Here is a 288358-nt window from a genome sequence, read left to right as displayed (position 1 = left end):
GATTGGCCTAATCTCCAAGGTTTGTTCAGAATCCAGGCATCTACATTGACTGCTCCTTCTCTGGGCTGAGCTGCCATTGTCCTTGCCTGGATTACTGCAGTGATCTGCTAACAGGTCTCCTTCTTTCTGCCTTTGGCATCTCCCCTGACCTAGGCTATTTGCAGTAAAGCAGCCAGTGTGCCTCCTTTAAAACATAGGTGAGATCAGGGGCACCTGGGTGGCTCAGTCAGTTGGGCATCTGACTCTTGGTTTCAGCTCGGGTCATGATCTCAGGGTGGTGGGATCCAGCCCTGCATCAGGCTCCATGCTCAGTGGGGAGTCTGCTTGAGATTCTCTCTCTCCCTCTCCCTCTGCCCCTCTCCCCTCAACCCCATGTGTGCACGCTCTCTCTCTTTCTCTCAAATAAATGAATAAACCTTTAAAAACCCCCCAAACCGAAAAACACATAAGTGAGATCCTATTACTGCTCTGCTACAATCTTTTCAATGGCTTCCCATCTCCCTTGGCCAAAAGAGATGAACCAGAGTCCTCCTAAGGTCCCACAAGGCCCTGCTTGACCTGGCACCTGTTACCTGCTGACTTCATCTCAGCCTCCCCCCCTCGCTCCCTCCCCTCCTGCCCCACTGACGCCTTGCTGCTCCTTTACCATGCCAGGCACACTCCAGCCTTTAGGGCTCTGCTCTTGCTGTTTTCTCTGCCAGGAATGCTCTTTCTCCTGATGTCTTGGCTAACTCTTTCATTTCCTTCATATGTTTGCTCAAAAATGCCTTTTGCAATGAGGCCTATACTGTCCATTCCATTCACTATGGCAACTGACCCTCCTCTTCCTATGATTTGCCAATTCCTTTTACCCAATTCTATGTTTCCCCCCAGTGCACTTTCCAACACACTAGATCATTTATTAGTTTCTTACCTATTTTCTATTGCCCCTTGCTAGACCATAAGCCCCATAAGAGCAGGATTCTTTGTCTATTTTATTCCAAGTTCCTAGAATAGTGCCTGACATATAGAGAAGCTCAACAAAAATTTGTTGAATAAATGAATGAATGGTTATATACCTAGCACCACCATCTGGGGGGAGAAACATTGAGGCCAAGAACCCAAGAAGAAATAATAATTTTCATGGATCTTACCCACCAGACCAAATGGCAAATATCAGTTTGTACACTTCCATTAGTCTGCTTATTCGCTGAACTTGGGCCTTGGTGGTTTCCTTCAGAGCAGCAAAGTAATGAAGCACACAGGCTCTGAAACCTGACTGCCTAGGTCCTGCGTCCAGCTCCACCCCTCGCTGGCTTGGTGACCTTGGGAAGTTGCATAACTCTTTTGCCTATCTAGAAAACAGAAAATTCACCTTTTAACGTTGAAGCCTCCAAGGGCTCACTCTTTGGTCTCCCTTACTATTTTCTTCATACTCACTCTTTTGGTTTTCTTATCTGGTCTCATTTCATTTTAAATATAATCTGTATGTCAATGAGATGGTTTTAAAAATATGTTCATGATTCCCTTGGTGTATCTTCCCCCAAAATGTGAAGCTTAATTTTCCTCCTTTCCAGTATGGCTGGACTTGTTGACTTGTTTTGAGGAATAGATTATGGCACAAGTGATGGGATGTCATTTCCTAACTGAAGGGAATTTTTTTGAGAACTAAATGAGTTACTACAGGGGAAGGGCTTCGAACAATGCCTGGCACAAAGTAAGCACACACTGTTGTGTTAGCAATATTCAGCAGGTTTGGGGCGCCTGGGTGGCTCAGTCGGTCAAGTGTCTGCCTTTGGCTTAGGTCATGATCCCCAGGTCCTGGGATCGAGGCCCGCACTGGGCTCCTCGCTCAACAGGAAGCCTGCTTCTCCCTCTCCCTCTGCTGCTCCCCCTGCTTGTGCTCTCTCTCTTTGTCAAATAAAGAAATAAAATCTTTAAAAAAAATAGTCAGCAGATTTGCTCTTGGGGTGGCTCTTAAATTTCTCTTTCCAAATGTGTTGTTCTGGATAAGTTTTGATGAGTAAGTTTTTGCAAGGTGTGAGAAATAAATAGGTATCTGTTATTTTAGTCAATAGGAACAAGCAATCTACATTCTTCCCAGTCCTGTTGTTTGATAGTATAGCCTTTATAAGATGAGAGCCAGGATGGGTGAATAAGGGCACATAGTGAAATCTACATTGAAGTCACATTTTCAGCCTAAAACAATTACATTTATTTAAGTTGACAGAAAACATTTATATAGCTCTTATTTTTTTTAAATAAGAAAAAAGCATTTATATAGCTCTTACTTTTTAAAAAAATAATGCTGGAGATGTATCTATTTTATTCTAAAATATGATTTTGGGAAAAGAAATAAGATCTTTTGTGAAGCAAAGGGAATGTTGTTAAATATTGATAAATATGTCAAGCAAAGGTGTTAAGCTTTAAAATTCCTTAAATATGTTAATACATTAATGTTCATGTTAAAATATATTAAATCAATAAGAGGGGGCATCTGGGCCAGTCTCATGGACACATGACCTGTGCAATCACATGGGTCCCCATGCTCAGAAGATACTTATACTTGGTTTCATGTTCTGCTCTTTGAACAAGGCACCCCATATTTTCATTTCACCCTGGGTTCTGCAAATTATATAAGCCAGTCTTGGGGGGTGGAAGGTATTAACTGTGAACTGCTATTGCCTCAAGGGTAAAAGGAGATTTCAAAACCATCTGGTCATGTTATGAAATACACTTAACTTCTTTGTGTCTCATACTATTTATAGTGAAACGCAACTGAAAGCATTTTTTCCCTTGGCTGGGGAGGCAAAGGGTGTGTTCTTGTCAATAAATTTCTGCTGCTATCATAGATCTTCACTCATTGATGCTAATAACACATAACTATGGCTGTGGCTCATAGTTCTATAATGCTTTAAAAATCAGATATCAAATCCCATAAAAATTGAATAAAACTTCTTCAAAATAGCTCCTTATACATATTTGAATATGGTACCAAGGACATCCTAAAAGCATATAGAACATTCCACTCTAAACTAAATTAGATAAATTGGATACATATCCCAAACACACAGGAGTTTCACTTTCCGAATTAAAAAAAAAACAAAACAAAAAACAAACCAACAACAAAAACTAAAATAAACTAAAGAGTTAGTCATCATTCCTTCCCTTTTGTCCATCAGGGCCGGTGAAATATAAACTTTCCTGCTACGTTATAAGCTCCTGGAGAGCTTGGGCTCTCTTCTCTGTCTTACACCGCCAGAGTGCCCCAAAATGCCTTGGGCAAAGTAGACCCTCAACCCACACCAGTACTGATCAGCTAATAAATTATTAACAATGAACTTTTAGGCTAGTGGAGGAGATTGAGATCTCTTCTCTGTTGGGCTGAGGATGAGAACCTCAGAACCCTTCCTGGAAAGCTCTTCAGAAAGGACTCCTCTTCATAGCGGACACGACATATGCACCAGCCCTGTTCTAACCTCCTACATGTCATTCTTTTCATCCGCATCCCAAGCCGTCCTATGGGGTAAATCCCATTTTTATTCCCATTTGACGGACAAGAAAACCAAGGCACATAGCACTTTGGTCATGGTTAGTAAACGGCAGAGCTGAGACTCGGTTCCAGAGCATGTGCTATGTGCATGGAGCCACAACCCCAAGCAAGAGTTAGAGCCAGCCACAGGGAGGGTGGTGGCCTCCGACGTGGCCAGAGCAGCACGGACAGAGGAAAAAGAGGCATGAGGAGCAAGACCCATTGGAGGGGATGAAGGTAGTTCATAGGGCCAGGCCATGGAGCCACGGAGAATGTGCGCACATCTAATATATCTTCTACAAAAGGGCTGTCACCCTGATTCTCCTTTGGGGAAGTGTTAGAGAAAGATTCCTGTATTCAAGTCCTTTTAAAGCATCGGTGTGAAGGCTCAATCCCAGGGCTTGAGGGTTGGCTCTGCTGCCGCCCCACAGCCAAGGGGAGGCCACGTGGCGGGCCCCAGCGAGGTCTCCGGGCAGCGGGCATCACGTGCCTCCAACTGGCCCAGAGCGCCCCCTGGGTGCTCGCAGCTGGCCGTCCTTTGCAACAGATGCAGGCTCGCAGAGCTGAACGGACCCAGCACCCTGCATTCCTTCCCTTACCCGCCCGACTGGCCAACTGCTAGCCAGCCACTAGCCTGTTTTGCGGAGGAGGGTTCCGGGTCCTCGTGGCACCGAAAGTGGGAGGGGGCGGGGGCGGGGGCGGGGTTCAGCGCGCGCCTGCGCAGCGGCCCGGCGGCCACGGGCTGGGAGGGCCCGCTTCCCTTTCTCCGGATCCGCTGCGCTGGGAGTGAGAGGGGGTCAGGATTTCCCCGCTGCCGTTTGTGACCCCGGGGGATTTCTCAGGGTTCCGAAAACAACACAGCCCTGGCCGGGAGGGATACGGGCCGGAGGATGCCAGATGTTTTGAATTCTTTGAAATCTCTAAGCATCTAGAAAAAATAATCATGGTGGGTAGGTGTGAGCAGCTCTTTAAAATGTGGCACATTCCGCCCCCCCGAGCTTAAAATAGAATTTTTCAAGGGAAATCAAAGTATAAAAAATTCGCAAGTGCTCTTCTTGCTATAAAACAGAGGCAAAATGCTACAGCCTTCTTCTCCCCCCCCCCCACCCCCCGCCCCAGTGTGGCTACACTCATGATCATCCGTGCAAAATTGGCCCTTTCCTCCGTTGATGCAGCAGTCACCCATGTCTTTCCCACGGCTCTGGGACATGCTTTGTGTGAAGACCCTGCTGCTGACCCTGGACATCGGAGCTTTCCCTCAGGGGGCCCCACTCTTTCCCCGACGAACACCACAAGCGTAATGTGCGTATCCCCCTTCCACCCCATGGCTTTTCTCTGCCAGTGTGGCTTCTGGAAGGCTGTCAGACATTTCCCTGTGCCTGTCTGTCTCTAAAAAACACAGAGAAGCCTCTGTGATGTGCACAGGCCACTGGGGAGTGTGGCTCACATCAGTCAGATGCCTCCAGGACCAGAGGGGAGGGGGCTTGGCGGAGTGGTGCACTTGGAGAATAGGATGCAAGTTTAAGGTCAGCTTTTGCCACCTGGGGAACTTGGGCAAGCACTCACCCTCTGTAGAGCTTCACCTCCCCTCATCTGTGAAATGGGTGTGATGATTGAGTCGATATGTGTGACATTCTGGGCAGGTAGGTGCTCAGTCCTGAAAGTGCGTTGCGAGGGTGGTGTTGTCCCCACCCCCCGCCCGCCGGCACCGGAGCTCTGTGATCTGCTCTAGTCTAGTGCTATCTGGATTGTGTCGTGGCAATAAAGGACTCGACAGCTGGCGGGCAGACTCACTTCCAGAGGACAAACCCTGACCAGCCCGCAAGGTGACTTTCCATGTAGTCATTGCCCTGAGATTCTAATTGCAGCCTGGGTTTGTTTGTGGTGTGTGTGTGTGGGGGGGGGTGGTCACACTCCCTGGTTCCCCGTGTGTTCATAGGGCCACTGTATCTCTCAGGCTCAGAACATTCTTTTGCGCCCAGTGCCTGCTGGTGGCCTGCCAGGTGGCTTCCTGCCCCTGATCCTTCTTTGAGCTGCAGCCTTGGAAACTGCCTGAGGCCCCGGGGGCCCTCCTCACGAGGGTGCTTTTCATTTCCTTTCAACTTTCTGATCTTCTTGAAGAGGAGAGGAATCCCCCAAACCAAGGGGAGAAGAATGCCAGGCAGGGAGAGATGAGGGGTGGGGTGCTGCCCACTGGGTTGGCCCCGTGGCCATCTTTCCCACTCTGGTGCCTCCTTAGGTGGATACAGGCCACCAGCCTCTTTGGCCCCCTCCCCTCTTCCTTTCCCAGAGGAGATGCAGGAGTTACCTAGTCGGTGGGTGACGCTTGTTTTCACGTTGAGTTTGGGTGCAGCTAACTTACCACCATTATAAGATGGGCGTGGGGTAGGGAGACGATGCAAAGTGAGGAGCGGGGCTGAGGCCACTAGGTCTTTCTCCTTCCCTCTCTGCCCAGAGCAGTTCGAGGCAGCTACCTGGGGAAGGAAGGGTGTTTGCTCTGCAGGCTCAACTTTCTCTGGGGGTGAGTTAACAACCTGGGTTCCTGGGACTAAGGCATTGTTTGGGCCCCATCAGTGAGCTTAACTAGTAACTGCTTGGACAGTTGTAAAGATCTGCTGGGTGGGCACTCCTGTTTCAGAGACCCATGATGAATTAGATTGGATAAGTGTCCCGAACACCTATTCATTTTACACACATCTATACACGCGCACGAGTGTTCTGAGGAGTGGGAGAGAAATCAAGAGGAGATGTAGCAAGTATACAGTTGTCCTACCAGCAGGAAAATCAATATTGCACTTCTGTTGACATAGCCTCCCCTAATCTAATGCAAATATTGAAAATGTATAATTGCATACATTCCCAAGGAGAAAAAATGATTATCTATCGTGGTCGTTAATGTTAACTCAATGAGTTTCTAAATTTCTGAGTTCAGATTTGTTGCTGAGAACACACTACACACCTGTAAGCAACCCGGAAGGTCAAGTCCACCTGCTTAGCCTTCTTGTCTGGTTACTTCGACTCCTGCTCACCTCCGCCGTCTTCCATTCTAAAGACAGACAGCAGTACTAACTCTGGAAAGTGAATATTTTATTCACGGAAACTTCTGTTTAATTCAAACGTGATGTTTGAATAAAGCTGTGCTGGGGCTTAAGAACCCTATTTCTGTTATTTAAAGCAAATACAAAAAATGTCACTTTTTCAGTATTTTCTGGGAATCTGTGATGTGGCATGAGTCTTGGATTTGAGCTCCCCGATGAAAAGATGCTACTCCTTAGAATCACTCTAGAGTTCTCTGACCTTCCCATCCACCACACACCTCCCACCGCCTCCGCCCGCTTTCAGGATGAACTGGTGTCCAGAATTGATACGCCCCCGGTGAAGCCTGGGGTTGTGAAGCAGGGGTTTTTCAACCTTTGCTGATGGCTAACAGACTAATTAGGGAGGGGGTCAGGATAGAGGAACGGGGTGGGCCTCAAACCCTAGGAGCTAGGAACTAGAACCTCCTCCACTGTTTGTAAGTGTGTTTGGTTTTCTCTGAGTTTATTGAGAAAAATGCCTGATTATTTGAGGGATATATTTGCAGGATAATAACTCGCTAGTATGGAACACCACTTTGTCTGTCTCTTTACACCCATCAGAGCCTGCCTCTCTGACTAAGCCAGAAGTTGGGCTTTCAAATGCCTGGGAGGTCAGGCAGGGAAAATGAAGGGGTGAGGAAGTGAGCCCAGTGTTACTGCCAATTATTTAAAGAGCCAGTACTCCAAAATTCTGTCAACTGTTTCTAAGCTTGTATTTAAGTATTATTTAAATTAATTTATTTAAGCATAATGCTCTGACCTCTGGCCCACTTCCTCCTAGTTACCTGCAGATTTAGAGCACAGGAAAACATCCAGATGATACAGAGCCTCTGGCAATTTGGGCAAAATATTTGAATATTTTTAATATGATGTTGTAAAGCGTATTGAGAGTAACAGATCTAAATCTGTCAGATAATTGTTTGAGATTAAAAAAAACAACAACAGTGGACACACAGATAACATGACCAGTAAAAGGAAGTAGGTAAAGTTTCTTTCTTTAGAAGTCGGCTCAGCCAGTGGTCTTCCACATTTAATCTCCATGGAGACACTCTTTTCTTTCTCCTTCTCCTTTCATTGCTATTCCCCCCTAACTGCCCCTCCCCCTCCCCCCCTTTTTTTTGCATTTCTTTGAGATCCCAGAAAAACAGGCCTCCCCTGGGGCTTTAGGTTCCCCACACCCCTCCCTATCTGAGTGATGTCATGAAAAAAAAGCACCCCAAGCTAACCATATTTCACAACACAGAGGCCTCCGCACTCGCAGCCAAGGGGAAAATTTTTAAAACGAACTGAAATAGGAAACCAGTGATGTAGCAAATAATTGGTGAAGGGAAATAACCTTGCCCTTTATCTTTCCACGGGTGGTGAATTTCCAGCGGAGAGCCGGTTGGTGGCTTCCCACAGTGAAAGTGCTGGCCGCGCTCTGCTCCCCCAGCACCTGACACAGGTAAGGAGCTGGGGTACCCCCAGAGTCCTGAGTCAGCTCCTGGCCTGAACACGCTTGACCAGGGGGAAGGGAAGAGTGTGGTCAACAGCCTCACACGTGCGATTTACCAGAAGGGAGCCAGGAAATACTTAACTCTAGTTCACTTCCTCAGTGGGAACTCCTTCCATCTGTCTGTGGGTTTGGCAGAAAGGGAGGGAGGACAGTGAAGTATGGGAGGGGGGGGTCTTTGAGTTACTGGTGGCTTTGCAAAGGGGAACCAAAGGGAAGAAGTGTTGTTGAACCTACTCGAGAGGTAGCAAGCCCGAGGTCTCCTAGGGGCTGGGGTTTGGAAGCAGCGGAGAAGCAGATCCTCTGGACACCATGACCTGGGGTCATCTGCATTTGGAGTCACTCGGAGGGGAGTCACAGCTCTCTCTCCAGGCACATGTTTTATGTGAGTTCCTCCTGAAGTCCTTCAGGCAGCCTCGTTGCCCAACATTAGGCTTCCACTGTGGCTCTTCTCTGCGCGTCCCCTTTTCCCTGCTATTTATTTTCAAGTTTGATGCAACCTTGGCACAAGTTACCATTTCCTTCCATGAGGCTGACATTTCTTGAGTGCCTGCCATGGGCCGGGTTCATCTCTTTACTCATTCTTTTTAATCCTCATGACACTCCTGTACCATTAAGCCCATTTGCCAGGTGATGAAACTGAGGCTCGGGGATGTTATTTAATCTGCAGGTCACATAGATAGCAAGTGACAGAGCTGAGAGCTGGGGTCAGGACTTTTCCTTCTCCAAATATCCGAATTCTCCCTGCTAAGTGTTTCTCATTTACCCTTTTCCTTGTCACCTTGCCGAAGTTCCGGCTCCTGTGGCATGTTGCCTGCATTACGTCAAACAGTGTCTGACAGTTTCTTTGCCCAAGATCTCAACACCCTCAATTCTCTGTGCCCCTCCGTCCTCTGCATAACTATCTGGGGGATGTTTAAAAATGCATATGCTTAAACCACTCTCAGGCTTAAAATTCTGTAGTATTCCGTGGCCTTTGAGATTCTCAAGGCTCTGTGCGGCTGGCCCTGGCCCGTCTCCTGCTGTTTGCTGGGACGCCCCCTCCACGACCAGGGACTGCTTGCAGTGTGGACTGTTGGTCTCTCTGCAAACCTCTCATCTCATTGCCTGCTTGTCAGTCTGTATTTGCTATTGCATCGCAGATTTTGTTTCTACACCCCCAGCAGTGTGCCTGTGGAAAATGCTCGAGGGACAGCAAATGAACGAAGCATTCGAAGATGTGTTGAACCACGTTTGAACTTCTATGTGCCTTGCTTCATATGCTTTCGACGGAGGACCTCTGGATTTATCTTGTCTGTTACTGGCTTATCCCCCATAACCAGTTTGAAGCCACGGGGCAAAGTTGTGGAATCGTGGGGAAAAGCAGCAGCTGGTGGAACCCGAGGGGGGCCGGAAACAGCCCAGACCCTGCTCTTGAGCAGACACAGTGGGGTGAAGAGGAAAACATGCCAGCCAGTGCTCTGGAAGTATCTGATCCAACCTGGAATTAGACTGAGAGTGCTTCTCCTTTCTTGCCCTTTCTATGATTGGGTTATAAATAAATAAAACTATTTTTGATACCTTATAACAAATGACAGACACTATTCTCTCTCTATAGGGTGTCCCGCTGTTTTTTTAAGTTGAAATTTTGTTTTGGGGTTATAGGAAAAGGCCAGTTGTTTTTCCTGTAATGTTGTTAGTTAAGCTCCAGTAATTTCTACAATAGTAATGCATGGCCTTTCAGAAGGTTTAGAGTTTAGAGTACTTTCACCCACATTACCTCCCTCGGTTTTACTTCTCGTCTACCTTGTGAATTGGGCGGCCCCACTTACAGATGGGCACCCGAGGCCCGGAGGTGGGGAACAGGAGGGGTGAATGACCTGAGTAGAGGCTCCAGACCCCCTAAGTCTTACATGTGAACCTGGGCTTTGCCGGTTGTTTGTTTATTTTGTTGATCTTTTCATAGATCGTCATCTAGAGAGCCTCCCACTTGCATTAAGGCTGTTTGCATTAATGTTCTGTTGGTAGACTCTGTTAGCTGAAGGGCTGACTGCGGGCTCAGGGGAAACACCCAGCCAGAGCAGAGCTGTAGAGCCACCCACAGGCCCACCGGGTGTGAGCAGCAGGAAGCAGGACTGTGCCGCCCCTGCCCCTGGCTGAGCTCCTTGGTCCTGGATGTGCTGCTCTGGGCTGGGCTGGCTCCGGCTGGGCAGTTTCACCACACCAACGCTTCTCTTGGTGTGTTGGGTCAGAGAAACTTGGCTGATCCCAGAGAGGCAGAGGCGGGGAGATTGGGCCAGGTGCACCTGTGCCTGGAGCGGCAGGCCTGGGTGGGTTCCGCTGGCTTGGAAGCACTTCAGCCTCCAGGAGCTTTTCTTAAAAAGGAGCTCCAGGATGGCTGCATGGGGGAAGGGGGCATAGTTTAGTTTAGTTTAGTTTTGTTTTGTTTTTTTAAATCAAATTCTCAAAGGTCTCCATGTCCCCACCCCTCCAAATGTTTAAGATCCACTCCTCTATAGGAATTTCATGAATATACAAGTAACATCTTACCTCCAAAGTGGAGGTGTTCTATATTATCCCCAGTTTGTGGCGATAGGAAATCGTTGTGCTCATGAGGTCAGGCAGTGTGTCCTGCTGCCCCTCAGATGCGCCGCGGTGTTCGGCGTGCTGCCCACTGGGAGGTGCTCTTCTCTGCTTGCAGTGGCCCCCACCCGGCCGGGCAAACTCCCACTTACTTGTCTGTTGAAACTTGGTGCAGATTTCATCTCCACGCTCAAGCCTTCTTAGACTCCTTGGGGCAACTTGGGCACCTTGCTGCAAGCCTCTCAGCATCTTGCTCTAACACCCATCTCGCTGTCCTGTGGTCACTTGTCTACCCCCACTGTGTTGGGAGCCCTTGGAGAGCAGGGCCATGGTCCATCCATCTTTGCCTCTCGGAGCCTAGCTCTGTATCAGGTACACAGAAGGTGCTCAGTCAACCTGTTTGATTGGTAGCTGGAAGCCAGGCTATTGAGAGCTGACGTGAAACCAATTCTGAGCTAAATCAGGTCAGGCTCTCAAAATATGGTTAGCCTGAGTCACACAGGATTCCTTAAATGTCATATGAAAATTGTCACTTGCATTTTGATGGTGTGGTCACCATGACAAGCAGAGCAGAAAATGCGGCTACTCATTGAGCATCCACTGTATGCAAAGCACTCTACTGAATCCCCTCCTAAGAGAATGTGTAAGTTCTGCCTAATATGGTCAAGCCATACAAAATTTAAGGTCTTGAGCCTTGGTCCCATGGCCAGACTCACCAGCATAGGTCTGATGTGTTTTGTGCTTCCATGCTTTTTTGCAGATGCACTCTATATCCTAAAAATAAACATCTGGTAACAAAGAATGGTTGGCGAGGTAACCATGTTTCTTTATATGTCTTTGGAAGGAGAACAATTTGGTCATATGAGTCACATAATTTGTCAATTACAGTTAGTAACACTTGAAAATGCTGCGTGCTCCTATGCAGGCAAAGGTATGAAATCCATCTATATTACTAGAAGTCAGACACACCTTAATTTCACTTACCTTCTTGAATATCGCTAACCACGCAGCAGTCTTAACTCAAGACCCACCGTCATTTCATTCTTCTATAAACCGGATTTCCATTCATAATTTTTCTCATCCTTCCCTACTGTGAAGATAGTTTATCTATGGATCATTAGTGTCCATATATACTTTGAAACCTTTATTTGAAGTTTTAACCACTAAAGTGGATTATAGAAATCATGGTATGTGGATATTTGGTTCCCAGCCCATAAATTTACATCGCCAACCACTACCTCTCGAAGGGCTTCTGCTGACACTCCATTCTCCCTGTGGTGTCCAGGTGTCTTTTCCCGAGTGGCCTGCACAGGTAACAAATACCGTGTGGGGATCTTGTGGTTCCTGCCGGGCATGCTGGCCCTTCGGTAGGGCCAAGTATATTAGTTAGGTTTTCAGTCAAGTTTCCCTTATGTTTGGAGAGCTGGGGAAAGAGGTCTTCATCTGCCCATCGAAGAGAATAAGCTCCCATCACTTTCCCAGAGAATTTTCCACCACCTTTAAACTCCCACTATTTGTGCCCAGACACCTGTGACTGAGGCTCACTGACTACAGTTAAGGCCCCAGCTCAACGATGCTCAAGCAAGCCTCCTGAATGTAGTACGATGCTCTGGCCTGCTCCTGGCCCTTGTCCCCTCTTCTCCTTGGCTCCCGATCACACCATAGGCAGCTCAGTGGCCAGCACAGCCTGTTGAGTACCAGCCCCACTTCTGGGTGGTGGTGCCTCGAGGGACCCTGGGGCCATGTCTGCAACGGTCCCCCAGTCTTTTCCTATTGCGCCATTTCTCCTCCATCCTCTAACAAAAGTCCTGACATCAAACCTGTGACTCAAAGGCACCCATCAGGATAACAGCTGTATCATATTCATTCTCAAATGCTGAGGGAAAATCCTACCTGCCACCAATTGCCGTGGCTTCCTTTGCAATGTGTGCAGCAGATGTGTCAAAGCAGAAACGACTTGTCTACCACCGCTGGGCTTTCACATTCAGGAAGCAGGAGGGGGAACTCAGCAGGGAGCCTGTGGGCTCCGCAAGCCACAGCCAGGCCTTCTGCAAGAGTTGGGGACAGTTCTGCAAGAGCTGGGGACAGTCCTGCAAGTGTGCCTGGGAGGACATGAGTTTTCTGGGACCCCAGCAGCCTGGAATGCGGGCTTCGTGCCTGAGCGTGGGGTCTGGGGGTAAGAGAGAGAGCACAGTGTAATCACGGAGACAGCTTTGCCAGATGCTGTCCGTGGCTGGAGTGGCCTGTTGGGTCATTCTCCCAGGATGCTTGGCCATGCTGTTGTAGGTTCCTGTAACCCCACTTCATGCCAAGAGTTTTAGGTAGGACCCAAGACCGGCATTGCCCAGATCTGTGGTGGGATCCCAGTTCTTGTGATCAGTGTGGCAAGTTACCAACCCCCAGAGTCTCACTGGGATAATAATTGTACCCAATTCCTCAGGTGGGTTTGAGGGTAAATGATGATGCAATGTGGTGATGACAACAACATCTGACCTTTGGGAAATAACAATAATTGGTGGCTCTTCCGAGGTTTTATTCTGCCCAAGTTCTTCCTGGGGTGAGTGAGAGCCTTCGGGAGATGGATACTGATGCTCATTCATTTGGGGCCAATTCAGTGGAGAAAAGATTTAATTTAAACAACACTTTAGATTGACTACTTTTTGCCTGTGAACTGGGTTTTTTTTTTTTTTCCTGCTCTTCGGTTCTTTTTGGAGTATACCCACATGATGCCAAAAACCCCTGGATGATCCAGGGAGCAACCTGACGCTTTGTCCCAGGGATGCAGTGTAGCAGGGACGAAGCAGAGGTGTGCTCTGCATAGTGCATCTGTGTGGTACGATCATGATGGAAAGTGGCCCAGATAGAGAGAGACACCGCGGAGCAGAGATGCAGTGGAAGGAGAAGCAGGCGGTGCCTCTGCTTAGAGAGCTTACTGTCCTCATGGGGTCCCTGGCAGCAGTCCTCGGGTTTTCACCCAGCTGCTAGGTGGTCACGCCTTCCCTAAACTCCTGTGTCGTCTGGTCGCTGGTGCTGAGCAGCGTTGCGGAGCCACAGACTCGTGAGCTGTGGGAACAAAGCAGAGTGGGCTTGTTTTGGTCCTCGGCAGGGAATAGCATTATTCTCAGGGAATACAAGCTCCCTTTGGAGTAGGGTAGGCAGCTAGGACGCACGCACCTCCATGCAGAGACCGCTGGGCAGAACTAGCCAAGTGCCTGGTCATCCGGCAGGGCAGAGACAGTGGTGCTCCCCTCACAGCCACCCCTGCTCCCAGTGCAGGGGTGAATCCCTGAATCCCTGACTAGGGCCCTTTCAATGATGCTACAATTCATGTGCCTCTGGCTATGAAGCTTGGGAACCACTTCTATTTGAAAACTATCCATTCTCCTTCCAGTCACCCCAAAGGCCCGTAAAAGAATCTGGTCAGCTTTTCCATGGGGGTCAGTGGGGCAGCATAGAGGGAGTGAGGCTTTAGGCAAGGCTTCTCCACCATCTGCAGGCCGACAGCTGTCCAAGGTGACAGCGAAGCCCTTCTCAGCCTGAAGTCAACAGGCTTGGAGCCTGCATGGGCGTTTCCTTCCTCATAGCACAGAATGAGTTTTGATGGGAAATCCACTATGTTTCGTAACATGGTATATCCTATTCTCTCATTCAATCATCCAACAGATATTTCTATAACTATGTCCCCTGGTACTGAATACAAGGAGTCATGATTACAGAGATGAGCAAGTAGATACTGTCTTGCCTTGTAAAGCTTATATTCTACTGAGCCGCACGGCTAAAAACAACCGACTGCACCGTGATCTCATCACAACTAAGATAAGTGCTACAAGGGAGAAGTGAGAGGCCAGGAAGCATGAGGTGCAGGAGCCTGCCCCTGTCTGGGTGGTTAGGGAGGGCTTCTGTGAGGAAGTGACACTTGAGCTGAACTCTGAAGAAGGAGTAGAAGTGAAGGTGAGTAGAAAAGCAGGGGCAGAGGAGGGAACAGCATATGCAAAGGCCCTGGGGTGGGAGCTAGGGTACAGGACAGAGGAGCCAAGAGAAGGCCAATTTGGCTGGAGCACAAGGAAGGTGGAGGAGACATAGTATGAAATGAGAAGGTCTAGTGAAGAATCAAGGTCCCATTAGTTGTCTGGTTAAGCGCTGCGGGAAACAGTGGAAGGGGTAAATAGAACAGTTGACATGACCAGATTGGACTCAGTTAGGCAGCAGGGTAGAGGGTATGTTGGGAAGCCCAAGAGGGGGTGCCCTAAGACCATTATGAGCTTGTTCAGGCGAGACAGCTGTTAAGGTTCCAATGGGGAGGCCAAGTGCTCTGTCATCTGGTAGGCAAGGTCATTAATGTGAAGTCTGTTCCTCAACAAAACCTGTAAAACCAAGCTAAAACCTTGTCATCCCTGGAAGCATGTCAATTCAGAGTAAACGCACCACTAGTGAGGTCCTAACCCTTAGACCAATAGTCAATGGCCAGGGTGGCTGGCTGTCCCACTGTCCCAGTCAAAGGGGTAGAGCCTGGACGGTCTGCAGATCCCAGTGGTTGAACTGCAGTTGGCCTAGAAAATGAGCCACTTTGCGTGAAGTGAAAGCAGGGGTTGTGAAATCAGTGTCCTTACACTGGCTGAGGAGACTTGGGGGGCCGGAGGGTAGGGAAGCTTGCCCTCCAGGCCTCTCCTGGCCTGTCCCCCGTAATCAGGAGCCTTGGTTTCTGGGTCGCCAGTGGAGAGCTGCCCGTTCCAGGACTGTGGGCAGCTAGATGCAGGAGCAGAGAGACTGAGCCTCTTCCCGGCACCCAGGGATCCGTCTTCTAAGTGAGGCTACTCTTATATTCGTCATCTGGTTCTGAAAAGGGCCAGTTCTTGTAGCTGTGACATTAGATCTTGCTGCAAGGAGAAATCCCTAAATATCAGACTCTCGGGCAGTCCCATGCAAAAACTCATTTCAAGGTCAAACAGAAATGAAGTCCATTGTCCACAGTCTTGTTGACCCTTGCAGGTTACAAAGGACAACAGGACCTCAGGTGAACTTACAGGGGAAACGAGGCATCAGGATATCTACGAACACAGGAGGTGGGTGGCCAGGCTCGGCTGCAAATGGCTGTCGACACAAAATGAACACACCGTTTAGAATCTATAGAAGTAAGAAAAAAGTTTCGTTCGAGCCCAAGTTAGGACAGCTGCCCAGGAACATGCACTTCCCAGGGAAGAAAGTGCTCTGGAGAATGAACAGTTTTTGTAAGGTTAGATCTTGTAAAAGCTCAAGAGATTATAGATTAGCATATGGGCAGGAATCAGGCGTTTGGTGGTAAAGGAAGGCAGGGAGTGGGAGCCTTGATCCCTATGTCAAGGGCAAGATGGTTTTCCTTAAGACTACTCACTCAAAGCGCAGGCGTGGCAGGCTGTACGTCAGGCTCTGGGTTTTGAACAGAGTTTACACACAGTCATGTTGACTTAGAAAGAAGTCCAAACTGGCTTCCCTGGTCTATCAGGCCTTCAGCGAGGTTTTCTCTCATCACAGCTGCTGGTGGCGAGTGGGGCTGCTGGTACAGGTCCCCAGCGGGGATGGGCTGGGGGCTGGGCCAGCTCTCCCGCAAGCACCACTGGCCGTGTACATGAAGAACCCGTGTGATTGAACCAGGAACAAAGGACAAAGGAAGTGGACTCTCACCAGCCTGGTTTTTAGGAGTGAGGAAGGAAGCTCTTCTTCCTGAGATTCCCATCTGCGTCCCGGTGACACCTAGACATCGCCTTGCTTAACAGAGTCTTTGCTTTCCATGTTTCTCGACCCCTGATAGAAGACAGATAGCAGAGTAAGGTGCTCTTACTTATTTATACCTCCAGGCTAATGACTTGATTTATTCCCTTCCTGAAATCAGGTTTCTGTATGAGGGGAAAAAGGGTGGGTCTGTTGATGCCAAAAAAGTGCTCTGCAAGCCGAGAAGGTCCGGCTTCCCCTCCTGGTGTCATGCAGCTCTGGGGTTCCTCCTTTTCCTGCTGCCCTTTCCAAAAGCACCAGGGAGTAGCCGAGGGCAGGGTGGCTCCACGGGGGAAGCTGCGGGCCGGAGAAACAGCCCCCACGCCGGCCCGATACACAGACACACGGACACACTCCCATGCCGCAGCTGTGCCAGTCGGCGCCCTCTGCGGTGGGCCAGCCCTTTGAGTCATCGGCCAGATAGATCACGTCATTTTCTTCACTCTCGCAGCTCCCCTGAAGCATGGGCTGAGCTTCTGGGCTGTGGACAGTTGAATCACACTGGCTTGGTTTCCAGCAGGCTGTGTTTGTGGAAGAGCAGGTTAGTGTGGTGCACCAGCCCCGGGCTGGCTGGGCCCCGGGCTGGCTGGGCCCCGGGGGCTCCCCGTCGAGGTGGCCTCCTGCCTGGCAGAAGGGTTACGGGCAGGCCCATCATTCACCCCATCTCTTCATCCGACAACTTCGTGCACTTAAAAAATACCTGGCCCAGTGCTGGGCGTATGTTCTGGGGGTAGAAAACAGAATAAGAGGGCATAGTCCCTACCTTGGGACATATTATCTGATGGGGCACGCAGCTAAGACACATTCAAGTCAGGTCAACAGCTTAGCAGTTGTTAGATATAGAGATCCACTCAAATGCTCTTTCTGAGACAATAATGCTTAAACTTTTAAAGAGAAGTAGTCGGAATATGTTGAGGGCAAAGAAAGGAACAGTCACCCTTCACCCCACCCCGCCCTGAAATCTCCCAGCTGGTTTCTGATGTGTTCATTGCCTTTCAGAAGAAAACAAAGTATTTCATTTCATAAGGCACAAGGCTGAGGAAACAGACTTAAACTAATATCAGATTCCTGATGGGAGCAAGGGGAAGCAGGAGAACACACAGGGCATGCCCATTTTCCAGATAAGGAGACTGAAACTCCATGCAGAGCTTTAGCTATTTGGCCAGGCTCCCCTGCAAATTGCCCAAGGGTGGGGGGCACCTCTGTTTTCCCAGACGCAGAGTGGGTGGCCAACAATCTCATGGAATACGAAATAAGTCAAGTCAACCACAGTGGAAAAATGTAACGCACACTGTCAAGAGAGTGGAAGGGACTCGAGGCCCAAACAACGCACACCTCCTACATGAGACATGGCTATAAGAGCTTGTGCTCGTCAAATTTTGATTATAGCATTGGAGAAAATGGCTCGTCATGTCACACCCATGGGCAAGGTCACATTTCGAGTGGGAATTTTTGTGTCTATGGTGGAGATTAAGGAGCCATTCATTCATTCTTGCACACCTACAAAACTCCTGGCCCTTCTCTGGTCATTCCATGGTTGGTATCTACTGAGCTCCATGTAGGATCCTGTACTGATTCCTACATGGGGGACAGACAAGGCGTGTCCCTGTCCCCGGAAGCCACATAAAAAGTAAGTACCTGACAAGCAACATTGGAGACAGTGCCTGAGTGTGGAACGGCCAGGGAAAGATGCTCAGCAGAGGAGTTTGTGGGACTAGACAGATCAGGGAAGGCTTCCTGGAAGAGGTAGATTATAACCTCGACCTAGAAATACCAGGAGGATTGGGGCCGGTGATCCCCAGCGTGCCCAGATCCAGGGAATAGATTAACGACCTGGCTGGAGGAGGAAAGGAGGAACAAACTGAAAGGAAGGTGATTTCATGCGGACCATACCCCATGTTCAGGAGGTGGCCACACCAGCGAGGCTAGGTGGATGCATGTCAGCTAATCCTGGACGAAATCATGGAATTGAAATCAATATATGCAGCACCAGCTACAAACCCAGCTTCCTTCCTCCCATGTCCCTGGGCCCGCCCTTCTGCTCTCCCATCTACACTTTGGCACGTTTGCCTTTTCCAAACAGGTGGTGGGTGGGGAAGGAGACACAGTGGATCTTTCCAAATGCCCTCCTGTGTAAGTTCTTGCAGAGGGTTTTGCGGTGACCTTTAAAACCTGAGGTTTTCCTGACGTTAAGAAACACACCTCTGCTCCCAGCCCCAAACTGAATTCTCCTGGGCTCCATCTGGAAGGGAAGTCGTCTCAGCCCTGGAGGTTGGGTGCCTCCTACTGGTGAGAGTCGGTAATGACAGCATCTCAGCGGTCATTTTCCAGACTTCTCCAAGGCCAGAGCCAGGGGCAACTTGCCCTTCAGGTGCGTAACTGCTGATATTTCATGAGCGCTTCCTGTGTGCCGGGCACTTTCCTAGGGGCTTATACGGACTAACTCATTTTCTCCTCTTAGTAGCCCTATGAGTTGGTACTGCTATTGTCCCATGTTAGCAGTGAGGGGACTGAAGCCCAGCAAAGTTAAGAATATGAGCAAGTTTACATAGCCGGCTCTCAGGCGGGGTGGCCTGCTGACACGGAGCTGACTCTTAGCGATAGGATGCGGGTCGTACAGGAGTTCTTAGTGATAAAAATGTGTATCATGGTGATGCTGGTTATTTAAGGAGTTAATGTTGAAACTCAATTTTTTTTTTTTAAAGATTCTATTTATTTATTTGAGAGAGAGACAGCACGAGCGGGGGTGGGGGGGTGGGGGGTGGGGGGTGGGGAATGGGAGAGGGAGAAGCAGGCTCCCTGAGGGATTCAATTCCAGGACTCCAGGATCATGACCTGAGCCAAAGGCAGTCACTTAACCAACTGAGCCACCCAGGTGCCCCAAAACTCAATTGTCTTGAGGGTGCAAATTATTTAACTCAACAAACTTTAAATCCCTGCTGTATGGAAGTCCCTAGTGGGACTTGTTATAATGTAAGACAATGTTATAATAACAAAGTTACAGTACCTCACAGTTACATGTCAGCAGTAAGACATGTATTCAGATAATCATAACACAGAGAATGTTTTAGAAGAATACTATGAATGCTCTGGGAACACAGGGAGGAAATGGAGTGAGGACTGGTGGAGGCAGCAATGCAGATCCCATAGAACTTTCTGGAAGAGTGGCCTTTGAGCTGGGTTGACAATGGAGTGGATGGTGCAGATGGGGTGAAGGAAAGGCAGGTTTGGTGGACAGAGTAGCATTAGCGAAGGCAGTGAGGCCAGAAAGCAGAGGGTGTTTGCGAGGCCAGTGGATGAGTGAGGCTGTTTGGAGCCGAAATGGGAGAAATTTGGTTAAGACTGGAAAGTGGTGGACCAGATCACTAAGGATTAAGGATTTCAAGTTACACTGTAAACATTGAAAGTTTTGGATCAGGAGGGTGATGAAAGCAATAAATGTGTTTGTTGGTGCAAACAAAATTGTGAGCAGGACCAGCTTTAGGGAAAGGCAGAATGTACCTTTAGGGGAAGGCAGGAAACATTTGCAAAGACCCTCAAAAGGTATCATAGATAGAGCACACATCCGCACCTGCACCTGACCAGCCCTGTCTCCAGCACACCTGTCTCCAAATCTCCCCACCAACCTGACACTGGAGTTGGCTTTCAACCGTGAACACTCGGCAAGACGAAGGTTTGAATATGAAGTAGACCCCCATTAAACTGCATATAGTGGCTTGGGAGGGCAGGGAAGACGAACACATTAATAAGGAGAGTCATAATGTCTGCTAATATTAACACTTACTCTTTGTGGAGGCACGGTTCTTAGTGTGTTATATAGTCTCATTTCATCTTTACCATAATCCTTTGCAGTAGGTACGAGTATTATCCCATTTACCAAGGAGAAAATCGAGTTCAGAGAATCAGCACAACTAGGAAGCTGTAGAGCTGAAATGCAGTCCTGGGCATCTGTCTCCTGCTTCCTGTGGGTTTAACTACCACGTAGGTTTATCAGAATACTTAGCTGTAACTATAAACTAGTAATGGAAGCAGGGCCGTGAGGTAAGTGACACAGGCGGGCATATTTGAAAGGACATGGCCGGAAAGTCCATACCGGGATGGCTCTTGGGAGGGAGGTTCAGGGCCGGAGAGCAGCAGGGAGCCCTGGGCCGTCTGATCACAGGCAGTGTGTGTGTAGCATGTGGACATATAAACTTACACTGAGGTCATGAACCTCTTGGACCTTGAGCTCCAGGGGGCAGACCAACATCAGTGTTGGTCATTGCTGAGTCCTTGGTGCCTTGCTCCGATCAACAGGTCTTGGATTGAAATGTTATTCAGTCTAGTTCAATTCGAAATTTTATTCATTTTTTTCTGAAAAATGAATAAAATTGGTGACAGGGACACATTGTTTTTCCCTTCTAAAGGTCTCGTTGCATTAGGTCAGTTGATGGATGCACAGATCTGTAAGTAAACATATTAGGGGTCAAGTTAGCTAGCATTCAGGTCAGTAGAAACAGGACAGTAGCCTCATCCGCACATTAGTGAGTGGCTCTAAGGGGGCATTTCCACCAGGAGAAGTGTTTTCTTGGGCAAGATAATGTGTTCATCCAGATGCATTCAAAGCACAGTCACCTAAATAGTGTAATATAAGGGGCTTTAGGAAGGGCCCTGGGGAAAAATATCACCCACTCTGGCTTACAACTAGGTTTGAAGTCCTCAACTTAAAGACTTGTTTCTTCTCCTAGCCACCTCAGAAGCTAACTCATTAAGGCACCATCCCAGCTAGAGCCTCTCATGAGATCATTTTTTTTTAATATCGAACAGCTTTTTTAGTATTGTTTTTTTTGATCTAGTATTGATGTAAGGTAATAGGCCCACAAAAACAATCTGAACTCCCAACAGCTACACGATAGGGATAAAGGCATGTTTTTCTTTTTAAGTCATAAGATACTTAAATTTATGCCCAATAGTTTTTTTTGTTTGTAACATTTACTTATATTTATTTATTTATTTTAATAATTTTTTTAAATTTTGTTATGTGAGATCATTTTAAGCAGGGCCCCTGGCTGGGAAGGAAAAGGATTCGCTGGGGCCGATGGTGGCAGGCGTGATGTTCCCAGCGTACCCCCGTAAATGGCCGCCCTCCCTGACAAAGGGTGTGGTGATGAGCGCTCAAGAGCCTCACACCGGGTATAGACACTTTCACAGGCTCAAACAGTTAGTCTATACAACTAAGAGGAAAATGGATTTCATCGAAGAAATTTCACATACAAAACAAAAAAACAACTGGAAGTTCTGAGAAGTCACTTGGTTTGCTTGTGGTTACACAGCTGTAAGTGGTGGGACAACTGTAGGCAGTCATCTAGATTCTGTAACTTACTGGGTTCTTCTAAATTTCCCCATTTTAAATACTACATCCCATTTCCACATGCAATTCCACTCCTAACTAATCAGTAGCTTCTCTTATCTGTGAGGGATATGTTCCGAGACCCCCGGTGGATACCTGAAACCATGAAGAGTCCAGGGCCCTATGTATGCTCTGTTTCTTCTGTATGTACATACCTGTGATAATATTTGATTTATAAATCAGGCACAGTAAGAGGTGAACAACAAAAATGAATAATAAATAAAACTATTATAACAACATACTGTAATGAAGATGCTGTGAATGTGGTCTTTCCCTCAAAATATGTTACCGTACTGTGTACTCTTCTTCTTGGGATGATCATGCCCACATGATGAGATGTATGAGGTGAATAACATGGGCACTGTGACGAAGTGTTAAGCTACTGCTGACCTTCTCACGGTAGGTCACAAGGAGGGTCATCTGCTTCTGGAGAGTGGCTGACTGGGGGTAACTGAGACCACCAATAAAGGGGGCATACTGCGTACCCAAGAGAGTTTTGTACCCATAGGCACAAAAACTTGCCTATGAGTGTCCATGGCAGCATTATTCACAATAGACAAAAAAATGGAATGATCCTAATGTCCCTCAACTGATGAACGTATACACAAAGTGTGGTCTCTCTACACAGTGAAATATTATTCAGCCATAAAAGGAATGGAGTATTGATATATGCTAAACATGGATGAATCTTGAACATCTTCTGCTAATTGAAAGAAGCCAGTCACAAAAGACCATGTACTGTATGATTCCATTTACGTGAAATGTTTAGAAGAGGCAATCTATGGAGGCAGAAAGCAGATTAGTGGTTGCTGGGGGTGGGGGATGGGAGAAATGGGGAATTATTATTAATGGGTATGAGGATATTTTTGGAGGGATGAAAATGTTCTGGAATTGGGTAGTAGTGATGGTTGTACAATTTCTTGGTATGTGAATTATCTCATTAAAAAAATGTATGTTTAAAAACTATGTCCCTTGCATGACACTGAATTCTTTACTCTCTTTGGCACATTGTCTGCATTCCTACCCATCAGAGAAGCATTTGAGTTGAGAAGCGCCTCTTTAAAAAGCCATTGGTCCATTGCACCTTAGATTCCATTTGATAAGATTCTGTCCCCCCCCCCCCAACCTCTCCATAACATGGGTCAACACTGACAGAATGGCTGCTGGGAAAAGGAGTCAAAGTGCTAGAAAAATAGCTTTGAGGTGGTAGGCGTAACTTTGGCTAACCTGGCAATTTTGAGGCAGCCCCGGGTCTGGGGGCCAGGGTCTGGGCTTCGAGGTGGAATGAATGGTCATGGGGTGGAGGTGGGGAGTCTTGGTCAGGTGGTCCAGGGACTCATTACGGAGGGCATCGCAAGCTGTTTTTTTTTTAATTTTTTATTGTTATGTTAATCACCATACATTACATCATTAGTTTTTGATGTAGTGTTCCATGATTCATTGTGCATAACACCCAGTGCTCCACGCAGAATGTGCCCTCTTTAATACCCATCACCAGGCTAACCCATCCCCCCACCCCTCTCCCCTCTAGAACCCTGTTTGTTTTTCAGAGTCCATTGTCTCTCATGGTTCGTCTCCCCCTCCGACTTACTCCCCTTTATTCTTCCCTTCCTGCTATCTTCTTCTTCTTCTTCTTTTTTTCTTAACATATATTGCATTATTTGTTTCAGAAGTACAGATCTGTGATTCAACAGTCTTGCACAATTCACAGCGCTCACCATAGCACATACCCTCCCCAATGTCTATCACCCAGCCACCCCATCCCTCCCACCCCCCACCATGCCAGCAACCCTCAGTTTGTCTCCTGAGATTAAGAATTCCTCATATCAGTGAGGTCATATGATACATGTCTTTCTCTGATTGACTTATTTCACTCAGCATAACACCCTCCAGTTCGATCCACATCGTTGCAAATGGCAAGATCTCCTTCCTTTTGATGGCTGCATAATATTCCATTGTGTATAGATACCACATCTTCTTTATCCATTTATCTGTCGATGGACATCTTGGCTCTTTCCACAGTTTGGCTATTGTGGACATTGCTGCTATAAACATCAGGGTGCACGTACCCTTTCGGATCCCTACATTTGTATCTTTGTGGTAAATACCCAGGAGTGCAATTGCTGGATCGTATGGTAGCTCTATTTTCAACTGTTTGAGGAACCTCCATACTGTTTTCCAGAGTGGCTGCACCAGCTTGCACTCCCACCAGCAGTGTAGGAGGGTTCCCCTTTCTCCGCATCCCCGCCAACATCTGTCGTTTCTTGACTTGTTAATTTTAGCCATTCTGACTGGTGTGAGGTGGTATCTCATTGAGGTTTTGATTTGGATTTCCCTGATGCTGAGCGATGTTGAGCACTTTTTCATGTGTCTGTTGGCCATTTGGATGTCTTCTTTGGAAAATGTCTGTTCACGTCTTCTGCCCACTTCTTGATTGGATTTGTTCTTTGGGTGTTGAGTTTGATAAGTTCTTTATAGATTTTGGATACTAGCCCTTTATCTGATATGTCATTTGCAAATATTTTCTCCCATTCTGTCGGTTGTCTTTTGGCTTTGTGGACTGTTTCTTTTGCTGTGCAAAAGCTTTTTATCTTGATGAAATCCCAATAGTTCATTTTTGCCCTTGCTTCCCTTGCCTTTGGCGATGTTTCTAGGAAGAAGTTGCTGCGGCTGAGGTCTAAGAGGTTGCTGCTTGTGTTCTCCTTTAGGATTTTGCTGGGCTCCTGTCTCACATCTAGGTCTTTCAACCATTTGGAGTCTATTTTTGGGTGTGGTGGAAGGAAATGGTCCAGTTTCATTCTTCTGCATGTGGCTGTCCAATTTTCCCAACACCATTTGTTGAAGAGACTGTCTTTTTTCCATTGGACATTCTGTTTTGCTTTGTCAAAGATGAGTTGACCATAGAGTTGGGGGTCCATTTCTGGGCTCTCTATTCTGTTCCATTGATCTCTGTGTCTGTTTTTGTGCCAGTACCATACTGTCTTGATGATGACAGCTTTGTAATAGAGCTGGAAGTCCGGAATTGTGATGCCGCCAGCCTTGCTTTTCTTTTTCAACATTCCTCTGGCTATTTGGGGTCTCTTCTGGTTCCATACAAATTTTAGGATGATTTGTTCCATTTCTTTGAAAAAAGTCGATGGTATTTTGATGGGGATTGCATTGAATGTGTAGATTGCTCCAGGTAGCATTGACATCTTCACAATGTTTGTTCTTCCAATCCATGAGCATGGAACGTTTTTCCATTTCTTTGTGTCTTCTTCAATTTCTTTCATGAGTATTTTATAGTTTCCTGAGTACAGATCCTTTGCCTCTTTGGTTAAATTTATTCTGAGGTATCTTATGGTTTTGGGTGCAATTGTAAATGGGATCGACTCCTTGATTGGTCTCTCTTCTGTCTTTTTGTTGGTGTATAGGAATGCCACTGATTTCTGTGCATTGATTTTATATCCTGCCACTTTACTGAATTCCTGTATGAGTTCTAGCAGTTTTGGGGTGGTGTCTTTTGGATTTTCCACATACAGTATCATATCATCTGCAAAGAGTGAGAGTTTGACTTCCTCTTTGCCGATTTGGATGCCTTTGATTTCTTTTTGTTGTCTGATTGCTGTGGCTAGGACTTCTAATACTATGTTGAATAGCAGTGGTGATAGTGGACAACCCTGTCGTGTTCCTGACCTTAGGGGAAAAGCTCTCAGCTTTTCCCCATTGAGAATGATATTCGCTGGAGGTTATTCATAGATGGCTTTTATGATATTGAGGTATGTACCCTCTATCCCTAGACTCTGAAGAGTTTTGATCAAGAAAGGATGCTGTACTTTGTCAAATGCTTTTTCTGCATCTATTGAGAGGATCATATGATTCTTGTTCTTTCTTTTGTTAATGTATTGTATCACATTGATTGATTTGCGGATGTTGAACCAACCTTGCAGCCCAGGGATAAATCCCACTTGGTCGTGGTGAATAGTCCTTTTAATGTACTGTTGGATCCTATTGGCTAGGATTTTGGTGAGAATTTTTGCATCCATGTTCATCAAGGATTTTGGTCTGTAATTCTCCTTTTTGATGGGGTCTTTGTCTGGTTTGGGGATCAAGGTAATGGTGGCCTCATAAAATGAGTTTGGAAGTTTTCCTTCCATTTCTATTTTTTGGAACAGTTTCAGGAGAATAGGTATTAATTCTTCTTTAAATGTTTGGTAGAATTCCCCTGGAAAGCCATCTGGCCCTGGGCTTTTGTTTGTTGGGAGATTTTTGATGATTGCTTCAATTTTCTTTGTGGTTATGGGTCTGTTCAGGTTTTCTATTTCTTCCTGGTTCAATTTTGGTAGTTGACACATCTCTAGGAATGCACCCATTTCTTCCAGGTTATCTAATTTGCTGGCATAGAGTTGCTCATAATATGATCTTATAATTGTTTGTATTTCTTTGGTGTTGGTTGTGATCTCTCCTCTTGCATTCATGATTTTGTTGATTTGGGTCATTTTTCTTTTTGATAAGTCTGGCCAGGGATTTATCAATCTTGTTAATTCTTTCAAAGAACCAGCTCCTAGTTTCGTTGATCTGTTCTACTGCTCTTTTGGTTTCTAGTTCATTGATTTCTGCTCTGATCTTTATTATTTCTCTTCTCCTGCTGGGTTTAGGTGGTTTTTTTTTTTTTTCTGTTTTTTCTCTAGCTGTTTTAGGTGTAGGGTTAGGTTGTGTATTTGAGACCTTTCTTGTTTCTTGAGAAAGGCTTGTATTGCTATATACTTTCCTCTCAGGACTGCCTTTGCTGCATCCCAAAGATTTTGAACAGTTGTGTTTTCATTTTCATTGGTTTCCATGAATTTTTTTAATTCTTCTTTAATTTCCTGGTTGACCCATTCATTCTTTAGTAGGATGCTCTTTAGCCTCCATGTATTTGAGTTCTTTCTGACTTTCCTCTTGTGATTGAGTTCTAGTTTCAAAGCATTGTGGTCTGAAAATTTGCAGGGATTAATCCCAATCTTTTGGTAGCAGTTGAGACCTCATTTGTGACCTAGGATGTGATCAATTCTGGAGAATGTTCCATGGGCACTAGAGAAGAATGTGTATTCCGTTGCTTTGGGATGGAATGTTCTGAATATGTCTGTGAAGTCCATTTGGTCCAGTGTGTCATTTAAAGTCTTTATTTCCTTGTTGATCTTTTGCTGAGATGATCTGTCCATTTTAGTCAGGGGGGTGTTAAAGTCCCCCACTATTATTGTATTGTTGTCAATGCGTTTCTTTGCTTTTGTCATTAATTGCCTTATATAATTGGCTGCTTCCATGTTAGGGGCATAGATATTTACAATTGTTAGATCTTCTTGTTGGATAGACCCTTTAAGTTGGATATAGTGTCCTTCTTCATCTCTTATTACAGTCTTTGTTTTAAAATCTAATTTGTCTGATATAAGAACTGCCACCCCAGCTTTCTTTTGGTGTCCATTAGCATGGTAAATGGTTTTCCACCCCCTCACTTTCAATGTGGGGGTGTTTTTGGGTCTAAAATGAGTCTCTTGCAGACAGCATATTGATGGGTCTTGTTTTTTAATCCAATCTGATAGCCTGTGTCTTTTGATTGGGGCATTTAGCCCATTTACATTCAGGGTAACTACTGAAAGATATGAATTTAGTGCCATTGTATTGCCTGTAAGGTGACTGTTACTGTATATTGTCTGTGTTCCTTTCTGATCTATGCTGCTTTTAGGCTCTCTCTTTGCTTAGAGGACCCCTTTCAATATTTCTTGTAGGGCTGGTTTCGTGTTTGCGAATTCCTTTAGTTTTTGTTTGTCCTGGAAGCTTTTTATCTCTTCTTCTATTTTCAATGACAGCCTAGCTGGATATAGTATTCTCAGCTGCATATTTTTCTCGTTTAGTGCTCTGAACATATCATGCCAGTCCTCTCTGGCCTGCCAGGTCTCTGTGGATAGGTCTGTTGCCAATCTAATGTTTCTACCATTATAGGTTACATATCTCTTCTCCCAAGCTGCTTTCAAGATTTTCTCTTTGTCTCTGAGACTCGTAAGTTTTACTATTAGATGTCGGGGTGTTGACCTATTCTTATTGATTTTGAGAGGGGTTCTCTGTGCCTCCTGGATTTTGATGCCTGTTTCCTTCCCCACATTAGCGAAGTTCTCTGCTATCATTTGCTCCAATATACCTTCTGCCCCTCTCTCTCTTTCTTCTTCTTCTGGGATCCCAATTATTCTAATGTTGTTTCGTCTTATTGTATCACTTATCTCTTGAATTCTGCCCTCGTGATCCTGTATTTGTTTCTCTGTCTTTTTCTCAGTCTCTTTATTTTCCATCATTTGGTCTTCTATATTGCTGTTTCTCTCTTCTGCCTCATTTATCCTAGCAGTTAGTGCCCCCATTTTTGATTGCACCTCATTAATAGCCTTTTTGATTTCGACTTGGTTAGATTTTAGTTCTTTTATTTCTCCAGAAATGGTTTCTCTAATAACTTCCACGCTTTTTTCAAGCCCAGCTTGTATATTTAAAGTCATGATTCTGAACTCTAGGTCTGACATCGCACTAATGTCCGTATTGAGTAGGTCCCTGGCAGACGGTACTACCTCTTGTTCTTTTTGCTGAGGTGATTTCTTTCGTCTTGTCATTTTGTCCAGAGGAGAATAGATGAATGAGAGAACTAAATGCTAACAGGTTAACAACATCCCCAGCAAATATACTCTACACAAATCAGAAAAGACCTGAAACCAGGGGAAAAGAAAGGGAAACAAAGAAAAAAGAAAGAGAGGGGAAAAAAAGAAAATGAAAAAGATAAAAACAAACAAAAACAGAACAAAACAAAAAAAAACCAGAACATGATCAAATATGATCAGGCTGGTGCATAGATCAGTGCCACACACTAGAATTTGGGCGTATTTTGGTCTGTTAGAAGAAAGTGCCTCCTAAAATTTTAAAGGAAGAAAGACTTAAATATGTACAAAATAAGGGTTGATACAATGAAGGGATGGAATATGACTGTAAAGATGAAAATTATAAAAGATTTTATAAAAGGAATTGATAAGAAGTGTTTGAAAAAAGAAAGAAGATTTAAAAAAAAGAAAAGAAAAAAAGGGAGAGAATGTGATCAGGCAGAAGACTAGAACAAAGCCCTATACTAGTGATTTAGGGTATATTTTGATCTGTTAGAAGAAACTGTATCTCAAAATTTTAAAGAGAGAACAACTTATATATATATGCCAAAAATAAGGGTAACTACTATGAAGGGATAAAATATGACTCTAAAAATGAAAAATAAAAAATGTTTTTTTTTAAAAAGGGATTGATAAGATGTTGGTTGAAAAAGGGAAAAAGAAAAATTCAAAAAAAGAAAAAAAAACAGTTAAAAAAATTAACTTTGAAAAACTAATGAATCCTGGTAAAAAAGCCATGAATTCTATGTGCAGTATTCCCCTAGCGCTGGAGTTCTTCCGTTCTCCTTGATCGGTAAACTTGGTCTTGGCTTGTTGGCTGTTTGGGCTGACCTTCTGGGGGAGGGGCCTGTTGCCGTGGTTCCCAAACGTCTTTGCCGGAGGCGGAATTGCCCCGCCCTTGTCGGTCCGGGCTAAGCAAGCTGCTCCGGTTTGCTCTCAGGAGCTTTTGTTCCCTGCAAGCTCTCGGTACAGCTTTGGAGGACCAGGGTGAAAATGGTGGCCTCCCAATCTCCGCCCGGAGGAGCTGAGAACTCGGGGCCCCGCTCCTCAGTGCGCCCCCAGAGAAAAGCAGTCACTCCCGTCTCCCTGGTCTCCGGCCGCACTCCGTGCTCACCCGGCCTGTGACCGAGCGTTTCTATCTCTGGCACCTGACCCCGTGTGGAGTCTCCAAACCCAGCAGATCCCTGCGGTGCGCTCCCGCGCCGCCCCTCCCGGGGGAGGAAGGGGAGTCTCCCCGGCTCTGCCGCTTGTTGGGTCCCTGCTGGAGGAGCAGTGGCCCGACTGGGCCGCGGATCACAGTTTATGGCCACCCCGAGCTGAGAGCCCGCGCCTCGGCTCCGTCTCTGCAGCCGGCTTCCCCGCTCCGATACCTGGGAGCTCTGCCGCACTCAGGCACCCCCGGTCTTTCTGTGACCCCGAGGGTCCTGAGACCACACTGTCCTGCGAGGGTTCCACCCCCCGCTTAGCCACTGGAGCGATGTCCCTCCGCGGAGCCGACTTCTAAAAGGTCCGATTTTGTGCTCCGCGGCTCTATCACTTGCCAGAAGCGGCCGACGGAGGCCCCCTCCCCCGCCGTCTATCCTCCCGAATATCGCCTCGGATTCACTTCTCCGCACGTCCTACCTTCCAGAAAGTGGTCGCTTCTCTGTTCAGAGAGTTGTTGCTATTCTTTTCTTCGATCTCCTGTTGAGTTCGTAGGTGTTCAGAATGGTTTGATCCCTATTCAGCTGAATTCCTGAGACCAGACGAAATCCAGGTCTCCTACTCCTCTGCCATCTTGCTCCGCCCCGCCAAGCTGTTTTGAGCTACGTTCGTTTATCCTTTACCAAGGCACAAAGTAATTCATACTAGACAATTCTTATTTACCATAAAAAGAGGACCAGGATAGCATAGTATAGCCTATGCCTTGAGAGGTTAGTATCCAGCTCTGCCAAGGACTAGCTGTGACCTTGGGCAAATTACTTAACCTCTGTGCTTCAATTTTTTATCTGTAAAATGACAGCAGTAATGGTACTTTCCCCATGGAGTTGTTATGGAATCAGAGTGTTTAGAACAGTGCCCTGCACTTAGTGGGGGTTGTATGGGCACATGAGATTTTATAAAGACTCTGAGCAGTAGGTTTATATTTTTGAAAAACTTACTGGTGAAAAGAATTACATTCTCTGTTTTCTTTTAGATTGCTCTCATTTCACATTTTGCAGCATTTGTCTCTGTTAAGGCAGAGAGACTCAGCAAATTTGTTACAAGTAACAAAAGGAATGTTGTACTTTAAATTATATCCTGGCTCTGTGCCCCACTGGAAATAAAGTTTCCAAAGGAGCAACATTTTTTGTAATTTTAAACGCATTTAAAGGAAATCGCTTATGTGGGTGGAGCGTCCACAGACCCGTGATTTCCCGGGACAAGGCGGCAATTCTCCTACGCAGCCTGATTCTGTGAAGTCATAATTTTGGTAGGAGAACCAGGCTAAACTCTGGATTTAAGCTTCTCTTGGGCTTCCCAAGGGAATTTCTGAAGGACTAGGGCGCCTGGGTGGCTCAGTCGTTAAGCGTCTGCCTTCGGCTCAGGTCATGATCCCAGGGTCCTGGGATCGAGCCCCGCATTGGGCTCTCTGCTCCGAGGGGAGCCTGCTTCTCCCTCTGCCACTCCCTCTGCTTGTGTTCCCTCTCTCGCTCTCTCTCTGTCAAATAAATAAATAATCTTTAAAATCAATCAATCAATCAATCACGGTTGCTGAGATAGCTGGGGTCAGCTGAGGGGAGCGGAGGGACACCAAGTCCCCGTATCCATCTGTTTGCTGCACATTCCTGCTGTGCTGCGAACCCGCCCGCAGCCCCTCTTCTCTGCAGAAGTCCATCCCGGGGAAGCAGGAGCCCTGGGTGGTGTTCGGAGACATTCTGAGGTGGCACCTGTCCTGATTGTCACCTTAGGCATATCTCCTTCACCTTGTGCAAAACCCAGTCCCTGGCTTTTCACCCAGTCCACTCACCATTTCCCATAAACCACAGGGATAATAGATCAGCAAAAGTGTGGTCCTGGACCACCAGGCAACGATGTTGCTTTTTGCGACTTAAGAGCCTGGGCTGCAGATTCAATAGACCAGGGTTGCATCTGGGCTCCTTCACTTACTAACCATGATGTTAGAATGTAAATTACAAGGTCACTGTGAAGGTTAAATGATATAGTGTGGGTGCAGTGATTAGCCCAGGGCCAGGCACACAGTAAGTGCTCTGAGAATCTGAGACATTATTGTTTTTATTCTCATTATTCCTGGACTGTTCTCCTGGAAATAATGGCAAAAGTCCAGGCTGTCAAGACAGGGTGGGACACCTGGGGAGCTTTGCAGTGGCCCATGGGGTACAAGACAGACACAGCAGGTCACAAGAGGTCATCGGCTCCACCATGACCCTTCTTGCTGGGGTCATGGGACAGGAGCCCAGCGCTCTGCTCCACACGCCTGCTCTGGGGCCAGGCCAGTGCTCATAGGGCCCCTGAGAGCCCACATGTTCTCTGTCATGGGTTCATCCTTCAGAGCAAAACTTATGGTCACATCCATAATTCCAGTTCAGTTTCCCTAAGGGAGTTAGATCCACTTCTCTGGAGGTCCCCTTGGAGGAGACAGACCACACAGAGGGGTCTAGAACAATCCCATCCCTAATCTTTCGGGCTCCCCAAGCTCTGATTCCAATCCCCATTATCAATGAACAAAGCATCCCTGGGACGCCCTTGGATATACCTCCACCTCATGAGTCTCTTCCTGCTACCTGATCTCAACATAAGCTTTATTTTTCCTTCATCGGTATTAAGAAGTAAAGAACTCACCACAGAATAATTCTGCATTTCATCCTGAGCAGAGACTGGAGTGTATTTCCAGGGCCTGCAATCCCCTCCCCATTCTGTATTGTTTTCCTGGTTTCTCCCTGTTCTCCTCCTTGAGCGGTGAGGGGGCCTGGCCACGCGGCCTCCTGAGGCTCAAGGTAATCACGGAGCATCAGGCATTTTCCTCAGTGGTTTCCAGTGTCTTTCCCTGTGGCTCCCATGGCATTTGTTTGTGATTATAAGCATCATGGGCTATGAATACTGGAAAGAAAACACCAACGGGAAGGGCCCCACATAAGAGTGTGTAATTACAGAGAAACAGCAAGAAGGACCAAGGGTCTCTCCCCCTGATACCTAACAATGAAAGAGGGTGCCTGGGTGGGGTGGGCTCAGGAAGCCACTGTTGAGGGTCCATGAGCTCCTTTCTTTCAAACTAAACAGGCCTTTGTGCACCCTGTACCTTTTCTACCAAAATCTGACACTGTCACAATTTTAAGGCCATTACTCTTAGCATAGAAGTTGTTTAAAGAAACAAAGAAGGAAAAGCAAAAACTTAGATCACTTCTGCTTCCACCTGAAATATTGGGAACCCAGTGTCTAGAAGCCTGTAGTACGAGAAGCCTGTCTGAGCTGAATGCTGTGGATACTATAGACCATACGCCACCCTTGCTTTTATAAGATGATTTCTAAATGTGCAGTTAGTTTTTAGTTACTAAGCAATTTATCTACCTTTATTCCCAAAAGGCATGAGTGTATTTGGTGGCCCATCCCTCTCGCCCGCTCTGTCTAACCTGCGAGCAAGCCTCGTTCATTTGGACCCCCAAAACATCTCACAAAGCTCCCTCGGCCCCCATGGCTCCAATCTCTGCCCCGTCTTTCCTACTCTGCATGTTGCAGTAACATCAAGACCAGCAGGTGTTCTTGTCTCTGCTCTCTACTCCTTCCAACGCACACTCTCAGTCGTTGCTTGACTGTCATTGAGAAACCCAGATCCCATCCTGTCACTTTCCTGCAGGAGAGTGGTTTGTCATCACCTGGGAGCAAGGGTCCTTCAATCCAGCGGCAGGCTGTTCCTGGGCATACCCTCCTCCCATGCCCCATGTCTGCGGCAGCTGGGTCCTCTGCCTGTAAGGCTCTTCTCTGCCTGTAAGAACTGGCCAGTGCCATCTTTTCTAGAAGTTTCCCTATTTCCCAGGTGGGAAGACTCCTTCTCCATGCTCCGCTTACACCTGCCATCCCTCCATGCTTGTGCTGCCGATCGCACTGCACTGGGATGGATTCTGTGCTAGCCTCCTCCACCAGCCGCGGGCTCCTTCATTCCGTCAGCCCGGGGTCCCATAGGCAGCATATATTTGATCCATGCATGCTGCAGGAACAAGTGTCTGACTGGATAGAGCAGTTACTAAATATAAGTACAAAGAAAAAAAACAACCCATATAGTTTCTGTTTCCAAGAACATAAGATGGCTGAGATAGAAGGATACCAATGTGTCTACTTCACTGTGATGTTTTTGCTCTCCCTGCTGGTTATACAAACCCATTGCCTCCTTAACTCTTGCAGAGCAGCTGCGTTCTCTAACAACTTCTGCCCTGAATCTGGGCCAAGATCAAACACCCCTTGGCCCCTTTAAATCTGGCTGAGGTGGTCTAAATTTAAACCTGTCATTCCTTTTCTTTCCCTTCTGCTCCAAGATATATCCGTTCACATAAAACACTACAGGCAGGATCGCTTTAAGAAAGAGTTCAGCTCCTTAAGTGAATTGAAGTTTCTTTTCATTTAAGGGGGGTTAAGTTCATGTAAGGCCAACAAGTATTGTGGACTTTGATTGAACATTATTTGTAAATGAATTAACAAATTACAATTCATTTAACATCAACAAGCTGGGCTTGTTGCTCTGTGGGCAGAACTATGATTATTCTTGATGTTGAACAAATTCTTCCTGGAAATATGAAGACTTGTTATTTCTCTTCCATGTTGATGTTTCTCTCTCTCTTTTTTTTTTTAAAAAGGATTTATTTATTTATTTGAGAGAGAGAGCAGAGAGAGAAAGAGAGCGAGCACGAGTGGGGAGGAGGGGCAGGGGGGAGGGAGAAGCAGAGTCTCTGTGTGCATTCCTGGTGGCAATGAGAGTGAGCTTTGGCAGAGAGCAAGTGAGGTATTGAGGTATGAGCAGAAGTTGGCCCAAATCTGAGGACTGGGGGAAAGCACAAACTTGAGATTTAGTACCACTTTTGGGAAAGCAAAGGTAGGCTCTCATCTCGTGGGTTGGTGCACTGCAGGATTGAGAGAAGGCATATAAGCTTAAAAATTCTGCCACAGAAGGGAACAGGTGTATCTGTAGAAGGCCTAGTAGGGCTGATGGAAAAGAAAATATTTCTCTCTCAAAGTCAGTCAGGAAGACTGGAGAAGGCTGCTTTTACTTCAGATGTGAAGACATTAACATGAGACTTCAAGGAACGTGAAAAATCAAGGAAACATGGCATCAGTAAGGGATCACAACCATCTTCCTGTAACCCACCCCAAAGACATGGAGACCTACAATTTAGCAGATGAAGAATTCCAAATACCTGTTTAAAGGAAGATCAATGACCTACAAGAAAACACAGAAAGACAATTCAACAAAGTCAGGCAATCATTGCAAAAACAAAATGAGAAGACTGACAAAGACATAAAAATCATAAAAAGAACCAAACAGAAATTCTGGAGCTGCAGAACATAGTGAGGGAAATGAAAATGCAAAGAGAGCATCCACAGCAGAATGGATCATGCTGAAGAAAGAATCTGTGAAGTAGAATATAGGCCATAGAAGCTACACAGTCAGAGAACGAAGAAAAAGAATGAAAAAGGATGAAGAAGCCTACCTGACTATGGGATATCATCAAAAGAAGCAATCTGCAAATTATTGGAGTCCCAGAAGGAGAAGGGGTGGGGACAGGAAACTTATCTAAGAAATAATAGCTGAGAACTTCCCAAATCTGGTGAGAGATTTGGCCATCCAGGTTCATGAAGCTCATAAATCTGTAAATACAACTCAAAAAAATCTTCTCCAGGGCACATTATAAAACTCAAATATCAGAGATAAAGAGAAAATCTTAAAAGCAGCAAGAGGAAAGAGGCTTATTACTCACAAGGGCACCTCATAAAGCTATCAGTGAGTTTCTCAGCAGAAACCTTACAGGTAAGATTGTGGGATGATATATTCAAAATGCTGAACGAAAAAAATGTTGTCATCCAAGAAGATTTTATTTGGCAAAGTTGTGCTTTAGAAATGAAGGGGAGTCAAGGAGTTTCCCAGACAAACAAAAGCCAAGGGAGCTTGTTGCCACTAGACCTGCCTTATAAGAAATATTGAAAGGAGTTCGTCAAACCAAAATGAAAGGATGCGAATTGGTAACATGAAAATATACAACACACAGGCACAGGTAAGTATTTGGTCAAATTCAGAATCCTCTAATACTGTAATACGGTTATACGTTACCACTTAACTCTAGTATAAAGATTAAAGGACAAAAGGAAAATAGCTATAATAATTTGTTGATGATTACACAATATAAAAAGAAGCAAATTGTGACATCCAAAACATAAAGGGGTGGTTTTTGTATGCAAGCAAAATTAAATTATTATCAGCACAAAATAAATTAATATATCTATAAGACATTTTAAGTAAGCTTCATGGTAACCACAAAGCAAAAACCTACCATGGATACACAGAAAACAAAGATAACGCAATCAAAGCATACCAGGATGGAAAAGCATCAATTTGCGAAGGAAGACAACAAGAAAGGAAGAAAGGAACAACGAAACGGCCAGAAAACAATGACTAAGATGGCATTGGTAGGTCCTTACCTATTAATAATTACTCTAAATATAATTGGACTAAACTCTCCAATCAAAAACAGAGAGTGGCAGGATGGGTAAAACAAGACCCAATATATGCAACCTGCGAAAGACTCACTTCAGCTATTTATTTTATTTTATTTTTAGTATTTTATCTATTTATTTGAGAGAGAGAGAGAACATGAGTGGGGAGAAGGGCAAAGGGCAAAGGGACAAGCAGACTCCTCACTGAGTGCAGAGCCTGACGTGGGGCTTGATCCCACAACCCCCAACATTATGACCTGAGCGAAAATCAAGAGTCAGACGCTAAACTGACTGAGCCACCCAGGGGCCACTCTCACTTCAGCTTTAATAACAAATAGGCTCAAAGTCAAGGGATGGAAAAAGATATTTCATGCCAGTGAAAATCAAAGGAGAGCAGGGATGGCTGTGCACCTACTAGACAAAATGGACTTTAACTCGAAAGTTGGGACAAGAGACAAAGAAGGTCTATATATAATGAAAAGAGGTCAATTCATCAAGAATATGTTAACAATCATAAATATATATATGCATCCAACATCAAAACACCTAAATATATTAAGCAAATACTAACAGATATGAAGGGAGAAATAGACAACAAAGTGATAAAAGTAGGGGATTTCAGTACTCCACTTTCTTTTTTTTTAATTTAATTTTATTTTGTTATGTTAGTCACCATACACTACATCATTGTTTTTGATGTAGTGTTCCACGATTCAGTGTTTTCATATAACACCCAGGGCTCCACGCAGTACGTGCCCTCTTTAATACCCATCACCGGGCTAACCCATCCCTCCACCCCCCTCCCCTCTAAAACCCTCAGATTGTTTCTCAGAGTCCATAGTCTCTCATGGTTCGTCTCTCCCTCCGATTTCCCCCTTCATTTTTCCCTTCCTTCTCCTAATGTCCTCCATGCTATTTCTTATGTTCCACAAGTAAGTGAAACCATATGATAATTGACTTTCTCTGCTTGACTTACTTCACTTAGCATCATCTCCTCCAGTCCCATCCATGTTGATGTAAAAGTTGGGTATTCATCCTTTCTGATGGCGGAGTAATATTCCATTGTATATATGGACCACATCTTCTTTATCCATTCATCTGTTGAAGGGCATCTCAGTTCTTTCCACAGTTTGGCTATTGCGGACATTGCTGTTATGAACATTGGGGCGCATATGGCCCTTCTTTTCACTACATCTGTGTCTTTGGGGTAAATACCTAGGAACTAGAGAACACTCATGAAAGAAATTGAAGAAGACACAAAAAGATGGAAAAACATTCCACGCTCATGGATGGGAAGAATAAACACTGTTAAAATGTCTATGCTACCCAGAGCAATCTCTACCTTCAACGCCATTTCGATCAAAATTCCAATGACTTTTTTCAAAGTGCTACAACAAACAATCCTAAAATTTGTATGGAATCAGAAAAGACTCCGAATTGCCAAGGAAATGTTGAAAAAGAAAAACAAAGCTGAGGGCATCACATTGCCCGATTTCGAACTATATTACGAAGCAGTGATCACCCAGACAGCATGGTACTGGCACAAAAACAGACATATAGACCAACGGAACAGAATAGAGAACCCAGATATGGACCCTCAACTTAATGGTCAAATAATCTTCGACAAAGCAGGAAAAAATATGCAATGGGAAAAAGACAGTCTCTTCAATAAATGGTGCTGGGAAAATTGGATAGCCACATGCAGAAGAATGAAACTCGACCATTCTCTAACTCCATACACAAAGATAAACTCAAAATGGATGAAAGACCTCAGTGTGAGACAGGAATCCATCAAAATCCTCGAGGAGAACATAGGCAGTAACTTCTTTGACATCGGCCGCAGCAACTTCTTTCAAGATACATCTCCAAAGGCTAGTGAAACAAAAGCAAACATGAACTTTTGGGACTTCATCAAGATAAAAAGCTTCTGCACAGCAAAGGAAACAGTCAACAGTACTCCACTTTCAACACTGGATAGATCGTCCAGACAGAAAATAAAGAAGGAAATGCTGGGCTTGAACTATACTTTAGATCAAATGGCCCTAACAGACATATACAGAACATTCCATCCAATAGCAGAATGCACATTCTTCTCAACTATATACAGAATATTCTCAGGATAGATCATATATTAGGTTATAAGTCTAAGCAAATTTTCGAAGGCTGAAATCATACCAAGTCGCTTTTTCAACTACAACAATACAAAACTAGAAATCAATAAGAGGAGAAATACTGGAAAATCCACAAATATGTGGATATTAAACGACAGGCTCCTGAACAACCAATGGGTCAAAAAAGAAATCAAATGGGAAGTTTAAAAAATACCAAAACAAACACAAATGGAAACACAACGTACCAAAATTTATGGGATGCAGCAAAAGCAGTTCTAAGGGAGAATTTTAGTGATAAATGCCTACATTAAGGAAAAGGAGAGGGCACCTGGGTGGCTCAGTCGGTTAAGCGACTGCCTTCGGCTCACATCATGATCCTGGAGTCCCGGGATGGAGTCCCGCATCGGGCTTCTGCTCAGCAGGGAGTCTGCTTCTCCCTTGACCCTCCCCCCCTCTCATGCTCTCTCTCTCTCTCAGTCTCTCTCAAATAAATAGATAAAATCTGTAAAAAGTAAAAATAAAAGAAAAAAAGAAAAAGAAGAGATTCAAATAAACAACCAGACTTCACACCTCAAGGAACTAAAGAAAGAACCAAGGAAGCCCGAAGTTAGAAGAAGGAGGGAAATAATAAAGATCAGATAAAAAAAAAAAAATCAATGAAAGAGAGGCCAGAAAAACAATAGAGATCAATGAAGATAAGAGCTATATTTTTTGAAAAGATCAACGAAAATGACAAACATTTACCTAGACCTACCAAGAACAAATAGAGCAAGGACTCAAATAAATAAATACAATTATAAACCAAAGAAGGGATCTTGCAACTGATACCACAGAACTACAAACAATTTAAGAGATGACTATGAACAATCCTATGCCAGTAAATTGGACAACCTAGAAGAAATGGAAAAAAATTCCTGGAAACATAGAACCCAACGAGACTGAGCTCAGGATGTAGCCAGAGAGAGGCCAAAGGGCCAGCCTCCAAAACAGCAGACAGAGCGGAGATCTTCTTGCCCTTCCCAGGGACAGTGTTGTCCCCAGCACTTTTCTGGAAGAACTGGCTGGCAGAACAGGAAACATAAGAGATGGGCAGGCCGTGGGAGCCAACAAGACAGTGCTTCTCAACATGAGGTCCCTGGATCCACAGCATCATGTGGAGACTTTCTGGACGCGCACACTCTGGCACCACCCAGCCCCATTGATCCAGACTTTCCAGATGATTGTAGTGACAAATGTCTGAAAGCCACCAAACCAAGCCCGCACCTTGTGACAGGAGTTCTGACAGCCAGTGCCATTGGGCCCTGTGCAGCAGGGCAGAGCCAGGCCTCCCTTCCCAGTGGTGGCCCATCAAGAAATGAAAAGTCGGCGATCCATTGTGGATTGTTCCTCCCGCCGTTGGATTGCCTGTAATTGGATGCAGGAAGTTCCTTTGGAAAAGCTTCTCAGATCGGATGTCCCTCTAGAATCGGAAGCCAACCTAAGTGTGTTGATAGCCAGGTAAAAAAGAGGAACTGCCTGTTCCGGTGCATCCGATTTACCTTCGTCTTTTCTGTTAGTTCTCCCCCGAGTTACCTCTGTGAAAGAAAGGTCAAGAGTTGCACTCTGTCCCCAGCTCTGAGGATATTCTTTGCTTCTGAGACGGGAGTTTTGCTTTTGCCTAATAATGCTAAGGTCAGTCATGGAGATTCAGGCACCCTTTAAAAATAAATTAGTTTTTAGGTCTCCCTAATAAAACAATAGTCATTCTTTAAATATCTGTTGGTAAAAAAACCACAATACACTTTTAATACAAAAGATAAATTTTTTATTAGTGCCCAAAGTCATAAATCAGTAATTATATCATTCAAATGCATTGAGCTGTTTGTGCTAAAAAAAAAAAAAAAAAAACACACACAACAAAAACTTGTATAGATTGAAATAACCCTTATACTTGGTATTTTCTTGATTATGGCAGCATCTACATTCATTCAAGATGCACACGAAGGGGATCTTTTCCTCAGTCTGGACAATGAGTCTGGCATTCCCTGCCATCAACTGTGCTTTGCTGGAAGCCAAGGTCCACGGGGCGGCTTGCTGCTTTATCCAGTCTTTTCCAATTATCAGATAAATCACCTCCTCTGTGAGATCTCACTCTCCCAAGGGAAAGCGCTATTTACTGGGAAAAGGGGTTTATCATGGTTGCCATCTGTTAAGGGGCTGAATCGTGCCCCCCGCCTTCACACATTGAAGCCCTAACCCCTAGTAACTCAGGATGTGAGTGTATTTGGAGATAGCATCTTTCAAGAGGTGATTAAGTTAAAATGAAGTCACTGGAGTGGGCCCTAATCCAATCTGACTGTGTCCTTATAAGAAGGGGTCGGGACCCAAACGCACAGAAGACCATGTGCAGACAAGGGAGAAGGCGGCTGTCTACAAGCCAGGGAAAGAGGCCGCAGAAGAAACCAAGTCTGTTGACGCCTTGATCTTGGACTTTCCAGCCTCTGGAATCACGAGAACATAAATGTCTGTGGTTTAAGCCACGCAGCCTGGGGTACTTTGTCACGGCAGCCCAAGCAGACTAACCCCCATCCAATCTGATCCGTCCCTCGGGCCGTCTTCCTCCGGGAGAACCAGGGCTGTGGGCTTCTCGGTTTCCCTTTGTGCTCACTTATCCCCGGGTCTGATTTATGAGCCCTGTCTTTCTTGGTATTTATAGCAGCTACTCCATGGCATCCTTTGCTGTTTGGATGAACGTGACCTGCCCCTTCCCCTACGTGGTGAATAAAGATGCAGCAGGTTGGACCAGCAGCTCCTGGCACCCACTTCCTCTCAATCCCTGCTTGGGCCTTCCTCAGGCACCATATGTTGTTAGTTATGACTTATTTTGTGTGTGTGGTCCTTCGGTCTCCTGTTTGTCTTTGAATGTTTCTTATCTGAGCCCACAGGGTGGTATGTCCAGCTCTATGGTCTCCCAGCTCTCTTTAATCTTGTGGTATGAAATAAGAACATCCAGTACCATGAAAATGGAGTGCTGAGAATCTCTAATTGTGGTTTGTTGTGTATGTACGCACACCAGCACACACGTGCAAAGCCTTTTGGTTGAGTTATGATTTGTGGACATACCTGCCCCCATTCCATGACACGCTGAGTTTTTCTCAGATGGAGACCGACCTGTATTTCTCGCTGTAGCTCCAGGCCTAGCAGGATGCCTGGAATTTGTAGGTGCAAAATAATTCCTTTTTTTTTTGAAAGGATGGATGGGTGTATACTCATGAGGGAATGGAAGTTTATAGAAGGGAAACTATAATTTCTGAGAATTTAAACATTACCAAACTTTCCTACCCAAAGGGCGGGATTTATCTCTTTACACAAAACTTCATAAATAAACTAGATCATTTAAAGTCATTCTTTTTTAAAAAAAGATTTTGTTTATTTATTTATTTCAGAGAGAGAGCGAGAGCGTGAGCAGGGGCATGAGCAGAGGGGGGGGAGGCAGGAAGGGGAAAGACTCTCAAGTGGACTCTCGACTGAGTGTAGAGACCAATGCGGGACTTGATCCCATGACCCTGAGATCATGACCGGAGCCAAGAGTTGAACACATAACCAGCTGGGCCACCCAGGCACCCTATACAGTCATTCTTGGAGCAGGTTTACTCTATATGCTTTGATTTTGAATGCGACGTTGGTTTTGATTCTTCACCGGAGTCTCCTTTCACAGGGCCCAAACTATGGTAAAGATCAGATTCATATCCAGTATCCAGGATCAAACCCTGGGGTCACAACAGAAGAACAAGACAGTTTGTGACTCCTTTCATGCTAAATAGGAATGAGGTTTATTCTGTGGCTGGAGGAGAGGAGAGGAGAGGAAGTTTGGGACCAGGAGCCTGAGTGGAGGTGGTGCGGGCAGCAGGAGGAAGGCTCTGGAGTGTTTTAGGCAGATGTCGCAGGCTGAAGCTAGGGGTCATGAGGAGCTGCTTCTCGAGACCTGGGGCCCTGGTGATGCTGTTTGGGGGGCACAGATGACACAATCCCCCAAAGACTTAGGGGAGTCCCCTTCCTTCCCTTCCAGGGGGCAAAGGGCACATGACCTGGGAGCACGAGGTGGCCGGTGGCCACGGTGAAGATGCTGTCCTGCATTTACCGGACAGGCCTAATGGGAGGGAGTTCATCCACGGTCCACGTGGGTCCAGCCACCACAGGGCAAGGCTGGGAGGCTGGGCAGAGGCATGATCAGGTCCTGATGCCCCCAGCCCTGGTTCTCACTTTTTTTTTTTTTTTCAATTCCAGAAACACCTACCACATTGTGAGTACACAGCTGGTATTCAGGAACTGTTTGTTAACTGAGTGAATGGCTTAGAAAACAGGATGAGTTTCCAAGGAGAGAGCCCGTGGAGGAAGTACGCAGTACATTTCCTTCCAGCCCCGCACAGCTGCCCATGGGACAAATACCTCTGCTATTTGCAGACGATGCGACCTTATGTCCTTCTATTGTAGTGTCCACACGCTTGGTGAAGATCCTAACTGGTTGATTTCGGAGACAGGATCTCTAAGAACTGTCAACTCAGCTTAGGTTAGAAGTCCATTTAGAATTCTGTGCCCGACCTCACGTGATGTGATGAGCACTGGGTATTATACGCAACTGATAAATTATTGAACACTACATCTGAAACTAGTGATGAACTACATGTTGGCTAATTGAATTAAAAACAAAAAAGAATTCTGTGCCCAACCTGAATCCCGGGAACATGTCTTTTTCTTGCACGTAGGGGGCACTCAAAGTTTGTTCAATAAATATAAGTAAATGAAGAGAAAATAATAAAAAGAAAAACCCTCTGATTTGAGTAAAAGAATGGATGTGTATTATTTGCACACCTGTCACGTGCATAGCTGGGTTGAACTATTTTATGTGTAGGACCCACGGGAAGGGAACAACGGTGCCCTATTGCCACCAAGCTCTTGGCTCTGGCAGGTGGAGAAGGCGCTCCATTGTCCCATCTTCCTGGATGGCTCTCTATTGCCCTCTGGTGGCCGACCTGTGCACTGCAATCGGTATCTCGGAGGCTCAGGTGAGGTTAGATTTGAACAGAGTGGGCTGTAAAACCTTGAAGGGCCCGCAGCGGTTTTTGATTCCGGCATTTCTCCAGCGGAAGTGTCGCGACAGATTCTGAAAAGCCTCGGCATTCTCTACAAGACCAGAACTTTGTTTGAATTTCGGGGATAGTCTAAAATATAAGCGTACTCTGGGTTCTGTGGATGACTACTTTCTAATCACCCACTGTCCTGCAGTCCTGTTTTCTCATTTACGTTTGTGTTTGTGGTCAGGCTGGTGCAGAGTGTTACTACTTCACCTGCCAGGGGAGGCGCGGGGAGGCTCGGGCTCCCTATCCCCACACAGGAGCTGCAGGTGGAGAACTGCCCGCAGCACTCCACGGTGTAAGCCAGCCCCGCGCTGAGTCTGCGCACCCGGAGGTGAAGGGCAGGGGACTCTCAGAAACGTGACTTTCTCTCTCACACTGGTTTTGCCAACCGAGTTCTACGACTTGTTGTTATTGCTTACTAAAAGAAATGTTTTTGGAATGTGCTTTGGTGATACTTAAGAGCCAGCTACAAGCCTAGATGGTATTGACACCTTATTTTATACTTGTGTATATTTGTGTTATTACAGCAAAAAGGAAGTAATCCCATGATGGAGGTCAAATTGGCCCTTACCAAGTGGTCCAAATGCTGTGCATTTTGAGATGATGCAACCGAGGCTCAGGTGAGTGAGGGCGCTTCCGCAGCATGGGGAGGGGGTGCAGGGGTGGTTGGTGGTGGACCTAGAAGTGCTGGCAAGAGATCAGGCTTTCAGATGCTCGCCCCCCATGTTCTCCCCACTGTGCCGCCGGAGTCATCTGTATTTAAACACATCTATTTTGATAGGGCTTACTCTGTGGTCTGTTCCTCTTTGTCAGGGGAGATCTGATCTATAATCATTTAAAAATAATACACATTGGGCTACGTTACTCCTTTCCATGGCGATTCAAGTCCGAATGTATTTTGCACTATTCATAGCATTTTGCCTAGCACCATAAAACATGTAACATGAGATTCTTGTCCAAGCACAGTTTATAATTAAATCTGGAGGAAAGACATAGATGCGTTCTTTAAATAATTGATAACGTAGCAGAGTAAAGTGGGAAGTGAGTACTACGCAGTCACCTTCTGTCCCACCTGCAGTGTGTCTCTTAACGTTGCTTTGCATCTTTGCACCCAGCGGTAACCTTTCCGTAAAGTCTCCCAGAAAATGGAGAATGAAACCCAGTCTCCTTGGTGCCTTGGGTGCATCTGTCCATGCCCTGGGGCCTCCACTCCTGTCTTCCAGAAGTGGCCCGGGAGCATTCCTCAGGTCTGCCTGCGGGCCGGCCTCCAGGAGGAGCTCGGCCTCTGATGAACACACTGCTTATGCGGTCATGGCGTGTGCGGAGCTCCTTGGGAAGAGTCCGGGTCCCTGCAGTTGGAGGGCCCCTGCCATGAGCCGGGCTCTGCCACTACACGGTCCTCTGTGCCGAGCTAGGAAGGCAGTGAGCTCCTCCTGGGGCCGGCCAGTGACCCTTGTCCCCAGGGGGGCTGCACATGCCCAAAGCACCTACTGCCACAACAGTGTGTGTGTGTGTGTGTGTGTGTGTGTGTGTGTGTGTGTGTGCGCGTGCACGTGGAGATGTTCGTTCACGGGACCTGTGGCCGGCTTCCAGGCAGAGCTTGGGTTTTTCAGGCCTTGAGTGATGCTTCCTCTGGGGACCCCCAGCGTCATGACGGGGCTGTTCCTGACTCAGTGTGGACCCTCCAAGATGATGCGACTCCAATCAAAATCCCCAAACACCGGCAGGTGGTGTTTCCTAATTCTGGGCTAATCAGCTACAAATCCAGTGAGTGTCTTTTGAAAGCGTGGCCTTATATCTCTGGAGCCTACAGATACAGGCCCTGTATCCATAACATAAGGAAGTGTGTCCGCAAGGGGAAAGAGTTAGTGAAGACTGGGACAATCCCCATCCCTTTCATGTGCAAATTATCCGTTTATTCCAAACAAGTGCATTTTATTATTTCTCACCACTCTCTAGAAGCCTTAGGTCAGCTGGGCCTGGGTTGACAGTTGGATGATGTCATCCCTTGTCCTCCAGCTGGCCTGGACTCCTTCAAAAAGCACCTGTCACATTTGCTGGTCTCCTATCGGCCAGGGCATGTCACATGACCAAGCTGCTCTGGCAGGATTTCGAGTCTGGGTGGGCGGCAGGCAGAAGGGTTATATGGTCCCCAAGACCCAGTGTCAGAGTTGGATAAACCCAACCGAGGCGGGCAGTGGGCCCTGCATGGTGTGGGTGGGAAGGTGAATCTGCAAGCCCGATGATCAGAGAGGCGAGGGAGGGTCTGCAGCCCTGAGCAAGTGGCCCAGAGCTCGAGGTGTCTGGGATGGGACAGTGGGCTGAAGTGGAGCTTGGGGGGCCACAAGGAGGTGAGGTGGCAGATGAGGCCACCAACCACAGTAATTTGCCATTATTGCGGAAAGGGTGTTTCCACAGTATTATTACTTTTAGTCAGGCTCACATTCTTGCTCAGGCGACCAGACATTTTACTTATAAAATTTCAGGTTTACCGGAAAGTTGTACAATTCTGTTCTTGGCATTTTTTGGTGCAAATGACACAGCAGAATGGAAAATATGTGGATGAATTTGTGTGTGTGTGTGTGTGTGTGTGTGGATGAATTGATATCATAGTCTAGGATGATTTGTTTCATCTTCTTTCAATTTCCGATGCCTGTTGACATTTCTGTGGGAGTTATCTTTCTTCTCCCAATTATATCGTCAAAGGAAAAACACATTTAAAAATTTGTAGCTCGGGCGGTTTGTAACTTCAACTTTTCAGATGAAATTTGGCACGAGGATTCTGGCACCGTTGTGAGCTGAAGCTGCTGGAGATCTATTTATTATGGCTTGCAGCCACTGCAGCAGAAGTGGAATTTTGTTTGAGGTCGTAAAGAAAAATGGCTTGAGGATTTATGGAAGTACAAATTGCTCGGGTATTAAGTGTAATCAGTGCTCCAGGTGGTGAGGGGCGCGAGGGGGTAGCTTTATTATGCTCCCTGCTCCAAAACGACACAAACCTCCTTGAAATGGTCCCGCCCTCCCCCCTCCCCATTCCCTGCTCCTTCCACCCTCTTGATTCCTCTTCCTTCCTTCTGCCAGGCTTTGCCCTCCAAGAGGAAGCAGCCATTCCTGCGCCCTTGCAAGTTCCGTCCCTAAACTGAATGGCATATTGACAAGACATGCCTTGCGGTTCAGTTGGGATGGGAAACGATGTGGGCCAGTTTTCCAGAGGGGCTGGCAGGGTTTCCTTGGGAGACAGAAAATAAAAGGAATTTTTAACTAGAGTTTCTAATACAATCTTTTTCTTCTCTGTCTTCCCCCCTTGCCCGAGTCTCTGGCATGTATTTTAGGGCTGGTACAGAGGGAGGCAGAGTCCAAGTCATTTCCTCCTGCGTAAAAAGTTCCTGCTTGGGAGAGACTGAGAGAGGAGAGGAGGGGAGAGAGAACTCAAGGGGGAGCTCAGAGGGAGAGAGGGGGAGAAGATGCAACAGAGGGGTAAGGAAGTGATAACATTTTGTGGCCCAGCATGGTGGTTTACATGTGGAGGTAGGATTATATAATTTGGGGGAGAGATCTGCAAGGCATCGACTCAACCCAGCCCACAAAGGTGTTAGTACAGGGATATTCATTGCAGCATTGTTTATAATAGTCAAATGTGGGAAATAACTTGCATATTCAGTAATAAGGCAGTTGTTAAAAATTGTGGTGGGGCTGGATGCGGGACTTGATCTCACGACCCTGAGATCATGACCTGAGTGGAAATCAGGAGTCGGACACCTAACCGGCTGAGCCACCCAGGCGCCCCTAAATTTAAAAAGTACCTTGCAAAAATTTACAAAACAATATGTCTAGTATGATCCTTTATTTTGGTGCAAACAAATATATATAGTTATATATATGTACCTATGCGTGGAAAAAATCAGGAAGACATTTGTCAAAATGTTAACTTTTTTCCCCCTAAGTGGTAGGATTTAAGGGAACGCTCACTCTTCCTGTATATGCATGTATATATGTAAAGAAATACATATTTCCTTTCTGTAGTGGCTGACACTTTAAAATAATGAACGTGAAAGATTTTGGGATCAGAAAATCATTAAAGGTGTTGTCATTTTTAAAATAAAATCTATCTTGTGTAGCTTCAATAAGGTTAAGTTTTCTGGGAAACTTAATTCTAAGTTGATAATTAGAACTCTTTCCAGTGTACTTTTCCCCCTTTCTGTATCGTAAACTTAAATTGGGAGTTTTCTTTCTTTCTTTCTTTCTTTTTTTGAGATTTATTTATTTATTAGAGAGAGAGAGAGGGAGAAAGAGAGAGTGGGGGGAGGGACAGAGGGAGGGGCAGAATCCTAAGCAGACTTTGTGCAGAGCACGGAGCACAGAGCCTGATGGAGGGCTCGATCCTAGGACCCTGAGATCTTTACTGGAGGTGAAACTGAGAGTTGGACGCTCAACCCACTGCACCACCCAGGTGCCCCTCATAGGTGGTTTTCTAAAGCGATGGTTCTCAAACCTCAGCATGCACCAGAATCACCTGGGGCTGTGAGCTTGCAGTGGTCTGGGCCACCCACAGAGCCGCAGCAGCCTGAGAACTTGCATTTCCAACAACCCCCCCGGGACCGCTGCTTGTGGTCCAGAATCACACCTCCCACGTTTTGAGAACGGTTCCTCTAAATAAGGGGAAAACGTCTCCAAAGTTAGAAGTTATGATCTCTTTTCCAACTTTTCCAGAATAAGTGCTTCTTTAAAATATTGTATACAAAATAGAGTAAAAGAATTCCTGAATTTTTATGAGACCATTTTTTCCCCATAAATTATGTAACGTATCTGTGTGAATAAATATCATAGACATTACTACCTCCAAGCACCTGTCAGTTGAATCTGAATTCTTTCCTGTGTCCCAGTGGAAGCCCGCTAATGTTCTGAAATGACAATCACTGTCGCTGTGCTATTTTTGCAGCTCTACTTAATAAAGTCTTGGCCTGAAGCCATTGCTCAAAGAGTCACACTCCTGCTGATGTTACACGTTAAAGAATCTCAGTGGACGGGAGGTGTGCACACCTTTGTTGGAAGTTTTTAAAAAACATTTTCCTGTCCTGGTTCTGTTTGTGTTACAGCTACAGCCACTGTGTGGCAGGCACCAGCGTCCCCTCCCCGCCGGGGTTGTCCTCGCCGGTCGAGTCAGTGGGGGGCGCTCTACTGGCCAGTGCCTAGGCTCTGCTCAGAGCCCCCCCCGCCCTGGGCCCATTCTCACCATGTCTGTGTGCTTCCCCAACCTTTTTAAAGGACTGCCCTTGGGAGTCCTGGGGAACAGGACTTAGCCCCAGCACCCAGGGCTCCCTTGGCAACAACCCTGAGGTGTCATTTACCAGGATCAGGCTGCAGCTACCCTCGGTGGGGCTTTGGCCTGAGAGTGAGCCTTTGCTGGGCACCGCCCGCCCCGCCCCCTCCCCGCTTCTTGCCTTCCTTGCTTCCTAGTTGACCCTGGGAGCACTGCTTTCATAATCAACACATCACTTGCACATGAATCATTATAGGGTCCACTTTTGGGGAATTCTGACTTAAGACATGGGTCCCATGTATGGTGAAAGCCCCCAGACATGCCTAAGTGTATGTGACCCACACAGGATTATTGTCAACAATACAAGGGTATCGTTGGACCCTCTGCGAGCACGTGTGGAGATACAAGGCACAGCTGATGTCCTGGAGGGATCAACTTCTTGCTTGAGAGATGGAAACAACTAGAACAAAATTTAATAATATACCAGAGCTGGATGTTGAGACATATTAGTGGATGTTTTCATCTTTAGGGCGTTCTTTGCCCCCCTCTCCTCCCCCCATGGAGTGCTGGAGCAGCCAGATGGTCCTTCTGTCCCAAGTGTGACACAGAAGCCCAGGAAAACCCGCCAGGACGAAGGATGGTGTGGTCAGGGACATGAGTTGTCTCAGTTGGGACTCGTGTGGAACAGATGAAAAGAGGGTCTCATGGCACCTTCCCAAAGGCCCTGCACCCTCTAAACATCCTGCCTTTACATGCAGCTCCAGGGAAAAGAGAGGGAGACCCTGACCGAGGTTGCGTGAGATTGCGTGAGTTTCTCCTCACCACGGCAAGACGAGGCGTCAAAAGAGAAATCCAGTTGTGGTACAGAAAGCAGGAGCTGAGGTCCATACCCCCTGCAAACACGGGGCGCGGGCCAGACCGGTGCTGCAGGAGGCGGCCCCGTGACAGGGAGCATATGCAACTCTCCTGGGTTCAGGGAGGCTCTGCAATGCAGGTGTTTTCTTGCATAAAGTCTCTAGTATCTTAGACCTTCAGGGAAGTTAAAGAGTCGGTGAAACCAATAAATAAGAAAAACCCTACACAAAATCCCACACTCATTTTATGCTTTGCTTTGACTTGCTCTACTTTTAAGCTTGCCCAAGGCCAAGTAATCCCCAGTTCAAGGCTGGTTAGAACTAATCAGAAGAGTTTTGTTTAACCAAGCAGAGGGAGGTCAGCCCTTTTAAAGCAAAACATTCAAAGGATTGAATTTTTATGCGCATAGATGTAGATGCATCAGATTTACTGAATCCCTCATAAAGCCCTGAGCTGAGCTGAGGCAGCCCCTTGACCTCTTCCAGGTAAGCAAGGGTGGGAGACCCGTTTGCCGGGCTAGTCACACCTCCTCTTTCCTTCATGGTAACTTTTGGAATGAGAAATGGGTATGTCAGACCCTTTTCCTTAAGGGACTTCTGTTATCAATTTATTTAACTATTTGTCATATGGGGAGAATGATATTTGCCTTTCAAATTATTAAGGCAATAGAAAAGAAATGAATCCTTTTAAAGACTTTGGATTGCATAGAATATCACGTGAGAAAACCAATGCTTTTATGATTGATAACGTTGAGGATGACATTCACAATGATAACGTTGATAAGGGGCTGGGAGTAGTCAGGGTTTAGGGAGAGAAGCAGGACCGCTAGGGAGAGAGTAGGGTTCGCTGTCTACCCACCAATTATTCGTAGCAACACTCCAACACTCCTGAGCGGTTTGTATGTGATGAATAAAGTATCTCTACATTCAGTCAAGCCTTCTTTTTAAAGTTCTAAATAAAGATTTGTAGTTTTCCACCTGTAGGCCTCATTAAAGTTATTCTAAGATAATTTATGACTTGATTGCTTTATAAATGGAATCTTTTATATTTTGATTGGTAATCAATTATTGCTGGTATATATGGGAAAACCATAAATCTGTATTTATCATATATTCTTATATTCATCACTTTACTTACCTTTTTAAATTGTTAGGTTGCTGTTCATTTACTTTCTTCTTCTTTGGTTTTTCTTTTTCATCATGATAGCATAGAAGGCTTTGGCTTGATTGCTCAGTACAGATTTGAGCTTTGTAAATTTTGAGGTTTTGGTTATACCAAAAAATTCTGGAAAGCACCCACAAATTGTGGGAAAACTCTGTTATGGGCTATGGATTCAAAGGTGAAGAAAATGCTCTTCTCGTCCTTAGGAATTCATACCAGTAGTCTGAAAGACTGGATTATTTGCACTTTACTGAAATGATGTGTGTCCTGTGTGTATTTGGAACAACATGCCTTCAGGAACCTTCGCCGGACTCAGCAGCCCTGGCTGCTTCAGTGGTGGCTTGGGAAGTAGGTAAAAACAAACTTTAGAGCACTTGACCATTCTGCTCTTACTTCCACTTGACATTTGGAATATTTTCCTTAAATTCCATTTCTCTCTCTTTCAAGGACCAATGACTGAGTGCACCGTGATTCATGGTTATTGGCATTCCTGGCTGTCTGATAGCTTCTACATCTCTAGCGAAGTTCTTGACTCTACATTTTAGCCAAATGATACCTGACTACAATGCTATTTCCTCTACTTTGGTTCTAGGTACTTCAGTTCTTTCGGAAACCAAAGCGGATTTTAAAAACTCCCTGTCTTTGTGTCACCTGACGCTGCAAGTACTGGTATATTACCTGCTACATGAAGAAGCCAAAAACTGTCACACTAAGTGTGAGTGTCTTGGCTCTGGGTAAATGACAGAACCTCTGTCCTTGACTTCTCATGCACATTAGTGATTATAATTTCAGAAGCATCAGATTAATATCTCCAATAGCAGCTCTTATTAGCCAGATTGTGAAAACATTCTTTCTTTTGGATTTATTTTATTTTATTTATTTATTTATTTTTTAAAGATTTTATTTATTTATTTGACAGAGACACAGCGAGAGAGGGAACACAAGCAGGAGGAGTGGGAGAGGGAGAAGCAGGCTTCCCGCAGAGCAGGGAGCCCGATGCGGAGCTCGATCCCAGGACCCTGGGACCATGACCTGAGCCGAAGGCAGACACTTAACCACTGAACCACTCAGGCGCCCCATCTTTTGGATTTATTTTAGAAATAAAAGCATACCTTTATTCTGCAAGATCTGAGAAAATGATTTTGGGACAACATGAGCATTTGTGATTAAAAACTGGTCCTGAGGCTTCCACGATGGCTTCTGATTATTAAAATCCCCACAAGAGTCCATGTTTCTACATGGAAGTATGTGCTCCTTCCCATCTAAGAAACAGAACTCCCTGTGTTAGTCAAAGTAAGATCCTTGCTTTAGCAAACAGCCCCAATGATTTATGGTAATAAGATGTCTTTCTTGCTCATATCAGAGTGTAATGCAGGTTGGGGTGGGGCTTGTTCTGGGCCCTGGGGTCCTATCAGGTCAGCCATCTCCAAGGGTCTCAGAATCCCCTGCTGGATTCACTCCATCCTCCAGCTGACCACCAGAGAGAGAGTGTGGGGCATCCTGTGTGATGTTGTAGGGACCAACACTTGAGGTCACGCCTGTCGCTCTGATCTATTCTCTGCTGGCCAGAACACAGTCACTTTGCCCCACTTAAATAACTGCAAGGGGTCTGAGAAATACAGGGCATGACACAAAACTAGGTGTGTGAGTTTCCGATCACTTCTGTAACCGTGACCCCAGTCTTGTGGCTTGAAACAACACAAACTTACTATCTTTCCGTCCTGGGGGTCAGAAGTCCAAAATGGGTCTCACAGAGCCAACTTCAAGGTGTTGGTAAGGGCGCGTCCCTCCTGGCAGCTCAAGGGGAGAATCAGTTCCTTGCCTTTTTCAGCTTCTAGAGGCTGCCCGGTCCCCGGTTTGTGGTCACCTCGCTCTGACCTCGGCTTCCATGGTCGCATCTTCTTCTCCGACTCTCCTGCTGCTGCCCTCTTCCACCCTTTAGAGACCTTGTGATTACACTGAGCCCGACCAGATGATGCAGAGTAATGTCCCCCTCCCAGGATCTTCAATGACATCTGCGAGGCCTCTTGCCTGCTAAGGTAACACATTCACGGGTCACGGAGATTAGGATGTGGACAGACATCCCTGGGGGACAGTTGTTCTGCTCTTGCAAAGGGTGAATTCTAGCTGTTTCTGTCTCACTGCCTGTGAGAACTCCACAGTGGTCTGTGCTTGGCTCTGGCTATCGCTGGAGCTTACTCAGCTCTAAGCGCTAGTATGCCCTGACTGAGTGACACAAGCTGTAGGGCACGAGTCACAAGCCAGATCACTGGAAATTAACAAACTCGCGGAGTAGAATCACTAATGCCGCGCACAGTGCCATCTACGGTCTAAGATCATGCAGTTGTAACTATAACTACTCAATGGATTTTTTTACTTTTTAAAAACATTACAAAAAGAATACATCAAGATATGGTTGTTATAAAAAAATCAAAACGCAGAATGCAGAACTAGAAAGAATAAAGGGCAAAAAGTCATCTTTCACTTCTCTCCCCATAGATGAGTGCTGTTAGCATTCTGGAAGGTGTTCCTGAGCAACTTCCATTTGCCCTTCTGATCTCTTCCCCACCCTTCTCCCCCTTGCCTCTGGGTGGCTGACCCACACCAGACTGCACGAATGATCCTTTGCTCTCCGGCCTCTTGCTGGACTTGGCCAAAGGGAGGCACTAGTAGGAGACGGGAAGGCAGGAGGCGAGGGACGTCAGGGTATTTATTCCCTCTCCTTCCCTCCCTGTTGGGTTACCATGGGTTCGTTGCATTTCCACCGAAAGTCAAAGTGACGTTTTCCACAAAGCCACCTTCTCCAGGTTATGTCAGGCTTGGGGGTTATAAGGGTTCCATGTTCTTATCAGTCCTGGGCACTGCACTAAACCTTATTCTTTCTCAAAATTCCACCTGTACTTTTATCAAATTCTTTTCAGATTATCCAGTTTTAATGCCAGGATCCTGATGGATACAGAGTGTGTCCTTCCACATTTTCCTATGACTTTACACACACACACACACACACACACACACACATGCGTGAGAAATAAGATGGTAAACTTGATTAGGGTGTGAGAGAGAGAGAGAGAGAGACAGGGAGACAGAGAGATAGAGACAGAGACAGAGAAACACAAGGCAACGGGTGGTATTTGAAATACACCACTGTGCAGACATTTTAAAATCGAATGTCAAGGCTCACATGAAGGGTATGGTAGAGCTAGGTCATTGCAGATTAGAGAGTACTTGTAGGAGAATTACTTTGAAAAGATTTAACTCCAGTTGCTCTGAATATCTATCCTATCTCCTAAGGGTGGGAGCACAGAGGTGATTCCCCTTTATCCCAAGCTAATGGGAGCTTTAATGGGGCCCTTCCAAATGAGGGGGCCAGCCTCTGACACACAGCTAAGAATGAAGAGGTTCTGTCACCGAGAGGCAGTGGAGTAGGGTGGACCTGGGTGCACTGTATGCATCCAGAGACGGCTGGTGGGGAGGGCAGGAGGTGGGTTTATGAGTGCTTCTCATGGACCAGATGCGGACCACATGGGGGAGAGAACTGGGCATTTTCAATCGTGTCCAAGAGGGCTGCCTAGAGGGGCAACAGGTGTCAGCCACATGAATCCGTGTGGTTCCAACTCCTGAAGAAACAAACATGAGGGGATAGCCATCTGGAGAGAAGGATGCAGCCAGCATCATGTAAAGTGCTGTTGCGTGTTCTTTACAAGAGGCCTGTGAGGTACTCCCAAAAGCACCCAGAAGAGAGAGTGATGCGAGCCTCCATGATCCCCAGTCGGGCAAGAATTCTCTGCTTCTGAACCTGGAGGGGTCAGAATCCTTCAGCAAGCTGAGGGTTGGAAGATGGTACCGAAGGAAAACAGAAGAAGGAGACTTCAAGGTCTGCAGGCTTCCAAGTTCAGTAGGCTCCAGACTGGGCAGGTTGGGAGAAAATATAATTTAAGTCAAGTTTGGGATTTTTATTATTATATAGGATTAGATATCTTCGGTTGCTGAGTTGATGCTGTGTTTATGACTTAAAGCAAACCATAACATTTGTTTATTACCTGTGAGTTCACAGAGACCAGTATACCACTTAAATTTCTCCCCTAGGTAGAGAATGAACTTTTCCCACTGGATATATTTTATTTTATTTTTTTAACTTTTTTTTATTATTAACATATGATGTATTATTTGTTTCAGGGGTACAGGCCTGTGATTCATCAGTCTTACACAATATGCAGTGCTCACCTCAACGCATACCCTCCCCAGTGTCCATCACCCAGCCGCCCCATCCCTCCCACCCCCACCCACTGCAGCAACACTGGATATATTTTAAAGGACTGGTGGAAGACAAAAATAGGGAAGTTTTCTCATTAGATCTTATGAGTCTTTCCTGTTCCATATACATCTTTTAAAATTATACACAATCATTATTATACTTTACATCCCCTTCTGGAACTTCCTTGATTCAGTTAGGGATGTATGTTAGAGATCTTTCTGTGTCCTGTAACTTCACTGACCAGTGACAAACTAGAATTCCCATCTGGATGTACAATACCTTATTTAACTACTCCCTTATTGATGGGCATTCCCATTATTTTTATTTTTTTCCCATTAAGAAACATTTTTCATGGGCGCCTGGGTGGCTCAGTCGGTTAAGCGACTGCCTTCGGCTCAGCTCATGATCCTGGAGTCCCGGGGTCGAGTCCCACATCGGGCTCCCTGCTCGGCAGGGAGTCTGCTTCTCCCTCTGACCCTCTTCCCTCTCGTGCTCTCTATCTCTCATTCTCTCTCTCTCGAATAAATAAGTAAAATCTTTGAAAAAAAAGAAACATTTTTCACCACCTCTGTGATGTAGAAGAATAGATTCTCTGATGTGCAGATGCTGTTGCAAAGAGATTGACCCTGTGTTGCTTTTGTCTGCCTATCTGCTATTCTCCTTTCTGACAACAGTACCTCATTATCCTTTGGGGAAGGGGAGATGTAATAAGAATGCATCTCAAATTGTTGTCTTCCACTGTACTTTTTTAAAGCAAATACAAAGTGGGGCCAGCCCTTGGCCCTTCCTGGAGAGGAAACTCTGCGTCTTGCCCCTCTTGTCATGTGATTTGACTAAGTCAATCAGATACACCCTCCTGCGAACTTGATTCTTGAACGAAGTGACACAAAATTGGAAAAGGGTTGGGGATGATTTGTCCTGAAAGGGATCCTATAATGCTGGCCAAATGTAGGGGCACCTGGGTGGCTCAGTCGGTTAAGCATCCAGCTCTTGGTTTCAGCTCAGGTCATGATCCTGGAGTCCTGGGATTGAGTCCCACGGGCTCCCTGCTCAGTGGAGACCCTGCTTCTCCTTCTGCCCCTCACCCCGCTCGTGTTGCCTCTCTCTCTCTCTCTCTCAAATAAATAAATAGAATCTTAAAAACAAAACAAAACAAAAACAAAAAAATGGTGGGGCACCTGGGTGGGTCAGTCAGTTAAGCATCCAGCTCTTGGTTTTGGCTCAGATTATGATCTCCAAGTCCTGGGATCAAGCCCTGCATCAGGCTCCCTGCTTGGCAGGGAGTCTGCTTCTCTCTCTCCCTCCCCCTGCTCTTGCCCTTTCTTTCTCTTTCAAAGAAATAAATAAATAAAATCTTAAAAAAATTATTACCTAATTTAATCTGAGCGTGTCTCTATTGTTTGTGGATGATATAAAGAATATGCGCATTTAATATTTTGGCAAATATCTCGAGTTGCCCTTCAATCTGAGGTAGCAATTTAAACTTCCACCAACAGTTGGAAGCTTCTGGACCTCATTTTCTTTTTTTTTTTTTTTAATTTGCTTTAAGCAGTTCTTTGGTGGTATACACAGAGATTCTTCTTTTATTCAATTTTCCTGATACAATACCACTTTGATTTCCTGGCGGAATGATTCTATTTCTAAATGAGCCAAATGATATTTGCTGCAAAACGTTGGCCAAGAAATAATTCATTTATTTTTGCTAGAATACAACTGGCTTGTATTTAACTTGCCAGAGGTAAAGTTGATGAAATGGCTCAGTGTCAAATTAATTTTATTTATAAGTGCAGTGATTCACAAGGATATGAGCCACAAACTTGGACTCCAAGTGTTCTAAAACTGAGTGTTCTCACATGATTACCTTAGCAACTGTAAACAATGACATAATCATCAAATACCAGCAAAAAGAACAGTCAAGCATGCTACAAAAAGTTCCTCTAATTAACATCATGTTTGCCAATTATTTTATTCTTACTGAAATATATATTAGAAAAACCAGCTGTAGAAGTAGAATAATTTGTGATTTGACTTGAAGGCGTATGAAAAAGAAATCAGATTCTCCAACTGGGCAAATGCCATCATTAAAAGCAATACATGTAGGGTTCATTGCCCCGTGCAAAGAGAAATGTCTGGATTATTGATGGATGATGGGAACCATACATAAGAATGAGTGATAGTGAAGAGTCAATCACTAAGAATTGTATGTACCAGGAAGAATATGGAGAAATGGAATCATGCCTACCACCAACTTCTTGAAATATTTCCTGCATCATGAATAAGGGGAAAAAATGTACACATTTGACTTCTATCCCCTTTCCTCATTACAACTACTTTTGTTGAAATTTAAAGAATATAAAATGTCCAGAGGAGAGAGAATTAGAATGTGGGAGCAGGGGCTTTGCCAGATTTTGTATAAGAGCTGGAGATAATTAAATCAATTACCACCATGTGTCGTATAGGATCTTAGAAAGGAAGATTGTTTAAGTAAATAAAGTTGTGTTGTTTTGTTACTAAGATATGTGGAAGAGATTGCCTTTCATGTGCCAAGCACTGCAACCAACAGGCAGAGAAATTGCCAAGGCCTCCAGTGTAGTGGGCCGATGAGGACGGACATTCCATGCTTCTCGTATTTCACAATTAAGAAAGGTGTTTCTGTATGCAACAGTTTAAGGAGTCTTCCTTGTGTTTTGAATTTCTTAAGATTTTTTTTTTAACCTAAAGGCATGTATCTAATACTTTTTCCCAGTTAAATGAGAAGACCATATGGTTTTTCTCCTCTGATTTATTAATGTGGTTACTTATATTTATTCTAATGTTAAACCTCCCCTGAATTCCTGGGGTAGGGCAAATCTGGAGAAGATATATTTTCATTCCTATACTTGGCTGGATTGGATTTGTTCTGCTGATTAGGATTTTTGTATCGATGTTTACAAGTTAGAATGTCTGCAATTTTCTTTCATCATATCATCATTGCCTAGTTTTGGCATCGAGGCTCTTTTCACCTCAAAGAGTGTTACTAGGGCAGTACTCCCCCATTTCCATCTTCTAGAAGACTGGAATGATCTTTCTTAGAATTTGCTCATAAAATTGGCAGAACCTGTTATATTGTTTTTGGGAAGATATTTACTGATTAAATTTCTTTAAAAACTGTAGGACCATTTAGGCCTTCTCTTTCTTCTTGAGTCAAGTTTAATAAGTTATAATTTTCCAGGAATTTATTTCATAGAAGTTTTCAAATTTATTAATATTACATTTATGAGCAGATCAAATAAGGATGAGCAAACAATTATGATAATCCATAATATTCTCTTTTCTTCTGGGACTTTGATTGGACAGATGCCAGATCTTTCCATTCTTTTTTTAATATCTTTTTCTTTCTTTATCTTTTCCATCTTCTTTTACCTCTGTTTTACAATCTTGGCAATTTCTTCTGACTTGTCGTCCAGTTGCCTAATTTTCTCTTCTGCCATGTCTAATCTACTATTTAGCCATCCACTGAACTTTTATTATTCATGGTAATATTTTCATTTGTAAGTTGTTTTGGCTCTTGTTCAAACTATTATTTATTAAAATTTTATTATTTTTAAAAAGATTTTATTTATTTGTCAGAGAGAGTGAGCACAAGCAGGGGGAGTGGCAGGTAGAGGGAGAAGCAGTCTCCACACTGAGCAAGGAGCCTAATGTGGGACTCGATCCCAGGACCCTGGGATCATGACTTGAGCCAAAGACAGATACTTAACAGACTGAGTTACCCAGGCACCCCCAAACTATTATTTATTTTTTATTCTATTTTTATTTCTTTAAACATATTATGTATAATCATTTCATATTTTGTTTCTAATAATTCTAATATCTAACACACTTGAGAGCCTGAATCTTGTTTCTGCTGATTATTCTCATGGTGTTTGTTTCTTTGAGGGTTTGTGATCTCCTATCTGATTAACCTTAAACTGTGGAAATTGTGAGGGCCTAAAATGGGAATGCTTTCATCTGAAGAGGTTTTGTGTTTGCTTCTGCCAGGGACAGAAGATGTCTGCGACCTAGGACACTCAGGACTCCAGGCTGCTGTTGGTCTTGTGGGTGCTCAGATTCAGTCTCTGCCTTGTGGTAGGCCCAAAGAGTAATCATGGGGCCCCTTAAAAGCCTCTTCCCATCACACATATACCATGTTCTGTTAATTCTACCTCCGGTATCCTGTCTATGAATGCATTTCATGCCTCCTCCAGTCCAGCCAGTCTGAACTTCTCAAAGCTCTCCTTTTCCTTCCTCTCGTCACTTGTTCTGGTGAGAAGGTCCTGTTATCACCATTTCCATGGTGATATCTCTCCTTCAAGGTCTGGCTCAAATGCTCACTCTTCTAAGACACCTTTCATTGTTTCCTCAGCTTAGCAAGCTCATGTCTCCTGTGCATTAAGCATCACACACACACACACACACACACACACACAGATGCACAGACACACACACAGATGCACACATACACAGGCAGACACACACACAGTCATATCCTTTCCTCAGGAATTAATTGCTTTGTGCTTTGTCTCAGAGTTTCTTTCCTTTTCTTTCCTGCTACTCTGACTTTTTAGGTCAGGTTCTGTTTCATCTTTTTTTTTTCTTTTTTTTAAAGTAGGCTCCACATCTACTTCTCATGGCCCTGAGATCAAGATCTGAGTTGAAATTAAGACTCAAACACTTAACCCAGTCACCCCTATATTTCATCTTTGTAGCCAGTCCCCTGTTTTTTTCACTCCAATCCCATCTTTAATAATTCTTCCACATAAAGGTGAAATGTGTTTATAGGATCCTAGGTGTTTTAAAGGGAGCCCAGTGGAGACATCCCTGAGAAGACTGTGGTGGTTGTAACTAGATAATTATACCCAGTGGCTCCCTGAAGGCTTTCTAGGTGGAGGGTTGGACTGGAAGTGGGGTGTATTCAGTGGATGCTTTCAGGGGAGTTGATTCTGAAGGGCTAAAAAGCTAAGGGCTCTCCACTGATGTGTATTTTATATGGAAAATAGAGAAAAAAAAAACCCAGAGATACAATCTTGAATGAGTGATTCAATCTCCGAATGTGTGCATGGAGCCCAGTGGCCACATTCAGGACATCAGAGCAAAGGCAGGAGAGTGAGGGGAGTGGGCAGAGGATCGTGCTTGCTGGAGAGATTCTCCATCCTCATTTGAGGAACCCTGGCAGTCTCTCTTTACAGAGAAGCTGTAATTTGGTGGCTCAGCAGTTTCAAGTTTTCCCTGTGATATTTGAAACTTTGCATATTTTCTTTCTTGCCAACAGTTATAACAAGACATCCTGCTTTTAAAAATGCATTCCAATGACATTTTCATGTTAGGCTCTGCAAACCAAGCAAACAAGTGCCTGAAGAGACTATCCAGCTTGATTAATTAGCCTTATGTAGGAGTTTGCTAACTATTGCAATATGTAAAGTGGCCACTTTTGGATTGCTACATTTGAACTTCTATTTGATATAATGTTTACTAAACCATGCAGATAAGTCACACATTGAAGTGAATGATACATGATTGGACCTTGTGCAATTTGCCCCCAAAATATTATTCTTCTGAAAGATCATTCCGGACACTGTGTCTTACTCACACTTGTGCCTTTGGTATTTATCTTAGTGCTTGACACATAGTGGGTATTCCATGCATGTTTGTTGAAAAATCAAGTAAGGTATTTCAAAATGATTTCTAAAGCCTAGAATGTTCTCTACATTCTTCATGGTTCCATGGGATACCAAAGAGGAATAGGAGTTTGCCATCAAGCCAGGAAAAATAACACATGATTACGAATGATGTGATGCAGACATAAGTGCTAAAGGAATTTTCAGGAGAAAAGTCTTTGAGGGTCTAGTCAGGGAAGGCTTCCAGGAGGAGGTGGCATAAGATTTGAATACATGCCTCAAAAAAACATTTGTTGAAGTGAACTGATTAGGTGAAGGAAAAACGGGTGGGGGCCTTCTAGGTTAAGGGAGGTGCATGAGGGAGTACGGAGAAGGGGTGGTCAACAGGAGCAATGAGGAAAGAAACTGCGTCATTTCCACTCACAGGATGCTATAAGGGGACCCTGCTAAGTGCAATGAGGCTGCAAATGGAATCTGTCCTGGATGGGCCTCTGCATAGAATTTATGAGCTACAATATATGTCATATTTTATGAGCTCACAACAAGGATCCTTGACATAAAAGCAAACCAGAAAGTCATAACCTCGCAAAAAAACATGCTCAGGGACACCAGCTACTGGGACACACTGACAAAGGACACCACAGGCAACGGAGGGTAGGATGTCATGTTTGGTGACCCTGTGCGGGAGGCCTGGGCAGGTGGTGTGCCTTTCCCAGCTGCATGGCCTCAGCTGGAACAAAGGGGAGTGAGCTTGGAGTAAAGATTCAAAGAGAAATCACTGGTCAGTGAACCTAGGAATTGGCAGGAAAAAGGGGACATGGCTATAGGATCAACCTGTGGTAGCTAGCCTCCAGGTCGGCCCTCCATGGTCTGTGTCTCCTGGTTTTCACACCTTTGTGAAAGCCCCCTCCCATGCTGAATCAAGGTTGGTCTGAGTCACCGATAGAATATGATGTTAAGTGGCGATAGGTGACTTCCAAGATGCGTCATAAGAGGCTGTGCTGCTTCTTCCTTGGACTCCTGCTCTTCTTGCTGCAGGGAGTGCCAACCTCATGTTCTGAGGACACTCAGCTCTGTTGGAGGCCCAGATGGAGAGGAACTGAGGCCATCAGCCAACAGCCAGCGCCAACTTGCCAGCGATGTGAGAGAATCCTCTCGAAAGTGGGTGCTCCTGCCCTAGCAAACTGTCAGATGATGGCACCCCGAGCTGACGTTTGGACTGCATCTCATGAGAGACCTCCAGCTAGAACTGCCTAACCAAACTGCTTCCTGCCCCACAGAAGCTGTGAGGGACAATATGTGAGCACTGCTTTAAGTCACTACTATTTGGAATAACTGGAACACAAGCCTTCCGGAAAAAAAAAAAAATCTAAACCTGCCATATTCTTGGGTAGTTATTCAGTCATGGGCCAGAAGAGAAGATTATGTGGAGAGGGTCTCTCTCTCTGTGCCTTTCTGATATGATGGTGTTGGTGAAGGTGATCACTGACATTATGTAAGTACGTGGACTCCTCCTCCCTGGCAGCACCGAGTAGTATTGAATATACCAAACCAGCTGCGTGAGATGATTGGAGAAATTATGGTGTCTGCAAATCCCAAGGCACTCAACACCCATCTGTTGAATGAATGAAAGAAACAGCAAACAGGATGTGTGTCACCAATTAATAATAATAATAAAAAAACCCTGAATTTGTTACACAATTACTTGCCACTCATTCCTTCCCCACCTTGGAAACAATAAATGACTATCTTCTTGTGATTACTAGACCCATGGCACCGATCATCCAGAATGGGACCTAGTCTTTTTTCTTTTTTAAGAGAGAGAGAGAGAAAGAGAGAGAGAGAAGGGGGAGGGGCAAAGGGAGGGAGAGAATCTTAAGTAGGCTCAGCCCAGAGCCCAATGCGGAGGATTGATCTCATGACCCTGAGATCATGACCTGAGCTGAAATCAGTTCAGACAGTCAACCAACTGAGCCACCCAGGTGCCCCAGGAAATCTAGTCCTTCTAAATTGTGCTTGCAGGAGGGTCTCTCAGCCTGAGGATGTCTGCCCACTGGTTCAATGAATCACTGGTTATGCATGGAGGGCGTTCAATACAGCCAGGATCTGGGTGTGAGTGGAGTGGCGGCAGGGCAGAAGTCCAAGCTTGCACTTCCTTCTTGCAGAGGCTCATTCCAACAAGCTTGTACCACTGAGTACAGAATGTCCTTCAGCCTACATGCACTCAACCAATGTTTGCTGTGCACCTGTGTGAGTCAGGTCAACACGCCCGTTCCTGGGCCACAGGAGGAGCAAACCCAGACATGGTCTCTGCCCTAGTGGAGCTCACAGTCACACTGTGGCGATGCACAATGGAGAAGCACATGGAACAGTGCAAACACGCAGCATCGAGAAGAGCTTACAAAGGGAAGTTATCTGGTGCTTCAAGTGGGCATACAGTGGCGGGGGGGGTTGCATTTTACCAGCTTGCAGGGGTCAGGAGGACTTTGATATGAGCTGAGTTGTGAAGGATAGGAAGGAAGGCAAAAAATAGGGGAAGTGATCAGCTGGTACAAAAGCCCGGTGGAAGGAGGCTGCATGGTGACTTGGGGGCTGAAAGAGGGCTGGTGGCGGTGCGCAGTTATTGTAGCAGGAGAGGGGTGGGGGTGGGGAGGTCTTCCACGGAGAGAAGAGACGGAGAGCCGAAAAAGGCCCTGACCGTGAAGAAGATGGAGGCATTGTGTAGGAGAATCGGAGAAGCCAGGACAGTACTGAGTGTCGGGGGCCAAGGAAGGGTGCATCCAGAAAGAGGAAGAAGACGTGGGGATGATGCAGCTGGGCAGTCATGGGACCATGGCTTAAGCAGGAGCAGAGGACTAAGGTCCCTTCCAGGAATGGAGGTAACCCACGAAATAGCTCAACTACACTTTTCTTTTCAAGGGCATCATATAAATAATTACTAAGTATAGTTCATGAATTATGTTAGAAAAGCACGTGGATTTGAATGGTACAAAATCATAGAAAGTTTCTTCTTGGGTGGCACTTTGGTGCAGATTCTGAAGGATGTAAGAAAAATGGGCTTAGTTTGCTTCTCCAATGTGGCCTGAAAGAATTGGTTATGAAGCTGATGCAAAAAAATGGTGCCTTTTCTAAAGTGTAAATAAAAGAGGTTCTAGTATTAAATGCCCCTCCCCCTGATATTTTGCTGCTGGTAATTCACAGAAGTGTTAGGGGACTGGCCTATAATGCAAAGAGGGCTGAGTTTGCAAAGGGAGTGTCATGATTTGCCCCCTGATCTGACACTTAATAACTGTATTCACACGGACTGGGCACATAACCTCAGTTTGTACCTCTGTAAAATGGGCATAATAGTGTTTTCCTCCTTCATGGTTCATGAAGGTGAACAAGATCATGCTTTGTGAGTTGAAAAGCACCACATACTTACAGTTAAGAGTACCTGAAAAGCCTTATCAGTCACTCACATTTTAGCTAGAAGGAGGTATAAGAACGTCCTGAAAGGCAGATTTGGTGGGGGGAGGGTTTGGTAGAGTGCCCGTGGGTGCTGTGGGCTGGGGTAAGTGGTATGAGAGGGGGGGGCCACCCAGGAGGAAAGGGGGTGGGGGTCACTGCTGACGATCTCTCTTCTTTATCACCTTCTCCAGGACTGGTCATGCCGGGTAGCACGATACTACCAGGTATGTATTCCTGGGGAGAGAAGGGTCTTGCTGGGCACCAGGATTATGCTGGGCCTTTCTGTGGCTTGTCCGGGAGTAGCCCACTTTGCTGATGGCAAAGCCCCTGTCAGCTGTCAGCTGGCCCATGCCATTTCAGAGGTGACCACAGGTCTGTGCCCCTGAATAAAGGCCAGGTATGCAATAGGAGCTCATTAAAGGCTTACTGAAGAAAAAATTAGTTTCCCCATTTTGAGCACGAGTACCTGCCTAACCGCATGGGGTCTGAGGTGTGTGTGGCTGGTGTGACATGCTCCGTGCTTGGCAGCTCTGTGGTACCCATGGTTCTGCTCTTGACAGGAGGTGGGGCTGGGCCAGGGCAGGCTGGACGGCAGCCAGTCGTGTGTTTTGCTAGCATAATGCCTCAGCCAAATTCTCAAACTGCCTACTGTGACTCGGAGACTGGACATTTTGAGCTTATATTCCACCCTGGTTCACTAATGCCTTCTCCCCAAACTAGACTTCTTAATTCCACAGGATTAGAGTGAGTGTACCCTGAGTGAGGTCTGCCTATGGAAATTACATGCAGGGTTAAAGCCCTCCTTGGGGAAAAAAGAGAATAAAGTAAGAGAAGGAATAGGCAGCATTTAGAACGAAGTCCGTAAGTTTCATGGCCGAAATAGCACAGGGCTCCAGACTGTACGTTTTTGTGTGTTTCTGTCTTTGATTGAAAGCTCTTTGAGGCAAGGGGCTGCCTGAGTCTCAGTCCCATTTTATCCCCAGATTCTAACACATTACTTGACGCAAAAACAGCTGTTCAACAAAGGTTATATAAAGGAATAGATTAATGAATGATTTCTCTTGATCTAGCCCAAGTCCTGTGCTCATTGACAAGTGGCAGGTGATAAACTGGGATATCTAGCTGCTTCCATTTGCAGCGTGTTTGTCTAAGAGCCTGGGGCCACCAGACAGAAACTTGGAGTAAGGTCTGTGGGCTTTCCTATCATGGCAATCAAAACATTCGCAATTAGAATCTTTGATGATTCTTGGTGGTGCCTGGGTGGCTCAGTCGTTAAGCGTCTGCCTTCGGCTCAGGTCATGATCCCAGGGTCCTGGGATCGAGCCCCGCATCGGGCTCCCCGCTCTGCAGGAAGCCTGCTTCTCCCTCTCCCACTCCCCCGCTTGTGTTCTCTCTCTTGCTGTGTATCTCTCTCTGTCAAATAAATAAATAAAATCTTTAAAAAAAAAAGAATCTTTGATGATTCTTAGGCTAGGTTGGGTATCTGACGTCTTAATCCTTTACGTTCCACTAATTTGCAGGATATTTGCACAGAAGAGAACTCCCCTTGGCACCGCTCTGCTGTGGAAACTAGTCAGAACTTCTTCACAGAGGAAGCATGTTTCGGGCAACGATGGATTTACGGATATGTAACCAGCACTTCTCTCCTGCATCTTCCAAACCCTGAGAAGGTGAATGATGTAACACTGAAGTCTTGTGAAATTGTCTGCTAACAAGAATTGCTCACCATTTGGATGATAAAGAGGTGTCTCCAATCCATCTGTACTGGACATGGGGCATGCAAAATATACTTTTATTTGTACTCTCTGCTTGGATCCTGATGCTTTTGCTGAAAATCGAATAGGAGACATCCGGGGTTGTCATGGTGTCATGGAAAAGACGCGCACCTGGAGTCAGATGGGAGGGACTGTCACCCTCACCTGTCACTAGTGTGGGTACACAAGCCACATAAACACTTGGAGCCTTGGTTTTTCTCTCTTAGAGCAGTGCCTCCAAGATTGTTGTGTGAATCAGAGCAAAAGAGATACTGCTCAAGACACATTTGGCAAAGCATTATTTTATTTTACCAGAAACATCTATCAGGTCAATAGTAAAATAGAGAGGAAGAAAACTTTGGAGAGCTTGTATTTTTGAAATGGTCACATCGAGGATAGAAGACTATGATTCTTAGATCAGATTTCTTTGAGGTCTTTTTTTCCCCATTTTTTTTTTGTTTTTTGTTTGTTTCTTGATTTTTTTTCCTGAGGTCTTCTAAACCTCAAGTTTGAAGTTTCCTTTTGGGACTTTAAAAATGAAACATACTCTCAAATTTGTAATCAAATCAGAATCTGGACTTAGAAATGTTAGTCATTTCATTTATATCTCATAGTCCCTGGCTAATTGTACTGATCTAGTTGGAAGCAATTTTGCATTGTTCTTCACTCTGAAATGGCCCCAGAAGAAAGCTGCTCTAATAAGCAACACGCTGGGGAGGCAGGTACTGTGCACGTGCATTTCACGAGGAAGGAAGAAATATGCTGGTCAGGACTCGGTGGTTACGTGGGACGGAAATCCCATTCCGATTTGGCAAAAGGGAATTTTTGTCTCCTAGAGCTTAGGAAGTGCAGGGCTGGAGCTCGAGCCCAGGACTTGTGCACCTGCAGACTCTACCTCCCTGTTCCATTGTTCGTATTTTGGCTTCATTCTCTCTGGGTGGTGGCCCTCAAGGCTGGAGCCAGAGACACAGGCACCTCCTGGCTACTGTGTCAGTTTCCCGTGGCCTGCTGTAGCAACTACTGGTCTGCGGGCTTAAAACCACTGAAATGTATCCTCGCACAGTTCTGGAGGCCAGAAGCCTGACATATAAGTTCCCCTGGGGTCAAGGTGCCCAGGGCTGTGCTCCCCAGAGGGTCTCTAGGGAGAATCTGTTCTTTGCCTCTTCCAGCTTCTGGTGGCTGCCTCCTACCTTGGCTCATGGCTGCATTGCTCCTATCTCTGCCTCTGTGGGCACATTGTCTCAAATCCCCTTCTCCTTCTTGTAAGGATGCATGTGATGGCATTTAAGGCCCACCAGATAATCCAGGATAATCTCTCCATCTCAAAATGCTTAATCATATATGCAACCATAAGGTAACATTCATGGATTCCAGGGATTAGGGCATGGATATCTTTCGAGGGGCCATATCTCAGCCTACCATAGATGGCATCCTTCAACATCTGTGAATGACTGGAGAAAGAAGACTTTTCCAGCAGCTAGGGCTCTGACCCTGCTTGGGCCCCTAGGGCTCCTTGGACCAATTGGAGTGGGGAACAGGGTGGCGCGGAGGCGACAGGTCCCACTGGGGCCACTTGGCTGGAGTGGGGGAAAGGGCTACCATTCCCAAAAGAAGAGCAGGAGATGGGGGGCTGCTGGGCTGACAAAAACCACAGCCGCATTACATGGCTTATGGAGGAAACATCACAATACTAGGCAGCAATGTAAGAAAGTGCATATTTAAACATTAAAATGCTGGCAAACTACAAGAGCTCTGCGAGTATAAAGGACTCTCCGGACGAATGAAGAACAAACCGTCACCGGGAACCAGGAGAGAGTTTTCCCGAAGGGAAGGCTGAAGGAATTACGGGTTCATAGCCCATCACTGGGCAAGAGGCGCCAGCCAGGGTTTAAGGGCAAGGATGTGTTGCTTTGTTTCAGAAAAGACATACTGTGTTTCTCTTTTTCATCGGTCTACAATTCATTCAATAATCGTTTCCTCTCTGCCGAATGACACAAATCTGGTCAAGTTTTGGGGTGTCCCGGCGGAGAACTGACTCCGTGTTAGGTTGCGAGCTTGAGCGGGAGCCGCATTGAGCGGAAACCGGCCGGCAGCCCGCAGCACTGGCGCCCCAGCGTGGGCCTGCCTGGCTCAGGTGTCCTTGTCGCCTCCAGGGGCGCTCCCCTCCCGCTTGGAGGGGAGCGAGCCTTCGGAGGGCGAGGGCTGGCCACACACAGGTGGGAATCCGGTACAGGGAGCCCCTAATCAGGATTCACACCATCGGTCCTGGAGGAAGCAAGGCCAATCAAGTCCTCGGGCTGGGACTTCCCGTACTTCAAGACGGATTCCTTTGCGACGAGTTGATGCGCTCCACAGAAATGACAGCCAGGAGCAGCAGTGTCTAAGGACATCAAACCCCCTCTCCTGGGCGCGCGGGGTGTGGGAAGGCCGGGGTGAGCCGCAGGAAAGACCGCAATGCGCAGAAACAGGTGAAGGGACCTGGCTCCAGTCCCCAACGTTAAAACCAGGAGTATTTACTTAAGGGACCACAGGGCACTCTTGGGCTTGGCAGCGACTGGACGCGATGAGCCATTTCCCGAGCCAGAAAACGAGAGAGGTTAGACAATGGGAGGAACTTCCCAGGCCCCTTCGACCCGCATCGCAATCACCGAATTTTCAGAACCACCAAGCGGGGTTCCGGGGCGCTCGAGCTCGCGGAGTCCTGACGCGGCACCCAGTGCCCCTCCCGCCCGGGCCCGCCGCCCCGCCGCCCCGCCGCCCCGCCGCCCCGCCGCCCCGCCGCCCCGCTGCCCCGCCGCCGGAAGGGGGCGCCCGCTCGCGGCTAAAAGGCGCGGCTGGCGGCCCGAGGCCTCAGTACACAGCGCGGCGGCGGGTGAGCGGGCAGAACCATCAGCGCGGGGCCAGGGCGCCGCGGGCACGGCGCAGAGCGCGCACACCCACACGGACGGCGGGGACCCGACGGCGGCGCCTCCGCGCTCCCCGACTCCCTCCCAGGGCCCACCCGCCAGCCGGCCCACCCAGCCCGCCGCGCACCCGGGGCTCCCGATGGCGCCCGAGACCGGGGCGGCCCCGCGCGCGCGGTGCCCGCTGCCCTGGGCGGCGTTGCTGCTCCTGGCCGCGCTGCTGCCCGTCGTGTCCCCGGCGGGGGCTCCAGGTACGCGCAGTCCCGGGCTCAGCTGCCCGGCTCTCCGCGCCTCCTCGCTGCTTCTCTCTCCACCCTCCATGCATCACCCACCCTGCCTGTCGCTCCGGGGACCGCCGTCCCGCTCTGTGCTGTGCGTGTCGTGTCACTAACCTGTGCGTCCTCATCGCTCGCGGGTCGGGGCGCGGAGGGGCGGCTGGGGACGCGGGGTCTGGGCACTCGGCGCCTCGCGCACGGGAGACGGGCGCGGGACACCACTGGTGCCGGGAACCTCAGCGCCCTTGGTTTCAACTTTGCCGTCGAACGCCCCGGAGTCCGGAGACTCGAGCAATCAGTCTAACTTCCCGGAGAGATTCAGGCAAAGGAAAAACAAAACAAAACAAAACAAAACAAAACAAAAAAAAAGAAAAAAGAAAAGCGACCCTTTGGTGTTGCGGTGGAGGTGGGGGTGATGTTTTCCTTTGCCCAGAATATCCCCGTGGACATCCTTCTTTCCTTCAGTTCACCTGCCCGGAGGTAGGGATGTCTGTTGGAGGGTGGCACTCGGGAGAGCAGCAGGGAGGCAGGGAGGCAGGACTCTTCTAGAAGCGCACGGGGGAAAGCTGCGAGCTGCCCGGGGGCGGCCGGGTACCTCAGCGCCCAAGCATCGGCGGCGCTCGGACGGAGGCCAGAACCTCCCCGGCGGGAACTTAGGAGCTGGGAGAAGATCCTGGTCTTGAGGGGAGGGAGCGGGAAAGTGGGAGAAGCTCGCCCTTTCCGGAAGAGACCGAGGGCTGGCGATGGGATGGATGCTTTCTTTCGGGGCTGAATTGTGAGCCGCGCTTTTCGGAAAGTGCCAGGGTGCCGGTGTCAGATTTTTTTGAAGGTTTCCCGCAGAGAGTTAAAGTTTGTGGTGGGTTTTCATCCCTAAGGCTTTGGTGGCCCTCCGTCCCAGCTCCTGTGCAGGCATTTTCACACTTGAAACGGTGTGGCTTTTTCAGTTTGTAGGAATCCAAGAAGTCCACATTTTTGTGGATACTATTCACTCCCAGCTGGGTTATAAAAATTCAGATGTGATTCCAAGGAAGGCTACTTGCTTTATGATGCTATTTAGTGTCCCTATTGCCCTCTTAGAAAGGGGAAACGAGGGACAGTTGGGGAGTCACGTTGCCTTGCAGTTCTTTTTGGTGGGTACGTCTGCATCAGGTTGATGCCACATGGTGGGAAGCCAGCAGTAACTTCTTCATAAAAAAGGCAGTACCCGTGGGAGATTTTGTTTTCCTCTGTTAGCAATCTCTAGGAAATCATTCACTGAATATTTGGTGTAGTAGTTAACAAGAATAAAACGATTTTAAAGCCTTTCAACTTCCCTACCTACAACCCATGGCTTCCCCCGCACCCCCAAAATTAAATTTTCTGAATGTTGAAAGGGTTTTTGTTTCAGAAAATGGGCTGGAACTGGAGATAATGCTAAGCTGGCTTCGTGATGATTCCAGCTTCATTCCTGGTGGATTCCCCTGCCACCTGCCCAGTGGGGTACATTTGCGCGTGCTTGGATTCAGGGCTCTTTGTGGCAGTTCCCGAAATGCTGCCGTGGTCCTTGCTATTCCTTCTCTTGCCTTCTGCTCTGTAAATCCACTGAGCTGTGGAATGTGGGAGCTGGAATGCTTGCTGGCACTTCTCTCGACTGTGTTGACGTGGGATTTGCAGGAAAATGATGATCAGACTAGAAATGGACCAGCACATTTCGAAATGAACATCTACTGCATTTAAATGAAATTAATAGAAGGAAAGCAACAGATATGTCCTGCAGATAGCTCCCCGGTGCTGTGAAAGAGATCATGGGGCACATAATTTATTTCATCTGCTCCTCTGGAAGGCTTCCGGTCTGTCCTGCTGTACGCAGCTACAGTCACTGCTCCGGACTTGGATTCTGGGTCTGGCAGCAAGGCCATGGGCATACGCTCCTTCTCTGGTTGAATCAATGGATGGGCCCAGCTAGCTGCTTGAGTCAAACCTTCCCCTGCTCCCCAAACCTTTGAGGGCCAGAATCCCTCTAATGAAAGCACCCAGAGCCACTTTAAATGACAGGCCACCACAGCGCACAGGGACTTTCCTTAAAACAGAGGAGATTAGCAGGGCATACTAAAGATCTAAATAAACCCTTTACCTTGGTGGTCCATTAAGACGTAAATCAAAATAAGCAAGTGATACCTCCGTCATCCATCCCTACAGTAAATTGCTAGGCAACCATTAAGATTATGGTGGCACTTGCCAGTCTGATAGGATACGTATCTCTAAACATGTGAGGACACACAAACTCGCAGACATTTCTAGCAGTTATCTTGGGGTGGTCATGGGTGACTTTCATTTTTTTCTTTGGAACTTAATATCCTTTCAGGGATTCTGCAAGGTCAAAACTATTTTCAAAGAAATGCCCAGATACTGTTTGCCATTTTTTTTCTTTTTTCTTTCTTTCTTTTTTTTTTTTTTACTGTGTTGCTGTTTACAGCAAGAGTGGAAAGCTTGGTGGGTGAAACTGCTCGTGCTTTTGAGTGAATCGAAGCATTGGCACCATAATGAACTAGTAGTCATTGAAGTGAAGAAAAGATATGCCAGTTTCAATTAAGAACGTCCTGGTACAAAAATTATTAATTTTACCAAGTCTCTACCCTTGAAGGCATGTCTTTTTAATATTCTGTGTGAAGGAACAGGAAAGGGACATACAGTACTTCTGTGAGCTGCCCAAGTTCAGTGGTAATCCTGAGGAAAAATCCTAAGGAAAATCCTGGTAATCCTGAGGAAACCTCTTGTGTGATAGTTTGAGTTGTGAACTGAACTAGCTTCTTTCTTCATGGCACACCATATTTACCAGAAAGAATGACCACAGACAAACTTGGGTATTCAGCAGACATCTTCTCCAAGATGAACAAGGGGGCCTGTCACTTCTAGTAAAATGACTGATAGTCTGTCTTGCCAGTGATAAAATTTGAGCTTTCAAATGAAAATTGGAATTTTGCCAAGTTATCTCCAACATCATTTGGAAGCTTCGCAATGCTTACAAACTTTTCTAACAATATCAGTGGTGAGATAAATTAATGCGATGGCTTAAATACTGTCTTATAAAAACATGTCAGCATTTAGATGACCTGCATAACCAAGTGAACCAGTGAATTCCAAGTGACCCGTGCATAATGTTACCAAATCTTGCCTGGCTAAATGATCTAGCCAAAGTGCAAGAGAGCCCAGTGGATTTTTCATGTAACAAAATGTGAAAAATGCCTCATATGGTTTCAGATTCTACATCATGACTAATCTTGAAGAAACTGCTACTTGATGAGTTTTGGTGTAGTATCAAGGATTTTCCAAAATGCTTCATAAGGCTGTTAAGATACTTTTCCAACCACAGAGCTGTGTGAGGCTGGATTTTCTTCAGGCACTTCAGCCACAACATATTGTAATAGACTGAAGGTGTAAGCAGAGAAGAGATCCTGCTGTCTCCTATTGAAGAGATGCGCTGAAGTGTAAAACAATACCACTCTTCTCTTTCTTTTTGTTTTGGAAAACTTATTTTTCATAAAATACAGGTTTTTTTTAATGCCAATATGAAATGGCTTACTGCTGCTATTTTAAAATGGTTTAATGCATGCAGCAGAATGTGTGCTTAGTTTACACTTCTGGTCAGTAGATCACAACAGATTAAACCCACATAAATATAACCTCTGCGAGATCCTCATTAATTTAAGAGTAGACAGGAATCCAGAGAACAGGAGTTTTGATAACCACTGGGATAGGGAGGGGAAGTAGGTCCCCCACCAAGATGCCTGGCTCTGAGTCTCGGTGCTGTGTCACTCACACGCTGTGTGGCCCAGCCTTGGGCCAGCTAGTCAGCCTCCACTAGTCCAAGTGAATGGAAAGTTTCCTTCCATCTCCAGAAGTCCTCAGGGGCTTTCCTGTGGCCCAACCTACACCCAGCTCTGTAGGGTTTCCCTCCTACTTCTGTCCTCTTTGAGCAGAGAGGGTGGATATACCCTTTCATCTTGTGCATCGGAGCCCACCCAGATGAAAGAACTGCTTAATTCATCAACTGAGCATGCAATTTGTTACTGTGAAATCAGAGGTTGTAATAGAATTGCAGAGTGATAATTCATGTCTTTGGAGAGTTGTCACTGGACAGTTCCAGAGCATTATCAATATGTCTTGACAGGGCCATTCATATCTCTAGTTAAGTCACAAAGGCCCATTCCCTGAAAACAGGCAGGGGAGGAGGTGAGGAGTGTGTGTGTGTGTGGGGGGGGATGTATTAGTTTCCCATTTACTGTTGTAACAGATTACCACAATTTTAGTGGCTTAAAACAACACACATTTATTATCTTGTAGTTCTGGAAGTCTGAAGTCCAAGATGGGTCTCATTGGGCTAAAACGAAGGGCTGTGCTCCTTCTGCAGGGTCTTGGGGGAGAATCTGATCCTTACCTTTTCCAGCTTCTAGAGATGCCCACGATCTTCTAGCAGCCCCTCCTAGCGGTCCTGTCACTCTGCTCCCTCCCACACATTGCCTTCTCTGACTCTGGCCTTCCTGTCTCTCTCTTTCACTTATGGGGACCCTTGTGATTACATTGGACCCACTGGGATAATGCAGGATAATCTCCCCATCTCCAGGTCCTTTACTCAATCACATCTGCGAAGAAGTCCATTTTGCCATGTGAGCTCACATATTCACAGGTTCCGGGGATTGCGGGTTGCACGGCATTGGGGGCTGTTGTTCTGCTACTACAGGTGAGGGTGGTGGGGTGAGGCTAGACACAAACATTTCAGAAAGGACCCCATCACCCTTCGCTGAATGAGGAGCAAACCTCTCTTCATTGTTCCTATGGAACTGGGGATTTCTTAAGTTGTCATTAAACCTCTTACCAGGACATGTTATTTCAGTTTGAAAATATAGAGGCGAGTATTTAGAGATATAAAAATAAAGGAGAGGAAAAAAAATACGTATATTTACCTGTTAATCCTTTGACTATTTCCGTTAGGATATATCCGAACTTGAAATTTTAGATGCCTTTGACGCGAGCTGGGTAGCTGGGGGCCGGGACAGATATGGCTTATTTCTTTTATCAGTTTTAGTAAGCACATATCAGGGCATTTGGATCGGGGTATTTGTTATACATACGAGCTAACAGCTTTTCCTTCCTTCTAGAATTTATCCTTGTTACAAAGAATACGAATTTAATTCTGTTTTTGGGAATTGTGTTATTACTGATTTTTCATTAAGGAAATTTCTCCAGTATGGGCCAGATGGTTAAAATTTAGAAATTTCGAATAAGGTATCTTTGTGCCGCTGAGCGTTGGGTGACGTCATGAGGAAGCCACATTTCCCGCCCCCTTTCCTTCCTTTTTCCTCTCGGCCCCGAGGGCGGCCGCGCTTGCGCTCCGCGGCCCTTAGAGGGCGCTGCTGGCCTTTCGGCGGCGTTTCCACCGCCCGCTGGCCCCTTGCACTGGGGCCCCAGCAGCTGTGGCTTTAAAGAGATAAGAAAATTAGGATAAACGTGCAGTTATTTGCTTTGGGTTTCCCTTAATGTTTGCCTTTTGTCAACTTTTCTCCTCGTTGAAGCTTCCTTCAGACAGTAATCCGGAAGGACAGATCATGCATTAAGAGTGACATTGAGTGCTTGTTAGCAATTTTCAGCTGATCATTGGTGAGGAAGAGCTTGAAAACCTGAAGCTAAAGCAGGGGTCGGCAGCTCTTGAGCCCTGGGGGACCCCTGGCATCTCTGCCGGTCCCCCAGAGCTGCAGCAGCTGGAAGACAGGGAGGGACAGGCGACCCTGGAGGAGGACGCGGGCCTCCTGAGCGCTGTTTTGAGTGAGTTGATTATAATCAGTCTCAGTTTCTCCGTTAACCTCCCTGAATGCTTTTTGTATCTGGGGAGAGTAACGTGCGTTCTAAGGCAGATTTGTAAGTCCAGCAAAATAGCTGGGGAGCTGCTCATGTTATTACTCACTTCTGCTGTGGTCCCTTGTATGGGGAGGAAATGATTAAATTATAATAGCATCATAATTTATATGGTATAACCTACACAATATTATTTTCATTTTTACGTGGAGTTCTTCGGTGTGCATTTTAATTTCCTTTTAATACTAACTGGCAGTTAAAAGTGCCACAGAGTTTACCATTTCTTTCTGTGTCATATCATCTGATTTTCGTGGAAACCTTGTGAGGTTGGTAGCATCCTCCCCTCACCATGAGGGAACTGGCTTCACAGGAGTTCACTGGTTTTCCCAAAGTTCACAGGAGTTGGCTGGTTTTCCCAAAGGAGTTAGCTGGTTTTCCCAAAGTCCTGTAGTCTGCAGTATCCCAGGATTTGTATATGTGCTGCCGAAGTGAGCACAGTATCCCAGGATTTGGACCCCAGTCTTCTGGATCCACATCTTCTGGGCTTCCTGCCGACTAACCGAGTTCCTGTCTGGGTGTTTGCTGAATTCCCCGTGTTTTCTTCTTTGGGCTGGCGGTGGGAGCTGGCCCCACCACTTCTGAGTTGCTCAGAATGCCCTTCTAACTCTACGTTCCAGTAACACTGCCGTTGGCTGTTGAGAAATGATCCTGTCACACACCGAAGCGTGTTGAACTCTAGTAGGGCTTAACTTCAAATAAAGTTGCAGTGAACCTATTCCCTGTTACAAAATATATTTGGCATTGGGTATAAGCGCGATCCTCATGGCAGGCAGTATCCCTTCCTTAGTGAATCCTGTTGAAACTTGCCCTTGAGATCAGTGCTCTGTGTCTAGTTGGTTACAGAAACCCTTCAGCGTTTAGTACAGTGGTTCTCTGTGGATGCCTGATCCTTATGATGGAGGCTGTCAGCCTTGTGCTGTAACCACAAGGTTCCCAGAATTCAAGTTTGTTTACAGCAGACCATTTAAATCAAGGAACAGTGCTGACAGACATTAGTTGTTAATCTAGGGGGTTGGCAGATCCTCATCTTTCATAGGGGTGGCATTATCATTAAGGTGTTTGGAACTTCTCAGAAAACAGTGTTCTCTAAATGCTGGGATTTGTTTTTTAGGGGTTATTTTATTGTGTCACATCTCTTCACCCACATTTGCTTCACCTGACCCAGCTGCTAATTTGCACTGTGTGAACTTGGGCAGGTCATAATTCTGCAGGCTTGTTTCTCATCTATGAAGTGAGGAGATCGGACTATGGACCATGGCTAAGGGCCCCTTCTGGCTCTAACTTTGTTTGAGTCTCCATTTAAATGCCATCCATCCATCCATTCAGTCAGTCAGTCAGCATCAGTGCATGTCAGATGCAGGGATACCAAGTCCAATAAACATAGTCTCTCTGTCCAGAAGGCATAGGCAGAGGGGGGTGGGGGAGGGGATGCACACAGTGTGGTGCATATTAGGACAGTCCCTGGCGGGAATCGGACTGGATATCCAGGACAGCCATATTCGAGCTGGGTTTCGAGGAGGGGAGTGGGCATTAGTTAGGGAAGGAGGGCAAGGAAGGACATTTCAGGTGGAGGAACACCATGCCATGTGTGTGTGAAGGCACAGAGAGCCAAGGAACATCATGACCATTTGAAGAAACATGTGTTTTCTGGTGGCTCCTGCAAAATGGCCCCCCCTGGGGGAATGGTGGCATTCAGGGCTAGAAGGGCAGCCCTGCTAGGCAGCTCAGGAAGGTCCTAGAGTTTGACCATAGTCCAAAGTAGTCATGACCATTGAAGGAGTAGCCATAGTGGGGGGTCGCACGGCCGCTGAATGGAGGACAGAGCAGGAGTCAGATCCAGAGGGGAGGATGTTCTTTTATATCTGCTTATTTATTTGAGGCTTTGGAGGTTTCTTCATTACATTGTGGACCAAGCTGAGAGCTCCTAACTACTGTCTTTACCTTCAGTCCTGTCGGAAGTGTTCTAGCACAATCCCATTTTGGAATGGGTTCCAAGTTGCCATGAGTCTCATGCGTCCACCTGTGGGCAGATTGGTAGACTTTATAGTTAAGATGGGAATGCTCAACAGTTGAATACAATGGCTTTGGGGTCGAGGGTGGTTCTGGGGATGGAATTCAGTGGGGTTTCCAAGGGAAAAAACTGTGTGAATAGTTTTAGGAGTTCGTGGGAGTGGCGGTGGTGGGGAACTTGGAAAGGAGGAAATCAATGGATATAATTTATGCAGGCCCTTAGAGTTTAAATAGGGACACTGCTAGGAAGACAACTAAGCATCCATCCACTCGTTCTGGGGTCTGAAGGCTGTTTTGTGGTAGACAGGTGGCCACAGCAGCCAGAACCCGCAGTGCTGGGCAGGGGAAGAGGCCAGGGACCCTGAGAGTCAGATGTGGCCTCCTAGGAGCTCGGGAGTAGCCACCTCAGCCGGGCCAGGCCAGGGCCACCTTCTGAAGACCCCAGCCAGGGGCTGCTGTTGGTGGGGCGATGGCTGGGCAGGCAGCCTTCTTAGTGGCATCGTCTTACCGGGGCAGCGTTTTAAAACATAAAATCCCCTGCGGAGAAGGCTCAGTCTCTCCAGACCGTGATGGTGCCACAGGGCTGCTTCCACCTAGAAAACAGAAAGCTCCGGGGTGCCTGTCCCACAGTGAGACCCGTGTGGTCTGCAGTGTGGTGGCTTGGTTTCTGAGGGCACTTTCAACGGTCATTTATCAGGAGTCTACCCTGGCGTGCTCTTTTCCCCAAGCATCCAGGTCAGGGTTTTGGACTCCACTGTAGGCATAAAGGACTATTTCTGAAAAACGGCTTTTTAAAGTGTCATTTTTGAGGTAGTTGTAGTCACACGCAATTTTAAGAAAGAATGCAGAGGTCTCCTGTGCCCTTCCCCCAGTGTCTCCCAAAGGTGACATCTTGCCTAACTCTAGTGCAGGGTCCGTCAGGCAGCTATGCTACGATCCAACAGTGGGCCATAGTTGAGCCATAGGAAGACATGAGTCACTGTGTTGTACTCTGTGCTGAACTAACAACCCAGAGTTCCAAAGGCCTACGCACATTCAGTAGGCCTAATTCATAGATCAAACCTGGTTGAATCCTTCATTCCTAAAGTAAGCAATTAAGTAATTAAGTCGGATCTTCTGTGACCAGTGACTATGCTAGGCTCTGAGGCACAGGGATACAAAGATTTAAGAATGAAGTCGGGATTGATGTAGCAATAAATAATGGCACTGATTGTGATGTGTGGCAATATAGGATCATCTAGTACTTTCTAATCAACCTCTACTCATCAGGTATAGTGTTAAGTTCTGAAAGTTTTTACATTGACATACATAAAATTGTTAGATTAGCAGGAGAAATACACAAATTTGTGTGAGGACTTTGCCTGGTGACCTCATTTGAACATTCACTCAATCTATATTTTTTTTCTGTTCAAAAAAATTTGGATGCACCATTGTCTTTCTCTTATCTAGATTGTAGTCTCTAGTCGAGACTTCTAGGTGATGAAGTGAGGCAGCCTTGCTCTCTCACAGAGTATCTAACTTTTTGACATTCTTTATGTCATAGAAAAATGTCATGTCCTTTTTCTGTTGTAACACAGGCACTGGCCCTGCTTCATTTTTTCACATTTTTCTACCCCACCCAACAATTGCCTTCTATTATTTTCTGATAGACTGGGAGAATTGAAACCTCTTCTTGTGGTTAATAACTCTCAGAATCCACATATATACCTGCAGATATTTGAGCAAACCAGAGCCAAGGGGAAGAGAAAAGAGAGACAGAGAACACTATGCTCCCTGACTTCCCTGAGACCCAGGCTGATCTTATTTTATAGTTGTGTCATCACCACATTTTGACTCTAATACCTAGGAAGGAAGAAGCCTTGGAGATGAGACATGAGCTATTGTCTGAGCAGATTACATGTCTCTCTTGGAGAACATGAGGATTTTGACTTAGGAGTCTCTGGGATGAGTTCTGTGGGGTCCACTGATGCTCGGAACTTGTAATGAGTTTTCATTTTAGGGAGCAATTCAGAGCATTCTCAAGGGTAAAGGGCAGGCTGGGTTAGAGTCACAGAAAGGACTTGATTAAATGTCCTCTTAGAATTCAAGCTGTGAGACTCTTAAGCATAGGAAACAAACTGAGGTTTGCTGGAGGGGCCAGGGATGGGGGGGATGGGGTAACTGGGTGATGGAGGGCACGTGGATGCAATGAGCACTGGGTATTATATAAGACTGATGAATCACTTACCTCTACCTCTGAAACCATAATACATTATATATTAATTGAATTTAAATAAAAATAAATAAATTTAAAAAAAAGAATCCAAGCTGTGGAAAGCACTGGCCAAGTCTCCCACACCTGGGGAAAAATCTCTGGCAAAGGCCCTCCTTGAATCCCGCCAATGTCGTACTTTGTTCTCTGATCATCCTGACTTGAGAAAGACTTCCTTTCCTCACCCTCTGAGCCCTGATAATGTTCATCATTAGTAACATTCAGTTGATATTAAATGTCTGATACCCTTACTCTTCTTTTCATGTGCCAGTACAGTGCTTCCCTCAGAACCCTAAAGACCCCTGCCTTCCTTACACAGCCGTGAATCTATTCACCTGTATTCCCAGGGCAGCATCTTGCATACTAACTTTATGTCACCCAGCTGAGGAACACATTCACTGAGATTTACCTTTGAAGAGGGGGGAACATGGGGTAATTTGACTAGGTAGACCTGTCTAATCATGGAAACTATTGAAGACCGTTTTAGGCACAGAATCCATAGGCAGATTGAAAAGGGGAAGTTGATCAGATTACCTAAATTTCCTCTCAACTCTTAAGATTTTAAAATTTAATTCAAAGATTATTTCCTAAGGTTGAGGAAAATGAAGATCCCAAGCCCATTTCTGCTACACGAGGAGGGAGAATTGACCGAGAGCCCAGGTACTGGGAATCATGCCCCGTCATTTCTACTGGGTTTTAATTGGTTACATCAGCCCCTCTGTGGCTCTTCTCCCACATTAGCTGAGTGCCTTATGATTTTCTTTCACATTTTATTCTTGCATTAGTCCTTTGAGGGTAGCTGTAGAAAAGGAAGTGATTCAGTTTTATATTTTCCAGGAGAAACTTTGATGACCTATTTGCTTTTTTTTAGGCCTTGAGTGGGAGTGGACCTGTCCTAATTATAAGTGGAGAAAAGTAGGCTCTTCTCAGACTTTATTTGACTTGGCTTTCCCTTCTTCCTGAAAATCTCTCCACTTCGGTCTTCCATGAGGCAACTTTTTTCCTAGTCCTCCTCTTTATAACTAATGGTTCATATTAAAATGCCTTCTTTTCCAGTCATCCTTCAGACATCTATGTTCTTTGGGCCCCATTGGAGATGTCACATACACTGTTGGACACAATGGAGCTCAAAGGAAAAGCCAGTGGTGTCTGGGTGGCTCAGTCGGATGAGCATCTGCCTTCAGTTCAGGTCATGATCTTGGGGTCCTGGGATCGAGCCCTGCATTGGGCTCCATGCTTAGTGTGGAGTCTGCTCCTCCCCTTTCCCTCTGCCCCTCCCCCAATCATGCTCTCTCTGTCTCTCTCTCAAATAAATAAATAAAATCTTTAAAAAAAATTGGAAAAACCAGGGCTGGAATTATGTATTTGGGAGCCATCATTGTATGGATGGTATTTTTAATCATAGGACTAGATGTACTAAGGAGGGAGAGAAGACAGAGGGGGGTGCATGCAGAGAAGAGGGAGGGCCAGAAGCTGGACTCTGGAATACTCTAACATTTGAGTTCTGGCAAAGGAGACCAGTGATGTGGAAAAAAACCCAGGAAGGATGGTGTCCTGGAAGGCAGGTGATGGTGGGGTCAGGGAAGACAGGAGAAGAGGTACCTTTAGGAGAAGCACTCAGCTGTTGGAAGTAGATAGAGTAAGTCAAGGACCAAGAGATGAGGGCCTATCAACATGGACTCTTCTTAGTATTTATAAGAGCTCACTCAGCATAATGAGCTCATGTATCTCCATGAATTCTGGTGTCACTGGTAACTTTCAGTTGTTTTTTTTTTTTTTAGTAGGCTCCATGCCCAGTGCAGAGCCCAGTGCAGGGCTCAAACTCACAACTGTGAGATCAAGACCTGAGCCAAGATCAAGAGTTGGACACTCAACCAATGGAGCCACCCAGGTGCCCCAATAACTTACAGTTTTATACCTTTGGTTCTGATTTCTCTCCAGGCCTGCATTTTTCCCTTTCAGTTATAACTGCAGCTGAGAGGCAACAAACAGTAGTAGAAAGAGCATGGTCTTTGGTTTTGGATTGGTCTGGGTTTAACCAATGTAACTTACTAGCTGTGTGCCCTTGGAGAGTCACTGAACGCTATGAGACTCAGTTTCCTCATTTATAAAAATGGGGATACCAAAGCACAGTTGATATAGTTTTTATGGAGGTTCAAGAGCTGATAGTTATGGTAGTCTAGAACTCTTTTTAATCACCTCTGGGTCCCCAGCACCTAGCTCAGAATCTGACACACAATAGGTGTTCAACATATGTTACAGAAATAAATGAGATGTATGGCTCTTACTAAATGGGTAAATAACAAATATTCATTTCCTTTTTTCTTTATTTCCCTCTCTATTTTTTCTTGATCACATGTGGCCCCACTACAAAACTTAAACTCCTTGCTCATGAGGTGTGTTGAACATTTCTTTCCCCTTCATTGATAGATTGTTTGCCTATGCCTTTATTCATAACCATTGAGTGATTATATGAAATGTTAATTTTTAAAATATGAAAGCATATTTTAAAAGATGATTATTATTAGCAGTCTGGGTTGTCATTGGGTCCATGCAGTCATTGGCTTCCGGTCACGTCTGTCTCATTTACTCTGTTTCATACCTGCCTCTCCACAACATTTGCTTTCCTTGTCTTCTAAGGGTATTTTTCAGGGAGCTTTTTGAGTAAGATGAGTGGTGATTTCAGTGACAGTAATACCCAAGTGTTTAACATAGTTAGACAATGACTTTCACATTTGGGGAAAAGGAATGAATTTTCAGGGAGTTTTTTTTGGCTGGCATGTCAAGCAGTTTATAGTAGGCTGAGTTTAAGCTGGACCGGCAAACAATGGTAATTCTTTGAGAAACTATTTCTCAGTTGCGAATTGAATTTGAAGAATGTGCAAAAGATCCCACAAAAACCTGGAAAGTACTGGTGTCTAGTGGGATCTCTGACGCCAGTCAGTAGCAGGCATGAGTCCTGTATTCCTTTCCAATCCATCTGCATTTTCTCTTCCGGGTCTCTTATTTTCTTATTGTTTTTTAAAATAAATATATCTGTCCAATCTCTCCAAGTCCGTTTCCCTAAATCATTCTGGAAAGCTGGTGGTTTAGATGGGGAAACATTCTTGTCTTTTCTCTGGAACAGTAGCTTTTGCTTACATTAGTTCCTGAATAAAATGGCCAACAGCTTTAAAACTTTAAATCCTAATGATCAAGTTTGCCAGCTCTGTGGGTTAAATTTACTCTAATTTTTGGCTGCATCATTTTCTGGACAGATGTACTGACTCAAGTCTGTGGAATACTGACAAATAAAGCATTGACATTGTCAGAATTAAATTCCCAGAGCAGGTCCCTTAACAACAACAACAGAAATAAATTAAAGTTGAAACAAAGCAACTCTCATTTAGAAATCAAGACAAAATGTGACTTGATTGTATGGATCCAGAAATGATGACACCAGGTAGCAATGGATTGGGTGGCTAATAGAACAATATCTGAAAGGGCGCCTGGGTGGCTCAGTTGGTTAAGCGACTGCCTTTGGCTCAGGTCATGATCCTGGAGTCCCGGGATCGAGTCCCACATTGGGCTCCCTGCTCAGCAGGGAGTCTGCTTCTCCCTCTGACCCTCCCCCCCCACTCATTCTCTCTCTCAAATAAATAAATAAATAAAATCTTTAAAAAAAAAAAGAACAATATCTGAAGAACAGTGGCCTAAACAGGTAAGAGAATTTTTTATCTCACTCATCAATAAACTCAGGAGCAGAGAGGCTAACCAGGATTGTTCCATTTTTCCAGTCTGCCATCCCAGGCCAAGTCATCATACTCAGGCTTGCCACTTCATGTTCCAAGATGGCTGTAGCATGGCTAGGTGTCATGTTGACATCCCAGAGTGGGGAAAAGCAGGAAGGTAACAAAAGGTCAAAAGCACACGACAGCGGATCCTGACCCCTTTATAATGCTTTTCTGGAAGTGATAGCAGTAACTTCCTCATATGTGTCATTAGCTAGAATTGATCACATGACCACCCATAGCTACTGAGAAGGCTGAAGGGCCATGAATATTTAGCATCCCAGTTTCTACTGTGGAAGAAGACAAGGGAGGAAGAAGCCAGAAATGGATCTGCCATGATACTTTCTGAGTTCTATGCAAGTTTTAAACTGTCATAAATTAGTTGGGAAATGGGCCATTCTTGAGTGAAACTAATAAAAATTCAACTTAAAACATCTCAAGACATCTTGAAGGAGAAGGCAGATTGACCTTAAGAGTATTCTTTCGGCTTGAGAATTTGATTTTAGTTTTGCCACTTGCTGCTTGTTTTGAAACAATTCCTTGCTGCTTCATTTTGTTGTCCATTTTGTGTGTTTTTCTCTGCTTTATAGATCTTCCCCAATGTGGCTGACAGGGAGGAAGGAAGAAAATGAAAGGGAATAATGTGAGGTAAATTATATTAGCAGATATTCTGCCTTTCTCTCTTCACCCCACTTTCTCTCCCAGTACAAATAAACAACCTAGAATCTAGAACATTCTAGGCAGAAATTTCCCATAGGAAGCCATTAACCCTTGAGGGTAATGAGATGGCATTTGAATGACAGCCTTTGTTGGGTGCAGGTGGCCTTGGGTGGGAGCTTGGGGGCCAACTCCTAAGGTGAAAGGGACACAGGAAAGAAAGTACAGCCCATGCAGCATTGGGGCTCTTTCCTTGGGAAGTTCCCATGCCCTGGCAGGAGTACTGGGCAGCCTAGGGCATGACCAGCTTATGTGCAGCACCCCTCCTCCGCTCCATGACCCAGGGGAACATTTTCCTGAAGCCACGTATGAGGATGCCCCTTTCTGTGACATGTGGCCACCTGAAACTCGCCCCAGGTGGAGAATGCTTGCACAGAGGCAGAGGAAGGTAATGGAGGTGCTAACTGTCTGGAGAGGATAGAAATGGACTCACACAAACTCTACTTAAGCTTAGCCAATGGTTTGAGTTTTGAGATTTGGATGGCTTCACCATTTGGCTTCTTTGAGCTGATGGAGAAAAAAATGTGATTCACAATTGTATTCAGTGACCATCTAGTGCCCTTATAAGCTCATTGGCATGTACGCCTGTGAATTTGGCCATTTAGTCTGAATAAAATGATGCTTTGTTATGATCAAAATACTGGAATATGCCTGAGGGTTTGGGGACAAGGGCAGGGAACTCAGGTTTAGCTGAGGCTGGGAGAGGTGAGCAGAGCACACACTGAGCCTAGTGGCCTCGCTCGTCCCTCTGTTCATTAGGAAACTGCAGGCAGCGAGGGCCAGGGTGCTCCAGCCACACACCAGAGCTGCCCGGGGCATTCTGAGTCTTCTGGTTTCTCACTCTACTTGTGTACGCCCTCAGTAGGTGAATGTGACAGGACATGCTGGGCATGGGGGTGGAAGCCAGTGACATGCGGAGCACGTTGTGACAAGGGAAGATGGATTGGGTTTTGAGGAATGCGAGCCAAGGATAAAGTCTGGAGAGCCCTGGCTGCCCTCGATCTCCTGAGAGACCTGGGACATCTGCTTGCCTTGGTGTTTCTCTCTGACTCGAGGACAGCACTGGGTGGCTTCCTTGTGGTGGGGTCAGAGGTTTTGTTTGCAAAGTTCTTTCAGCTCTGTGGAGTGTTTTTTAAGTTTAAAGACTCCAAAGACCTAGACTTCCAGACCCAGGTTTTATTTTTTAAAGCAGTTATCCATAGAGAACCATGCCAATTGTGGAAAACACTTATTGAACCCCGTTCATATTGTGAAATGTCCGAAGAGAAGCCAGACCATTATTTTAATATTCAGACTGTGTCTACCCAGCCCCAGTCTTCCAGGTGGAAAATGCAGTCAACCATATGTAGATTTTACTCATAAGAGTGTTATTTCACACCGTTGCAAAACAACCTGTATTTGCCCTGTTTTGTTGTTGTTTGTTTTTGAGGGGAGCATCATAGTTATTTGGCAAATATAATTCCATCCATTTGACAAATTATTAAAACTTGGCTGGGCGTTCCAGTGTTTTGCCCATGTGTTGCCAACCATCTGGATGTTCCTACATTTGTGACTATCCCTTTGCTGTCTGGTATCTTATGGACAAGAGCTGAATTTTTCCACCTTTCCTTGGAATTAGTCTCAAAGTTGTAGATCACGTTGATTCCATAGCCTCCTCCCGCCCCCCACCCCCCATTTACATCCTAACCTTTTTCTGGATAATTGATTGAATTTTTGGTCCAACACTCATGGTTGCAGTGAGATCTGTGTTTTCTTCATTTCAGAGTCTGGGAAGTATTTGGCGGTTTCCAGTGGAAAGTAAAACTTGCATTTCATACAAAGACGAAGTAGGGAGACTTACATAAACATGAAGGTTTTGTTGCATTAAAGAGCAATCCTTAGTATACTTAAGAAATAATATTAGAATTTTTGGGGTTTTAAGGGGCTAGTTTATTTCAAAAGCTCTTAACATTCCTTTGGGGGTATCCTTCTTAACAAGGTTGTCCTCTCCTGTCCCTCAGCATCGACTACCAGACTGGGTGGGCTGCACGGAGCACTCCGCTAGGAATGGCAGCCATCCCTGGCTGGTATTTGCCTTAATTTTTGGGGGGTGTGTCTGCACACTGGCAGCCTTTTGTGACTAAATGTACTGGCTACTGGGGTAGCTTTAGAAAGTTATTTTTGACTTTCATAGAAGATCTTGATTAATCCATCAGGGTCTGACTGCAAGTGGCCAAAAACCCAACTTGAACTCATTTAAGTACCAGAATTCATTGCGTTGTGAAGCTGTATGTTCGGAAGTGCGGGGGTTGAGCTGACCTTAGGGATCGAGCCCTAGAACCAGGGCTTTAACAGCCCCTGGACTCTCTTTCCACATGACATGAGAGCTATCACTAACAATTCTAAGATGCTTCCACCACAGTCTCGTGACTGGAAAGCAGAGGCGGTGCCCAGGGTCTAGCTCCAGTTAGAACGATTCCAGTGAAGTTTCCTGAGCCCTCTGAGCTCACATGAACAGAAATCTGTTACCGGAACTGGGGGAGGCTTCATCGGGTAGACAAAAATAATATGTGTCCTTTACACTGCACATTTTGGATTTGCTGCCTTATAGAGTTTGTAGGGTCTTGGGGCTCTTTAAGAATCTAGGCAGGTGGAAGACTTTGGATTTAATTATCTTCACGTCAGGGAATCCTGAAGAATTCGCACCAGTTCCAGTGAAAGATGGCAGGGGCTGCAGTGGCCAAGGGAAGCCCTAACCCCATATGGGCACTAGATGAATCTCCTCTGGCTGAGGCTAGACAGAACGGGAAGTAAGAGTGGAAAGAAACTTAGACTTTAATTTCTTTAGATTTTAAGCTATAAGACCCAGAAGGCTTCACTCTTGGACTCTAAATTTTCCTGTGGGAATTTTGTAATGGGAAGGACTCATATTGAAATTGGGACATTTTTATATTCCTGGTATTGTATTATCAGAATATGTGTATGGTATCATTTCATCTCATTGCTTAAACTCTGGTGGGCTATTTTGGATATAGCATGGAGCGGGCAGAATATGGGGTTAGGGAAGGACAGGCAAGAGTGGATTTTCAGCCTAGAGGTCAACGTGGCTCTGGAGTTGGCTAAAGGATGAGCTTTCCTCGTTTCAGAGCCTTTTGGGGGCTGGAAGTATCCCCGTCTGTCACCCCAGGAGGATAATAGTGGAACAGTGATTAGTCCTGGGTAGGCCCCTGAAGGTGGGGCAAGTGGTCTTGATCCTCTCTCTGAAGAGGCAGCCACAGCTTGACCTCAGGTTAATGGTCATGCCCAGTGGGGCCAGGGAATAGCCTGCTGGAGACGTTAAGGGGACTTCCATTTTCCTCTCCTCGTGTTTTGCTTCTGGCATCTGTCCTCATCTGGTGCTCCCTGTCCTCCCTGAGGCTTGCTGTATCTGAGGGGTGAGTGGTTAGAGCCCAGTCTCCATTTGTCTACTTTCTCTACTCCATGGCATTAATGGGTTAGAAGACACAGACCTGTGAGTCTCTTCTTTGGGTCTGCCTTCCTGCAGGAAGGCTGCATTTGGCTCCACCCGTTCTTCCACAGGGAGGGCACTGGGTTGTGGCTCAGGCCTGTTGCTCTCTCCCGACCTGCGATGCAGTGGCCCTGAGGCTGTCTGCTCTGTAGTCTCGGCTCTCCCCTCTGTGTTCACCTGAGGGTCTGGAAGTGGAGAGGGGAGGGAGGTAGGAAGCATGGTGATGGTACCACATTAGATCCACCCTCTCTAATGTAACCTTATCAATAATAAACCTGATAGTTTGATTTTTTGCCTATATGGAGAATATAATGAAGTCACTCTGTTGTTTTTTAAAAGTAAAATGAAACAAAGAAACAAGCAAAAACAACACTTTGGATCCAGAAATATTCAGTTACTGTTTTGAATCACAGTCCTCAAAGCATGATTTCTCCATGAATTGTGTCCATTTTGGATTACTTTTACCATTGATTCATTTTATCAACTGCTTCTGAACTTGCCTTCCCTTTATTCTGAGAAATAGCCCTTCACGGAATTCCCTTTCTAGGAATATATGTATTTTCATCCATTGTGGCTATGACTATATGCTTACGGATGGGCGGTGATGTCTGAAGCAAGACAATGGGAAGTAAGAAGTAAGAAGTTTCACTTTGAACCTGTTCCCTTTGGAACTCACATGGGATTATCACACAGGCAGTAGGGACTGTTGGTCTGGGATGGTTAGGCCAGTGCTGGACATGTAGCCGTCATCGGTTTTGCTAGTAGCCAAAGCCTGTGTAACATCCCACAGTCCCCTCCCCAAAGCCATCCTGGGATGGGACTTCCTTTCTTCCCTGGAACCCAGGCCAGTTTTTTTCAGAGCCTTTACTCCTCTCAAGGGACAGAGGGCGGTCTGGCAGTGAGATATGAGTCCTTGAACACATCTGTACCTAAAGTGAAACTAAATTGTGCCTTCAGACACAGTGGACAACACTCCTTAATATGTCTTCACTATTTGCTTGATCTTCCTGGTCCTTAGAGGTGTTTGGGTTGGAAATCCTTGGTTGGCCTCATGAGTCTAAAACCTCCTAACATCTTTTTCTTCAATCGGTCAGCCATTTAAGTGAGCACCAGGTATGTGGTCAATATCTGGTGTCAAGAAAGATGCCAGAGTGGGAAGGTGAGCAAGGGCCAGGTGGGGTGTGATGCCCCTTGTCTACTGTGAGAAATGGGCCCTACAGATGTTGGTCAGGCCAGCCTGGCCCTGGGAACCTAGCTCTGGCATCCCAAGGGCATCCTCAGCCCCGGAGAACCCCTTGAGGTCACTCTGCAGAAGCTGAAGACCTTCCAAAGACAGACATTCCAGAGCCATTGGAATTTTGGTCTCCATCCTTGAGCAGAAATGGATCCATACTTTGACCCTGGAGCCAAACTGGCCTCCTAGAGCCCTCTTGGATAAGACCTGAAATTTGGAGCTAGACCCAAGTAACAACTCTAGGTGCTGACTGTGCCCTTATTGTCTGTTCCCGAACAAACCAGTAGAGGTCTCATAGGAGCCATGGCTCAGAAATGTCTAGCCTAGCAGTTGCTGGGTATCTGAAAGATGACCAAAATACCATTGCCACTTGGTCCCTGGCAAAATATCCTTGAATCTGGATAATGTTTACTGGCATGAACTATGGAAATGACTTTCTCATGGTATGAAATTGCTGGAGTCATAGCAGACTCTACTAGCTTCCTTCTTCTATCTGGAGCACCTTACCATCTGCTCCATTCAAATACACCTTGAATGGAGAGAAATGGGAGAAGACATGGACAGGAAATTCTTTATACTTAACCTAACATCCCTTAGGCTGCCGCTTAAGCTCATTTCCTCATTTTGTATCCTGGGGTAAAGGAAGAAACAGCTTGTCATGGCCTTAACCTGTCATGCAGGCTCTGGGAGTTTACTTCCTCGTGTTCCCTCTGCTGGGCCATAGAATTCCTGTTGTCTTGACTTTGGGTTTGTCCTTTTTCCTTTTTAGAGAGGCAGTTCATGGGATTTATAGTTTTAAAGGATATACCCAGTATCATCTTTATCAGACAAGAATATAGAAAACTATTACAAAAGGTTATGTGCTGCACTTATCTAGCAGAGAGGGTGGTCTGGTCTAAGTTTCTAAGAACAGTTAGAATAAATCAGGAATCACTTTGTCATATTTCATCCATATGCTCCCAGAATACTGATCCCACAACACAGAACCAGAATGCGGTCTACAGACCTGGAAACAAATTTCACAGCCTTTATGCCTTGACTGCCTATTTAAGGAATGAAATCAGGAGACCTACGAAACAATCATTGGGAAGAGAACATACGGTCATATTTCTAGTCCCAAGAAGAAGCTTTCTGTCAAGTAATTCAAGCACACGTGCATTGATTTGTGCCTTCCCAGACTGGTTCTTCCTCAGGTAGATGCTGGTTTGATGAGTTCACTGAGAGCTCAGGCATGAGGGGCTCTGGGTGGGGCTGGAGTGACAGAAAAGATTGCTTTCTATCCAGGCTTCTTCTTCCTCTTCCTCCAACTCTTTCTAAGTTGGCACAGAAGATGTTCACTAGGAAGCATAAAAAATGACATCAGTTTGAAATATCAAAGTAGATAACAATCCAGGGAATGAAAATATCTGCTAATCAAGCCACCGTATGGTTTGTTTAATGGACCCAGGTTGCGTGTGTTGCGGGGAGGGTGGGAGGAAGGGTCATGGTAGATTGGCCTACGGCCTTTGGAAAACCGTAAATTCAGGACGGATCTTAAGGAGATTGACGGTAAGGCTGCCTTGAAAGCATGGTTTCCAGGTCTCCCAGAGGCCTTTGTGTTCATAAATGACCTTCATTAGGCAACTCTCTGAGGCCTAAGACGTCGCTATTAGAAAAGTCATTTGGTCTTAGGTTTTGTCATAAGAATGCAAATGTCCCTGAGAGAGCACATCATCCACTTCCTCCCTTCCTTCCAGAGAGGGGGGAGGATGAAGACACCCAGCACAAGGTGCCGTAACAGTGTAGGGGGGGCAGGAGTGCCCCCCCCCCCAGGGAGGAAAGTGGCATGGTGGAAGAGATGGTAAACCCAACTCTGGAGGCCTCACAATTTGTTTTAGAATAGTGGTGGCTTCCTAAATTAATTTTCGATGGCAATGGTCACAGGTCATATCTGAGCAGGGGCGAATTCTGAGGGTCTGTGAGCTTGGAGGGGGAGAGCTGGGCTTTGGAATTGGATGAAGCAGGGCTCTGGGGCAGCTGTGTGACTCTAGGTGAACCCTAACCTTGCTCCTGGCCTTCTTTCCTCTTCTGGAATATGGAGGGAGTAAATGACACCTCCCAGGTGGTGTGTGTTCTGAGCACCTCATGTAACATAGGGTTAGGTGCTCAGAGCAGTGGGCGGTAGGTGGTAGACACTCCATAAACCCTCTCCTCCTGTCCATTGCCCTCTCCCATTTGTATTTACTGTAGTTGAGCACCATATGGCCTTTCTCTCAGCATCCAAATGTTGGCTCAGGCAGTTATCAAGTTGAGACACACTGATTGTACTTGATCATTGGCTAGAGAAGGGCAAACAAACTCATGCACAGACACAGTTGGAAGCTCCAATTGTGTAAGCACAGGGAAGTGATGGTCATTAGGTTTTGGCAACGCAGAGGTATTTCCCCTTTGCCCTTCTTTACTCTGTGCATCTCTTACTGGAGCTCCTTGAAGGTTTGGAGTATCTCCCCATATGCTGGGCTGATGCGACCATTTGAATGTGGATTCTCACTTGTGTTAGAAACTCTTTTATGCTGTGTCCAAGAACAGACGCAAGGCAGGGCCCGGAAGAACAATGAGTATACTTATAAATTGTTCTTCTTTTCCGATTATCAGTAATGAAAGTCAATCATTTTCAAGCCTAGGCAGTGTTGTACTGATTGAATCACTAATGCCCAAGAGAAAATGTGACAGTGCTCGGGGGTCACTGGCCTCTTGTTTTCGGCTGTCTGTCCAGGAGCTAACTTTCCTTAAGGGAGATTTGGACTCGAACTGTAAAGAAAAACGTTATTCACATATTCATTCATTTGTTTTCTTCCTTGGGAGACTTGCCCAACCATGAGCATCCCTTTGCAGTTTCGGGGCGGTGAGGAGCCTCGCTTTGCTCTTGCACACCTTTTGGTCAGTGTGAAATATGGATTCCTGGGACTGATTGCTGCTCTTGGGGGAAATAGGGATCACAACTAGAAAAAGCTGGTTAGTCAGATGGCAGAGGAGGAGAGGTTTTTGTAATGAAGCCTTGGGGGAAAGAAAGGGAACTGAAAGAAGGGAATCCCAGTCTTCTGGCTAAGTAAGTCTTGGAAGGTTTCTCATGGGCAAGGAGGGAGGGGTACATGAGAATTATTGAAGAGTAGCCATGATTGCTAGTAAATGCCCAGAAAGTCACTGACGCACTGTGTGTACAATCTCCTCAACTCAAAATTTTGCAGAGAGCGCGAGGTTTCTTGTCTATGATTTCTCCCATTATGGGTTTATGGGATCCTCATCCCTGGAACTGGGGAGGGGAGGCTTTGTGGGTTTTGCTTCCTGGCTTTTGTCTCCAAAACAGGCACTCTTTCTTTACTGCTTTAAAATCATCAGATTCACTCTCTTCTTCTTCATTCCTTGGATTTCTTTGAGTGAGGCCATATGAGTTCTCCTTTTCATCATTTTACTCCGGAGGCAGTGGGGCAATTTGGGGAGGGATGAGTGATGTATGCTAGCGTCATCTGTGCTTATGGTGTTCAGAATTTGTACCCGGTATTAAAATCACATACTAACCAATCCACGTGTCATCACAAAACACTCCTTCCCCTTTCTTCTTCCATGAGGTTCCAAACTCATTTTTCTTCATGTTACTCAGTTTAAAGTTTTGTGGGTTTCTTAGATTACTTTTCTCTTTCCTGAGAGTGCCTTGTATCATTGAATAAACAGTTTCAGATCCAGGTTTGCCTAAAATTTGTTTGACTGTTGTGTGAATGTTTAGCATCTATTTATATGATGTAATGTTGCAGAATCTGTTACAGTGTGAGCTGAGAGATTTTGTTTGACAAAATGTTATGTGTCATTTGGGTTATTTTTCAAAATCAAGAATATTTATTGAACCTCAAGAATATTTATTGAACCGTTTATTTGAACCTCATAACTGAAGATAAAAATGTAATTGTGCTTCTTAATAACTTGCTTTTCTTCTTCTGGGACAAAATATGGAAACATTTAAATTAGCTCTATGCAAATGAACCAGAGGCTTACCTCCCTTTTAAGGTGTTGATGATCTTGATTTGTTTTCTTTGTGGAAATGAATGCTTCTGTTATCTCGCTTTGGATGCAATGGATAGTCGTCCCCATCATGACAATTTTATGTTGTTCTTCTCAGAGGTATTTTAAAGATTGTCCAACTGTACCATACAGAATACTAAGAGTTTATTTCATATATGAATGCCTCTGGAGAACATGTCAAATTATGAATTCGTTATTCCTGCTCTAGCAAGGCAACATAATCAAGCCAGAGAATGCCTAGAGTTTGTTTTGATTTGTTTCACTTTTGTTTTAAATTTACCACCCACAGTTATCCAAAATACATAAAAGCTTGTGGGTTTGTTATGTTTGTTTTGCTCTCTCATACTGTAACAGTGTTCAAACATGACTATACTTAACGTCTTTAGGACCAGACAAATTAAAAGTCATTTACTCTTTTGATAACGATATCAGAGAACATTGGAAAAAAATTCCTTTTCACAATCTGCCATTCCCATAAGTTGATAGTTGCGCTGTTTGCATAGCTGACCACCCACTGAAGCCAAGGCACGTGAAACTGCTGTCCACTAAAATGGGCCTGAAAGTCACGTGGGACCCACCCAAAGATGCTACCAGTAGACCCGTGGAGCATTACAACATTGCCTATGGGAAGTCACTGAAAAGTCTTAAATACATCAAGGTGAATGCCGAGACGCACTCCTTCCTTATTGAGGATGTGGGTAAGTGACACTATGGTCTTGTTCCTGGTCAGATCTAACTGTACACCAACATTCTCAGTTCCCTTCTTAGGTAGGATGGCTGTTTGTGAGACACAGTGTGGCCAGGCTCCAGGGACCTCATGGTTCTTTGGGAACAGGTAGCTGAGGTCATGACGCTGTTGCTTAATCTTTATCTTGCCCTTGGACTTCCTCATCTGCATTTGAACTCAAGTATTTCTGGGTAGTTCTCCAAATGAATGTAGGAAACCAGTTTTTAGTTTCTGAATGTGCTTTTGGAAAGCATGTTGGTTCTTTGTTTCACAGAAACTTTACTTTGTAGACTAATCTTGAGATTTCTGATTTATAAACCAGTTAGAGATTACTCAAATAATATGTCCCTGTGAGGGTGTGTGTGATATGTCATGCTTAGCCACATCTGGTTCAAAGACGTGACATTCTCCCCATTAAATTTGATTCTGGAAGTCTGTAATATTTAAAAATTTTCCTAAATATATTGTTTTATAAGTGCAGGTGTAGGTGGTTTTGAACATAGGCTTTGAGCTGCCTCGTTGGGATCCTCTATCTTTTGCTTTTTTGATCTTACGAGCCTGAAACTCCCATTTATTCTACAGTCCAACCTCATGATGGATCGTAAGGAAGTAACAGAAGTCAGCGTCTCTGACAACCAGGTCTCCCTGTGCTGGGTTTCCGTTTTCCTGCCTTCCTTTAGTGGATCAAAATCAACTAACTCATGGCTCCTCAGACTCCTTGCCATTGTCTACACATTTATTCTCTCTCCACCTCCTGCATTATAATGTTAGACTTTCTGAGTAACAGAGCAAAAAGTATATGGAAGGGACATCAAAGGAGCCAGAATTTCCTTCTTCGTGGTTCCAGCTAAACATACATTTCTCTGAATCTTTTCCACATCAGTATGACCCTACAAAGTGCGACATTGAGGTTAAATGGAGAATCTGTTGGACCCAAGGCAGGAGCAGGGTCATCTTTGCTTGTTCAAACCTTAGGTTGTTATGATCATTGCAGAGAAGAAAAATGTACAAAAAGAGAGCCCTAGAACTCACTGAAAAACGAATAGTCTCTCCCAAGTAACACACTGATGAGTTAACAGGAATCAGAGACATGTGGATTAAATTTCCTTGAAATGCAAATAACCTCAGAATGAAGAGAGAAAGTGCCTGGCAAAGCATGATTTTGCATGCTGTCTGACCCTAGAGAGCATTTCCCAGTTAGTCCAGCAGGCCATGCCAAACCCTACATGCTACCAGGCCCTGCTGTAGTCAGACAGAGGTCCTACTGACCTCAAGCACAGCAGGGGTGCTAGATGGCATCTCTGTGTCGCTGTTACTGGGCCTCTGGCCTGAGAACCGAAGTTCTATTATAGGAACACTTCTCACCTTGAGAAATGTACATATGCTTCTTGCCTTTGACACAACTAACACTTATCTCTCCAACTGTCCGTCCCATCAAATGCCCACAAACTCTCATCTCTCCAAGGAATTGGCACCTTCACTTAACCTTTCACAGTAATTCATTTTGAGGAAAACCAGCACTATTGGAGTTTTCCTTTCTGCAGCTGCAAATTCAGGGCACACTCACACGGTAATGTGGCCTCTCGGTTTCCCTTCCCGTCCCACCGACTTCAGGAGCTCAGCCAAAGAGACCATGGCTATTTGACGTTGACCCCTATATACAAGTCAAAGTGAAGCCCAGTGATTTCAAGATTAGCATGTCCAAGGTTCCAACAGCTGTTTCTCTAGGTTTTTGTTGAAACGGTCAAAGACAACATGCAGACCTAGTAAAGGGAGTATTTACTGTCATAAGGAGAAAAATTTCATGAAGCTTTATGTGTTGCAATGAAGATTTCCCACGTGCTAAATTTTATGAGTTACCCTGAAATTTTCTTTCTCTGTTTCGGAGCTTTCTGTTTGAAGCTTCCAGGGGGAGATATTATTTGCAGTTACTGACACTGTAGGCTGTAAAACACCTAGCTAGTGGATGGTGCGTTCATATTTCCTACATTAATTTCACATTAAAAAGCTCAAAAGCCTTTTCTGTTGACAGCTTATGAATCCAGGTTTATTAGACATGCCATGTACTTTGTACTAAACAAATTTCGTGTTCTTTGGGTCAGGCATATTTTCGTTGCATGAGAGGAATGTTAGTGACATTGATTAAAAAGAGAGAGAGAAAGTTGTAGTTAGACTTGTCACTTAATTCAGATTTTTATATTTGGTTATACATAAGAGAGACAGTTAGTGAATCAAACTGTCATTCTTGGAGATTTGAAATGGTGGCTTGATATAAACCATATGTTTCAGAACCGGGGGTAGTGTACTTTGTGCTGGTTACTGCAGAAAACCACAATGGAGTGAGCCGTCCAGTTTACAGAGCTGAAAGCCCGCCTGGTAAGTCATACCTAGAATTGGAGGCTGTATTTTTGTTGCTTAGATGGGGAGAAACATCCCTCTTTGCTTTCTTGGATCTATACAAATTTAGAATCTTTAAAGAGTTCCTGAGCAAGAATGACTTGTATAGCAAGCTGAAAGATAGAAAACTAGAAGAGACTTATCCCTTCTTTTAAAAGTAATTTTGATGTAGGTTGTTAGTGTTTTGTCCTAAATTTTTTGAGTATTCATTAGAGTAAGCCATGTGCAAAAGACCAAAAAGATGTGTTGTCCAGAAAGCTTAGGTGCCTCGTTACTGATGTGGCCTGAGCGGATCCTTTTGAGGACTGTTGAAAAGACCACTAAATATATGTTAGGGCTGCACTGAAATGTGGAAAATCCAATCGTCCTCGTTTCTAACTATGAAGTTGCATTTTCCTCATTTAGGAGGTGGATGGATCCAGATTGATGGTTTTCCCATTAAGGGTCCAGGACCATTTAATGAAACCGTCACAGGTACTATGTCCTCCTTTGGTTCATGTCTTCACTGAGGCACCATCTCGCAAGAGGGTTGTGCTTCTGTCACACACATGTGCTCACCAACCTTCATTTAGTTCCCATCGCTAAACTAACACACATGCCACATGGTTTTGGTCAATCTGCTCTGCACCTGATGGCCCAGACTGCAGTCAGTGTTGCTCATTTCACACTGTTCTTTCATGTTCTGGTGTGGGGAAGTGTCTGCGTCTACATCTGGGGATACTGTTGCACTGTTAACAGGCAAATATGGTGGTTGAGATGGCAGCCTTGGCCTGATGAGGATATTTATAGCTCTGTTACCTGTGGATGGCATAAATGAATGGAATCCACCAAGAAGTGGCTTTTATTGGCTAATATGCTGCATCAAGTTTTTCTCTCTTTTCTTATAAGCATGGGATATTTTGTGATATGTTAGAGCACCTGCCTTCCATCTCTGCTCCATATTTGTATATATGTCTGTTTTATCATTTGGATGTTGATGTTGTCTAGTCATATTGTTTTACTTGTTGAGGGAAGTGTTAACATTTCTGGTATGTTTTTTTGAATACATTTAATTAATGGTGAAAAAATAATGCAAAATGAATGCAGTTATTTTGGAGTGTAGTTGAATAATATCCCAAAGGCAATATGGCGAGGACCTGTATTCTGTTTTCATGAACGCTGTTTTTAAATCCGTCAATCTGGTGTTGTTGTTGAGAGGAAGGTGAGTACTTTGAAACCAATGACCATAATCTGCTTCTCAGGTCAGATTTGATGGGTGTAGGCAGTTTCAAAGTCCCCTTTCCACAGAAAGGGGTTGAAAAAAATGAAACAACCAGAAAAGGAAGCTGGCTTTCAAGGAAAGGTGATATGCTTTTGTTCCAATATGTTGGACTTGGGGCGACCATGGGGTGTTGGAAGGGAGACATCTTGGAGGTGATTGGAGGCAGGGAGATGAAAGTCGGAAGAGAGAAGCGAGGGGCAGGCATGGATTCCAGAGTCATGCTCCAGAGTGAGAGTGGAAGCCGAGTGTGTATGAGGGTGACAGGAGGGACAAGAGCACAGGGCCACAGTCAAAACTGAGAGGATGATGACAGTTGAATAGCCAAGATGGTACTACACCTAGGAAATGTGCAAAATATGCAAGAGTGTTTATTCCGAGACTGTCCACCCCTGAAGAGGCGCATGTAAACTTTTTACTGACAGATGTTCAGTGCCTTGTATTGGAAGCTTGTATTTTAGATGACCATTTTATTTTTTATAATCTTTCTGATAAAGTTTTCTGAATGACAGTGGTTTTAGAACAAGTAATTTTCTTTTGCTCTTTCTTAAGTAATTAATTTCTTATGCCTTCTTTAATAAAAACATGTGTGTGTGTGTGTCTCTGTGTGTGTGTGTGTGTGTCTGCGACCTTTCTGAGTGAGCATGAGTTACAGAAACGCTGGGAATTGGGACTCACAGACAGTTGTGCTCCAACTCATTATTGGTTTTGCATACCGTGAAATCATTTAACGTCTCTCTGTAGGAGACTTTGTATGCCCTAGTTTCCAAAGAGCACTCTTCTGTAATATATAATACTATATTTGTTATACATTATGATAAAAAAGATACTGGAAGGAATTGCTAGCTGAAACCATTTCCAGCATATGTCTTCACTGAAGCATATGATATAAAGCAGAATTTTTTCTTTTAAAAAAATGAATACCAGAATGCACAGACTTGGTTACAGTGCTCCAGAAAAAAAATTACATTTCATTGGTAATAAAAATAATAAGGATAATTTATGAGAAGTTATCAATAAATGATCAGCATACATCTATGCCTTTTTTATAAGGCTTGGAAAATATGCTATGCTGCTGTTCTGAGGAATGGTTAAATAAATAACAATCCCATTAACCAAAGTAAGTATTCTGAGTGGCAGGTATCTTCATTCAAAGGAAAGGATTTGTCCTCAAAATGTAGACATTGGCATTGGCTCCTAGTGGAAGGCTCCAAGGGTTCCTTTTAGTGTTTTGACTGGTAACATCTCCCTTTCTTTGAGTGTTTTACTTGAAACCAGAGGAAAATCTATCCTTTTGCTCTGCTGGGAACAGTAGTTTCAGTACAAATTCCAGAAGTCCTCCTTTTGCGGCGGAGACCTATCTTGACCTCATTGTCTTTCCCTAATTATTAGATTCATTCATTCAGTGCCATTGGCTTTCCAGGAGCAGGTCTGGACGCTACAGATACAATAGGGGGTAAGACAAACAAGGGCTTCCTTTAACGAAGACTGGATTCTAGTGGGAAAGAAAGACAATAAACATGTAAGCAAAAAATAACGCATATAATCTGTATTAGTTTGTGAGGGCCGCCATAACAAAATACCACAGAGAGTGGCTTAAAACAACAGATGTTTATTTTCTCTCACAGTTCCAGAGTCTGGAAGTCTAAGATCAAGGTGTCAGTAGGTTTGATTTCCCCTCAGACCTCTCTTTGGCTTGTCTTTCCTCTGTGAGTGCACATTCTTGATGTCTCTATATATCTCTGACTTTCCTCTTCTTAAAAGGACACCAGCCAGATGTGGAGTAGGGCCCACCCCAGTGGCCTCATTGTAATGTAATCACCTCTTAAAAGGCTCAGTCTCCAAAGACGGTCACATCCTGGGATAATTGGGGGGTCAAGACTTCAACATATGAATTTGGGGGGGGACACAGTTCAGCCTGCAACAGAATCATAAATTCTTTGAAAAATGAACAACACTGAGATATGGACTAAGCTGGGTGGGGGAGCCCGGGAGGCGCTAAGATGGCGACACCAGGCTGAGATGGTATGGGGACCGCTAGCCAGGGTGAGCGTGAGGAAGAGGAAGAACATGGCAGGCAGACTCAAGTGATTCTCAGACTAGTCACTCGTGCAAATCTGAAAGCCCTCAGGACTCAGAAAGTAGGAGGACTAAGCAGAACTGCAACTCTGGCAGAAGTTTTGGCTTTGGCTTTGGCTTTGGGTAGCTCATCTTATATCTTTTAGTTAGAAAGGTTTCTTCGTATTTTAATGTGAAATCCCTCCCGTTGAGATGTAAACCCATGTCCCTTTGTTTTGTCCCCAGGGAAGCGAGGTCCCAAGTCCATTCAGCTATTGGAATCTTATTATTTACCTTCCCTGCAGACTTCTTTTCTGAAGTTGTTTTAGCTTTTTATGTCTGTGTGATCAGATGTGGGGTCATCTGGTCTGTGCCGAGCCAGACACTGGAGTCAGGACAAGACCGTGGCCCAGCTCTGATTTCAACCAACCCGGGGACTCAGCATGCAGGTCATTCTGCTTTCACCGGCTCTTCATCTGGAAAATTTTAGTTCTCAGTAGGATCATGTGTATTTTTTTTTAAGATTTATTTATTTATTTATTTGCCAGAGAGAGAGAGCGAGCATGTGAGAGTACAAGCAGGGGGAGCTGCAGGCAGAGGGAGAAGCAAGCTCCCCCCTGAGCAAGGAGCCTGATGCGGGGCTCGATCCCAGGACCCTGGGATCATGACCTCAGCTGAAGGCAGATGCTTAACCGATTGAGCCACCTAGGCATCCCAGGATCATGTGTATTTTTAATAAGGTGATGGTTTTCTAAAAATCTAGTCATTCGTGCTGTCCTTAAGCTATGGCACCAAACTAGACAGAGTACTGAGATAAAAGTCTCTTCTTTTAGATTTCTGCCTCATATTTTCTTACATTATATTTTAGTCCATGAAGTTTGCTCATTTTTTAGACAATTAAATCATAGCTCCAACTTGAGTTCACAGTTCTCTTTGGCCATTCTCAACCAACACTGGCATACCTGCGCCCAGCCATTCCCTGACCTCCACGTTGCTCCCCAAATACAAATAGCATGTTGGCTCTTGGCTCATAATAGCCTGTTCACACTGGCGTCCTCCATGATGGTGGCCCATGTGACATCCTCACCTCATGGTTTCCAGCTGCCACCACCTGCTCCCTGTGCTAGGGTTGCTCTTCTCCACAGTCATCTTGCTTTTTCAACTCCCTCACTGTCCTGAGCTCCCTTCCAGACTTACTTGGGCTTTGAGTCCATAGACCCTTCCCATTTCCACAGTCCAGAGCTGTCTCCTGTCTCATTTCTTGTCTTTCCTGGTCCCCCTCCTGTTAGCTCGGCCAACACCCCTGACCATGGGACGGCCTCTGTGGCCTGCAAGTCTCCATACCAGGGCCCCTACCTCCCTGGCTTCCCTCCTGCATGTGAATCGCTGAGCCTTGTGGAAGAAGCAAAGAGCTAAGCTGATCTGTACCTCTGTGACTCCTTACAGCTGGTCTGCTAACTCCAACTGGGTCCTCAGCTCTGCTTGGCAATTGTTCTCTGCATCCTTACTCAGATTACTTCCTTTCTTCCATGGGTTAGCAGGAATATTGCCACTTTGCTAAGCTCCTTCCTCCTGTCCTCCTCTTGCTTCTAGCCTTGCTTCCTGCCTCCCTTTGAAATAAAGGTCATCAGCGTGACACCCCTCCTATTTCCCATGACTTCCAAACCCTCATCTCCCTTCCCTCCTCTTGGCTCTGAGGGGAACTGCTGTCTGCATGACTCTTCAAGGTTGACTTCATATATGTGAAGCTGCATAGCACACCTGGTCAGACCCAAGGGCAGACCTGGGTTCGGGTTCCTTACGGGAGCCCCGCTACTCTCCTCGGTGCCTGCCTCAAAAAGCTGATACCTGCTGTTGAATGGGTGTCAAATTACTTGACATAGAAATGATGAAACTAAGAAACCATGCAAACCACAGTTTGACATCTTTATTCCTTCTCTGGCATTCCTTTCATAGGAAATATCTATGGTCGTATGAGAAATGGATATTTCATAATCTAAAATTACGAATTCTGGCCTTTTCTATCAATAGTTCATCAAAACAAACACTGACCTTCAGGTATATCTTCTTGCCAATTTATTTAAATGTGACTGATGTGGAGAGTGGCAATTCTAACCCTAGTGTCCTGTGATGGGCCCTTTCCTGACCCATTGACCTGAGAGTACAGTCATCATCAGGCTGTACTCCCTACCACGTCCACTCCCACATGGCTGGCCGGGGCTGCAGCTCCAGCACATTCCTGAATCTGTAGCTGTAAAATCCTGCAGCTGTGAAATGCTGGGGCTTGATGGGAAGGTTCTAGGCTCCTTTCTAGGAACCATCTCAGGTTCTACGCTTTATTCTAAGGTTCTAGGGTTCCTTTCAGCTGGGAAATTTTGTGAATTTAGGATATGAAGCGGATCGATTCCACCACTTATATTGGGTGATTTTAATCTTAATTTTATTCAATAAATTCAATAAATTTAATTTTAATTGCTTTGCAAGCAATTGGGAACCATTTGTAGTACTGAGAAATGGCTCTGCGCCTTTTTCTCCATCCCTTTGAATGTTTTAGGTCAGCAAAATCAAAAATCATATTTATTAGAGGGAGAAACACTGAGTTGCAGTTTCTAGGTGTCGAATTTGTGCCTGAGCACACGGAGGTGCCCAGAGTAAAGAAGTGTCTCCAGTGATCCACTGGACACACCTCTCCCAATGGCCCCGTTGTCTGTGCCGCCTCCCCTTCTCTGTGTGCGCCGGCACGAGTGCCACCACATGAGCCAGGAAGAAGCCCCATGAACGTATTTAGACTGTCAGTGTCACTCGGGGTAGAAGGTGCTGGTGTAGCACACCCGTGAGCATTTACACACAGTGCTGCAGCCTCCGGGGCTCCATCCGGAAATGCTGGAGACAGGCCAGGGGGCTGCTGTGGGCCAGACCCGGGCTTAACCTGTATCCCAATCCAGAATTTTTAAGTAATTTTGATCAGATGGTCCTCTTTTCACACGCTAGTTTCAATTAACGCCCTGGCCAACGGGAATTAATAATGTCTGTGGCCTGATTTTCTCAGTAGCTTTCTCATGCAATCATGAGCTTTATTAAGTGCAATTTACAGGGCAAAAATCAGTTTCTGCTCCCTAGCCCAGATGGTGAGCCGTCTCAAAGGCAGGATGCTTTGATTTACTCATCTTTGTATCTCCAGGGCCCGGGGCAAGCACACAGTAGGCCCTCCATAAACGTTTGTTAAGCAGAAGTGCATTTGGAGGCTGCTTGCCCTCGGTGTCTGTGCCTTGGCAGAGGAGATGAGCAGTGACAAGGGCTAAGGCAGTGCGAGATGCGGAGCGGGGTGTCAGGAGGTCGGAGTCACCCCTGGCTAGTTCAGCCGCTGCTGCTGGGGGTGGTCCTGGGCAGGCCAGCGTGTCGGCCACAGAGGGGTGCTGTCACCAATCAGAGATCCTAATTCTTGCCTTCTGTGTCTTGGAATGACATGGAGTGCATTTGTGGATTGGAATTCCTTGAGGCGGCTGGTCTGTGTAGACAAGGCGTGTACACAGCAAGATCCGTCTGCTGTGGGGATGCCCCTTCTTCCTGGGGGCTCCCATCTTATCGGAGTGCCTGCTTCAAAGTCACCTCTCCCATTAGAGTGTAGACTTCCCCAACCTTCGAGCCCATTCTTCAACAATGAAAAAGTAGGCGGTGGAGGCTTCTGTGCGGAGCTGTGTAACTGCTCCGGTAGCCGAGTGTCCTTGGTTCGGAGCAAAGCCCTCAGGGATTCCAGCCCCCAAAAGAAATGCCCTGGAAGGGAATCAGGAGCTGATGTGGACTGGAGAGGCTTCTCACCACATTCTGTGGTGTTTCCTCTGTATTGATGAATGTGAGTATGTGCTCACAGATTTTCCATCAGTGAGTAGCTAGGAAGCCGGCAACCAGGAGTGAGACCGTTTCCTCGGGTGTGGGGTGGGTGCTCACTTCAGTGGCTGCTCCCAGTGGGCAGGGCACGGCCCGAATGCTGGAGAGATGAACTGTCCCCACGTGTGTGGCCTTGAGTGAAGGGGCTGCCGACTTTGCCTTCATGTCCTGCACCTGTTAATATACCTAATGCTTCTGACGAGGTCAGCATCTTGGGGGATGGCAGACCCATCATGGGCTTTTGTTTTCATGTCTGAGTGAAAAAGAGGCCAGCCATGTCCCTTGTGAGGTCTCTGAAGAGGGATGTGGTTCTTATATAGGATCCCTGCAAATGCAGATATTAGTCCTGAAAGAAAGCCCTTCTCTTTGAACTTACCAACCTACTCATATATCATAACTGGGTCTTCCATTTGCAAAGCGTATGTTGGGTCACAGTAGAAAGTTGAATTAATCAGTAGCCACTCAACAGAAACAAGGTCTTTCATTTCCAGAAAAGAAGTGTGTTACTTACTGTCCTGCTCCCGAATGAAAGCAATGCCGAAGAGTTAGACTAAAATAAACAAACTGAACCAAACAAACCTTGGAACCAAGACAGTTTTCCTCAGACTATTTCCCACTCCTTCGTCTTGGCTTTCCAGAGTCTAGGAGGCTAGCCCCTCGTTACACTGCAGGGTGAAGAAATGCCAGGTGTCTGCATTTCAGCTGCTGAGGCGATCAGGAAAGGGCTGTTGCTTCCCTTGCTTTCCGTGGCCCTCATGGGTCCTCAGGAAGAGCTTCTGGAAGAGACACTGCCCCCAGAGGGATCTAGAGCAGATGCTTCCAGTGACTGCACCTGCCCATCTCGAATGGAGGAGACCTCCACAGCTGGAGAAGCTCCCTGATCCCCTCAAGCTGTGTCCGTGGGGCTGGGCCAGGGCTGAGCTCCCCCCAAGCTCCTGTCGCAGGTGGCTGAGGACATTGGTGGCTGGTATTGTTCTTCCAGGCTTATAGATGAGCCGCTGCCATGAGTAGGAAGCCTACCCTTGCTCGGCCTACCCAGTAAGATTGTTGGCTTAGTGTAGGGAGAGATGCCCCTCAAAAGGCTTAGGATCTGTAAGAACCGAGGGACATGTCCATGCAGGTGGTTGCTGAACCTCTTCATTCTCACACCCGTGATAGGGGCTTCACGGCCAACCTGTGCAGAGCCCTATCTCAGGGGAGATGGCATTTTGCAGCCCTAGTCCTGTGGGGTGAAATCAATGGCATGAAGTAGTTTTCACTGATATTCATAGCACTGCTGGGGTCAAAGTCAGCCACGGGTGGACACTTTGGATGTCAGCCTGAAGCTGCTGATGTACCAGTGGTCCTTGGGGCTTCTCAAACTTAGCTTCTCAGAACCTGGGAGGATGCCACCCTGCTGGAAGCCACAAAGGCTTAGGAGATATGGGCCACGTCCACAGGAAGTGCTTTCTGGATGATCTTTCAAAGTGTTACTTTCTACTTTAGAACAAACACTGAGATATTAAAGAGTAGTCTACAAAATTGAAGTGGGATTTTGAGATAAAGACTCTGAATAAACTGCCTTGTGCCAGGCTTCTGGGATTGCACCATCTTCTGTGCTGTTAAATAAACTTCAGGGAAAAGTTTGAAGAACTCTGCTGAGTGATAAAGGGATTCCACAATCTTGTGAAACAGACAGCCGAACAAGACAAAATGGCCTCGGTGGAGAGGTCCCAGAATGGCCTCTGTGGAGCAGTCCCAGGATGGCTTACAGTATTTGCTCTGTTTCTGAGACAGTCCTCATGGGTTTTGAGGGCCACCCTATAGGGCACAAGTGCTGACAGCCTCGTACCAGCCTGTGGGGTTGGTTTCTGACTACAGCGTCCTTTCTCTACTCCGTGCCCAGTAGGATGCCCTGTGGCTCCTCATCCAGTGATAGTCTGGACGTCAATGCGTGATCCCAGAGTGCAGGAGGGAAGAGTCTGTGAAGAGCTGGACAGGTCCAGGGGGCAGGAGGAAGCTTGACTGAAGACATTCATTTGGCTTGTAGGAGTTAGTGTCCAATGTTTTATTTTTTATTTATTTATTTTTTTTAAGATTTTATTTATTTATTAATGAGAGACAGAGAGAGAGGCAGAGGGAGAAGCAGGCTCCCAAGGAGCAGGGAGCCCGATGCGGGACTCGATCCCCGGATCCTGGGATCATGACCTGAGCTGAAGGCAGACGCTTAACCATCTGAGCCACTCAGGTGCCCCTGTCCAATGTTTTAGAAAGGCTCTTGGCTTCCACAATCCATAACATTATTAGTCATTGGCATTGATGAGTTTGGGGGAGATCAAGGTTGTTTTTCTTTCTTTTCTCTTCTTTTTTTTCTTTAAGATCTTCTGTCTTCTCCCAAGCCCTGGAAAGGCAGTGAGGCACCTACTGCCTCTAGGTGTGGGCTTGGGGTTGCTGTTCTACTGTCTCTGAGGGTGGAGAGATGTGTGTAAGTAAGTAAGTAAGCAAAAATTCTCTCCTTAATGTCCCGACTGCTTCCCAGGATGAGTCAGGCAGCCAGGCCATCGGTGTGGCTGCCCAGGTGTTGGGCCCTTCATCACATGGTGTTTCCTGGAGCGCTGAAATGTACAAATGTCAGGAGAATTGTGTGATGAGTGGCTCTTGATGGAACAGATGGACTGACTTCCCTTAAGAGCAGCTAGGTCCTTGGGGACAACACTGGCATTTTCTGTAAGTGGGTGTACTCGTGGCATGGAAGTCGGGGGCAGTGACTCCTGGAGCAGCAGACCAGATCCTTCACCCTGAGATGTCTGTGAGGCACCAAGGGGGACCTTCTCCCAGGGAAGGCACCATGCTTATGCCATAATGTGGCTGCTGGTGACACCAACTCTGCAGCCACCAGGAGCTTCCAAACAAGAATGAAGTGGAGACAATCAGGGCTACAGATCCAACAGACTGCAGTTCCAGGCCCATTTTGTGCCCCTGCTGTCTGGCTTCAAAATCCCCCCTTAAGCATCCTGAGCCTCACTCTGTCTGTACACAGGCGTTATTGGGAGAGAGTGAGGATGTTTGTCAAATGCCTTCTACATGATAGGGATCCAATAACATATGAAGGTTGGTGACATGGTGACAGACACTATTCTAAAATAAAGAAATAAGATACCCTTTCTCCTTATTGTTAAATAGCTAGGCCTATCCAAATATCACACAAAAACCCAGTAGTCAGAGTATTGAGGATATTTATTGGAAAAGAAAACAACGGTGTTCAAAAGACTTCAGCATAAGTATTGCAAATGTTGGTGTGGAAGGAGAGTTTCGTGAAGCATTCAAAGGTGTCTCAGGAGATGATGTGTCAGAACTTGCTCAGGAAGGAGACCTTGGCAGACATCACTCAGTGCCAGGCCTGGGCCTATGTCAGTGGCAAGGAATCCATACTCCACGTGGGGACAGCAAAGCCCATGTCCTGTCTCTGTTCTGGCTGTCCACAGTTCATCTTCACCCCCTTTAATGCACCTTCCCTCCCCCTTTCCTGCCCTCCCTCCTCTTCCTTATGCTTATTCATCAAAAGTATACATAAGCTGGGGCATCTAGGGGACTCAGTTGGTTAAGTGTTTGCCTTTGGCTCAGGTTGTGATCCCAGGGTCCTGGGATCAAGCCCCGAGTCGGGCTCCCTGCTCAGTGGGAAATCTGCTTCTCCCTCTCCCTCTGCTGCTCCCCCTGCTTGTGCTCTCTTGCTCTCTCTGTCAAATAAATAAATAAAATCTTAAAAAAAAGTACACAGAAGCTTTGGACTCCCACCTGGCTCTGATAGAGGTGGGGGCTGGGACGTGTTTTCACAAGCCCTCCAGGTGAGTGTGGTGCACACTGTGGAGTGAGGGCCACCACGCTGGCCTCACGGGCTGGACCCCTTCCTGCTGTATGGACCAGTGCCTCTGCTGGCCTCAGGGTCTGATGTTTGGGGATTGTGGGGAAGCTGCTGGGGGCAGAGGAGGGGTGAGTGGAAGGCCAGTGAGCACACAGGCCTGCCCTTTCAGGCCATGAGGATGAGGATCGGGACCATCTATCTCTGTAAAGCTGGGAGGTCAGTGAAGTGGGGTGTCAGGTTGCTCAATGGGGCTGTGTGCTGAGTGATAGTGGATGTTCTGCTAGAGAATGAGAGTGTCCTGTTAGCCGAGACCAGGCTGAGGAAAGTGGTCACTGGACAGCAATGGTCATGGACCCTTTTATGCCAACAAAGAGCAGGGACTTGCTCAGGGTAATTGATAATTGTTAGGTGTTGATGAAGAATAGCTATCAGTTTATGGTGCAGAAAAAAGGGTCTGGATTAGACCACCTCATAGCTGAGAAGGTTTTCGATGTAAAGAGTCTTTGACAATAGCGTGTTCTTCTGCTTATGTCTGATTTTTTAAGACACATTTTTTTAGTGCCCCCTGTGTGCAAAGCATCACGGTAAGCTCTGTGGTGCGACCATGGCTCACGTTCTGGAGGGGGCGGCCCACCCATGCAGGGGTCTGATAAATGAGGGATTTCATTTTTATCGCCGTCACAAGCACATCTAGCAATTAATGGGTGCTTAATGTATGCCAGGAACAGCTTTAAATACTTTATGTGGATTATATTACAAAACTCGATATGCTATATATATTTTACAGGGGAGGAAACTGAGCTTCAGTGAAGGTTCTCAAAGTCACCCAGCATGAGAGTACTAGACTCAGATTCAGACCCTGACTTTAGTGCCTGGGGAAGCCCAATGCAGAAGCAACCACGTTCAACTAGCGTTGGATTGTAGATGGGCACAGCATCATGTTGATCTTTTGATTTTTTTGGTTTTTTTTCTTTGTGAAAAGAAGAGATTTTGATTTTGTATAATTTCAGAATTTTTGCCAATTTGTGTAGCTGGCAGTACAGATCAGGAGAGATGTTCTAATACTGTCTGGCCTTCTGGAGTCTGCTATAATCAAGGTGGTAATTGTTGCACCCAGCTGACCTGCCAAATAGACAGTGTGTAATTAACCACTGTGGGTCTTCTGTGATTGGCCAGTTCTGAGTAATCTACCTGATTCTGTTGCACTGAGAGCAACGGAGGAGGGAATGTGTCCTGCCAAGTTTAAAACACACTCTGCACTGGTTGACGTGAACGTGATTACTCATGGTAATTGTGACTTCCTGTTTTCAAGATAAAAGACTTACAGAGATTTATCAGAGAAATTTCACAGGGCTTCTGTGAAGCTGTCACATAGGGCTTAGAGAAAGCACTGAAATAATTTCATGGCAAGTGCCTTTGAACCATATGGATAGTTTTGTTTTTTTTTAATGTGTGCATCAGCTTAAAAGAGGATTACCAGATGATCTATAAAGATCTATAGAAGGTGTTTGATGGTATGTATCCCAGAATATTAAAGAAAGGAAAATTTCAAAATGCTTGAAAAAAAAATTACGGTTGGCTTTTCTAAAACCAAGATTTGAAAGATGGGGGCGCTGTGTTGAGGGGGCTATTTCCACCTTACTCTGTGGTTTTCAGAGTCAGTGACTTCTGTGTATGGCGGGGAGTTCTTGGGGCAGTCTTTGGCAAGAGGCCTTCTCTTATTTGCTACCGGCTGTGTGTACTGTCTGGTCCATTTAAATGTGTGTGTGCACACACACACACTGCACACACATGCGCGCGCGCACTTCATGCCTACTCTGCCAGGCATTATGCTCACTCCCTGAGGAGGGGTCTGTCCAGCTCAGAACCTTGCTTCGCATTCCTTGGCAGAAGAGGTTAGGTGGTTGGCGGGATGGCAGGTGGGGGGAGGGGAGAGCTGAACTGGAAGGTGTCTTGCAAAATGAGAATGGAACGCAGCCCACAGTGCTTGAATTCAGGTCCTCACTTGGCACTTAGTAGCTCTGTGGCCTTGGGTCAGCGATGTCACCTCTTTGAACCTCTTGGGGATTATGACATGTATCCTACTTAACCTGGAAGCTCTTGTAAGGACAATTAAAATAAACCACGTGAGGGCTTGTGGTAAACTGTGAAGTTCTGTGTAAAGTAGGCAGCATGGTTGGTGGCTGGGGCTAGCCTCAGCCCTGTTCCCTGTAGTAAACTGTGAAGTTCTGTGTAAAGTAAGCAGCATGGCTGGTGGCTGGGGCTAGCATATGAACTCCCTGTTCCCCCTGAGTTCCTTGCTGAGCAGACCTGGCCTCATTCTCCAGCCATGGTGTGGGGTGGTTACACAGCAGGTGGGGGCCTGGGGTGAAAGCCTGTACAGTTTGATGGGGGCAGTGTGGCTGATGCCTAGACAGAGCCACGGGCTGGGCACCTGAAGCAATAACCTACTGCCATCTGAGACGGAACTCCATGTCCTTGAAACCTTGGTGTTTCCTGCTCCTCAGGGACCCTGTCACTGTTCCAATGGTCTTTTTCCTTCTTACAGTTTTGTCATCACTTTACTGTTGAGTGTCAGGGGTTATTTGTTTGGAGCAGAGACCCTCCACGTTCCCAAGGCCCAGCAGGGACAGTGCACGCTCCAGGAGTACTTTGCCCTGTAGTGTGCATGGCCGGAAGTGTCCCAGGACTGGAACAGAGCCACAGGGCAGAGAATACCATCTCTGTTCAACTGATTTTTTATCTGACTCCTATGAGACCCATGTGTTTGTTTTCAGTACATTTGCCCATTTTGTTGGAGGTCATCCCAGAACTCCCACACTGATGTGTTGCTTTCTGCAGTGGTGGGAGCATTGCCATAGACCACAAAGGGATATAGAACAAGTGCCGGGGTGGAGGGGTGACATTGAGGACAGTCAAGTTGATAATAGCACCATGGACACCTGTCCTGTTTACTGCTGCCCCTCAGGAAATAGACTGTGGCAGCCATGGTTGGGTGGTAACCCTGTCATTTCTGCCCCCCAAAACAAGCAGTGCAAATGGCCTGTGGCAGCTTGAGCAGGTGTCATTTTCAGCCCCACATCACTGATAGGTTCCCTTGAGGAGGTATGAGCTTCTTATAGAAGTAAAGTAAGCATCATATGTTGTTGGCAGAGATCATTTTCACCTTATGAACTTTTAAAAAACACAGTACCAACCCTTGCCCAAAGCTGGGCACCCCATAAAATCAAACCCCAACCTCAGGTGGTTCACCCTCAGAGAGTCTATGTCATCACTCATGGGAGGGTCTTCTGTTAAACACAGAGGGAAACATGACTTAGAGGCTGTAAAGACAGAATGAAGCAAAGGGTTTTGCTTCCTGTGAAATTTTCTCTCCACGTCTATGACCCTGCTTGTGGCTCATGTCAAGTCTATTTCATGACTTTGTACAAAGCTGAAAATGACGTGAACACTATTCCTGAGAAAGTCAACTTGGTTATGTGTTTTGTTCTGATGAATGTCCTCTGCAAATCTGCTGACTTTAAAAACAAACCAAACATCATTGTTGATAAATGAGACTGAACATGCTGCTCGTTATGCAGATTTTGCTTTTCGTACGTGGTTTTTATGAGACATTGCCTCCAGTATTTAAAAAAAGTCTTCTCACTCAGACCCCACACAAGGTCTATTCATCAGTGACCCACGCTGATAAAGGAAATTCGTGTCCACCTTTGTGACACAGTCGCCTGTGGATAACTCAAACACTTAATAAGTTTTGGCAGCCTGGATCTTTCTAGAAACATGGGGCATCACATTGGGAACTCATAAGAATAACTAAGTCATAGGATTAATATAGGAACTCATGCAGTTAATGAATGCTGTGCCATTAATGAGTTGGGCTATCAGTATTGAACATGTTTGGCAAATTATTTTCTTTTGAACTATGTAAATGAGCATATTTATCATTTCCATAATCACTTGGTGGTCCCTAATTTTTATAGAAGCTAGTCCTTGAAATTGAGAGCCTACCTCTTAAGTTGGAACAAAACTGAGATCAGTTGAGTATAACCCTAGGGAACATGGTTACACTCATGACACCAGGCTGTAAGGGCAAGTTTCATGTGGTTAGTCCTTTAGGCTGCATTATTGGGTCAAAACCGAAAAATCTTAATAATGACTATTTTGCATGTCGGGGAAAATATTTACTGAACCATAACATGGTATTCTCTTAGAAGCCTTTAGGAATGGGGGTGCCCAGTAACTTGAGCAGGCTATCTCCAGCTAAGGTACAAAAGGATATTCCTTTTGATTAGATTCAAGACATGGGAGTCATGTGTCTGTCTTTTCAGAATAACCATCTCCAACGGCTCTTGACTTATTGTGTTATTGAAGTTTACACTAACTCATACATTAGATTTTGTTTCTATGTCTTCATAGACATAGCTGGGAATTTTCTAGTCTAAAAAATTAGTCAGTGTAGATGGTTGAAGAACAATGCTTGGAAGTACCTGGCTTCTATAAGCGGAGAGACGCTTATTAGCTGGACCATATCCCTGATATGGGCCAGAGTGCGGCTGGTGTCAGCAATAGGCTGTGTGGTCATCATCGCCCCCCCTCCCCCGCCTTAAGAAGGCAAAATAGATGAGAAAGAATGTTGTAAAAGATCCAAGACTTCCAGCTGGCAGGCTCACAATGGGGTGTTTTCACTTTAAGTTCTGGAGACCTCTCTGTCTGAAATGTGGGGAGGAATGGGGGCATCGAGTGTCGATACCCTTGGGGGAAAAGTGTTCCTACGAGAGTTGATTTACCAAAAATGGATGTTTCGAGCCCAGCTGCTAATTGTTGCTGCTCCATCTTTGGACAGACTTTCTAGACTCAGCGGTTCATGCTAAGGGATATACTGTGTAATCTTTCTGTGTCATGTCCTCTTTAAGAAAAGGAAGTGCCAAACAAGCCCTTGCGTGTCCGAGTCCGATCCTCAGACGACCGGCTCTCCGTTGCGTGGAAGGCACCGCGCCTGTCGGGAGCCAAGAGTCCACGCAGATCGCGGGGTTTTCTTCTGGGCTACGGGGAAAGTGGCCGGAAGATGAATTATGTCCCACTGACAAGAGATGAGCGGACGCACGAAATTAAAAAGCTGGGTGAGTTCAATGTTAAATGGTATCCGATGTGTTGATGACCTTTGCCATCATGTCAACATTTAGAAGCTTGTTCGTGACCGAAAATTATATTTGAGGTGTAGTGTTCATTTTCCAGGTGTGATGATTATTCACAACTGTGTTCTTGGCTCTGTCCTTCCTCCGTGCCTCCATGCTTTCAACCTTCAGTTAGTGGCAGGACAAGACCCTTCCTCCACGTGCCCATCAGCCGCTGCCTCACCTGGTAGCACCAGTTCCTTGAGCTGGGCCGTTTCCCTGGACATGGAGAAGCTGATGCTTTTCTCATCTTGTCTCTGCTTTCACCGTTTTGTTCTTTTAAGCTTTGTCTTAGCTCCCAGGACACTGGATCTTGGGTCCTTTCAAGATGAAATGTGGTGGCCGCTGATGGAGCCTGCATACCAGGCCTGCCTTCCTCCTTCTTTGCAAACCCTTATTGTGTGAAGGAAGCTTTGGCCATGGGACGCAGACAGGACATCTGCTGGACCGTGGAGAGATTATGCACAGGGTTCCAGCGCGGGTTGAGGCCTGAGCTTTGCTGCCCTCACTCACTGACCGGTCGGGACAGTGGCACGGGCCACGGTCCGAGCAAAGCAGTGCTGCAAACTCCTGCTTTTCTCCGCCTTTCCTCACGCCCCCTCATTGACCTGATGAGTTTGGTGGGAGGTGCTGGGAAAGTGCGGGTTGCCCCTTTGTGTGTCCTCCTCTTGCGGGGAAGCCAGGCTGTAGAGAGCACACGATCTGCTCAGCTCCTCTGGGCATATGTAACGTAGGGCCCAGGGCTGCCGGGCAGTAGAGCCTGGTAATTCTGGGGCTCAAACTAGAAAGCACTCTTGCCCCATCTTGCACATCTCTTGCACATCTCCAGCATAGCTGGTACCAGCAATAAATATGCTGGCCCCACTGCTTATTCTTCAGTCGCTTCCTAATTGGATCAGTACTCGGGCAAGGAAGCGGGGGTGATTTATTGGGCCCTCCCAGAAGACTGCAGTGGGACCTGGTGATCTCTTCACTTGCTAACAAAAGCCAGGCCTCGTTCAGCTTCCAGCATCGAAGAGATGGGCTGGAGGTGGGAAGGAGGACCGGATCCGGGCAAAGGAACCCAGAAGGGCGCAGCGCTGAAGGTCTGTGCTGTGAACAGAGTCACCGGTGAGAAGGCAGTTAAGTCTTCTGTCGGACACGATGAGGGATAGGCAAGTGGTGGGAAATGAGACCGGTGAGACAAGACAGAGAAATGGGAGAAGGAAGGGAGAGGAGAAGCCAGAGTGAGGGTTCCAGGCTCGCAGCAGTGATGACCAGCAGTTTGGGGCCCAGGAAGCAGCCCAGTGAGAAAGGTGGTGATGGAAATGGGGCTGCCCCATGGGAAGAAGGTCTGCTGGCCCCACCAGCCTCCGGTGCTCTGGGAACACAGTCCCCTCTGCTCAAGGCATGACCATAGATTCTGGAATTTGGACAAGCAGCTCTGAGTTCCTCAGGACTCCCAAGGCTGGCCCCCTGCGCCACATGGCAGGCACTGCTCGGGGCCACTTTGATCTGGTTGGAGACACTAGCGGAAGGCCAGGCTGGATTCCCTTCCTGAAATAGCCCGGAAGTCACCATCCTATTCGCTGCTGTCTGTTCAGCCACCTGCTGAAGACCCTTGGACAAGTCTGATGGGTGTTGTGCTGGGCAGAGCATCCATGTCATCTCAAAATTCAGACTCCAGGCTTCCCAGACCAGAAGACTGGCTACCTCTCAGCTCCAGTGCCACCGGAAACCACATGGGATCGAAGAAGGCCCTGGAGACATCCGAGCTGCATGTGCTTTGTGCGGCTTCAGTATTAGCAGTGAGACCTAGAGCCAGAGGCCCAGGCATCTGGAGACTCTTTGGTCATTCATTCCCAAGCTATCCCTTGCTCTGAATAGCTGTACCGTGTGGGGGGAAATGGGCCAAATTCTACCCAGATTATCAGCAGCAGAGGAGAGTCACTCCTTCTGCATTCCTGAGACTGCAGGGGAGCGTGTTTCCAGCGGAAGTTTTCATTGTTCTGAGTCTTTCATAGACACCACGCAGTAAAACCTCATTTAGTGCCGACGAGTTTCTCATCTGACTGGTTCTGCTGTCTCTTCATTTCCTTGGTAGTGACCCCTGGCTCATCTGAGGGCAACAGAAGGATTTGTTTGCTTCTTGAACTTGAGCCAGCGTGGGAACCGAGGTCAGAGCTGGGCTCCGGTCCCAGCCTGATGAACAGTGCTTCCCGTGCCTCCATGACAACATGTTGGCTTTTGAATTTTCATCAAACAAAAAAGTGTTGGACTTGCCATTGCCAATGCTCTACAAGGCTGCCATGAGGAAGGAGAGGGCTCCCTGGATGCTTGCTCCATCATGGTGGGGAAGATGCAGTGAATCCCGGCGCGGGGGTCGGGGGGGGGGGCGTCACAGTGGGCCTGCTGTGTCGTGGGAGGCCAGTGTCCTCATTTTATCCTACATAGGATTTTACTTCCGTTTATGACCGAGATGCCATCGAGAGCATGGTACCCGCAGAGGGTGGCCAAGGAAACTTGGAGAGAGGTGGACCCCAAGGTCCTGTCAGCCAAACTCCCACGCTCCCAGCCATTCATGAAGCGCATGTGATTGGACGTCTTCTATGTCAGGCTCCTCAGGGGGCACTGGGGCCCCAGCAGTCCCTCACGGAGACAGACCAGGGACAGAGTGTCATGAAAGCAGAGACTGTAGAGCAGGCCCGGGAGGCTGGAAGTGCCAGGGTGGGAGCCCCGGGCTGAGTCCCATCCAGGGGAGCATGGGCAGCCATGAGACGGAGGCCAGAGGACATAGCACGCACAGGGGCTCACATGGGAGCGGGACAGTAATAAGGAAGGAGTGCATGAGTTTGGGGGCCTGCAGGAAGTTAGGATGGATCGTCCCAAGTGCAGAGTTTCTACCGAGTCACACACTTGAGGTCGGGGAAGTGAGCCGATACACTGGCTCTGATGAGGGGTCCTGGGGTGTCAGGGGGCACTGTGACGCTGAGGTCATTTCAGAAATTTTATTTCCAGGGTACCAATCATCAGGGGCACAGAATGGAGCGTGTTATTATACCAGGGAGTCTTCATTATTTCTATGAAAAAGAGGTGGTTGCTTCATAGCCGGCACTTGGCTCTGGCCCTGCTCTCTCCTCACCTGCTGCAGTAAATCCTGGGTGTCACACTGGCCCTGACACCTCGTCCATGACCATGGGTGGGTCATCTCATCCCCCTGAGCCTGATTTCTCATCTGTGAAAAGGAGACCGTGAGAGTAGCTTTCTCATGGGCTTTTGTTGGGATTAAATGAGGAGCTGATGTGACACACTCAACACAGAAGAGACCAGATCCAGACACGTGGGCTGTTCTGGTTTATTCTTCCTTCATGGTAATCTCAGGCCAGGTTTCGTGTGGAGAGCTCACAAGAATCTGGGTGTTAACAACAACTTAGGAACTTTAAGAAATACATCACAAATATGTAAAAACATCAATTGTGGAAATTATCAATTTGGGGGGGCTCTTGATAAATGATGGGGCACTGCTTTTTAAGTTTCTTTATACGTGGTCCTGGGTTGCGAGGTTGGATGGCAGAGTTTTTCTTTGTTGACCTTTGGCTGCTTCCTTTGTCAATAGCACCAAGAAATTGACCATCTTCAGGGACTCCTCTTTTTGGAAGCTTAGTTCGATGCTCTATGAATCCCAATGTTACAAACCTGATTTTTCCCTTTTATAAAACATACATTTCAAAATTCGATGGTAGCATGTCAGAGCCTTAGCCTAAATAATAATTTACTCATCACAGCATGAGTTTCACCTGCCCTATATGTGTGTGTGTGTGTGTGTGTGTGTGTGTGTGTGTGTGTGTGTGTGTTGTGCAGAGAGAGAGAGAGAGAGAGAGGCTGTTCGAAGGTTGTCAGATATTATCCCCTTCTCCTGAAATGTGACTGGCCTACAGCAGTTTATAAGTTTCTCTGTGTGAGGTTTCTGAACACTGGTCTCCTTTTATGTTTAACTGACATGCTGTTTGTAAAAACAAAAGGTTTATTTTCCCATTACTGTGAAAGTTTGCAATGCCTGAAGGAAGACCTACAGTGTTACAAGTTCTCATTAGGATCTCTGTCACCTCTACTAATTTGCTTAAGTATTACCTGGTGGTGTATGATTAGAAATATATCATATTGGGGAGCCTGGCTGGCTCAGCCCGTTAAGCGTCTCATTCTTGATTTGGGCTCACCCGATCTCAGAGTGGTGTGATTGAGCCCTGCGTCAGGCTCCACGCTGAGCATGGAGCCTGCTTAAGATTCTCTCTCTCCCTCTCCATCTGTGCCCTGCCCTCTCCATGCTCTCTCTATCTCAAAAAAATTTAAAAAAATAAAGAAATATATCATATTGCCTCATTTTTATTCTTGAACTAATTAAGGCTGCTGCTGGAAGCCCAGTCAATAAAGCCTGGAGTGAGGCATTAGCGACTCTGGATCCAGAGAAGATTATGTGCCCCTTCTTAGGGGCATGCCTGTGGGCAAATCAATCAATTTTCTCATGGCTTTATGTCCTTACTTATAAAATAAGAAGGTCAAATTGGAATTTAATCAAGGTTTCATCAGGATCCCAGATTTTATGATTCCATGGCACTCAAGTTTTATTTCATCATTGTAATTTTTTTCCAAATAAAGTTTTCAAGTTTGGATTTGGTTGGCTACTACTGGGCCCAATGTACAATTTGGAGTGTGGGGTAGAGGGAACTAACTGAAAGAACAATCCAGAAATAAAAGATATATTTAAACTCTTATATTTGCTCTTAGCAAATCTTTGGAGGCTCAGTTCTGAGGATTTCAGTTTCTAAGGGCCCAGCAACCTCTCTGGACTGATAACCTGGTACACTCACTGTTCTTGTCTTGCTCCCTTCTTTTGGATGACAGATAAAAAAAACAAACAAAACAGACTGACCCCTCTTCTCTATTTGGAGGTAAAAAGAAATTGGGGGAATTCTGTGGGTAAATATACTATTCTTTTCTTTTTAAAGCATTGTTCATCTTTCTTCGATGTTGAGGAAATAGAAACCCATTTCTCAACTGGAGGGTGTTATGCTGAGTGAAATAAGTCAATCAGAGAAAGACATGTATCACATGACCTCACTGATAGGAGGAATTCTTAATCTCAGGAAACAAACTGAGTGTTACTGGAGTGGTGGGGGGTGGGAGGGATGGGGTGGCTGGGTGATAGACATTGGGGAGGGTATGTGCTATGGTGAGCGCTGTGAATTGTGCAAGACTGTTGAATCACAGATCTGTACTTCTGAAACAAATATTGCAACATATTTTAAGAAAAAAGAAAAAGAAGAAGATAACAGGAGAGGAAGAAAAGGGGAGTATGTCAGAGGGGGAGACGAACCATGAGAGATGATGGACTCTGAAAAACAAACTGAGGGTTCTAGAGGGGAGGGGGGTAGGGGGATGGGTTAGCCTGGTGATGGGTATTGAGGAGGGCACGTTCTGCATGGAGCACTGGGTGTTATGAACAAACAATGAATCATGGAACACTGCATCAAAAACTAATGATGTAATATATGGTGATTAACATAACAATAAAAAATAAAAAAAAATAAAACCTTATTAATAAAGAATGAGCACCAAAAAAAAAAAAAAAAGAATAAACTGGGTACTATAATTTAAAAAAAAGAAAGAAAAAAAAAAGAAACCCATTTCTCAAGAATTATGGGTAATATCACTTCCATATTTTCTCACATAATAATGTTCTTCTTAGGCCTAGTTTCTAATGTTCTTGGTCTCATCTTTAATTGTCCTGAAGCACTCGGAATTCCCCAGAAAGACGAGATGGGAAGGGAGCAGAGGGGAGGGGGATGCGCACAAGGAGGTTGTGTGTTCCGGAAAGCCAAACGCAGAGCCTCATCCCTTGCCGGTTGGTTCACAGCCTCGGAGTCGGTGTACGTGGTCTCCCTGCAGTCCATGAACTCACAGGGGCAGAGTCAGCCTGTCTACAGGGCTGCCCTAACGAAACGGAAGATTTCAGGTATGTTTCCAAGGATGCACCTGCTCATATCATGGTCTGTGTGGATGCAGGGTTGTTTCCAAATGATGCTGCGTAAGTGGCGAATTACATGGATTTCACGGAGTATGAAGGAAATCACAGGACCGGCTTGGTCACATTTCGGACACGAGCATATTTCTTTTATACTCAGAGATGAGAGTGTTCTTCCAATGAAGTATATTTCTCTGTGTATTTTGAATGGCTTCCCCGTGCAGCAGATTTACCGCCATAGGAGCAGCCAAGCATTTGCTCCATTTAAAGTCACAGTCTAACCCACATGTCAGTTGCCCTTTGTGGCGGACTGTGAACAGAGAGAAATAGCAGTAGGTGTGGAGGGGACAGGGTGCAAGATCGGCACTCGTACTTCATTTTAGTCAAAATCACCTAAACATAGCATTGAGAAGAGTGAGAAAAATGTAGTAGAAGCTTGCTCATAACCTGACCAATGGTCATTTACTAAAGGATGCTTTTTCCCTACATCCTTTCACAGATTTTTTTTATATTACATAGTGATAAATTACACATACCTATTCTGGGTCCTGCACCTTAATTTAAAGAGGCAACCTGCAGCATGGTTATTTTCATGATTCACAATTTATTTGTGATTTATTTATCTAGTTTAATATTACAGAGCAGATATTAAATTATTATGTATATTTCTATATTATCATTTTACATTTATGATTATAGTTGCTTACGTTGTGTGACAGAAGTCTCAAATATATGAGGTTGCATTTTTATTTTTCATTATTTACTGCTATAGAAAATGTGCCTGCATTGCTTTTTTAACAGGCTATTCCCACCTTCCCTTACTTGTAGCAAAAGTCAATCCTTTTGAAACATGGTCCCTGAAAGGTGAAAATAAAAAACAAAACAAACAAAACCCCCAAGAGACTAAAAGCAAAATTGAAGCCTGTAGTTCTTCATTTTGCGTAGAGATTGAACAGAAGCTATAAGCTTCGTGAGTATGATGTATTCTCTTGGAAACTGGCAAACTGAATTCTATTTTATGTCTGAATGTAACTTTTAATCTGTCTTGGAACCACATTTTCTAAAATGGGAGGACACTGAAACCAATGTGATTTGTGCATTTGTTTGAATTTCATTTCATGCCATGATCGCTAAGGAAATGCTCTGGCTTAACCTTTTCTCCCCCCAAACTTTTGCTTCCTGTAAATCTTGTGTTATTTCCCAGAAACTCACAGTATGTGTTAAGAAAACACTGAATTACTTGGAGTGTCTTGGACCAAGGCAAAGCATCCCTTTCTCACTGTTCTTTACGTCAGCTGGATTGGGCAACTTTTCAAGTGAATGGCCCATTTCTTAGACTGTGGGTAAGAAGAACAGGAATGGAGAGTTTGGTTTTTCCACATTGACCAAGCAAACAATTGCTTAGCTTTCTATTCATTTCATTTTATCAACATCAAGTGTAAGCAATTTAAAAATTATACAGCATGAATAATGAACTCTAGAGGCCAGAGGAACTCAGGGCAGATCCTACTATAGAGATAGCCTTTAATGTGTCCCATTGTCATTTCAGAAGAGGATGAACTAGACGTGCCTGAAGACATCAATGTCCGGGTCATGTCATCCCAATCCGTGCTTGTAGCCTGGGTGGATCCTGTTTTGGAAAAACAGAAGAAAGTTGTTGCATCAAGGTACTTTCCATTATTTCTTTGTTTTCTGGCCCTGAAGAGACATGTGTTTCTTTGAATGACCATATCTTCTGACATATCTGAATGCTGGCCTCTCCTGTAGCTGAATGATAGACTATTCTATGACAATCTAGCTAGTCTCAGGTGCGGTCACACATTTTCTGCAGATCGGATATGACAGGGCCTCGTGTGTAACGCACACAGCAGGACCTCACCTCTCACTTGCTCAGAGTTTTATCTTGTGTCTGGAAATTCCCTAGATTCCATTTCTTCCTTTGCCCCATTTGTGTTTTGCTTTGTCTCACTATGATCTATTTGTGTGCAGAGGATGTGGCCCCATCTTAGAAGGAGTCTTAACCTTTCTTCCTGTTATTCAGGAAGGGTGACAGTAGGAAGGAGTTTTATGTAGAGAAGGGGACATTTGTCAAATGCCTTGCACACCGTAGTTCTTCATTCTTCAAACACTGACTTGCTTTATGTCTGGCTCACTTGTGCATAGCAGAAGGCACTGTTTTGTCTCATAAGCCATGATGTTATGCTGTTCAGATTTTTATACTGATTTGCAATAGCAGTAGAAGATAAACCAATCATAAGGTTAAAGTAATTTTTGTGTTTAAAAAAGCCAGTGGTGAACACCATTCCTTGTTAGTGGTAGATTAATGTAACCATCAAAATTTTATGTGTTAAACTACTGAATAGTTTATATTGCCAAGAGGAAGCCAAAGATTTGGTGGCCACTAGGGCACTATATATTAGCTTTTGAACCTTCCTACAACCAGGAAAAGTGAACATCCTTTGAAAAAAGAATGGAATATAATGCTGAGATTATGTATGTATTTTATGTATATATTTTTATATATTTTTATTATATATTTATTCTTTATATATGTATGTACATACACACACACACACACACACACACACACACACACACACACACCATTATTTGTATTAGATATAGTTTCTGTTACTGTCTGTTAGTAAAGAAAAAGAAAAAGACATCTGCTTTGTTTGAAAGACTTGAGAAAGCTCCTAGGATTCTCTTCCTAGCCATTTTGTTCCTAATTACCACTGAACTTTGATTTCCAATATCTTGATGAAAATGAAAAAGGGCCTGGGTTTTCTTAGCAGGACTCTTGTATTAATTGGTGGGCTGTGTCTGCAACTGAGGTCTTATCTGGACTTATGAAATATCACCTTGTTAATGCTTCAAATGCTTTCTACTGCCAAGTGGCTGCAAAGGAAATTTCTTGGCAAAGGAGCACAATAAATGGTATTTGCAACTCTTAGAGTGTGGAGGACGTCTTCTGTCTGGGATTGTTATTACCACGTTTGTTTGCAACATCTCTCTCCCTGATAATCACACAGTAGAGTTCCTTTTGTAAGCTCCTCTGTCCTGCTCTGCTTATTACACATTTTTGCTCCTTCTCATGTTAATAATTCTACTCAAAACCACATGTTGGCTTTCCTCCTGAACCTATAGAAAACATGCCTGCTTTGGCATGAAGTGGATCTTCTTGTCTTTCTTTTCTGGAGAGTCAAGATGTCTTGGGCCAGTTTCAGTTCTTAATATTGCTTTTTCCACGCCACATACAGGCACACACATACACACACACCCCTCAGAAGGCACCTGCCTGGTCAAACGCGTCCCCTCCTGTACCTTTCTTTCTTAATCTCGGCTTGATCCTGTGAGCAGTAAGACACCAAGCTCCATCTTTCCTGACTGACTTTAGACACCTTTCCTGGAATGTAAGAGTAAATTCTTTGACTTAATAACATAGTCAAAAATGTATTTTTCTCCTCTTTAATTTCTCTCCTTACCTCCAAAAGTCATTACTTACGGGGAAGGAAAAATAGCAAGGAACCTAGTGTTCAGCTGCAGAGAATTGGTCAACTGGGTGCATTGTTGCCTTGCGTTTTCTTATAGACAGTACACTGTGCGCTATCGAGAAAAGGGGGAATTGGCAAGGTGGGATCACAAGCAGACCTCCAACAGACGCGTGTTGGTCGAGAACCTGACTCCAGACACCATGTATGAATTCGCAGTCCGTATTTCACAGGGTGAAAGAGATGGCAAATGGAGTACATCTGTCTTCCAGAGAACACCAGAATCTGGTCTGTATTTAAAATGGCCTTTGGATCTTCCATTTGGGAATTGCCCTGAAAATAAGATTTAAAGATAGTTTAAGAAGCCAGTGGTGATAAAGGCCAGCAGAGGCATTTTTTAAAGTAACATTAACCCTAAATCTGGGAAGTGTTTTTATGTACGAACGCAAAGAAGCTCAGGCACTCTTGCCTTAGGTCCGTGTTTATCCTCCACTGGCCATCTTCATTAGCATGTTATTCTGACATGTAGAGTACATTACATCCCAGGATGGAGCATAATCATAAATCACCACTGGATGTGTGCATGCCCCTGGGTAATGCATGGCTCTGGAGGGTGGGGGAGACTCTTCTTTCCTAAGGCTGAGCTTGTGTTTGATTCTGGGGGAGAAGTGTGCTCTGTATCGATTATTTTCTCTAAACGATGTCTTTAAAAGCTTTATTAAAAATAAGTTCCAACTGGATTTTAATCTTTTTTACATATTTCAAAATTCAGCAATGAGAGAAATTCTAAATTTCTAAAGGCATTTCCCTGGATATGTCTAAACTCACTACATGAGTCGGTAGCACTGATGTAAATCACTATATTGCACAAAGAGTAATGAGAGTGTAGAATTTTCTGTCATGTATAATAAAAATGAACATTGTAGTGCTTCAGTGAAAAATCTATCTGTAGGGACCATACGTCACTTACTTTTAAAATATCCACAAGAGTATTTTTAAACCTTGGGTCCTTGTCCTTTTGTAGCTCCTACAACAGCTCCTGAAAACTTAAATGTCTGGCCAGTCAACGGCAAACCTACAGTTGTCACTGTAGCTTGGGACGCACTGCCTGAGACCGAGGGGAAAGTCAAAGGTAGGAACCTCATTATTTAAGGTATTAGGTGCACACAGGAGTGACATACCCCAAATAGAGACATGTACATTGACTCCGATAAACACCAGTTCTAATAGCAGGCTTGGTGACTGGAAGAGCAATAGGGAAGCAACATACGTATATGGGGCGCTAACTCAGTGGACAAGGGTATTTTACGGAGGGTTCTCATTGTCAGTAAGATCCAGGTACTCATGAAGATGACTTTTCATCTTCCCTATCCACAGCAATTCTGGTGCTGCTATCAGGAAGGGTGTTTTTAATTCTATGGGTGTGACATCATAACCTTTACCTATACAAGTGACAACCTTGTGTTTCATGCTATGGATCTTCTCATTGTACCAATAAGATCATGGAATGTGGGAGTAAGTAGGAACTCTGTGGGACCACAGATGTCTTGAATAAGACCATAGATATTTAATGGGTTTGAAAACCAAGTAATAAAAATTAAATGAAAATGGATTTTTTCCCATTTGTCAGCCTTTTTAATTAATTATTTTTTTGGTTGAGGAAAAAATATGACCTTAAAATAGAAAAAAAAAAATACCAAAGATGAAACAGAATTAAAATAGAGTAAAATATTCACAGCTAGTTAAATTTAAAAATAATCTGTTGAGAATATTAAATATAAACACAAATTACTTCTTTTTTTGTGTAAAAACATTCAGGAACCTTTCAGAAGTCTTTTCAGAGACATTTAAGAAGGCTGTATGGTGGTTTTCCCCTGATATTGCCTATACATAGGTACCCTCAGGGTACGTTTTATTATTACTCGATTTTGGAAGACAGCTTAAGTCTATGTCCAGAAACTATGAAAGGTCTGTGTAAAGAAATCGAGAAAATTATCACTAACCTCCTTTGAGAATTTCTTAATTGAAAAAACTGAAAGGTTCTCTTGTATTCGACTGTAAGTTATCTTTGAGGACCTGTAAGGATATCTTTCCATGGAACAATGGAAGTTAGAAGGCAGATGTGGGGTAGTAGTTTCCACACTTAATGCTTCCTCATTTGCTTGCAGTTTTTAAAGAATATATTGTACTATTCTTGCTCATTTTTTCCCAGTGGAATAAATCAGAAACAAATGAAGAGAAGAAATATTTAGTTGGCCCTTTAAATCATCCTTTTTTATGACAGTTTGTTGTGATGCTGGCAAGGATTCTGAAAATTGCATAAAGACATTTTTGGCTGATGACTTTTGTTAGTTATAAAAAAGCAATTGTTGCTCCTTTCATGACTTTATTATCATGCTACTTATTTGCTTTCTTTCCCTCTCCCACATCTTAGTTTATATTTATAGCTCTTTGGCAAATAAACCTCCCTGGTAGTCAATGAAATATTTTCAGAAATAATAATAGCTACTGAGTTTGTGTGTCCAAAAGAACTCATGTATCTTAACCCTACTGAGGCAGTTTTCATAAAGTGCTGGTGGTGGGACTTAAAATTCATAATTACACTGGGGAATTTATATGTATGACAAATATAAAAGATAATAGAAGAATATAGTTCAACATGGTTGCATTTTTTTCCAGATGAATTGAATTCATAAAAAAATCTGTATTACCAAATTTCATAGACAGTGGATTCTTTTAATTCTGACTTTTTACCACCACAAATGACTAGTTTGTTCATTTCCAAAAAGAAAAGAATGTGGGTTGTTTTTTTTTTTCAGACAAATGCTGCAAAGGCATTTTTGGTTGAAGTTTTTTAATTAATGTACTTTTTAAAGATTAGATCTCAGGGAAGAGAAAAGGTCTTCGGTGCTCCTCTCCGTATGACATAGATAGTATGACAGTTGCTTGGTTTTTCTGTGATTCAAATTATTTTTCGTGGTTAGCTCCTACTCACATTAATTTGATAAGTTTTATAAATCTTGAGTTCATTGAGAGGAAAATAGGCATGACAGTTTTTAGTCGAGAGTGGAAATTCTGCTTCAAAACGTGGCTTCCTTACCTTACAGCATTTCCATAGAAGCATAGAGCTATATTAGTTCCTTGGACTGAATTTGCTCTGATTTTCAAAGTTCAGGGGCATTACATGTTTGTAAATATCGCTGATTGGGGATGGAAACATTAGACATCACATAAATCTATGAACTGGCAAATTTTCCTCACAGTTTTAAATACTGTGAAATATCCTTACCCAGATATATTGAGTCAGGATTGTAATTCCTGCAAAAGTGAAATTATACTCCAAATATGGAATTTACCTGGCTTAATGCACACATAGCCGAGATCAATACACCGAGACTCTTAAAGGTATTGGTAGCTCTTCAGATTCAGTTCTGACTGTTGTCATTTAAATCTTCAACGGCTTCTTCTACTCAGAATATGTTAATGCTGACATAGTAAACTAGTAAATAAGCACAATGAAGAAAAACTCCCAATGCGGTGTAAATAGTTTTGGTACGTTGTATGAAGACTGGCCTCCTGGGTTCCATATGTTTAATTTGCTGAGAATGGAAAACTGCCCGCGAATTCACTCCATGGCCTTGTCTGGTAGCCTGAATGACTGTTAGTTCACCTTCCTCTGTGTCTTTATGCTCCAGCTGCTGACTTGGCGTGCATTGCTAGAGTATTAATTTTAGTAATGCACGTTCTAATTCATCCTGCCCATACAGTCTGTCTGCTGGACACAGGACTGTTTTCAGTTTCCTCCTTCCAACCGTCTGCCAAATCATTTCAGAATACATTCTTTCATACGCCCCGGCTCTCAAACCATTTGGAGCAAAGTCCCTCACCTATCCCGGAGAGACTACTTCTGCCCTAGTGGATGGTCTGCAGCCTGGGGAACGCTATCTTTTCAAAATCCGGGCCGCAAACAGGAGAGGACTGGGTCCTCACTCCAAAGCCTTCATTGTCGCTATGCCAACAAGTAAGCATTGTGTGTTTGTGGCTCTTTCTCTCTCTTCATTACCACTAATTGTGGTGTGTTACTTTGAATCATGCTCGTGGATTTAGAACTGCTTTGTTGATGATTTGGGGGGCTACATTTTCCTGTTGATTTCTAAAATATTTTTGTTATCCCTTTGGAGATTAGTCTCCCTGGAGACTAAAAGATTATTGATTGCTAGTCACATGAATTAGTATTACAATATTACAGTAACATGAATATATTAATTATGTGATTGATCTTATATCAGTGTGTAATTTGGGGCTTATGATGACAGGGAAAGAGCATTTTTACTGGTGTAAGATGACATTTTTGTTAGCTCTCTTTAATTTCTAGATAGCACTTAAGATTTTTAGTTTATATTCCATTATTTTGGAGTGCAGGTTTAGTCAGAAGAATTTCAATTACCTCGTTATCTGATCACTATCAAAATTGAGCAGGTTAATGAAATCCCAAATTGGAGTGAGGTGTTTTTGGACTGTATTTTCTTTTCTGCTTCCCCATATTTATACCAGATATTGGTAGCTGTCTCCTGCATGGTGTGCAGTGAGGATTCACAGTATACTGCAATATTAAACAGTTCTGTGCTAGAAAAACTGGAATTAGATGAGCTTTGCTCCTTCTGGGCCCCCATTGCCATATAATCGCCACCCCCCCCCGCCCCTGCAGCATCCCTTCCTTCATTCAACCCTGCTCTCAAGAAAAGGTAACTTGTAGGGCCCCTGTAATAAAATATTTTGCCTACCCCAGGTGTCTTTTTAGTTTAGGCCTTATTTTGGGATTACAAATGTATCCATTATTAAAGGGATTTTAAGTAAGAAGGAGAAGGCAAGTACAGACATGTTAGGGGGAATAGGAAACTCTTTGTAATGCCTTAAAAATTACAGATTGGGTTGCTCACCTGTCACCTGCAAATCCACACAACACATCCCCATTTAGTTTTGAGTATAGATCATTCAGCACTTTGAAGCAGGCTTATGTGTATTTCTTCCCTACATCACTAAGAGTGGCTATAATACGTCTGTAGTATCCTGACAGTTATATGAAGAAAATCCTACCTAAGATTTTGCATTCAGAAGATAGATGGATTACTTTAAAGTACTCCTTTCAGAATTTCTGCAAATTATAAGCTGTAACGTAACTTAACTCAATTTATAGAAATTTAATACGCATTTTCTGGGACCATACCATCACCTAAAGCAAAAGAGGTCTTTAAAAGAGATTGCCATAATTTGGAAAATGTGTTCAGTGCCTAAAGAATAAGAAGTTATTAATTATAATGACGAATTATAAATGCCTCCACACTACCATCTGCAATACTCACCTGATGTTTCTCAGCTTTCAATTTTTTTTGATGGCAGAATCTTTAAAATCTATTATAGCCGGTTCTGGTGAGTCCAATGTGCAGCAGAAGACCCATGCTGAGGATGACTGGAAATCTGAAAAGCCAGAGGCTTCTCCCAAAGCGCCCGCTTCCTCCAAACACACTCATTTGCCTGTTTCTCCCCGAGGCAGAAACGTCAAAAACTCTCTTCTTGACTTGAAGAACAAAATACTGGCTAATGGTGGGATGCCCAGAAAACCCCAGCTTCACCCTAAGAGGACTGAAGGGTTGGATCTTCAGTTGACAGAAATCACCGACGAGGAGGGGCTGGATTCCCGGGGGGACCCACCAACGTTGCCCTCGGAGTCCCAAGACCAGAAGCCACAGCAGAGGCCACCAGGTAGATCTGTGCCCCCAGTCCTTGCTCCTGGGAGGACCCCAGTGAGAGTGCTGCCCCAAAAGGAAGGGGCAGACCGCGGTGGCTCCTCTCTGACTTCCCACCCTCGTCCAGGGGCGTCCTCCTCTGCAGCACACACCCCCATTGAGGGTAGCCCTCGCCGCCCTCCAGTGGCGCCCTCCACCAACCTGCCCCCCAGCTCTACTGACAATGACTCCGTGGGCCAAGAGGAGGAGGAGCCAGCCGCAGATTCCCGGGACCCCAAGAACGCTGCCTCCCAGCGGCTGCCTCCCAAGAGCACCGCCCAGGCTCGGCCCGCCCTGTGGCCCAGCCGCCAGGCCATCTCGAGCGCCCTGCGGGACAGAGGCCCTGCACACCACGGCACAAAACCAGCCTTGCCCGCGCGGAGAGCACCCCATTTGGGGGGTAGGGAGGAAAATTCGGGTGCTTCAGTCTCACCCTCAAAACTTTCTCTGCCCCAGGGAGGGTCATCTCGGCTGCTGCTGACGGAGTCACACCCCGGGGCTCCCGTGTCCAGGGGCTGGAAGGACGGTCAGGACGCCCCAGCCACCACGTCCAGTGTGCCATCACAGTCCAAGTCTTCCTCCTCTTCTGGTCTCTCCTCAAGGACTCAGGTCTCTCAGGGAGAGGATGCCTCTGATGGCGATGGTGACAGTGATACAGAAGTTAGAGGCAGGCAGGCTGAGGCTACGGCCCCCACGTCTCGGGCTCGGCTGCCCGCAGGTCCGCCTGTCTCTGGACATTTCGGTTTGTTCAGAAACAAGCCCTTTGCTGCCCACACGAGATATCCAAGCCGCTTTGGCAGTGGCCGAGGACCTCGGCTGCATCCCTCCAGCTCTCCACCGTCCACCGTATCCCCCAGAGGCCACTCGAGGGTGAATTCTCACCCAGCTTCGGACCCCAGGCATGGCTCCGGTATCCATGGAGACGGCTCAGAGAGCGAAGCAGAGGACGAGAAGCCGCTTCCTGCCACGGTGGTAAACGACCGCGTGTCTTCCTCCTCCAGGCAGCCTGCCTCCCTGGGCATGGACCACCTAAGGAAAGGCCCGCAGAGAGGGGCGAGCCTTCCTCGGAAGGAGCCCCTGGCCGAGAACCCCAAATCCGCCGGGATCGAGGCACATGCGCATCCTCAGGGCAAATCCCTGCCCTCCAAGGCGCTGGACGTTCAACAGAGCACAGAAGTGGGTGTGGAGGGCGGCTCTCCGAAGGCGCCCCTGGCCCCCGCTCCGCGGCCTGCGACGCGGTCCCAGCACCACCCCGGGCCCGGCGTGCCCAAAAGGATGGCACCCGGCCAGGGCCTGCGGGCGGGGGCCACCGCTCCAGAAGGGCAGCCTTCCCCTGCGGTCTCCGTGTCGCCGCCACAGCCCCGCGGCCCCCCGAGCAAGGAAGTGGGGCGTCCGCTGTCCAAACCCAAGCCCGAGCTGCCCCAGGCTGGGCGTCCCCACCCCGCGGCGCAGGAAAGCGCCTCCTTCTCGGACTCCTACGCGGCCAGAGGCAGTCAGTCCCCCCACACCGCAAGCTCCCGAGGGGTGCTCCCCACATCTCCCCACCATCGGGACGAGGATTCCGAGGGCAGATCTGGCGGAAACCACCACGACAGCACCGAAGCAGAGGCCCGAGGCTCCCGGGCGCCAGCACACCTGGCCCGGGCCGGGGACCCCAGCCCGTCCCTTCCCAAGCACCACCAGCTGGAGGCTCACGCAGGAGGCGCGGGCGACAGTCACCTCCGCAGACCCCCAGGCTCCCCGCTGAGGCCCGGCAGCCCCCGCCACTACCCCCAAGCCCGCCCCAGGGTCCCGGGCCGAGCGGGGCCCCAGGCTGTGGGGAGCAAGGACCGCGCTTCTCAGGCCGTGCCGTCCAAAAGGGAGCCCCTGGCCTCTAAGTCTCAGCAGTCGGTCTCCGCAGAGGAGGAGGGTGAAGACGCGATGTTTTTTAAAAGAGGAAAGGACGAGGGCCCTCTGGCCTCCTCTGTTCCAAAGTGGTCCTCCTCCTCCAGGCCCAGGGGCAGCAAATATGTGGATGGGAACATCGCTAAGGACAAGACGGACCCTGCCATTGTGCTCTCGCTTCCCAGGGTGAGCTCCCCCCAGAACAAGAATGACACTCCTGTGAAGCGTCCTCTGCCTCCGCCTCCTGGCAGCTCCCCGAGAGCCTCACACCTCCCGCCCAGACACCCCCACCGCAGCCCTGCCACCCCAAGCCCCACCGTGGGCACCCCTGCCAGCGTGTGGCACACCACCCACGCCCCTCCTGTCTATTCTTCCACCACCCCTATGCTCTCCTTGCGCCAGCGCATGATGAACTCAAGATTCCGGAACCCCTTCTGGCGCCAGCCTGCCAGATCCCCTACCAGACAAGGTAATTCGTTTTTAACTTAACATTCCCTTTGGGGCTCTCAAGAGGGTTCATAGCAATTCTTGAGAGGCTTTTATTTTATATTCTCGAATGTCTGCTATGTCCAAGCACTGTGTTAAGAGCTTTACAGATGTAACTGATTTCATCCTCTTAACTGCCTCTTGCATTGTTTCTCCTGGTTTTCAGATGAGCAGACTAGAGCCCAGGGGACTGAGTGGTTCGCCAGAAGTCAGGCAGCCTATGTGGCTGAGCTGCAGTTCCCATCCCAGATGTGCTAATTCCTCAGGCCTCTGCCATTCCTCTATCACATACTGCCTCTTTAAAATCCCCAACTTAGGCTCTTAATCTGTGAAAATGCTTCACAGTCATGATGCCAAACTAAGGTTCTTGTATTTTAGGTTATTTTTAGTTGCTCACCTGCCAGGGTATATTTAAAGAATCCACAGAAAGGAATTAGGTAACTGCGTAAGCTGGATCTTGTTCTTGTTGATTCTGCATATAAAACTCTCAACATACCCTGGGACAGATTCAGATGTCTTGGGTGTGTGGATTGCTCAGACATTGCAATCAGTGAATGTTATTTAAAACCTCCAGAAAATGCATGTTAAAGATGATTGTCATATGGAGGAGTAAGAGGCAGATGTGTGACTTACGTTGAGAACACAATGTAGACAAGCTATGAATTGGAGTCTCCATGGACCCCAGGGCAGGAGCTAGGGTATTTAGTCCAGGTCTGCATTCGGTTTAGTGACACCTTACACTCTCCTTGCTTGGAATTTGTGCTTAATGGAAGATTCTTGAATGAATGCATTAGTGTTTGTTAGTCTGTACTACGTGTTATTAGCTTAGCCCAATGTAAAGAAATAGAACAATGCCCCATATAGAGGTGAGTTTACTATTTAAATAGACTATTTTAAGCAAACCTGATAATAGACGTAAAATCCACATTCCCTGTATATAGCGGAAATTCAATAAATATTTAATTTTCACTAGCTATTTGAGTGAGAAAAGTAAGTCTCTGACCCTCGAATAGTTGTCAGAAAGCCCAAGTACTTTATGCCGTGGGTGGGGCTGGACCAGAGTGCTCCCAGCGCAGACCTCAACTAACTGTAGCTGATCAGAAATGCTGAGAGATGAAGAGGAAGGGCAGGTGCTAGGAGCAGACAGAACAGCAATGGAAAGGGCAGCTAACTGGACCTTCTACTTCATCTCTGAGCAGACACTTCTCAAGCAGCCCCACACAGGTAAGCCCTGAGCATTTATACTTGGTGATTGACGACTGGACCTGATTCAGCTAGAAATACTTGTTGGGTTTAGTATAATCTGCTGAGAAGAGCCGGACAGCATCTGGTATATTTTAGAGAGAGTGTTCTCCATCCTTCCACCTTTCCTTCCCTCTTTCTTCCAACTGGCTAAAATGACACTATAGCCACTACCGTCCTAAGCTTTATCTAGAAAATTTACTTAGGCTGGACTCTCTCCTTTCCCCAGTATTGTCAGAAAACTGTGACTTTACCGTACTCTTCATAGACTTTCATTTTTGGTATTTAGAAGTTACAATTTAAGACTGTCATCTAATATATAAAAGTTATTGGCTTAAAATTCTGTTTAGTATTTCTGTTCAAAATGATATGTTACTACTTAGAGTTTGGTATGAAGCCAACTTTACAGGAGTGTTGAGTTTAGCAGATTCTTTTGTTGTTGTTGGTGTTGCTATTGTTTTCTTTTGTGTGCCGTGTAGGTTATAATGGCCGACCAAATGTAGAAGGGAAAGTGCTTCCTGGTAGTAATGGGAAACCAAGTGGACAAAGAATTATCAATGGTCCTCAAGGAACAAAGTGGGTAGGGTAAACTTCTTTACACATACTGGCTGTTTTCATGCTGTTGGGAAGAGAAAAATGGTGGGCATTGTGTAGCAATAAATGAAATTGTCTTTCATTTTTCTTCTCCAGTTTTAACCACTCATATGTCAATATATTCTTATATTGCTTCTTCCATTGCTCAGAAAGATCTTTTATTGTCCTGAGTAACTAGTTTGCTTTCTTCTTGTAGCTAATATGATAAGTGGGCCCTTTATTTCCTGTTTGCTTTGACTGGTTAGGAAGATCACACAAATGTATGTTCCAACCCTACAGCAATTACATAGACCCTGATACTTAGCCCCTTAAATGGACTTCTTTTTCTCCACCTCTGATAGCTTCATTTTATTTTTATTTTTTATTATTTGATTAGTATACACGTTTTTCTGTAAATTGTCTCATATCCTTCATAAAAGAAAGCAGGGTAAAAACAAATGAACAAACCAAAACACCCTGGATCAAATAGACAATTTTTATTAGAGCACCTTTGAATTTTCCAACGATCGTTGTTCAACCAAAACAAAAAAATAATTATTAGTATTTTATAATGCATTTAAGCTAAATGACTTTAAATTCCCGGGGTTAAATGTTTAGGGGTTTTTGGTAAGTTAGAGGGTAATGGGCAGAACACTTTTACAATGTTCAGGATTTAAAAGATTTTTTCAGAGAATCACAAAATTATTCATATTTTGACTGGGAATTTCCAGTCAAAATTTCCCCTTTATAGCAGTAAGATTTAGGAAAACATATTGAGAGACTTTATAAAATTTTTAGTCACAGGTAACAAGATACACTTTAACATTTTTCGAAGGAGCAGGAATTTATAAAGGAAGAATGTATATTAAAGTGAAATATCATTGAAACAATTTTGCATTGAAACAGTATGGAGTAGAGTTCGAAAGAAGGGTTTATATAAATACATTTTATTTTAGCATCCAACAAAGTAGCCTTCTGGCAGGAGTTCCTCCGGTGGCCTGCTGTGCAGAGTCATGGTTCTCAGACATTATGGAGCATCAGAGTCTCTGGGGGCTTGTCAAATAAGCTCTGGAGTAGAGCTAGGTAATTAGCATATCTGTCAAGTTCCCAGGTGATGCTGAGGCTGCTGGTCCAGGCCACACTTTGAGGAGAACCACCAGGGTAGAGCATGAGCTTGTTCCTTAATAGGGATAATAACAGCTTTCCCCCCTCTCAAAAGTATTACAGTTCCTGAGAATATGAAATTTTTGCCTGTATCCTATATTAGGCAATTTAATTGCAAATTAAATTGTTTTTGTTATAGCAACTTCAATTTTTGACATTAACAGCCAGATGGAAACGTTTCATGTTTTTAATACACTAGCAATACACGTTCATGGCAAGAAATTAAAACAATTCAGAAATATGTGAAAAAGATAGTTTCTTTTTTTTTTTAAAGATTTTATTTATTTATTTGAGAAAGAGACAATGAGAGACAGAGAGCACGAGAGGGAAGAGGGTCAGAGGGAGAAGCAGACTCCCCGCCGAGCAGGGAGCCCGATGTGGGACTCGATCCCGCGACTCCAGGATCATGACCTGAGCTGACGGCAGTCACTTAACCAACTGAGCCACCCAGGTGCCCTGAAAAAGATAGTTTCTAAGCTAACCAACATCCCAAACCACTCCCCAGAGATAACTACTGCTAACAGTTTGGGATATGTCTGTCCAGGTTATTTTTCTCTGCAGTTTTAAGCTTATATACACAAATGAATATATTTTTATTTCTGCAAAATAGTCAGTCCATAGCAGCTAAAGTCAACATATGTAGAATTTCCGAATCCTTTTCATTGGCCGCTAGCATTCCACTGTGTGAGTGGGCCATATTTTATTTAATCCCTTCCTTCCACTGATGAACACTTAAGTTGTTTGCTGCTTTTCAACATTACACACAGCATACTAAATGGTAGTATTATGAACATCTTTTGCATATTTGAGAAACTTAAAACAATTTATATATTCTATGGTTAAGTAATTATAATATGAAATGAGACGGTTTTGCACTTTATTCTTTACTTTATTTTATTTATTTATTTTTTAAAGATTTTATTTATTCATTTGAGACACAGAGATACAGAGAGAGAGAGCATGAGCAGGGAGAGAGGCAGAGGGAGAGGGAGAAGCAGGCTCCCGGCTGAGCAGGGAGCCCGATGTGGGACTCAATTCCAGGACCCTGGGATCATGACCTGAGCTGAAGGCAGACCCTTAACCATCTGAGCCACCCAGGCGCCCTGCACTTTATTCTTATTAAGCCTTGTGAATGATGTGGACAGAAATAATGTTTCCTACTCACATTATGGTTTCCTTCTGTGGAGGCTTCTTGGATATGTTCGTGTAGATGGATTCATGCTCAGTGTATTCTTTAATCTGTGTCATGGATTTAGGTCGTCGATCTCGATCGTGGGTTAGTATTGAATGCAGAAGGAAGGTACCTCCAGGATTCACAAGGAAATCCTCTTCGGATTAAACTAGGAGGAGATGGCCGCACCATTGTGGGTAAGTGAGAATGGTTTCTAGGCAACAAAAAGTGTTCTGAATTTGCTCTAAGTTAACAACCCCCTGCCGATTTTTAATGGAGACCCTCGGTCCAGTTACTTTTAGCTGTGTGGAAAGGAGTTTTCCAAAGGGGCAGAACTTAGCTTTTCCCCCAATACAACTGTAGTTCTACTCTTCCTACGGATTCCACCCTCCAGAAGAAGATGGTGCTTGAGTTCCTTCTTGAGATAGGGCAGCCTAGAGCAGCAGGGGTCTGCAAATGACAGCACGGAGCCCAGACCCTGTCTGCTGCCTGTTTTTGTACTGCTTGTGAGCTCAAAATACTTTCTTCTCTTTTAAATGATTGCAAGAAAAAAATATCAGAATAATAATATTTGTGACATGTGAAAATTATTTGAAATTCACATTTCAGTGTCCAACCCAAGTTGTACTGGAACACAGACACACTCATTTGTCTGTGTACTCTCTGTGCTTTTTTGCCCTACAATGGCAGAGTTGAGAAGCTGCAACATGAAGCTTAAAATATCTGGCCCTCTATCTTCTCTGGTGCTTTACAGAGTAAGTGTGCCACCCCGGGTACCATGTTACACTCTTCCTCCTTAGGTGTAGGAATCAGGAGGAGGAAAGAGTTACTTTCTTGACTAGAGACTAAGAGTTATTTCAGGGTAATGGGGCATATCAATGAAGTATTTACAGAATTATATAAGGTAATCTAGAGAAAGGGACAATATAAAAAGCCCAGAAATTTCTGGATAGCGGCAGATATTGCTACCTCTGCTGAATATCCTTTTAATGCTTCCTTTGCCTTTTACTGATTCGAATATAAGAATCCATAAGCTTTGAGAAGACACTTTGCATTTGGTTTTTACTTCCTCTGGATGATCTCATCTCGTTGCACAGCTTTTGTCTGCTTTTGTTTCAGATCTGGGAGGGACCCCTGTGGTGAGCCCGGATGGCCTGCCCCTCTTTGGGCAGGGGCGGCATGGCAAACCCGTAGCCAGTGCCCAGGATAAGCCCATTCTGAGTCTTGGAGGGAAGCCTCTGGTGGGCTTGGAGGTTGTCAAAACAACCACCCGTGCCCCCACTACAACTGCACGACCCACCACGATGACCCCGAGGCCCACAACCACCACCACCCGCCGCACAACCACCACTACACGCCCAACCACCACCATTCGAACCACTACGCAGACGACCACCACCACCACTACCACCCCTCAACCCACTACCCCCATTCCCACCTGTCCCCCTGGGACCCTAGAACGGCATGATGAAGATGGCAACCTCATAACAGGCTCCAGCGGGGTCCCCGAGTGCTACCCTGAAGAAGGTAACGGCCTTCATTGTAATGGTGGCCCATGTAACTAGCGTGCTGCATTTCCGAGTCGGGTCACAAAGGCTGCAGGGAGGGGTAAGTAGGATATACAGTGGAATGGTGACTAGAGGCATTTCCAGTCCCACAAGGTTCGTTCAGGGTTGTCAGATTTAGCAAAGAAAAGTACGGCATGGGACATACTTAATATGAAAAATTTTTCGCTGCTCATTTAAAATTCAAATCTAAGTGGGCATCCTGTGTTTTATCTGGCAACACTTACCGCAACCCAAGTCAAAAAATTTAGCTAAAACATGGAACATTATGAATATGGACGAGCATTTCCCCAAATGTATATTACTGGACATTAGTAGCTTTGTACATGTTATATTTTAAAAAAAGTTTCTGTGATTAGCTGTGTGATTTAAACAAGGCTAATGATTTCTTACTGTTGGATTATTCAGATCCTTGAATAGTTTCATGGTGAATTTCTAAGAAAAGTAGAGTGTCCTAAGCTCCTTTGTCCTCCGAACGCCTTCTCGATCCGCTCTCACTTTGTAGAATGCTAATCCTTGAGCAGCTCTGGTGGCAGCAAGGGTAGGACTGCTTTCTACTGGGTAGGACTGCACTGTTTCCTCTGCTGTGGGGCACCCAGTCAGGACTATCCTCTGCCCCTTCCATGTCTTCCTGCTGAGAATGGCCCATTCCCCCGGAAGAATGGAAGAGAGGAACCTTCGGTCAGGTTCCCGTGGAGCTGCAGAGTCATCATCTTTTCCGCTCAGTCCCTGTCCAGGCTGTTTTGGAAGAGGTCATCCTGCATTGGTGTCCAGCTCGGAGGAGAAAAATTCGTCTTCTTTCCCTTAGGTGGAAAAGAATCACCACGTAGGCTGTAACACGTAGGTCTTTCTAAGCTGATACAGAGTGAAGGCCCTTTGTTTCAGGAATCATTTTGCACGCCTGGAATTCTTTACACAGCCTTGTTGACCGTGATAAGCTTGAACTTGAATGCTGTATTCAAAATGGGAATTCTGTTTGAAGTCCGTCTTCCCGCAGAAAAGCTGCAAGTAAACAGGAACATTGTACCCATCTAAAAATTCACACCAAAGGATAAGGAACCGTGCTGAGAGGAGGGCCGTCGGGAAGAAGATTTGCAGACTATCATTTTCCCCAGTGAGCACGAATTGGAATTTACCTTTTGGATTTCTGGTATGAAAATATTATGTACTTTCCTTGACCTTTCACTTCTGCATACATTGATGTGTGTTTTTTTTTTTAAATCAAAGTATAATTGGAACAGATATTTACTAAGTAATTGTTTGCAAACAGGAGAGTGACTGTTTTGGAATTGGATGGAATTACTACTATTATTATGAATATTTTTCATTTTCTTTGGTCTAAGAGGGCTTATAGCATATTCTTTTCATTTACTTTGGATTTTTGGACTTTTATTTGGCATGAAAGTCAATGGTTTTCTTGGTCTTTTTGTTTCTTCTTCTCTTTCCTCTTCTCCTTCTCCTCCTCCTCCTCCTCCTCCTTCTTCTTCTTCTTCCCCTTCCCCTTCTTTTTCTTCTCCTTCCCCTTCTTCTCCTTTTCCTTCTCCTTCTTCTTCTTCTTCTTCTTCTTCTTCTTCTTCTTCTTCTTCTTCTTCTTCTTCTTCTCCTTCCCCTTCTTCTCCTTCTCCTTCTCCTTCTCCTTCTCCTTCTTCTTCTTCTTCTTCTTCTTCTCCTCCTCCTCCTCCTCCTCCTCCTCCTCCTCCTCCTCCCCCTCCTCCCCCTCCCCCTCCTCCTCCTCCTCCTCCTCCTGGAAAATCATGATGTATGTGTATGTTTTTCACTTCACTTATGTCTACTTCCCTAGCCCAGGCTGAATTAGTAACCAAATATTAATTATAATTTGCCTCTAGGCAGCATTTTCAAAATAAGTACAAAACAATACAAAGTGTTGGGAAAAAAGTAAATTCACGGAGAGCAACATATAATCTTTATATAATGGGTGCCTGGGTGGCTCAGATGGTTAAGCATCTGCCTTCAGCTCAGGTCATGATCCCAGGATCCTGGGATCAGGTCCCGCATCGGGCTCCCTGCTCAGAGGGGATCCTGCTTCTCCCTCTGCCTCTCTCTCTCGCTCTCTCTCTCTGTCTCTCATGAATAAATAAATAAAATCTTAAAAAAATCTTTATATAATGTTATAATGTACTATAATTATTATTTTAAAAAATATTCCTGTATGGCCAGTCTTCCTTTTTTATTTATGCTGCTCCACTAACAGCTTAATTTTCTTCCTTGTATTAATTCTAATCATAGTTGTTTTTATTTAAAAATTTTTAAATTATAGCTTTCTTGAGATTCAATTCACATACCATAAAGTTCACCCTTCTAAAGTATACAGTTTAGTGGTTTTTAGTATATTCACAGAGTTGTGCAATCATCACCATTATCAAATTCTAGAACAATTTCATCACCCCAAAGAAACTCCATACCCATCAGCTGTCACTCCTCATTCCCCTCTCCTCCTAACCCCTGGGTAACCACAAATCCACTTTCTCTTTCTGTGGGTTTGTCTCTTCCGGACGTTTCATATAAATGGAATCCTATAAGATGCGGCCTTTGTGTCTGGTGTTTTTCGCTCAGCATGACTTGTGTTCAAGTTTCATCCATGTTGTAGAGTAGATTTGTACTTTATTCCTTTTACTGCTGATCAATATTCCATTGTGTGGATAAACCACATTTTATCCATTTATTGGATGATAGACATTTGGGTTGTTTTCACCTTTTGGCTATTATTATGAATAATGCTGCTAAGAACAGTGTGTACAATTTTTTTTAAGACCTATTTTCAATTCTCTGGGGTATATACTCAGTAAGAGAGTTGCTGTGTCCATGGTAACTCTGTGTTTAACTTTGGTAGGAACTGCTAAGCTGCTTTCCTTAGCTGCACCATTTTACATTCCCACCATCAGCATATGAAGCTTCCGATTTCTCCCTATCCTCACCAACACCTGTGCTTTTCTGTCTTTCTGATCCTCGCTATCCTAGTGGGCGTGAGGTGGTATCTCTCGGTGGTTCTGAATTCTAGTTCCCTAATAACTAATGCTGTCAACATGGTGACTTTGTGTACTTTCCAATGATAGATTCTGAAAGGGAAAGCGAGCAGGATTACATCTGGTGCCTTAGGTCAGCCCTGATGTAGAATTGAGTAAATTCATTTGACAGGTGTTTCATCTTTATCATTGTGGTGGTGATGTCATTACGAGAAAGTTCACGTGGTAAACTAGAAAGGATGTTTTTGTTATTCTGGCTTCATTCAAAATTTTATAAACTAAAATTAGCAAATAATGATTAATCATCTAGTGCACGTGAATCGGGTTCTCTGGGAGATACAGCCGTAGGTGGCCTGCTTTTGCCCCTGAAGGGTTTGCGATTGAACTGAACATACAGTAGACAGAAACAACTCACTCTGTTGTCAGAAAACCAAATTTTTCATCTTTATTTTTTTTAAGATTTTATTTATTTGTTTGAGAGAGAGACAGCACAAAAGCGGGGGGTGGGAGGGGCAAAGGGAGAGGGAGAAGCAGACTCCCTGAGGAGCGGGGAGCCTGATGCGGGGCTTGATCCCAGGACCCTGGGATCACGACCTGAGCCGAAGGCAGACACTCAACGACTGAGCCACCCAGGTGCCCCCCAAATTTTTCCTCTTTAAAATAACACAAGACAGGGTAAAAATTGTTTTGCAATAACCCAGAGAGCTCTCCAGGCCTGAAGCCTCGGTGTCTCCTTGGACTTCTTTCATCTCATTGCCAGGACTCATTGCCCACTCACTCTTCATCCACCACGGTTCCTTTTTTTTTTTTTCTTAAGTTTTCATTTTAATCGCCAGCTGCTCAACATGACAAGTTCACTCCTTAATCCCCATCACCTATTTTCCCCACCCCACCCCCACCCACCTTCCCTCTGGTAACCATCTGTTTGTTCTCTAGAGTTAAGAGCCTGTTTCCTGCTTTCTCTCTCTCTCTCTCTGTCTTTTCCACTTTGCTTGTTTGTTTTGTTTCTTAAATTCTGCATGTGAGTGAAATCATATGATATTTGTCTTTCTCTGACTGATTTATTTTGATTAGCATTATACTCTCTAGCTCCATCCATGCTGTTGCAAATGGCAAGATTTCATTCTTTTTATGGCTAAGTAATATTCCATTATATATCTGTCCACTTCTCTTTATCCATTTATGTATCGATGAACACTTGGGCTGCTTCCATATCTTAGCTATTGTAAATGATGCCGCTATAAACATAGGGGTGCATGTATCCCTTTGAATTAGTGTTTTTGTATTCTTTGGGTAGATACCCAGTAGTGCAACTGCAGGATTGTAGGGTAGTTCTAGTTTTAACTTTCTGAGACCCTCCATACTGTTTTCCACAGTGGCTGCACCAGTTTGCATTCCTACCAACAGTGCACGAGGGTTCCTTTTTCTCCACATCCTGTCCTCATCGTGTGTTTCTTGTGTTTTTTGTTTTAGCCATTCTGACAGGTATAAGGTGGTATCTCATTGTAGTTTTGATTTGCATTTCCTTGATGATAAGTGATGATGAGCATCTTTTCACGGGTCTGTTGGCCATCTGGATGTTTTCTTTGGAGAAATATCTGTTCATGTCTTCTGCCCATTTTAATTGGATTATTTTGTTTTTTGGTGTTGAGTTATATAAGTCCTTTATATATTTTAGATATAACCCTTTATCAGATATGTCCTTTGCAAATATCTTCTCCCATTCAATAGGTTGCCTTTTAGTATTGTTGATTGTTTCCTTTGCTGTGCAGCAGCTTTTTATTTTGATGTGGTCATAGTAGTTTATTTTTGCTTTTGTTTCCCTTGCCTCAGGGGACCTTTCTAGAAAAAAGTTGCTAGGGCCGATGTCAGAGAAATTACTGCCCATGTCCTTTTCTAGGATGTTTATGCTTTCAGGTCTCATGTTTAGGTCCTTAATCCATTTAGCACGTACTTTTTGTGTATGGTGTAAGAAAATGGTCCACTTTCATTCTTTTGCATGTTGCTGTCCAGTTTTCCCAACACCATTTGTTGAAGAGATTTTCTTTTTCCCATTGGATGTTCTTCCCTGCTTTGTCAAAGATTAATTGACTATAAAATTGTGGGCTTTTTTCTGGATTTTTTTATTCTATTGTATTGATCTATGTGTCTATTTTTGTGCCAGAACCATACTGTTTTGATTACTACAACTCTGAAGTCCAGAATTGTGATGCTTCCAGCTTTGTTTTTCTTTTTCAAGATCACTTTGGCTATTCATGGTATTTGTGGTTCCATACAAATTTTAGGATATTTTGTTCTAGTTCTGTAAAAAATGCTGTTGGTATTTTGATAGGGATTGCATTAAATGTGTATATTGCATTAAATGTGTAGATTGCTTTGGGTACTATAGACATTTTAACAATATCTGTTCTTCTAATCCATGAGCATGGAAGGTCTTTCCATTTCTTTGTGTCATCTTCAATTTCTTTCATCAACATTTAATAGTTTCCAGAGTACAGGTCTTTCAGCTCTTTGGTTAGGTTTATTCCTGGGTACATTATATTTTTGTTGCAATTATAAGCTGATTCCTTAATTTCTCTTTCTGCTGCTTCATTGTGGTGTATAGAAATGCAACAATTTCTGTATATTGATTTTGTATCCTGTGACTTTACTGAATTTGTGTATCAGTTTTACCAGTTTTTTGGTGGAGTCGTTTGGTTTTTCTATATAGAGTATCATGTCATCTGCAAATAGTGAAAGTTTTAACTTTTTCCTTACCAATTTGGATGACTTTTGTTTCTTTTTCTTGTCTGATTGCTGTGGCTAGGACTTCTGGTACTATATCAAATAGAAGTTGTGAGAGTGGACATCCTTGTCTGGTTCCTGACGTTAGGGGGAAAACTCTTAAGTTTCCCCCATTGAGGATAATAGTTCTGGGTTTTTCATATTTGGCCTTTATTATGTTGAGGTATGTTCCCTCTAAACCTACTTTGTTGAAGGTTTTTATCATGAATGAATGTTGTACTTTGTCAAGTGGTTTTTCTACATCTATTGAAATGATCATATGATTTTTATCCTTTCTCTTGTTGATGTGATGTGTCACGTTGATGGATTTGCAAATATTGAACCACACTTGCATCCCAGGCATAGATTATTCTTGATCATGGTGACTGATTTTTTGAATGTGTTGTTGGATTCGGTTTGCTAATATTTTGTTGAGGACTTTTGCATCTATGTACATCAAAGCTATTGGCCTGTAGTTCTCTTGTTTTGTGTGGTGTCTTTATCTGGTTTTGGTATCACGTTAATGCTGGCCTCCTAGAATGAGTTTGGAAGTTTTCCCTCCTCTTCTGTTTTTTGGAATAGTTTGAGAGAAAAAAATGTTAACTCTTCTGTAAACGTTTGGTAGAATCACCTGTGAAGCCATCTGGTCCTGGACTTTTATGTGTTGGGAGTTTTTTGATTACTGATTTAATGTCCTTGCTGGTAATTGGTCCGTTCAAATTTTCTATTTCTTTTGGATTCAGTTTTGGGAAGTTATATGTTTCCAGGAATTTGTCCATTTCTTCTAGGTTGTCCAATTTGTTGGCATATAATTTTTCATAATATTTGCTTATAATCCTTTGTATTTCTGTGGCACTGGTGGTTATTTCTCCTCCTTCATTTCTGACTATTTGAGTCCCCTCTCTCTCTCTCCTTTTTTTTTATGAGTCTGGATAAACGTTTATCAATTTTGTTGATCTTTTGATCTGTTTTTTAGTTTCTATTTCATTTATTTCTGTCTAGTCTTTTATTATTTCCTTTCTTCTACTACTTTTATGTCTTGTTTGTTCTTCTTTTTCTAGCTCCTTTAGGTATAAGGTTAGGTTATTCATTGGAGATTTTTCTTGCTTCTTGAGGTGGGCCTGTATTGCTATAAACTTCCTTCTTCAAATAGCTTTTGCTGCATCCAAAGGTTTTGAACTGTTGTGTTTTCTTTTTGTGTGTATGTGTGTTTTCATTTTCATTTGTTTCCATGTACTTTCTAAATTTCTTCTTTTATTTCCTGGTTGACCCACTCATTGTTTAGTAGCATGTTATTTAACCTCCATGTATTTGTGGTCTTTCTAGATTTTCTGTGTGTGTGCATGGTTGACTTCTAGTTTCATAATGTTGTGGGGGAAAAAATGCATGGTATGATTTCAATCTTTCTGAATTTGTTGAGGCTTGTTTTGTGGCCTAATATGTGATCTATTCTGAGAATATTCCATGTGCACTTGAAAAAATTTTGTATTCTGCTGTTTTAGGATGGGATATTCTGAATATATCTGTTAAGTCCATCTGGTGCAGTGTGTCATTCCAAGTCATTGTTTCCTTGTTGATTTTCTGTTTAGAGGATCTGTCCATTGATGTAAGTGGGGTGTTGAAGTCCTTTAATATTACTGAGTAGCTCCTTTATGTTTGTTATTAACGGTTTTATATATTTAGATGCTCCCATGTTGGGTGCATAAATATTTACAGTTGTTGTATCTTCCTGTTTTATTGTCCCTTTTATTATTTTGTAGTGCCCTTCTTTGTCTCTTGACATAGTCTTTGTTTTAAAGTCTATTTTTTCCAATTTAAATTTTGTTACTCTGGCTTTCTTTTGATATCCATTTGCATGATGAATGTTTCTTCATCCCCTCACTTTCAATCTGCAGGTGTCTTTAGGGCTAAAATGAGTCTCTTGTAGGCAGCATATAAATAGGTCTTGTTTTTATCCATTCTGTCACCCTATGTCTTTTGATTGGTATGTTTGGTCCCTTTCCATTCAAAGTAATTATTGATAGATATGTATTTGTTGCCATTTTATTACTTGTTTTGTGGTTGTTTCTGAAGATTTTCTCTGATTCTTTCTTGTCTTTCTTTCATGGTTTGCTGGTTTTCTTTAGTGATATATTTGGATTTCTTTCTCTTTATTCTTTGCATGTTTATTAGTGGTTTTTGATTTGTGGTTACTATTAGGTTTGTATATAACATCTTCTGCATATAGTAGTCTATATTAAGTTGATGGTCATTTAAGTTTGAACACATTCTTTACTCCTCTCCCCTCCATGTTTTAGATACATGGCATCGTATTTGACATCCTTTTATTTTGTGAGTTCCTTGGCTTATTTTTTTATAGAAATATTCATTTCTACTGCTTTTGTGTTTTCTACCTTCATACTGTCATTTTTGTCTTTCCCCGCAAAAATGTCCCTTTAGTATTTCTTGCAGGGTTAGTTTAGTGGTTATGAACTCCTTTAGTTTTTGTTTGTCTGGGAAACTCTTTATCACTCCTATTCTGAATGATAGTACTCGCTGGATACGATATTCTTGGCTGCAGGCTTTTCCCACTCAGCACTTTGAATAATCATGCCACTCTTTTCTGGCTTGGAAAGTTTCTGCTGAAAAATCTGCTGATAGTCTTATCAGGTTTCCTTTGTATGTAACTGTCTTCTCTTGCTGCTTTTAATATTTTTTCTTTATCACTAGATTTTGCCAATTTAATAACAATACATCTTGGTGTGGATCTGCTTTTGTTGGTTTTTGGCAGGGGGAAGGTCTCTGTGCCTCCTGGATCGGGATTTCTGTTTCCTTCCCCAGATTTGGGAAGTTTTCAGCTATTATTTCTTTCTTCAGATAAATTCTCTGAAGAATTTATCTCTCTCTTTTCTTCTGGGACTCCTGTAATACAAATGTTATTATATTTGATGGAGTCACTGAGTTCCCTAAACTTATTCTCTGTTTTGCATAATTCTTCTTTCCCTCTTTTGTTCAGCTTGATTACTTTCCATTACTCTGTCTTCTAGGTTTTTAATTCATCCCATTGCTTCTTCCAACGTGCTGCTCCTTCCATCAAGCATGTTTCTCATTTCGTTTATTGAGCCCTTTATCTCTGCTATGTTATTTCTTATCTCCATGTTAATGGTCGCACTGATGTCTTCCACTCTTTTATCAAGTCTGATGAGTATCCTTATGATCACTGCTTTAAATACTCCATCAGGCATGTGACTTATATCTGTTTTGCTTAGATCCCTGGCTGTGGCCTTGTTCTATTCTTTCATTAGGGACAAATTCATCTATCTTCTCATTTTGTCTAAGTCTCTCTGCCTCTTTCTCTGTGTTAGGAAAGTCAGCTATGTCTCCTGCTCTTGAGAGTAATGGCTTTATGAAGAAGAGGTCCTGTATTACCCTGCAGTACAGAGTCCCCTATTCAGCAGGGCCTGATGATTCTGGGAGTACCTTCAATGTGAGTTGCGTGTGCTCTGCTCTTGTGTCCTGTATTATTATCCTTCAGGCCGGCCACCTGCAGAGGCTCTCTTTGCCTTTTGTGAGCAGTGTTTGGTCCCTGGCCTGAATGTGTGAGTTTTCGCTAGGTGTGCTCTGGTCTGCTTGTGAAATGAGACCTGTCACTACCACTACCAGAACTGAGGCCCTTCAAAACTCCCAGGTCAGAAGTTGTGGTGCTGGGAGGTGTTTGGGCTGGTCTTCTAGTGGGGGCCTGCCATGCTGGGACCGAAGCAATTGTAACTCGGAGGGGTGGTGCTTCCAGAATGAGGGGTAGGGCTTGGTATAAGCAAATTAGGTAGCCAGTGTCGGGCTTGTGCTGCTTCCTGCAGGTAGCCCTGTGCTTATGCTGAGGGGTGGAGGAGGGAAATGATGCCTGCCAGTTCTTTTGTTCCTGGAATGGTCTCTGTGAATGCTGTCTCTCTGGGACACACTGAGATGAGTGAATAACCTCCTCATTGTGTGCTCCAGGTGCTCTTCAGATCACTGTTTCCATACTGTATGTCATGGCTGTTTGCCCAACCTTCTCTCCAAGGGCAGCCTCAGTGTCCTCCAGACTCTCCCAGAGCCAAGCCCACTGACCTTTAAGCTCTAGGCTTTAAGGCCTCCTGGTTGTCAAAAGTCACCAAATTTGGCCCCTCTCACTTTCTAAACCAATTGCTATGGGGATTCATTTTTCGCATGTACTCCCCTGTACTAGTCTGTCTCTTGGCCTTCTTTGTGTATGTGCTGCCGAAGCGAGCACTTCTTGGCCTTCTTTGTGGACCGTGGCTCCCTCCCCACCACAGTAGCCATGATCTGTTTCTCTTCCAAGATCCATCTCTGCACTTCTTACCTTCTTCATTGTGGCCTCTTCTCCCCCTTTTGGTTGTAGAGTTTGTTCTGCCTGTCTTCAGGTTGATTTCTGGAGTATTCAGAATATTTGAGAGTTATCTAGTTGTATTCATGGGACAAAGGGAACCTAGGGTCCTCCTACTCCACCACCATCTGTCCATCCCCTTCATCACACTTCTTAGATTTGCTTCATTCTCTCCATCTATAGGCTGGCCCTGTTGGCCCAATACTCTTTGTTATTCTTTATTGGGCTTCCTTCCACCAGCCTCTACTTGCCCGGGGATACCACACATAGTCCCAGCTTCATTCATCATTGGAATGAAACTTTCCAGGGCCAGTGTTGGAGAGAAGTAAAGGGACAAGCATCTTGGGTGGGAATTAGCTTCTAAAGATGGCTTATAATTTGAAAAGCAGTCACAATTACTCTGGAAAATCCTGTGCATTATCTATAAAATACAATGGAGTTTGTCATTTGTTGACAAACATCTCTTAGTGGCCTTGATATTTATTTTGTAAATGCTGTAATGATACTGAGAGCAGAGAGATGCTTTCAGCAAGAGGCTCTGTCAGCTGAGGGACAGTCCCAAGGCTCCCCCTCACACATGAGCTGCAGAACCACCTGTATCCTGTCTCTATGCCTCTTACTCTGCTCTTAAGTCTGTGTTTTTCTCATGCCCCTGCTCTTTTGTTGTATTTAGTGCAGTCCATAATGTACACTCAAAAGTGCCAGGGCTCCATGTGTACATAGGCAGTATTTAGCAAGCAACATTTTGACCATAGCACTTTGCAGGCTAGTAGCCTGCAATATTTGTTATGGTAGTGCTTATGATCTAGCACCTGCATTTGTGATCGGCAAATGAATACCTTCCCTTCAAGACCCCTACTCCACAACCCCACCTAGTCACCCATTTGTTATTACATTCCACTGGTGAAGTAAAAATTTTTGTTTCTACCCCTCCAATTTAAAATCATCTTTTCAAATCTAAAAGTCTTGGCTCCCCTGGTTAAATCATGCACTCCTTTCCTTTAAAACACTGCTTTAAAATAACATTCTAGGAATAACCTTGTGTCATTCAATCATTGAGTAATTCAAGCAGTATTTATGTACTTCCTCATTTGTTATGCATGCCATATGTGTATGTATATTCCTGGAAGCATAGATGCATATTATATGCTTGCTTTCAGTGTTTCGTAGCTTTACTCTTCTCTCTTTCTTGCCCACCACCCCCCAAACACACTTTTGCTTGATCTGACTCTCCCATTAAATAATAAACTCCTTGCAGTAGAGACAGTGTCTTCTGCTTCATCTCACATTCTTCATGGTACCTTATTATTCATCTTTGTGTATCTGAGCAATATCTTAAGCTATAGGCATTCTCCGTTTTTCTAACTGAGACGTAAAAGCCAGTCGTCTTTGTTTTTCAGCTTCCATTTCTACAGCGGATCATGCATGTTTGGAAATGTTGAGCCAGCTGAACATCTTCAATAATTTGTAACATGATCCTGGGCCATGTTTCAGAAAAACATCAGTCATTATGGAAAACCATTCCACTCACCCACGGCTCACTCTCAAGACAGAAAATACAAGGGGAATAATTGAAAATTCACTTGAGCTGGACCAACTGTACAATTTACGAATATCCTTGGTTTTCCAAATGGCTGTCTTTTACCTTTTCTCTAAACTTCTGCTCGGGATTTTTTTTATAGTTTTGTTAAATATCTCTGGAGCTAAGGCCCTAATTCTTTGGTGACATCTTGCTGTCATTTTTTTTTTCATGTCCATTTGGACATCTCTACTCAAGAAAATGAACCATACCACCGTGTTGGTGGCTGCCAACTGTGGTTTTTATGTGACGAGGTGGAAGCTTTTGACAATGATGCTGAGTTGACGTATAATGCATCTAGTTTTATGTAGTTCCAAATGCTTCAAAATGGCAATCAGGTGGGACAAATTCTAATGGCCAATTTTTTGGAAAGATTTTATTTATTTATTTGACAGAGAGAGACACAGCGAGAGAGGGAACACAAGCAGGGGGAGCGGGAGAGGGAGCGGGAGAGGGAGAAGCAGGCTCCTGGCTGAGCAGGGAGCCCGATGTGGGGCTCGATCCCAGGACCCTGGGATCACGACCCGAGCGTAAGGCAGACATGTAACGACTGAGCCACCCAGGCGCCCCTACTGGCCAATTTTTTTTTTTTTAAAGAATACACTTTCTTACATCTGGAAGTTACTTTTACTTGGAGCCAAGATGGTGCTATTTTAGGAAAATTATGCCTGACTTTATCTGAGCTTAAGAAAAAAAAAAAAGAGCACTGAATCACTCAGTAGGATGTTTACTTTTGCCAGAAGACCTAACTGACATTCAAGAAGCGATCCCAGTTTGCAGGTCATGGGCGTGATTTCTGTGGCCCGCTGCACGCACAGCAGTATTCCAGTACTTCAAGAATTACACTCCGCAGCGAGAATCCAGCAAAGAAATGCTATCCTTTTTCTTTTTCTTCTTTACCCTGGGATGCAAAAGTTATACAAATTATTCATTTTCGATCTGACTAAAAATAATAAGGAAAAGAGGCAAATGTGAACCCAGAATGAGGAAAAACAAGACCATGTTCTCAAAAGTTAAATTGACAAGGGAAAGAAAATAGTACCCAAGGAAGCAATGGCAAGATAGCCCCAAACTGGATGGTGTGAACCTGAAAACTGTCCGATTTGAACCAACCCAGAAGTAATTCCTCCTGGATCTAAGAATATTGACATTGGAATGACCTAAGGAAAATTATGTCTTAATAGTTGTTCTTGAAATGACAGTCCTGAGCCCTGAAGGGTGTTGATGATTTACAACCTCTGTCCTGCTGACATCCATTGGCCCCATCAGAACACACCGAGGGCCACCACCTCAATGGCGAAGCTGGTGCTGGGGCATCTCACAGGCCCTGGGCTGCGGGCTTTCCACCAGAGAGGGTGGAAGGTTAGAAGGGAGCTGTGAAGCACAGGGAAGTCATTTTGGTGTGGTTTGCCAAGGTAGCATGTGGGAGAGGCAGGAAGTCACCCTGCTTCCAGAACATGTGATCGTGGCAAGATGGAGGGGGTAGGGGGATGAAGGCCTGATGAATAAGGGAGCCCGCAGTTGGGGGGATTTTTGTCCCCACCCTGAGCAGCAGTCTCCCACCCTCCTGCTTTCCGAGAATGTGTGTTCTCAGGCCTATGACCTGCTGGACCTGGGCCCTTCCCACAGCCTCCTGAGAGCTGCCTGGGCTGGTGGGTGAGTGGGCACTGTGTGCAGAGGGGAGGTCAGAAGGCTCTTTGTGCTGGAGAGTGGGTGTGTTGGGGGAGATGGCTTTCTTCTGACCCCCAAGGGATGTTCTGAGTGCCCTTCCCTGAATGTAAAGGAAGAGGAAGTCTGGGTTTTGTGTCTGGATTCTAATGCTCTTCCTTCTGAGAAGGCTGGGCGGCCCTGGCCTGGTGACTGACCTCTGTGGAAGAATGGTGGGGACTGAATACCATGCCCGGGGCACGGGTCCCTGCTGCGGAGAGGAAACCTTTCTCTCCTCTTTCTTCACTAGATGAATTCTCAGGACTGGAGACTGATACTGCAATACCCACGGAGGAGGCGTACGTTATCTATGATGAAGGTACAAGCTGATTTTACACAGTTTGGATTTGGACAATTTCTCTCACTTTAATTACTAAGTGGATGATCTCAATTTTCTGAGTTTCCCTCAGAACTCTGAGCTGCATGGCAGTGCTCAAGGAAGGTGGTTGTACACCAGCTTCCAAGTTAGCGCCCAGTACATATTTGATCCAAGGGAAAACAGTGGGCTTCATATGTGAATACAGCCTCCAGACAAGCCTCTGTGCCCCCATTCTCTCCCCGCCCCCCGGAACTCTGGAGCTGCTTGTCTGGGCCTCCACTTCCACTGCCATTTGTGAAAAGACTTGGTTCAACCCACAACTACGCTTCCTCTGTTGGCTCCTCTCATTGTTCCCTTTTCTCTCCTTTTCTAATTATGTAAGAAAATGCAGTGCTATGGGGGCTCCTGGATGGCTCAGTCAGTTGAGCATCCAACTCTTCATCTGGGCACAGGTCATGATCTCTGGGTTTTGAGATCGAGCCCCGCCTCAGGCTCCGCACTGGGCGTGGAGCCTGCTTGAGATTCTCTCTCTCCCTCTGCCCCTCCCACTGCACCCCACCACCACCCTCCCCCCACTCGTGCACATGCCCATGCTCTCTCACTCGCTCTGTAATAAAAAGAGAGAGAAATGCCATGCTATGCAAGTGTCTTTATCACAGAATCTTTTCAAGCAGGAGTAAGCTTATAAGATTAAGAATGCAATATGCTGGGGCGCCTGGGTGCCTCAGCGGTTAAGCATCTGCCTTTGGCTCAGGTCATGGTCCCACGGTCCTGGGATCGAGCCCTGCATCGGGCTCCCTGCTCTGCGGGAAGCCTGCTTCTCCCTCTCCTGCTCCCCCTGCTTGTGTTCCCTCTCTCGCTGTGTCTCTCTGTCAAATAAATAAATTTTAAAAATATTAAAAAAAAAAGAATGCAATATGCCTTGGGTAGAATCTAGAGCCAGTGCAGTTAGTCTACATACGACTCTGTGACCCTGTGATTGTTCTGTGTTTCATAAATTGCGTCTGCAGTTTTCCTGGGGGCATCTTGTCCCCACCGCAGGGCTGGTCTTTGATACTCAGGATATTCTCCCTTTTGTGCTTCCTTTCTGCTGTTACCTGCACCTCCAGTGGCCTCAGAACACTGATGTGAGAATAATGTCACCTTTGATGCAGTCGTAGTAAAGTTTGATACATTGGTTTCATCCCGCAGTTTAAGAAAAAACTGACTTAAAAGAAAAACAACAGATGTCAGAAGAAAAAGAAAAGTTTCTTAGCACCTTTGAAAATACTAAGCTCTTTTCTTATTTTCTTATTATCTTTGAGCGGTTGAAAGGGAGCAGAGTCTTCTTTTTTTTAAATGTTAAAGGATTAGTTTTTTTTATTGGATTCATCCCACCCCCTCCCCAGAAAAGAAGCCCATACACAGAAGGTAAATTTTTTAAAAAATCAAGTTTATTTTCTGATGTGAATCTTTTATGGCTCTAAAGGAGAAAATTAGGCAGAGCCTGTCCGGGGGCCAGTAACAGGAGCATGCGAAACTGGATGAATTCTAAGGTTCTGTCCAGCTCTGATCGTAAGACCTCATTTTTCTGCGCATATGTTTCCTTTTCCTCTTCCTTTCATCTGCAGCTGCTTCTCTGAGGGGACTGAGGTAGAAGGAATACTGTTTCATTGGGACCAAATTACGTTCAAGCACAGCATTTATTTTGGCAGTGTGTGCACGTGTGCTTTAGTTTTGAGTTGAATGTTGAGAAGGTATCTCTTGGGCGTACATGGTGCCCCTTTTCTGGAAAGGCCCAGTGCAAAGCCTTCATATCATTTCAGATTATGAATTTGAGACCTCGAGGCCACCGGCTACCACCAGGCCCTCCACCACAGCTGCGGTGTCCGAGGTCATCCCGCCGGAAGGCTCCATTAGCTCCTTTCCTGAAGAAGAGTTCGATCTGGCTGGAAAGAAACGATTTGTTGGTAAATAGAACTTCCTTAATAGGAGAAACGAGGATTTTTAACTTTTTTCTTTGAGGAAGAGCGTAACTAATTTCTTGGCCTGGCTGAGGCCGCGCATTTGGAGCAGACGCTTTCCCAGAGCGAAGTTTCCATTTGGAGTGACTCTGAGTCAGTCTGACTTGAAGGCACATTAGCTTGCTTTCTGCAGGAGTCAGGGGAGGGGCTTGTGCAGGAGAACGTTTGGTATTCAAAGGAATAGAGCTTTGAGAGGCTGCCTCATGTAGACCAAGGGTAAGGAACACTTGTAAACATCTTCAGGACCAGAGAACATGACTGTTTTTGTTCTAGCAACTTTTCCAACATGGCGCTTCCACTGAGACTTACCTATACGTTGTTAAGTTCTTCCTCAAAGATGAGCAGTTTACCGAATTGAGCTACTGGTGCTTCTTATGGTACCACAGAGCCAAAGCTGGTTTTCTTCCATTGTTTCCTGTAATTTTCATTAGCCTCGGGGACTGGGGATCCTAGAATTTTACTTGACTCTTCTTTCTCAGTTATTAAACAATTTCAAGAGGAAATTCTATTTCGCTTAACTGTGCTTCACTCCCTTTGGGAGTCTTCTTTTCCCATGCACTTAATGAACTTCACTAACGAGACAGTTAGATTAGTATTATGGAGTGGAAAAAAATATGACCAAGTAGAGACAGGCAAAAGCTTAAACTAATATAACACTTTTCTGTTTCCAAAACAAATGTTCTGCCATAAGCAGAGAATAGTGCTTGCCAGCCAAGATATAGTATTGAGTGTCTAAATCTCATGTGCTTGAAGAACAAGAATATTAATTTGAGGTAGCATTCCTGAGGCAAGCGCTAATGCTGGCCCCTGGCATTAAGCAGGCTGGCTGAATTTGCTGAACGTTCTGGTTGTCCTCTCTGTGGCTCCCCGACAGAAATGAAAATGCTTTCAGCACTATCGTTTGCTGTTCCACAGAACTCTTCTCAAGACTGAAAGGCTTACTATTGTCCGGCTATTTTCCTATGTCCGTAACTCTACAAAGCATAGTAGATTACTCTCCAGAACTTCCTGATTAGATCCATCAACAGGCTCTCAAGGCCTCGTTTTATACAAATTTTGGGAAAATAGAGAGTCTAAAAATTGCTTTTAGTCCCACCAAGAATGAGAACCTGTACCAAAAGATGCAATGGAACATTTAGAAAGTACTAGAAATTGTTACTTGAAAGCACTTGAGAATCTTGCATGTATGAAGCCCCAGCTCCAATTCCTTGACATTTCTATTTTCTTACAGAGCATATATAATAAAGAGGTGTGGGCTGGAGGTAGAGTCTCCTGTTTGACTTGAGCTTCATGGGCCCTCTCAACATCAGTAGGCTCAGCTGGAACATGGGATATCGGTCCATGTCCTGTTTTATTCCCAGGGCCCTTGTATTCACTGAGATAATGTGTGTAGAAAACCTTGAACCTGTCTGTAAATGTGAGTAGCTGTATTGTACTTAGCAGTAATGTTGTAAAGGCTGTTCAGGCCTGGCCTTGTGTAAATATCCATGATGGTTATGGGTATCTCTGAAGCTCTAGGGAAGGCCACCCAGGACTGAAGGCTAGAAGCTGTACATCCTGATCAGGGTTTTTTTTTTTTTTTTTCTGGTTCCAAGAGAGTCTAAGGAGTGAATGGTGCCGAGAGAGCTCTAGTTAAGTGTCAGCTAGGCCTAATTCATACCTTTCCAAATGTCTGGGCATACAAATGGCAGAATGCCGCAGACTTATACTACATTGAATTATGGTTTGGGGGACTTTCAAAATTACTTTGAAGACATAGTCATTGATGTTGATGGGGCAACAGGATCTTTTGAAACTACCAGATTGGAAGATGTGTGGGTCCATTAAGGAGAGCTAAGGATGTGTTTCTGGGTTTAGCATCGGGCTGATGGCACTGGAGCCTCTGTCTAGCAGGGAAAGACTGAATGGTAGGTCTGCTCCATGGGGTAGATGTTATGTTTCTGCCTCTAGAGAAAGCTTTCAACAATACAATTGGCTGTCTGTCTTCTTTTCCAGCTCCTTATGTGACATACCTAAGTAAAGACCCATCAGCCCCGTGTTCTCTGACTGATGCTCTGGATCACTTTCAAGTGGACAGCCTGGATGAAATCATTCCAAATGACATGAGGAAGAGTGACCTGCCTCCTCAGCATCCCCCCCGCAACATCACTGTGGTCGCTGTGGAAGGCTGCCACTCATTTGTCATTGTAGATTGGGACAAAGCCACCCCAGGAGATGTGGTAACAGGTGTGTTCAAGGCAGATGGTCAGAGTTCTCTTTGATCTGTAGGTGGAAAATATCGGTCCCAGGATGTCTCCAAAGCATCTCAGACTCAGCATATCCAAAATCAAACTCATGACCCTTCTGATTCCCAAACCTGCTCATCTGCATTTCCTATCTCAGAGAATGACCACACTCCCTAACTCATTTCTGTAAGCATGGGATTGTCTTCAAATCTTCTTTAATTTCCCCCACCATATTCAATTCATCACTGAATCCTATAAATTTTACCTTCCAGGTTTCTCATGAACCCATCCATTTCTCTCCATTAACAACCAAGTTAACCTGAGCTGTTGCCACCTGTCACTTGGATATTACAGTAGCCGGCTGGCTAGGCCACCCGATCCACAACCCCCATACCTGACCCATTTCACACTGCACCAGAAGGAGGCATTGAAGGCCGTCTGATTGTGCCACCCTGTAATGTTTTTCCCTTTCTTTTAGAATGAAAAGCAAAAACCTGAATGACCTAAGGGCACTGAATATTTTCTCTGCTCCGTGCTTCTTTAGCTTCATCTCATGCTTTAACGTCTCTCTAAGACTCAGTTTTCTCATGTGTCAAAATGGGGATAGTGATGCTTACATACTAGGAGCAGGAGAATTAATCAAAATAAAACTTGGTTGAATGTGTTTGGAATGTTTGGCACATGGGAAATACCTGACGGATGTTTTCTTCCTTTGTGTATAACATAGGAGACTGTAGAGGATATGCTGAGCCATGACTTCACTTGGCCTTCTGAGGCCTCCTTGAAGGCTGGGCAGGTGTCAGGGCCCACTGGGGTCCATTCATAGCAGAAAAGGCAGAAGGAGTTGCCTGACTACTGTCACTAGACATTGAGGTCAAGGGCAGGCACAGATCTTCAACAACTAGCAATCAAAGGAGAGCCTTCACCAATTGGGTGAAGAGACCAGTGCGAGTCTGGGGTCTTTCAGTCCCACACATGTGTGCAAGTGCATGCACGTGCGCAGACACACACACACATATACACACACACACACACACACACGCATGCACAGCATTCACCATCAACAGTTTTGTCGTTTCATGTAAGGACAATTGTATATATTTCTGCCAGGAAATTCTTAAATACTTGTGTGCAGGTCACTGCTTTTTCTTCTGCCGCCTTTTACTCTGTGCTGTCAAGGTTGGTCAAGGTGATTAGTTCTGAGGAAATGTGGGAAATAAAGAGAAGGAAGAGAAGTAGGGAACCAGTAGTTGTCAAGAAGTGTGTTTAATTTTGTTATCCACATCTGAATTCACAAGGAGGTACCAATGTTATACCCAGATGCAACATGCAGCTTGGTCCTGTTCTTGAACTTTTCCCTCAGACGGCAATGCCTCTGTGCCATGGCCTCCTCCCCATCCTCCTCCATCGGGCATGCCTCTTGGGTGATGTGGTTCCTTGATGCTCAGTGGGTCCTTCTCTATCTCCTCTTGCAGGTTACCTGGTTTACAGTGCATCCTATGAAGACTTCATTAGGAACAAGTGGTCCACTCAAGCTTCCTCAGTAACTCATTTGCCCATTGAGAACCTGAAGCCAAACACAAGGTATGATGTGTCAGTCATTAAAGAGAGAGAGAGAGAGAGAGAAACCTGTGTGTGTGGTCACAGGTATCCTCAGGTTGAAAGTGAAAAGATCAATGAAAAGGTTTTATGATTTCTTTTGTAGTCTGTTTACTTTTCATAGAATATCAATGAATACCCACCATCTGTCATTATATTTCTTTTAGAAGAAATTACTGTTTCTATTATAGTTGTTAGCCTATTGTGTTTATATTTTGTTACCAATTTTCCAGAGACTAAACAGTACCTACCTCTGGGGAAAGAAAGGTTGTTCTGTGTGTTGAAAGGGACTTGGATCCATGTGCAGTCACCCAGGTGGTGGTATCAGGCAGCACAACCTTCATATGTGACATTAATGGGGCAGCAATTGCTAAACATATTAGTTAACTGGTACTCACATTCTATGATGTGGAAGTTCAGACCATTTAGAAAGAAGCATTTTACACATTAATAAGGTTACAAACACGTCTTCCTAAGCTGGGCGGTGGTTGGCTGGCCAGAGGCCCATCTGGGAGCCAGAGTTTGTGACACTCCGTGTGAAATCTACAAAACTTGTTCCCACAGTTACAAAGAGAGTGAGTGTACATTTCCTCTTTCACGCTATCTGGTTTTGATAGTAACGATCATCAGGAAAGCTTTCCGGTGAAAATGGGCAAAGCACATGACGGTCAAGCATGGTGTGCGTGTAAACCAGCTCTCTGGGGAAAAAGAAGTCCCTGGTTTATGGTGCTTACCATTTTCTGTAGTGTGAACATTCCCACCATGGCCAATTCCAGCCTTCCAGGGGGCCTGACGGATTCTTGAATATTTGATGATTGTCTCTTTCATGCCCGTGCAAATGAGTCCAGCACCCCCAAGGTCACATCAAGCCCCATATTTATGGAGCAAAGAGCTCTAAATGGTGTGTCTGTGGGTCTGCGGTCTCTCATTTCCTGTATAGTTAGAGGAACATGGAGAAGGTTGAAACAAAATACTCTCCTTAAACAGAAATGTGCCGAAAGGGCATAGAAACTAGTTAATGGGCATGGGTACTGAGACACTTCTGAACTAGCTGAGAACTTTCCTCAGGGCATTGGAGGTGCCATGTGGGCTCATCTGAGCTAAATGTTCACAAACTATTATCAATTTGAGGATTTGGCAAATAAAAAGCAAGGAGCGAAACAGGAACCTGAGGAAGCACTTTTCTTTATGTTTCCCTAATCGTGCGGAAAGATGGATTAATTAAAGCAAACAAAAACAACACATTTAAGACAGTGGAGTCAACACCCAATTTTCTTTACTGTGTGCAGAGTGACGGTGCTTCCCCAGCACAGCCTCAGCATCTCAAAGCTGAAAGAGGCACGGGAGAGGTTTTGCTGCATAGCTCCTTGTGGTAGAACTTGAATCCCCGTCTCCTGACACCCCCCACCCTTCTGGCCAATGTTCTTTCTACAACTTTTGCTGCTGCCAGGCTGATCTTGAGTTTTGAATGTCAGGAGATGGTTATGTAAGATGAAGGTGCATTCATTCTTTCAGCAGTTATGAAGGAGTGCCCCCAATTCCTTCTATATGTACTTGGTGTTTGCTCTGCACCAGGCACTAGGTTATGCACTGAGGGTAGAATGGGGGTTCGGAGCAGGAGTCGGGGGATGTGGTCGGGGAGGTGCGCTATAAAATACAGAGGAACTGTCCTCACAGAGTTCACAGTTTGGTAGAGACAGCTTGTTTAGCAACAGCGTAAATATACTCACCAATCCATACCCTGAGGGAGACTTTTTTCCTGAGCTTATGGGGAGGGGGTGGGGCGGTCAGGTGAGCTTCCCTGGGGAAATAGATAAGCAGTGGTGAACTTGGAAGAAGGTGGCTGGGGTGAGGCCAAGTTGTTCTGGGCAGAAGGGATGTCTAACGGCATGGTGTGTTCTAGGAAGGAAAGGAGGCCAGGATGGTGGGAGGCTGGACAGGCTAGTCTCATAGGGCCTTGGGAGTCCCTTGTGGCTTCTGTCCTACCCTCCACCTACATTTAGTGCCCTGATAACCAGGCTGGAAGCAGCAGGTTCTACTGTAGCCTTTTCTCTGGGATGCCTGCTCGATTATTCCTGCTTCTGATGGAGGGCACTGGTGGGGGCACAGAACACTCGGGGCTCCTCTACACAGATTTCCTCAAAACCCCTGTGAATAGCCTGATGGAAGGATGCTCATTGTTTCCCTGCTTTACACTGATACAGAGCATCTCCAGAGGGCCCACGTTAGTGGTCCAGGTCCGTCTTCCCCAGAGACTGTGTGTCCCTGTTGTTAGCACTGTCCTCAGGCTTCTCGGGAACCTACCTCCGAGTCCCTGTAGGAGACACAAGAAGTCAGTCCCCTCAAGATGAGCTAGAATGTAAGACACCAGCTTTGGTTCTTTATAACTCAATCTTGTGTTTGACTTTACATGGCATGGCCCACCTTGTTCACCCAACTCAGTCCCAGACCACTTTCTGGAATCTGCATATTTCATCCACACTTCAAAGCACAAAGATTGAGACTGTGGGGGGTTGTTCAAAAGAAGGTACAAGAGCTTATGTAAGAAGGAAAGGCATGGATTGCTCTTGTTACTTGGGTGAGGCAGATACTATTCAGAGTATGACATCTGTATTTTAGTTTCTAGAAGAAGTTTAATGTGGTCTGGAAAATGGGAACCTTACTTTCCCCCATAATTTCGTGTTTTTCAGCTTCATGTATTTAAATTTGCTTTGACACATTAGGTGAGGTTCAAATGGAATTATGTCTTTGGAATTGGGCTGTGTGGGCTTCGTTAGAGGACAGAGGAACTGTGTGAACAGAGAAAGTAGATGAGGAGGAACAATTGGGTTTCAGTGGGGAGACAGAATTGATACAGCAAAGGAATCAGACCGGTCGGGCATCCTGTACCCTCTCCACAATCGTAGAGCCGTGATTCCCTCTGTGGACCTTGGACACTGGTGTCAGGACCACTTGAGCAATGGCTTAAGAAATGCTCAGCAGAAATGTCTCATGTTGCCTCTGAGGATGTGTCATTCCTTAGGTTTTGATTTCCCTTTTTAAGGGAAAAAAAAAAGTATCTGTAAAGTTTGACCGGTATCGTTGATGTATGCCAAATCCACTGCCTGCAGAATTTTGCCTTAAATAACTCCATAACCACTGAGTAAAAGTATGCATAATTGGGAAAACACGGACTGCTGAGTGAATTATTTGGAAACTCATATGTTCTTAATTGTGCATATCTTTTTTTAAAATGAAATTTTAAAAGGATTCTCTTCTAAATGAGATGTGAATGACTCTTGAAAGGCTGAAAAGAAGACTAAATTTACCAAATGAGCCTTTCTTTGCTCTCTGTTTAATCAAACCCAAAGTCAAATATTTCAGTGTAACTGTGAAGCCTGAGTCTGCCCTGGGTGATCTTAGGAGCTCCAGAGGCTTGGCCTCAGGACAGTGGTGTAACAGACATACGCCTTCGTTCTCCGAATAAATAATTTACCTTTTGAAAATTTAGTGCATTTTAATTAGTGCATAGAACCTGTGTGCCAAGACTGACATAGGAAAAGACTTGTTAGGAACTCTCTGAAATGGCAGAGAGCCACCCCTGACAGGGGTTTCTTACCCTTTTCTTCACCTGTGAGTAGCTCAGGGCTTCGAGAGCACAGATAACGTCCGGTGTCCCAGAGGTAAAGGAAACCCCAAAGATTAACCGTGGATGTAGTGGGTCACAGCTGCGGTGTTGGTCTCTAATATTACTTAACCACCCCTTTTTGTCCTGTATCTCATAAGAGCACAGAGTAAGATGTTTGGGGACTCCCCACCCGTTCAGCCTATCAGTCTCCCTCTAGACAAACAAGTACACTCTCTGTTCCAAGACAAGGATAAATCTGACAGCAAAACCTCTCCCAGCCTTTTCCACTTACCCTTCTTGGACTTGCTTCTCTCTCCTGGAGGCACAGAAGCTCGAAACTCAGTGACTTTTAAAGCTCCAGAGCCAACCATAGCACTTGTCATGTGCCCAAAACATCATTGTCATGTTCATTTCACTGAGGAGGCCAACCTCGGGACTGGCTCCCCTTCCTTCCACCAACAATGACTTGCATCATTACTGGGTCAAACATCCTGCCTTTTTTTTTTTTTAAGATTTATTTATTTATTTGAAAGAGAGAGAGAATGAGAGAGACAGAGAGCACATGAGAGGGGGGAGGGTCAGAGGGAGAAGCAGACTCCCCGCCGAGCAGGGAGCCCGATGCGGGACTCCATCCCGGGACTCCAGGATCATGACCTGAGCCGAAGGCAGTCGCTTAACAAACTGAGCCACCCAGGCGCCCAAACATCCTGCTTTTTCATACGGAGTCCAGTGATAAGAATTAGGTTAAGTTTGAATTTTGCTCTGTAAGTGTTTTGCTGCTCCAGTTTCTCCCTCTTGAGCTGTGGGACTGGTGGGGTGAGAGCAGGATGAGAGAGGCACCCATCCACATGGAGCCATGCAGCCTGATGCCCTAAGGAACATATGCTCTCTACGTGGCTTATTTGCCCGATATGCTCCTTCTGATGCCATCAGCCACGTGAGTCAATGCTGTGAATTGTATTATTTTGAAAAGTTATTGGAAAATGCGGACGTTCAGAAAAAATATGAATAGCAGCGCTGTATGCATTTGTTACAAAATAACACTCAAACCCTGCCACAGAGTAAGTGCTCAATAGTTTGGGAATCTGTCTTATTACACAGAAATTAAACAAGCTTCTCTTTCAAAAAAAAATGTTTTCTTCCAATTTCAGGTATTATTTTAAAGTTCAAGCCAAAAATCCACATGGCTACGGACCCATCAGTCCTTCAGTCTCATTTGTTACAGAATCAGGTATCTGCGACTTCACATTCTCATTTTTTCCCTTTTCTCAAAGACAAATAATTTGGAATCATGACTACAATAGAATAAAAACTGAAGAAGTCAAGTCCTCATTTTTCTATTTAGTGAGTTCATATGGGGTATCACTTTATAAAATAAACATCGTTTTCTTTGTGCTGTGTTAAAAATCTGGATAATAAAATTAAAAAAGTAATCTTCATTGGAACTGCCTGGGAAGTGGAAAGGTCACATTCCAATGAAAGGAAAAAATCTAGTTTTCAACCATGTGGGAGAGATAAGTTTGAATCTGTCTGTAAAAGATTTAGTTGCAGAGCTAATTTTGTTAAATTAAAAACAGCTGAAGAGAATAAATGTCATGTGGCCTGAGAGGCATTTGCTTCTTCCAATTAGTCAGGTCTCCAAGATGGTTCTTTCACTAGGAGACAAAGATGTCCTAATACGGAGAGTTTAATTAGAATACTACCCAATCTTATAAGCAGTGTTACTCGGAGGATGGCCCTGCTCTGGGGGATGCTGGTGTACAGAGCTCTCCAGCCCTCTGTAAGATGCTCCTGTGGTCATGGTCCGACCAGTATGCCCAGAGCTGGCCATGGCGACAGTCCTGGGTGAACAGCCTTTCCACACAGGAAACCACACTGGGAGCTGGTCCCTATACCTCTAAGCCAGGCCACCTTCAGAGGTCGGGCTGAACCAGCTGTGTGTGCATTAACCTTGCTCTAGCTTCTATTTGGTTAGATTATTTCCACATATAGCTTGATCCCAGAACACTGATCATTGGAAGATATTTTTAAGTGTGATGCTTTGAAATCTACCGAATCACAAGTGGAAAAAAAATAAAATCTTTTGTGAGGATATGCTTCATATTGGAAATGTTGGCAAAGGACCTCAAAAGTGTTTTCATTTAAAAAATGTGTTCCTCATTAGTAATTAAGAAAGAGTCAAAGAAAACCATTTTCAAGGGTTAATTTGTTAAAGTAGGGGACGGGTCTATGTTCATGGCTACATTTCCTAAAAAGAGAATGGACCTTTGGCGACTATCAGAATTAACATGATAAAAGACTGTAGAAAAAAAAAATTCAAATCTAGAAAGCTTTAAGAAATTGGCCCCAAATCTGAGAATAGAAATATAAATGTAATTTCTGAGACCGCAGTATAAATTGAAAAAGACAGCTCTCTGCTATCCCCCTCCCAAGGAGAGCCCCACCATGCTCCCACCTTATCCTTTTGTGGCCTCCAAAGGGTGGGTGACAGCATTCCAGGGCCCCCCATGCAGACCTCTTTTACCATAAGCTCCCTGGAGATCCTCATGCCTCTGACAATTGACAGTTGTCAAAAATTGACAATTTGACAATTACTTGAAATTTGACAGTTATTTGCTCTGGCCATCTTCACTTTATTCAGTCGGTTTGTTCAAGTTTCTCCTTCACTTTTCACAATGCTGCTGTTGTGCAACAGGAAAATTATCAGGTAATTGCCAAACATAAAAATACACGAAGTAAATGCGTATGTCAGCACAGGCTGCAGCATGGGGTCAACTTTCCATGTTGTTTGTGTTGTGCTGTTGTTCCATATGTCCCCCTCTCCTCCAGCCTGGAGCATTTGAGATTTTTTCAGCAGACTATTGAAACTTAAGAGCAGGAGAGCAAAATGAGCGTTTACACTTACAGCTAACAGTAGGTCGCTCTTCTGTGGGAGTGAATGAATGGTCTGTACAAAGGAGCAGCTCAAGGGAGATTTGGGGTGATGGAAATATTCTGTATCCTGATTGTAGTAGGGTTCTGTGAATCAGTGCATGTGTTGAAACTCACAGGATATTTACCATAAAAGAGTAGTTTTACTCCATGATAATTTTTCAAAAAAAAGAGAATTATTTTATAAAAGTGAACTTTTTCTAAAACAGAATTCCTTAAAAGCTAGTTCCATATTTTCTTTTTTTAAAGATTTATTTATTTATTTATTTATTTATTTATTTAAAAAATGTATTATGTTATGTTAGTCACCATACAATACATCATTAGTTTTTGATGTGGTGATCCACGATCCATTGTTTTCATATAACACCCAGTGCTCCATGCAGTACGTACCCTACTTAATACCCATCACCAGGCTAACCAATCCCCCTCCCCTCTAGAACCCTCAGTTTGTTTCTCAGGGTCCATAGTCTCTCATGGTTCGTCTCTCCCTCCGATGTCCCCCCTTCATTTTTCCCTTCCTTCTCCTAATGTCCTCCATGTTATTCCTGATGTTCCACAAATAAGTGAAACCATATGATCATTGACTTTCTCTGCTTGACTTATTTCACTTAGCCTCATCTCCTCCAGTCCCATCCATGTTGATGCAAAAGTTGGGTATTCATCCTTTCTGATGGCGGAGTAATATTCCATTGTATATATGGACCACATCTTCTTTATCCATTTATCTGTTGAAGGGCATCTCACCTCTTTCCACAGTTTGGTTATTGCGGACTTTGCTGCTATGAACACTGGGGTGCATATGGCCCTTCTTTTCACTACATCTGTAGTGTCTTTGGGGTAAATACCCAGGAGTGCAATTGCTGGGTCATAGGGTAGCTCTATTTTTAAATTCTTGAGGAACCGCCACATTGTTTATTTTTAGAGAGAGAGAGAGAAAGAGAGTTGGGGGTAGGGGCAGAGGAAGAGGGAGGGAGAGACTCTCAAGCAGTCTCCTCGCTGAGCCCTGAGATCACGACCTGAGCCAAAACAAAGAGTCAGATGTTTCACCAACTCTGCCACCCAGGTGCTGCCATATTTTCTTAAGTGGCATTACTTGGGCCAAGATATAGAGATGTTTTACATACAGCTTTTCTGAGATGCAAGTGGCATACAGTAAGCTGCACGTAAGTGTACAACTCAGTGGGTTTTAAAGTATGTTTACCCCCTTGAATCCATCACCACAATCACACTAGTGAACATCGTTGTTACCCCTACATTCTCACTGCTGCTATGCAACCCAGCTCCCCTGCTGGGTTGTGGGCATCTTTTCCCCTGTTAACAGGGAACTACTCCTCTGCTGTCTGTCACTTTAGATTAGTTTGTACTTTCTAGAATTTTATATGAATGAAATCATACAGTCTGAACTCTTTTGTCTGGCTTCTTTCCCTCAGCAAAATCATTTTGAGATCCATCCATCTTTTGTCTTATAAATAGTTCATTCTCTTTAATTACTTTAGCAGTATTTCATCATATGGCTGTGCCATAACTTACCCATTCACTTATTCATGGACATTTGAGCTGCTTCTACTTTTTGGCTATGACAAATAAAACTGCTATGAACATTCATGTATAAGTGTTTGCATGGACATGTGTTTTAATGCCTCGTGGGTAAATACTTAGGAGTGGAATGGATAGATCATGGAGTAGGTATATGTTTACCTTTTTAAGAAACTACCAAACTGTTTTCTCAAGATAGACACATCTTTAAAAATGACGAGTATTGAATTATTCTGTTATACCCCAAATCAAAATCTTCCTATATTGACCCACAATGTCTGTATAAATATCAAGGCAGTTTAGCTAGAAAAGGATACTTTTCAAAAGGAAATGCTTAGAAATTAAAAACTAAGGAAAACTTTGGCATCGCTTGAATAAACTATATTTGTATTTATTCCAGGGAGCTCATTGGTTAGTGCTCTCTGCCACGACAAACATTTCAACGATTGCATGGTTGTGAAATAGGATAGTGAAGTCAATTATTTCTTTCTCATTTTACAGACAATCCTCTGCTTGTTGTGAGGCCACCAGGTAAGTTTCTCTTCTTGACAAACTTGACATTCTACTAATCAAGTGGGATAGTGAATATGAGATTGCTATGATTGCTCACAGGTAGAAATGCTAGACCGTTTTTGCATTTTTATGATTTTCTGATAAGTTCTTTGGTTTCCTTGCCCCCTTTATCTTGATCTAGGGAAAAGAATGGTCTGGAAATTTTTTGTAGGACCCTAGCAGCCAATATCTGTAAAAGAAAATATTATAGGGTGGCCAATATCTATAAAATAGATAACTTTATTTACTTAATCCCTTTAAATATTTTAAATGGCTGAAAAGGTAGCAAAATGCATTAAATGTACAACAAATTTTTACTTTGTTTTCAAACAAACTGTGAAAGCCCTATTTCTTAAGTTCAAGACAGGTCTTAGGAGGGCTGAGAACAGTGAAAGTCTATGCTGAGGGACTTCTGGAGGGGACAGGTAGGGTAGCATATCCAAAAAGATCAAATATGCCATTATATCTTATTTTCCTTGAAGCTTAAAGGCTTTTTCTTACTTCAAGAATCCCTTATAGAAATGCAAATACTTTAAATATGTTCAGGTAAAAGGAGCTCCTCAGTTGTACTTCGGTGCCAAGAAAGAAGGGGAATGAGAGAAAGAGTGCCCACTGGGGAGGTAGGAAAAGCCCTGAGAGGAGGGAAAGGACCAAAGAATAAGTCAAATTCTCTGATACTTTGTGTGAGAATAGACATCGTGGAATGCCATGGTTAAGAGAGTGTGTCTTGTGTTGTCAAGGTGGTGAGCCCATCTGGATCCCATTTGCTTTCAAACATGACCCTAGCTACACCGACTGCCATGGCCGGCAGTATGTGAAGCGGACGTGGTATAGAAAATTCGTGGGAGTTGTTCTTTGTAATTCACTGCGGTATAAGATCTACCTTAGTGACAATCTGAAAGGTAGGTCTTTGAGAATGGTGTGGTATGAGAAGGTATGGAAATTTTTTTATTTTATCAGGTACTAATTTGACATTTATCAGGTACTAACTTGACATATTTTACCAGGTACTAACTTGACATAGCAGGTGCATCAGAATGTATTTGAGCTGTGGACCCATCATGTCTCACTGTGACTTGAACACAAATCAGTTTTTCAGGCTCCACTTTGGAGTTACTAGTTTTTACTTTGACACCGAGAAATATATATCTATAACTTTTAAAAATCCACTACATTTTAGAAACGAGGCCCAAAATTCTGTTGGAAATGTAAGGGCCAATTTTCTTTGCCATTAATTCAATAATATTAGGTATGAGTGTAAGCTGGAAGCATCAAGGAAACCATCCCCACTCCCGTCCTTGCCATTGCCATATCTTTATGAAGAAAAAATTGTAGATGGTGAAACATACCTCAGTATTACTTGTTCTGTGTCTGAATAAAAATTACATTGTTTTCATTATGGTAGGGGATTGAAACAAAGAATACCACAAGCACCTTGAACTACTAACATTTCAAAATGCCATTTCTACCCAGCTGGCTTTGATTCTGCCACCTACACAAATCTGTTTTTTATTTTTAAACTTGCACACTTTTAATTTTTTAGTACATACATTTTTAAAACTTTTCCTCAGCTGCTATAGGTTTTTTTTTTTTTTCTTCTTCCTAGTGGCGATCATTTAAAGACAATGTCAAAACAAAGTCTTTCCTACCATTCTCCACTCTGGCAGTTTCTCAGTGTATATGCCTCTCCCAACACCTACGGTCTGTTTCTGAGCTTTCTTTTCTCTCCTATCACTGAGTTTGCTCTCCCCTGCGTCAGAACTCCTGGCAGAAATTACACAGCCAGCTCCAGTGTCCCAGGGACGATAGAAACAACTGCCCTACTGTGCAGCTGTGGTTCAGGACCATGGACAGCAGCTCATGCACAGACAACACACACTACTTCTAGTTATGTATGAAAATAGGTTCTTGTATTTTTTACAGATCTTCATGCCTTTTGTAATTATTTCATAATATATTCCTATCACAGTTTCAACTATTCCTTTTTTAAAACCAAGGAGTAGGGGCACCTGGGTGCCTCAGTTGTTAAGCATCTGCCTTCGGCTCAGGTCACGATCCCAGGATTGAGCCCCAGATAGGCTCCCTGCTCGATGGAAAGCCTGCTTCTCTCTCTCCCGCTCCCCCTGCTTGTGCTCCTGCTCTTGCTGTCTCTCTCTCTGTGTCAAATAAATAAATAAAATCTTTTAAAAAATAAATAAATAAATAAAACCAAGGAGTAAAAAGGCCTACCATTTATAAGCTGAGACTGCCTATAATATTAATAGTTTCCATTTATTGAGGACTTCTTAAGTATTTACCATACATGATCTTGCTGAATTCTTACAACACTGTGGCGTTGGTGCCATTATCACTATTTTTTCAACAGGGAAAGTCTGACACACCAAGTTTCAGTACCCAGTTCGAATGGTCTCCAAAGCTTGTGCAAAATCTTAAAACAGGTGTACATTTTTGACCAGTCACTAACCCATGATATTCCCTTATGCAGACACATTCTACAGCATTGGGGACAGCTGGGGAAGAGGTGAAGATCATTGCCAGTTTGTGGATTCACACCTTGATGGAAGAACAGGGCCTCAGTCCTATGTAGAAGCTCTCCCTACCATTCAAGGTAATTCAAACAAAGGCCTGATTATACTACCCTGGGGGTCGGGAGAGGAGAGCTAATATAAGGAGAAAGTCACTATAGCTCTCCCTTTTGTTTATCTTTTAAAGATGGTTGTTGGCAGCATTTTGGATCATATAAATAAGGAACCAACAAAATATTCCAACCATGTGCTGGAATTGTGTGAACCTAGGAAAGGCAGGGATACGAAGGAATATAAGACGTTGTCCTTACACTCAGAAAAATCTCTTCTCTGCTCCATAACTGGGAAGAGAAAATAGATATGTGAAAGGTAACTGGGAGTAAACAACTTAAAATACAGCTAATGATAGGAGTTATGTCACATAGTTGTCCTATTGTTAGGTAATTGTGCAGATTGTAGTCACTATCTGAGTTCGAGGAAGGTAGGCTACTTGAGGCTGTCAAGAAAGAAGTGGAGTCTGGACTGAGTCATTAAGAAACCTAGACGTGCAAAGGATAGAGTCTTTTGGGCAGAGGACAGCACGAACATGGGTGCAGAGAAGGAAAGGTAAACAAACATACAAACCAACCATAGCTTATCATAGACTTCAGCAGGTAACATAACACCTATTTCATTAGGGTATCACAGGGTGACAACAAATACATTAATCTCAAAGTTTAACAACTTGCAATATGCTACTAACTCCCTCAACTGCCAAAACAAAAAAATGAACAGAACAACTGAATGAAGTCCAACACTGTTTCCATTATGCACTCAACTCCTAGTGATCTGGCAATATCAAGACATGAGATGTCCTATCAACTTTTTTAATTTGGAAAAAAATTGACATAGGCTGGTAAACACAGATTACCTATTTTCAAAGAATTAAGATAGAGTAAAATACACAGAACAGAAAAGTAATTGTATTAGTCAGAGTTCTCCAGAAAAACAGAACCAAAGGGAGAGAGAGATTGAGAGAGAGGTGTCTTAAGGAGTTGGCTCATATGATTATAGAGGCGGGCAAGTCCAAAATCTGCAGAGCAGGCCAATAAGCTGGAGACCCAAGGAAGAGTTCGGGTTGCAACTAGAGTCTGAAGGCAGTCTACTGGCAGAATGCCCACTTTGTCAGAGAGGGTGATCTTTTCCTATGGGGTCCTTCAACTGATTGGATGAGGCCCACCCACATTATAGAGAGTAGCTTACTCTACTCAAAAGTCCGATGATTTAAAGGTTAATCTCATCTAAAAATATTTTTCAGAAACATCTAGAATAATATTTGACCAAATATCTGGGTACCACAGCCTAGCCCCATTGACACATAAAACTAACCATCACAATCAGTATACAAAATATACCACATTTCTTAATTTTTTCAGGATCTTGCATTGACCCAAGGTTACTATGCATGATTTATATTTTACTGTGTTTCTGTGACTGTGGTCGTGGTTTTGGTTCTGAGCGGAGGTGCTGCCTAGTCAGCATGCTCACTGGTAGGATGGCGTGTATCCTTTCATCTGGCAAGAGTAAACAGGGCCAGAGAGGAGTTGCCAAAAAAATTTTTTGAACAGGTTGGGGCCTCCCTTTTACTTTAAGGGAGAACTGCTCAAAAATGCTATAGCATTCTTTCCTTTGAGAGATTTCCCTGAAAGACCTAAAAGCCTACCACAGACTTCAAGAATTAAACCAGGAGGCTTGAGGTTCTAGGCGACTTGCAAGGCCGTAAGTGCTGTGAGGAGCAGGTGGAGGTCTTGCTGACAGTTCTTGGCCCTGCAGCGAGTCTCCCTAGCGAGTGGCTCCAATGATCTTCTTTTGTGGAGAGAGAGAATTAGGGCACTAATGAACACGCTTTCCCACCTGTGTCACACACGTGTGGGGACTGGATTATCCCCCCAAATCATGCCTGGGATAAACCCCAGGGATTATTGTGACCCCCACATAAAAATGGTAGTGTTTATTTGGAAGTAACATTTGTTGTAACAACAGTTTATCAGAGGTCTTCTGTCTGAATGGAGGTTCTAAGGATGAGAACTTTTTCTGTTGGTTTGGGCGCTTTTGATGCTACAATTGTAACACCAGTTCCAAGTGTGGCTTTTTCCCCCACACCAGTAGCGATTCTTGGACACCAGCTGGGTGTCTTACAATTCAAGTCTGTTCTGACACTATGTACCCAGAGGTGCCATCAGATCGCACAGGTTAAGGGCTCAGTCCCACAAGACTGACACCCTCCCCCGACCAACTTCTGGTGCCTGTCACAAGTCCAGAGTGCCATCTGAGCATCTGACCTCTTGGCTACATATTGGAGGTTCCTACTGCCCCCTTCTTGGGTTTGATTAATTTGCAAGAGCAGCTCACAGGACTCAGAGAAACATTTTACTTACTAGGCTACCTACCAGTTTATTATAAAAGTATACAATTTGGGGGATGCCAGATGGAGGAGATGCATAGGGCACAGTGTGGGGAAAGGAAACAGAGTGTCCGTGTCCTCTTGGGAGTGCCACCCTCCCAGCATCTGCATATGTTCACCAACCCAGAACTTTCAGAACCTGGTTCTTTTGGGTTTTTGTGGAGGCATGATTGAATAAATCATTGTCCCTTCATGATTGAACTTAATCTCCAGCCCCTTTCCCCTCTGCAGAGGCCAGCAGGTGGGACTGAAAGTCTCACCCTCTAATCCCATGGCGGGCCTCTCTGGTGAGTAGTTCCATCCGTAGATGCTTTCTGAAAGTAATCCCATCAGCATAAACAGGTGTGTTAGGAATATTGAGATACTTTTACCACTCTTATCACTTAGGAAATCCTAAGGTTTTAGGAGTTGTATGCCAGGAACAGGGATAAAGACCAAATATAGATTTCTTATTACCAATCACAGTATCACAGATGCATTTTCTTTCCCTCCCTTTCCATTTACTCTTCTAGGCTACTTCCGCCAGTATCGCCAGGAGCCGGTCAGCTTCGGCAACATTGGTTTTGGAACCCCCTACTACTACGTGGGCTGGTATGAGTGTGGGGTCTCCATTCCAGGGAAGTGGTAACCACGATCAAGATCATGCTGAGAGCTCACCCATCCAGCCCCCTTGACTAACTTGCACTAGGGACTGTGAGCAGGAAAAGACAGTGTCCCAAGCCCCATCGACCCTGGGTGCCGGCAAGGCCACGTGATGGACACTGGACATCTCAGGCATCTCCAGTCTGGAACGCGGTCCTACTTCTTGGCCTGGACTACACACAGAATTCAATGTTGCTGTTAACTTTTGCTTCTCCACATGTTTTGATTATAATAGCACCTGCCAGAGACAGCAGAAACACACAGCTGCAGGGCATGCCCACTGACTCACTGCAGTCTTCACACTTTATAGGCACAAAATTCAGACATGTCGGTGTCTCCAGGGAACAGCATAAACATGCTGGGCTTGCTTCATGGAATACTACACGCTTTCTCTTTTCTCACTGGACTCTTCCAAAAGTAGCCGAATTTAAGCTTCAGATATCTCACTGTGCAGTAGAACTGAGTTACTAAAAACACCACCAAAGGAAATATATCCTACTTAAGATTTATCCCGTGGGTGTACCCACTGCTAGATCAAATGTATCAAATTATATTTGTAAATTCTCAATTTTGATATATATATGTATATAGGCATATACATATCCTCACTTGTCTGCAAGAACATTGATTAAAGTTGCTACATTTGTACTTGTTCACTAGATAAATGCGTGTGGGACTTTTTGGAGCAAAGGTGCTGTTAATGAACGTCTTTTAGAAGTGTCCAAAGGACCTGTGCTCTGCGTAATGAGAACAACAGAGTGAACGCTGCTGGACTCTGGGAATGATGGGGAGCTGACGGTGACAGCAACTGAAACCAGTGACCTAGATGCAGACCGAGCGCTTTCTAACTAAGGAGACAATCTGTCCAGACCTGGGTGAAAACTACAGCTTGCCCCTATGGGGACATATCCAGTATGTTTTCAATATAATCAAGACTTTAGATCCCAAGTGATTTAAAAATCCAGTTTAAAAAAAATACTTTCCCCTTTCATGCCTGAGTATCTCCTCAAAATACGAGCCTCATCCCTTTGGACGGCAACACGAGAACATCTATTTAAAGACCCGTTATTCTAATTCTTTTTCAAACATGGTGGCCTTCCCATGTGCTCGGCTATCCCGTGTCCTCAGGCAGCTCCGTGGCATGAAGGTTTTGTCTTCTTTCATAAAGGTTTCAGCCCACGAGAAGCAGGGGGGTGGGGAAAGGAGCTAGAAGCGTACACTTTACTGGGGCCCCCCAGGCCACTGTGGAATGATTTAGTGGCAGAATGCAGTCCAGCCTCCTGGAATCAATTCCTTTCAGTGCCAGTACTGTGTTGAGGGGCAACCTAATGTATCTGGTGGGTTCAAAAGGAAAACTTACAAGGAAACTTGGCAGGGTCCTTTCCATGGGGCTGTGAAAGCTGATGTTCTCCTTAGATTCCATGATCCCCTTTCCACAATAAACAACAGTAAAGAAAATGCAGCATTCTGACAGCCTGGGAAGATACTAGAATTCCTTAGGGAGCAGATTAGATACCCAGTTCATATGTCACTCACAGTTTAGTTTGCAAAACAGGATGGGAACTTCTAAGTAGCTTTTAGGGCTCTTGTCCATGAAAAGGGGATTATTAAAAAAAAAAAAAGGATGTCTAAAAACCTTATTTTTCAGAAAGATAACATTCAAACATACTTCACAAGCAAAAGATATGGTCTTTAAATATAGTGACTTTCCCCGATAAACACATAAGTTTCTTCCTTCATTACTCCCACCCACCCCTCCGAACTTCTGTCTGGTTTCAGCCTCCACTCGCCTGCTATCAGAGACCAGAGAAAGATGCCAAAATGAGGCCCCTGTTGGGAGAACACGAGCAGATTGCACATTTCCTGAAATTTTCTCCTCGGGTATAAATAATTCATTAGCCTGTATGAGAGAAGAACCATTTGGTCTGTTCCACAAGCCTGTCTTGGTGATGGGGTCCCCTTTGGAAGACACAGAGATCCAGATCAGCACTGAGAGGCAGGCACCCCACCCCCTTTGCAATTCACACACTAAAGGGAGTGTTCTTTGCCTCACCCTCAAAGGGGCGGATGCTCATGCCACATCCTAAAAGACATAGGTCCCTCAGAAGGAGTTTATGCTTACCTCACAGAAAGCCAAAGAAATTCCCTGGCATTCACTCATGCAATGACTTTCAAGCCCTGCCTACATCCTTAGACTGTAATTCATTCTGGAAATCTGAACTTCTATTAAAAATAAATGTTGGCAGTTTTTTGTTGGACATTACCACAAACCCCAGATGACAGAGCAAAAACAAAAGAAAACACTGAAGGTAAGCATAGGTAGGTGGTATTGTTACCGATATTCTGTCCAAACGAGGTTGCATAACAGTCCAAATGAGTGCACAGTGGCCGCATCAAGTTTCTGGTTCCATGTCAGGTCTGGAGGCCATGTTCTAGAAATGCCATGAGTCTCAAAACCATTGCATATCAAGTTAGGAGGAAATCAATTTACTGATTCCCTAAAGAAGGCTTCATCTATTTCAAAGGCTCTGAGAAAGAAGAGCTTGCCAACTTTAGAGGTCAGAAGTAGGCACAAGTGGGAATTAAAGGGAAAGAACATTTGGCTCAATGATTTTTGTTGTTGTCTTTGTTTTAAGGATTTTTATTTCTTTATTTGAGAGAGAGCCCAAGTGGGGTAAGGAGCAGAGGGAGCAGGGAGCCCATTGCAGGACTTGATCCTGGGACTCCGGGATCATGACCTGAGCTGAAGGCAGATGCTTAACCAACTGAGCCACTCAGGCGTCCCAACATTTGGCTCAAGGTGATGAAGTTTTAGACGAGTCTGATTAGCCCACGAGCCTTGTTGGAAAATAGCGTGATGTCTGTTACTGAAAGGCCTCAAGTATACCTGGAAATGTCTAAACTTGCCATTGGAGGCCCCCACCTGTTTTTCTATGGTCTGTGAACTCAGAACAGTGTCTACGCATTGAAAGGGTTGTAAACAGAGAAGACAGATGAGCAAAAAAACAGTAATATGTGACAGAGACCATATTATGTAGTTTGCAAGACCTAAAATATTGTCTCACCCTATAAGAAAAAGTTTGTGTCCCCACAGATTTGTTTTCTTGAGGTTGAAAGGAGGTTAAAGTGTAGTCCTAATTTAAAAACTAACACATCCTACTTAATAGATGTCTGTTCTGTTTTCTCTTACTTGAGTTATATTTTTTTTCTGACCATCTCTAGCACCTAATGCCTAAACTCTCAGAGTGTTAGATCCTGGGTCCCAATTTTCCTGTTTGGCAAACTCTTTGTTTGTGCTACGGTCTCAGGAGGCAACACACTCTTTGGGAGGCTTCATGCATATTTATTGCCATCTGGTTAAAACATGATTTCTAGCTTTTACCATGAGTTTTGACTTATTTTCTCCCCTTTGACCTACTCAAGCCACATGTCCTGGTCAGTTCAGGGGGCTGGGGAATTCAGGAATGTGATGATGAATGGGGTTCCTCTCTCTGCATGGAAATCAGCTCTTAGTGACTATTACGAGGATTCTGCTGATAGAATCAATCAGCCCATGCTTGTGGAGCATCTTGCATGTTGTGGATGCCTTAAAATCATCTCCTTGAAGTGTAACTATTTTGCAGTTGGAGATAAGAAGTGAGTTTAGAAAGTAAGACGTCTTCCCAACCATCCATTTTCAACCATTCTCAGATCAGGTGGAGCTCAGTAAAATTGTATGAAACCACAGAGCCTACTTATTATGAACAAAGGTATGATTTTAAATCTTAGTTGTAAGCTTATTAATGTACAAAATTTAAAAATCATAATGAGAGCTAAGCACACAAGGGTTTATGATAAAAGGGAAATAAAATTGATATAAAGTTGGAAGCCAATAAATTTAACACACACACACACAAATTCTTGGTCTAGATTGGGAAAACAATATTCTCGCAAGCACAGATTATCTGATGGCCCAAAATAGAACTAACTCTAGAGCTAAGTCAAGAGTTTGCGTAAGGTTGGACCACGCAGTCTTAGGACAGGAAATAATGTACGGGAGGTGCTGAGAGTGACAGGTTAGCGAATAGTGGCTCTTGCCTCCTTTTCTCTCTGGTCTCTTCTCTCTCCTGCTTTCCATGCATGGCTGCAACCTCTTCCCTGCAGATGACTTTCTCTAGACACATGATGCCCAAATGCCGCCAGGCCCTAGACTTCACATAGGGCTGCCATGTACAAGTGTCCTGCTGCCGCCCTGTGTGCAATGATCTGTCTACAAGATCTTGTAACTCTGCTTCTCTCAACCAGCTCTCCAAGTCTCTCGGTATCCTGTTCTAACCATCACGACAGGCTGTGATTGGATGTCTTGGGCAAGGGTCCACACTCTGATCCAATCAGCTCTTCCTACATGGTGTTGTCACCTGGTGGAAACGAGGCTACCTATGCCTGCCCTCTGCACAAGGGCTGTTTACATGTGGAAAAAGATAATCACTGACATGTTAGGACAAATACACATAGGTGAATGAGAAATCAAATAAGAAAAGGGAGTCATTGTATTAGGCAACTGGTCATTTTAAAATTTCACTTAGGATATATTGAGGATTTCGTGTTTGTTCACTATGAGGCTTTATGTTTACTACTCTCCACTCCTTCTAGCTACCATTGGGGTAGACTTCCTTCTTAACTGAAAGAAGTTTGAGAGAAAATTCCAAATATTTATTATTAAATTATGGCTTAGATGCACTCTACCACACCTATGTTTTAAAGAAAAAATGAGTACATTCATTTTGCTTTCTGAGATGCTCCAGGAAATTTTAAAGTTTCAAACAGAAATAAGAGCAATACACAGTTTTTCTGAAGTTTTCTGTTACCAGGCCAATGATGAAATGAAAAACTGATGTTAATGTAGTCTAGCTGGACAAGATACAATGAGTTAGCCAGTGACAGAAAGTTCTTGGGGGGCGCCTGGGTGACTCGGTGGTTGTGCGTATAACTCTTGATTTCAGCTCAGGTCATGATCTCAGGGTCGTGGTCTCGAGCCATGCATTGGGCTCCGTGCTCAGAGGGCAGTCTACTTGAGATTCTCTCTCTTCCTCTGCCCCTCCCCCTTCAAATAAATAAATAAATAAATAAATCTTAAAAAAAAAAAGAAAAGAAAAAGAAGAGAAAGTTCTTGAAAGCCCTGGAGGTAACTGGCCCTGAACACTTATGAGGGCTGGAGGAGTTTACTCCAGGCTCTGGAGTAACAAAGGGATGCACTTTATTCAGTGCTCTGAGATACCCAGCTTCTTCAGGGTAAAATCCTAGGTCCTTTCCACAGCCTCCAAGGTGCCCCATGATCTGGTCATCCCACGCCTGCCCCCAACATACCCACTGACACCAACAACCCTGCCACGACTCTGACCTCTCTCCTCCCCTCTCTGCTCCTACCTGCAGAGTGGGTTCTGTGGGCTCACAGTAAATATCCATCAAATGGGTAAACATATGGCTAAGATATAGATGGGAATTGAAAAGACAAAGCTCTTCAATCCAAGATTCTCAATGAGCAAAACGTGCCCCTCCAGCCCACCAGTCTGTCTGGGATTCCCTAAGCAACCTGCAGTTTTCCACAAAGGTTCATCAGACTGTCCCCAGGGTCCTGACATCTACTCCCCATCATCACTCACCTACATCCTCTGCTGCCCCTTATTCAGGAGACTCCTCACCTCTCAAGGCAGACAGAGCCAGCAGGCAGAGGCACCGGTCTCCCACGAGCCTATAGCATGCCCATCCTATTGTTGAGATGCCCTCCAGACCCAGGCCCAGTGCCCCGATCTCTATGCTGTGGTGTCTCCCTCTTGTCTTGAAAGATATTTCCCCAACATTCAGACATGATCTAGTCTTTCTCACCTTAAAATTTTTTTAATTTAAATTAAAATAATGTTTTCCATCACCCCAGTTTGCCCCCTTAGCTACTTCTTCACACTGTGCTTTGCTTTGAGCTGAGTCCCTGAATTAATCACTGCACTCCATCCCCCAGCCCTCCACCTTATTCCCATGCATTTGTCTCACCATCACCATACCCAGGCTTCTGTGACCCACCTCACACTCAGCTTCCCCAGGCCCTGGTCTCTATGGTGGCTCAACCCAATGGAAACTGGTCAGTATTTTCCAGTTTTGAGGTGAGCTGCTCACTGGCTTGTCCTACCTGAACTGTTCCCTACATGGTTCTTCCTTTCCTGGCTCCAAAATGGCAGCCAAGTCTCCTTGGTTTTTGCTTAAGGGACTTTGGATTATACCAGAAGACAACTTTCTCCTCTGACTTTCTTTTCAAAAGCCCAAGCACATTAAAGAGATATGCAAGGTCAGGGGATGAATGCTTTGAGAGTTACTGTAGAGAAGGAAACATTTTCCCCAAGATGGTGGGTAGATGCTAGATGGGCCATGCAGGCCATTCCTACCCATTTTCCTGGGGCTATGGTAGAATGAGGATGACTATAGTAAGCCAGCAAGGCTGGAGCTGGGCTCATGGAAAAATTTTTGTAAATTTCCCAAAGGGCTCACCCACCATGATTTCAACAGTGACACCAAGAAGGAGGCTTAGACAGCAAGAGACACATGGGAAGAGCTGAGCTGTTTGGTCCAGGATGTTTGCTCACAATTTTCTACCCTGGCTCTCCACAACCTTAGTCAGACCTTTTCAAAGATGATACAGCCTTCAAAGCAGACATAGAATATATGACATAGAAGATGACATAGAAATATACATATTTCATCAATTAAGCAAACATTTATTACTGACTAACTTGTATAAGCCACAGTGATGGTGGATCAGCATCTCAACAATGAACAGATATCACATTCAAATTAGAATCATTCAAGGAGGTTGAAAAAGGGGACTGGTTATGTAGATGAGGGTGGGGACCCCACGAAATACTGTATCAGTATTGACTGTGACTGCCCCTGAGCCTGGAGAGCCAGAGGAAAGAATGACTAGCAGATCCAGAGGGAGGGTCTCATAGAGAAGTCCAGTTTTAGAGAAGCGTGACCTCAGTCAAGGGACCACGCCTGGTTTCCTCCTTTTCCCTTCCTCTTCTTCCTATTTCCGGCCAGCTCCCCATCATCCAAACCCATCTGGAAGCCAGGTGGTAAGGAGGCTGGCTGATGAGGTTGAAGCAGGTCATCCCTGCAGTAGACAGCAGGGTGAAGGAAGAAACTGAGCATAACTGGAGAGACAAATTAGAAGCATGCACCACACCTGGGAATTGATAACTCATTTTTCACAGTCATTAGTTACTCTTAGCGCATTATGATATCATTAGCAAAAATGGGTTAAGGGCAATTTTTAGAGCACTTGTTTAAATAGAAAGGAACTTCAAACTCCCCCTTCTTCCTGGAGCTGGTGGAGACTTCACAGGGCATTTCACCTAAATCATTATAGAGTTGAAACTGAGACCCTGAAATTTGAAATAACCTGCCAAAGCCACATACCAAGTCAAGGGTCCCACTCTTCTCCCTGGCAGGTGTGACAATATAAGCACAGAGGCTACCACTCAGCTTCTTCTGAACCATGACAGACAGCTAATCAGTCAAGGTTTGAGGTTTTACCTCAACAACCTGCATTTGAACAGAGCATCACTGTCAACGTCTATTTCTGGGCATTTCTCTCGTTGAACAATGTCAGCAGTCAAGTTCAAACCTGCTTGCCATCTTGCATTGTAATGTCTCTTCGTTTGGATTCTTGGCAAGAACTAATCTTCTGCATGGAACACTGGCTGTTATACGGAAACAATGAATCGTGGATCACTACATCAAAAACTAGTAATGTATTGTATGGTGACTAACATAACATAATAAAATTAAATTAAAAAAAGAACTAATCTTCTACTCTCAAGGCTCTCTGATATGTGGTCAGAACTGAGGGGAAATGATTGTTTGAATCAAATCAGTGTTTTCTACCCAAAAGGGTCCAGTTTGGGGGTTTAGTTGACAAATCTGGCTTCTTTCAGCACTAAGTCCTCATTTAGTCCAATTTATCAAGGATTTGTTCACAAGCTTCTGCTAGTCAGAACTGCACTAGCTGCTGCTAAGGCCAAAGGGAGAGAGGTGTGTTTGTTGCTCTCAAAGATTTAGTCAAATTTAAGGAAAAAAGCATCCATTCCACTCTTCCTGTGGTTGGCTAACCCTGGCATTACTTCCGGTCACTTTTCCAGTCTGCCTCCTGTGACGTCAGATTCAGAGGAGCTTTGCGTCCCTTCTGTCCCTGCCTCAGTATGGAGTCAGGGCATTGTCTTCACTGTTCTCCCACTTGGCTCTATACAGGCATGGCATACAGACCAACCGCACCCTATAAGACCTTAATAAGCCCCATCCCACTACCACCTCCTTGAAGGTTTGGAAATTTATGGATTTGCCTCAGTTGAAAAAGTAGGGGAAGTTGATGGTGGTAAGTTGCAAGATGGATCTTGAGGGTTCTATATGGGAGGTAGTCCTGCTCTAGACGTCTGAGGTTCATTCAGGAATGAGCATGTGTGGGTGCGGAGTCCCTGGCATTACACTTCACTTTGACACAGGATTTCATGGGCTTCAACTTCAGACTTAGGGCAATGTTGGGAGAGTGGGTGAATCTGACTTGTGCCCTCAGCACGTGATGATGTTTAGAAGCAACGTGTTGATCCAACCCTTCTTTGATTCAACAAACTTTCAAAGGCAATATGTGCCAGGGGATATGGATGAATGTACATATACATGTACGTATATACATACATATATTTATATATATGTATACATAAAATGTAGGTATATACATAGCTCCTGTCCATCTCAGAGTTCACAGTCTACACTAAAACAAAACTTGAAAAGCTGGACTTCTTTAAAAGTTTGGGAAAATTGCACCTAAATGCTAAATACTTTGTGTTTATTTGTATCTCTGTCCTGTCATCTTGATTGTTCTGTTCCATGTGAAGCACAGCTGCTTTGAGACTCTAAATTCCATTTACAGCATTTTTTGGGTTGCCTTGTTTTATAGGAAATATTTATTTGGTGACCAGTGTTCTGTTCTGTTTTTGATACTGAATTGGAAAATGCCGTTTCCCCATTGGGAATGCTCTAGTTAATGAGAAACAAATGGTGGTCTGAGAGGTACAAAACTTGTTGACCAGTTCAGAAGATCTTCTTGTTATTTATATAGGGTTTTATCTGTAGTCAGGATATTTCTGAGTTAATTGGTAATTACTGAGTTGTAAGATAGATTGTATGATTGTATATAGATTGGTTCTCAGTCAAAATACAAGGTATAGATTATTAATGCATCCATACACACATCCACAATAACCAATTTCAGTAAGTCCTTACCAAGTGCCAAGGACTCTTCCAAATACAGATTCATTCCTTGTTTGTTTTTATTATTATTTTTTATTTTTTGGTTTTTAAATCATTTTGAGGTATGATTGACAAACAAAAAAAACCACATATAATTAGTCTATAGAACTCCATGAGTTTGGAGATAGTATATACTCGAGAAGCCATCACCACAATCTATGCCATAAACATATCCATCACCTTCAGAAGTTCCCTCCACCATCTTTCTTAATTATTTTTTGTGATAAGAACACTTAAAGAAGATCTACCCTCTCAGCAACATTTTAAGTATACAACACAGTAGTATTAACTATAGGCACTATTCTGGACAGTAGATCTCTAGAGCTTATTCATCCTGCATAATTGAAACTTTGTACCCTTTGACTCAATGTCCCCTTCACCCAGCTCCTGGAAGCCACGGTTCTACTCTCTGCTTCCATGGGTTTGATTAGATTCCTCATATAAGTGGTGTCATGTAGTATTTGTCCTTCTGTGTCCAATTTATTTCACTTAACCTAATGGTCTCCAGATTCATCCATATTGTTGTTAATGGCAGGATTTCCTTCTTTTGTAAGGCTGAATAACATTCCACTGTGTGTAAGTACCATATGATTTTATTCACTTTCTTTTTTTAAAATTATAGTTACCATGCTTTACGTTACATCTCCAGGACTTATTTATTCATAACTGGAAGTTTGTACCTTTTTGACTCTTGACCCATTTCACCTACTCCCAACTACCACCTATCTGTTCTGTGTATCTTTGAGTTCAGTTTTTTGGTTTCTGTTTTTGTTTTGTTAAATTCCACATATAAATGAAATGATGTGGTATTTGTCTTTCTCTGTCTGACTTATTTCCTTTAGCATAATGCCCTCAAGGTCCATTTTTGTCATCACAAATAGTAGGATTTTCTTCTTTTTTATGGTTGAGTAATATTCCATTGTGTATATATACACCATATCTTCTTACCATTCATCTATGGATGGACACTTAGATTGCCTCCAAATCTTGACTATGGTAAATAATGCTGCAATAAACATAAGGGTGCATATCTTTTCAGATTAATGTTTTCATTTTCTTTGGATAAATACCCAGAAGTAGAAGTACTGGGACATATGGTATTTCTATTTTTTAACTTTTTGAGGAACTTCCATACTGTTTTCCATAGTGGCTACACTAATTTACATTCCCACCAACAGTGCACCCGGGTTCCCTTTTCTCCACATCCTCACTTGTTTTTTCTTGCTTTTTTGATATGAGCCATTTTAACTGGTGTGAGGTATTACTTCATTGTACTTTTGATTCTCATTTCCCTAATGATGAGTGATGTTGAGCATCTTTTCATGTACCTGTTGGCTATTTGCATATCTTATTTAGAAAAATGTCTATTCAGATCCTCTGCCCATTTGTTAATTGGATTGGAGGTTTTTTCCTATGGGGTTGTATGAGTTCTTTATATATTTTAGATGTTAATCCCTTATCAGATATATGATTTACAAATACTTTCTCAATTTGGTATGTTGCTATTCCATTATATAACTGTGTCAAGGTTTGATTATGCACTTACCAGGTGAAGGACATGTGAGTAATTTCTAATTTAGGGGTTATTATGAATAAAACTACTATAAACGTTCATGTATAGGATTTTGTGTGAACATAAGTTTTTATTTCTCTAGAAGACTTCCTTAGTAATGTGGTAAATGTATGCATGTTTAACTTTGTAAGAATTGTCAAACTGTTTCCCAAAGTGGCAGTACCATTTGCATTCTTACCGGTAATGTATGAGAGTTTCAGTTTCTCTACATCTTTGCCAGCACTGGACTTGTCAATTTATTTTTAAAGATTTTTTTTTGACACAGAGAGAGAGAGAGAGAGAGCACAAGTAGGGGGAGCAGGAGAGGGAGAAGCAGGCTCTCCACTGCACAGGGAGTCAGATGTGGGGCTCAATCCCAGGACCCTGGGATCATGACCTGAGCCGAAGGCGTACACTTAACTGACTGAGCCACCCAGGTGCCCCAATATCGCATTCTCTTATTATTGTTTTAATATCTCTATGGTAGTGGTGTCCTCTCATTCATTTCTAACATGAGTAATTTTTGCCTTCTCTCTCTCTTGCTTAGTCTGTCTGGATATTTATTAATTTGATTGATATTTTTAAAGGAATAGCTTTTGGAGACTTCCAGGGAAAATGGTGGAGTAGGAGAATCCTAGGTTCACCTCATCCCAAGGATTCACCTATAAAACACCCACATCTGTCTAAATAACCAAGAAAATGACCAAAAGACTGGCAGAACAGACTCTGCACAGATAAATGTAAAGAAGGGGTGACATTGAAGAGGGTAGAAAGGGTGGAGACACAGTTGACACAACTAAAAGGACCCACAGGATTGTCTGTGGGAGAGAGGGAAGGATACCTCGGATGTGGATAGGGGAGAGGAGCAGACCCCACAACAGGGACCCCAAGCATGAAGGACCTGCATTGGAAAGATGAATCCCCATAACATTTGGCTTTGAAAACCAGAGGGGCCTAACTTAAAATCACTGGCGTTTAACACTTAGAACTTTAAAAGTCAGTGGGCTCAGTTCTAGGAGAACCAGAGGAGGATAGGAAACTGAGTTCCTTCCTTTAAGAACTAGTCCAAAAAACAACCCATGGAGATGTAGCATACAAGCAGCCATTTGAAAAATGCCTGAGGTATATAGGAGGGAGATTTGTTTACTAATCTCAGAGCATGTGCTGGAGGGTCATGGATCTTTGGGGGACTTCTCTAAGAACAAAAGACTGGCAGGTGCCATTTCCCTTCCCTATGCTCCACCCTGGATAACTGGACATCTGCAAGAAACAGTGCAGCAGTCCACCTAGTGATCAGTGTGCCCTGTCCCCACACTCTTGTGTGGTCCTGCCCCCTCCAACACACCCTTGGCAGGAGTCCAACCAAATCGGCCCCACAAGCATGGCAGTGTGCCAGCAGCTCCAACAGGAGTGAACACCACCCTAAAGTGACTCCTGCCAAAGGGAGAAGGAAAGAAAAGCATACACATCAGTTCTACTGTGGCTCCAGTAGTTGGCTGGGGGCTGACATCTGGTCTGAGGGCAGGCTCCACCCACCAATAAAACCTTCTCAGGGGGACAATATAGGAAGAGCACCCTTCAGCTACCACAGCTCTGACAAATGCCTGGTCTGACTCAACTCAAGCCTAAGTTGGCCCCAGACTGGCCAGCTAACAACCCAGGGACCAAACCCTGGCCACAACAGGCAAAGAGAGTCATTGCAGATGGCTGGATTAAAGACAAAAGAGGCTCAGCCACAATAGGGCACATGCAACACACATAGGAGATACCCCTGAAGCACCGGGTTCTCGTGAACAGGAGACATTGCATTACAGGGCACTACAGAACCTCTTCTTCATAAGGCCAGTATTTTCTAGAACAAGAGACATGACTGATTTTCCTAACACATAGAAACAGATGCAGAGAGTTAGAAAAAAATGAGGAGACAGAGTAATATGTCCCAAATGAAAGAACAGGGCAAAATCACAGTGAGAGCCCTAAGTGAAACGTAGATAAGTAATATGCCTGATAGAGATTTAAAGTAATGGTCATAAAGATACTCACTGGACTGGAGAAAAGAATGGAGGACCTCAGTGAGAGCCTCAACAAAGAGATAGAAAACATAAAAAAGAACCAATTAGAGATGAAGAACTCAATAACTGAAATTAAAAATATACCAAATGGAAGAAATAGTAGACTAGAGGAATCAGAAGAACAGATCAGTGATCTGGAGGACAGAATAATGGAAAACAATCAAGCTGAACAGGAGAGAGCAAAAAGAAAAATAAAAAATGAAAATAGGTAAGGGAACTCAGCAACATCATCAAGCATAATAACACTCATATTATAGGTATACCAGAAGAAGAGAGAAAAAAGAGGATAGAAAATTTATTTGAAGAAGTAGCAGCTGAAAACTTTGCAGATCTGAGGAAGGAAACAGAAATCCAAATCTAGGAGGCAGGGATAGCCCCCCAAAATCAACCCAAGAGGTCCACAACAAGACACATGGTAATTAAAATGGCAAAATGCAGTGATAAAGAGAGAATCTTAAAAGCAACAATAGAAAAGAAAACAGTTACATCAAAGGGAAACCCCATAAGGCTATCAGCTGATTTTTCAGCAGAAACTTTGTGGCCAGAACAGGGTGGCATGATATATTCAAAGTGCTAAAAGAAAAAAAACCTGCAACCAAGAATAATCTAACCAGAAATGCTATCATTCAGAATAGAAGGAGAGATAAAAAATTTCTTAGACAAACAAAAGTTAAAGGAATTCATCACCACTAAAACAGTCCTATAAGAAATGTTAAAGGGGACTTCTTGAGTGGAAAGGAAAGATTATAATTATGAGTAAGAAAAGTAGGAAGCACAAAAGCAGTAAAATTAAGTATATCTATTAAAATCAGTCAAGGAAGGGGCACCTGGGTGGTTCAGTCGGTTAAGCATCTGCCTTCCACTCAGCTCATGATCTCAGGGTCCTGGGATTGAGCCCCAAGTCAGGATCCCTGCTCAGCGGGGAGTCTGCTTCTTTCTTTCCCTCTGCCCCTCCCCATGCTCGTGCTCTCTCTCTCTCTCAAATAAATAAATAAAATATTTTTAGAAAACCATTCAAGGGATTCACAAAATAAAAAGATGTAAAGTATGACATCATATACCTAAAACGTGAGAAGGAGAGGAGTAAAGAATGGACTCAAACTTCAGTGACCATCAACTTAATATAGATTGCTATATGCAGAAGATGTTATATACAAGCCTAATGTAAACACAAATCAAAACCCAGTAATAGATATGCAAAAAATAAAGAAAAAGGAATCCAAGTATATCATGAAAGACAGCCAGCAACCCATGAGAGAAGAGATCAAGAGAAGAAAAGTACAAAGAACTACACAAAAACAACCATAAAACAAGTACAAAATGGCAATAAGTACACAACTATCAATAATTACTTTTAATGTAAATGGACTAAACACTCCACAATCAAAAGACTTTGGGTGATGAAATGTGTTAAAAAACAAGACCCATGTATATGCTGCCTACAAGAGTTTCATTTCAAACCTAAAGACACATGCAGATTGAAAGTGAAGGGATAGAAAAGCATTTGTCATGCCAATGGAAGTGGAAAGAAAGCCAAGGTAGCAATATTTATGTCAGACAAAATAGGTTTTAAAATAGACTGTAACAAGAGACAAAGAAGGACACTACATAATGATAAAGGGAACAATTCACCAAGAAGATATAACAATTATTAATATTTATTGACCCAACATGGGAACACCCAAATACATAAAGCAGGTAATAACAAGCATAAAGAAAGTAATTGATAGCAGTACCATGATAGTGGGGGACTTTATCATCCCACTTAACAATGGATAGATCATCCAGATAGAAAATCAACAAGGAAATAGTGGCTTTGAAAGATACATTGGACCAGATAGATCTAACAGATATATTCAGAGCATTCCATCCAAAAAAAGCAGAACACACATTCTTTTCAAGTGCACACAGAACATTCTCAGAATAAACTAGGGCACAAAATAAGTTTCAACAACTTCAAGAAGACTGAAGTCATACCATGTATCTTTTCTGATCACAATGCTATGAAACTAGACACCAACCACAAGAAAAAAATTTGAAAGAACACAAATACATAGATGTTAAATAACATGCTACTCAACAATGAATTAGTTAACCAATAAATCAAAGAGGAAATCCAAAAATGCATGGAGACAAATGAAAATGAAAACACAATGGTCCAAAAACTTCAGGATGCAGCAAAAACTGTTCAAAGAGGGAACTTTATAGCAATACAGGCCCAGTTCAAGAAGCAAGAAAAATCTCGAATAAACAACCTAACATTACACCTAAAAAAGCTAGAAAAAGAAGAACAAGGAAAACCCAAAACTAATAGAAGGAAGGAAATAGTAAAGGTTAGACAGAAATAAATGAAATGGAAACTAAAAAACAACAGAACAGATCAATGAAACCAGGAACTGGTTCTTTCAAAAGATCAACAAAATTGGTATACTTTTACCCAGACTCATAAAGAGAGAGAGAAAAAAAGAGAGAGAGAGAGAGAGGACTCAAATAAAGTCAGAAATGAAGTAGGAGAAATAACAACCAATGCCACACAAATACAAAGGATTATAAGATAATATTATGAAAAATTATATGCCAACAAATTGGACAACCTAGAAGAAATGGACAAATTCCTGGAAACATATAACTTCCCAAAACTGAATCCAAAAGAAATAGAAAATTTGAACGGACCAATTACCAGCAAGGACATTAAATCAGTAATCAAAAAACTCCCAACAAACAAAAGTCCAAGACCAGATGGCTTCACAGGTGATTCTACCAAACATTTACAGAAGAGTTAATACCTATTCTTTCAAACTATTCCAAAAAATCGAAGAGAAGGGAAAACTTCCAAACTCATTCTATGAGGCCAGGATTAACCTGATACCAAAACCAGATAAAGAGACCACAAAACAAGAGAACTACAGGCCAATACCTCTGATGAGCATAGATGCAAAAATCCTCAACAAAATATTAGCAAACCAAATACAATAATACATTTAAAAAATCAGTCACCATGATCAAGAGGGATCTGTGCCTGGGATGCAAGTGTGGTTCAATATTTGCAAATCCACCAACATGATACATCATATCAACAAGAGAAAGGATAAAAACCATATGATCATTTCAATAGATGCAGAAAAAGCATTTGACAAAGTACAACATTGATTCATGATAAAAACCTTCAACAAAGTAGGCTTAGAGGGAACATACCTCAACATAATAAAGGCCAAATATGAAAAACCCAGGGCTAATATCATCCTTAGTGGGGAAAAATTGAGAGCTTTTCCCCTAAGATCAGGAAAAAGACAAGGATGTCCACTCTCACCACTTCTATTCAACATAATACCAGAAGTCCTAGCCACAGCAATCAGACAAGAAAAAGAAATAAAAGGCATCCAAATTGGTAAGGAAGAAGTAAAACTTTCATTATTTGCAGATGACATGATACTATATATAGAAAACACTAAAGACCACCAAATACTACTAGAACTGATAAATGAATTCAGTAAGGTCACAGGATACAAAATCAATATACAAAAATCTATTCCATTTCTATACATCAATAATGAACTATTGGAAAGAGAAATTAAGAAAACAGTCCCATTTACAATTACACCAAAAATAATAAAATATCTAGGAATAGACTTAACCAAGGAGGTGAAAGTTCTGAGGTCTGAAAACTATAAAAGTCACTGATGAAAGAAATTGAAGATGACAGAAACAAATGGAAAGATATTCCATGCTCATGGATTTGGAGAACATGTATTGTTAAAATGTCCATACCACCCCAAGTAATCTACAGATTTAATGCAATCCTTATCAAAATACCAACAGCATTTCTCACAGAACTAGAACAAATAATCCTAAAATTTGTATGGAAACCACAAAAGACCCCAAATTGGCAAGGCAAACTTGAAAAAAAAAGAACAAAACTAACAGTATCACAATCCCAGATTTCCAGATATATTTCAAACCTCTCATCATCAAAAGTGTGGTACTGGAACAAAATTAGACACATAGATCAATAGAACAGAATAGAGAGCTCAGACATAAACCCATGATGATATGTTCAATTAATCTTTGACAAAGGAGGCAAAAATATGCAATGGGAAAAAGACAGTCTCTTCAACAAATTGTTTCAGGAAAACTGGAGCATTACATGCGAAAGAATGAAACTGGAAGACTTTCTTGCACGATACATGAAAAGTAAACTCAAAATGGATTAAGGAGTTAAATGTGAGATCTGAAGCCATAAAAATCCTGGAAGAGAGCACAGTCAGTAATTTCTCTGACATTGGCTGCAGCAACATTTTTCTATATATGTCTCCTGAAGCAAGGGAAACAAAAGCAAAAATGAACTATTGAGATTACATCAAAACAAAAACCTTCTGTTCAGCAAAGGAAACAATCAACAAAACTAAAAGACAACCTATTGAATGGGAGAAGATATTTGCAAATGACGTATCTGATAAAGGGTTGTATCCAAAATATATAAAGAATTTTTATACAGCTCAACACCAAAACACAAATAATCCAATTAAGAAATGGGCAGAAGACATGAACAGACATTTCTCCAAAGAAGACATCCAGATGGTCAACAGACACATGAAAAGATGCTCAACATATCTCATCATCAGGGAAACACTAATCAAAACCAAAATGAGATATCACCTCACACCTGTCAGAATGGCTAAAATCAAAAACACAAGAAACAACAGGTGTTGGCAAAGATGTGGAGAAAAAGGAACGCTCTTGCACTGTTCATGGGAATGCAAACTGGTGTAGCCAGTGTGGAAAACAGTATGGAGTTTCCTCAAAAAATTAACGATAGAACTACCCTATGATCTAGTAATTCCACTACTGGGTTTTTACCCAAAGAATACAAAAATACAAATTTGAAAAGATATACGCACCCCTCTGTTTTTTGCAACATTATTTACAATAGCTGAATTATGGAAGCAGCCCATATCCATTGGTAGATGAATGGATAAAGAAGGTGTGGTATATACATACAATGGAATATTACTCAGCTGTAAAAAATAATGAAATATTGCCATTTGCAACAACATAGATGGATCTAGAGAGCATTGTGCTAAGTGAATAAGTCACTCAAGGAAAGACAAATACTGTATGATTTCATTCATATGTGGAATTTAAGAAAAAAAACAAATGAAGAAAAAAAGAGACATACCAAAAAGGAGACTCTTAAATCTAGAGAACAAACTGATGGTTACCAGAGGGGAGGTTGGTTGGGGGGTTGGGTGAAATAGGTGATAGGATTAAGAGGACACTTATGGTGATGAGCACTGAATAATGTATATATTTGTTGACTTGCTATACTATATACCTGAAATTAATATAACATCATATGTTAGTTATACTGGAATTAACATTTAAAAAAATAAAGGAGAAGCTTTTGTTTTTATTTTCTGTGCTATTGTATGTTTTCACCTTCAGTGATTCCTACTCTTATATTTATTATTTTATTTTTTCTTTTGCTTCAGATTTAATGTATTCTTGTTCTAACATCCTAAGATAAAGGCTTAAGTCAATGACTTGAGAAATCTCTCCTTTTTAAAGATTTTATTTATTTATTTGAGAGAGAGAGAGAGCGAGAGAGAGAGCATGCACACACGAGTGTGGGGGGAGGGGCAGAGGGAGAGAGAGAGAATCCCAAGAAGACTCTGCCCCAAGCACAGAGCCTGATGCGGGGCTCAATCCCCTGATCCTGAGATCACAAAGGGAACAGAAATCAAGAATCTGATGCCAACCAACTGAGCCACGCAGGAACCTCTCTCCTTCTTAATATGGACATTTTAATGCTGCAAATGCCTCCCAATCGTTGTTTTAGAGCATATCACAAACTTTGTTATGCTATGTTTTCATTTTCATTTAATTTATAATATTTTAAAATTTTGCTTTCTGATTTTCTCCTTGATACAGGGGTTATTTAGAAGTATGTGTTTTAAATTCTGAGTATTTCCCTGAAAAGTGTAATTACGGTATGCTATACTGGCCTCACAGTATGGAGAATGGGTGAACCCATCTCCCTGCTTCTCTTCACTCATGGATCCTGAGTTCTGTTCTCTTCGCCACACAGCACTGAGAATATCCTTTTATAACATAAGTCAGATGCTGTTACTTCTTTGCTCCCTGGATTCCCATGTCACTCGTGGGTAGAAGTACTCTCGGTGGCCTGCAAGTCCTTCAGGACCTCATACATGCCAAGAGCTGAGCTGAGCAGAGGGGGCTGAGCTAACAGGTGTTGAAGTAGCTGATTAAGCAGACAAACTGAAAGGAAAGCAACAGGCAGGAGCTTAATCACTTTCTGCAATGGTATGAGCAATGCTTTAATCAGGAGGAAGTGCTGGCTCCTTCCTGTTTCACTTTTCCTCATGGAATGGCGTGGGCCAGTGGATCAGCGAAGATGTGGGATCTCCTCACTGCCTGAGGAGACTGAAACAAAAGGCTCCTGCCATTTTATGGACCCGGGAGCTGAGGGAAGGGCTGGGAGTGGAAGAGTACTGAGTACTGACTCGGTGTGAAGAAGGTATCTCCAAGGTCCCCTCTCTCCCCTGATAAAGTGGTTTTTACAGAGGTGCTTGGGGAAGGTCTGGCCAAAGGCTCTGAATAAAGAGACCTCTGAATGGAGATGCCTGGTCTAGGAATATTCACAGATATGCATAAGAGTATGGCCTGAGTCCTTGACTGCAAGTCTCCACGGAGGCTGTGATGCATTGGCTTTGCACAAAGTCTGGTGTGGGGAGGGCAGCTTCTCCCCATGAAGTCTGCCAAGTAAAGCCTTTGCAATTGCTTTGGTTTGGTCCTGCCTGAATGCACCTTCTTCAATCTGTGTCTTAGACCAGGTCCTCCATGAATACCTGGGGGACCCAGGGAGCAAGAACCAATGGAGGCCCGTATACCATGTGTCTAAATTTGAAGTTACAAATCAAAATAATTCTAAACAAAATCTGTTCTATACTCTTATCTTGACAGATATACCCTTATACTTAAAAATAACATAAAAATTATCACATGGTCTCGGGCGCCTGGGTGGCTCAGTTGGTTAAGCAACTGCCTTCGGCTCAGGTCATGATCCTGGAGTCCCGGGATCGAGTCCCGCATCGGGCTCCCTGCTCAGTGGGGAGTCTGCTTCTCCTTCTGACCCTCCCCCCTCTCATGCTCTATCTCATTCTCTCTCTCTCAAATAAATAAATAAAATATTTAAAAAAAATTATCACATGGTCTCACTTATTAGTGGAACATGAGGAACAGCATAGAGGACATCAGAGAAGGAAGGGAACAATGAAGGGGGGAAATCGGAGGGGGAGACGAACCATGAGAGACGATGGACTCTGAGAAACAAACTGAGGGTTCTGGAGGGGAGGGGGGTGGGGGATGGGTTAGCCCGGTGATGGGTATTAAAGAGGGCACGTATTGCATGGAGCACTGGGTATTATATGAAAACAATAAATCATGGAACACTACATCAAAAACTAATGATGTATTGTATGGTGACTAACATAACATAGTAAAATAAAATTAAAAAAAATTAAACATAAAAGATAAATATGTATAAATAGACAATGTATAAAGCTATGGTTTTTATATGACTGAAAGTCTGAAAAGTATCAAAGAAGATTATTTTATTATTATTTGGATGTTTTGGTGTTGTTGGACTGGAGATGTCTGGATGAGTAATAAAATAAAGACATTCATAAATTATTTTATATTTATCCCAAATGTTTATTTTCCTTGCCTCCATTTCAGTAAAATGATTATTGTATTATGAGTTTTATGTAATTTATATTAATTCAACAATAATGATCTAAGCATTAAAAATTAAAATTTAGTTATAATCAAAGTATACAAAGATTTAAGATACATTCATCAAATATAAATTAAGCGTAAATAATAGAAAATTGAATTTTTTTCATGTTTTCAGCTTTTTTCTTTTAAATTATTCAGAATTATTTGTTGAAATTATAAGGCAAGATATAAAGCATGATTATTAATATCACAATTAAAAATATCAACTAGGATGCCTGAGTGGCTCAGTCGGTTAAGCGTCTGCCTTCAGCTCAGGTCATGATCTCAGGGTCCTGGGATCAAGTCTTGCATTGGGCTCCCTGCTCAGTGGGGAGTCTGCTTTTCCTTCTCATTCTCCCTTTGTGCTCTCTGTCTCTCAAATAAATAAATAAAATCTTATCAATTAAGTAGAGCCAAAATATATTGGGATTTTAATGAAAGCATCTTGAATGTTTTGATAGAAATTTTACCACTTTGTAAATTAAGATCTTGTTGTTGTTGGAAAGAATTGGTACAGTGCCTTATGCATGCTTTGTTTATGCACATATGCATACTGAAGAATCAGATGAATTGTTTACCACTGTAAAATGTTCTTCAACCTCCATGTTAACTGTTGCAAGCACCACACTCATCTGTGAGAACTTCAGATCAAGAATTAGAATATGAAGAGAAGAAAGAAAAGTAGATATTTGACACCATTGGGAAAAGAAAAAAATTTGTTATGCAGGAATTTGGTGCATTCAAAAAACCCCCAGAATTTAGTGCATTCATGCTGAGGATTTGATCATTTTAATCACTTTGTCTTTTCTCTTCCTTACATGTTTCTGCTGCTCAGCCTCTTTGCACTCTGATGGTGGCCAAAGTGCAGCCCACCAACACTGGGGCTTTGGCACATAGATGACTCATGTTTCAAAGACATACATCAGGAGCTATGGAGAGGCACTGCCCTGGGGCCTGAACAGCACTGGCAGATGTTTGGGGTTATGGGTGGCACTGTGCCAGCTCTGTGCACCAGATTCCCAATGACACAGGCACCTGTGCATTTTTTCAATGGACTCATTTATTTTGTGTGGGTGTTTCTGATGTGTAGGGCCTCCTAAAGTATGAGGCTTGGCAGGTCAGTCCTGCCTTGCACTGGCTGGTCCCTTTTCTGGAAAAATCTTCTAGATGTCTGCGAAGCTGACACCCTCTCCTCCTTTAAGCCCTTGTTCAGATGTCTCTTCTCAGTGAGGCCTCTCCCTACAACCCTATTTAAGATTCCCATCTTCACCTCTACATTCACCCAGGCACTCCATATACCCTTTACCTTGCTCTTTTTTCTTTTTTCCACAACACTTACCATCTTGTAACGTACTATGTTTATTGTTTACTTTCAGTCTCTACCCACTGGAATGGTGTTTTAGTCAGGGTTCTTCAGGGAAAGAGAAGCAATAGGAGATAGATGGATGATGGATGGATGATGGATGGATGGATGGATGGATGATGGATGGGTGGATGATGGATGGATAAATAGAGAGATAGAGAGATAGATAGATAGATAGATAGATAGGTGATAGATAGATAGATAGATAGATAATAGATAGATTTATTATAAAAACTGGGTCACAAGATTATGGATGCCAAGAAGTTCCATGGTCTGTCATCTGCAGGCTGGAAAACCAGGAAATCCAGTGGTGCTATTCAGAGTCTGAATGCCCGAGAAATGGGAGAGTCAATGCCCAAGGACAGGAGAAGATAGATGTCCTGGTTCAAGGAGAGAGCAACTTTGTCTTCCTTTACCCTTTTGTTCTATTCAGGCCCTTGAAGGGTTAGAACGAAACCCAGTCACATTGTGAGGATCGTCTGCTTTACTCAGTGTACCCATTAAAATGCTAGTCTTTTCCAGAAACATCCTCACAGACACACCCAGAAACAATGTTTTACCAGATGTATCTGGTCAATCAACCTGGCATGTAAAATTAACCATCACAAATGGGAACTCCAAAAGCACAGGGAGGATCTGTGGTACCTTAGTGCCTGGAATGGTGTCTGGCACACAGTTGAATGAATCAACACCAGACTCTGTTCTAGGCCATCTGTATGCACAAAAACCAAGGTGGAAGTGGTAAGGTAACTTTCCCAAAGTGACACAGTGGGAAACTGTGTCACCTGGTCTCCTGGGATAATTCCTCAGGAGACCATGGTGAGGGGTCCCGATATAACCTGTCTACCATACTTGGTGCTTTTCATGTAGTAACTATTCAATAAATTGCAACTACTCTTACCAGATGAACAGTCTCCGCTCAGGTCTATGGTCTGTCAGAGCCTGCCACATGTTCATAAATGCACACCGTTTCCTGCCTCTTGCCATGTTATAACAGACAAAACCCTGATATGGTTAGGGGCTCATCAATCACTCAGAACGTTATCATATGTTGTGGGTCTGATTAAAACCCCAAATGCATTTGTGCAGCCCCTTTTTGTGCATCTGCATGCCAACCACCTGTTAACAGAAACTCGATCCCTACATTGATAATCCATGTATGTTTCATTGACTAAAATTCTATTTGGCTGGAGCCAAAAAGTTTGTCTTTTCCTTACGAAAATAAAAAGCAAAAGTTACATTTTTGCACCTGGAGAATAACAAAAATCTTAATTCAGTCTGAAACAATGACCTCACTAATTTTACTGTTTCTGATAGGGGCCAATATGAGCAGCCCTTGGTTTATGAAAGATTCATACTTAGCATCTATCTTCCTTGCTTTCTGCTGTGATAACTAGTGAGAAACAGGCATCTCTAGCTTTGTTCTCTTCCAAAAAGCTACCAAGATCGTGGAAGACTTTTCCTTAGTCTTATCAAATATTGCTGTGATAGAACCTGCTTAAAGAAACCACCTGAATTTTGCCACCATCATAAAAGAGTTTCTTACATTTTTTAAAAATGGAAATAAAATATTATACGTAAGCTCAGAATTATGAAGCCACACAGGTCTGTTTCTACAGAAAAATCAAGTTACTTGTACAGTGTCTCATGGAGGAAAACCCTCCCTGAGTGAATCGTGCTTGTATAACTTTCTTCAGCATTATAAACACAGCACACAGCCAGTCCTGAACACTGAGAGAGTTTTCTAGGCACTTAAACTTAAGGATGCCTGCTGCTATGGTTATGCATATACAGTGTATAGGCTGCACACTAAGCAAGAACGTGGAAAGACATATTTAAAAAGATTTTTAAGAACTTAGTCTCCACCTTATATCAGTTTCTCATATTTCAAATAATCAAAACCTGTTGCCAAATTTGAAATAAAATTGAACTGTTAACTTTCACTTAGACTAGAATATACAAAGTACTTTTCTCATTAAATGTACCAAGTTACACAAATGTCCCAGAACCACTGATTGCTTTCATCTTTGCTGCTGATCAGGTGCCAGAGCTAATAGAGCTAAGTGGGACCCGGGGCCCTTCCAAACGGAGGCATCACAAGGAAAATCTTAAATTTCATCACCTCTAAAGTTTCTTTGCTCTTTTGGAGAGAGGAGGAAATTCAGATATGACAAAGCATTGAGAATCCTTGTAGGGACACGGGAGCCTGCTGATTCAGGGGGAAAGTAAGGACAATCCTGGCTGGTGAGATGTTTTCATTTCCTCTGAGTTGGGTCTCTGGCTGTAGAAGTCAACTCAGATCTGTCAATAGGATATGTGAACAGTGCAGAAAGGTGTCCATAATGTCCAGAGGCTCTCATTGTAGCTCTTCCTGGATATTCTGGTTCTTCTCTTTCCAAGCATTTGGTGGGATTGTAATTCCTAGTCCTTCCAGCAAAAGTGATGCGTATCACCTCCAGGCAAAAGTGTTTCATTGCCCGTGTGAGGCAATGCTGAGAGAACCTGCTTAAAGAAAACCACCTGAATTTTGCTACCATCATAAAAGAGTTTCTTACATCTTTCTCCTTTTTCCTCTTTGGGGATTCTGAAGGCAAGTGCTGCCATGGATCCTTGACCTTCCTGGACTCCAGGTGACCACAGTGAGCAGAGCTTCTTACCAATTCATGTTGTATGTGCAGCAGGGGAAGAGATTGGCTTCTGTTGTGTTTTTTTTTTTTCCTGCCATTTGGAGATTATTTGTTACCCCAGATCAGCCAGGCCTATCCTGACTGCCATCTGCTGTTTTGGCATCCCCAGTATTTGTTTTATTTTTCAGATAAATTCCCCTCCATTTTCCCTAAAAAAGACCATCAGGATTCCATCCACTGCCCATCTGATGTGGAGATACGCCATTTTCTGGCTCCAGGAATGGGTAGATAAGAGCCAGGTACAGTAGAGTATATCATCCTTTGGCAGTCAGGGTGTCCACAACTAAAGAAGGCTAATGAGCATCAAGCCCAGGATTTTTTCTGCAACATTTTTTAAAGAGATGTTATCTCTTCACCAGTGTTGTCAGGCTGACAGGACGTAAGTCTAATGCTGCTAGTGGCCATCTTGCCACCAACTGGAAAAAGCCTATCACATATCAGAGCTAACACACACACCCACAAAACCCCAAAATCAAGAGATGAAGAGAAATGGATTCCCAAAGACATGGCTTGAGCACATGGATCCAATTATGTCTGTAGGAACACACTCTGTAATATCACAGTTGGACAAGTCAATAGCTTAGCTGTCCGTGCATATATCAATTCAAGTTGGACTTTTGAGACTTTAAATGAAAACAATCCTAATACACCGAGGAAAAACATAATTGATGAGACAATTCACAGACTTCCCTGAATCTTAAACTCCCCTTAAGACATTATTAAGTAAGAATTAAGAGAGGTTAAGTGCATTGGCATGGTGAATGCTGAGTGACATGGAGCTAGGGTAGATGAATCTTATGGGCTGAGTTCATGAGTGGAACAGAGGTCCTAGGGCAGCTGAGGGGAGCAGGGGATGGGAGAGCATGGAGGATTCTAGTAAATTATTCTAGAGCCTAAAACTATGTATTTAGATCTTCTTTAATGTCTTTCAGAGATGCTGGAAGGATGGAGGTCTTTTTAAATTGCACTTGGCTTTTAAACTGAGCTCCTTGAACCTGACATTGCTGTGTTTATGGATCACACAGGACTCTAGGTTTATAAATTTTGTGTAGCACAATTTGTAGGGCTGCTTAAATTTGTAGAGCACAGCTTGAAGGGCAGAGAATACTTTCTTTCTCCTCAATTTTAATTTCTCTATTTACAACTTTTGTTTTGACTTGAGAAATCTTCAAAAATGTCTACAAACTTTGGAGCGCCTGGGTGGTTCAGTTGGTTAAGCATGCAACTCTTGATCTCGGCTCAGGTCATGATCCTGGGGTCCTATGATGAAGCCCCATGTTGGGCTCCCCGCTCAGCAGGGAGTCTCCGTGTCTTCCTCTCCCTCTGCCCCTCTCCCCCGCTCTTGCATACTCTCTCTCTAAAATAAATAATAAACCTTTTTAAAAAATGTTGACAGGGACGCCTACATGGCTCAGTTGGTTAATCCTCTGCCTTTGGCTCAGGTCATGATCTCAAAGCCCTGGGATTGAGTCCCATATCGGTGTCCTTGCTCAGCGGGGAGCCTGCTTCTCCCTCTGCCTGCCATTCCCCCTGCTTGTGCTCTCTCTCTCTCTGACAAAGAAATGAGTAAAATCTTTAAAAAAATAATTAATTAACTTCAAAAATTCTACAAACTTCATTGTTGCCAGTATTTATATGCTTAGAAGAACGATAAAGCAGAATTAGGGAAGGACTAATATGAAACTACAGAAATATCCAAGTTTTGAGTAATAGCTTTTTTAAAAAAACAGACTAAGAAAAAGATTTGATTTTATCCAGAGACTTTTTTTGAGAAAATATAAGTGTTGCATTTCATAATGAAATCTATGCCAAACAAAGTCCCCTTGTTTTTATTGTCGTAACTGATTTGGATTCATTTATGGAGGCCAAATTTTGGTTCACAGTACAAACAGATGTTGCCTTACTCATGTGCTCATTCCCTCAGAAATGTAACATAGACCTGGCCAGAGCACCTTCTGCTCACAAAGCCAATACCATTATGGTGATGCGATTATGTTGTATTGACTTTTCATGTTATTTTGAAGTCTTGAACTTCAAATGCCAGTGTTTAGGAGGTTATTTATGAGTAAATGAATAATAATCTAACTAGTATAAATGTTATTTGAAATCTAGTAGATCAAGAAATGTTTGTGGCCCAAAGTTGAAAAAGGAAAGGGGCAGAGAAGACAGTTAAGACTTAATACTCTTTATTTTTGATGAGATCCTGTCCAACGTATTGGACCTAGTTTTGCTCTTGTCCCTGTGGAGATTTGGAAAGAATTTGGGAAGGGGGAGCAGTGTCTAAAGGAAGGGACAAGGAAACCTGTAAAGTTAGCTTCACAGAAATGGGAACATCTCTGCAGAGAAGGTAGAGGGGTGACCTGGAGTGTGGCCTTGAGAATCTTGTGGGTGGTGATCAGCCAGGTGTTCTCCATCTCGAGAGGGACAAGCAGCAACAGATGGGTTTATGATATAACTAGAAAGATTTAGATTACAGCCAAGGAAGAATAAAAGTTCTTCTAAGTGCCATATTCTCATCCAAGAAAATATTTTAAATACAGCTGACTTTCATCTTCCTTGTAAGGCTTTGAGGAAAAGGAATGTATAAGATGACCTCATGAGACGTGCCTTTGGTGACATCCCAGCAGGAGGTGACATCCCAGCAGGAGGCTGGACCCCAGTATCTCTTCATGCCTTCAATCGTGCATACAACTCCCTAAAAAGAGCCTCCTGTGAGAATGTGGAGACCTCAGAATGGAAAACAACAGAAATCACTACGGAATCACAGAACATTGGAGCTGGGAGGAGCCTTGGGTCTCCTCACAATCCTCTGGACTTCTTCTTCACACCTGACACATATTGTAATTAGGTGTTTGTTTAACAGCTGATGTCCTCTCTAGGTTGGGAGCCAGTATCCTTGAATCTGCCCCAGTGCCTGGAGCTCTAAGTAGGCAACCAACATTTGTTGAGTGAAAAAAGAAGTCCAACTCTCTTACTTACAAATGAAGAATCTGAGCCCAAGGAATTCACACAGCTGGTTAGCAGTCAAGGCCTTTTCATCAATCTTTGCTACATTCACCACATTTAATACTTTTACTGCAGAAAGGATTAGCTCCCAATTCAACTAAATATAAGTCCTAGTCAAAAGGAAACTATTTTCTAGGTGAGGTCTAATTTATTTTAAAGGTGGAATCTTAAATTGTAGTGATCTGTCTCTGAATTTCTTGCAAATTCAGGTCAAAGTACATGTGATGGATAATATTTTAGAAATACTAACCTCTCCCCTCCTCCCCAAGATTTCTTTCTTCTCTTTTCCCCTCCACTGACATGGCTGGTGCTTTTGTGTTCATTGTTTCAGGAAGGTGTGGTGGTGTGGAGAGCAGATATTGACTTGTTTATTCAGGTATGAACTCATTCCATAGATACTTATTGAGCTATGTGCCTGACACAGATCTTGGTTCTAATGATCAAACTCAGAATAACGGAGCCCATACTCTTTTCTGGCTTTGTGCTTCCAGCCTCTCTACTGGGAATTAGAGTTCAAGCATGACTAAGACATTGGGGACAGGAGCTTTGAAGAATATGGCTGGTCTTCTTCCTCCTTCGCCTGGATAGTGGTTCTACACCCTGCTTCCTGGCAAGGCAACAAAGCCTGGGGTAGATCAGAAGACTCCGAGGAGGGATCTATGTGCTGGCCCTACAAGAGTCCTGCTCAAGTGGCTAGACTTTGGGAAGCGATCAGCAAATCCCAGCAGACAGAGCAAGTCTCATCAAGGTTTCCAAGCCAGGAACAGAATTATCCCAGTGCCCCAGAATGATGGATAGAAGTGACAGCTGAGCTCCTGGGTCTACAATGGATCAGATGAGTGGGACCTACATGGGTTGATCTCCACAGACCCAATGGGAAGATGGCTATCTCAGCAAACACTCAACTTGGACAGTGTCTGTATTAGCACCTATCGAGACTAGCATGTCCTCTGTCATTTGTATGGTGGCTTGCTTCAATGTACATCCCACAGAACTTAGCTACAACCCCAGAGAAAGGGGAGGGGGTACCTAATGAGTTGAGATTCAGTTTTTGGCACCCACTGGAGTTGGTGTAGCAAGGCTCAAAATAAAATTATGCTTTTGTTCACACACTGGGCTGAGATTTATATCTATTAGGTACAAATAAGATTTCTTCCTAGAGATATTCTGTATTTGAAACCCATGTTGAAGACCAGCAAAGCCCATTTAACACATCTGCAAGTAAAAATAAGCTTTCCTGAATTTTTTCCAGTCGACTCATAGCATAGATTCATATACTACTCAGCCTGTCACTGATGAGGCAGAAGAAGGCACAGAAAGATGCTTTAGTGTGCTGGCTCACTGCAAGGAGAAGGGGAAAGACAGGTGCTTCTCCATGGCCTTTGCGACATGGCACCCTTCCAGGTTCCCTCCCTCTTCTGTGACCTCACCTCTTCTGCCCTTTTGCTGATATGCCATCTTCAAATGAGTGGGGAAAAGCTGGACTGCCCTGAGGTTCAGCCCTAGATGCACCCCCCCCCACACTACACATGGACTGAATGTTTGTGTCCCTCCAGAATTCGTGTGTTGAAACCCTAATCCAATGTGATGGTATCAGGAGGTAGGACATTTGGGAGGTGATTAGGTCATGAGGGTGGAGTGCTTGTAGGAGGAGATGCCAGGGAGCTTTTTCTCTCCTTCCCCTGCCATGTGAGGACACAACCAGAAAATGGCTGTCTCCAAGCCAGAAAGACAGATCTCACCAGAACCTGACCATGCATCTCAGACTTTCAACATCCAGGACTGTGAGAAATAAATGTTGTTTAAGTCACCAGTCTATGGCATTTTGTTATAACAGCCTGAACTGACTCAGACACACTCAGCTCTCTGCTTTGCACTGAGAAAAGGAAGCTTTTGAGGAGAGCTGAGAGCAAAGCTCTATGGGAAGGGAGGGTTTGCTCAAAAATAATATCATGGGAAAGAACATCCTATCTTCATGATGCTTGCAGATCTCTGTGAAGTTGGCTTCCTTCTGTGATCTGATTTATTCCTGTTTCTAATCATTCTTTAAAAAGTGTCCGAGAATCAATTTTCCATTATTTACATTGCCATTTTTCATGACTACTGGTAATTCAGCAGCCAAGGAGAGCACAATTGTAAATACATTTAATTTTGTTTGGATTTAATTTTGTTCCAAGACCCTGTGCTTTAATACCCTACAGATAAAAAAATTGTTGGAAACCTTATGTCAATTTAAATTTACTTGTTGGGAGATATTCTTAAATGAAATATAGAATGTTTGACTTCTAAGTATTGCTGAAAATATCTTTTTGGTCTCTGCATAGATAGATGTGCATTCCTCACTTTGATGTCTTTTGGAAATAAACCATTTAATTAAATTTGATTCAATTTGATTTGATTCAGTTCAATGTAGTTCAGTTCCATCACATTAATATGTATTAGCACCTACATTTATATATAACAATTTGTTAGGAATTTCTATCACAGTCCCTAAATTTGAAAACTCATAGTCTAATTGGGAAAAGGAGACAATTTCAAGATAGTTTATAAGCCAGAGCATGGTTCTTAGGAGAGGTGGCAATGACATAGATAAGGCAATCATACCATACTCCCCTCCATGTCCATGGCAGACATTACTAATCATTGCTGCATGGTTCTCTGTAGTCAATGGTATCCCCAGGATCTTTCTCATTTAGTCACTACCAATTGATCAGTATTGGTATGTTAACGAAACCTTTATCCATCCCTGAAATAAATTATATAAAAGCTCAGATGGATTCCAAATTGGAGAATTTCATCTGGGTCTGGCCCTGCAGGCTTTGTGCTTAAGAAAATAAAGTAGCTTGGTAATTACAATGATTTGTCAGTTGAGTATGAATTAAAACAACATGAATCTTTACTGAATTTTTTCCAGTTGACTCATAGCATGGATTCATACACTACTGCAAAGAAACATCTGAGAGCTTAAGCTCTCAGCTTAAGCATCAGAGAGTTTCAGAAATCTGAAACTGAGATTGAAATTTCAAAATCTGCAAAGTGTATTGAGACTCAGAAGAGTAAAATTCCATTGTGCTTTGCCACTTATTAACTGTATAATCAGAGGCAATTCTCAACCCTTCTGTACATTTGAGCTTCACAATGGGGGTTAGGGAGTACAATATTTTTAAAGCATTTTTCAAAATGATTTGAATCAGTACCCTAATATAAACAATACATAAAAATGCAATGTTTCTTGTTGGGGTTGAGGCTTGGAGCCTGGGCCCTGACTCCCATTAGCTTCCCCTCAGCCTCCACCTCAGTCTTCTGGAGGCCCCTGGAATATCTGCAAGGTACATTAGCAATTTGAAGAACAAAGTTTGAAAACTCCTTGACAAGAGGTTCTTTGGTTATTCTTCCAGCTCTACACATGTTAAGGAACCTAAATCAGCTAGATGTGATTCATACAGTTGTACTGGGAATTGATAAAAATAACAAAACCTGGAAATCATTTATCTCAGGGAAAAATTTGAGCAGATGGAGCACATAGTCAGCCCTTAGCGCCATTCAGGGCCATTTGCTTCATCACACACTCACGAGGTCCTGGTTTTGGACCTTCTGTGCAGCCCATCTGGTTGTCTTCATATTACTTTGCTCCCACTACCACATGACAGTGTGAGATCACCTCTGTGTATATAAAATGAGAAGAACGAATAAACTTCTAGTGGACTTGGAGGCCAGATTGTTAACTTCAGCCTGCTTTTAGTATTTTGACATTTTCTTCTTGACACCAGTTCAGTAACACAGTAAAAGACTTTCCAATGGCCCTATTTATCATAAAGCCATAAAACAGACTTACTGGATCCTGCACTTCATTGAACCATTAAGGTCAGAGTTAGGGCCTCTGAAACTTAGTGTTTGACCACCTTCTTTAAATCTGGTACATGTAAGAGTAAAAAAAATTAAGTATAAAGAGAAGCAGAATCTTTGGCTGTAATGGTAGTGAAACAGGGTTCTGGTGATTGGGTTCTTGCCTTCTAGGGTCTAGAGCTGCTTCAGGCCTTGGCCTGGCTGGGGGAGTGCTGGAAAGCCTTTAAGGGTTACTTACACCATACTATTTATGGATTCAGTCCTGCCGGATTTGAACTTGGAATCACACAAGGAAAAAAAGACAAATTAAATCATTTAACAAAATCCTGCTTTTTGATTGCTCACTCATAAATATCTAAAGAGAACCCCGGGTACCCTTTCTGGGGTAAATTTCACAGCACATTTTCCAAGCACAAGGGTTCTAAAGGAACTGGCTCCCTTACACGGGATCCTGGGCTTCACACAGGTACTCGAAAGCAGCAAAAAGAACAAAAGGATAAATAAGCTCGGCCAGCAACCAACAGGACTGGAAGCCAACGTCAGCGATGCTCACTTGAGCAAGAGGTGATGAGCATTAAAATTGTTTTTTTTAAATGGGAACTGTCTTTAAAAGGGGAAGAGTCAAAGAGAATCAGAATACGTTGGACTCTTCACTTAGGAAGAGGGGTCTTGGAACTGGAGGATGTATCAGGCTTATTCTAAGCTGCATTTTCTTCCTCTGGTCTCCACACTGATGTGTGTCCAGCTCTTAAGCATGGTATATCACCTTGTCAATGCGCTGAGTCTTTGTTGGTCACAGTCCTGCTTCCTGGAAGGGTTGTATAGACTAAGGCAGCTCCCAAGCACGCTTTTAGGAAATACCCTCTCTGGCCCACCTCAAACCTTCTGAATTGGAATTGCTAAAATCAGCTCCTAGAAATAAGTATGTTTTCTAAGCCGACTATGTTGTTCTGACACTTTGCCTAGTGAACTCCTACCTCTCCTTCAGAGTGTAGCTTCAGCATTGCTTCCTCAGGGAAGCCTTCCCTGACCTCGAGGTAGAATTATTTGCAGTGCTGATTGTACCTTTATTTGCATGGTTATTTGTTATTATCTGTCTTTTCCACTCATCCAAAAGTCTAGAGAGCAGGGACGACATCATCCTCACTCACGGTGGCATGCCATAGTTATTGAATAAACGTCTGCTGAATGAACACATAAGTGAATGGATAGATGGGGGGATGAATAAATAAATGGCCAAAGAAATGAGCAGCCAAGTGTGGAGAATGCTCTTGGGGGTGAAAGTCCCATTTATGGATAGCATTCCTGTTCTCTGCTGATGCCATACTCCTTATTGTGGGATGTATGTTGCTGTGATGATTAGGGGAAGGAGATAAGCATTAGGAGTGGAGGTTGCAAGGTGGAGAAAGGTACAAACTATGTAAACCTGTGTCAAGGTGACACCTCTGACTAGGCATCGCTTGTCACTTTACGGCTCAATAGGGGCCACAGATGTCTGCTGGAGACCCATACCACCCAGGCTGAGAGCCTGGCTCAACTCATCGTCTGTCTTACGTTAACCTGGATCTCAAAGGAGAACAGTTAGTGCGGAGTTTTCCTGGTGGTAATTTTATAATGTGGCAATAGTCAGTTAGGTCATCAATCTTCATCAGGTAGTACTTAACTAAATTCTGTCATGGGCAATGTTTACATAGCACCAAGGCAGTCAGATACTGAAAATATCAGTCAGTCTGGTTATTTTGCATGGTACAAGACCTCCAACTCAATTGTTGCACAGAACTGGGTACTACTTTTCAATCGGCTCTCTTTAGTGTGATATACACAGGGCCAGTAGAAGTCTGGGTCAGGGGCCCCTGGGTGGCTCAGTTGGTTTGGTGGCTGCCTTCGGCTCAGGTCATGATCCTGGGGTCCTGGGATTGAGCTCCGCATCTAGCTCCCTGCTCAGCGGAGAGCCTGCTTCTTCCTCTCCCTCTGCCTGCCACTCTGCCTACTTGTGCTCTCTCTCTATCTCTCTGTCAAAAAAAAAGAAGAAGAAGAAGAAGAAGTCTGGGTCAAACCTGTGGGCAGGAGTCCAGGGTTCAACGATCATGACCCATCTCAGAGGCCAACCCACATTCAGAGTCAACCAATACTGCACACCACTGGTGCTAAACACCTGCATCATACAGTTAATCCTCACCATAGTTAACAGAGTAGGCATCACCATCACTACCTATAGCTGAGATTGGGTGATCGCTCCGGATAACAGTAGCCCCAGAGAGTAGTAGAAAAGTAGTAGAAATTTGTTGAGTGTTCATATTGTATAAGCATATATTGTTCCGCTTGATTCTCAAAATTCAACAAATACTGACCAAATGCCACCATAGAGCATGGATTATGCTAGGTGCAAGGGATTTAAAGATAAATAAAATGTCATCACCTCCTGACGTTAGAGTCTAGGACAGTGATTCTCAACTGGGGTGACTTTGCCTCCCAAGAGACATTTATCTGACAATAGTTTTGGTTGTCACTACTAAGGGTGAGGGTTCTAGTAGCATCTACAGGGTAGAGGCTAGCAATGATGTTAAATATCCCACAATAGGGGCACCTGGGTGCCTCAGTTGGTTAAGTGTCCGACTCAGTTTTGGCTCAGGTCATGGTCTCAGGGTCGTGAGATCAAGTCCCATATCAAGCTCTGCACTGGGTGTGGAACCTGCTTAAGATTCTCTCTTTCCCTTTGTCCCCACCCCACCCCCACTCGGCTCTATCTCTCAAAAAAAAAAAAAAAGTCCCACAATACACAGGACAGCCCCCACAGCAAAGAATTATGTGGCCCACAAAGTCAGTAGTAGAGAGATTGAGAACCCCTGGTTGGGAAAGTGGAATGCACAGGCAGAGTTATAAGTGCAATATGGTGTTAGGTGTGTGATGGTATCAGGACTGCACAGGATGCAGGGGATTCAATAATCAGGATGATCACATCTACTCTATGGAAGGGGATGGGAGGGGCTCAAGGAAGACTTCTGGAAAAGGTAGGTCTTGAAAGATAGCAGGTATAGCAGAGAACTTCCCTAATGTGAGGAAGGAAACAGGCATCAAAATCCAGGAGGCACAGAGAACCCCTCTCAATATCAATAATAATAGGTCAACACCCTGACATCTAATAGTAAAACTTACAAGTCTCAGAGACAAAGAGAAAATCCTGAAAGCAGCTCGGGAGAAGACATATGTAACCTACAATGGTAGAAACATTAGATTGGCAACAGACCTATCCACAGAGACCTGGGAGGCCAGAAAGGACTGGCAAGATATCTGCAGAGCACTAAACGAGAAAAATATGCAGCCAAGAATACTATATCCAGCTAGGCTGTCATTGAAAATAGAAGGAGAGATAAAAAGCTTCCAGGACAAACAAAAACTAAAGGAATTTGCAAACATGAAACCAGCCCTCCAAGAACTATTGAAAGGGGTCCTCTAAGCAAAGAGAGAGCCTAAAAGCAGCATAGATCAGAAAGGAACACAGACAATATACAGTAACAGTCACCTTACAGGCAATACAATGGCACTAAATTCATACCTTTCAGTAGTTACCCTGAATGTAAATGGGCTAAATGCCCCAATCAAAAGACACAGGCTATCAGATTGGATTAAAAAACAAGACCCATCGATATGCTGTCTGCAAGAGACTCATTTTAGACCCAAAGACACCCCACATTGAAAGTGAGGGGGTGGAAAACCATTTACCATGCTAATGGACACCAAAAGAAAGCTGGTGTGGCAGTTCTTATATCAGACAAACTAGATTTTAAAACAAAGACTGTAATAAGAGGTGAGGAAGGACACTATATCCTACTTAAAGGGTCTATCCAACAAGAAGATCTAACAATTGTAAATATCTATGCCCCTAACATGGGAGCAGCCAATTATATAAGGCAATTAATAACAAAAGCAGAGAAACACATTGACAACAATACAATAATAGTGGGGGACTTTAACACCCCCCTGACTGAAATGGACAGATCATCTAAGCAAAAGATCAACAAGGAAATAAAGACTTTAAATGACACACTGGACCAAATGGACTTCACAGACATATTCAGAACATTCCATCCCAAAGCAACAGAATACACATTCTTCTCTAGTGCCCATGGAACATTCTCCAGAATTGATCACATCCTAGGTCACAAATCAGGTCTCAACTGGTACCAAAAGATTGGGATCATTCCCTGCATATTTTCAGACCACAATGCTTTGAAACTAGAACTCAATCACAAGAGGAAAGTCGGAAAGAACTCAAATACATGGAGGCTAAAGAGCATCCTACTAAAGAATGAATGGGTCAACCAGGAAATTAAAGAAGAATTTAAAAAATTCATGGAAACCAATGAAAATGAAAACACAACGGTTCAAAATCTTTGGGACGCAGCAAAGGCAGTCCTGAGAGGAAAGTATATAGCAATACAAGCCTTTCTCAAGAAACAAGAAAGGTCTCAAATACACAACCTAACCCTACACATAAAGGTGCTGGAGAAAGAACAGAAAATAAAGCCTAAACCCAGCAGGAGAAGAGAAATAATAAAGATCAGAGTAGAAATCAATGAACTAGAAACCAAAAGAACAGTAGAACAGATCAACGAAACTAGGAGCTGGTTCTTTGAAAGAAATAACAAGATTGATAAACCCCTGGCCAGACTTATCAAAAAGAAAAATGACCCAAATCAACAAAATCATGAATGAAAGAGGAGAGATCACAACCAACACCAAAGAAATACAATTATAAGAACATATTATGAGCAACTCTATGCCAGCAAATTAGATAACCTGGAAGAAATGGGTGCATTCCTAGAGATGTATCAACTACCAAAATTGAACCAGGAAGAAATAGAAAACCTGAACAGACCTATAACCACTAAGGAAATTGAAGCAGTCATCAAAAATCTCCCAACAAACAAAAGCCCAGGGCCAGATGGCTTCCCAGGGGAATTCTATCAGACATTTAAAGAAGAATTAATACTTATTCTCCTGAAACTGTTCCAAAAAATAGAAATGGAAGGAAAACTTCCAAACTCATTTTCTGAGGCCACCATTACCTTGATCCCCAAACCAGACAAAGACCCCATCAAAAAGGAGAATTACAGACCAATATCCTTGATGAACATGGATGCAAAAATTCTCACCAAAATACTAGCCAATAGGATCCAACAGTACATTAAAAGGATTATTCACCACGACCAAGTGGGATTTATCCCTGGGCTGCAAGGTTGGTTCAACATCTGCAAATCAATCAACGTGATACAATACATTAACAAAAGAAAGAACAAGAATCATATGATCCTCTCAATAGATGCAGAAAAAGCATTTGACAAAGTACAGCATCCTTTCATGATCAAAACTCTTCAGAGTCTAGGGATAGAGGGTACATACCTCAATATCATAAAAGCCATTCATGAAAAACCTATAGCGAATATCATTCTCAATGGGGAAAAGCTGAGAGCTTTTCCCCTAAGGTCAGGAACGCGGCAGGGATGTCCACTCTCACCACTGCTATTCAACATAGTATTAGAAGTCCTAGCCACAGCAATCAGACAACAAAAAGAAATCAAAGGCATCCAAATTGGCAAAGAGGAAGTCAAACTCTCACTCTTTGCAGATGATATGATACTGTATGTGGAAAACCCAAAAGACTCCACCCCAAAACTGCTAGAACTCATACAGGAATTCAGTCAAGTGGCAGGATATAAAATCAATGCACAGAAATCAGTGGCATTCCTATACACCAACAACAAGACAGAAGAGAGACAAATCAAGGAGTCGATCCCATTTACAATTGCACCCAAAACCATAAGATACCTAGGAATAAATTTAACCAAAGAGGCAAAGGATCTGTACTCATAAAACCATAAAATACTTATGAAAGAAAGTGAAGAAGACACAAAGAAATGGAAAAACGTTCCATGCTCATGGATTGGAAGAACAAATATTGTGAAGATGTCAATGCTACCTAGAGCCATCTACACATTCAGTGTAATCCCCATCAAAATACCATCCACTTTTTTCAAAGAAATGGAACAAATAATCCTAAAATTTGTATGGAACCAGAAGAGACCCTGAATAGCTAGAGGAATATTGAAAAAGAAAAGCAAAGCTGGCGGCATCACAATTCCGGACTTCCAGCTCTATTACAAAGCTGTCATCATCAAGACAGTATGGTACTGGCACAAAAACAGACACAGATCAATGGAACAGAATAGAGAGCCCAGAAATGGACCCTCAACTCTATGGTCAACTCATCTTTGACAAAGCAGGACAGAATGTCCAATGGAAAAAAGACAGTCTCTTCAACAAATGGTGTTGAGAAAATTGGACAGCCACATGCAGAAGAATGAAACTGGACCATTTCCTTACACCACACACAAAAATAGACTCCAAATGGTTGAAAGACCTAAATGTGAGACAGGAGTCCATCCAAATCCTAAAGGAGAACACAGGTAGCAACCTCTTCGACCTCAGCCACAGCAACATCTTCCTAGAAACATCGCCAAAGGCAAGGGAAGCAAGGGCAAAAATGAACTATTGGGATTTCATCAAGATAAAAAGCTTTTGCACAGCAAAAGAAACAGTCCACAAAGCCAAAAGACAACCGACAGAATGGGAGAAAATATTTGCAAATGACATATCAGATAAAGGGCTAGTATCCAAAACCTATAAAGAACTTATCAAACCCAACACCCAAAGAACAAATAATCCAATCAAGAAATGGGCAGAAGACATGAACAGATATTTTTCCAAAGAAGACATCCAATGGCCAACAGACACATGAAAAAGTGCTCAACATCACTTGGCATCAGGGAAATCCAAATCAAAACTTCAATGAGATACCACCTCACACCAGTCAGAATGAGTAAAATTAACAAGTCAGGAAACGACAGATGTTGGCAGGGATGTGGAGAAAGGGGAACCCTCCTACACTGTTGGTGGGAATGCAAGCTGGTGCAACCACTCTGGAAAACAGTATGGAGGTTCCTCAAACAGTTGAAAATAGAGCTGCCATACGATCCAGCAATTGCACTACTGGGTATTTACCCCAAAGATACAAATGTAGGGATCTGAAGGGGTATGTGCACCCCAATGTTTATAGCAGCAATGTCCACAATAGCCAAACTGTGGAAAGAGCCAAGATGTCCATCGACAGATGAATGGATAAAGAAGATGTGGTATAAATACACAATGGAATATTATGCAGCCATCAAAAGGAATGAGATCTTGCCATTTGCAACGACGTGGATGGAACTGGAGGGTGTTATGCTGAGTGAAATAAGTCAATCAGAGAAAGACATGTATCCTATGACCTCACTGATATGAGGAATTCTTAATCTCAGGAAACAAACTGAGGGTTACTGGAGTGGTGGGGGGTGGGAGGGATGGGGTGGCTGGGTGATAGACATTGGGGAGGGTATGTGCTATGGTGAGCGCTGTGAATTGTGCAAGACTGTTGAATCACAGATCTGTACTTCTGAAACAAATAATGCAACATATGTTAAGAAAATGAAAAAGAAGAAGATAGCAGGAGGGGAAGAATGAAGGGGGGGCATCGGAGGGGGAGACGAACCATGAGAGACGATGGACTCTGAAAAATAAACTGAGGGTTCTAGAGGGGAGGAGGGTAGGGGGACGGGTTAGCCTGGTGATGGGTATTAAAGAGGGCACATTCTGCGTGGAGCACTGGGTGTTATGCACAAACAATGAATCATGGAACACTACATCAAAAACTAATGATGTAATATATGGTGATTAACATAACAATAAAAAAATTTAAAAAAGAAAAAGAAAGATAGCAGGCATTGCTCTGGCAGGTGGGGTGCGCAGGAAGGCAGCAGTATAAGCCAAGGCCAGGGGCAAGGAATGCTGTGGCCTCTTGGGATCTGGGAGATTGTCCAGCCTTTAGTGTTAGGTTCCATTCAGTTACAAAATGTACTTTTTGAGGTGTCCACACAACAAGATAATTACACATCAGTTTTGCCCTTGAAGAGCTCATATTGTATAAGACCAGTCATATGTCTAAGTTGAAATAATTTTTTTTTGCCAAGTTTCTGTTTTGGCATGTTAAATGAGAAAACTCTGTAATTTAAAGAAATCCCCATGATCAATTGTGAAGTGTGTTCTAGCCACTTACTATTGTTTGATCTACTTTGAAGGGTTAAGGTCAAGACAATGAAGTTGACTTTCCCACTTGAGAGCTCTGAGTTTTCATCTGTGAAGTGCAGAAATGTGAAGTAAGTCCTCAGGAAGCTTCCTTTGCCAAAGAGGGCATAATGCAATCAAGAACCTATAAAGTATTTTTGGAATTTGCTAGAACTTCTTGCGTTTTAGCTAGAGTTGTTGCTTTGCTAACACTTTCTCACTTCAGTTTTATCCCATGAAATCCGTCAGCCGAAGCAAGCCAGCCCTCCCTGCTGGAGATTCATTTATGAACAAAGACTAGAAAGGCGGTTTATGGAAATGCTGCCTTGTATAGTCAGACCTTAAATGTACTCTACTCCCATGTACTAAAGAAATGGTAATGAGATGTCAGGATAAAAGGAGGTCATTATCTGAGAATGTAAGAGAAAATGTAATTAATGAGTCCCTGAGCAGGAGGTGGGTTACATAAAATTCTGGTTGATGTGGCCAACAGACTTTTCTGGAACTCTGGAATTCAAACCCTCTTCTTATGGCATAGGATAGTGTTACAGGAACATAATGTGCTGGGTAATTGATCAAACCATTAAAAATAACAGCATAAAAGTTTAGAGCTTTGACAGGCTTGATTCTTTTCAGAAGGAAGCCCAGCTCGCAGAAGTGCTGATGTGCATCTTTGCAAAGTCCTATAAAATTGTGGCAAGAAAAGGGAAATTTATATTGGCACTCCTCCACTCGTCAGCTGAATTTCCATCACTCTGTTCACTAGCTGGCCTCACTGGCTGCTGGCGACTGTGACACGGGGAAGGAAAGCCCAGAGCTCATGTTCAAACCAAAAGATACCTCAGAATAAACCTAACCAAAGAGGTAAAGGATCGGTACTCTAGGAACTACAGAACACTCATGAAAGAAATTGAAGAAGACACAAAAAGATGGAAAAACATTCCATGCTCATGGATTGGAAGAATAAAAATTGTTAAAATGTCTATGCTGCCCAGAGCAATCTGTACCTTCAACGCCATCTTGATCAAAATTCCAATGACATTTTTCAAAGTGCTAGAACAAACGATCCTAAAATTTGTATGGAATCAGAAAAGACCCCAAATCACCAAGGAAATCTTGAAAAAGAAAAACAAAGTTGGGGCATCATGTTGCCCAATTTCAAGCTATATTACAAAGCAGTGATCACCAAGACAGCATGGTACTGGCACAAAAACAGACATAGAGACCAATGGAACAGACTAGAGAGCCCAGATATGGACTCTCAACTCTATGGTCAAATAATCTTCGACAAAGCAGGAAAAAATATGCAATGGAAAAAAGACAGTCTCTTCAATAAATGGTGCTGGGAAATTGGACAGCCACATGCAGAAGAATGAAACTCGACCATTCTCTAACACCATTCACAAAGATAAACTCAAAATGGATGAAAGACCTCAATGTGAGACAAGAATCCATCAAAATCCTAGAGGAGAATATAAACAGTAACCTCTTTGACATTGGCCACAGCAACTTCTTTCAAGATACATCTCCAAAGGCTAGTGAAACAAAAGCAAAAATGAATTTTTGGGGTTTCATCAAGATAAAAAGCTTCTGTACAGCAAAGGAAACAGTCAACAAAACAAAGAGGTAACCCACAGAATGGGAGAAGATATTTGCAAATGACACTACAGACAAAGCACTGATTTCCAAGATCTATAAAGAACTTCACAAACTCAACATCCAAAAAACAAATAATCAAGTCAAAAAATGGTAAGAAGACATGAACAGACACCTCTCTGAAGAAGACATACAAATGGCTAACAGACACATGAAAAAATGTTCATCATCATTAGCCATCAGGAAAATTCAAATCAAAACCACATTGAGATACCACCTCACACCAGTTAGAACGGCAAAAAGGGACAGGGAAAGAAACAACAAATGTTGGAGAGGTTGTGGAGAAAGGGGAACCTTCTTACACTGTTGGTGGGAATGCAAGTTGGTACAGGTACTTTGGAAAACAGTGTGGAGGTTCCTCAAAAAATTAAAAATAGAGCTACCTTATGACCCAGCAATTGCACTCCTGGGTATTTACCCCAAAGACACTACAGATGTAGTGAAAAGAAGGGCCATATGCACCCCAGTGTTCATAGCAGCAAAGTCCACAATAACCAAACTGTGGAAAGAGGTGAGATGCCCTTCAACAGATGAATGGATAAAGAAGATGTGGTCCATACATACAACGGAATATTACTCAGCCATCAGAAGGGATGAATACCCAACTTTTACATCCACGTGGATGGGACTGGAGGAGATGATGCTAATTGAAGTAAGTCGAGCAGAGAAAGTAAATTATCATATGGTTCCACTTATTTGTGGAACATGAGAAATAGCAGGGAGGACATCAGGAGAAGGAAGGGGAAAATGAAGGGGGGGAATCGGAGGGGGAGACGAACCATGAGAGACGATGGACTCTGAGAAACAATCTGAGGGTTCCAGAGGGGAGGGGGGTGTGGGGGGATGGGTCAGCCCGGTGATGGGTATTAAGGAGGGCACGTACTGCATGGAGCACGGGGTGATACAAAAACAATGAATCGTGGATCACCACATCAAAAACTAATGATGTATTGTATGGTGACTAACATAACATAATAAAATTAAATTAAAAAAAAAAGGTGGGAGGCTGCACCTCTGCCAACGGCTGGGAAATTAACCAGAGGAGGACACTGGGGGGCCAGGAAGGGCGAAGACACACGTGCAATACTGGGAACGGGAAGGGTGGGGAAGGTTTCTAAAGGAAAGACGGCCCTTAATCACTGAATGAACTTTCCAGCAGCAGAGATTACAGATGGTTCTATGAGCAGAAGCAATCTCCTGCCTGGTCAGAGAGCAAGGAAGGAAACAAATATACCTGGTGGCTCTCGTGTGTGCAAGCATTGCATCTCTGTGCCTGCAGGGAGCCTGAAGATATTCATAAAGCAGCACTCCTGGGGTCCTGTTGGAGCAGACAAAACACAGTGCCCTGTGTTTTCTTGTCCACAGACGTGCTGCGACTGAGCTGTGCTGGTTCCTGGTGCCCTGTCGTAACCACGAGATTAGGGGACGCTTATGTACAGGAAGGTACTGTCCCGTGATCTGGCTGAGAGGTGGGGGTGGCTTTGGTCTGCATACAGCCCCTCTTCTCATTGATTTCTTGTTCAGACCAGGCTACAACCACATCTCCCTTCCTTCTCCCTGACCCAGTCCCCTTAATGCTGCACCCCAGTTGCTGGATGGACAATACAGAGATGGGTGGGGACAGCCCTCTGATGCCCTGGTAAATTGTTCCCATTGGGATGGCTGAGTAGGTCCAAGGTTCAGTGATGGAGGCTGTGGTGTCTGCTGTGAGCACGCCTGCCTGTGCGCATAGCAGTCTGGGCGTACTCTTGCGGGGGCTGCAAGACTTTGCTTCGCGAACACAGCCAGGGGAGGATTATGTAAATCATTCCAGAAGTGGGAGGAGCGAGAAAGGAGCAATGAGAGATGGACCAGGAAGCTGTGCGCTTGAAAGCGGGCAGAGATGTTAAGTTCTGCAAGCAGAATAAAAGCACGGTAGAGGCTAGAGTCCTGTGCCTTCTCAATCTGCCCCACGTGCCACACTGAGGCTGGGAGAGGGGGTGGGAAGCTGTCCCAACAAGACTCACCTCATTTAGAAGAAGTGGCTTAGTTGGAAAGAGCCCTGCAATTAGGCAAGAGACGCAGGTTCTAATCCCAGTTCTGCCGTTAAACACGCTGTGTGATCCCCTGGAATTCCACCACCCTCTCTGGGCCTTAAGGTTTCTTGATGTTCTGAAATGCTGTGGATTTAGAAGAAGACTAGATAGAATTGTACAGCTATGAATTGGCATAGTGTAACTAAGACCTTGGCCCCGTAGAAACTTCCTCCCCTCGGGAACCAGGTGGGTTTGCTTCCCGGCCAGTTCCCGTGTCCACAGACTCCAGTGGAACTCACCAGCCCTGTGAGCCTCTGGCTCCTGGCGTCATGGGGCCGTAGAGGGGGACGGAGAGAAGTGGCAGTGTCAGGGTGCCCCTGCCTCAGAGGGGTTTGCCAGCAGCACAGGGCTCATGGGGCCAAGGCAGCAAGAAAAGGGAGACATGATGACCTATTTCAGGACAGAAATAACAAAAGCAGGCTTGCATTTTCCTGCCAGCTCTGAGTTGCTTCCTCCCTGATGCTCCCCGAGAAATAGGACAGAGCAGGTGACGGTACCAGCGGGGCCACAGGCGCGGGTTTGCCGTGCCAAACAGAGCATCCTAGGCTTTTGTGACCTGTGGCAAAAGAGAGTCCTAGCCCATTCCTAATTTAGTGACAGTGGCTTTTTACTCCCCCCTCCTGGCCCTATAGGACCCCAGTGGCCTCCAAAGCCAGCTATGGGAGTGGGCAGCTGTGAGACAGCTGACTGCTCTTTAGGGACAATGCAGTTGTGTTCAGCTTCCTGGCCTTTGCTGATGTGGCCTTTGCAGGCACGTCTCTGGTGGGCTCGGCAGCTCTCCCACGGCAGCTCAGGGAATCCCCGCCATGGGGTGTGTGGCTCCTGTGCAGCCCTGTGGCATGTGAGCGTGGGCAGCCCACTCCTCCTGCTCTGGCCATGCTCGGGTGCTGGGGTCCAAGTGCCATCCTGTCATGCCCACGACCCCATGTCTCCTGCAGAACTCAGGTGGCTCAGGAGGCTCCTCTTTCCACAGGAGGTGGTGCTGCACTAGGCATCCCCTCTGCTTGCTTCCTCCGTCCTCTCTGTCTAGCTTCCTTTCATTCTGCTCTCAGGCCCCTCCATTCTAGATTCTCTTTGTTCCTACCCTCAGTCATCTACAACTTCTTCCTCACTCCTTGCAAATAATGCCCAGAGAGAGAAAAAAAAAACATATTTATATATTTTTCTCCCCAACAGACCTTCTTCATTGTGCTCCCAAGGAGATCATGTCTACTTAACACTCACTGGGAGTCCCTACTGCCTGACAACTCACCCTGAGACCAGGTCAGGGTGCTCTCCAGGCAAAAGGGCCCGACGCCATCATGGTGGCCTCTTCAGTCTCAGAGGAAGTGGTACGGATGGCCTGGTCATGTGTGTAGCTTTAACATCAAACGTACATAGGTCGCCCTGGCTCCTGTCCTGGGCTCTGTAGGAAGGTTCCTTACCTGTCCGCCGTGTCTACAGCAGTTTAATGCAAAACAGCTATTTTATGAAGACCCATAAAACAGACCAACCAAAAAAGTGTGCTGTGACTCTTTCATAATTATATATGTTCAGATCTTTGAAAAATGGTGCTTTATGTAAAATATGTTTTCTTACTCAAATACGAGTTATTGAAATTTAAAAAGTGAAACAAATGTCTTAGCTTTTAAAAAAGCATTTAGGGACACCTGGGTGGCTCAGTCAGTTAAGCTCCTGCCTTCAGCTCTGGTCATGATCCCAGGGTCCTGGGACCGAGTTCCGCAACGGGGGGGGGGGGGGTCTCTGCTCAGCAGGGAGTCTGCTTTTCCCTCTGCCTGCCACTCCCCCTGCTTGTGTTCTCTCTCTCTCTCTCTGAACAATAAATAAATAAAATCTTTAAAAAAATTTAAAAAATAAAAAAGCATTCAAATAAATGGCAAAGCTTATTTCATAAGAGCAATTCACACATACAACTATGGGTGGCACCACCTGTAAAAGAGCCTAGCATTGTCTAGACAAACACAAACTTGAAACAGCTCGGATTTGGAACAAATGGATTGCTCCTAGAAACATAATCTCCATTCATATTTTGTCTGGAAACCAAATTGCTGAAAGAACTAGGATTCCCTTGTTATCTTTGATTCAAGAGAATGTTTTTAGGACTCTGAGGTCAAGCTCAACCAAGATAATCCGGTTATCAAAGATGAAAGCATGCATCTCTGAAATCATTTTCTTTTGAGAGCTAACCTAAGTAAGAGGACCACTAATTATAGAAACAAGAGCTAATTGAACCCCAGTGGCTTCCCTTCCTCCTAGAGTTAACCTTGTAGTATCATCGATACTGCACCAAATGGACTGGTGATCCCCAAACTCTGGGCAAAGGGCAAGGGGTTCATAAAGCCAGGTAGACAATAAAGGAAGCATATAATATTTTTCAAATGTATGTAGATGCTGTTAGAATCAGCAAACTATAAATTAGTTTAAAACTGTTGCTTTTAAATAAATTAAACAAATAAATAAATGAATAAAAGTATTGCTTTTTAACATTGCCCCATTTCTGACTCAGTGGATACTAACAATACATCTGGGCACAGCCGCAGTGATTCCCTGAAAGTATGTTGCAAATTTGGGAATGTTGTTGCAAAGTTGGGAATCGCATGAGTGCAGCTTTTATCTTAGGTCTTCAAGTTACCCACTTAAGGTGTTTATTACTAATTTTAGAACTTTCATTGTCTTTCCTCTGGTGTCATTCCTACTATGAAGGAACTTCAGGTCATCTCTGGAATGTTCCAAGAAATGAATCCCGAGCTGGTAGCAATGAGGACTACAAAACGGTATCACTTAGGGAGAAAGATCCATCATGAGCAGTCTCAGGGTATAATGATATGCACTCAGCCTCTTCATTCCACTAAATGAGCTAAATTATTAGGGATGACTCTGGCCCAAAGTTCAGCGTGACTTGCTGGGGTGTCACTTCTGCTGAGAGCCTTTGGGGGTGCCATTACGGTTGGTCTTGATAGGGTGGTCACTTGTGGATGGAACCACTTCTACAGACACAGTCAAAAGCAGGATGGAGGAGACAAAGTGTGAGCTGAGCTGTGGCAAAGTGTGTCTGGCTTTGTTCCAGAACTGCCAGTAGAGAGCAGCTCAGGGAACCAGCCACCCTCGCAGAGGGATGGAGACAGACACTGCTTTGCCAGGGGATCTTTCAAGGGATATGAAGACCAAGACACTTATCTAGGAGTCTAATGCAATCGAAAATATACCTTAAACAGCATCTTTTTAAAACTTCCTTGTGATCATTTTAATGTTCGAGTCACCCATGCTTTCTTTTTAGAGGCAAAGTTAAAGCATCCTTCCAAAACTCTGTTCCATAAGCATCTAGATCTGCAGATGTCCAGTCCTAGACCCATTTTGTGGGGCAGGGAAGGAAGGTTGTCTTGGATATTGATAAACAACAGGACAACAGGAAGTGTTTTCCCTCCAGATGAAGACCTCCCTGAGGCCCCACCCACTGCTTGATCTTTTTCTCTTCTGTCTGGATTTGAAAGGAATGATCCAGAATCGGGTGGTATGAGAATCATGCCCTGCAGATGGCTGAGCTGGAGGAAGGCTGGGACCTGGTGCCTCGTTAAATCAAACAAATGTTCTGAGCAGTTAAAACACCCTTAGAGACACCATGTTTACATGTCTAACTTCTAACAACAAAGGAAATTGGAGTGAATTTGACTGAAGGTCCAGGTCTCACTGCCAGCAACATGCTCAGGCCTTCTCCGACAGCTCAGAGTCATTGCTTTTCTGCTTTCTGTCACTTCTTCCAATATAGATGCTCCTCGTTCCCAATTTCCTGGGCTCCTTCCCTGATCTTCCTAATGGCAGACCATTTACTCCCACGGCGAGTATCCTTCTGGCCTCTGTAAGGTCTGCTGAGTGTCTATAACCCGGCCCCTCCCTGGTTTGTCTCCAAGAGGGACCCTGCTACCTCCTGCAGCAGCAAGGGCTAATCACTGGGGTCCTTATAAAATCATGAAACATTTTGATTCCTCTTTAACAGAGCTAGGAGAGAACCTGCAGCAAATCTAGTTTTTCCTATTCTTGCAGAAAGATTTAATTTACCATATGGAGACAATCCTTAAGTATAAGGAAAATTGCCAGTAGAGTTATGTCCTCTCACTTGAGAATTATAGAGTGGATTTTGTTCTGTTGTAAGGTGTGACAGCAACTCTACATGGAGCAGATTTTCTCCTGATTATAAGGGGAAAGCAGATACATCCTGGATTGATCCACATGCTTGCCAAACACCCTTGAGGTTTTCTTTCTTTATCATTTTGTCCGTTGGGGTTTGTAAAAAAAATTAATTTTCCGTGATTTTAGATCTTCTTTATGTTTCACAGAAAAGGGGAATCACAGAGAGTATAAAGTCTAAGATGAAAATAGCCAATAACTAAGCGGTCAATTACAATTTATAAATACTTTGGACTTGCTTCAAAAATAATAGCACACTGTTCTTCATTCCTACACACTTCACTGTATAGTGGAGGGCTCATCAAACTCCTCCCAGGTTCAACCTCTGCCCTTTGGGCTCAACCTCTGCTCACCCCAGAGTGAAGGGCTCTTCCTGGGTTGGTGACTTCCGCCTCCAACAAGATGGGGAAACAGGGACAGACTTGCCCTCCCACCTCAAACAATGGAAGAACTGAAAAATATGCAAAACAATTGCTTTCAAGGCACTGAGCATTGGGCAATGAAAGACAGTGATCCTCGAGAAACAGGGAAAAATGAGGTGAGGCCCAGGTATGCCCAGTGTGCGGCCCTGAGGGAGTCTTCAGGATGCAGGGCAGGGAGGGGAACCTGGGTGGGGCCTAAAGGACCGCCTGAGTAAAGAGGTGGGAGCTAAAGTCCAGGGAGATCAAGGTTGCGCGAACGGACAGAATAGCAAGACCAGCCTCCCTGCTGCCTACAAGAAACACGTTTAAATATAAAGACAACAATAAATTGTAAGTAAAAGCCTAAAAGAAGGCATGCCAGGCTCACACTCACCGGAAGAAAACCAGGGTGGCTGTATTAGTATCAAACAAAGTCCGTTTTAGAAGAAAAAATGTCCGAGATAAGAGGGTAATTTCATAACAGTAAAGGCTCACATGACCAAGATGATATAAAATCCTAAATGTTTATGCTCTTAATAACGGAGCTTCAAAGTACACGGGATTAGAGACAGAACCTGGGACCCAGCATAGACTGTCCTTCCCCACAGAAGAGCAGTGGGAAATAACAAAGAAAGAACATCCAATTTTGGGCTCCTGGGTGGCACAGTCGGTTGAGCAGACTCTTGGTTTCAGCTCAGGTCATGATCTCAGGGTCTTGAGATCAAGCCCCAAGTTGGGCTCCTCTTGAGAGTCTCTCCCTCTGCCCCTCCCGTTCATGCTCTTTCTCTAAAATAAATAAGTAAATCTTAAAAAAATATAAAAGAAAAAGAAAAAGAAAAAAGAAATAACATCCAATTTGACAGTGGAAACAGTTGTAGAAAGCCTTTCAGCTGAGAATTAAGGGTGTAATAAAACCAAACCTTCACCGGCCCTACTGTGCCAATTCTTCTTTCTTTTACCCCCCAAAAAGAGGTAAAGAGATCACTCTCCCACCTCGGGCATTGACGCTCACCTGACACTTCTTTTTGGCTGCTAGCCCCTGTGATGGCGATTGGAAAGTCACAGTCGCTAATACATAATAAAAAAAACCTAACTAGGGTTATCCCTGCTTGGCATTGACTTTGATTCTCCTAAGAGGCTTTCCCATAGGTGTGCTTTTGGCAAAGTGAGAGTCCCAGTCGGGGCCTTTGCTCTCAGACATCCTGGGGCCTGGGGAAGAGCATGCCCGCGGGCACGGCTGGCTGGGCCATTCAGCAGCTCTGCTCTTGGGCAAGGTTTGCAGCCTCTCTGTGCCTGGCCTTGCTCTTCTCAAGCGGGGACAATACTAGTACCTGCCATGTGGGTTGTTTCGAGAATGGAGTTAGTATTTATAAAGCTCTTAGCCAAGTGCTGGCACACAGTATGCCCCACAGAGGTGTTTGTTGAGCGCAGCACATAATTTTTAGCAGCTGCCTTAGCACAGGCAAAGCTTTCGTGTCATGCTAAATGGCTCCAGGACTCTTCTTCAGCTGCTGCTTCTCTTCCCAAGCGCCAGGAACCTGGTATGTCTTAGGGAAGCTGCCCCCATGGCGACAAAGCTGAGAGCCTGCCAGCTTCAGGCCGGCCTGGTATTGGGCTGTTCCAATGGCCTCTGTTGCATTTTCAGAGAGAACTTTCAACTAATCAAAGGCCCATCTTCATCCCGATGACGGAACTTTTAACTAGGGGTGTTGAACAGTCTGTGACAATGTTTACAAAGTTCCTAAATTTGAAAATGTGTCGAGGCAATGGGCAAAATACAGGACATAAGGGGAGACATCACCATTCTTAACTATCACTTTCTGTCCCCACACTGTTTCCCCCATTTCTCAACACACCCTGGGGACATTGTTTCCAGGGGCAGCGGCTCCCTCGGAGTGGGGGTAAAGATGAAGAAGGATACGCGTGGGGTACGGAGAGGCAGCAAAGAGAATGGGGCCGGAGCGTTTTGAAATTTGCAGATTTAGACATCACCTTAAAACAAGGTAAAGCATTTCAGAACGCAAACTAGAAAAAGAAAAGCTTCTGGGCACGGTAAAAGAAGACCAGAAATGTTCTAGGAGGTCCATGTAGCTGGCACTGCAATAGGATCTGCAGGTGAGAAGAAGAGATTGTCTGCGGGTGTGTCTTCAGCCCCCCACCCCGGGGCACCAGCAACCTGGTGGCCTCTCCTGAAACATGCTCTGGGTCCAGGGGAGAGGGTCTGTCTTCATCCGCCACCGGTCCCTTAAGACAACGGTGATGGGAGCAGATAAACAACCCTCCTGCCAACTCCAGGACGCGCAGAGTTTCCATTCAGTCGATAGGAAAACAAGTTTTGGTGGGAGGTGAACCCCAAAGCAACAGACTTTGGCTCCGGCTTTTGCCTCTCCAACAGGCGTTTGGTCAATGTGACCACCCTTCTGTGGGTGCTGCTCTAAGCCAAGAAACACGCGTCCTGGCCCCAGCTTCCAACACAAACTTCCTTAGCTTTGTCTTCTCCCAGACGAGCATTCTTGCCTCTGTAGATGCAGGCCTTGCGGTACCAGGGCTTCTCCTCTGGCAAAATGACTCAGAGAACACAACAGACCGATGCTTTCTGACTTACGGGTTAAGTCACGGTCTTCGTGTCCTTACCGTGGGGCTGGGGACCACCTTGTTACTGTCTTACCCATAAAACATAGTCCACTTGTATGGCAGCCAGCCTCGACCACCATTCTTGGCTTGGGGACTTTCTCTAGGATCGACGCAGACGCTTTGAACCCCTTCTCACCCACTGGGGCTCCTGAAGCGGTAGGCTGTTCCTGAGACCTGGCAAAAATCAGTTTACTGGAAAGCAGAGGTGGATCAATGGACACTGAACGTTTGTTTTAGGTGATGACGTCAAATATATTGCCTCTCTCTGTGCAGCAGAACAACTTTGAGCTGGCTTTTATTAGTAGTGTACTAGAAAAAAAATAGATTGAGATGAGATGACTATTTTTAAACTCACCCTGCTTCATTTCTTACCAAAAATATAATAATAACCGGAAACAAAGAAGGCCGCCGCTTCATGGGAGAAATCAATTTTCCCTGTGTACCACGTGATTACCATTTAAGTGGTGACAATGACATTGTACGCAGTATAGACAATATTTACTTTTGCCTTTTCTCGTTTAATCCTTATAATTATTCTATAAAGGTGAAAAAGCAGATATGATTATCTTTACCTTATAAAGAAAGGTGAGTTGTTGGAAGCCCCACGATGATGTGGCGTCAGAGCCGAGTGAAGAATGTGGTTCTCCTCGGTCCTGGTCCAGTATTGGATCCCTGTGGGGCCACACAGGCTCCCCTCAGCCCTGGATCCAGCCCAGCCCTGCCCAACGTGATATTGGAGGCTTTTGACCTTCTTACCCTGCAGTCCCATGGAAGGCAGCCTTTTAGCAAAATGCTAAATAATAGGCCTGCACTAGTCTAACCAAGGTTTGGTATGCTAATGCAAAGATTAGGTTCTTGGAAGGGACCCTCATTTCCCCGTAATGCCTGCCCTGTTTCGCAAGGATCACACGCGAACCCGGTGATCTGACTGTGTCACTGGGCCCTGCAGCTTTTAGAACCGGCCAGACTGATGTGGGGCGGGGAAGAGAGGCCGCGTGCAGACGGGGTCCAGCAGTCAGCCAGGTGAGAGGAGAGGGTGCTGCTGGGGTCCGAAGGGGCAGCCGATCAAATTGCAGAACTCCAGAATCTGGTGGTTCTCAAAGGTGTCTTCATCAGCAGAACTCTCTTCTCGGTGGAATGCTAGCATGGAACCTGCTACCAGGAGAGCTGCCTCTGGCCAAGCAGGGAAGGAAGCTGAAAATACCCAGCTCCTAGTTCTCCAGGGTCCCAGAGGCCTCTCCCTCGCCAGGGGGCACAATTTGAAAACCACTGATCTAGCCCGACTCCCTGCTTTTCTATTTGAAAGCGAGGCCTGGAGCAGCTAAGGGACCGGCCAAAGGCTGTTTACATGACAAAGCCAGAGGGGCATCCTGAACCCGGCTGTAGGCAGAGAGACTAAGGAAGCTTAGACTCTGGTCTTGCGAGGCCTGGAGCTGATCCCTCGCCACGCTACTCACCGGCTGTTTGACTTTGGACAAGATCCTTACCCCCTCCTTACCTCAGTTTACCCACTGGTAAGATGCAGGTGTTGATAGATACACACCTGCCGCAGAGGGCTGTGGGGGGCGGGGACGAGTTAGTGCATAAAGCACTGAGAACAGCACCTGGCAGGGACTAAGCATCACCTTGGGCTTCACTATCGCTACGCGGGAGTCTGCTTCCTGAGTCGGAAGTTTGGCGATAGCAACTTTTCATGAGGTGTTTCTCACGGCGCGCACCGTGGCCTCTTCGCGGCCCTTCCAGACGATGCAGGTAGAATTAATTGTATTTCCTCCTTCCTCCGTATTGCATAGGTGGCCACCCACGTTGCTTTCGTAGTCTATTGCTCTAGGACAAGCCGCCCCAAAATTTAGCGGCTCAAAAGCACGTCTCAGGGCGGGCTTCAAAGCAATGCCTCATCGTCCCTCCCCTGGTGTCAGTAGTGGGGCTCGGCTCCCATCCGCGTGGCCTCTCTCTCCCTGTATCTCCCACCATCCAGCGACCTCAGCGAGTATCCAACATGGCGGCTGGCTTCCAGGAGGGCACAACAAAAGCGGGGAAGCCTCTGGACGTCTGGGTTCTGAGGTAGCAACCGGTTGGTGAAAAAGCCTCCGAGCAGCCTAAGTTCGGGGGAGGAAAAACGGTTCTCCCTCTGGATGGGAGGGGCTGCACGTGGACCCGAGGATGGGGTGCTCTTGGCACCCGTTGGCAATGGCGCCCACCCTGCAGGCAATTTACCAAAGTGCTCTCTTTGCAATTTTATGACACTTAATGCAGTTGCTTATTCTGCACACCTCTGGGTGCATCGTGGTATATTTATCCGGGTCATATTTAAGCCATATTTAAGACTTTGAAAACATTTGCTTTCCTTTTTCAAGTTTTAATACATGTACTTCTTTCTCTTTTAGCCTTTGGACACTGCACACAGGAAAACAGCCGTTCTGAAAACCTCCCATAACAAAAAGTGGGCTTCATGCAAACGGCAGGCAAAGGAGGTTTGACTGGAGAATGTGTGGGAATCGGGACTCTGGGAAGGGATATTCAAACCTTGAAAGAGGATGGGCTTTACCTACATGTACATGTTAAAAACTGAAATTTCAAAAAAAGTACATGATTTTTAAAACAAAGTAAAATTTAGCAATGAAAGAAATCCTTCTAACATCTCTTAGGGGATCTGCACTTCAGCCTCAAGGCACATTCTTGCCTCCAACCTTGGTAAATAGATTTTTCTCCTCACAGAAAGCTGTAATGCAGATCCTGGGTTGGCATAAGGAAGCCTTGTTTTTATCTTTGCATCCGAGCTAAACAACGTGCAGTCCCGTGTAAACCGAACTCCCCAGGAAAGAGAATGCCGGGGTCGGAAATGGTGTGGGGAAAGCCAGCCAAGCCCCTACCGCGGTGAAGTGCATTCAGGGATCTCCAGCTCGGCTCTCACACAGTCCTGGGCCTCTCCCCACAGTCACACGCAAACAAGATGCCCTGCTTTGCTTGGTGGCAGTGGATTCCTGCAGCTGGGTCCTCAGCCAGGGACTGGAAACCAAGGGCTGGGTGGGGGAGGGGAGGAAGGGAGTAGGGGTTTGGAACAAGACAAATCCCTAAATTGTCGCTGCAGTTTAAGCAACCCCAGCCATGTGGAAACTCGGGAGGCCTGAAGCCAGGACCATTTGTCAAGCATATTGGATTCCCAAAAGGAATCTTAATAGTTACTATGAAAACCTCGCACTCTCCGGGAGAGAAACACGGCTCTGTGAGGAGTTAGGCAGATATGCTTGCCTGCAACACTCCTGCGCCCTGGTTGGGGGTGGTTATTTATCCTTGTGAGCTGTGCTGTGGGGGCTGGCAAACCCCCACAGATTAGCCACGTTCATCCCCGTTCTGACGGCACAGAGACACGGCAGGCTGTGGGGTTTGGAGGGGGTGCTGCTGGTTACCAGCTGGGAGTAATGGCTTAAACGGAGGACAGGGGTGAGGACACAAGCTTGGGTCCTGGCACCAACTAGGGACCAAACCCAGTGGCTGCCACTTCCCAGCGATCCCACCTTCAAGGCTTTATTTATTTCCTCGGAGCCTCTCAAATTCCTCGTGTGCAGAACAGAGGGAATAACCCCTTCTCATAGGGTTGTGGGGAGGACCACGTTCTTCAGCGTTTCAGGACTTCCGAAATAAGAGCTCTTATGAATTACTTAAGAACATGTGAACCAAAGCCATACCTACATTCCTCCGTTCAAGGAACTTGCCCAGGATGAAGAAGTTCATTAACACAGATCCCCATTTGATGGCGATACAGAACAAAGAGACCATGTGAACTCAGAAGAAGGACATTTGAGCCCGTGTGTGTAGATCTCATGGGAATCAGACTAGCAGCTATCAAATGCCAAATTATTTGTTTCACTCACTAAATGGAAACTTCTTAGAAGAAAGTTCTTTACTCCGTGGCCGATTGTATTGATGCAGAAAAACAATCTCAAAGTAAACGTAGTTTTAAAAGGCATTAATGTCGGCTGCACAAGCGTGTTCTTGGGCGTGAACACCCGAGCTTGCGCGGAGTGAGTACGAAGGTGCCCAGAGGAGGAATTGAAGAGGACCTTACTGAAAACCTCCCAATTTTGCATAGCTTCACCTAGTAATTTTCAAGGGTATAAACTATAATTCCCCCTTTATAGGACAATAAGCAATTACTGCTCTGTAATAAGAAAAAATTATATTTTAACTGAGAGAGAAACCAGTGTTCACAATCTTGAGCATGATCTTACAGAAAAAGGAGATGAATTTTTATCTCCTCATTCAGGTTGATTCAATGCCACTTTACCAGTGGAAGGGTACCTACTTAGAAGGATGTTAGGTTGAAAGTATCTGGAAGAGCTCATCAGACCAGTGAGGGCCATTGCTGGGTGAGCTCGTCCACAGTCTGGGAGAGGCTGATAGACCAGGAATATAGAGGCCGGCCTGGCTCACCAGGAGGGGCAGAATCAGCAAGGAGAGTCAATCTTCCAAAAATAAGGGGTCCAGGGGAAAGAGCTGCCTTAAAAGAGATCCCTAACTGTGGTTAGCTTTATTCTAGAGGCTTTCAAAGGTTCAAATCAGGGCTATTAATCACCCCCATCAGCATGACTCTTGAAAAGGGCTGAGGTCAGGCAAGACAATTTTGGATGTCCTGTGAGAACTGGGTACTCTTTATCAGACCTTCAACTTCTATGCTTGAAGACAGAACCACACCTTAAAACCAGCATGGGACCTACCCAGATACCTAGGCTTCTTTGTCCCTGGAGAGTTTGGGTTCCAGGCTAGGAGAAAGTCAGGTGGGTTACAAGTTATCTATCATGTTTGCATTCGGGAACCCTCATCCTTCTTGACTCAGTTTACCCTGAGACAATAGTAGGAGTCCATGGCCTTCCAGACCTACTCCACTGGGGAAGCAAAGCCTGGTTTGGCTTAATGCTTCTAGCAGAAGAATCAGGCAGTTAAGCAAACCCTCTCTGTAGGCTCTGGCCCTTTCTACCTACTGGTGCCATCAGAGCCTAGACTCCAGAACGAAGCTGGCCTCAAATTCTTTATTTTGGCTTACTCAATTTGGGAATGAATGCACTGATGAAGGATGAAAATCAGCGACAACTTATTTAAGGTGTTAGGGGAGAAAATTAAATATTGGATGGATCCACAAAAAATGAAGTAACCTAGACACAGACTAATTCTCTGAAGGAACACAAGAATTCCAAGCAATTCTTGTACTGTTGTTGGAAAATAGGGTCAAACCAGGTCTGTTAAATCTCCTGCTGATGTTTCTCAGTGGTCTGATGGAAATCACATCACAAAGAAGAGGGTGGACACAGGGATCTGAAAAACACAATCTAATAAGCAGGGAGTCATGTGTTTCTAGGTGACACTGATTGATTCCCAGGAAGTATGGAAGGGGAGCAGTTGCTCAGTGAAGAATATAGAGAGAGGTCTCTTATTTTAGTCAAAGTCAGCCACACACTCAAAGTCAGCCAAAGAAGCTCAGGTTCCATAAAAAGGACTAATCCTCTCTCCAGAGTCAATATCATTAGGAGAATCCTTTGTCTGAAATAGAGGCTTCCCAGGGTGAATTTGGTTCCAAGAGGAAAAAGAGAGGTCAATCAAAGGACTTTTTCCTCTGATTTAGAGTAAAAATCCTAATTTTCCATAACCTACTACCGGCGAGGTGACAAGAGACAGGAGTTGATGTTCCCTAGGTCCAACCAAAGGGGCAATTTTTTCTCTTGCAAGGATGTGAGAGTTTCATTCAAGTCCTTGCTTCCAACTGTAGCAGCTCCTGTTCTCATTCAATTTTTGGCAAAATATATTCAAGAGGTTTTGGCTTTACCAAGAAGTTTTTGGGACTTGGGAAAATATGTTGAGAAATAAAAGATGTCATGCAAAACTACAGATTCAGCTCAATTTCCAACATAATTATTTCCATTCTCCTTTGGTACTTGTTATTGTGGGAGCTGAGAACTTCACATGGAAAACAATGGTCAATTTCTAATAGCACAAGGATATATTTAGAAGTCAGATGTGTCTTTAAAAATAGTCTTTTTGAATTCTACACTGATGGGCATTTCTAAATATATATTACACATCAATTAAAAGTAAAGTTAACAAAAAAGCATCGCTTTCCAACGATCATCAATCATTGTTTATATACACTTATGCGTGCATGTAATTTTACAGAATTAGCCCATATTAGAAAATTAATTCTAGAGTATACAGTCTTATTTCTTCTTGTTTTCTTGTAATTCTTTTTGTCATAGGTTCAAAAATTCCTTCCACATTATTACATAATTAATAGTAACTTTATGCCTTCAAAAACACTTTAAGGAAAACATTTCAAGTTTTTTTTTTAAGATTTTATTTATTTATTTGACAGAGAGAGACACAGCAAGAGAGGGAACACAAGCAGGGGGAGCGGGAGAGGGAGAAGCAGGCTCCCCGCTAAGCGGGGAGCCCGATGTGGGACTTTATCCCAGGAAGCCGGGATCATGACCTGAGCTGAAGGCAGACGCTTAACGACTGAGCCACCCAGGTGCTCCAACATTTCAAGTTTTAAAAATCTTCTTGGGCTTCTACTTCCACCTAGGAGGTAGAAAGCTAGAAGAGTATTGACCCACTGTAATAATGAGACAAATCCAGGAAAAAAAAAAAGTAATATCACAGCATTTCCTGAACCCATCAGAGAGCTGACCTCATGGGGCCATCAAGTAGCCCCAAAATCCAAGGAGGGATAAGCTTCCCTGGAGAGTCAGGATGCACAGACCAGCACCTGCGGAAAGATTGGAGGAAGGGGGAGTTGCCACATAAGTAGGTAAAAAGAAACCAACTATAGTTTTACAGAACTTCTAAAGGCCAACAGTGGGCTAACATGACAGCACAGACTCCGTGGAGGTCCCAGATATGAGGGGAGTTTGCACTAACTCACAAGATCTTTTCCACAGACCCCTGTTGGGTGCCCACGAGAAAGCTTAGGTGCGGGGTAGGAGGCGAAGAGAGCGCCCCCTAGGGGCATTGATGTTGGGAAGTAGAGCCGCTGTCGTGATGACAAAGGCTTGAAGCCTTGCCCCTTGCCTGGGGATTTTTCTCACAGAATAAACATCTTGAGCTTCTCAAGAAAGGAAAGCAAACCGTGTCGTCCCCAGGGCACAGGTAAAGACACGTTTTAGCTGTGGAAAAGATAGAACACCACCAACACACACACACAAAAAGCCCTTGATTCCTGGAGCGGGGAAGGAAATAACCCAGGGCCCAGGATTCTCTACAAATATAATTAGAGACCTACTCCTGGTTGAGGGTAGAAGACTCTCTTCTGATCAATGTCTGCCACAGATACAAGGCAAAGCTTGGCTGCTGAGTTCGTACCATAAATAAAATTAAAAATATATGACAACCACTGTCTGAACATAAAAGAGAGGGATTAGAAGTCTATTGTTGTAAGGTTCTTAAATGTATGTGAAGTGGTATAATATTATTTGAAGGTACATAACGATAAATTAAAGATGTATATTATTAATCCTAGGGCAATCACTAAAAAGTTTTGAAAAAGAAGTTACTAATAAGCATTGACTATAAAGGGGCATGAAGAGTTTTAGGGGGTGATATATTTATTTGTTTATTTGTGACACCAATTGTAAAAAATTTTGGAACTATTTACCTAAAAGGGTGAATTTTCACATATGCAAATTATACTTCAATAACTCTGACCCCTCCCCTCAAAAAAGAACAAAATATAATCTCCCAAGACTCTTCTGCCCCTCCTTCCTTTCTCTTCCCTTCTTTGCTGAAAAGTTAAGTTGGGGAGCCACTCTGGTAGGCTTAGCAAGGTAGGCATGCATGCTGTGTGTGGAGGAGCCACAGCTGGTCCAAGTGGAGTCTGAGTCTGTGAAGCATGTAAGAGGCATCCCCTGAGTTGTGGCCCTTTGTGAGATGTCACAGCTCAAGAGGACCAGGAAGATGTCATCTCGTGGGAGTGGCCTGGTATAGGGAGTCGGAGCCCAAAGAGAGTGAGGATGGCATCCACATACGCGGGGAGTCAGATCCTATGGGTATTAGTAAAGCTTCATGGATGGTGGTGGTCCAACACAAGATGTCACAAGATGAATGGGGTGAAGAGTATTTCCACTTGAGAGGAAAGCCCAGCATGGGTGCTGGAACCTAAGCAGGTAAAGAGAATATATATATATGCAGGGTGGGCATGATCCAGCATGGGTACTAGGATCCAGAGCAGGACAAGGAGGTTAGCCACATAGGATGTGAGAGATCCCAGCATGGTGGTGGCCAGGAGTGAGGGTCAGAGTCTGAAGAGAGTGAAGAGGATGTCCATGTAGAATATGGTAGAGCGTGGGGGGGGGGGGGTTGGAGCCCAAACAGAATGAGGGGGGCTTCCTCCTCTGTCAAGCTGGAACACCTGGTTTCAACTGCAACTTTGCTCAGGGAAAACGACCTACTGAAAATTTGAGTTGAGTTGGAATTTTTGCTAATATATAGCCAGATGGTCTGGCTTCCTCTTCCATTCAGCAGCACCAGGGAAATGCAGCCTCTGCAAAATCTGGGGGAGCTTCTGGCAGAACCACAAGAATAGACCTGTCACCACTTGGATTCCCCCGGTGGATTTATGGCTACCGGTATCAGTGGGGCTAAGTGCACCGTGCCAGATAGAGCAAAGTATGCAGGACCACCATAGGCTCCAACAGTAATGACACAGCCTGGTTTGTGAGAATTTCCCCCAAATATAAGATTCTACGTGGTAAGACCTGTATCATGTCAGCACTGTGGGCCCCACTGTACTCAGCGAACACTTGGCACATATTAACTTAGCTGAATTGAATTAATAAACACCCAGTATGTCTGAGTGTTCTTTCTCTTAAACATCAGAGGCAGATTTCTCCCCAAGAACTGTTTGATTTTAAATCTGGAAATGGGAAAGCTCTGGGGAGATGACAAAGCATAGTGGGATTGGACTGGCATAACTCTTTTTTTTTTTTTAAGATTTTATTTATTTATTCATGAGAGACAGAGGGAGAGAGAGAGAGAGAGGGAGAGAGAGAGAGAGAAGCAGAGGGAGAAGCAGGCTTCCCACTGAGCAGGGAGCCCGATGCGGGACTCGATCCCAGGACCCCGGGATCATGACCTGAGCCGAAGGCAGATGCTTAACCATCTGAGCCACCCAGGCACGCTGGACTGGCATAACTCTTTCAAAGCTTTTAGTCAAGAGCTGACCATTCCTGAGAGTACGTCTGAAAGCCCTGGGCTTCAACAAAAACCACTTCCCCAGTGGGAAGTGAGCCAGATTTGGGGACCCATTCGAGTGGGAGAAATGACTACCAGTCATGTTTCTCAACTTGAGGACTCAGCAGACCATACATTTAATAGCACCTGGCCAAGAACATCTTTGAGATAAAAGACAATTGCAACTCTGTTCATAATTCAGTTTCAAAATGGTATTTCCCAGGGATTATACTACTTAAAATAATATGGGAACATCATCCACCTCTTCTCATCAAACCACTCGAAATGCATTATTAACCTTAGGTGTTGCATATATATGGCAAGCCATATTTATGTTATTTGTATTTATCGGTGTACTTTGTCTAGGATATAGGCTTTGCAACTGGTAGATAAAGCCTGAAAAAATTCTTATTAACCAAAAAGCCTTCTCTAACTCTGCAGAGGTTTGAGCAGACAGTATACCTATAGAAGCAAACTAGTAAGACCATCAGTAATCATTTGCGGCAAATTTTATTTGGTTTCCAATCCAATTTCTGTGAACCAGATCTTCAAAGTTTGTTGAACTATGTAAGACCTGCATCCCGGGTTAAAACTGCACACATCTCACAGTGATTTGTTTTGGTAAGAGGAGAACGAGAAGCTTGGACAAAGGATAGATACACAAGGTGCAGATTAGAAGGATTTTTTAAAATATAATTTCATGGATCCCTCACCTTTCTTAGGTTTACAGCATAAAAGGGCTCATAAACAATAATCCTTCACAATTTGGGAAAGCAGAAAGAGATATTTTTTCTTCTTAAGACCTAGTTGGCAAAACACAGGCCCCAGTCAGCCATACAGGATGATCCGTGGAGCTCTTCTTCACATCTGCTGAAGTATGGTAGGAACAAGAGAGATGGAGAAGTGTTCATGCATGTGTCCACTCTGGTCCACAGCACAGCTTCTAGTGGAGCCTATGGCCTGCTTCTTTATAAGCAGCACAACACAACCATCTCAGATAAGATGGTCCTCCAGCCCTGCCCGCCTCACTACTCTACATGGTCATGTGTGCATGTGTGCGTGCTTGAGGAGGGCAAAGACATGGAAGGGGAGTAAGACAACATGGTACCCATCTCAGGGAAGGGGAAAGGTGGTCTTTTATACTTTCCTTCTCTGGGTCTCTACTCCATTTCTTACCTCTTTTCTCTGCCCATTCATAGGCCTCCTTCACACATCAGAGGTTGACTGGACATACTTGTTATAGAATGGATTCAAACATTACAAGGTGACCACAGCCCACGCCTCCACTCTGACTTCCGACTGAAAGACTTTCTTTCCTGCATCCTGATTAAAGCATCTGCATATCGCTTCCCTCCCCCACCCCCCAGGTGACTCCTGTGACCCTAGATCTACCTGTGTAGGTGTGGCACTGCCCATCCCCCTGGCATCTCTGCGCCACCCTCAGGGGAACAGAACACTTTTGCGTCCTTTCCATGGTAGGGTGAATGGGAGACATGTGTGGGCCCTGCCTCAAGCTCCTTCTGCGTCAGTGTTCCACACAGCCATTTCTTCCCTACCAAAGCTGCTCCCCATTGTTCAAGGACCTTCCCATAAGTCCTGTTGCCCCTCAGCATTCAGAGACAAAGCTGTGCCCCAACCCTAGGTCCCCCACCCCCAACTTTTCTGAGATTTCTTTCCTTCTCCCATCATCAGGGGAAGGGCCCAAAGCACGGTGGAATGTCTTCCTCAGGAACTCACTAGCATCTGAGCCCCACTCGTTGGCTGGCAAAGATTCTTCTCTTCTCCTGTGTGGAAAACTGTCCTTACATCATCACACACTCTTCCCCACTCCACGTATATAAATTATACGTCCTAAGTTCCATAGATCTTTTTCCTCCTTATAATCAAGGTCAAGTGATGAATCCCTAAAGAAAATTCTCCCCCAATCTTCCAGCTCTTGTACAGAAACTGAGAGCCAAGAGTTTGATTCTACTCTTGGCTAATCTTCCCTTCCCTTGAGGTTTCTGCACAAAGAACGCCATCGATGTCACCCGTGGAGGAGCAAGTAATGGGTACAGGGAGTCACCATGGAAGGAACCTCAAGAATTACCTCAAGTATGCTACACTGACAAATTCCTTGTGCTCCCTTTTCAGCACTAACCCAAAACTTTAACCTCCACCTGAGAGAGAGAGATGGCGGCAGGAAAGGAATCTGGCCATGTTACAGTAGCACAGCCCACCAGTGCTGTGGCTCCTTTCCTACCCTTTCGAGTTGGCCCTGCATCAGTGTGCCAGAGCTGCTGTAACAAAATGCCACAGGCTGGGTGGCTTACACAACAGAAATGTAATGTCTCAGCACTCTGGGGGTCAGAAGTCTGAGATCAAGGTGCAGGCAGGGGTGGTTCCTTCTGAAGTCTGTGAGGAAAGTTCTGTTCTAATTTCTCTTCTAGATTCTGGTGGTTTGCTGACAATCTTTGAGGTTCCTTGCTTTGTAGCTGGTGTTCTCTCTGTGCCTTCACATTGCCTTCCCTCTGTATGCTCCTTGTTTTCTGCACATAGCATTCTTTCTACGAAGACAAGATTCATATTAGATTAGGAGCCCACTGTACTCCAGTATGGCCTCATCTTAACTTAGTTACATCTTCAGTGACTCTATTTCCAAGTAAAGTCACACTCGAGGTATCAGGGTTTAGGATTCTAACATATGACTGGGTGGGGGTGGAGTACACAACTTAACCCGTAACAGACCCTTTTCTCTTCCTCCAGCTGCTCTGAACAGTTTGAGAGGTTGTCTTGTGTGATGTCTCTCACTAACGAGATGCATCCTCTCTGCCTCAGCCTCACAATGCAGGGGAGCCATGCTTTTTATATAGGGGGTCCTGGAATCTGAAACCCTGACTTGAGCAGTCAACATGATTTACGATTGATGATTATAAGATCGAGATGACTGAGTGGAGCACGTCTGAGCTGGTGTGTAACTCAAATTTGATTTGATTTCGTTTCATTGCCCACGGAGGCTCTTAAACTTAGTCTTTTTTTTTTTAATCGGTAATTCTCAGCTTTTATTAGTAACCTCAATTTCATGTACTCATTTAATTGAGCTCACAATTAAATTACTATTTGTATTTAACTGCAATTCCAAAGCTAATTAAGCCAAGCCTGTGGCATAACATCTGGCCACAGTCCGTAACCTAGCATGAGTGAGCACGTGCCTAAGGAGGCCCAGAGCTAGTTAATTAGCTAACACTTTTCTTTCTCCTCTTAAAATTTCAGACAAGCCATACTTGTTGTGAGGTCTGAGTCTGAGAGTGCAGGCACTAATAAATTAATGAACCCATATTTCTAAGACATCTATGTTCTCATTGTTCACTCCCCTTCCGCAACCAAGGTTGTGTTGGCACAGACACTGATATGGGGGTTGTCTTGTCCTTAGGTGGAATGACAGCTTCTCCTAATGACAGAAAGGGGGCATGAATGTCTCTTCCCTCCCTTGAAGCGGACCTAAGGACAATCAATGTTCCATCTTTCCTCCAGAATCATAATGGAGAGCAGAGAATCAGGTTTGATCCAGGGCATCACATTCTAGAGGACAGAGTCAGAGTACTTATATTAAATACTGCACAGTTTCTAAGCCCCTTCCATCTCACCCCCTGAAAATGTGCCTGGTCTCACAGCCACAGTGGCAAGTGCATTCAGCGTATCTGGTCCCTGAGGAGCGGCAGGGACCCAGAACCAAGGGCTCTGGTCCTTGTGCCTGGGGGCTCCACCCCCTCCCTGCCTTCCCTCCACTTCCCTGCTGAACAGGCACCTCATTGTTAAGGGAACTCATGGTGGCCATAGGCTAAAATTACCTCCTCCATCCCAGATTCACTTTTTCTGCCAGATGACAATGTAAAGATACTACCAGTATTTTACTTCCAGGTTTGAGTTAACATCAGTATCAAACATATAGACAGCAAGGGAAATAGTCATGCCTATTTCCAAATACATCATATTGTCTTTGGTACCAATTTTACTTGTTTGAAAGTGAAATCCTTAATGGACGCGGAACATTCAGTTTGCTACTCATGTTATATGGCCATTCCCACACAGCCCAACAGAAGTATTGGCCGAAAACAGACAACAGGGTTTATACTTGCTCAGAACACTTTTAAAAAACTGAGGTCAAGTGGAGCATGGATGACCCCTTACCAGATCGTACTCGTCGATGCATACAACCAGATTATGCAGCACCATAAAACCCGAGAAGCAACAGTGGAAAGTCAAGGGGAGAATTGTCTGTAATGGCAGAGTCAAGGGGACAAGCCAGAGTTGCTGATGGACAGGCAGTTAAAAGCAAGGAGCTAAGAAAACATTAGGATCCAGTCTGGGAATCTGTGCTAAGCTAAAAACTGAAATGATCACAGAAGTAACGGGAAATCCATACAGCCCCACTGAAATCCAGCAGAGAGGAATTCCTTGGTACAGGGCTCTTCTTGTTGTTTTCAGATTCTCCCATTTAGACTTAGCTACTCGTTGGTGTTCCCATATCTGAAGTATTGGATCTTTGGCAACTCTGGCAACGTAACGTTTGCCTGTTTGCATGTTCAGTTCGTTGATCTACTATCTTTTAAAACTATGCAAAATATTATCAACAGAGAGAAATTAATCATGTTGCTCAAACTGGAATGCTTTGTTTTTCCATAGTTACAGTATTTACCATGGAAATGGATGGACAGATAACCCTTGGGTAACCTGCTGACACCAACACGGGCTTGGAGATGTTTCCAGCATGGGAAAGAATATTTGGCTAACAATGGGAAAAGATGACCTGCCACTCCTAGCAGAGACTTCCAACTGGCTTTCTAACAACTTCCCCTCCCAACATGTACACCATCTAGGAGTCTTCTCTGTTCTATCCTCACTGTGTATGTCTGCCACTTACTCCGTGGCTAAGTCCTTCGGATACTGAAAGATGCTAGAAATATGCAGACTGACTGTTTTTATTTCTTGGTTTCTTTTATTGCAATGTGGTGGAGAAGTAAAATGCCCTCAAGTCTGATGGGCCACAATGAGAGAGGGCCTTCCCATGGCCCAGGCCTTGGGATGGACTGCTCACGTGCTGGTGGATTTGGGGGCACCAAGATGTATAAACAGCAAGTCACTAACAGAGTCATTTTATAAGACGAAGACTGGGTCTTTACTATAAAACCAACTCAAGTGGGAGAGTCTGTGGAGTTCAATTCATTAATCCTTTCACTAGATATGTTGTGAACATTGATATTCTGCTTGATATGGCTCTGGGTGCTAGAGATTCAGCAGTGAAGGTGAGAAAGCCCACCCGTCGAGGAGACCAGGGTTTGTTTTATGTGGGGGAGTCAGGGTGAACCCTGGTAAGTGGTTATTTAAGCAGGAACTGGAAGACAGCGTGGAAATCAGCCAGGGATGGGCCAACCCGCCCCTTCCCTGCCCCTACTGTAGGATTTCTTTCCACCGCCCATTCCCCTCCAGGCCATAGCCCACACAGCCCGGCTTAGGACATTCCACTGCTTTGGGGCCAGAAAACAAAAATAGTCATTCACTATTAACTTCAAAAGCCGCTGAGCCGGGTATAAAACAGAAAAGATTTGAAGGGAGATATGATCTGGCATAACCGTGTCTGCTGCCTTCCCTCCTGGCATCCAGATTTGATAACAATTCCTTGAGCTGGGACGAGCACGCGGAGTTGAGGATGAAGCAAGGTCATAAGCAGGGAATACATTTAGCTGAGTTTCCCAGACACGACTAGACAAGAATCATGTCTGGATGTGTTTAGTTTCTCACTGGATGGGGCTCAGAACCAGAATATAGCTAATCATTCTATTTATGAAAAATAAAGTTAGTTTTTGCCCACTCCAGCTTGCGACGATGAGAAGTCATCCCTGCTACACAAAACTAAGCCAGCCAATTCCGTCGGGATTTACAAGACTGTGTGTGAATAACAAGGATGCCATCAGGCCGCCTGCGAAGCTCCCCTGAAGCAAGCTCTGCCTTGTGCATGGAAGTGTGGGCTTCGGAGAAATCCCAGAGCCTGCTTCAAATCCCAGATGCCCCACGACTGACCAGCTATCCCTGAGGCTGCTGTTCCCTCCGATTCAAAACTGCCAGCATGATATTTGGCTTTATGTTTTCTGTGAGGATTAAGGTGTTTGAAAATTTGTAAAGTGCTAGAATCGAAGCTTCCGTTAGACATTGGTACCTGCCAGGCCACATCTCCCTTCTGGGGAAAGCCCCTCCGAGTAGGGATTTTTGCTCCTGTGGTCCTTGTTACACATGGCCGTGCGGACACACAGGTGCACAAGCCCAAGACAGGGAAGATGCAAGCGGGACGTGAAGTGCCTTTGGATAGAGCTGAGCAGTGCAGCCCATTCAGACTTCATTCCTTGGTGTGACTGAGGCAGATGCACACACAAGATTGCCGGACCTTCTCTGTATGTCAGAGCTACCATCCCGACCCTCCACGAAGCCTCCTCCTTCCACAATCCCTGTCTTGGAAGCCCTGGGACTTGGAGCGACTGTACTAGCTCAGAAGGAGCCGACACCCGATGTGGCTCTTTGTCCCCTTTGGGTCCTTTCGGTAAACCTTAATTTAGGTCTGTGTGTTTTATATAACCTCAAAGATTAGATGAATACCCATTTGCATCAAATAAATATAAGGTAGAAACCAACCAATAAAATACAAATAAGCCAACAATAAAATACAAAGCTGCTCTTGAGCAGGTTGCCATCAAAGCAATAGGTCCTTTGGGATGGTGAAGAGGGTGCTCTGCGGCTATGCGGGCTGTATTGTTTGTTAAGGCACTGCATCTTACAGCAGGTGGACATGGACTCATCACGCATCCCACGGACCCCTCAGCAGCCCCTTCCCAGAAGCCCTCGCTCCTTAGAACCCGAAGTGGAGGTTTCGGCCGGGGAGGCCTGGAGGAACCGGGGCTGATGGCAAGGTGATGCTCCCTCCTGACTCCCGGGCCTTTGCCTTCCTCTCCTCACGGTCGGGGGTGTCCCGGTCTCCCTAGGGGCCTTGGATTGGCTGGCGGTTGCCATCTCTGAAAACATGGCTGAGGATCGAAGTAGTCATCTCGGAGCCCTAGGGAAGGGATGGAAGGAGCAGGGCCCCCCAACCTCGGGCAGCGGGTCTTTCCTCCCAGAGCGGGCGCCGCGGCGTGGAGAAGAGCGCTGCTGTCCGTGTCGTACCTCCCAGCTCGACATGGGTACGCACACGCACGACGTTTGGAGTAGGTTTAGTCACCTGCAAATAGTGACAAAGTGTCCTGAGCTGGGGAGGAAGGGAAGGCGGATGTTTTGGGGACCACAGGAGAGTACTCCAGGAACAGCCCAGAAGGAGACAGTTTTAGGGGTGGAGGGGGCGCCGCCAGCCCAGGTTGGAGATGGAGCATGCGCTCTGACCGGAGAGAGACAGAGCCCCCCCACCAGGCACCACCCAGCGAGGGGGACTCATTTAATGGAGGTCGTGTCTTCCAGAAACTCTCCGCTCTTGTTCCTGACCTAAAGCACAGTTTTCTGTTTGTCTTTTGTCCACCGGTCTCATGAACTACTCACTTTTAATCAGAGCCAATCTTCTTATCAGTAAAGTAGTTAAAAAAGCTCCCCACGTGGAGAGGGCCAGACGTTTGTGAAGAGCTGCCGCTTTGTGATGCTTAATGTTTACAAAGAGCTTTAGAGACAAGATAAGATCTTTTTCTTGATCTCTTTCCTTTTCTAATGAGAAAATGTTTCTTGAAATCAATGCGCTCATCACTCACTCATCCCACAAGCCTGAGGCTTCAATCTGTGGCTAGATTATTTTTTGTTTTTGTTGTTTTTGTTGTTTTATTTTGGTCAATCATATACAAATTCTTTCACATTTGCTGGAAGAAGAGAGAGAAAGGACGACGAGCAGGGTCAAGACTACACACATGTACATCTTTTGTAGGTTTTTCCCTCCTAAAAACGTGGTAGTTAGATGAAAGGAGTATTTGAATGGATGTAGAAAATCCAGGCACTCAGTGGCAGCTTGCTGATTTCCTCCTGGGGCAGGCGCGGGGGCAGGGCCGGGGAACAGAACAGACCACAGCGCTACAACATAGCAACAGTGGGGCACAGGAGACAGATGTTCATCAAATATCCCACAAACGAATGTGTAATTATGTTACAGAGTTCAGGAGCTGTGAGCATGTCAGGTGCAGATTGACCCACTCTGAAAGAGGAGGCGCGAGTGCTCCAGACCTAGGGAATGGCATGTGCGAACGTCCTGGGAGAGGATACAGTTCTGAGAAGTTCTGGAGCAGAAAGAAGGCTGGAACACCTTGAGAGCAGGGAGCAAGGGACAGAGAGGGATGAGGGGAGAGGCCGGAAGAAACCAGACCACATAAAGCACCAGTGCTCCCAGTACAAGTTTTTGTTTTTATTCTACCAGAAGTGAAAAGTGCAAAATGGTTAAAACCATCTAAAAGTGAGTGGGGAGGTTGGGAGGGCAGTGGGGGGGGGGGGGTGTAATTGGGTCTACAGGTTAAGGTCAGCCTGGGTGCAGGAGGAAGGCGTGGAACCCGGGGAAGCTCTGCGGCAGCAAGGCGTGGACAGAGGCCACTGCGGTCGAGGTGGCGTAGGAGCCCGGTCTGGAGAGGGGCTGACGGGGAGAAGGAGAAATGGAGCAGCCAACAGATGTGGGGGTGAAACTGGACCGACCCAGCCATGGATTGGATATGGGGAAGTGCTGGGGGGACTTTCTGGGTTTTGACTGTGCACAGAGCAGGAAATACCAGCTTTTTAAAATTACTTTTGTTTACATTTGTACCAATTTCCTAGAGCTGCCCTAACAAAATTACCACAAACTGGGTGGCGTGAAGGAACAGAAATTTATTCTTTGATGGTTCTGGAGACCCAAAGTGTGACATAAAGGCATCAGCAAGGTCAAGCTGTCTCTGAAGCCTCTACGGGAGGATCCGTCCCTTCCTCTTCTTGCTTTTGGTGTTGCCGACAATCTTCCACACTTCTTGGCTTGTAGCTGCTTTGCTCCAGCCTCTGCATCTGGGTTCATGTGGCCTTCCTGCAAAGTGTGTTCTGTCTCCATGTCTAAATGTCTCTCTCCTTTTCTTATTAGGACACCAGTCGTTGGATTTAGGATCCACCCTAATCCAGTATGACCTCATCTTTACCTGACTATATTTGCAGATACTCTTTGCAAATGAGGTGGACATTCACAGGTACCAGAGATTAGGACGTCAGTATATCTTTTGGGGGGACACAATTCAACCCACTACCTCTTAGGATAATATTGTTGTGGCTGTTGATGTCGTATGTAAATATAAAATATGCTGGTATTTGCCCTGAATCCCTCAGGTGTCCTTATTATTGTATTCCGACTTGTGGATTTTATATAGCATGGTTGATTTTAAGAGCCCTACAAAGGAGTTCAGAATTGGTGGAATCCATACTATGAATCCATTTTATACCGTACTGGCTTTTTTATAATTAAAGACATTTCTCATTTTCCTGAAAGATTCTTTGGTTGAAATGTTCTACAGTTAATTTTTTTACTTTTTTCCTAAGGCAATATGGCAAAAGATCGTAACTGTCTTAAATGTGGTCTCCAAAGATGATAGTCATAGAATTTTATCAAGAATATCATGTGTGTGAGGGTCTTATTGCTCTGAAAGAGGGCTTCACGGGTCCAAGTCCCCAGCTTCTGGAAGAACTGACACACTTAAGCCATGCCAAATTTGTGGTGGTTCTTTTATTGAAGAATGCACACCCCCAAATGCATTTCTATAAAGACACCACCAGCCCATGGTAAATATGGTGCCCTCAAGGCAGAACCACAAAAGTTTTAGAGAGTCAAAGTATTGTGGCAAACCTCAAATTGTTGCAAATACTCATATATTTATCTGTGCTCATGTATGTTACTTTCCTAAAAAACAATGAGCTCGAAAAATGACCCAATTTATTTTCCTAAGTCCTTGGGAAGAAATGAATGTATTATTGTAATTTCCCAGTCCTATAAACATGCGTTTTTTGTATGTTTATATACTCAGAATATGCTTTTCAAGTTTAGGCATAGAATCACTTACCTTTGTTACTTGGCCTCTTCCATTTATTATGGTCTACATTGGTGTCAGGGTTATATCAACAGACCTTCAGTTTGCTCTACCGAGATGCATACATAGATTACAGTTCAGCCTCCAGAGAGACCTGTCCATGCTCCTGTTGGCTGTGGTAAGTAAACCTTCCATGCCCCCACTGAGATCCCTACCTGCGAGCATTTGGGTTCCTTGATCTTCCCAATATACCTCCGTGGCCCCTAGTCTCAGGATCTTGAATATTGCCCCCTATTTCAGCTATAGCAACAAGCAGCTTAATCCCAAATTCCTTAAATGCCTCTGACCTTGATAACTAAACTCCACACCATTCTTTTTTTTTTACAGCTTTATTGAGATATAATTGATGTATAAGATTATGTAAGTCGAACATGATGATTTGATACACATATATATTACAAAATAATTACAATAAGTTGAGTTAATACATCATCACTTCACATAATTACTTTTTTTATAATTGTGATGATGGTGTTGAGAACATTCAAGATTTACTCTCTTAGCAACTTGCAAGTATACTGTACAATGTTGTTAACTATAATCACCATGATTCCCAGAACTTAATCATCTTATAACTGGAGGTTTGTACCCTTTGTCCACCACCCCGTTTCCCCCCCACCCCCAGTACCTAGCAACCACCATTCTACAGTAGTTCCTATGGGTTTGGCTCTTTACTATTCCACAGGTAAGTGAGATCATACAGTACTTTTCTTTCTCTGTCTGACTTGCTTTACTTAGCACAATGCCTTCAAGGTCCATCCATGTTGTTGCAAATGGCAGGGTTTCCTTCTTTCCCATGGCCAAATAATACTTATATTTATATTTATATTCTGGCATTATATTTATCTTCCCACTTTCATCCTTTTGCTATGAATATCCAGTTTTCCTAACACCATTTATTTAAGAGACCATCCTTTCCCCACTGAGTATTCTTGGTTTCCTTATCAAATATCAGTTGACAGTATATGCATAAATTTATTTCTGGTTCCATGGATTTATGCATCTGTTTTTATGCCATCACCATTATATTTTGATTACCATTTGTAAAATAGTTTGAAATCAGGAAATGTAAGGCTTCCAGGTTTGTTTTTTCGCAAGCTTGTTTTGGCTGTTCACGGTCTGTGGTTCTATAATGAATTTTAGGATTTTTTTATTTCTGTGAAAAGTTTCACTGGAATTTTAATAGGGATTGCATTGAAACTATAAATGGATTTGCATTTCTGTGATATCGGTTGTAATGTCTCCTCTTTCCATCTATAATTTTATTTAATTGAGTCCTCTCTCTTTTTTTCTTGATAAGTCTAGCTATAAGTTAGTCAATTTTGTTTCTCTTTACAAAAAACTTACTCTTCGTTTTATTGGTCTGCACCAATCTTGAAGACTGATTCTGGTCAAAATAGAGAGTTAAAAGGAACAGAGCTTCAGTTTAGTAGTGGCCTGGGACATTCATTTATTCAATCTGCGACCATTTGTTGAGCCCTCTGAAGTAAACCACGAAACTACGTACAGATGAAAAGGCAGGTACTTCCCTCAAGGAGCTCACAGTCTGGCATGCAGGAGAGAACACATAGTAGGCCATTTATTAGAGTAGCAATTGCTTTACAGTGATGACTGGGAGAGAATGTGCTGTTACTTTAGATTCTGATAATTCAAACTGAACCAGATTGCCCTGTTTCCCTGGTCCCCTGGCTGATGAACAGCCCCATCCTGTTGAAATCGATGCTTATGCTAGGCATTTTCCCTTTGACCCTCTGACTTCCTGTCCATCTTGTTCTGTGCCGGATTCTGTGGGCACCTTCAACATCATCCCTTGCCCTTGGCTTACAGTGACATTTATAAGCAACAACTCAGAAGATAGGAAGAGCTAAGTCACAGAGCGTTGGTGGCTTCCCCCAAAGACTGTAGGCTCCCTCCACATGACCCTCTTTCTCTCTCAGAAATCCGGTGAGCACTTCTGCCCTCCCTGCATCAGGCTCAGGGGGAGAAAGTTTCCTTGCTGTAGCTGGCCCAATTGTGCTTCATGGTTCTGTGTTCATTTCTTTTAAGTTTTTTCATATTTTTGCAAATAATCACAATATTAAAATTTCCTACTTATCCCCATTTAATGTGCCATCTTTCCCTGCTGAGATGCTTGAAGTCCGCTTTGCCTTTGAACTTGGTGCTGAAAGACATGGGCTGTCAGGACATTTCTAGGGAATGAGATAAGTTGATATTCAAGTATCCAAGTTTGCAAATGACCTACTTTTTTTATGTAAGTTAAAACAGATTCAAATATATGCCTATGAGAACATCTCCCTGGCATTATTCTATACTTTCTCATGCAAGAGTGAAGGTGGAATCACAGCGATCAGCAAGGACTTTCTCCTAAGTGTGACACCATGGGAGCACCATCTTGTGTCCCCTCAAAGCTCTCCCCAGAATGGATTCGCCAGTCCTGGTTCCCCTTTCTGGAGGATGCCCTGTTCACCCATGCCTGGATCAATGAGCTCCTTACTCAGTACATTTCATGGAATGAATGACTACATGTCCAAACGCAAGTGTTGGGGCATAGCCTCTGTTCCACCCAGGGTCCCCAAGCATGCCTTCCTCACCCTAGTCCTTGTTACACTAGCATTACTTCACTGACACATCTGACTTCCTTTTTTGCCTTTTCAGAAGACAATGAGGAACACCAGGGAAGCTTACGGAAACTCTGTAACTGAACACACCCTGGGGAATTCCTTTGCCACTACTACGGGTTTGGGGTGCGTTTCCATCACAGGCTTTGCCTGGACATGTCAGATTCACATTGAAGGAATTCAGTAAAAGAAACCACCTCATGCTATGAAGCCGTGTTTGGAACCACCATAAACTGTTTCAGTTGACTGGCAGGTAAAGAATGATGAATTATGAACTCCAGTAAAAAGAAAGCATGTGAGCAGAAGAGGAAGGAGAAGGAGAGCAGACAGCTCAGCCATGTAGGCAGATAAACGTCCCGAGAAGCCCATCTGCGGCTGACCGGGGAACGTTCCTCTGTGAATTCCACTCTCACCACAGATCACAGTGGAGTCAGAGACAGTCACAATCTAGAGGTGGAGACATAGCTCTTTATTCCATGTAAGTCATAAAAATGGAAAGCTAAGAGATCAGCTTACAAACGGGTTTGGGGAAGGGGGTGGGTAAGTGTGGTCAGTTTGATTCGAAGGTTTAGGAGCCAATTACTTTCTTCATTGTCCATTTCCTTTTTGTGGGAAATCTCTCCCTACAAAAGACTGCTGTCCTGATTTATGCAACAGAAAATGGAGTTTAATGTAAAAGCTTATAATTGTACAGTCAGATCCATAATCACTCATTAACACGAGATTTGTGAAGATATGTAGTCACTAAATAACCCTTTGAAGTTTTTAAAGCATGACTGACTTATGACTATGTATATATTTTTAAAGACCTCTTTTAGAAGGGTGGCTCAGTCAGTTAAGCGTTGGGACTCTTGATTTCGGCTCAGGTCATGATCTTGGGGTTGTGAGATCGAGCCTTACAAGGAACTCTGTGCTCAACAGGGAGTCTGCTTGAGATTCGCTCTCTTCCTCTCCCTCTCTCCCTCTCCCCGCTCATGCGCACTCTAAATAAATAAATAAATAAATAAACAAACAAATAAATAAATAAATAAAATCTTTAAAAAAAAAAAAGGCCTCTTTCAGCATCTGATGACCATATCGGGTACCCAACTTATACTGGACCACCCAGGGTAAAGGGAATTAAGGTAAATAAAGGATCCATAAAAGACATATGAAGGGAATAGGAAACACACCAAGTACTTAAATACCTAACACAGAGGAGACTATTTTATACATTCTGGAAGGTTATGTCATAAAGGAGTGTTCTTCAGTTAAAAACAAACAAAAAAACAGTAGAGCTCTTTCTAGAAATAAAATCTCACACATGCCATGTGTAAAACTGATGAAGCTCCTCCTGTGGATGCCTGGATGGGCCCCGGGTCTAGCATTCCCACACACCGTTCCTCTGAGTCCCTCCTTGGAACCCTGGCATTCTAAAGGAAACGGTTTGGAAACCTCTAGAAGCATTTGCTCAGCTGTTCTCCATATGCATTCAAGACAGTCCAAGAGTAAATGGATTTGAAATGTGGGAGTAGGAATGTCAGATAAAATAAAGGAATTTTAAAACATTGCACAGAAGCCCCCAAACAGATTTCCAGTGGCTACTAACTGTTGATAAAAGGAAATACAAAAAAGCTCCTTCTTTAAGGCTACCCAGAGCTGAGCATTCTGTCTGACCCAGCACTCTGAGGTCACGATCTGGCCTCAATCTCTCTCTCCAACCTAACCTTCCACGGCTGGCCCACCTCCTCCACGTAGCATGCTAGAATCCTGCGTTGTTTGGTGCCCACCCACCTGCAGCATCTGCAATGGAGTGAGTCTGAATCAAGATATGCCATGAGATTCAAAGTGGATTTTGAAGGCACAGTATGCATAAAGAATGTAAATATCACATTAATAATTTTATATTAACTGCATCCCATTTTGACATTTTATTTTGGGTTAAGCAAAACATATTATTAAAATCAATTTTACCTGTTCTTCCTTTTTAAAAATGTGGCTGCTAGAAAATGAACTTACCTATGTTGCTTGCACCTGTGTCTGGCATTATATTTCTATTAACATGGCTCTAGCCGTGGACACCAAGTCAATGACCACTGAGGCTGGCTGGTAACGTGGGTGGTCCCTCTGGGGTGTCCACAGGCAGTGACGGGGACCGTGGAGTACGTGCCTACAGCTAGGCAGGAACACGGGCTCAATCATCCCTAGCTCTCCTAAGTTTATTTTTTTTAATTGAAGTATAGTTGACATATCACCTCAGTTTTTAAAGAAATACTGGAAATCGGGTTGTAAATGTGTGTGGTGAGTAAGTGAGCGTGAGTGCGCATGAATTTTCTGAATTTTTAAATGTTGTCAACTCTCTCATAATTTTAAAAGCTAATGTAGCACAACACTGTTCAAGTCAAAACGTGTCGGGAGGCAGAACCGGCCCGCAGCCAGCCAGGCTCCCTCTTGCACTCATGGACGCTCTCCCTTCGCTGTTCCCACTGAGGACCTCGCAGACCGGCTACTTCCTCCTTCCCTGTGCTCTGCACCTCACGGGAGGCACCTACAGATGCTGAATACATGACCGTGAAATGACCAAAGCAAGTTAACAGGCTCTGGAATTTTCTTGTTTGGAGCTTCTTAAATGAGGACAATCTCCTCTCTGCCAGGGTCTGTGTTGTTGTCCTGCCCTGAGGGGAGAATGAAGGACCAGCTACCTAACCTTGAAGGACCCCCTAATTCGAACAAACATTTCCACAAAACATCTGGTTGTTACTGCCAAAAGGAGTTACTGAAAGTTTTCTTCTGTGCTGGTGCTGAAAGCTGAGGAAGAAGGAGGGGGAGGAGGAAACGGAGGAGGAGAAGAAGGGGAAGAAGGAGAAGAAGCTGGAGGAAGAGAAGGGGAAGAAGGATGGGGAGGGGGAAGGAAGAAGAGAAGCTGAAACTGAAACACTGGAATGTAGTTTTTAAAGGGCGTGAATTCTAACCTGGAGCCGCAGAGCGAGGTGGGCTTTGGATCTTCTTCCTTCCCTGCTCCTGGCCACCCAGGTTGCAGGCTGCACCAAGGGGGATGTGACTTAGTGTAAGCAGCCAGGCTGGGACCAGATTGTCACTGTGCTGGCCCTGAGTCCAGGCTCCTCAGGATACCACGCAGAGCAGAGCATGTTGCCCAACCTCGCATCCTGAGTCATCACCTGCGAGTGAGAACAGGCGGGGCTAGAAAATCATTCACTTGCCAACACCTTATTTTTTTAACATGTCCAACATTTTAGAAATACTAGAGATTTAAATTCTTCACGCAGCTTTTTAAAATCTGCTGATTTACACTGAACTGACTTGAGTTTTAATCCTGGGAGTAAACGTCCTTCTCTGTGCCCTCCAGCAATGAATGGCCTTATAGACTGTCCTGAGTCCACAGCAGGAGGAGCTCATGCAAAAATAAAGGTGCTGCCACGTGGCTGAAAGGTGAGCTGCTGGCTCCCTGCGTTTCTGTCCTGGACGAACCTAAACAATTATTACATTTGGAAACTTTTCACTTTTCAAATAACAATAATAAGCATGAATTAAAAATCCTAAGTACTTTATGTCACTATGTTGGAAGGCAGCTAAAGTGCCCACTGTGAAAACAAGGAGGAAAATAAGAAAATGTGCCCCAAGGAGAAGGAATTAAAAATCCCACTCTTCTCTAGGAAAAAATGAAATCCAGGAACTCAAAACCACGACTTTTGAGAAATTAGTATATTTGGGAAGGTTTGATTTTCCAGAAAGTGGTGCATCCACCTTGGGCTCTGCATTTGCTCAGCTTCTCTTAGAACCTTGGGTGGACCCTAGCAACATGTCTACAGGATCACATGTTTCTGGTAATATGAGCGCATGTGGGATATTTCGGCTGCTCATGGTCAAGACCGTTGTCTCTCCATACTTCTTATTCCACCTTGTCACATTTCCCGATGTCAAGTAGCATTAGAGAGTCCATGGGGTATTTTTGAGATCTGTCCAAAGAAAAGTTGAGTTAGCGATATGTGTATACAATAATCCCACAGCCTTTCTCATGTATGGTTAAGTCCTGGCCAGCTGTCCAGATACAGGAATGGCTCCCAGGAATTCTCTGCTTGCGCACCTGCTGACTTACCCAGGTCAGACACAGAGCTACAGGGACACAGGAATTATTACAATGTGAACATGATGTCCAGTGCCTGACCTGGGATGCAGGTGGCAGGTGAAAGAGAAACAAAAGTTTGACATGTACAGAATCAGAATTTACCCCATAGAAAGTTTTGCATCAGGCATGGAAATTGTAAGTCAAGGAGTTAGTTCTCACCAATGCCTATTCAAAATTAAAATTTTCCCTTACTGGGAATATATTCCACAATGCAGTGTATGGAATTAGAAATGTGTTGTGCAGCTTTGTTCTTCTTTAATGGGAATCGTGCAAAAATAGAATTCATTAGGACTCCCGTGTTTGGAATATAGTAGGACTCCAAAAAGTTGAGTGCACCCATAGCAGCTCCTAAAGGAAAGAAAATTGATATTTTCTCACATTTGGTAACGATTCTAAAATTTTACACATCATCAAAAAAAAAAGTTGAAAAGCTAAAGGAAATTTTTCTAAACTATCAATAGTAAAACCATCATGCTCAAGACAAGACTGAAGTAGTTTTTGGTTTTTCTCTATAGAAAATATTATAAAAATTGTTGCTAAATGAGGAGATGATTGGACTATCCAGCCAAAAATACAGGTCAAAGATTATTAAAGTCAGGCAGCTAATTAATAAAAATAGTGTGATAGTTCCTAGATCTGATGTTTTATATTTGACAGCTTTTTAAAAATTGATAATATATTGTGGTTTCTTTCTTTTTCTCGTTCCAATTTAATCATTTCACTTTTATGTACCTAATTTCGTGTTAAAATTTTATATTCTTTTTCTTAAAGAGAACCACTCCCAAACTGTATAGTCTCCAAGCCCTACAAAACTAGATCCACCCCTACCCTTGGGTGAAAGAAGAGAATGACATTCAAAAGAAATGTGAAACACACATTTTCCTACTGGCAAAGGAGGGGAAAAAAATGTAAAAAAAAAAAATCTTAACAACAGTATAACTCTAAGAAGGAAAATCTGAAAATGGCTAAAATTCAGCAAAGAAAAATGAATACTCTTGCCCATAGATTTGCGTCCTTGCTGCTCAGAAATTTCTCTTCTAGCACTGAAAGCATCCCCGGGGCACAGCCCCAGTGACAGGCACTAAACAGGCTTCCAGTCAATGTCAGCTACATGTCTGAATTCAAAACCTGCCTTCTCCCTCTGCAAGACTTCAGCTTGACCCCTAGAGCTGCAGACCAGAGAATGAAATCCAACCTCTGCCTTGCAGTCCCCAGAGAAGTCTCACTGCCCACAGGCCGATGCTAACCCCCATGAACAAATGGGGAGCAATAGGCTCAGGGTCTGAGGGCCTTGTGGTTTGTGTTTCTTTTTCCTGGACGGGGATGAAATTGTCCTGAGCCTTTGACACTCCTTTCCATTGCTGGTGGTGCAGGGACTGTCCAGGTTAAACATAAAGTATCCCTTCCAGCCCTGGTCCTATCGGTAACATGCATGATCCATCCATAAATCACGCATCGGTTGGTTTATTAATGCAAGCAGAGACTAAAACTGCTTCCTGGACCAGGCCATCTAACTCGCTGCGGTCCTGACTTGAACTTGGTCTCTTCTGCTAACTCTAGACTGCGGCTCTGACACTGGCTTCCGGCTTCCCTTCGGTCTTGTCAACTCTCTCCATTCCATTCTTGGCTCGGGAACCCTGGTTTTGCTGTGCTGAGTTTGCCCTCACATCCCCTCTCCACCCAGAGACAAGCTCGCGGGGCCCTAAAGAGGCCCTGTCCCTCACAGAATCTCCTGGGGCTTTGACTTCTCTGCCTGTGTGCCTTTGTCCTCACTCGTGCTGGAGTCCCGGACGCAGTCTCCCTGTAGCAAATTTTCTGCTCAGCCCCTTACTATTCTTCCTACTCTGCCTACTTGATACTTTCTTTTTTAAGACATTTATTTATTTATTTAGGAGACGGACGTGAAGCGAGGGAGAGGGAGAGTGACAATCCCAAGCAGACTCCCCACTGAGCGCAGAGCCCAACATGGGGCCCAATCTCATAACCCTGAGATCATGACCTGAGCTGAAATCAAGAGTTGGATGCCTCACTGACTGAGCTACCAGGGCGCCCCTCTGCCTGCTTGATTCTCAATGTTGATTTTTGGCTCCAGATCTGTAGCCCCATCATTCCTCCAGGCTAGGCCAGCTCCCAGAGCCCGGGCCAAGGCCAGATCCCCGGAGACCCACCGCCAAGGAAAGCAATTTAGACACATGCAGTTCAGTTTTGCTTTTTCCCTTGGTATGAACATTCCTGCTGCTCCAGATAAGCACTTCCAGTCTCTGCAGAATTTCACTGGCTCCCCTGTTCCCAGGGTGGTATGAAGATAAGGTTTGCTGACTAAGTTTATCAGAATAGAAGAGTTGAGAGTTGCCTGACTCAACGCTCAGGCTAAGGCTGTGGCATTATCAGCCTCCTGCAGAACCCAGCAGTGTTAAGTCCTGGGTCCACTCAGCTAGCCTCCCTCCTGGTCTAGAAACTGACCACCTTTCCAGGACCAAGTAAAAAACTTGGAAAAGATTATTTACTCTGCAGGCCTCACTGTCTGATTTAATCTTTGTTCCAGAACCTCTGTGTGGAGGTCAAGCATGAGAAAGCGATCCCACACATCATGGACCCTTCCATCTTTCTTCACTTCTGGGGGACGATGTGGGTTTTTTTTTTTTTTTTTTTTTGGTCTTTCAGAATAAGGAGGTACAAATGACTACTGCATTAAAGAAAACCTTCCAAACAGTTTATGCTTATAACAAACTTAATCCAAACACTTTGATATTTTTGACAACAAAATGAGGGTGATTTCCTGGACATAGCATTTTGTTCATTATAGAAATGTTCTTCAGTGTTTCATCAAACCTTAAAGCTGTATCAGTGGAGCTTACAACATCACAAAAGCAACTTAAAAGAAAGTGCCCATCAGGCACCATATCTCAGAAATTAAATTCAGAAGCTGATAGAAGAATTCCAACTTCAAGTGGTGAAATATCCAAATCCTCCACTTCTACTGGATTCCAAACAAGTAAAAACATATTGAGAAATTAGCCCTTGACCTTAATCAGACAGAGGAAAGCTGAAAAATATGGTGCAGTAGAAGGTAGAACTTCGTGGATGGCAAAGCTCCCCTGGGCCTTCTCCAGATTCTTGTGGTGAGCCCTGCCTGGAATTGCCACCATTCATGGATGGATCCCAAAGGCTCTGAGGTCCTGGGTCCTCAGAGCCTTTGGGATCTGAAATGCCCAAACCAGCCCCGAGCACAGGGAGCTTGCAGGGGATGGGAAGCAGCACTTGACTACTGGGTGCTGTGAGAGGTGCATTTAGCCAATGCCTAAAATCAGACAGGCACATGGTTCCACTGAGTCCCCGATCCAATGAGGAAGGCAGGAGATCAGCTTCTAAGTGGGAGGCAGTGGGAAAGCAACTGAGGAAGAGAGAGGGGGTTCTAAGCAAGGGGTAAGAGACAGAGTTTTGAGAAATAAATAATTCACAAGCACTTCTCAAATAACCCATCTTCTCTAGCCTCCTCCACTTGTTACTGTGAAATAAATTGTATTTCCTTCTAATATCATATTTTTATAGTAGAAGTTCCCTGGTGCCTAATTGACAGTAATAATACTCCTGATTACATCACCCTAGTTATTTTTAGTGTGTTTTTGAGTACTACTTGTATTGATTATCTGTTATCATTGGTTCCTCTCACTGCACCCAGTGATCAAGTGCTGCTTCCCGTCCCCCTGTGCTCGGGGCTGGTTTGGGGCACGTCATATTCCAAAAAGCACCAGGACCTCAGAGCCTTTGGGATCCATCCATGAATGGTGGCAATTCCAGGCAAGGCTATCTGTTGCTACATGACAAATAATCACAAACTAATGGTTTTAAACAACACACGTATTTAAATCACACATTTCCCCAGCAGAGCCCCCAACCCCACGCATGAGCCACCCAGGAAAGAGAGGGGGGCTACTTCCGGGATTGGATGCGTAGGTGGCAGCCACCTAACCAAGCCCGCTCCCATTTTCCATCCCCCCCCATACTTCAGGGAGCATTTAACCAACTGCCTGGTGTTGGGTGTTGGGTTCTGAGGTGTATGTCACTGTAGGTGGGGACAAGACGGTTAGGAAGCCGAGGAGGAGGCACTGGGGGGTCCTCTCTGGGGTCAGACGCGATGGAAGGAGGCTTACACCCCTTTTCAGGACGACTCTTGTCCCGGTTTGTGAAGGTTTACAGGGCAGAGAATCTTTGTGCTGACGGGTTGAGGAATAGAGTTCCCAGCTTTGGCTCGGTCTGTGAAAAATGAAACAACGCCAGACGGAAGCGCTGCCAAGCACAAATTTATACACTTCAAAGAATTTTTATTTTTTCAATCAGAGAAAGACGTGAAATTCCAGACTCTAGACTTTCTATTTCAGTTCCAAATTGCCAACTTGCTGATGTTGCAGTCTTTCTTAGAATTTGTTTGGAGAAAGCAGAAAACGGACGAAAAGGAAAAACTGTGTTTTACCCAAACGAGCTCCCTGAATTTGTAGAGTGTGTTATTAAGCAAAGCTGCGTTGGGGTAAGAATCATTTTACATTCCTAAAGGCTGACGCTCTGAGGCAAAGCTCTGGAGAGAGGACAGAGGAGAAATCAAAAATAACGGAGAATCTGCAGCTTAATGTGGGAAGGAGGAAAGGCAAGTAATTTTCAAACTTTGTTAGCGCCCAGGACGCTGGCTGAGTTCCAGGCGCCTGGCTCCAGACAGCGCAGCCCCGCCCCAGGGCCCAGCGCGCTTGGCTCTGAGGCCCCGCCCCGTCAGGTGCCCCAGTGCAGGAACCGCGCCCCAAAACTCCCCCAGGGGCTCCCAGGCACGCGCTGTTTAACGCCCTTATTCATTTGGACAGAACCCTTCCTGCCACACGGCCTACCTAAGTGTACCCTTCCTGCCACACGGGCTACCTAAGTGTGAAATTTATTCCTTCCACAAGCATTGAATGAACACTTACAGTATACCAGTCAGAGGGTCCCCAAGGATCTGGGGGGAGGGGGCAGGGGGTGGAAACAGAAGCACGCCTGAGGCTGTCATCTGTAAGCCAGCTGGGGCTCCAGACGGAAGGCAAATGCAGCACAGGTAGAGCGGGGAACCCTGCTTCAGGTAACGGTCGGTCCCAAGAAAGTCGTTTGTGTTTAGGTTGGTCCTTTGCATGCAACACTCTTCGTGGGTTTATTCCTAAGTGGCCTTTATTGGGGGAGCGGAGAGAAACGACCTCTAGTGATTTATAATTGCTGCGGAGACATCCTGAAACCCAAGCAAACATTCAGTGATTTCATGGGTCACTTGCTGTGGCTCTGCCATTGCTGGACACTGAGAAGTCCAAAAAGACAAAAGAGAAAACAGCAAAACTGGAGAAGGACACTGAGCCTGGCGACAGGGCATTTCCCGGCTCGTGAAGAAACGGCCCTGAAACGCACTGGGCCCTGCGGTTTGGGGTTGCTTCCGTGATAGCCTGGGTGCCCGCAGGGGGGCGGGTGGCGGGGGGTAACCGAGGGTGCCCCCAGAGAAGGCTGCGGGCTGCAGGAGCCTGGGGGTGGGGGGGTGAGGGCGCGGAGCGTGCTGCACACTGCCGCCAGCAGGAGGGATAAGGAAGTGCAGACACGGGGCGGACCGCTAGTGGCAAGGTGGTGGCAGGGCCGCGAGCCGAGGCAGAGGGCAGGTGCGTGTGGGTGCTGGGTGTGGGTGCGGTCAGGGGACAGCCTGAGGACCGGAGCGCGGAGGGTCAGGGAACCAGGAGGTAAGATTGGTCAGTAGGGGACCCCGGTCCTGGAGGCCGAGGAGCCAGGCCGGTGCTTCTGAATTTTCTGCACTAAGCATGGACAGCCAACCAAAGACCAGCGACGGATTTTAAACTGGGGAGTAGCGTATTCGCTTTTTCAAAAAATCGTGTTTATTGGGGTTAATTTCCCGAGTACAAAGGAATGCGTGCTCACTGAAGAGAAGTTGGAGAGTCCAGAAACACCAAGAGAAAAGCTAAAATAAGTAAAATTTATAAAAAATTAGAAGTCACAATCCCACTGCCTAGAAAGAATTGTAAGCATATTACAGCATGAGCATCAAGCGTTTCCTTGCTGTGTTTTAGAGATACCATCGTTGGTTTCTGGTCAGGGGGTGAAGAGGAGAGTGACCCCAGAGAGGTCATGTCACCAGTCAAGGGGAAGGAAAGGAAAAGGGGGCTGTGGGGTCGCAGCCCAAGCATAGACTTTCCACAGGGCACGGAGGTGTGGCGGTCTGGTCGAGGTTCGCTTTACCTTCTTCCAGATGAAGAGAATGACCTTTATATGCTGTGTTATCTGAGAAATTCAAAGATCCTGTGAAAATATTTTCAATAGCCAGAAGCTGTTACTCATCTTTTCATCGGTTTCTTTTTCAGACTGTCTAAGACGTTAGCCTGAAGAGGGGCAAGGAGACAAGTGGAGAGAGAAGCCTTGGATGATAGGAGCATTCCTAATGGCCGCGAAGATTATGCTGATTCTGGTCCAAGGACATGGAAATTCTAACCTGTCTTCCCAGTCCTGTCTCAAGCTCCCATTGTTGGGAGGAAGGATCCCTGAAGCGACCCAAAGCAGACGCTTCCTTTCCCTGAGAACACTGAGACCCTGAAATGGGAGGAGACCTGCCTCCAGTCACAGACCTGCTGGAAGAGAGCCGGAATCAGACCCTGGGCCCAGAACTCCCGGGTTCCTCTCACCTCTCCCGAGTAACCACGCCAACCACGCTTCCTCCTTCTGATGCTTCGTAAGTATGTTCCCAATAGGTAGAAGCAGGCTTATTCGTGTTATTTAACTACCGCAGAAATTAAAGGTGGCACAAATACCGCCAATTATTTCAATATGCTATTGCTTGGTGCTAGAAAAGCCAAATGTGTTTGAAGAATTAGACATTTTTTTTTTTGGAAAATTTACTTCTTCAAAAAAGATTAGTTAGAATTAATTGTTCTTATTTTAAGAGAAGGAGAGAGGGAGAAAGAGAGATCCACTGCCAGAAGGACAGCTATTTATTTGCTCATTTATTTACTTTTTATTTGAGAAATGTTCAAGCATATACCAAAATAGAATAGTCTAGTGAGTCCCCACGTATCCTTTGTTCATCTTCAACCATTATCAATACTTTGCCAATCCTGATGTCAGAGAGCTTTTAAAATACAGTTCAATCCACAAAGACTGTATTTACATCTAGCTCTTCATGACCAAATCTACTGTGTAGAGAAAGGTAATTTTCATTCATTTCCTGATCCAAACAGCTAGGGAAGAGCATGTGTTTCTGTCACTGATTTCTCCATTCTCAAAGGGCTCCTGGCACTCCTTCCAGGTCCGGGGGGGAGACAGCACCTGGCCCAGCCTAGATATCTGTACTGACCGACCAGGCCCTGATCACCCACCACTGCCCGAAGCCGTGCAGCCTTTGGGGAACAAGGGAGGACTGCCAGTAAGCTGGAGTTCCCACCTTGGCCTATGCTGCTACACCAACCTGGGGGATTTCTGCTGGCCGCTGGTGTCATGAAGCCACAGGATGTCCCCGGTGACTTGAATTCCTCCATCCATAGAATGTAGTTGTGTGTGACGCATACCCCAAGAGTCTGGGAGAGGTTGTCATCGAACACTTAAAATGCACTGCTGGGCTCAGCGCAGCCCTGGGTGAGTCTCCACCACTTGCTGTGCAAGCATCCCTACAATGCCCATCACTAGCTGCCATATTCCTGTTCATTTGTCACCTTGTTTATTCTCCTTTGTCTTTTGTCCATCTCCTCCTACTCAAGTGCAAACTCCTTGCACATAGGAGAAGTGTCTTCCCTGTTTACTGTTGACTCTCTGGGAAAGACTGTCCATGCTTCACTCAGCTTGCTGTCCTGTGAGTCAGATGGGATAGAGCTTAGAGAAACATCAAGTGCCGAAAAGTGTGGGTGTTGTTGTTTTTATGGTGTTGCTTTTGTTGGCTCTCGACTTGCTGAGCCTTGTGCTCTCCAGACATTTATCCAAGAGCCTAGCTGGGAGAAGAATCCAGCAATCAGCTCTCCTCTCTTTCCAGTCGGCAAGTTCTTCAAGGGTTTCCACTGAATTACTGGGCTTTCTGACTGCTGTTGCATCCCATGGGGGACCTGCCATCGTTGTACCTCTCACAGGGCTCCATTAATATTGATTCAGGAGGTGCCTTTGCTAATGTGGATAGAGAATCCACTGCTTCTGCAGAAAAGCCACTGTACATGGAGGTGGTACCTCTGGTAGCTTATAATTTTCAAAGGTGGCTGATCCAATACACGTTAACTGTGTGATTCGATGCTTCTGCCATGAGAGGTGGATTCTGGGAACCAGAGCAGGCCTTTGTAACTGTCTTGGCCGAAAGAACACAGTAGAAGTGATGCTGCATGCTGCCGATGAGAGGTCATAGAAGGCATACATGCAGCTCTGCCTGGATCTCTCTTTGTCTCAAGATGGTCACACTGAGAAGCTAGTCACCACGTTGTGAGGAAGCCCAAGCCCCATGGGGAGGTCCCACTGGGGCATGCTGGCCCATAGCCCCAGCTAGGCCCCCCTCCAACAGCCCAGCATCAACTAGCAGAAATGAGAGTGATGAGCCTTCAGATGGTTTCAGCCCCCAACCTTGAGCCTTCCATCTGAAGCCCCAGAAGTTGTGGAACAGAGGCAGCCCAGCCCTGTTGTGCCCTAACTAAATTCCTGAGGCAAGAACCTGTGAGAAATAATAAAGGACGATTGTTGCTCAGGCCATGAAGTTTGGGGTCATTTGTTACGCAGCAACAGATAACTGTTGCACAGACTTTTCAAGATCGCTCTGTTTTCACTGCCAGTGTATGAGAGTTTCTATATAAGAAATAATGGGGCTGAGCCTTGGCTACCTGGTTAAAAGAGGGGTCTAGGGGATTTGTATTGAAGCTATGCTTGCATGCCGAGCACACTATTTTCACGTGGGGCAACTGGAAGTCAGACAATGGAGATGCTGCTACTTGGCATCACTACCCCTGTGTAAGTATCTCTGCAATTGACTAATCCTGCAAGTGTATTTAATAGCCCTTCCATAAGTTTGTGAAGGCAATCCAAAGCCCTTTTGATTTACCCCTAATAATAGTAAAATAAGCTGCCACCTTGAGAACTAGACATATTCTTGGGTCTGTAATATTATTGGGGTCCCCAGTGAAGTGGACCTACCCCATCCCCACTCCCACCCCCCACACCCCAGACCTCCAACTGTGTAAATGCTCGAAATGCCAGCTCTTCTTTAGCAAGTTGTTCTGGGGACTGGCACTGAAAAGACAAGCAATAATGTTTTTGGAGCCTAAAGCAATCATGACCTCCAACTTTTTGTGTTAATGTTATACATCTGGAACAAAACAAGAGGAACATGCATGACATCATAATAACAGTCAAGAGTCCCAGAGAAGAAATGGCTTCAAAACAGTCTGTCCCCCAGACGCCTGCAAGTCTCAGTGCTAGCTGTTAAGCAGCCGTGGGGGTTTAAGGCCTGGTAAGAAGCAATCTGTGCATTTACCCTGTTTTTGTAAACAAATGCCCCTCGCACGTGTTAGCCTGGCACATATTTAGCAGCGGGCTTTGAAACCTTGCTCCCCTGGAGACTTTTCCTAGGAAAGTTGCAAGACTTTTCCAAGAGTCAAAACTTAGAAGAAAATGGATTGGAAACAAAACAGCTTTGTAGAAGGGCTAGAAATCAGAGAGCAGGGACTTCTCAAGCTTTGTCCAGCTTTCTTCCGTGAGGGCACTTGCTTGTGCTTTGAGTCTCACATTCCCCCCCCCATTCCCCCCCCCCCGCCCCGTAGCCCAGCAGGCCTGTCATCTCTGGTTCACCCTTGAATGAACTGCAGTAAAAAAAAAAAAAATGCCTGGGGTTGCAAACATCGGGCTGATGCACTGATGTAAGGAGAGCAGATAAATGAGAAATGCAGGGCTCCACCCTTTCTAGGGAATACTTGAAAATTTGCCATTTTTCCTGAAAATCCACGAACTGCTTTCAAAGTCTGAGAATAATGAAGGAAAGTTTAGAGCTCGAGAAAGGGAAAGAGGGTACTTTTAGGGCTGGGGGAGCCTCTGACTTTATTTATTGAAATGACTGTGCTGATTGTACACTCCAGAATTCTTTCTCTATGAAAAAGTTGTGGGTTTTGAATTTAAAAAAAAAAGGGGGGGGAGATCACTCCATCTCTGTTTTCATTAGGGGAATAGCCTTTATTATAAGAATCTTTGTGATTCACTTAAAATGGATATTATGGACTGCAAAGTAGAACGTAGGTCATTATAAGGTGCTGGTGTTGCATCTCACCTAAGTTTAATCTGACCACTGACTTTAGAACTGACTCTCCCCACTCAGAATGTATACGCAACCATCGCTGAGAGAAGAATGATACCTGTTCTGTGAGCCACAGAAGAGAAAGTCACAATGGCAACAGGTGCCCACGTTCTTTTCTAAACTTTTCAAGCAGTGTTAATGTAAATGTGTATTGATTTTTTTTATTTAAAGATTTTATTTATTTATTTGAGAGAGAGAAAGAGACGACAGAGAGCATGAGCGAGGGGAGGGTGAGGGAGAAACAGGCTCCCAGCTGAGCAGGGAGCCCAATGCGTGGCTCGATCCCTGGACCCTGGGATCATGACTTGAGCCGAAGGCAGATGCTTAACTGACTAAGCCACCCAGGTGCCCCTGTATTTCTGATCAATCAAAATATACATTTGAATCCGGCAAACATTTTTTGAGACTTCTTCTGTGTCAGAACCATATATATATATGACATATATGGTTTGTATATATATGATGTGTGTATATGTATGTATATATCAGATACACACAAATACAATATACAAACAGACAAGAAAACATGATTGAGGTCATAGAAACCTGATAACAAGACAGAAGGGATTAAGTCCCACAGATAAGGTAAATCCTCATTCTCCCATTCACCTCTGGAGATCTGATCATTATTTAAGATAATATCACCCTGCCTCGAAATACACCTGCCCCAAAGACAGATTTAACCTAATCCTGGCAAAGTAAAGCTGTGATATGTTTTACGCCACAATAGTCATTTACTGAGAACACAGATCTGTGGTAAATGCAAGTTAGAGGAGCATCCAAAAACAAAGTAATGACGAGAAGCTGCCGGACCAGACTGTCCATGGCCTCACGGAAGAGTAACTCGGAAACACTGCACGTCTGCAGTGGCCGGAGGGTCTGAGTCTCCTGCAACCAGGATTTTTCTCATCGGTGGCCCCTGACCGCTCCACGGTTGGTCCAGCTTGCTGGACCAGAGGCCAGAGTTAGGAAAGCTTGATTCCTCCTGCAGCCTTCATCCTTACCCTGTGCACCCTGTTTTTCTTCCTGTTCTCTGCAAACTAGAGGAAAGAAGTAGAAATATGCTCGCAATCAGCCAAACCACAGTGAAATTTGATGATTGGAAAGTTATTGGCTGTGAAGAGCTATCTAAGTCCCACAGGTTATAAAAATTCCAATTTAATGCACAGAAAAGTGTCAAGGGCAGAGCTCAGAGCCCCACTCTCTTTGGTTAAGTCCTCAGCTGGAATGAGAAGAAAGGTCGAGCTCTGGGAAGCACAAAGGTGAAGCGATCACATCTGAGAAATACCAGCGGGAGGTCTAGGAAAAATGGATGTTAGCTAGACATAGACATAATCCCTTGGGCCTCACTTTCCCCATTAAAAAAAAAAAAATCATCAGGCGCCTGGGTGGCTCAGTCAGTTAAGCGTCTGCCTTCAGCTCGGGTCGTGATCCCAGGGTCCTGGGATCGAGCCCCGCATCAGCTCCTTGCTCCGCAGGGAGTCTGCTTCTCCCTCTCCCTCTGCTGTTCCCCTTGCTTGTGATCTCTCACTGTCTCTCTCAGATAAATGAATAAAATCTTTTTTAAAAAATCATCTTCTGACTTCCTAGTGATTTAGAGGTTACAAATATGAAAATATTTGAATAATTTAGGAGACATATTCTAAGTTCTCTACAGAAACATAATTATTATTTTGATTTTTTTTGTATTATAATGCATAATTGTGGGACAGACTACATAGTTTGCAAGACCCAGGACAAAATGAACACGGGAGGCCCTTGTACAAAAATGATTATGTGTTTCAGGCTGGGGACAGCAGAACATTCATCGAAGCACAAGGCTCTCCCAAGCAAGGGCCCTGTGGTTCCACAGGCCACACACCCAGGAAGCCGGTCCTGCCCAAACCAAAGCCGAAAAGGGAATAAATGATCTCTGATGCTTGTAGGGAAGCACCATTGTTTGCCTCGGAGCACAGAGTGTAGGGGGAGCGTGTACAAGCCCCCCCCCCCAGGGCAGGGATACTTGCTTGGTTCACTGTTCTTCCAGAGGATTCTAACAATCAGTGTGCTGAGGAGCAAGGAAATAAAACAAAACCGAAAAACAAAACACCTTGCTTCAGGAAATGTGATTATTTCCACAATCAAATTTAAGGATGCACAAATATATATTACCAAAAAATATCATATCTGTAAGCCATTTTGGGGACAAGAACTAATTCATTATATTTAATTATAGATAAATGTATTTACCTACATAGATTTACATATGGACCCTGTATCAACTATGTGGAGAGAGAACACTCTGGGTTTGCCATTTGAATTCAATGGTGCTTTTCCCTGTGTTCCCAAACAAACGATTCTTGGATCAGGTTGATTTTATTTTGTCAAAGTTTTTCTACGTTCAGTCTAAAAAGATGAGAAGTTTGATTGTTAAAGAAAAGTTCATCCAACCAAAGGAGAAATTAGGTCCTGGGTGTCTTTCCCAACTTCTCTTTGTCTCTCTGTCTCAGATCTCTCTTTCTTCTGCCCTCCCTGCTTCCCTCCTCCTCCTGCTCACCAGAGGCGTCTTCCACTGTCTGTATAATATGACTAAACTTTGAAATCTAACTGTAGCCCTCACAGCACCTCTAAAGATGACCTCTTCTAGGATCAAACTCAATTCTTCAGGTTGCTGCTCCCATTTCTCCAGAGACATCTCAGAGTCTGGTACTGAGATTACTTGGGTAACGTACTCGAGGCTTAACCAGAGTAAGCATAAAAGAGAATATATATAAAAGCATGTGCTGAACAGACATTTTTCCAAAGAAGACACCCAAATGGCCAACAGACACATGAAAAAGTGCTCAACATCGCTCAGCATCAGGGAAATCCAAATCAAAACCTCAGTGAGATACTACCTCACACCAGACAGAATGGCTAACATCAACAAGTCAGGAAACGACAGATGTTGGCAAAGATGTGGAGAAAGGGGAACCCTCCTACACTGTTGGTGGGAATGCAAGCTGGTGGAGCCACTCTGGAAAACAGTATGGCGGTTCCTCAAAAAGTTGAAAATAGGGCTACCATATGATCCAGCAATTGCACTACTGGGTATTTACCCCAATGATACAAATGTAAGGTTCCGAAAGGGTACGTGCACCCCGATGTTTATAGCAGCAATGCCCACAATAGCCAAACTGTGGAAAGAGCCAAGATGTCCATCGACAAATGAAGGGATAAAGAAGATGTGGTATATATACACAATGGAACATTATGCAGCCATCAAAAGGAATGAGATCTTGCCATTTGCAACGACGTGGATGGAACTGGAGGGTGTTATGCTGAGCGAAATAAGTCAATCAGAGAAAGACATGTATCATATGATTTCACTGATATGAGGAATTCTTAGTCTCAGGAAACCAACTGAGGGTTGCTGGAGTGGTGGGGGGTGGGAGGGATGGGGTGGCTGGGTGATAGACATTGGGGAGGGTATGTGCTATGGTGAGCACTGTGAATTGTGCAAGACTGTTGAATCACAGACCTGTACCTCTGAAACAAATAATACATTATATGTTAAAAAAAAAAAAAAAAGAAGGAGGGGGAGATGAACCATGAGAGATGATGGACTCTGAAAAACAAACTAAGGGTTCTGGGGGGGTTGGGGGATGGGTTAGCCTGGTGATGGGTATTAAAGAGGGCACGTTCTGCGTGGAGCACTGGGTGTTATATGCAAACAATGAATCATGGAACACTACATCAAAAACTAATGATGTAATGTATGGTGATTAACATAACATAATAATAATAAAAAAAGCATGTGCATGAATACGTAAGTGTGTTTTTATGAGGTTCACTTCATCTTAGCTCAATCCTGGTGACTCGAAGTCAAAGAGATCCCCATCCTTTGGGGTTCCCCCATGAGTCTGCAGGCTCTATTTTCAGAGTGGCTAGTGTGTTGCCAGTGTGGAGGATTCCTGATGAATCATGTACCTTTGAAATATGAGATAGTTCTTCAGGAGAGGTAAAAAAAATGGAAGTACTAAGCTCTGGCACTTAGGGAGGATTTGAGTCCAAATCTGAGGTCACACAGGGGCACAGTGCCGTGCACAAGAAACCCCGTGTAACCTCTTTCCTGTTGCTTCTGAGCTGCTGAGTCCACAACCCAACCTCTGGTCCCTCTTGTCTCTGGGAGGAAGAACATGGTCCCCTTGATAAAAAAATCATTTATAGAGAGAGTAGTCCCCCCACCAAATACTAACTAGCCTTGTAGGGCTTCTCCTGGATTTCTTCCTATCCAGGGCATGTACCACTGACAGATAAAATACAGGATGCCCACTTAAATATAAATTTCAGATAAACAACAAGTAACTTTTTAATATAAGTATCTCCCAACTATTGCATGGGATATACTTACACTAAAAAGTCAGGGGCACCTGGGTGGCTCAGTCGTTAAGCATCTGCCTTCGGCTCAGGTCATGGTCCCAGGGTCCTGGGCTTGAGTCCCACATCAGGCTCCCGGCTAGGCAGGAAGCCTGCTTCTCCCTCTCCCACTCCCCCTGCTTGTTTTCCCTCTCTCACTGTGTCTCTCTCTGTCAAATAAATAAAATCTTTAAAAAAAAATTGCTTGCTGCTTATCTGAAATTCAAATTCAACTGAGTATCCTTTTTGGGTTTTGTTTGTTTGTTTTTGCTAAATCTGGCATCCTGAGGAGCATGGCATTCAGCATAACATGCATTGGGTATTATTGAGGTTTTACTCTTCTCTCATTTATGTTCCTACAGCAAACTTACCCAGAGCATAGAGGGTATGAAAGGCTGATTGCATCCCACCAGGGTCACTGATGCAGTAACACTAACTGGAAGAAATGGAAATGTTGCTGTGCTGCAGGAGGTTGTGGGTCCGGAGGCGCCAGGCAGACCAGTCGTGGACTGGTTACTACTGGTTACTACGCGGACACTACTGCAAGAGGCTCCATGGAAGCAGTGACCACACCGGGCAGGGTGCTTGAATAGGACACCGTGTTTCCTGTTTGGGGTCTCCTCCTCTTAGTAGGGGCATAAGTATCTTTGTTGTCAGTTTTCATTAGGATGTTTCAGCTTTGGCAAAATACTCAAGTATCTGAGTCAGCAAAAAGCATGCCTCATCGCTGCTGGGGAAAGGCAGCTTTAGGGGGTGCCCTCAAGCTAGTGTTGGGGAAGGAATAAGTCCTACGTGAGGATAAACACAGAGTCTTTGGCCGAAGGCTGTGGCCAAATGGGGATATCAGAAACAGAGGTCTGTTCTCCTTTTCCCTCTGGCAGAAGCACGTGGCTATTGGCAGAAAAGGCTGTGAAGTTTGGAGCAAATGAGTTTTTTTTTCATATAGTAAAGGGGAGATTTAACTCGCTGACTAGTTCTATTTATTTAAGAAACACACAATGTTAGGGAGCCTGGGGGGCTCAGTTAGTTAAGCGTCTGACTCTCAGTTTTGGCTCAGGTTGTGATCTCAGGGTCCTGAGATTGAGCCCCGTGTTGGGCTCTATGCTCAGAGTGGAGTCCGCTTGAGAGTCTCCCTCTCTCCTTCTGCCCCTCCCCTCACCCCGGGCTTGTGAGTGCCTCTCTCTCTCTAAAACAAATAAATAAATCTTAAAAAAAAAAAAGAAAAGAAAGAAAGAAACATAGTGTTGCGATCTGCCAGGCATTACTCTAAGTGCTTTGCAACTTTCAATTCATTAAATTCTCAAATAAACCTAGAGGTAGGTATTAACATTCACTCCATTTCACAGGAGGAGAACCTGACGCATAGAGAGGTTAAGTACCTTGCCCAAGGCCACACAGATAGGAGGTGGCTGAGCCAGCAATCATTCCTGGCAACATTTTAACATCAAGAAAGGCATGTGCCGGGATTATATCAGGCAGCCAGCCTCTGGATATGATGATGATGATGTTAAGAGGATGAAGATAATGAAAACGCACTTACCAGGCACAAAGATAACCCAGAAGGAGTCATAGATACATGACAGGAGGCTGGCACGTTGTAAGCACGCAAAATATCGTGGTTATTGTTCTTACACCAACAGACCTTTATTATGTGTGCCAGGCTCGGTACAAACTGCTGGGGACACATACAAGAAGCAGGCTGGTCTCTGCCACAGAAGGTGATAGCTACTAATGATGGCTTCCTCTCAAACAGGACAAGAGGGTAAGAATGACCTCGTTGGCTATGGCAAGCCACTAACCGATTTAATAGTCCTTGAAATATTCAGAGAAGACCAGACCACCAGGGAACAAGCTTACCTGCCAATCTCCTCTCCACACTGCTTACTTAGCTGTGTATCTGTGTTTCCTGAAGACATGCCTGTTGGCTGCACTGCATACCCAAATATTCACATACAGCATCCACCCAGCAATGTTGGCCAAATTAATTGAATAAATCACAGCATTGCGTATCCCTGGAATTTTTTTTTAAAGCATTATTGTTAAATGGTGCTGTATTTCCCAACATTTTAATAGGAGAGATTTATGAGACAGATCTATTAATATTTGCACTATGTTATTTCGGACATTTTGTTGAAACTTATAAAATCAGAAACTCTCGGAGTTGGCCAGTACCTTCAAGTTGTTCCTGTTCAGCAGTCCACCAGGGGTCTGGATATGCACTCTCTTGTTCCTGCTAAGCTCTACAGCGCCCTGCTATGACGTAAGCTAGTTGTACTGCTTTTCATCCCAGCCACTTATTACTGCTGCTGTGAACTTCAGCTGTAGGTCCTATGCCCTACCCTGCCTAGAAAACTGTGAAGGTACAGGGAGATGACTTCAGCTTACAGAGTGAAAGTTGATCACATTTTCTTAAAGTACATATACTTTTCTAGCTAAGATTTTGTCAATCTTTTCAAAGAACCAGATTTTGGCTTTGTTGATTTTCTCCCTTTTTTTTCCATTCTCCATTTTATGAATTTCCACTCTAACCTTTATTACTTTCTTCCTTCTCCCTGTTTTAGGTTTAGATTGCTGTTCTTTTTTTTTCAGTGCCTCAGGCTGGAGGGTTAGGTTATTAATCTGAGATCTTTCTCCTTATATTATGATTGGTATTTATGGCTATACATTTCCCTCTAAGCACAGCTTTACCTGCATCCCATACATTTTGGTATGCTGTGTCTTCATTTTCATTCATCTGAAAGCATTTTCTTAATTTCCTTTATGATTTCCTCATGACTCATTGCTTATTAAGGAGTATGTTAATTTCCACATATTTTTAAAAAATTTCCCAAGTTTCTTTCTGTTATTGATTCCTAATTGCATTCCATTGTGGTCAGAAAACAGACTTTGCACTACTTCAGTCATTTTAAGTGAATGAAGTTTGTTTTGTGGTCTAGCATACGGCCAATATTTGAGAAGGTTTTTCTATATTCTGGAAAAAAAGTGTATTCTGCTGCTGTTGGGCAGAGTGTTTTGTAGACGTCTGTTAGGTCTAGTTGGTTCATAAGTGTTACTTAAATCTTCTATTTCCCTGTTGATCTTCTGCCTAGTTCTTCCATATTAATTATTGAAGATTGGATATGAATGTCTCCAATTGTTATTGTTGAATTGTCTATTTATCCCTTTAATTCTCTCAGTTTTTACTTCATGTGTTTTTGGGCTCTGTTGGCTAAGTACATATATACTTATAATTGCTGTATCTTCCAGATGGATTGATCCTTTTATCACTATAAAATGTTCCTCTTTATCTTTAGTGACATGTTTTTTTGTTTTAACGTCAATTTTGTCCAGCAAGAATAAAGCCTCTAAGTTCTCTTATGGTTGCTTGGCATATCTCTTCCCATCCTTCTACTTGTAACCTGTTTGTATCTTTGAATCTATAGGTTTTCTCCTGTAGACAACATACACTTGGATCTTGCATCTTCATCCAGTCTGATGATCTCTCCCTTGACTGAGTTGTTGTCCAGTGAAAATCCATTTACACTTAATGTTTTAACAGAGATAGTTGTGGGTATACCTGACATCTTCCCTTTTCTTCTCTGTCTCATGTCCTTTTGTTCCTCCCTTCCTCCTTCCTGCTGGTATAGCATTTACATTCCTTCAGTGATTTTTTACTATATTTTTTTGAGTTGTTTTCTTAGTGGTTACTTTAGACTTTATGTGTCTTTTCAGAATCTACTTCAGATTTATGCAAACTTGGATCCAATGAAATACAGGAACATCTCAGGAATAGCCTTATTCCTTTCCCTCCTTTTTGTTCTACTATTATCACACATACCAGATATAGACACAGGTTAGAAATTCAATATTACCTGGCAAAATTTACTGCTTTATAGAATTTTATGTTTTTTGAAGAGGCTGAGAGAAGTCGTGGTTCAAATGCCACAGACTCTCGCTGTTCTTATAGATTCTTGATAGATTTCCTTGAGGAAATTTTCTTCAATTGCTGCATGCCCTTAGAAAAACTTCCAGAGATTTTTTAATGGCTTTTGTTGCTTTTTTATCATTTTCACCCGTTGTCCTTGTTTTGGAGAAGACTGAGCCCATGCAGCCCTTCATGTGACCATTCTTGATGTGGAATGCTAAAGTACATATACTTTTATTTCTTGTTTCTTTTTAAGGTATGCTTTATCTACACAAAGAACAATTTTTACAATTGTTTAAATGGCCTATAGCGGAGGGTAAAGACTTTACATTCAGAATGTCACTGAACATATGTATAATACATGTTTTGAGTCTGTTTGATTAATTGTTTTATTTACACTCCACTCCACCCCCTGCGTCAGACGTGATTGGAAATGATTTAACTGCTGCATATGCTATGGCAAGAAAAATAAAAATTAACCAAGGAAAGTAAGGCAAAGGGAAATAAGAACTGCTCAGAGGTATTTCCAATAATGGTGATGAATTTTGCTAAGTGTTTCTACTTTCTTGACTGCTGGCCAGGGTAACCAAAAGCAGATGCATTTTTTTGAAATGCCTGGTATCCATAAGGGGACTAAATCTTATCCCATGCCTGCGACTCACAACTTGAGTAGCACTTGGGTTCTTTGGGCTGCGTTTCCCTGTAGCACTTAACCTATGGGATCAGCTATCCATTAGTGCAGTTTTACCAGCCATTTGTTCTGATGCAAATGTTCCTCCTGTTTTGTGCCAATATTTATGCCTCCACACTTGTGAATTCATGACCTATCTTGTTCTCAGAAATATTCCACTAAAATTTATTATTGCATTATCTTGAAGAATAATAACCAAAGTTGAAATGTATGAGTAATTCATTTGGATTAATTTGGAAGAGGTTGTTCATGGCTGTGAATATATAGAGATATTTAATAGACTACTGATTCTCCTTCAGTCTCATTATTGTGGGTCCATAACACCAATCCTATGTCTTTTACTCTGATTTTAAATTCTGTTGTTAAGAAATAAATATTAAATTCCATCACCATTATCACTGGCTAAAAGATTAGCTCTTTGGGACAGACAGTTTACTTATAGCCAAGAAAAGGTGATTGCATCTCCACTGGAATTTAAAACCTTAAAGCTGTGTTATTCAGCTGTGGTAAAATCTTCTGGGTCACAATATTTATTTCCAGCCTTCCTCCTTGCTAACAAAACCATGATTTTATTCAGGGTGGCAATTTGACCAGCTCCAGACAATGATTCATGATTGGTGTAGGCCAATTACGACAATCATTCATCTCTGCCACGTACCCTTTTCCCAGACTCGTTTGCAACTAGGGGTGGCTATTTGACCCAGGTCTGGTCATGAGACGGTAGGGGGGAGCTGCTGGAGTGTCCTCTAGGAAATATTTTCCTCTGCTGTAAATAGAAATCCCTTTTTCATCAAGGTTTTTGCCTTCCTATGTTAAATGTCCCTGTGCAAGGGAGTGGTGTTCAGACATGACTGCTATTTTGCAACATTGAGGTATGAGCCTAAGGATAAAAAGTTAATACCCGGAAGACAAGAGTCTGCATCCTTGATGACATTCTTTGAGCTTCTGCGCTCAACCTGGACCCTTATCTTCCAATTTATTAGGTAAGATAATTAAACCACTTTGGAGTTTAAGTCCCTTTTAGTCAGGTGTTCTGTTGCTTAGAGCTCACAGCATTCGGAATAAATACAGTGGTCCTACAAGTTGTTACTAAAGTTTCATGATATACAAACAATTTTGAAACGAAGGCAGAATCAGAACCTAACCTTAATGTAGGATAGAATTTAAAACAATGCTTGAGTGATTTCATCAGATAGTTGCGTCCCTAGTACTTTTCAGAATACAAGACCTCGCACTGATAGTTAATTGAAAATCCAAATGGAGCTGTGCTATTGGATTTTCTCCCCACTGTTTGCATCTGAGTAGATTTGCTTGGGACTCAGCAGGAGACCCCGCCCCCCCTCCCCCCGGCCAGATTTGTAAGACACCCGAGAGAACCCCCATCCTAAGTGGATCTCACCAAGTATTTATTGCTTTTAGATGTCCTGGACTGCAAATTCCTACTTAGAACTCATCATGAAGCATTTGCAAGCTCTTTCCTGTCTCTCCTTTGGAAGCAGAGGGCTGCCTTGTATCCCACTGCATCCTTTCACCCTCCATTTCCAGCCTTTACTGTGCTGTGGGCTAGGCCCACACTAAAGGAAGCAAGAACCTGTGTGTGGACTTTGCTTTAGGGGTCTTTGCACCACCATAGTTGAGTTGTTACCTGGTTCACTTCTGTTTCTAACTTAACTCACCATGGGAGGCTAACTGAATGCATCTTTGTTACTATTTATAAACCAGCAGGTCTGTTCCCCATTTCCTTTTCCTAAGTGCATCCACTCACTCCACTACTCTTACTGCAAAATATAAGAGCAGAGCCCTCCAGAAGTTATTGGGTTCCTGCCTCCTATCAGGTTGACACCAAACTCTTATTAAGACAGATGGTTGTCTATTTTTATCCTATATGGTAACTACATTTAATGAGCATAGTCACATATATTGGTATATGACTTAGAGTTTACAAGGTGCTTCTATAATAAACTTTCTTATTATTTAGCCACTCTGAGTCACAATTGGCCATTCAAAAATGTGCATATTGAACCATCATCTTTCAAGGCTATTGTGAAATTTAATAAGACAACATACAAAAAGAGACTTGGGTCTTTGGCACATAGGAATTGCACAATAAATGCAACTTTAAGGTAGTAAAACCACATAAGATAACCCTCTAAAGGAAAACTTCTTTCCTGTAAAAAATTGTCATTATCATATGCTGAATTATCATGTGCTAGGTAGTGAAGTGGTTTGAGCCATCAACACCACTCATAAATGTTAATTAAATCTCTACTCTCTGGGGCTGGGTGCATGTGTGTATGTGTGTGTATATGTGCACATGCCTGGGTGGGTGTGTACATGAGGGGGTTGCAGGGAGGGGGTGCATTATACAGCAGGTTTTAAATAAATGTGACACTTGGGCCAAGGAGTTTCCAACCTTGCTGATTAGATAAAATTTGGACCTAAAAATTAACAACACCACGGTCAAATGTTTTTTGAATGAATGATAGAAAGAATAAGAGTGGCAAGGAAAGGGGCGTTAGCTCTGAATAGAGTGGTCCAGGAAAAAAGCTTAAGGGAAGATGCGGATTTGCACTCACCCTGGAAAGAAGAGGAAATTCAACAGGCAGAGAAGGGACAGAGAGTTACAATCATACTGTTTCAAAAAAGAAAAAAAGAATCCCAGATATCATCTTTCCTCCTGAATTTGGCAATCAGTAATCCAGAAGTCAAGAAATGATGAGTGTCCCTATCAGAGAGCTCTGGGGCCTTTGTCAGCTCCACATTCTGCTGGCATCTCTGCTCCACAGGCAAGAAAAGGATGGAGTCACAGGAAGCAAGGATGAGGGTGGGGCCCCTGCAGGTAGAGGCACCGGGTTGGCTATGGCTCTGGGTCCAGTGACCCAGTCTCTTGATGACCAACAGGCACTTTACATAACGTGGAATCCTGGGAAGCCTTAACTGCAGGCGGTGCCCTAACTTCAACATGCCAAGGGCTTTAGCAGAAAGAGATCTGCCTCTCCAGTGGGGTTCCTCCTGCCCCAAGGTGTGAATGGTATGTGTGAGGGAGCAAATGAGAGGCAGATTTTCACTCTTCTCCAATCTGCCTTCACGGCGGTAGCAGCCTGTTGATAAATTTTAACTGACATTCTCCTTCTAGCCCTCAATAATGCTTATTGTATTCTTTCAGTATTCTAGAATTCAGAAATTTTACTAAAATTTGAACACAGGAAAATGACATTTATTCCACCTTTGGGAAATAGTATTAATAACACTATCCCACACAGCCACCTTTTTCCATGGGCCCCACTGGCCCTGTGCCAAGCTCAGCCAAGTGTGGCTATGGGGACCTGATTCCCTTGGGAATTCAAGAGTTCTGGAATGCTTTTGAAACAGATACAAGGTGTGATGGTTAATTTTATGGGTCAGCTCCATTGGTCTACGGTGCCCAGTTGTTTGGTCAAACACTAGTCTAGATGTCTCTGTGAAGGTATTTTGTAGATGTGGTCAATATCTATAATCAGTTGACTTTAAGTAAAGATTACCCAACATGATGTGGGTGGACCTCAAGTTGAAGACCTTAAAACCAAAAACTGAGGTTTCCCTAAAATGAAGGAATTCTGCCTCAAGGCTGCAACATAAAAACTCTGCCTGAATTTCCAGTCTACTGGTCTACCCTACAGATTTTGGACTTACCATAATCACAAGGTCATTCCTTAAAATATCATATATATGTGTGTCTCTCTGTGTGTGTATACACTATTAGTTCTGTTTCTCCAGAGATCCTTGACTTGTGACCTCTTAAATAATCTCCCTGAACCCAGGGAAAGAATAACCAGGAAAGATGAAAGGAATCCATGCTGGGGGAGGGGTGGCTGAGTCAAGTAAGAGAACTTCTGCCCAGAGTACACAGGCCTGATGGTGCCTGAGTGCACACAGCAAGAGAGGCAGAAACATGTCTACGAGAATGTTACAAGTTTGTGCTCTTTTTACAAAAGATCGTTGATTTCCCATTTAATAAAGTATTCCACTCTAAAATACGACCACCATGTCTATTTATAGGAAAAACAAGTAGTGGGTAATGGTAAAATTTCTTAGTTTCCATACTGATGTAGAAAATGTTGGGGTTCAGAGCCGACAGCAAAGAAAGAACTCTTGAGATGTCTTCGGTACAAAAAGGTGGTTTTATTAAAGCATGGGGGGGACAGGGCACGTGGGCAGAAAGAGCTGCACTGGGGTTGTGACAGGTGACTGATTGTATACTTTCAAGTTGGGAGGGGGTTAGGGATAGCGTAAGTCTCTAAGGAATTTTGGAAGCAAGGTTTCCAAGACCTTGAGGGGGCTAGCTGTTGTTAAGAAAAGGTCATTTTTTACCATCTAATAAAACCTTATTTGGGTGGGCCATATGCTTGGGAGATGCTTGTCAACATGTATCTTGCAGGGGTAGAGACAGAGAAATCTCCAAAGGAATTTTTATATGTTAAAATGGACTTACATGATCCTAGTGGGTCAGGATAAGGTGAAGCTAAGATGGCCTTTTTGCCCTGAGCAAAGCATTAACCGCTGAGCTCCTAGAGAAATGTCACCCTGCCTGTTTCAAGGACTTGTCAGTGGTCTGTAAGTAGTAAGGAAATAATAATTTTTTCTTTTGCCTTTGTTTCCCACATCACATATACTAAACTGGATACTCAAAAACAGCATGAAAATAAGTCCCTTCCAAAATTCTTGCAGCTGATTCTTCCTCTTTGACAGGCACTAGTTTGCTAATCTGTGCCATGCGTTCCAGGCTGCCTCTCCGATTGGATAAAATCTCCTAGATCCAACTCAGGACCAACCCTTACTTCTCCTTCCTCCAACCCACTACATGATTAATGAAAGGTCGTTATCTTCCTAATTCCAACTAATGGCTCATTACTCATTTCTGTAGCGTTAGCCAAAAGAAACTACTATTTGTTTAAGGCTGCTCTGATATGCATAATCAGCCCTTTCTCTTACATTTGAAATGTCTTCATTCTTGCAATACTTTTGTGGCTGCAGCAGCTGTTGGACATTTTCTAGTTTTGCAGAGCTTTGCAGCTGTGGAAGAAGCTCCACTAAAGGTTCTACAGTTTAGTTTAATGCAGATGTCTGGACCTGGTGTGGTTAGTATAAAAATTCAATAGTAGGAGTAATTATTTTTTATTATTGTAATATACGGGAAGAAGATCCTGGCTTCCAAATTGGAAAGTCCCACTGTGAGCCCATAAAGTTTCCACCTCTGACCTCCTTAAAGGCTGGGATAGGGAGCTTTGTGGTTTGGGGCCGGGGTCTGGGGGGCTCAGAGTGCACCGTCTTGTCAAGGTCAAGGCCCTGAGGCCCCATGACCTGGGCTGGGAGAAGGAAGGGGAGCAGAGCTGAGGTCACTGTTGGCCTCCTCTTCATGGCTCCTGCGTGTCATCTGGGGCTGGCAACAGAGCCTCACACACAGCCCTGGCAGGGATGGTTATGCTTTGTCCTTTGTTTTTCCAGCCCCAACAAAAACATCTTCTGATTGAGACACTTGAGAGAGCTCCTTTACTCTGGAAATTTGTGACATCACGCTGAGATTTATGGCTTGACCTCTCAAAAGGAGTTTAAAATGTCCCAGGACATTTGCATTAAATGGGCCTGGTTCAGGGACTTCCCGTGCATGGGCCCTCAGGACCAACAGTGAGGGATGCCGGAGTCAGCGCTGCCTTTCCTCCCGCCTCTCAATCAGAGCTTTCCCCCCACCAGTTGACAGGCTCTCCCTGCCCTGACTTGATTGCTCAAGTACCTTTCACTTCACAAGTGACACAACGTGTGAAACCTGGTACAAGCTGAGTTTTGACTGACCAGGTGTTTTCTCTGCCTCCAAGCTCACCTCTCACCAGATCTCTGGGTGAGTAAGAAGTCGTCTGGAAATTTCCTTTTTTCTAGTTTCTAAAATACTCTATGAAGTGCACAGTTTTGTAGATGTGACACCATGGGATGTTTTAAAATTTTCTCTTCTTGCAGGCAAGATTCGGGGTGTGACAGGGCGATGGGTAAAAGCCCCAAGAAGACTGAGAAACATGGTGGACACTCAGTGGGTCCCAGTAGATACTTGGTGACTGAAGAATGGTTTTAGATATAAAGTCAAGGGTAGCACGGCATCATATCATAACAAAATGTCTCCTCAAACCCAAGGGAAGAATGGGACAGGGTCAAGGGAACTCATGATCTGATGATCTGAGGACCCACCCTGAGGGAATAATAGGATGTTTAAAGGAGGTGATGATTGAGAGCATCTAGAACTCATACAACTTTAATAATAATTCCACCAAGGAGTAACCACAGTGTTGTTTTTTCATAGAAACACCAAATTTGGAGAGAGAAAAAAAACCCTGTTGGGTTTTATGCGGTACCTCAGTATTCTCCTGTTTTTTTTTTTCCAGAGACCATTGGGAAGGAGAGACCTGGATTTTCCAGGCCTGGACAGCCAGTGTGTGCTAGCGCTCAACCCCTCCCACCACCATTCCTCCCTGTGAAGGGTTTCCTGGGTGTTTGGGGCTAGAGAAAGTGGGATAGACCCTATGAGAAGCATGCACTCGCACACCCACTAAGATTCAGAGGGTGGGCATCGGGGGAAAGACTGCACTCGGCCTCCACCTCGGGTTCCTGATGAATGGCAGTTCCCTTTCACAGAGGAGTCCAGGCAGCTGCAGAAGGATTGTTCAGTGGCTTCCTCTTCCCAACCCCACCTGTATTATGGTGATATCACACTCAAGGACATCAGTGTGGCTGGGAGTTGTGGCCAGTGTGGGGTTGAGCCCAGGGGGAGATGGGAGAGGAAATGGCATCTCTGCTGGACTCTTCCTCTTCCCATCTCTATCTCTCCTTGACCCTGAGTGGCCTCTTCCTGGCTCAGGCCCTCAGCCCATGGATCCAGCACCCATGGGGGTCACCCCACGCTGAAGCACATGGTGCAGAGGGCTGGTTCTAATTCCAGAGCCCAGAACCATGAGGTTTGTGTGGCTGTATGAACCCATCCCCAAAGCCTGTGCTTCCTGGTGAGCCTGAATATGGGGTATAATTTGAAGGAACCCAAAAAATTAACACCACCACCCATGCTCCCTCTAAAATTCACTCTGCACCTGTCTGAGGAAGGATAGTCATTACTTTGGAGGAAGGCTTCTCTGTGCCCCCGACCCTTAAAATGTAAATATATTTTGTGAGGCAGGGCAGGTAATTCATTGCACCACTTATACTTCATTTACCACAGATGAACTGCTTAAACAGGTAGCAAAATTCTAGAAGAGGTCAAAGGACAGACAAAGTTTTGGAAAGGGGAGAAAAGAGGAATAGTCCACAATATGGAGGATGGGTGCAGAGAAACCCCAAAACCAGAGTGATCCCAGGGAAGTCAGATTATTGGTCCCCTTATTAGAGGAAGAATGAAGGAGGAGCAGGGAATGTCCTGCAAGAAGGAGGGAGCACAGAAGCCAGGACAAACACCCCATTACATTTGCCTAGCACAGACCCACTGGGAAAACTGACAACAAATAAAAACAATTCTGACCAATGTACTTCCTTTGAGTCACTGTTAATGACCTTTAAGTCAACCTCCCTGAGGCCACCCCCTTCCCATTCTTCACAGTCCTGCAAAGTTGGCCGGTAGGTACAACTACTTTTGTTGACTTTATATGAGCTGAATTAATTAATTAAACAGTTGATGAATGGATAATAAAAGACAGTATCCCTGAGTTTTATGTTTACTCATGCAAACAAATTCCAAGCATTAAAATCAGCCTTTCCCAGCATCCCACTTTCCAGAAAGCATCCTTTGAGCAGTAGTCCACTAAAACAATTGACAAGGTGGTCCCCTTCTCCAGGCTAACAAAGCTTTGTAGTGTCTATGCCATACAAATTCCAGGATGAATCAACTGTGCTTTGCCCTTATCCTAAACAGTGTGTACAAATGTCTAGTTAATGTCACAACACAAGGATTTTAAAATAACATCGACAGATCCTAACTAATCACTGGATGAATGTGAGGCTGCCCAGTTACTGCAGAGAGCAAAGATCTTCAGAAGGCATGGGCGTTAGGGGTGGAGGAGAAAGAACACTTGTTCATATATAACCTATGATCCACTAGCATCTCAACAAAATGCAGAAATAGTGCTTGGCTTTATTTTGTTAGTGATGTGTAGAGTTATAGAGAAGCCATGGGACGTGCATGTTCATAATAACTTCTACCATGTACTGAGCATTATTACCTTCAAGATCTGGGCTCAGGCACTTACAAACAACATCTCACCGAAGCATCACATGGATTCTGAGCAGTCAATGCAATTGTGACCACATTCTACAAATGAGGAAACTACTTTCAGAGAAGCCAAGTTAATTTGCCCAAAGTCAGAGTCAAGATTGTAATTTGAGTGTCTGATTCCAAAACATCAGCCTTAAACACCACCTTTAATGATCTTTGTCAATCACACATTTTCCCACATTCCCCTGGCCTCAGGTTAGCCCCAATAAGTCTCCAGGCCCAGGTTAGGGTCTGCCTTTGCCTACTCACTAAATAGCCCTCAGCGTTTGCTGCTATAACCCATGTTGCCTGGGCCAAAAGTCTTAGCTGATTTTAATAGAAAACAATAATTTAGACACTGAAAAATTACCTACAATTGAATTAACCACAGAGGGTGACATTTCCTTTCATTTATATCAAGGATCAGAATTTCTTAAGTGTACTTGGCAACATAAGCACACCTTTTTTATTAGTCCTTTAAATATGAACTCATTTAAAGTTTCATTGCATTTATTAGGTTTTAGCTTGAAATGTTGCTGGCCCATTAGGCTATCCCTGGAGAGTCCAGGTTTGACCACTGAAGCAAAGAGAACATTTAATAAAGAGCTTCCTGGAGGGCTCATGTGTGACTCACAATGGTTGCATGATAGTTGTATAGTATTCTGGGATGTCAGTCACACTTTGCCCGCATACAGTTTGAGTTGCTAAAATAAATAGCTGTCTCCTCTTTGAATCACACTTCCTTTTCTATCTAAAATGTAACAGCAGCTTCATTCTCTATCTGTACTTTAAACTCATTCTATTTAAATAATTTCTCTTAAAGTCATTAATTTTATGATAGTCCAGCTTCTCAGGTCTGGCCAACCTATGATCTAGTGTTGGGACTAAAGGAAACATTCACCTCATCCTTGGAAACTATATCAATGGGAAAATGAAGTCCTTCAGCTCATGCGAAAATCTCCAGGAGCTATTAGCAACACAAGGGTTTTCCTGCCTGCCACACCCAAGTACAAAAACCACAGTAGATATATCTTATATGTAGATAATTTTTCAAATCATAACATTTACATATCATCTGTATGTACTTGCAGAGTGTTTTTAACTCAGGTTGGCTTAAAATTAATAGAGCTGCTTTAAAATTAGTACTTCTTGATTTTTCTCTGTATTACATGCACTTCAAATATACACATAGAAGAACTTCTATTTCTAGCCAGATTGGAGTAACTGGTGCCAGACTTACTCTTTCACCATAAATAGTCATAATGCTGGACAAATATATGAGGACATTGTTTTTAGGCACTGAACAACAGGCATTGCAGAATTGGGATCCCTGAGAGAAGGGGAATACATGAAGTGAGCCCCACATTCACCATGGCTCTCTCTTTGAGGACCGTTTCTTGACTTAAGTATCAGAAGGTAGAACTCAAACAGAGTAGGGCAGTCCTGCTGAACTGAGAAAGGATACTTTTGAATTCAGGTCTCAGGATATCAGGGAGAAGGGATTTGCACGGGAGGAGGGGGCAGATAGAAGCAGGAAGGGACAGAAGTTTTGTGATGCTTCTCTGTGAGTCCTTGGTCAAAGGCTCGTTGCACTTTTCTCCAAGGGCCCTAGTAGAGAGATCTGCTACAGGGTTGAGAGAGGAACAGAGATACTAAAGATGCACAGTTCCGGAAGACAGTGAAATTCTAGCCCAGTCAGCATAGAGAGACCTCATTAATATCCCAGGTATTCAGCTGGGCACCAGAAAGGCCATTCCTTAGGTGTGAATAAAACTCTAGAAATTAAAGCCCCCCTATGCTATATCACCCAAAATGTCCAGCATATTAACAAAAATTTTTAAACATGTGAGAAGCAGAAAATTTTGACCCATAATCAAGGACAAAAATAGTAAACAGAAACAGACCCTGAAATGACCCAGGTGTTAGAATTAGTACATAAGAAATTTAAAACAGGTATTATAAATATGTTCAAAGTCTTAAAGGAAAAGATAGTCTTAATGAGCAAGCAAGTAGGGAATCTGAGCAGAGAAATTAAAGCTATAAGAAAGAAACAAATGGAAATTCCAAAAATAAAAAAAACACAAAATCTAAAATGAAAAAATTAATCGGATGATCAGATTATATAGGGTAGAAGGAAAGGTGAGTGAACTCAAAAACAGATCCACATAAATGATCTGATCTGAAGAACAGAGAAGTAAGATCAAACCAAAACAAATAGCCTCAGAGGCCTGTGGGATATCAAGTGGACTAACATGCACATAATCAAGTCTCAGAAGAAGAGAAGAGTAAAAATGGGAGCAGGAGAAGCATATTTGAAGAAAGTGCGGTAAAAATTTCCCCAGATTTGGTGAAAATACAGCAACCTACAGAACCAACAAGTCCCAAAAACCATGCCATGGCAGATCACAGTCAAAATTCTGAAAACCAAAGATAAAGAGAAAATTTTTAAATGAGGGGAAATAAAAGTGGAGCAAGGAGAAATGCTATATTATATTCAGAGGAACAACAATTCAGATGATGGCTGACTCTTCATCAGCAATAATGGAGGCCAGATGACAATGTGATGACATCTTCAAAGCTCTGAAATTTAGAAGAAAGAGGAAGAGGAGGAGGAATTTTCAAATAAATGAAAGCTAAGAAAATGTATTGCCAGGAGACCTTTGTTACAATAAATATTAAAAGAAGTTATTTAGTATGAAGGGAATAATACCAGATGGACACTCAGATCTATAAAAATGACTGAAGAACACAAGAAAGCTAAATACATGGGTAAATAACGAAAGACGGTTTTTTTTCTTTTCTTAAGTTTTTAACAGATAAATAACTGTTAGACTAAAAGTACTAGCATATCCAAAGTAAAATATATGACTCAAACCCAATCATATCAATAATTGTGTTGAATAAAAAGGACTAGGCACTCCAATTACAAGGCAGAAATTATGAAGTGAAACCCACACGTCTTCTGTTTGTAAGAGACATGTTTTAAATATAAAGGCATGGGAAACAAAAGCAAAAATGAACTTTTGGGACTTCATCAAGATAAAAAGCTTCTGCACAGCAAAGGAAACAGTCAACAAAACAAAGGGGTATGGGCACCTGGGTGGCTCAGATGGTTAAGCGTCTGCCTTGAGCTCAGGTCATGATCTCAGGATCCTGGGATCGAGCTCCACAATGGGCTCCCTGCTCAGCGGGGAGCCTGCTTCTCCCTCTCCCTCTACTGTTCCTCCTGCCTGTGCTCTCTTGCTCTCTCTGTCAAATAAATAAATAAAAATAAAATCTTTAAAAAACAAAACAAAACAAAAAAACAGAGGCAACCCACGGAATGGGAGAAAATATTTGCAAATGATACTATAGATATAGATCCAAGATCTATAAAGAACTTCTCAAACTCAACACCCAAAAAACAAATAATCAAGTCAAAAAATGGGCAGAAGACATGAACAGACACTTCACCAAAGAAGTCATACGAATGGCTAACAGATATGAAAAAATGTTCAACATCATTAGCCATCAGGGAAATTCAAATCAAAACCACATTAAGATACCACCTTACACGAGTTAAATGGCAAAAGTTAACAAGGCAGGAGACAACAAATATTGGAGAGGATGTGGAGAAAGGGGAACCCTCTTACACTGTTGGTGGGAATGCAAGTTGGTACAGCCACCTTGGAAAACAGTATGGTAGTTCCTCAAAAAGTTGAAAATAGAGCTACTCTATGACCCAGTAATTGCACTACAGGGTATTTACCCCAAAGATACAGATGTAGTGAAAAGAAGGAGCACATGCACCCAATGTTCATAGCAGAAATGTCCACAATAGCCAAATGTGGAAGGAGCCGAGATGCCCTTCAACAGATGAATGGATAAAGAAGATGTGGCCCATATATACAATGGAATATTACTCAGCCATCAGAAAGGATGAATACCCACCATTTGCATCAACATGGTTGGAACTGGAGGGGATGATGCTAAGTGAAATAAGTCAAGCAGAGAAAGGCAGTTATCATATGGTTTCACTTATATGTGGAACAAAGGAATAGCATGGAGGACATTAGGAGAAGGAAGGGGAGAAGGGAGGGGAAGATGAAGGGGGGCAATCAGAGGGGGAGATGAACCATGAGAGACTCTGGACTCTGGGAAACAAACTGAGGGTTTCAAGGGTGGGGGTGGGGGGATAGGTTAGCTCGGTGATGGGTATTAAGGAGGGCACGTATTGCAATGAGCACTGGGTGTTATACGCAAACAATTTCTCATGGAACACTACATCAAAAAGTAATGAAGTACTGTATGGTGACTAACATAACATATTAAAAAAGTAAATAAATAAAGGCACAAAGACATACCAAGCAAATGGTACGCACACAAAAAACTAGTGTGGCTGCCTTCATATTAGACAAAGTAGACTTTAAAACAAGAAATATTACCAAAGATAAAGAGGGACATCTCATGAAAATAAGAGTCCGTTCCAAATGAAGACATACAAATATGCACATAAGCTATCTGTATGTATATATGCATGTGTTTCTCTTTTAACTCCCAATTCCTTCTCCATTCCACCTTGCTTCAGAATACTGATCCGTGCTCCGAAGTTTGGAGATTTCTCAGACTCTCTTGCATCCAGGGTCTTTCTACATGACCAAGGACAATCTGATGTTCTCAAGTGAGATCTGGAAGGCAGGAGTGAGGTAGAAGCTGTGCGTCTGAGCACAAAGAGGCCCTTGGGTTTTTTCACACCAGTGTTAGCAGAGGTTTCAGTGTCTAGTCATTATCTTGAGTGTCTACTGAAAAGGAGCAGGGCATCCCTTTTGCTACTGTGGATCACAACAGTAGGTTTCCACCTGGAAACCCTTTATCATGGAGGCTTGGTTCTGGAGTCAGTGGTTTCCTAATCTGAAAAGTCAGTGCTGAAAAAAAAAAAAAGAAAAGTCAGTGCTGCAATATGCCTTTGGGACACATTCCTAAACCTGAACATAAAATCTGTTTCTTCAGCATTCCCAGTGACTCTCTAAGCCAAATGAAGACTGGTAATAAGTTCTGTGCTGTGTAAACCTACTAGAGAGGGTTCCATTTTCAGCAACCCAACCCTGACTGATACAGGTCTGATCTTCTAGCCATGGTTATTGTGTTCATTCCCTAAAATGTTAGGGTTTGTTTGCTACCACAGCATACCCTATCTTCTCCTGATAAATGCAGTGACTAAGCTGGTCTTGTAGCCCATATCTGTCTAACTCCAGACTGCTCTTAACTACCCTCTACTACTGCTCTTAGTAGTAGAGGGTAGTTAACTGCTCTTGACTACCCTCTACTACTCACAGTGCTCTTGGAAGGGCAAGATGGATATACGGTCATGAGAGGGCATATCTCAACACAAGAAGGCAAAATGAATATACAGTCAGGAGAGATCACACACCAGTACAGGAGGACCAGATGGATATACAGCTATGAAATACGGAAGAGCAATATAAGAAGGCAAGATGAATACATAGTCATGAGAGATGCATAGCCGTGCAAGATGGGAAGGAAGGGCTCAGATGAGTGGTGTGGCCCGTGAGCCTGTAGGAACACACACGAGCGCTCCCCAGGAGCAGAGATGGTGAGGAGGGGTAAAGCACAGGACTGGCACTTCACATATTTGGCAGAGGGGAGAGAAGCTAGATCTCGTGGTTCTGACCGAGTCTGATTTCCTGATTCCCTCCCTCTCCCTGTGTGACAGTGACAAAAGCCAACTGGATTCTACCACAGACACCGGTGCAGCAGAAATCCAGAGACTGCTTGGCCCCTGCAGAGCAAGCGGCTTATTGAGAGAAGATTGGGTCGCTTAGCTCTGCACCCAGTTTTGTCCCTGGCCGCTTCTGGTAAATGAGCATTAGCACATGTTGCCCACCTGTCCCCACCTGTTCCTTGAAGCAGCTTAGTCAGACCTGGTAGTGTGCTAAATGATGGGTAAGTCTGCGAGAATAAAGTCCTATTTAGAAATACCAGTACATACAAGGAAGGAGAATATACGTTCAAAAGTACGCCTCTAGCGTTTTGCAGAATTGCTGCTCTTGAATTTCACTGTAATTAATTCATGTCATTAACACAATTCATAGGCTTGGAGTAGCATCATCTTTTACTTTCAAACATATCATCGTTTGAAATAAGACTTCAGCTTTCTGGTTCCTAGCTCCTGATACTGTCATTTAACCTGTCAAAGATTCTGTTTCCTCAACAAGGACCTGGGAACCATATCTGGTGATCAAGCCAGTTTATTTGTTTATTCTACCTGCATTCACTGAGTGCCCGCTCAATATTGTGAGACCCAGGAAATATGAAAACCGGCTCAAAGCAAATATTCATTTATCTCAAATATTTAGCATATTGCTTAATGGTCATAAACACCTGTTCTGATGCCAGGTAACCATGTCTATAATGGCCATTCCCATTGGGTGAGATGAGTGAAGCCCTGCTAAGGGAAAACCCCACTGCTGTGAAGCCAGGTGCAGCTGCAGACACGGTACACGGATGGTAGGTGGTACGTGGCACACGTGGTACATGGTGGCTCCTCAGGGCTTTGTACCTGCTGCAGTTCTGGTGCCTGGGCTGCTCCAGGAGCCAGGAGCCTGGGTAGCAGAAAAAACCCCTCAGGAGCATGCGTTTCGGACCTCATCTCTTTCAGAGAAGAGGGGGAATTCAGATCCTCAGAGGGGACAAATCCTGTTTTTCCAGTCCTGTGCCCGACTCTTGCTCTGTTTAAAAGATTCAAATGGGGACACCGGGGTGGCACAGTCGGTTAAGAGGCCCACTCTTGATTTCGGCTCAGGTTGTGATCTCAGGATCCTGAGATCGAGCACCGCGACCAGCTCTGCACTCAGCGCAGTCTGTTTGTGTTTCTCTCTCCCTCTCCTTCTTGCCCTCCCCCTCTGTGCTCTCTCTCTCTAAAATAAATAAATCTTAAAAAAAAAAAAAGATTCAAATGGAAATCATTGGTAGTTTCAAACAACTGAGCTTTAAGTCCTGAGAAAGACAAAACCTATTTACCCAGGAGAGGCAAGAGGGGAGCAGTGGAAGGAGCCAGCGAGATCGAGTTAAATCCCTCCTCTGTCCCTCAGTCGTTTTGTGATCTCAAACAACTCATTTAGCCTTAGCCTCCCCACCCATCAAATGCGTGTGGTAAGAATTCTCGCCTCTTGGGCGTTTTTATGAGGCTCTGGGATAAAACATGTCAAGGGCTTAGGGAGTTGCTAGTATGCAGCAAGCGCTCAATAAAACATCATTATTTCCATCATAAACCTTCATATAATTACCCACATTTCACGGGACCCTCCCATCTCAGCAAATTGCTGCATTTCTGCGTGTGCCTCCTCATGCACGTGCTATTTTACTTTCTTATAACCCCAGAGATGGATTGTTCTCTGACGGGTCACATGCTGCGGAGGAACCCAGCATGTGCTTTCTGGAAGCTGGGCTGATTGCTCCTGCCCTCCTCACTCAGAGGCTTCTTCAGTAATCCCACAGCAGCACACCAGCCCCCCTCGGGTGACTAGCTTCTCCCTGGCATCTCCAGCAACCCCCTACTGGCCATTTCAACACCAAGGAGGCCACCTGGCGATCTCCACAGGCTTTCCACAGGCCAGAGCTCCGACACCGGAAACGGCCCCAGAATGGCCCTGGGTGTCACTGGAAGATCAGCTGACTTACAGAGAGGCTAAATCCCTCAGCCTGCCTGCCCTGCAGGAATGATCATGATGAGCAAAATGGGAGTGTGGGAGTCAGAGGGCTGAGGCCACAGACACACCGTGGGCCGATAGGCAAGGGCTTGCCCTGGTGGAGCGTCACACCTTAACTGTATGCCGAAGGGCTGAACCCTTTGACCTGTAACTAGGGGCCCAAAGTCAGCAACATAGCCTCTGTCTGTCTGTCTGTCTCTGTCTCTCCATGTTGCTTTGTCTCTCTCTTTTTTCCTCTCTCTGTCCCTCTTTCCACCTCTCTCTCTCTCCATTTCCCTCTCTCTATATCAAAAGTTCCTGTAACTGTTGGGCCAGAGGTTGAAGACTGAAGTGGAGGCCTGTCTACTTCTCAGAGTTAATCTGGAGCATTCCAGGCTCAGGGCAGCAGAGACAGAACAACTACTTAAGTATTTTGGCCTCTTGTCACTGAACCTCCAGACGAGCATTTTGAAACTGCTCTTACCTATCTGATCTTATTGCCATGTTACCTACTTGCGTGTGTTCATCTTCAGGGATGAGTTCAAGAGTGGGGATTGTGACTGTGGGTATCTCTTTGCTGCCGATGGAGAAGCTTCTGTTTGGAAATCCTCACTCATCACAATAGGACTTCTAGTTCAAAAAATCAAGGGATGAGAAAACACTCTGCAGGCAAGAGCGATTTCCTGTGAAGTCATAGGCTTCCAACCCTCCTCCTCCGGGTATCCAAGGCTGAGGTGGGGAGGGGAGGAGGGAGTTCCAGGGACCATCACCTGAGGCCCACACCCGGCCCCTGTCACAGACACTCCCCATGTTGCCTCTCTCCAGGGAAAAGAGGGTATAAGACCCCCAAGGGTAGCTTTGAGAGGGGCCAGGTAAGAGTGCGTGAGAGAAAGAAAGGTAACACCATTGCCCGTTGGGTGGGGCTACATGGGTAGGGGATGTGCACAGGGTGAAGGTGGTCATGTGACCTGGGCTATTTCAGAGCCACACAGAACTACCTCCTCCTCCTGCTCCAGGTGCCTCCAGAGTCAGGGCTCAGAGCCGGCTGCAGAACACCCCTGTGAAATATGGGGTGCCCCCCGTTTATGGCTTCCCCGGGAGGAAACTACAGGCAGGATGACCCCGGCTCTGCCCCAAGAACCCTCTCAATGCATGAAACTCAACTCTCCCTGTTCAGGTTTTTTCCATGGACAGAGAGGGTTCTGTTAATTGAATCATGTTCCTAATTCGTTGGTCCCAGAACCCAGTTGGGAACTTTAGCATTTGCCAGTTGCTGAGTTATTTACAGGAGAGGGTTGCACACACCTTCACCAGCAGCCTTTGAAGGAGAGCTGAGTCCCACCTGCTTTGTTCGAAAAGTGCTCACATGGTAAGTATTAACTTCTGCCTGAGCCAGCAGCTGGGAACGATCCTGATCCAGTTTTGCAAGTGACTGTGATGAACTGTGGCCCCAGCTCTCTCAGCGGCAGGTGTCAAACTGACATAATCCTGGGGTGGAGGTGGGGCAGTGGGGGTGGCTGGCCATGAAATCTTCGGCTGTCCATCCCCATGTGCTTCTGTGGATATTTCTGGTTTGCATTTCCAGTGAGTTTCATCAAGTATGAGGTCTCATGGCCCCAGAGAGTCTGCTAACATGATCACAACTCATTCAAGGAAAGAAAAACGGAGGCAGAGAAAGCGAGTCCACAAAACTGACCAGAGGCAGAGGTAAAGGGGCAAGTGGGCCCCACACACCGGCCCAGCCAGGGCTTTCAGCTCAGACAAGCTGTGAAGCCCCCACTCCTACAAAAGGGCGCAGGGGCCGCTCCAGCTATGGAGCCTTGTGACAGTCATCTTTCCGAGAAGTGGGGGGTAATGCTTGGGGCATAACAGGAGAGTCTCTTAAGAAGAGATCCGCTCAGAGAATTTTTCTCCCAACAGTCAGGAGAACCTTCGATTTGTGGGGAACTGGGCAGAGAAAAGGGGTGCTTGCTGGAGGGAAGGGGGGATACTTTCCAACCAAAAGAGTTCACAGTGTCACGACGGCCTGGCTCATGATCTGCCTGGTGGCCATCCAGATGCTGAGAAGTCCCACGGGAAATAAGACTGGAAAAATGAAGATAAATATGAGCAGAAAATGAGGTCTAAAACTTGTCAGATGACCAACAAGTCACTGGATGATTTGGTTTGTGCCTCAGATATTTGAAGTAATACTTCATTAACACAAAATGATGTATTCAATGTCTATGTTAGTTATAAAATATAATTACACAAGGAACATCTGCCCAACTTAACAACCAGACCAGTGCCTTTGAAATTACCTAGATGTTTCCTCCCGATTGGTTGGCCTGCGATAAGCAAAATCCTGAAAATTGTGTTTGTGGTCGCTCCTTTATAAAAATGTGAGCATGATCACTCTGTTGCTTCATTACTTGAATTTTCACTAAGAGAATTTAATATTTTACTTAAAAGCATACTTTGTAGCATAAAATATCCATGGGTTGACATCACTGAGTCCAGCTTCTTGTTAGTCACACCTTTGGTTTTTATTAACTTCGTCCTCCCTGCCAATAAGCTGAGCTGCATGGTGAGGGAATGAGACATTGATGGGCTCAGGAAAGACAGAGAGGTGCTGGGTGTGGTCCAGGTCCTGAGGGGGTCTGAGCAACCCCTGAACATGAAGGATAGTAACTTACGAGCACTTACATATGGCAGGTGCTGTTCTTAGCACTCTGCTAGCATTTTAACAGATTATCCTCACAATTCAGCAGTAAATTCAGTACTATCTTTGTATTACAGAGGAAGAAAATGCCTCCCAAGGAAGTAACTCACACAAGATCACTTACTTTACAGAAGCAAAGGCAGAATTTAAACTCTGCCCTGGATAGCTCCAAAGCCAAGGCCTTTAGTTTCAAATCAGTCATTTTACTAGACAACCTCTATTGCTCCATTGAGTTTGACTTAAATCCATGACAGTTTAGGACTGAACTGGGTGTGGTCGGAGGAGTTAGGAGTTTTGCTTCCCAGTTTTGTTTCAGCTCAGGTAAAATGGGTTTTAGGACTCCACTCTACCAAAGTGAACCAAATGCTTGAGGGACCCCAGCCCAGCACTGCATGTGATGTGAGCATGATCACTCTTTCTAAGAGATTTTGTCCGACACACAGAGGCACCTGACAGGTCCGAAAAGAAGGACTTGGGAAATTATAAACTGTATTAGACAAAAAGACGAGCAGTTTTCTGAGTCCTAGAACAAATAGTACCTAGGGAAAGAAAACAAGAAGCTGACGGAGATTGGGGGAAAAATTTGTAACACTCTATTTAAACCTAAGCAGACATATCCTGATATGCTGGTGCTGAGGTTTTGGAAGCTGGGGTGGAAGGAATGGTAGAAGCCACAAGCCACTGATGTAAGTTGCAGAAGCACTGGACGTTCTTTAGGAAAGAGCAAAAGAGGACCTTGGAAATTTCATTTGAGGACCTACTGCATCATTTAGGGGCTAGCAGATACCAAGGGTCCCTCACCTATTGTCCCTATGTTCCTTGAGAATTGGAACTGGGCCTCAGTCCCCACTTTCCCTTCACCTTCCAACAGTGTACCTTTCACTATGTGGTGTTGCAATAAGCCCTCTGACCTCAGAACCTCAAGGAGCATAAGCCAAATTTATCAGGGTGGGAAGCACAGATCGGAACCAGAGGCCAACTTCTGGAAATGCAGCCCCAGAAGTGGACGAAGATGTGTGCTGACTGGCAAAACTTACACTGACCATCACCCCCCCATGAGCAAGTCATGCCTCTGAGTCTTGCTGCCTGGGAAACTTCTGTAGATCCCTGCAATAAAACAAACAATTTCCACTCCCATCTCACTTAATTTACTGCTCAATTTATTGTGTATTTATTGTGTGTGGCGGGGGCTAGCCACAGGGGATTGGGGCTTGAAATGGTTCGCTTTGTTCTCTGCATGCTGCCTACACACCCACTTCTCTGCCATCTATGACGGAAGAAAGTGCAATGTGCCTGGAATGAGAACACTGAACTCCCATGATGATATTCATCTTAGTGACTGGAAAAAAAAAAAAAAAGTCAGAGAGGAGAAAGAGACTTAAATTAACATCCCCTGGATCTTCGGGGAAAGCAAACATTGAGAAAAGAACGATACCATTTCAGTATGGGAAACTATACACAATAAGCACACTTACTTTTTTGTTTTTTTAAGATTTTATTTATTTATTTGAGAGAGCAAGAGAGAACAAGCCGGGGAATTGGCAGAGGGAGAGGGAGAAGCATGCTCCCTGATGAGCCTGCTGGACCCTGGGATCGTGACTGGAGCCGAAGGCAGATGCTTAACTGACTGAGCCACCCAGGCGTCCCTATAAACACATTTTCTATAATGGCTTTGTCTAAACATGACTCCTTAGTAACTGAGATTAAGTGTAAAAGTTGTAACAAAGGAAATTTTGTACATCTGTTAAGATTAGCAAGGCATTTAAAATTGATTATATTTTTCGTAAGGTAAAAAAAAAAAAACTTTTGCAATCATTAAACAAAGTTGGATTAAAATAACCACATAAGTGGCCACTCAATCCTGAGGATGAAGAAGAATGTTCTTGTTTGTCTCATGGCTTTGGATGATTTCCCTGGTGCTGAGTCCATGGAAGAAGCATCCCTCCGCAGAGCTTGGCGAGTCCATGTGGCTGGTGTATTCACATGAAGGAGCAGAAGGTGTGTGGGAAGGTGAGCAGGGTTCCCATCTCAGAGCTTTGTACATCACATTGTAACTACATCCTAAAGTCGGTGGGTGTTCAGTGAAGTGTGTTAAGTAAAGGTCTGGGGAGGTGGGCAGGCTCCAAGGTGGCCCAGCGACCCCCCACCTCCCATGATAGTCACACCCTGGTTCTACCCCTTCCCTTTGAGTGTGGGCTGGATTTAGTGAGTTACTTCTAAAGAAAAGAACACAGCAAAAGTAAAAGGAGGTCATTTCTGAGATTAGGGTATAAAAAGACTGTGGCTTCCATCTCAGTTTCTCGGTCTCTGTCTCTGTCTCTCTCTCATTAAGAGAAGAGGAGTAAGTCGCCATGCTGTGAACTGCCCTATGGAGAGACCCACATGGCAAGGGACTGATATCCACCCAGCTAAACTGCTTCAGGACTTCTGACCCTCAGAAGCTATGAAATGATGTTTGTTGTTTTCAACTGCTAGATTTTGGGGTGATTTGTTATGCAGCAATAGACAAATACATGTCTATTATTTGTATGTTAAAAGAGAATGGCCCTGTTGAGACTCCGACTCTTGATTTCGGCTGAGGTCATGATCTCAGGGTCATGAGATTGACCCTGTGTGGGGTTCTGCCCTGGGCATGGATTCTCTCTCTCCCTCTCTTTGCCCCTCTCCCTCACTTGCATACATGTACTTTCTCTCTCCCCCTTGCAAAAAAAAAAAAAGAAAAGAAAATTAAAAAAAAAAATGGCCCCAGCACACAGGAAAGAGTGGAAACTGCCAAGATGGTGCCTTGGGTTCAGCAAGTGATGGTTAGCATAGTAAGAAGGAGGCATTCTAGGGACAGTTAGGAGGAGGGCAAAGCAAGTGGTGAATTGCTTGCATGTTAGGAAGGAGGTAGGGAGAGGAGGCAGAGGTGGTGCCCTGGTTTCTGGTGTGAGCACCCAGTGGGCAGAATGACCACTCACTGAGGCAGGGGCCCCAGCAAAGCCACAGGAGTGCACAGAGAGATGATGTGCTCAGGCTGGGAAAGGTCGATTTGAAGGTGCCTTAGGACATCCAGGTGGAGGCACCTCATAAGCAGCTGGAGATGTAAGCCAAAAATTCCAAAGGGAGAACGGGGAGCTAGAGTGGTGGCCTTTGCTGTTGGTGGCATTTCGGGAGGGGTGGAGAGAGGGGTCCATGAAAGTTACTTCCCTGTGCCTCTGATTCCCAGTCTGAAGACAACAAATTGGTTGAGCGTGTAAATTGGCTATCCTGTAAGTCACCAGAACAGGACCTGGCATGTGATAAATATTCAAGAACGGCTATTGTTAATGAACATCTTTGGAGAAGAGCAAATGGCTGGGATGGCCCAGGAATTGAACATAAGTCAGTTTTCAGGCACAATTATTTTGTACTTTGGTTTTCTCTTCTACAACATAGTTGTCCAGTTGTCAAGAGAAATCTGTGTCAAAAAATCTCACATCTGGTTATGAAAGGACAATGTGAATAAAGGATGTTAGCTCTGACTTCAGGGTCCAAGACAAATTCACTAGGGGCAAAAAAAACTCTCAAATGCTTTCTCTACTGGAATGAAAAGTGCATTCTTTTAAGGAGTTGTGGGCAAAGACCAAGTGGAGAGGTAACTTCCCTGGAGGCTTTCAGAGCAGTGAACCTGAGGGAAGATATTCTAACACAGTCAAGTTGAGACTAGAAAATTTCCTCACACACACCAAGTCCCAGAATGAGCCTGCCTTCCTTGTTTTCTTCTTAATTAAGATGTGTCCAACAAAAAGAGGAGGGGCATGATTCATGTCTCCAGCCATTCATAAATAGTTGAAGCTGACACCAAACAAAATCTCAACTGTGTTCCCTAACACTTTCTGCTTGCCCATTGATCAGACCACCATCCTCATTGGAACCTCCTGGCTAAGCCGATGGGTAACACAGCAGCTTAATTACCAAATGTGCGGTTTCTTCAGAAACATGTGCTTTGCTAACCACGAATGATGTCTTAAAGCTGAGACTGGCACATGTGAATGAATGAAGAAAGAAAGAAAGAAAGAAAGAAAGAAAGAAAGAAAGAAAGAAAGAAAGAAAGAAAGAAAGAAAGAAAGAAAGAAAGAAAGAAAGAAAAAGAAAGAAAGAAAGAAAAAGAAAGAAAGAAAGTAGTGTTGACGATGAAGAAAGCTGCCACAAGCCATCCAGCCTGTCCACAGGGATCCAAACTTGGACACAAGGCAGCAGTCACTTTGAGATCATTCTGCTCCTTTGCCAGGATTCTTCTTTCTTCATACAACAAATAATACTCCGGTCCCTCCTCTGTTCGTGGAGGCGTTTATAGAGTGCCTTCTGTAGCTTAGGTCCTGTGTTAGGCCACAGAGACAAAGCTGAACATGACAACCTCTACCCTCAAGGGGCTCAGCTCACACCTGTCAGTGGATTATTGAAATCACAGGAAAGAGGGAAACCCAAATGAAATAGTATCATAAAGCAAAAAGAGCACATTAAGTGAATCACAAATAGAAGTGTGTGTGAGTGTTGTGGTAGCACAGAGAAAGTAGCAATTCACTGTTTGGGGGAGTTTGTTTTGTTTTGTTTGTAAAGATTTATTTATTTATTTTAGAGAGAGAGAGAAAGAGAGAGCACGGGCAGGGGGAGGGGTAGAGAGAGAGAGGGAGAGGGAGAAGCAGGCTCTCCGCTGAGCAGGGAGCCCAACGCGGGGCTCGATCCCACAACCCTGAGATCATGAGCTGAGCCGAAATCAAGAGTCAGACGCTTAACCAACTGAGCCATGTTGGGGAGAGTTTGAAACAAAACCA

The 288358-nt window shown here is 44.2% G+C and overlaps 1 protein-coding gene and 1 long non-coding RNA gene across 4 annotated transcripts; one reads left to right on the top strand and one right to left on the bottom strand.

Annotated features, from left to right (window-relative positions):
- Nucleotides 1-7705: 7705 nt before the first annotated feature.
- LOC114209297 (uncharacterized) lies at nucleotides 7706-12670 on the bottom strand. Of its 3 annotated transcripts, XR_015768291.1 has the most exons (4): nucleotides 12536-12665; nucleotides 11627-11946; nucleotides 10610-11005; nucleotides 7706-10457 (listed from the first exon to the last, which is right to left on the bottom strand). It is a non-coding gene; the product is annotated as an uncharacterized LOC114209297 (long non-coding RNA). The 3 variants fall into 3 exon arrangements; XR_003609327.2 differs by having other exon boundaries at nucleotides 10795-11946; nucleotides 12536-12670; XR_003609326.2 differs by having other exon boundaries at nucleotides 10610-11946; nucleotides 12536-12668.
- Nucleotides 12671-68762: 56092 nt separating this feature from the next.
- Nucleotides 68763-169381, top strand: FNDC1 (fibronectin type III domain containing 1). Its single transcript, XM_028103351.1, has 23 exons — nucleotides 68763-68871; nucleotides 92816-93010; nucleotides 95329-95415; nucleotides 95842-95910; nucleotides 111395-111601; nucleotides 117549-117647; nucleotides 119206-119323; nucleotides 121248-121435; nucleotides 122172-122279; nucleotides 124980-125168; nucleotides 126569-129286; nucleotides 131025-131125; nucleotides 133539-133650; nucleotides 134573-134980; nucleotides 148665-148733; nucleotides 150539-150682; nucleotides 152732-152962; nucleotides 154437-154545; nucleotides 159319-159398; nucleotides 163139-163168; nucleotides 163930-164091; nucleotides 165675-165797; nucleotides 168670-169381. Exons 1-23 carry the CDS (start codon nucleotides 68763-68765, stop codon nucleotides 168783-168785), a joined length of 5772 nt encoding a protein of 1923 aa, XP_027959152.1. The 3' UTR covers nucleotides 168786-169381.
- Nucleotides 169382-288358: the final 118977 nt, after the last annotated feature.

This window comes from Eumetopias jubatus, unplaced genomic scaffold, assembly GCF_037043125.1.
Source record: "Eumetopias jubatus isolate StellerSeaLion01/CBP00866 unplaced genomic scaffold, mEumJub1_p1.0 scaffold_6, whole genome shotgun sequence".
In the NCBI taxonomy this organism is placed as follows: domain Eukaryota; kingdom Metazoa; phylum Chordata; class Mammalia; order Carnivora; family Otariidae; genus Eumetopias; species Eumetopias jubatus.
The sequence above is the reverse complement of the archived record's forward strand: the minus strand, read 5'-3'. Positions and strand labels throughout refer to the sequence as shown.

Coding starts and splice junctions, on each gene's coding strand:
- FNDC1 (XM_028103351.1), top strand. CDS start 68,763: ATGGCGCCCGAGACCGGGGCGGCCCCGCGCGCGCGGTGCCCGCTGCCC. Junction 93,011..95,328: donor CTTCCTTATTGAGGATGTGG/GTAAGTGACACT, acceptor CATATGTTTCAG/AACCGGGGGTAGTGTACTTT. Junction 122,280..124,979: donor GACCGAGGGGAAAGTCAAAG/GTAGGAACCTCA, acceptor AAATCATTTCAG/AATACATTCTTTCATACGCC.